This window comes from Tachyglossus aculeatus, chromosome 7, assembly GCF_015852505.1.
Source record: "Tachyglossus aculeatus isolate mTacAcu1 chromosome 7, mTacAcu1.pri, whole genome shotgun sequence".
NCBI classification, from domain to species: Eukaryota; Metazoa; Chordata; class Mammalia; order Monotremata; family Tachyglossidae; genus Tachyglossus; species Tachyglossus aculeatus.
The window spans coordinates 11,745,841-12,034,198 of NC_052072.1; the positions used below are offsets into that span (position 1 = coordinate 11,745,841).

At 43.3% G+C, this 288,358-nt stretch overlaps 2 protein-coding genes and 5 non-coding genes across 10 annotated transcripts; 5 read left to right on the plus strand and 2 right to left on the minus strand.

Annotated features, from left to right (window-relative positions):
- The first annotated feature begins 13,112 nt into the window (after window positions 1–13,112).
- ADAM23 (ADAM metallopeptidase domain 23) lies at window positions 13,113–228,845 on the plus strand. Of its 4 annotated transcripts, XM_038748695.1 has the most exons (26): window positions 13,113–13,551; window positions 16,822–17,045; window positions 69,851–69,927; window positions 125,079–125,142; window positions 141,254–141,336; window positions 142,749–142,812; window positions 146,018–146,090; window positions 153,471–153,550; window positions 155,837–155,902; window positions 160,095–160,166; window positions 165,844–166,007; window positions 170,498–170,582; window positions 171,539–171,629; window positions 173,290–173,338; window positions 178,212–178,311; window positions 181,688–181,759; window positions 182,264–182,350; window positions 184,919–184,999; window positions 192,680–192,730; window positions 195,575–195,638; window positions 198,111–198,216; window positions 199,549–199,668; window positions 201,841–202,009; window positions 202,552–202,663; window positions 217,719–217,809; window positions 227,804–228,845. In XM_038748695.1, exons 1-26 carry the CDS (start codon window positions 13,338–13,340, stop codon window positions 227,850–227,852), a joined length of 2,508 nt encoding a protein of 835 aa, XP_038604623.1. In that variant the 5' UTR covers window positions 13,113–13,337; the 3' UTR covers window positions 227,853–228,845. The 4 variants fall into 4 exon arrangements, with proteins under 4 accessions (XP_038604623.1, XP_038604624.1, XP_038604625.1 ...); XM_038748696.1 differs by lacking the exon at window positions 217,719–217,809; XM_038748697.1 differs by lacking the exons at window positions 217,719–217,809; window positions 227,804–228,845 and adding an exon at window positions 204,582–204,737.
- Window positions 96,775–96,912, minus strand: LOC119931155. The gene has a single exon (XR_005452012.1). It is a non-coding gene; the product is annotated as a small nucleolar RNA SNORA7 (small nucleolar RNA).
- On the plus strand, window positions 147,430–147,567 carry LOC119931014. Its single transcript, XR_005451884.1, has one exon. It is a non-coding gene; the product is annotated as a small nucleolar RNA SNORA7 (small nucleolar RNA).
- Window positions 222,694–222,831, minus strand: LOC119931224. The gene has a single exon (XR_005452078.1). It is a non-coding gene; the product is annotated as a small nucleolar RNA SNORA7 (small nucleolar RNA).
- Window positions 228,846–251,992: 23,147 nt separating the features above from the next.
- Window positions 251,993–252,130, plus strand: LOC119931028. The gene has a single exon (XR_005451897.1). It is a non-coding gene; the product is annotated as a small nucleolar RNA SNORA7 (small nucleolar RNA).
- Window positions 252,131–270,319: 18,189 nt separating this feature from the next.
- Window positions 270,320–276,889, plus strand: FAM237A (family with sequence similarity 237 member A). The gene is made up of 2 exons (XM_038748671.1): window positions 270,320–270,725; window positions 276,698–276,889. The coding sequence occupies exons 1-2, from the start codon at window positions 270,320–270,322 to the stop codon at window positions 276,826–276,828; spliced, it is 537 nt and encodes a 178-aa protein (XP_038604599.1). The 3' UTR covers window positions 276,829–276,889.
- A 2,212-nt stretch (window positions 276,890–279,101) lies between these two features.
- Window positions 279,102–279,239, plus strand: LOC119931013. The gene has a single exon (XR_005451883.1). It is a non-coding gene; the product is annotated as a small nucleolar RNA SNORA7 (small nucleolar RNA).
- The last annotated feature ends 9,119 nt before the right edge of the window (window positions 279,240–288,358 follow it).

Consider the following 288,358-nt stretch of genomic DNA (forward strand, 5'->3'; position numbering starts at 1 on the left):
CCCTCTTACCTCACCTCACTTCTCTCCTTCTACAACTCAGCCCACATATTTTGGTCCTCTGGTGCCGCTAACCTTCTCACTGGGTCTCGATCTCACCTATCTTGGCACCGACCCCTCGCCCACGTTCTGCCTCTGGCCTGGAAGGCTCTCCCTCCTCCAATCTGACAGACAATGGCTCTCCCCATCTTCAAAGCCTTAGTGAAGGCACATGTCCTCTAAGATGCCTTTCCTCTTCTCTCACTCCCTTCTGCATCGCCCTGACTTGCTCCCTTTGTTCTTCCCCGCTCCCAGCCCCGTAGCATTTATGTACATAGCTTTAATTTATTTATTTGTATTGATGTCTGTCTCGTCCCTTTTAGACTGTAAGCTCGCTGTGGGTAGGGAATGTGTCTGTTCATTGTTGTAATGTACTCTCCCAAGCATTCAGTACAGTGCTCTGCAATCAATCAATCAATCGTATTTATTGAGCGCTTACAGTGTGCAGAGCACTGTACTAAGCGCTTGGGAAGTCCAAGTTGGCAACATATAGAGACAGTCCCTACCCAACAGTGAGCTCACAGTCTAAAAGGGGGAGGCAGAGAACAAAACCAAACATACTAACAAAATGAAATAAATAGAATAGATATGTACAGGTAAAATAAATAAATAAATAGAGTAATAAATATGTACAAACATTTATACATATATACAGGTGCTGTGGGGAAGGGAAGGAGGTAGGATGGGGGGATGGAGAGGGAGACGAGGGGGAGAGGAAGGAAGGGGCTCAGTCTGGGAAGACCTCGGTCTCTGCACACAGTAAGCGCTCAGTGAATACAATTAAATGAATGAATGCCAAATGACTAGATCATTATTAGCATGCCTGAGACACTCCATAAGCCTGATTTTATTACCAAGCTTGTAAAGCTGGCAAAGGTGATTTGGGGCCAATCAATCATTCAGTGGCATTTATTGAGCACTTAGTGTGTGCAGAATCTTGTACTAAGCATTTTGGAGAATATAGTATAATAGAGTTGGTAGACACGATTGCTGCTCACAAGGAGTTTATAGTCTGGGGGGGGGGGGCACAGATAGGGGAAATGGGGAGATTTTATCTAAAACAATGCACGTAGGCCCAGCTTCAGAGGGATTAGAAACATCATCCTCATCAGTGGTATTTATTGAGCATTTACTATGTGCAGAGCACTGCATTAAGCTTGGGAGAAGACAATTCAACAGAGTTGACAGACATGGTCCTTGCCTGCAATGACCTTACAGCCTAGAGGGGCAGACAGGCATTAATATAAATAATTTATAATATATAATTGATTTCAATGGAGCAGATGATATATGGAAAATGATCATATGCCATCTAATCTATGCCCAAGTTTTTATTTTTAAGGTTTCAGAAGTCCAGGCAGCTCACTAATTAATAAAAGGCATAACAATGTGACTATTACTAAGGAGAGGTGAATAGTAAATTGCTAATCATCATCAAGAATTTCAAATTCAATTCTATTGATTCACTAATTAATTCATGAGCCGGCATGAAATCAACTCCAGCAAGAAGTCTCAGTCTTTTCTTGCGGGAGTGGACCTTGATTTTCTTGAGCAGCCGCTACTTTTATAAAAATGTGAATTTGCTGGAGAAATTTATAAACGTTCCACTGCTAACTGGAACGACTTTACAGTATAAGGAGATTTTAATGTGTCAACTGGAAAAAGTTCTGCTTCTTAAATATTTGTGACATATCTGTTTTAAAACTGGGACAGGTATAAAATGGACTGTTACATGAGGAAAAAAAACAGCCTCCCGATTTCAAAATATATTAGTTCCTTTGAAAAAGAACATTGCAATCAGTAAAGTATCGTCTAATCTCTCCTCCTCATATCCCGCCATGCGCCGTTTCAGCAATTCCTTGCCACATAAGCACTTAAGTACTCACAACTCCCTGTAGCATTTGCCTACATATCTTTACAGTCTATTACTTCTTCTTATCTATAATTTATTTTAGTGTCTGTCTCCCACACTAGATGGTAAACTCCTTAGTGGGCAGGGATCGCATCTCCTAATTCTGTTTGTACTCTCCCTAATCGATCAGTGACGTTTATTGACTGCTTACTGTGTGCGGGTCCCTGTATTAAGTGCTTGGGAACAGTCAGGGAATGCGTCTTTTGTTGTAGTGTGCTCTCCTTAGTGCTTAGTACAGTGCTTTGTACAGAGAACACGCTCAATAAATATGAATGAATACAATAAATCCCTGTTTGTAAGAAGTTACAGTCTAGTAAATTCCCAGTAGAAATTCAGTGAAAGCTACTGATTGAGTGATAGTATTTATTGGGTGGCATTCATTCATTCAATCAATCATATTTATTGTGCACTTACTGTGTGCAAAGCACTGTACTAAGCACTTGGGAGAGTACAACAACAGAAACATTCCCTGCCCTTAACAACCTCGTAGTCTTGAGGGGGAGACAGATATTAATATACATAAATATATATAGTGCCAGCTTTGTGCAGAGTATCGTACCAGGAACTTTGTTTCTAGGGTGAGGTAAAGTTGAGAGTGAGGCAGAATCAACGATTTATTAGTTAAAAGTGAAATAGTAGTAATAGTAGTAGCAGTAATAGTAGTGTAAAGTTGAGAGTGAGGCAGAATCAACGATTTATTAGTTAAAAGTGAAATAGTAGTAATAGCAGTAGCAGTAATAGTAGTGTAAAGTTGAGAGTGAGGCAGAATCAATGATTTATTAGTTAAAAGTGAAATAGTAGTAATAGTAGTAGCAGTAATAGTAGGAGAGCAGTAGTGATGCTATTCATTTAATGCCCACAGAGTTCACTGCACTGTACTGAACACTCAGAAACTACAACAGAACCACAAGACACATTCCCTGACCATAAGTAGCTTACACTTAAATGAGAGAGACCCACATCAAATTTGCCAAAAAGTGGAATCAGAATGGAACTGAATGCACATTTGAATATATGTATCTTATGTATGCAAGTGCTGAGCACGGGTATAAATAAATATTCATTCAATCGTATTTATTGAACACTTACTATGTGCAGAGCACTGTACTAAGCGCTTGGGAAGTACAAGTTGGCAACATATAGAGACGGTCCCTACCCTGTCAATGCTAGTAGTGGAAAAGGAAAAGTCGTTTCAGAAATATTCAGGGTTTTTTTCCCTGAAGGAAACAACTGGAAGAGAGTTCAGGTACCTCTATTAAAGGGAGATATGAGAATCAGTACGTGCTCAATAAATGTCAAATTACAGGAGAGCAAATACACAATCAGTCAATCAATCAATGGATTTACTGAGCGCTCAGTGTGTGCAGAGCACTGAAATAAGCACTTGGGAGAGTACAATTCAACAGAATTGGTAGACACATTCCCTGTCCACAAGGAGCTGACAGTCTACCATAAGCAAAGACAAGATAATTAGGTCAAGGAGGTCATTTAAAGAGCTGCCTCTCATGAGCCACCAAAAATAGGTTGTTCAGGGTCCCCCATCACTTTCCAAGGCCAACATCGTTTTTTTATGGTATTCGGTAAGCACTTATTATTATTAATAATAATAATAATGGCATTTGTTAAGCACTTACTATGTGCAAAGCACTGTTCTAAGCGCTGGGGTGGATACAAGGTGATCAGGTTGTCCCACGGGGGGCTCACAGTCCTAATCCCCATTTGACAGATGAGGGAACTGAGGCCCAGAGAAGTGAAGTGACTTGTCCAAAGTCACACAACTGACAGTTGGCGGAGCAGGGATTTGAACCCACGCCCTCTGACTCCAAAGCCCATGCTCTTTCCACTGAGCCACGCTGCTTATTCATCCAATCGTATTTGTTGAGCGCATACAGTGTGCAGAGCACCGTATTAAGCGCCTGGAAAGTACAATTTGGCAACAGATAGAGGCAATCCCTACCCAACAATGGGCTCACTGCCTGTCCTTCCCGGGGAAAGCGTTGGGAAGTAATCGTGGAAAGATCTGGGTTTGACCGAGCCCACTGTTGGGTAGGGACTGTCTCTATATGTTGCCAATTTGTACTTCCCAAGCACTTAGTACAGTGCTCTGCATATAGTAAGCGCTCAATAAATACGATTGATGATGATGATGATGATGACCGGGGTTGGAACGGAGCCTTCTATTTGGTCCCACATCCGCGGGTCCCCCGTTCCCGTCTTGGGGGGGATGGCGGACCAAACACTGTTCTAAGCATTAGGGTGGCTACAAGCTAATCAGGTTGGACCCAATCCCTGTCCCACATGTCCCATATTTCGTATCCTGACTCCACCGCTTGTCAGCTGTGTGACTTTGGGCAAGTCACTTCACTTCTCCGGGCCTCAGTTCCCTCATCTGTAAAATGGGGATGAAGCCTGTGAGCCCCCCGTGGGACAACCTGATCATCTTATAACCTCCCCAGCGCTTAGAACAGTGCTTTGCACATAGTAAGTGCTTAATAAATACCATTATTATTATTATTATTATTATTATGGGGCTCACAGTCTTCATCACCATTCTATAACTGAGGGAACCGAGGCTGAGAGAAGTGAAGTGACTTGCCTAAGGTCACACAGCAGACAAGCGGCAGAGCTGGGACTAGAACCCGGGTCCTTCTAACTCCCGGGCCCAGGCTCTAGCCACTAAGCCATGCGGCATCACTCTTTACTACTTCACTGCTTGTTATAATGATGATAATAATAATAATGATGAAGAGAAGCAGCATGGCTTAGTGGCAAGAGTGCAGGGTTGGGAGTGAGAGAGGTCATGGGTTCAAATCCCAGCTCCGCCGCTTGTCAGATGTGTGACTTTGGGCAAGTCACTTAACGTCTCTATGTATGTCTGTATATATGTTTGTGCATATTTATTACTCTATTTTGCTTGTACATATCTATTCTATTTATTTTAGTTTGTTAACATGTTTGGTTTTGTTCTCTATGTATGTCTGTATATATGTTTGTGCGTATTTATTACTCTATTTATTTATTTTGCTTGTACATATCTATTCTATTTATTTTAGTTGGTTAATATGTTTGGTTTTGTTCTCTATCTCCCCCTTCTAGACTGTGAGCCCGCTGTTGGGTAGGGACCATCTCTATGGGTTGCCAACTTCTACTTCCCAAGCGCTTAGTACAGTGCTCTGCACTCAGTAAGCGCTCAATAAATACAATTGATTGATTGATTCTCTGAGCCTCAGAATCCTCATCTGTAAAATGGGGATTAAGACTGTGAGCCCCATGTGGGACAACCTGATCACGTTGTATCCTCCCCAACGCGAGCTTTGCACATAGTAAGCGCTTAACAAATGTCATCATTATTATTATTATTATTATTATGGTGTTTGTTAAGCACTTACTATGTGCCAAGCACTGTCCTACACACAGGGGTAGATGCAAAATAATCAGGTAGGACACAATCCCTGTCCCACATGGGGTTCACAGTCTTAATCCCCATTTTACAGATGAGGTAACTGAGACCCAGAGAAATGAAGTGATTTGTCCAAGCCCACACAGCAGACAAGTGGCAGAGCCGGGATTAGAACCCACATCCTCTGACTCCTAAGCCCGTGCTCTAGCCACTAGGCCATGCTGCTTCTCAGCTTTTACTCTCCCAAGTGTGAGTACAATGTTCTGCACACAATAATAATAATAATGTTGGTATATGTTCAGCACTTACTGTGTGCCAAGCACTGTTCTAAGAGCTGGGGGAGGATCCAAGGTACTCAAGGTTGTCCCTCGTGGGGCTCTCAGTCTTAACCCCCATTTTGCAGATGAGGGAACTGAGGCACAGAGAAGTGAAGTGACAAGTGGCAGAGCTGGGATTAGAACCCATGACCTCTGACTCCCAAGCCCGGGATCTTTCCACTGAGCCATGCTGATTCTTAGTAAGCACTCAATAACTACGCTTGGAGTGAGTGAATGTCGGGTTCCCTGACGATCCCAATTTACCGGCGGAAGAGGCTCTGATCTTGGGGCTGCAGAAGAGCATCAGGGCTCTCTTTCCGGCCGCCTTTTTACCCGAGCTCAAAACTAGAGTCTACTTGGCCCGCCGGAGCCTGAGGAGCGAGGCGATGGAGCCAGGCAGAGGAGGCTGGTTTGCTGCAGTGTGTGTCCGGCTTGATAGACTTCTCCCGGAGCTGACTCTCTCTGGGAATCAATCAATCAATCAATCAATCGTATTTATTGAGCACTTACTGTGTGCAGAGCACTGTACTAAGCGCTTGGGAAGGACAAGTCGGCAACATATAGAGACGGTCCCCACCCAACAGTGGGCTCACAGTCTAAAAGGGGGAGACAGAGAACAAAACCAAGCATACTAACAAAATAAAATAAATAGAATAGATATGTACTAGTAAAATAAATAGAGTAATAAATATGTACAAACATATATACAGGTGCTGTGGGGAAGGGAAGGAGGTAAGATGAGGGGGATAGAGAGGGGGGCGAGGGGGAGAGGAAGGGGCTCAGTCTGGGAAGGCCTCCTGGAGGAGGTGAGCTCTCAGTAGGGCCTTGAAGGGAGGAAGAGAGCGAGCTTGGCGGATGGGCAGAGGGAGGGCATTCCAGGCCCGGGGGATGACGTGGGCCGGGGGTTGATGGCGGGACAGGCGAGAACGAGGTACGGTGAGGAGATTAGCGGCGGAGGAGCGGAGGGTGCGGGCTGGGCTGGAGAAGGAGAGAAGGGAAGTGAGGTAGGAGGGAGTGAGGTGATGGACAGCCTTGAAGCCCAGGGTGAGGAGTTTCTGCCTGATGCGCAGATTGATTGGTAGCCACTGGAGATTTTTGAGGAGGGGAGTAACATGCCCAGAGCGTTTCTGGACAAAGACAATTCAGGCAGCAGCATGAAGTATGGATTGAAGTGGGGAGAGACACGAGGATGGGAGATCAGAGAGAAGGCTGATGCAGTAGTCCAGATGGGATAGGATGAGAGCTTGAACGAGCAGGGTAGCGGTTGGGATGGAGAGGAAAGGGCGGATCTTGGCAATGTTGCGGAGCTGAGACCGGCAGGGTTTGGTGATGGCTTGGATGTGAGGGGTGAATGAGAGCACAAGCTCAGTCTCTGGGCTGCCAGGAGCAGGGTGAGTGTGGGGATGGTCAGTCATCAGTACTCGGGGGTGGTGGGAGCTGGAACAGGACTGGACTATGGTCCACTAAATAATAATAATGATGATAATGATAATAATGATGGCATTTGTTAAGAGCTTACTTTGTGCAAAGCACTGTTCTAAGCCCTGGGGGGGATACAAGGTGATCAGGTCATCCCACGGGGGGGTTCACAGACTTAATCCCCATTTTACAGATGAGGTGACTGCGGCACAGAGGAGTGAAGCGACTTGCCCAAAGTCACACAGCTGATAAGTGGTGGAGCTGGGATTGGAGATTTTTAAAGAACTAATTAAATGTTAGTACTACAAAGTATTTTACTAGGCACGTAAGCAGTACATTTCCGTAGTAGTTTATGGTTTTTCATTGGTTGACCTTCCAATAACTGCTTTGAAATAGGGGTAGGTGCACTTTTACAGATGAGAAAACAGAGGCTGGAGGATAAATCATCTGTTCAAAGTTAAACAATAGCCCTGATCTGCATGGGATCAAAAGTATCTGTGAAAGGAATTATCTAGATTGCAAGCTAATCCCACGTGGGGCTCAAAGTCTTAATCCCCATTTTACACATGAGGTACTGAGGCTCAGAGAAGTTAAGTGACTTGCTCAAGGTTACACAGCAGACATTCTGTCTCCCCCTTCTAGACTGTGAGCCCACTGTTGGGTAGGGACCGTCTCTATATGTTGCCAACTTGTACTTCCCAAGCGCTTAGTACAGTGCTCTGCACACAGTAAGCACTCAATAAATACGATTGAATGAATGAATGAATGTGGCAGAGCCGGGATTAGAACCCATGACCTCTGACTCCCAAGCCCATGCTCTTTCCACTGAGCCACGCTGCTTCAGGGGTGATAACGATTATGACATTTATGTAATAACAATAATAATGGTGTTTGTTAAGCACTTACTACATGTCAAACACTGTACTAAGCCCTGGGGTAGATACAAGCTAATCAGGCTGGAAACAATCAATCAATCAATCAATCGTATTTATTGAGCGCTTGCTGTGTGCAGAGCACTGTACTAAGCACTTGGGAAGTACAAGTTGGCGACATATAGAGACAGTCCCTACCCAACATTGGGCTCACAGTCTAGAAGGGGGAGACAGAGAACAAAACCAAACATATTAACAAAATAAAATAAATAGAATAGATATGTACAAGTAAAATAAATAGAGTAATAAATATCAATCAATCAATCAATCGTATTTATTGAGCACTTACTGTGTGCAGAGCACTGTACTAAGCGCTTGGGAAGTACAAGTTGGCAACATATAGAGACAGTCCCTACCCAACAGTGGGCTCACAGTCTAGAAGGGGGAGACAGAGAACAGAACCAAACATACTAACAAAATAAAATAAATAGAATAGATATGTACAGGTAAAATAAATAAATAAATAGAGTAATAAATAAGTACAAACATATATACATATATACAGGTGCTGTGGGGAAGGGAAGGAGGTAAGGTGGGGGTGATGGAGAGGGAGAGGAGGGGGAGAGGAAGGAGGGGGGCTCAGTGTGGGAAGGCCTCCTGGAGGAGGTGAGCTCTCAGTAGGGCCTTGAAGGGAGGAAGAGAGCTAGCTTGGCGGATGTTGGGAGGGACACAATCCCTGTCCCACATGGGGCTCACAGTCTCAATCCCCATTTAACAGATGAGGGGACTGAGGCCCGGAGAAGTGAAGTGACTTGCCCAAGGTCACACAGCAGACAAGTGGCAGAGCCGGGATTAGAACCCAGGTCCCTCTGATTTCCAGACTCATGCTGTATCCACAGGGCCACGAGGCTTCACTTGCTAAGTGCATACTATGTTGTAAACATTGTGTTAAGTACTAGGGTGAATACAAGATAATGGGAGACACAATTCCTGCTTCACATGGGGCTCACAATCTGGCCCAAGGGAGACGGAGACAGAGCCTTCCGGGGGAAGGGCTGACAGGCAGAGGAAGGAGGACATTGTTGCTTTGACCCCACTCTCGCCCCGTTCTTCCACCATGACTCGAGGGGCTATGGGAGCAGCCTGGACCCCAGACTCAATCAGTGATTGATGATCGATCAATCAATCAATCAATCAATCGTATTTATTGAGCGCTTACTGTGTGCAGAGCACTGGACTAAGTGCTTGGGAAGTACAAGTTGGCAACGTATAGGGACGGTCCCTACCCAACATCATCATCATCAATCGTATTTATTGAGCGCTTACTGTGTGCAGAGCACTGTGCTAAGCGCTTGGGACAGTGGGCTCACAGTCTAAAAGGGGGAGACAGAACAAAACCAAGCACACTAACAAAATAAAATAGAATAGATATGTACAAGTAAAATAAATAAATAGAGTAATAAATATGTACAAACATATATACAGGATGATGATGATATTTGTTAAGCGCTTACTATATGCAAAGCACTGTTCTAAGCGCTGGGGGGATACAAGGTGATCAAGTTGTCCCACGTGGGGCTCACAGTCTTCATCCCCATTTCACAGATAAGGGAACTGAGGCTCTGAGAAGTTAAGTGACTTGCCCAAGGCCACACAGCAGACATGTGGTGAAGTCGGGATTCGAACCCATGACCTCTGCCTCCAAAGCCCGTGCTCTTGCCACTGAGCCACGCTGCTTCTCAATCAATCAATCATATTTATTGAGCACGTACTGTGTGCAGAACTCTGGACTAGACATTTGGGAGAGTTCAGTATAACAGACTGAGCCCCCTCCTTCCCCTCCCCACCCCCCTCGCCTTACCTCCTTCCCCTCCCCACAGCACCTGTATAGATGTATATATGTTGGTATGGATTTATTACTCTATTTCGTTTATTTGTACATATTTATTCTATTTATTTTATTTTGTTAATATGTTTTGTTGCCTGTCTCCCCCTTCTAGACTGTGAGCCCGCTGTTGGGTAGGGACCGTCTCTAGATGTTGCCAACTTGTACTTCCCAAGTGCTTAGTCCAGTGCTCTGCACACAGTAAGCGCTCAATAAATACGATTGAATGAATGAATGAACGGTCAGTCAGCCAGTCAGTTGTTTTTATTAAGCACTTACTGTGTGCGGAGCACTATACTAAGTGCTTGGGACAGTACACTATATAATACTGTAAAACAGAGACATTCCCTTCCCACAGTGAGCTTACAGCCTAGAGGGAGAGGCGGGCAGCCAGGTCTACAGAGTCCAGGACTTGTGCTTCCACAATTTCCCTGTAGTAGAGGCTGCCCTTTCCTCTCTTCCTTGCCACTTCTTCCCTCCCACACCTGACTAGCAAGGGGTTGTGTGCCTCTTGCATGATCAATCAATCAATCATATTAATTGAGCGCTTACTGTGTGCAGAGCACTGTACTAAGCGCTTGGGAAGTACAAGTTGGCAACATGTAGAGACGGTCCCTACCCAACAGTGGGCTCACAGTCTAGAAGGGGGAGACAGAGAACAAAACCAAACATACTAACAAAATAAAATAAATGGAATAGATATGTACAAGTAAAATAAATAAATAAATAAATAAATAGAGTAATAAATAGGGAGAAAGCACAGGCCTGGGAATCAGAAGGATCTGTATATATGTATATATGTTTGTACATATTTATTACTCTATTTCTTTATTTACTTATTTTACTTGTACATATCTATTCTATTTATTTTATTTTGTTAGTAGGTTTGGTTTTGTTCTCTGTCTCCCCCTTCTATACTGTGAGCCCACTGTTGGGTAGGGACTGTCTCTATATGTTGCCAACTTGTACTTCCCAAGTGCTTAATACAGTGCTCTGCACACAGGAAGCGCTCAATAAATACAATTGATTGATTGATTGATTGATTGATCTGGGTTCTAATCCGACTCTGTTGCCTGCCTGCTGTGTTTCTGTGCAAGCCACTAGCACTAGAAGCCATTCCTCTATCCAGTGACTCAGTCCTGAAGCCCCAGAACTGAGACTAATAGTAATAATAATATTGATAATGATAATAACGACAATAATGGTATTTGTTTAGTGCTTACAATGTTCCGAGCACTGTACTAAGTACTGGGGTAGATACCAGATAATTAGCTCGAATACGGTCCCAAGGGAGGGGTATTGAGGGGTGATCGGGGCCAGGGCCGTTCCTGGTGGCGAAGCATCCTCAGCATCCTCAGCAGAGAAGCAGCATGGCTCGCTGGCAAGAGCCCGGGCTTGGGAGTCAGAGGTCGTGGGTTCTAATCCCGCCTCCGCCACGTGTCTGCTGTATGACCTTGGGCAAGTCACTTAGCTTCTCTGAGCCTCAGTTCCCTCACCTGTAAAATGGGGATGAAGACCGTGAGCGCCCCGTGGGACAACCTGATCACCTTGTATCCCCTCCAGCGCTTAGAACAGGGCTTTGCACATAGTAAGCGCTTAACAAATGCCATCATTATTATTACTATTATTATCCTCGGCATCCCGAGCATCTTCCCAGACTGAGCCCCCTCCTTCCTCTAATAATAATGATAATAATGGCATTTATTAAGCACTTACTATGTGCAAAGCACTGTTCTCCCCCTCCTCCCCCTCCCCATCCCTCAGCCTTACCTCCTTCCCCTCCCCACACACCTGTATATATATTTGTACATATTTACTACTCTATTTATTTTACTTGTACATAGTTACCATTCTATTTATTTTATTTTGTTAATATGTTTTGTTTTGTTGTCTGTCTCCCCCTTCTAGACTGTGAGCCCGCTGTTGGGTAGGGACCATCTCTAGATGTTGCCAACTTGTACTTCCCAAGCGCTTAGTACAGTGCTCTGTGCACAGCAAGCGCTCAATAAATACGATTGAATGAATGAATGAATGGATCCAGAGCATCGGGAGCATCCTCGGGCACCGGGGCGGCGGTACCCAGGAGTGCCGCGCGGGGGCGCCCGCGCGCTCCCGCGGAATCGCACGCCGGCACCAGGTGAAGGGGGCGGAGCCACCGGGAAGCCCCGCCCACCAGAAAGCCTCACCCAATCACAACCCCACCCTCCCACAGCCACGCCCCTATTAGCCCCGCCCACCAGGAAGCCCCGCCAAATCACAACCCCGCTCACACTCAGCCCCGCCCCCTTATAAGCCCCGCCCACCAGGAAGCCCACCCAGCCACAACCCCCGCCCACCGGCAGCCCCGCCCACCTATAAGCCCCGCCCACCAGGAAGCCCCGCCCAATCCCAAACCCCCGCCCACGAGTCGCCACGCCCACTTACAAGCCCCACCCAACCACAACCCCACCCACGCGTAGCCCCGCCCACTCAGAAGCCCCGCCCACCAGGAACCCCACCCCAATCACAACCCCACCCACACGCAGCCCCGCTCACTTAGAAGCCCCGCCCACCAGAAGGCCCACCCAATCGCAAAACCACCCACACATAGCCCCACCCACTTATAAGCCCCGCCCACCAGGAAGCCCCACCCAATCATAGCCCCACCCACACATAGCCCCGCCCACTCATAAGCTACGCCCACAAGAAGCCCCCATTCACAACCCCACCCACACGCAGCCCCGCCCACTCATAAGCCCCGCCCACCTGGAAGACCACCCAATCGCAACCCGCCCACGTGTTGCCCCGCCCACTCATAAAGCCCCGCCCACCGGGAAAGCCCCACCCGATCACAACCACACCCACACGTAGCCCCGCCCACCAGGAAGCCCCACCCACTCACAACGGCGCCCGCACATAGCCCCGCCCGCTCATAAGTCCCGCCCACCACGAAGCCCCACCCAACCGCAACTACAGACAACCCCGCCCACTCACAAACCCCGCCCACCAGGAAGCCACCCAATCACAACGCCGGGCCGCACGCAGCCCCGCCCACCCACAAAGCCCCGCCCACCAGGAGCCCCGCCCCTCGGCTCCCGCCTGGAGGCCCTCTGCGCATGCACCCTGGCTCCAAGAGCAGCCGCGGCGGCAGGGGCCGTGCAACAGCGGAGCTCGTGCAGCAGCGGAGCTCGTGCACTGGAGTCCGTGCTGCAGCGGAGCTGGTGCTGCAGCGGAGCTGGTGCTGCAGCGGAGCTGGTGCTGCAGCGGAGCTTGTGCATCGGAGCCTGTGCTGCAGCGGAGCTTGTGCATCGGGGCCCGTGCTGCAGCGGAGCTCGTGCTGCATTGGAGCCGGTGCTGCAGCGGAGCTCGTGCTGCAGCGGTCGCCCGGCCTTCCCCCTTCCCTGCAGCCAGCTGACCCCCGGGGGCACCATGAAGGAAGAGCCGCTGTAGCCCCCGTGCAGCCTGCCCTGCCCTGCCCTGCCGTGCAGCCTGCAGCCTGCCCTTGGAGCTATGAGCCATGAAGCCCCCTGGCAGCAGCTCCCTGCCGCAGCCCTTTCCTGCTTGCAGCCCGTCCTCCGCTGGGAGCATCACCACCACCACCACCACCACCACCACCTCCTCCAGGCCGCCTCTGCATCCCCTCGGCTGCATCCCTTTCTTCCTCCTCCTCCTCGTCCTGCCGATGGCCTCCTCCTGCTGCCCCCAGCCCCGGGGAGATGCTGCAGCCAGAGGTGGGTACCCAGCTGGGAGCTCGGGGTGGCCAGGGGATGCGTTTGATGTCCGGTTGCACCCTCCCAAGAGCTTAGTACGGTGCTTGCCAATCAATCAATCAATTGCATTTATTGAGCGCTTACTGTGTGCAGAACACTATGCTAAGCGCTTGGGAAGTACAATTTGGCAACCTATAGAGACGGTCCCTACCCACCAGTGGGCTCACAGTCTAGAAGGGGGAGACAGAGAACGAAACAAAACATATTAACAAAATAAAATAAATAGAATAGATATGTACAAGTAAAATAGATAAATACAGTAAGAAATACGTACAGACATATATGCGTATATACAGGTGCTGTGGGGAAGGTAAGGATGTAAGGCGGAGGGGATGGCGAGGGGGCTCAGTCTGGGAAGGCCTTCTGGAGGAGGTGAGCTCTCATTAGGCGCCCAATCAATACGATAAATAATAATCATTCATTCATTCAATCGTATTTATTGAGCGCTTACTGTGTGCAGAGCACTATACTAAGCACTTGGGAAGTACAAGTTGGCAACATATAGAGACAGTGCCTACCCAACAGTGGGCTCACAGTCTAGAAGATAGTCATAATGATAATAATGACACTTCCCCTTGGCGGGCCACCGCATCATCACCCTGCAGAGAAAACCAACAGGATGGCGGGAGGGTGCTTTAATAATAATAATGATGGCATTTATTAAGCGCTTACTATTTGCAAAGTACTGTTCCAAGCGCTGGGGAGGTTCCAAGGTGATCAGCTTGTCCCACAGGGGGCTCACAGTCCTAATCCTCATTTCACAGGTGAGATAACTGAAGCCCAGAGAAGTGAAATGACTTGCCCAAAGTCACACAGCTGACAAGTGGCAGAGCTGGGATTTGAACCCATGACCTCTGACTCCAAAGCCCGGGCTCTTTCCACTGAGCCACGCTGCTTCTCACTCATTCATTCATTCAATCATATTTATTGAGCACTTGCTGTGTGCAGAGCACTGTACTAAGCGCTTGGGAAGTACAAGTTGGCAACATATAGAGACGGTCCCTACCCACCAGTGGGCTCGCAGTCTAGAAGGGGGAGACAGACAACAAAACAAAACATATTAACAAAATAAAATAAATAGAATAAATATGTACAAATAAAATAGAGTAATAAATACGTACAAACATATATACAGATATTTGCTTCACGCTGCTTCAGGTGATCAGTGTGAGCTCCTTAGTTCAGGATCCAGCAACAGAAACTGCAAGAAGTCAATAGACAATCTTCCCGTATGTCCATCCATCCATCCATTCATCCATCCCTCCCTCCAGCCATTCATCCGTCCAGTCATCCATCCCCCTCCTCTCCCCTCCCGGCCCTCCCACTCATTCTAGCAAACTCATTCTCAAAATTCCCTCAAACCAATTCACTTTTTCCTCTGTTCTGAAACCAGTGCGTTCGCTTTCCTTGTTGGTTTTTGTTTTTTCTTTGAAGCCCCCCAAATACTCCGGGCAGCCGCCGAAAGATACTTGAATGGTTCTGGGTGTCATTTTTGAAATCGCTTTGCAACTTGGAAGCAGGGAAGCTGTGATAGAGTCAACATGGGAATGATGGAGCAAATGGGATTTTTGGATTGGGGCACATTAATCAATATGGGAAGTGGGCAACAATGGTGATGGAAGATACTTTCCATTCAGTCAATCAATCGATCGTACTCATTGAGCGCTGTGTGCAGAGCACTGTGCCAAACACTTGGGAGGCTACAATGCAACAGAATTAGCAGACACATTCACTGCCCAGAAAGAGCTTACAGTCCGGAGGGGGAAACAGATGTTAATATGAATAAGCAACTTATAATTTAAAGATATGTACATAGTGCTTTGGGGGTGGGGCAAATATCAAGTGTCCAAAGATCACAAATTGAAATGAGTAGACGAGGCAGAAGGGAGAGGGATCCGGGGAGAAGAAGAAGGGTTAATCAGGGCAGGCCTCTTGGAGGAGATGTTGCCAATTTGTACTTCCCAAGCGCTTAGTACAGTGCTCTGCACATAGTAAGCGCTCAATAAATACGATTGATGATGATGATGATGATGACCTTATTAATGGTTTGAATTTCTAAATTCCCAACAGATTGTGTGTAGAGGCCTGGAGGAGCTGTGGGGGATGATTTGGAGTTTCACCATATTAATTTTGGCCCCATTCAAGAAGCCAGTTAGCAACCCTATCAGTTACTTCTCCATTAGGAGAGGAGGCAGGGTTTAGCAGGAAAAAAGAAGGGGGGAAGGGAAAGTTTCCAGCATGTGCATCTCCTCAAAGAAGGACTTCATTCTGTTTCCAGAGTCTGAAGAATGGGAAAATTGTCCATTACGTAAAAGAATCGATTAAAATTCAGTGCACATGAACTCAGCACTCAAGCTGACCTAGGCATGAGTGGAAATCTGAAAACTAGGTAGAACAGAGCTCCCCACAGCACTTGTATATATTTGTACAGATTTATTACTCTATTTTACTTGTACATATTTACTATTCTATTTATTTTGTTAATGATGTGCATATAGCTTTATTTCTGTTTATTCTGATGACTTGACACCTGTCCACATGTTTTGTTTTGTTGTCTGTCTCCCCCTTCTAGACTGTGAGTCCATTGGGTAGGGACCGTCTCTATATGTTGCTTACTTGTACTTCCCAAGCGGTTAGTACAGTGCTCCGCACACAGTAAGCGCTCAACAAATACGATGGAATGAATGAATGCATCTGAGAGGTGGAGATTTGATTGTGATGTCAGCCTCCCCCTCTAGACTGTAAGCTCTTTGTGGGTAGGGATCATGTCTGCCAACTCTCTTTATTGTACTTTCCCCCAGCACTTAATAACAGTGCCCAGCACAGGACACACTAAAGTACTATTCATTCCCTTGAGCGCTTATTGTGTGCAAAGCACTGTACTAAGCACTTATTGAATGATTGATAGTAGAGATGGAGTCGGAGTGCTGGGCCACCTAACATAAAGTGATTTTTTTTCCTTTTCCTCCACCCCCACCCCCCTTCTAATGTCCTTAATTTTTCCCCCTCGTAGGTGGAAAAGGTTTCAAACATAAGAATGCACATAGGAAAGCGTTTGTGAAACCAAAAAATCTATTTCTGGACTAATTTGGGGTTGCTGCTTTTCCCTCTTCCCCCCCCCCCCCCCCCCCCCACCATGTTCTCTGGTTAAGAGCAAGCGCTCATTTATTTTATAATTAAAAAGGAATTTGATGCCCTTTATTTTAGAGTTGCCGTATCTTTCTCTTTCAGCCCTGCAGTGGAATGAAACTGCAGGACGGATTGCAGAAGCTTTGGCAGAGGAAGACACAACATTGCAACAGAACAACAGCAGAAGCAGTAATAACAGTTACAGTAATATAATGCAAGAAGAAATCACATTGCCTTCTAGACTGATATATTATGTCAACAAAGACTCAGAAAGCCCTTACCATGTCCTGGATACTAAGGCCAGACATCAGCAAAAGCACAACAAGGTATGGAGGGGGGTCATTGGATGAAAACGGGAGTGGCTGCTTTGAAGAGTTTTCCTTCCGAATGCCCAAATCGGATTTCACCCAGTGTAGGGTACTTGTGCAGGGAAGTCGGGTGAGCAGAGCTAGGGGACAGAGTCTTAAATTGGGTTGTGTTACCACTAGTTCTTTTCCATAAAAATGGGAATTGGAATGTGCTCTGGTCTTTCTAGATTTAATACCTGAAAATGATACTGGCCCATGAAGAAAAGAAAAGCATTTCTATGGCATTATGTGGGGACCACTGCCTATTTATAAAGTCAAATTGTTTATATAAACAAAACTCAGCCTGCCTCATCTCATCTGCTCCTACTTCAGAACTCTGCCTACAGGGGGATTTGATAAATAATGATGGTAATAATGGTAATGATGCTCCATATCATTAAGATTGTATGAAGGCTGCCTGGTTGTGTTTTTCCTTCTAGTCTTCCTTTAGTTATTGCTTAAAAAGTTGGGGGGGGGGGGGGGAAGATTTTCTTTGATGTTTGTGTTCTGCTTTTGTCGTTAAATAGGAAAACAAGCGTGGAAGTTTCATTTTGGAAATTCTGTAGCTTATGGACAGTGGAACCGTTAATTTACATGTTTCAGAGTCTAGTTTTAGATAGCGTAACCTTGGCAAATTTGAGATCTTTATTGGTTTCTACGTAATTAATGAGATGGCAAAATTATTTGGTTTTGTAAAAAACGGTGATTTAGAAATGTTTCTTGAATTGCTCTGAGAATTGCAAAAGTGTTTAATTAGGCAGTTAGTGAGGAGGCCCACTGCTGTCAAAGTACTGATATTATATATATTGATATATCTATCTGTACATATATATATATAGTGCCTGGCACATTGTAAGCACTTAACAAATACCATAATTATTAATTAATATTACAGCGTGGCTCAGTGGAAAGAGCCCGGGCTTTGGAGTCAGACGTCATGGGTTCGAATTCCGACTCCACCACAAGTCTGCTGTGTGACCTTGGGCAAGTCACGTAACTTCTCTGAGCCTCAGTTCCCTCATCTGTAAAAATGGGGATTAAGACTGTGAGCCCCACGTGGGACAACTTGATCACATTGTATCCCCCCCAGCGCTTAGAACTGTGCTTTGCACATAGCGCTTAACAAATGCCATTATTATTATTATTATTATTATTATTATTATTATTATTATTATTATCAATATATACAGAGGAACTAATCCCAGGTGTGCTACTTGCCAGCCATGGGCCTGAAGTCAATTATCTTTACTTCATTCATTCACTCAGTCGTCTTTATTGAGCGCTTACTGTGTGCAGAGCACTGCACCAAGTGCTTGGAAAGGACAAGTCGGCAACACACAGAGATGGTCCCTACCCAACACCGGGCTCATTTCTCTGTGCCTGTTTCCTCCTCTTTAAAATAGGGATTATTCAAGCACTCGGGGGAATTTGTTGAGTGCTTACTGGATGCAGAGCACTGTACTAAGCACTTGGGAGAGTTCAATGCAATAGAACTGGTGGACACAATCTCACCTCTAAGGAGTCTATAGTCTAGTGGAGGAGATAGATTTTAAAATAAAGAGTATGTATAGAAGTGCTGTGGGGTTGGGGTGAGAATCAAAGTGCTTTAAGGGTACGGACCCAAGTGCATAGGCAATGCAGAAAGGAGAGAGAGTAGGGGAAAGTAGGGTTCAGGAGGTCTCTTGGAGGAGATGTGATTTTAATAAGGCTTTGAAGATGGGGAGTCCGGATATGAAGGCTAGAGGGAGGACATGAACAAGGGGCTGTCAGGGAGACGGAGATCGAGGTACAGTGAAAGGGTGGGCATTAGAGGAGTAAAATGTCGACCCCCGGCCCACGTCCTTCCCCTGGCCTGGAATACCCTCCCTCCACACACCCGCCAAACTAGCTCTCTTCCTCCCTTCAAAGCCCTACTGAGAGCTCACCTCCTCCAGGAGGCCTTCCCAGACTGAGCCACCATTTTCCTCTCCTCCTCCCCATCCCCCCCACCCCTTATATATACTTGTACAGCTTTATTACTCTATTTATTTTACTTGTACATATTTACTACTCTATTTTGCTAATGATGTGCATATAGCTATAATTCTATTTATTCTGACGGTTTTAACACCTGTCTACATGTTTTGTTGTCTGTCTCCCCCTTCTAGACTGTGAGCCCGTTGTTGGGTAGGGACCATCTCTATATGTTGCCGACTTGTACTTCCCAATGGCTTAGTACAGTGCTCTGCACACAGTAAGCGCTCAATAAATATGACTGAATGAATGAATGTGAGTGCGGTGTTGAAGTGAGGGATTATCTGGGTTATGTAGGAAGGGGAGAGCTGATTGAGTGCCTCGAAACCAATGGTAAGGAGTTGTTGTTCGGCACTGAGATGGATGGGCAACCACTGTAGGTTTGTGAAGAGTGGGGAGGTGTGAACAGAACAGCTTTTTAGGAAAAATGATCTGGGCAACAGAATCAAGTGTGGACTGGAGTGGGGAGAGACTGGAGGCAGGGAGGTCAGCGAGGAGGCTGATGCAGTAGTTAGGGTGGGCTAGAGGTTATTTGGACCAGCATGGTAACAATTTGAATGGAAAGGAGGGGGTGGATTCTAGAGATACGATGAAGAAAGAACCAACAGGATTTGGTGACAGATTGAGTATGCTTCCTCCTGTTTCAATCATGAGCCCCGTATGGGACAGGGAATGTGTCCAACCTGATTATCTGGTAACTACCTCAGTGCTTAGAATAGTGCTAGGCACATAGTAAGGGCTGAACAAGCACCGTAATAATAATGATATGTTATTACTGCTACCCAGCAGTCAAGTGCAAGAGCTGGGTTTAGGACGCAAGTCCTTCTGGCTCCCGGGATCGTGCTCTACGCACTAGGTATCTGTAAGACTTCTTGTGAATATGTCTCCAGAGCAGGCTTCAGCTCTTGCATGAATATCTCCGCCTTGTAGTCTTTTGGAGATATCAATCCATCATTTATTACTAGTTTACTGAGTTCAGAGCACTGTTCTAAGCACTAGGAGAGAACACTGAAACAGAGTTGATAGACACAGCAAGCTCACAGTCTCCTAGCTTTTGAGTTGAAAGAGTTTACCGCTAGATTGACAGCACAGTCTGATACCAGCTTTTAAGTCCCACTTTGTATCCTTAATGAGCATTAGAAAAATCAGTGCGGCATGTTGCCTTAATTTATTATTTAAGAAGAGTTTGACACTCAGTTATGAGCTGCATGCGTTGCTCATTCTCCAGTTTGGGGTATCCACACTTTCCACCGCAGAATGTTTTGAAGCTAACTGTAATTCATGTCGTTGGATTTTTCATCCCTAATTCCAGCCCTTCTCTTGATGCCTCAGGGGTCAGAGAAAGTCTGGGAGGGACTTTTTGGGATCAAGGGACCATTGTCCTCAGCAGGTGGACTCTATGGATAGCACACGGGCCTGGGAATCAGAAGGTTAAGGGTTCTAATCCCGGTTCCCCCGCTTGTCTGCTGTGTGACCTTGAGCAAGTCATTTCACTTCTCTGAGCCTCAGTTACCTCATCTGTAAAATGGAGATTGAGACTGTGAGCCCCCATGTGGGGCAGGGACCATGTCCAACCTGATTAGCTTGTATCCACCCCAGCACTTAGTACAGTACCTGGCACATAGTAAGTGCTTAAGAAATGCCATCATCATCATTGAACTGTAGAGGTAATTTGGAGTCATTGGCCAACCCTCAGAGGCTCCTAGGGAATCATCACGACTTTAGGTGTGGAGCACTTCCTGCTAAGACATGCCCGGAGAATTATGGTCACCCATCTCCCAATAGTTGCAACAGAAACTACTGCAATAAGGGGTTAGCCGTGTGTTAATGGGGGAAGCTCCATGATTTTGCTTAGCTTTTGTTAAACCAGTAGAGCTCCTTGGGTTTAAAATCTCCCCAGGGAGTCTTTGAAAAACCAATTTTCCAAGTATTCTATCACAGAGCATTTTCCTTCTAGATTTCCATCAGGAATCATCCATTCTCTCTCTCTCTCTCTCTCTCTGTCCTTCTCTCTCTCTGTCTCTCTCTCTCCCCCCCACCCACTCCCAATCCACCCCTACCCAATGTGCTCTGAGCTGGTTCTTAAGAAAGTTCCATTTTTTCTTTCTGTTGATCTTTTAATCTGGGGAAGTGAAATGGCACTGTTTTAGGATGGCCCTTTAATCGAGTGTCACCAGGACCTCACCACAGAAGCAGCGTGTCTCAGTGGAAAAAGCCCGGGCTTTGGAGTCAGAGGTCATGGGCTCAAATCCCGGCTCTGCCAATTGTCAGCTGTGTGACTTTGGACAAGTCACTTCACTTCTCTGTGCCTGTTACCTCTGTAAAATGAGGATTAAGACTGTGAGCCCCCTGTGATCACCTTGTAGCCTCCCTAGCACTTAGAACAGTGCTTTGCACATAGTAAGTGCTTAATAAATGGCATCATTGTTATTATTATTATTATTATTATTATTAAGAAAGGGGAAGTGGAGAATTTCATCTGCAGTGTTTTCATAAAAAAAATCAGTTCACTTTTTTGCTGTATCACCTGCACTCTCAGTATCTTTTTCTGATTTCATATCCCTGAAATTCTCCTTACAAATGCTCCCAAAATGCTGAATCACTGTGTTGATATATTTATCTATATAGATATATATATACAGAGAGAGAGAGAGAGGAGAGAGAGTTTGTGTGTGTATGTATAGGTAAGGGGAAGGGTTACAGAAATAGATTGTACTGGAAAGTCTTACCTGCGTGTTTGAATATTTCCTAAAAACTGAACACTGTTCATTCAGTCATTTATTGAGCACTCACTTTGTGCAAAGCATGGTACTACATGCTTGGGAGACTACAATATTCACTTAGGTTTATATAGAAAAGTATAAAGAATAAAATGCTTCTTAACTATTTTACTCTGAAAGATAAAAGGGAAATGAGCAAATTAAAGCAGTATTTGCAACATTGCTTCTAATGTTGTTACATTAGAACAGTTGTCTGTGAGCCCCACATCGGACGACCTGATTATCTTGTACCTACCCCAGTGCTTAGAACAGTGCTCGGTGCATAGTAAGTGCTTAACAAATACCATTATTATTATTTTAAAGCATGCTTATACTTTTTGGCTTTAGGTTCTCTGATATATTGACTGTTTATAGCTAATTTTAGTTAAGTGTTCTTAAAGCTGTATAAGGTCATTTCAGTAACACCAAATACTGTATTGCCTGTGATGACGGAATTGAATTTTGTTACATTATTAAACTGTTTGAACCAGCTCCCTTAAATAATAATAATAATGGTGGTATTTGTTAAATGCTTACTATGTGCCAAGCACTGTTCTAAGCGCTGGGGTAGATACAAGATAATCAGGTTGTCCCATGTGGGGTTCACAGACTTAATCCCCATTTTACAGATGAGGTAACTGAGGCACAGAGAAGTGAAGTGACTTGCCCAAAGTCACACAGCTGATAAGTGGTGGAGCTGGGATAGGAGATTTTTAAAGAACTAATTAAATGTTAGTACTGCAAAGTATTTTACTAGACATGTAAGCAGTACATTTCCATAGCAGCTTATGGTTTTTCATTGGTTTACCTTCCAATAACTGCTTTGAAATAGGGGTAGGTGCACTTTTACAGATGAGAAAACAGAGGCTGGAGGGTAAATCATCTGTTCAAAGTTAAACAATGGCCCTGATAAGCATGGGATCAAAAATATCTGTGAAAGGAGTTATCTTGCAAGCTCCTTGTGGGTAGGGACGGTGTCTACCAACTCTGTTAAATTGTGGTATTTGTTGAGCGCTGAGTATATATCAGGCACTGTACTAAGCACTGGTGGGGAATGCAAGCAAATCGGGCTGGACACAATCCCTGTCCCACATAAGACACACACTCTTTAATCCCCATTTTACAGATGAGATAACTGAGGGACCAAAAATGTGATTTGCCCAAGATCACACAGCTGGCAAGTGGTGAAGTCAGGATTAGAACCCATGACCTTCTGACTCCCGGGCCGTACTCTATCCACTAGACCATGGTACTCTCCCAAGTGCTTAGAATAGTATCGAACAGTAGAGGATAAAACAGTAAGTGTTGGATAAATAGGATTGATTTGACAAAACAAATAAACAGAAATACCTGCATGACCCAATTCTTTTTAGGCTAGTAAAGAAAAGGACTAGGCAAAGTCCTGGCAAAAGGCCCTAGTTAGTAAATCCTCCTTTTGTTAGCTGGGGAATGAGGCAGAAACCCCCCCACCCCCAAATAAAGAGTTTCACGAAACTCTTTCAACATGATGGTAGGTTTTTTTTTTTCTCCTCACAATCCCACACATTGGGTCAGTGGCAGAGGCAATAATGGAACCAGAGAGCTCGAGAATCAGGCCTGTGGGTTAGCCACAGGCTGAGAAGCAGCGTGGCCCAGTGGAAAGAGCTGGGGTTTTGGAGTCAGAGGTCACGGGTTTAAATCCTGGCTCCGCCAGTCGTCAGCTGTGTGACTTTGGGCAAGTCACTTCACTTCTCTGGGCCTCAGTTACCTCATCTGTAAAATGGGGACTAAGACTGTGCTCCCCCCATGGGACAACCTGATCGCTTTGTAACCTCCCCAGTGCTTAGAACAGTGCTTTACAAATAGTAAGCACTTAATAAATGCCATTATTATTATGATGATGATGATTAGCCCACTGAATGGCTCTGACCTCTGATCTCCATATTAATAGAGTCAAAAAGAAGCCTCCTTGTGTTTTGTACATTTTAGAATAGACTACCATCTCTATGAGGTTGATTTCCAAATTTACCTCTTCAGCCATGACCTCTCTCCTTGTCTGCAGTCTCGTGTTTTCAATTGATTGATTTCCTCCTGCCTTCAGAACATCTCTACTTGGATGTTCATTCCTTCATTCAGTCGTATTTACTGAGCGCCTACTGTGTGCAGAGCACTGTACTAAGCGCTTGGGAAGTACAAGTTGGCACCATCTAGAGACGGTCCCTACCCAACAGTGGGCTCACAGTCTAGAAGGGGGAGACAGACAACGAAACAAAACATATTAACAAAATAGAATAAATATGTACAAGTAAAATAAATAGAATAATAAATATGTACAAATATATATATATTTGTATATATATATATATATATATATATACATACATATATATATACAGGAGCTGTGGTGAGGAGAAGGAGGTAAGGCCGGGGGAATGGGGAGGGGGAGAAGGGGGGCGAGAAAGGAGGGGGCTCAGTCTCTCCCACATCTGAATCTAAACATGTCTGAAACCTAACTTATCTTCCCACCCATGTCCAACTCCTTTCTTTCTCATCACTGTAGATAGCGCTGCCATCCTCCCTGCATTACAAGCCTCTGATCCTGGCGTTGTCTTCGACTCATCTCTCTCATTCAACCCACATTTTAAATCTGTCAGCAAATCGTATCAGTTGTACCTTCACAACAGTGCTAAAATCTACCCCTTCGTCTCCATCCAGACTGCTAGTATGCGTATCCAAACATTTATTATATCCCGCTTGGTGACTGCATCAGCCTCCCAGCTGACCTCCCTGCCTCCTGTCTCTCCCCATTCCAGTCCCTTCTTCACTCTGCTGCCCAGATCATTTTTCTAAAAGAACATTCAGTTTTGCATCTCTCCCTTCCTCAAGAACCTCCAGTGGTTCCCCATCCACCTCTGCGTCAAACAGAAACTCCTTCCCATCAAATTTAATGCACTCAGTCAGCTCGTGCCCTCCTACCTTACCTCACTGATTTCTTACCATAACCTGACCCTCATGCTTTGCTCTTCTGGTTCTAGTTCTAGAGAAGCAGCGTGGCTTGGTGGAAATAGCACGGGCTTTGGAGTCACAGGTCATGGGTTCACATCCTGGCTCTGCCACTTGTGTGACTTTGGGCAAGTCACTTAACTTCTCTGGGCCTCGGTTACCTCATCTGTAAAATGGGGATTAAGACTGTGAGCCCCACGTGGGGCAACCTGATCACCTTGTATCCTCCCCAGTGCTTAGAACAGCGCTTTGCACATAGTAAGCGCATAATGAATGCTATTATTATTATTATTATTATTATTATTATTATTACTATTACTGTTAGTTTGCACACTGTGTCTCACCACTGACCCATTTCTCACATCCTCGTTCTGACCTGGAACTTCCTCCTGCTTCATACATGACAGACCAGCACTCTCCTCACCTTTAAAACATTATTAAAATCACATCTCCTCCAAGAAGCCTTCCCTAGTTAAGCTTTCTTTTCTCCTACTCCCTCTCCCCCTTTATTTCCATGGCATTTGTTAAGCACTTACTGTTCGCCAGGCACTGTACTAAGCGCTGGGATAGATACAAGCTTATCAGGTAGGACACAGTCCCTGGCCCACTTGGGGCTCGCAGTCTTAGCATCCATTATACAGATGAGGCGACTGAGGCACAGAGAAGTTAAGTGACTTGCCCAAGTTCACACAGCGGACAAGGGGCAGAGCTGGAATTAGAATCCAGATCCTTCTGCCTCCCAGGCCTGTTTTGTATCCACTAGGAAACGCTGCTTCTCTTCTGTGTCAATTAGGCGCTTAGATCTGTACCCTTTAATAATAATAATAATAATAATAATAATGATATTTATTAAGCCCTTACTATGTGCAAAGCACTGTTCTAAGTGCTGGGGGGATAAAAGGTGATCAGGTTGTCCCAAGTGGGGCTCACAGTCTTAATCCCCATTTTACAGATGGGAGAACTGAGGCCCAGAGAAGTTAAGTGACGTGCCCAAAGTCACACAGCTGACAATTGGCGGAGCCGGGATTTGAACCTATGACTTCTGACTCCAAAGCCCGGGCTCTTTCCACTGAACCATGCTGCCTCTCACTTGACAGTTGAGTCTTTTAGACTGTGAGCCCACTGTTGGGTAGGGACTGTCTCTATATGTTGCCAGCTTGTACTTCCCAAGCGCTTAGTACAGTGCTCTGCACACAGTAAGCGCTCAATAAATACGATTGATTGATTGACATTCACTGCATTGTTAGCCCCACAACACTTATGTACATATTTGTAATTTATTTATATTATTGTCTGCTCCCCCTGTAGACATTAAGTAGGGAATGTCTACCAGCTCTGTTGTACTCTTCCAAGTACTTAGGATGATGCCCTGCCCAGGGTAAGTGCTCCATAAATACCATTCATTGACTTAGTCCTTCCATTCCTCTAAGCTAAAGACAATTGTACAGGTTTATGCAAAGAGTATATGAGAAACAATATATTTCATCAGCGTTATGGAAATACGATGAATGTTTTCAATTCAGCTGGGATATGGCACTACCTGACCGAAGATCATTATTTGAAATTTGGTCCAGTCTTGGTGAGGTCTGGGTGTACTGAGTTACTTTGTTGAAAATATATTGGTGCCTTTGTAGAGTTCTTGAGAGGGCTGCATAACTATAACCAAATTCCACCGTAATCATCGTCCAAGTGATGTAGTCACCACTGACAACCTGTATTGGGAATCTGCTTATTGAGGGTGTCGAGCAACCCATTGGGATAGCCTTCTAGGAGGAAAGCTGCTGGGAACCCAGGACATCACCAGTAATAATAACTGTGGTGCGAAGTGCTTAAAGTATACCAAGGAGATACAATAAAGGGACTTGTTAAGCACTTATGGTGTGCCAAGCACTGTTCTAAGCGCTGGGGTAGAAATGAGTTAATCCGGTTGGACATAGTCCCCATTCCTCATTGATTGCACACTCTTCATCCCCATTTTACAGATGAAGGAACTGAGGCCCAGATAAGTGATTTGCCCACGTGGCAGATATATGGAAGCAGCGTGGCTTCGTGGAACGAGCACGGGCTTGGGAGTCAGAGGTCATGGGTTCTAATCCTGACTCTGCCACTTATCGGCTGCGTGACCTTGGGCAAGTCGTTTAACTTCCCTGTGCCGCGGTTACCTCATCTGTAAAATGGGGATGTGAAGACTGTGAGCCCCATGTGGGACAACCTCATTACCTTGTATCTACCCCAGTGCTTAGAGTAGTGCTTGGCACATAGTAAGCACTTAACAAGGCCCTACTAAGAGCTCACCTCCTCCAGGAGGCCTTCCCAGACTGAGCTCCCTCCTTCCTCTCCCCCTCTTCCCCCTCTCCATCCCCTCCACCTTACCTCCTTCCCATTCCCACAGCACCTGTATATATGTTTGTACGTATTTATTACTCTATTTATTTTATGTGTACATATTTATTCTATTTATTTTATTTTGTTACTATGTTTTGTTGTCTGTCTCCCCCTTCTAGACTGTGAGCCCACTGTTGGGTAGGGACCGTCTCTATGTGTTGCCAACTTGTACTTCCCAAGCACTTAGCACAGTGCTCTGCACACAGTAAGTGCTCAATAAATATGATTGAATGAATGAATGAACAAATACCAACATTATTATTATTATATGAGGCAGAGCCAGGATAAGAATTCAGGTCCTCCTCGCTCCCAGGCCCATGCTATATTTACTAGGCCATGCTGCTTCTCTAATTAGGTTGGACACATGGAGCTTACAGTTTAGGAAGGAGAACAGGTATTTAATCCCTATTTTACAGATGAGGAAATTTAGGCTCAGAGAACATAATAGCTGGGTTTAGAACCCAGGACATCTGACTGTGCATGTAGCTTTAATTCTGCTTGTTCTGACGATTTTGACACCTGTCTGCATGTTTTGTTTTGTTTTTCTCCCCCGGGAAGCAGTGTGGCTCAGTGGAAAGAGCACAGGCTTGAGAGTCAGAGGTCATGGGTTCTAATTCCAGCTCTGCCAGTTGTCAGCCCTGTGACTTTGGGCAAGTCACTTAACTTCTCTGTGCCTCAGTTACCTCATCTGTAAAATGGGGATTAAGACTGTGAGCCCCCCGTGGGCCAACCTGATCACCTTGTATCCTCCCCAGCGCTTAGAACAGTGCTTTGCACATAGTAAGCGCTTTAACAAATGCCATCATCAGCATTATCATTATTATTATCCATCATCATCATCATTATTATTATCCATCACCATCATTATTATTATTATCCATCATCATCATCATTATTATTATTATTATTCTAGACTGTGAGCCCATTGTTGGGTAGGGACCGTCTCTATATGTTGCCGACTTGTGCTTCCCAAACGCGTAGTACAGTGCTTTGCACACAGTAAGCACTCAATAAATACCATTGAATGAAGGAATGAATGAATCTGACATGACTGTACTCTTTTCACAAGGGCCACACTGATTCTCCCAGAGGCCAGGACTAGGGATAGGTCAGAAGGAACACTGGGTCTCGGCTCCTGGAAAAGTTTACACAGCTGACTTAACTCCACAGACACTGGGCAAATGCCCAAATTTCCTCTGAGTGAATCTGACCCTGGCTATACCTCTCTGGTTGGGAGTGCCAGCGGGGAACGGAGAAAGACAAGAAGACCTTTTTACTTTAGGTGGAAGTTGAGGCACATTAGTGGGGTAATGTGGTGAAGCTCACGTACTTATGATGCTCGGGTTTTAAAGACACGGCGACTTTTTCCATTTGGGTTACCAGACTGCTACATTTCCTGAGCACCAATCATTATTGGATTTAAAATTAGTACTTTACATAATCACATCAGTTTTATATAACGATCATCCAAGATTACTTTTAGTGTGACCCTGCTATAAAGCGCCTCACAACTGCAGGGAAGCAGTGTGATCTAGTGGGTAGAAAATGGGTCTGAGAGGCCTGGGTTCTAATCCCAGCTCCATCATTTGCCTGTTGTGTGATCTTGGGCAAGTCATTTCACTTCTCTGGGCCTCAGTTTCTTCAGCTGTGAAATGGGGACCATATACCTGCTGTCTCTCTCCCCCTTAGACTGTGAGCTCCATGTGGAACCAGGACTTGTGTCCAACCTGGTTATCTTGCACTTATGCTAGCACTTAGTGCAGTTGTTGGTACCTACGAGTGCTTACAAAGTACTATAAAAACAAACAGCAAAAAAGACAAAAACCTTTGGGGTACAGGGTTCAAGTTTTCCAGAGCCCCTGGCAAATCTTGGAGGTGCCTGAGGCCCAAAGCCACCTGCTCTATGAGGGTAAGACTGTAAGCTCGTGGTGGGCAGGGAATGTGTTGCCAACTCTGTTATATTGAACTCTCTCAAATGCTTACTACAGTGTTCCACGCAAAGTAAGCGCTCAGTAAATATGACTGATTTATTGATTGGTTCCCAGACCAAGGCAGCAAGCTCAAAGGGATGCATTTCTAATATATGTGTTTATACCACCCTTCTTGAGAAGGATGGTGGCTTAGCGGATAGAGAATGAGCCTGGGAATCAGAAGGACCCGAGTTCAAATCTCAGCTCCGCCACTTGCCTGCTGTGTGACCTTGGGCAAGTGTCTTAACTTCTCTGGGCCTCAGTTACGTCATCTGTAAAATGGGGATTAAGAGTGTGAGTCCCACCTGGGACAGGGACTGTGTCCAACCCGATTAACTCGTATCCACCTCAGCACTTAGGACAGTGCTTGGCACAAAGTAAGTGCTTAACAAGTTCTATTATTATCATTATTATTGAGCTGGTCTTCATATTAGAAATATGCCTAAAGCCATATAAATATTTATATATTATATATGTATTTATACATACATGTGTATTAGTACATGTCTTTACGTTCCCCATCCAGGTCTTCCACATGTGGGTTTTTACTATGCCTTGTGGATAGACCATTTTGGAATATTTGAAAATATTCTTCCAATGATGCATATCTATGTAGAATGAGTGCACTGCATGATTGGAAGAAACACATGTGCACGTGCTGGTGGCTCTGGTCAAGGTACGTGTACCCTAGCATGAGGGTTCCCGAAAGCAGGGTTCACTGGGAATACAACCGACAATGTTGTGGCAGTGCAGAATATATGTAACGCTTTTGTCCGTAATTTTCTATAACACTGCACTCCAAAGTAAATAATAATAATAATCATGGCATTTATTAAGTGCTTACTATGTGCAAAACACTGTTCTAAGCACCGGGGAGGTTACAAGTTGATCAGATTGTCCCACGGAGGGCTCACAGTCTTGATCCCTATTTTACAGATGAAGTCACTGAGGCACAGAGAAGTGAAGTGACTTGCCCAAAATCACACAGCTAATTGGCAGAGCAGGGATTCGAACCCATGACCTCTGGCTCTAAAGCCCGTGCTCTTTCCACTGAGCCATGCTGCTTCTCTAATAATAATGGTATTTGTTAAGCGCTTACTATGTGCCAAGCACTGTTCTAAGTGCTGGGGTGAATGCAAGGTGATCATGGTGTCCCATGTGGGGCTCACAGTCTTCATCCCCATTTTCATTCATTCATTCAATCGTATTTATTGAGCGCTTACTGTGTGCAGAGCACTGTACTAAGCACTTGGGAAGGACAAGTTGGCAACATATAGAGACAGTCCCTACCCAACAGTGGGCTCACAGTCTAGAAGGGGGAGACAGAGAACAAAACAAAACATATTAGCAAAATAAAATAAATAGAATAAATATGTACAAATAAAATAAATAGAGTAATAAATACATACAAACATATATGCAGGTGCTGTGGGGGAGGGGAAGGAGGTAAGGCAGGGGGGATGGAGAGGTGGAGGAGGAGGAGAGGAAGGAAAGGGCTCAGTCTGGGAAGGCCTCCTGGAGGAGGTGAGCTTTCAGTAGGGCCTCATTTTACAGATGAGGTCACTGAGGCCCAGAGAAGTTGAGTGGCTTTCCCAAAGTCACACAGCAGACAAGTGGCGGAGCCGGGATTAGAGCCCACGACATGACGCCCAAGCCCGGGCTCTTGCCACTAAGCCATGCTGCTTCTCTCTAAGTGTCCCTAAATACTTTGACTTGCTAGCGGGCTTATTTTCTACATCTTGACATCTTCCAGTCCATCCCTTGGCTTCCCAATCTTCCCCAAAGCTTTTCTCGAGAAGAGCGACCGCTTTGGCTATGCACGCTAGGCGGATCTCCCTGCTGCCAGCATGCCCCAACGGTCTGCCGCAATATTGCGTCGTTTCGAATTTTGCTTTGCTAAACGTTTATTCTGTGTCTCCTTTTCGCGAGTGTCCTAGTTCATCAGATCAAAGTTGCTCGGGTATCTGGCTCCGTCTTAGTTCATCAGACCGAAGTTGCTTGGGTATCTGGCTAGCGCCCATTTCCCGCCCACATTCTGCAGCAGATGATGGCGTCCGTGCCCGGGGGTTGGCTGCCTTTCAGGAGCTCGTTGTTGGTAGCCTTGTACTGTCGTTTGATGTCGTGTATCGTAGCGGGCCCAACGTGAAATGGTTCGAAAAGCCTGATGTTTCTTACGTGAAGGGTCCAGGGCTCATAATTGGTCAACAGCATTTTAAAAAAATTGTATTTGTTAAGCTTACTATGTGCTAAGCGCTGGGGGAAAGACGCAGCGTGGCTTAGTGGACAGAGCACGGGCTTTGGGAGTCAGAGGTGGTGGGTTCTAACCCCAGCTCTGCCACTTGTAAGCTGTGAGACCTTGGGCAAGTCAATTAACTTCTCATTGCCTCAGTTACCTCATCTGTAAAAATGGAGATTAAGACTGTGAGCCCACGTGGGACAATCTGATTACCTTGCATCAACCCCAGTGCTTAGAACAGTGCTTGGTACATAGTAAGCACTTAACAAATATCATTATTATTATTATAATACAAGATAATCAGGTTGGACACAGTCCCTGTCCCACCTGGGATTCCCAGCAGGAGGATTGAGTCCCCATTTTGCAGCTGAGGTAACTGAGGCACAGAGAAGTTAAGTGACTGGCCCAAGGCGACACAGCAGGTAAGCGGCAGATTAAGATTGGAACTCAGGTCCTCTGGCTCCCAGGCCCGAGCTCTTCCCATTAGGTTACACTGCTTTTTGTTAGATGCTTACTGCTTGCAGGGCATGTACTAAGCGCTTAGGAAAGTGCAGTACAATAGAGTCGGTAGTCACAATCCCTGCTTAAAACCTAATGGGAGAGAGAGAGAGACATTAAAAGAAATTACAGCTGGAGGAAGCAGCAGAGTATCAGGAGATGTGCCTATATGCTGTGGGTTTGAGGAGAGTAACAAAGGGCTTAAAGAATCAGGACCCGAGTGTGTAGATGACACGGAAGGGAGGGGGGATATTGTGGGGAAATGAGAGATTAGTCAGGGAAGACTTCTTGGAAGGGATGTGATTTTAGTGGGGCTCCAAATATGGGGAGAGGGGTGTTCTGACGTCTATCAAGGAATCAGGAGTTCCAGCCCAGAGGGAGGCCTTGGGGAAAGGGTTGATGGCAAGGGAGCCATATTGTAGCTTTTTACACTTTCACATATCGTGTGGCTGCCATACTGTATCCTAAAAGACATACCACCCTTCTTGAGAAGGAGTGTGGCTTAGTGGGTAGAGCAAGAGCCTGGGAAGACCTGGGTTCTAATCCTGGCTCCGCCACTTCATCGTCATCATCAATCGTATTTATTGAGCGCTTACTGTGTGCACAGCACTGTACTAAGCGCTTGGGAAGTACAGTTTGGCAACATATAGAGACAGTCCCTACCCAATAGTGGGCTCACAGTCTAAAAGGGGGAGACAGAGAACAAAACCAAACATACTAACAAAATAAAATAAATAGAATAGCTATGTACAAGTAAAATAAATAGATAAATAAATAGAGTAATAAATATGTACAAACATATATACATATATACAGGATATACGTATATACACTTGTCTGCTGTGTGACCTTGGCCAAGTCACTTAACTTCTGTAGGCCTCAGTTACCTCATCTGCAAAATGAGGATTAAGAGCGTGAGCCCCATGTGGGACTTGGACATATTTACTATTCTATTTATTTTATTTTGTTAACATGTGTTGTTTTGTTGTCTGTCTCCCCCTTCTAGACTGTGAGCCCGCTGTTGGGTAGGGACCGGCTCTATACGTTGCCAACTTGGACTTCCCAAGCGCTTAGTACAGTGCTCTGCACACAGTAAGCGCTCAATAAATACGATTGAATGAATGAATATGTTTGGACAGATTTATTACTCTATTTTACTTGGACATATTTACTATTCTATTTATTTTATTTTGTTAATATGTGTTGTTTTGTTGTCTGTCTCCCCCTTTTAGACTGTGAGCCCACTGTTGGGTAGGGACCGTCTCTATATGTTGCCCACTTGTACTTCCCAAGCGCTTAGTACAGTGCTCTGCACACAGTAAGCGCTCAATAAATACGATTGAATGAATGAATGTGGGACAGGGACTGTGTCCAACCCTATTAACTTGTATTGACCCCAGCACTTAGAACAGTGCTTGGCACACAGTAAGTGCTTAGCAAGTACTATTATTATTATTGGGTTGGTCTTCATATTCTTTGTCTTTTTGTGCATCATCCATAAGGATACTTTCTAAAGACAAGATTTAAAGCGCAACATTCAGCACTACCTTGCAGATAAAAATCTTTTGGTGCCTTGTAGCTATTCCCTGGTGCAATTGGTACATAACCTTATTCTTCTTCAAGATGATTGTCAATATCTATTACTGTGCTCGCTCTGTAAAGTGGCCCTATTACCTGGATATGAAATTTGCCCCTTTTATGTCGACAAGAATAATAGCACTACTCTGCTCGTCACAAACACTTTTATCCAAGGATCTCAAAGCATCTTGCTTTTGAATATTATCTTCCTTTTATATATTTCTGAGGAGTGAGAGGGATACAGTGTAGGGAACGAGTTCCAGGAAAGGTAAAATGTTTGACTGAAGAGTGTATAAAAAGCCTCCCGGGCCCTTTTCTAATTGCTAGACACAGTACTGGTAACTTTTAGATCAAATTGCATGAAACCTGTCCCTTTTAAAAAAAAATTTAGGAGCAGTTATAAAAAATATAACTGTTTCTAAATTAATCCTCACAGAGGACTCTTATAATAGCATTGCTGAACAGAACAAGAAGTCACGAAGAATGACAGAATTCTTAGGCAGGAAAGGCCCAGAGAGATCAACTAACTTCCCCCTTCTTGTCGTTAAATAGAACTGTGCCGATACCAGTCTAGAGGAGTGTGGTTTTTTCTTTTCTTAAATAATTTTAGAGCAGGGTATTACTACTTCATTTGGTAAAAGTGTTCTGACATCTAATAGCCTTCATAGTCAAGAATTTCTCTGATGTCTAACAAATCCCTTCTGCTACAGTTTAAGCTCATTTCCTCTTGTTCCTTTCACAGTGGGAATCGAGAATGGCCAGTTTTTACCACCCAGACAATATTATAATCCTATGCTCGGAGACAGATTGAAGAACCCCTTCAGCCTTCCTTTCTGCGGGCTACCCATTAGTGCCTGTAGTCCATTTTGTCTGAATGGTTCTGCTAATGTCTATCCACCCCCTGAGGGTAGTTAGGGAAAACCACTTTAAGTGATAAATTAGAAAAACTTGGTCTGGTATCAGTATTTTCTCAGGCAGCTAGCTCTTGCCCAACTTTAGGAATGGGGAATTCAATCATTCCTTCATAATAAGAATAATAATGATGTTTATTAAGCACTTACTATGTGCCAGGCACTTAACTAAATACTCGGGTGGATACAAGTAATTCAGTATGGACACAGTCCTTGTCCCGTGTGGGACTCACAGACTCAATCCCTATTTTACAGATGAGGTAAATGAGGCATGGGGAAGAGAAATGACTTGCCCAAGGTCACACAGCAGACAAGTGGTAGAGCTAGGATTAGAACCCATGACCTTCTGACTCCCAGGTCCGTCAGCTATGTGACTTTGGGCAAGTCACTTAACTTCTCTATGCCTCAGTTCCCTCATCTGTAAAATGGGGATTAAAACTGTGAACCCCCACCGTGGGACAACCTGAGCACCTTGTAACCTCCCCAGTGCTTAGAACAGTGCTTTGCACATAGAAGGGCTTAACAAATACCATTATTATTATTATTATTATTATTATTATTATTACGGAGAGTAAGGAGTGGATTTTAATGATATTGTGAAGGCTGAACAGGATTTGGTGACATTGAATTTAGGAGTGGAATGAGAGAATTGAATTAATTAATTCATTCAGTTGTATTTATTGAGCGCTTACTATGTGCAGAGCACTGTACGTAGCTCTTGGGAAGTACAATTCGGTAACAGAGACAATAGAGCCCCACATGGGGCAACCTGATCACCTTGTAGCCTCCCCAGCGCCTTAGAAGAGTGCTTTGCACATAGTAGGCGCTTAATAAATGCCATCATTATTATTATTATTAATCCCTACCCAACAACAGGCTCACAGTCTAGTAGGGAAGAGAAAGACAACAAAACAAAACAAGTAGGTATCAATAGCATCAATATAAATAGATAGAATTATAGATATATACACAACATTAATAAAATAAATAGAATAATAAATATGTACCTATATACACAAGTACTGTATGGCGGGGTGGAGGGGAGAGCAGAGGGAGGGAGTCGGGGCGTTGGGAAGGGGAGGAGTAGAGAAAAAGGGGGGCTCAGTTTGGGAATGCCAAAGATATGGGCTTGTGAGACAGGGAGGATGGTGGTGCTTTTAGACTTTTAGACTAAAAGACTCAGTCTTTTAGACTGTGAGCCCACTGTTGGGTAGGGACTGTCTCTATATGTTGCCAATTTGTACTTCCCAAGTGCTTAGTACAGTGCTCTGCACATAGTAAGCGCTCAATAAATACGATTGATGATGATGATGGTGCTGTCTACAGTGATGGGAAAGTCAAGAGTAGGGCTGGGTTTGGATGGGAAATTGAGTTCTGTTTTGGACATATTAAGTTTGAGATGGCGGTACATCCAAGGAGATGTGTCCTGAAGGCAGGAGGAAATATGAAACTGCAGAGAAGGAGAAAGATCAGGGCTGGAGATGTAGATTTGGAAGTCATCCACTTTGAGTTGGAAGTTGAAGTCATGGGAGCAAATGAGCTCTCCAGGGGAGTAGGTGTAGTTGGAGAATCGAAGGGGACCTACAAATGAGCCTTGAGGGACCCTCAGAGTTACGGGGGTGAGAGATGGAGGAGGTGCCTGCTAAAGAAGCTGAGAATGAGCAGCCAGAGAGATAAGGAGGAGAACCAGGAGAGGACACTAGTCAGTCAAGTTGTGTGGATAATGTTTTCCTGGGAAGGACATGGTTGACAGCGTCGAAGGCAATTGAGAGGTTGAGCAATTGTATTTATTGAGCCCTTACTGTGTGCCTTGGCTTGAAGCCAACCTTGACTTCACAGATTCTGTCCTTTTCTGGTTCTCCTCTTATCTCTCCAGCCGTTCATTCTCAGTCTCTTTTGCGGGCTCCTCCTCCCCCTCCCATCCCCTTACTGTAGGGGTTCCTCAAGGTCAGTTCTTGGTCCCCTTCTGTTCTCTGTCTACACTCACTCCCTTGGTGAACTCATTCACTCACACTTTTTCAACTATCATCTCTACGCTGATGACACCCAAATCTACATCTCTGCCCCTGCTCTCTCTCCCTCCCTTCAGGCTCATGTCTCCTCCTGCCTTGAAGACGTCTCCATCCAGACGTCTGCCCGCCATCTAAAACTCAATATGTCCAAGACTGAACTCCTTATCTTCCCTCCCAAACCCTGCCCTCTTCCTGACTTTCCCGTCACTGTTGACGGCACTACCATCCTTCCCGTCTCACAAGCCCGCAACCTCGGTGTCATTCTAGACTCCGCTCTCTCGTTCACCCCTCATATCCAGTCCATCACCAAAAACTGCCGCTCTCACCTCCGCAACATCGCCAAGATCCGCCCTTTCCTCTCCATCCAAACCGCTACCCTGCTGGTTCAATCTCTCATCCTATCCTGACTGGATTACTGCATCAGCCTCCTCTCTGATCTCCCATCCTCCTGTCCCTCCCCACTTCAATCTATGCTTCACGCTGCTGCCCGGATCCTCTTTGTCCAGAAACGCCCTGGGCATGTTACTCCCCTCCTCAAAAATCTCCAGTGGCTACCAATCAACCTACGCATCAGGCACAAACTCCTCACTCTTGGCTTCAAGGCTGTCCATCACCTCGCCCCCTCCTACCTCACCTCCCTTCTTTCCTTCTCCAGCCCAGCCGGCACCCTCTGCTCCTCTGCTGCTAACCTCCTCGCCGTGCCTCGTTCTCGCCTGTCCCGCCGTCGACCCCCCAGCCCACGTCCTCCCCCTGGCCTGGAATGCCCTCCCTCCTCACATCCGCCAAGCTAGCTTTCTTCCTCCCTTCAGAGCCCTACTGAGAGGTCACCTCCTCCAGGAGGCCTTCCCAGACTGAGCCCCCTTCTTCCTCTCCCCATCCCCATCCCCCCGCCCTACCTCCTTCCCCTCCCCACAGCACCTGTATATATGTTTATACATATTTATTACTTCATTTATTTTACTTGCACATATTTACTATTCTATTTATTTTGTTTTGTTAATATGTTTTGTTTTGTTGTCTGTCTCCCCCTTCTAGACTGTGAGCCTGCTGTTGGGTAGGGACCGTCTCTATATGTTGCTGACTTGTACTTCCCAAGCGCTTAGTACAGGGCTCTGCACACAGTAAGTGCTCAATAAATATGAATGAATGAATGCAAAGGGCTTGGGAGAGTACAATATGAGACACATTCCCTGCCCACAATGAGTTTACAGAGAAGAGGATTAGGATGGAGTAGAGGCTGTTGGATTTGGCAAGAAAGCAATCGGTCAGACACATCTCTCTCCCATGTAGGACTGGTAGTCCAAGGGGAAGAATGATCCGGTATCCTATCCCCGTTTTTACAGATGAACCTTTCTTGACACTTGCTGCTGGGCCTGGGAGTCCGAAGGACCTGGGTTCTCATCCCGGCTCCGCCACTTGTCTGCTGTGTGACCTTGGGCAAGTCACTTCTAGTCTCTATACCTCAGTGACCTCATTTGCAAAATGGGGATTAAGACTGTAAGCCCTAAATGGGACAGGGACTGTGTCCAATCTGTTTTACTTATATCTACCACAGCACTTAGTACCATGCCTGGCACATAATAAGCACTTAACAAATGCCATGATAATCATAATAATAGTACCAATACTTGGTGGACTGACTTTCAACTTTGAACATTGTATGCTCTGCAGTAAGTCCAGGGCTCACAGCTAGAAAGAAAGTTGGGCACTTTTTTGGCCCTGGGCACCTTCAGTTTGGGTTGCCGCGCTTTGTCGGTCTCCCTTCTGAGGAACACGCTACCCTTGGTATACCCTATATTGAGCTTTTGGGGTTGTTAATAATTAGGACTAATGGAGCTAGTAGGTAGCTTTCATTCTTGAACTCTGAGTCAGGTGGTGCTAGCTGGCTATGTACAGCGCAAAAGCTTTTAGCCCCAGTTTGAGTCTCTCCCATCCTAAAAAAACCCTCTCTTGACCCCACCTCACCTTCTAGTTATCGTCCCATATCCCTCCTACCATTCCTTTCCAAACTCCTAGAACGAGTTGTCTACACGCGCTGCCTAGAATTCCTCAACAACAACTCTCTCCTCGACCCCCTCCAGTCTGGCTTCCGTCCCCTTCATTCCACGGAAACTGCGCTCTCAAAGGTCACCAATGACCTCCTGCTTGCCAAATCCAACGGCTCATACTCTGTCCTAATCCTCCTCGACCTCTCAGCTGCCTTTGACACTGTGGACCACCCCCTTCTCCTCAACACGTTATCTGACCTTGGCTTCACTGACTCCGTCCTCTCCTGGTTCTCCTCTTATCTCTCCGGTCGTTCTTTCTCAGTCTCTTTTGCAGGCTCCTCCTCCCCCTCCCATCCTCTTACTGTGGGGGTTCCCCAAGGTTCAGTGCTTGGTCCCCTTCTGTTCTCAATCTACACTCACTCCCTTGGTGACCTCATTCGCTCCCACGGCTTCAACTATCATCTCTACGCTGATGACACCCAGATCTACATCTCTGCCCCTGCTCTCTCCCCCTCCCTCCAGGCTCGCATCTCCTCCTGCCTTCAGGACATCTCCATCTGGATGTCCGCCCGCCACCTAAAGCTCAACATGTCGAAGACTGAGCTCCTTGTCTTCCCTCCCAAACCTTGTCCTCTCCCTAACTTTCCCATCTCTGTTGACGGCACTACCATCCTTCCCGTCTCACAAGCCCGCAACCTCGGTGTCATCCTCGACTCCGCTCTCTCATTCACCCCTCACATCCAAGCCGTCACCAAAACCTGCCGGTCTCAGCTCCGCAACATTGCCAAGATCCGCCCTTTCCTCTCCATCCAAACTGCTACCCTGCTCATTCAAGCTCTCATCCTATCCCGTCTGGACTACTGCACTAGCCTTCTCTCTGATCTCCCATCCTCGTGTCTCTCTCCACTTCAATCCATACTTCATGCTGCTGCCCGGATTATCTTTGTCCAGAAACGCTCTGGACATATTACTCCCCTCCTCAAAAACCTCCAATGGCTACCGATCAATCTGCGCATCAAGCAGAAACTCCTCACCCTGGGCTTCAAGGCTCTCCATCACCTCGCCCCCTCCTACCTCACCTCCCTTCTCTCCTTCTACTGCCCAGCCCGCACCCTCCGCTCCTCCACCACTAATCTCCTCACTGCACCTCGCTCTCGCCTGTCCCGCCATCGACCCCCGGCCCACGTCATCCCCCGGGCCTGGAATGCCCTCCCTCTGCCCATCCGCCAAGCTAGCTCTCTTCCTCCCTTCAAGGCCCTGCTGAGAGCTCACCTCCTCCAGGAGGCCTTCCCAGACTGAGCCCCTTCTTTCCTCTCCCCTCGTCCCCCTCTCCATCCCCCCGTCTTACCTCCTTCCCTTCCCCACAGCACCTGTATATATGTATATATGGTTGTACATATTTATTACTCTATTTATTTATTTATTTATTTATTTTACTTGTACATTTCTATCCTACTTATTTTATTTTGTTGGTATGTTTGGTTCTGTTCTCTGTCTCCCCCTTTTAGACTGTGAGCCCACTGTTGGGTAGGGACTGTCTCTATGTGATGCCAATTTGTACTTCCCAAGCGCTTAGTACAGTGCTCTGCACATAGTAAGCGCTCAATAAATACGATTGATTGATTGATTGATTGATTTGAGTGTGTTTTACTGTCTGCCTATTTAAAAAGGCAAAAGCAGCGAACATCAGATGCACTGACTTGATCCAGAGGAGAATTTTCTTGAACTGTGCTTCGTTGCTATTGCTGGGATTTTTTTGGCCATATTTAAGCCCAGATTTCTAACTGGATAGAGCACGGGAACGGGAGTCAGAAGCTTCTAATCCTGGCTCCACCAGTTCATTCATTCGTTCATTCGTTGTCATATTTATTGAGTGCTTACTGTGGGAAGAGCACTGTACTAAGCGCTTGGGAAGTACAAGTTGGCAACATATAGAGACGGTCCCTACCAACGGGCTTGTTTGCACTGTGACCTTGGGCAGGTCACTTCCCTTCTCTGGGACTCAGTTACCTCATCTGTAAAATGGGGATTAAGACTGTGATCCCATGCGGGACATGGACTGTGTCCAACCTGATTAGTAGATCTAGATTCTTCTAGACTGTGAGCCCGTTGTTGGGTAGGAACCGTCTCTACATAATAATAATAATAATGTTGGCATTTATTAAGCACTTACTATGTGCAAAGCACTGTTCTAAGCTCTGGGGAGGTTACAAGGTGATCAGGTTGTCCCACATGGGGCTCACAGTCTTAACCCCCATTTTACAGATGAGGTAACGGAGGCACAGAGAAGTTAAGTGACTTAACCAAAGTCACACAGCTGACAATTGGCGGAGCTGGGATTTGAACCCATGAACTCTGACTCCAAAGCCTGGGCTTTTTCCACTGAGCCACGCTGCTTCTCATGTTGCCGATTTAACTTCCCAAGCACTTAGTACAGTGCTCTGCACACAATAAGTGCTCAATAAATACGATTGAATGAATGAATGAATTAATCTACCCCAGCATTTAGTTCAGTGCCTGGCACATAGTAAGTACCTAACAAATAGCTCTTAAAAAAGAAAAGTAGGAGGAAACAGTATTGGAGGGAATAGGAGGAGTACTTTTGCTTGTTCACCAATCCAGAAATCTCATGAGCACTCTTTCTTTCTTTTTGGTCTTCTACTGTTTTCACCCCTCAAAATTACCTTTCCTGCCTCTTGACTGTTAGCTTGTTGTGGGCAGGGAATGTGTCTGTTTATTGTTTTATCATACGCTCTCTGGCACATAGTACAGTGCTCTGCACACAGTAAGTGCTCAATAAATTTGATTGACTCACTGACTCCCTGTTTATTGTCCCACCTGGGATTTCCTATTTATTTATCAGACCAACCAGTGATCTTAAGAACTTTTATTCTCTCTGACTCAGACTGAAATGGAATTCTTAAGCCCTTGGAATAATGTCTAACAAAATCTTGCCTGATTTAAACCTGATTTCTATGCCCTCAAATCATTTCTTAAAATTAGGATTAAGCTATCCACCATCGCCTCAAATTTAAATAAGTAAGATTTTAATTTCTTGTAACGTAATTCCAAAGCCATCTTTAAATCCATTTTAATTCTGCCATTTTCTTTTAAATGGTATTTGTTTGGGGCTTACTCTTTGCCAAACAACGTTCTTAGCTCTGGGGTTGATTCAAGTTAATCATGTCAGAAACAGTCCCTGTCACAAGTGGGGCTCACAGTCCAAGTAGGAGGGAGAACAGGTGTTGAATCCCCATTTTGCAGGTGGGGAAACTGAGATACAGAGATATGAAGTGACTTGTCCTAGGTCACACAGCAGGTAAGTGGGATTAGAACCCAGGTCCTCTGGCCCCCAGGCCTGTGCTTTATCCATAGGCCATATTGCTTCCCTAAATCGGTTTTAGCCATTTAGTTGATATCTTACATCAATTTAGCATGTCTGTGCAATGCTTTTCAGTGTCACATCCATCAATGATTGATTCCACATATATTTTGTTCGTTCTTAAAGGGGCCATTGATATTTTTTGCTAGGGATTTCCCTACTCCCCACTCTGAAAGCCGTAATGAGTTTTGCTTATGTCTTGAGTGAACATCACTGTATTTCTCTCTCCAGTAGAGAGTCCTCTCCTCAGATTCATTCATTCATTCATTCAATCGTATTTATTGAGCGCTTACTGTGTGCAGAGCACTGTACTAAGTGCTTGGGAAGTACAAGTTGGCAACATATAGAGACGGTCCCTACCCAACAGTGGGCTCACAGTCTAGAAGGGGGAGACAGACAACAAAACAAAACATATTAACAAAATAAAATAAATAGAATAAATGTGTACAAATAAAATAAATAAATAGAGTAATAAATAAGTACAAACATATATACATATCTCTTATGCAGTACCCCAAATTAAGCAAAATTGCCTCAATTCTGCTATGCCTTAGTTGAGTTGGCCTTTGAGGCTGCCAGGGGACAGTACATTGAGAGATGACAGACCACTGCCAGTGACCAATCAGTGGTATTTATTTATTTTTTTAAATCATATTTGATAAGTGCTTTCTGAATACCAGGCACTGTTCTAAATGCTGAGGTTGATACAAGCTAAGCATGTCCCACAAAGGGCTCACAATCTTAATCCCCATTTTGCATATGAGGTAACGGAGGCATGGAGAAGGTAAGTGACTTGTCCAAGATCACACGGTAGGCAAGTGGGGAGTCGGAATTAGAACCCAGGTCCTTCTTCCAACTCCTAGGCCCGTGCTCTATCCACTGGATCATGCAACTTTATTAAACTCTTATTGTATGCAGAGCACTGTATTAAGTACTTGGGAGAGTACAGTATAGTAATAATAATAATGATGGCATTTGTTAAGTGTTTACTATGTGCGAAGCACTGCTCTCAGCGCTGAGGGGGATACAAGGTGATCAGGTTGGTCCACCTGGGGCTCACAGTCTTAGTCCCCATTTTACAGATGAGGTAACTGAGGCTCAGAGAAGTTAAGTGACTTTCCCAAGGTCACACAGCAGACATGTGGCGGAGCCGGGATTCGAACCCATGACCTCTGACTCCAAAGCCCGTGCTCTTTCCACTGAGCCATGCTGCTTCTCTCTCTATAATAATAATAATAATAATAATAATGGCATTTATTAAGCGCTTACTATGTGCAAAGCACTGTTCTAAGCGCTGAGGAGGTTACAAGGTGGTCAGGTTGTCCCACAGGGGGGCTTACAGTTTTAATTCCCATTTTACAGATGAGGTAACTGAGGCCCAGAGAAGTTAAGTGACTTGCCCAAAGTCACACAGCTGACAATTGGCGGAGCCGGGATTTGAACCCGTGACCTCTGACTCCAAAGCCCGGGCTTTTTCCACTGAGCCATGCTGCTTCTCTCTATATAACAGAGTATGTATAACAGAGTTGGTAGAGACATTCCTGGCCAACAGTGAGCTTACGGTCTAGAGGGAGTATGTTCATTTAGTCATCTGAATAATTTGTAAATGATGAAAAGGAGTAATATTACTAAAGAAGCCCCTGACATGCAAATTTTGTTGAATTTAAATAGTAAAAACAGACCCTCCCTGGCAATTTTCAAAATTTAAAATCAGTTTTTGTTATTGTTATTAGTATTATGGTACTTGTTAAGTACTTAGTAAGTACTTAGAGTACTTGTTAAGTACTTAGAGAATTAGAGTACTTAGAGAAGCAGCGTGGCTCAGTGGAAAGAGCATGGGCTTTGGAGTCAGAGGTCATGGGTTCGAATGCTGACTCCACCACAAGTCTGCTGTGTGACCTTGGGCAAGTCACTTCACTTCTCTGAGCCTCAGTTACCTCATCTGTAAAAATGGGGATTAAGACTGTGAGCCCCACGTGGGACAACTTGATCACATTGTATCCCCCCCAGCGCTTAGAACAGTGCTTTGCACATAGTAAGCACTTAACAAATGCTGTCATTATTATTGTTATTATTAGTATGTTCCAGCCACTGTTCTAAGCGCTGGGGTAGATACAGGTCAGTCAGGTTGGACGTATTCCCAGTCCCCCATGGGGCTCACACTCGTAGCCCCCATTTTACAGATGAGGTAACTGAGTCCCAGAGAAGTGAGATGACTTGCCCAAGGTCATCCGCCCAGGTCCTTATGACTCCTACGTCTGTGCTCTGTCTAAGAAGCCACCCTGCTTCTCTAGTTTTTGCCCCAGTTACAAAAGAAACAAAAAGCAACAACTCATTTCCACCTGAATTGTATCGCTATATGTCTGAAGCAGCCATGTTGTCCCTTGAGTAACCTAAGTAAATAAGTCCACTTTCCCTCCGGTTTTCCCCACGTGTGCAATTATGGTAAGGCTCTTGGGATTCTTCAGAGGTAATCAGTGAGGCACCTCTTAGTCTGGCTTGGTTGTGGAGACTGTTGGGGAAGGAGATCAGTTTAGCTGCTGGGGCAGGCGAAGTTCTGGTCGGTGAGGTGTCACTCTGAATATACCCTGCACCATCATTACACATCATGAGAGATCTCGTTCAAGCATCCTTACTTTCCCCAAGAGATCTTCTCATCCATCCCTGATAGGCTTTGCTGAAAATGAGTTGTGACAGTTGCTTCCAGACATACCCAAATCCAGTTTAAAATCATCAGGCCTCACAGTGGACAGGATGCAAATATCTTAAATGTCATTTCTGCAGGACATATAATAAAATATGCAATGAAGTCTTAAGTGATGACTAAGAGAAGCACATGGGACATGGACTGTGTCCAACCTGATTAGCTTGTATCCACCCCAGTGCTTAGTAAAGTACCTGGCCCATAGTAAGCACATAACAGATTCCATTAAAAAAAAAGGGAGTTCAGATCCATGGCTTTCTATTTTTTTTTAATTAAAATGCAGCTCTTTCACTCTATTATAGTTCTATTCCTAGATTTCTCCAAGTTTATCACAACATTTTTCAGACACACTATCTAGGAGAGTAGCTGGGGGCATTGGTTATTTATATTCATTCATTCTTTCAATCCTATTTATTGAGCTCTTACGTGTGCAGAGCACTGTACTAAGCGCTTGGGAAGTACAAGTTGGCAACGTATGGAGACGGCCCCTACCCAGTGTCTACCTCTGCCTATGGGTTGTAAGCTCACTGTGGGCAGGGAGGAATGTGTTTGTTATATTGTTGTATCGTACCCTCCCAAGTGCTTAATACAATGCTCTGCACACAGTAAGCACTCAATAAATACGATTGACTGAGTGACTGGTGAAGAACTGTGTTCTGCATTTGATGTGATGCATTTGATGCTTTCAAGAGATGATGTCTGGTATTTGTTTCTTATTTGCCTGAGACTATGCAGTTGCTCACCAATCAACAACAAAACATCTCTCTTTAGTTTTCATTGTGGAAGTATGATTTAGGCAAAATATGTTTCTCTGTAAAGAAAAGAAAGTCTAAGTAGTTCTTAATTTGGAATAGTAGAAATTATTTTCCTTAATTTAAATACACAGTGGAAATATGGTTTCTGCTTCCCTGCCTTTTTTATTTTGGCAGTAAACTAGTGCTTCTCTCTTTCTTTCCTTATAGGAAATTTTGGTTTTGCCGTTTCCAAATAATGAGATGATTTGTCATAAAATATAAAAGGAATGATTGAGTTGGACAAGTTTAAAAAGTTATCACGATCAACCACCAGTCTGACAGTTATAACTAGACCTTCCCATCCTCACCAATAGTGTGGGAGTGATTTCTTTGGGCTGAAGCAAGAGAGAGCATCTGCACGGCTTGTTTGTTCACAAATTCAATGCACCTGGGTGATAAATAGGAGGAAAGGAAGGTCTTAGTTTGAGGACCACAGCTATGAGCTGTTGGAAGAGCACTTTTGTGATTGAAGCTCTTTGCTCGTCACGGTGGATCCAAACTCTGGACTCCAGTTGATGGTGTTTATTAAGGGCGTACCGTATGCAGAGCTCTGTACTAAGCGCTTGTGACTCAACTTCAAATCTGAGGTGAGATGTGACTTCCCCCTCACCTTCAGGGACAAAAAAGGAGAAGGCCTTTGGGAAAATTTTGGCTTCACTGGCCGTTCTTGCCCGAGTCGACTCTTTTGGTTCAATAGCCGAATGGCCGAATGGCCAAATGACCCAGTTCCTGGCTTCCAGCGTTCAAATTAGGGACCGCCCTCCCTCCCTCCCTTCGTGTCTGGGAAAAGTTTGTGTGTACGTGTGTGCACATGTTGGAGTCATGCTACTACTACTACTAATAATAATTATGGTATTGTCATGCTCTTACAATGTTCCAAGCACTGTACCAAGGGCTGGTTTAGACACAAAATACTCAAGTTCAACATAATCTCTGTCCCATGTGGGGCTCCCAGGGTAAGTAGGAGGAAGAACAGATATTACATCCACATTTAACAGCTGAGGAAACAGGCACAGAGAGGATAAGTGGCTTTGGGGAAAGAAAGCCCAAAATGCAGAATCTGAGGAAGCAGGATGTTCTTCGAACACTCCCCAGACAATACTGTGGCCTCAGGAGAACATTTCACTAATCCATCGGAGGGAGAAAGACAGTTACCAGATGCCATTTGGCTAAGATGCCAGTTGGTGAGATCATTATATTCTAAGACAAAGTCAGAGAAGAATCGGGGAGCCGAGAGTCCAGCATTGTTGAAGCCTCCATGAAGGTTGAGAAGGATCCTTGCTATACTGTTTGAGATGGTTGTCCCTGACTGGCATCACGGCAGTGCCATTACGTGGCACAATAACATTCAGGGTTTTTGTCCCTAGGATTCAGATTAGACTGTGAGCCCCCCTTGTGTTTCAGGGACTGTCTCCATCTTAACTCATATCTACCCTAGTGCTTCGAATAGTGCTCGATGCATAGTAAGCGCTTAACAAATGCAATGATGCTGACTCAGATAATGGAGCGTGAACAAATGAGGGTGGGGGTAGGGATCGGATAAAATGGGGAGAAATGTAATAACCCTCTGGACCAACTGGGCCAGCCAACCCACTTAAACTGTTGCTGGGTGGTGAGGCAGCAAGTGACAACTTGGGGACAAGTTATTGGTTCATTCAGTCGTATTTATTGAGCGCTTACTGTGTGCAGAGCACTGTACTAAGTACAGGGGAGAGTACAATATGACATTCAACTGACACATCTCCTGCCTACCATGAGCTTACAGTCTAGAGTTGTCAAACAGAAAAGAAGAATAGAAGATAGCTTTGGTAGTAAAAGGGACATTCCAAATTTCAGCAGAAGCCATAGAAGGAGCTCAGACAAATGCCGACGAGAAGAAGAGACTGCAGTGGGTAGAAACTTGCTGATTCATTTATATTTACCTGCATGTGTATGTGTGTTTGTATTTGGCAAATACCCATTTCCCAGATTGTTTGGCAGGCATGTGCATTCAATTTATTGTGTCAAATTAAATGAGCACATTTTAAACCATTAAGGCACCCTCTTTAGGAATGTCAGCTTTCAAGCCTAAGTAGACAGCCTCGGTATTTATCTTTTCATTATTTTGGAAAAACGTTCGTGAGTTCCTTCAAAGGAATCTCAGCTGTTTACATCTGGGGGGAGTTTGCACTTGGACTTGCACCCATTATTCACCCCTCCCACACTACTTATGTGCATATCTGGTATTCATTTATTAATGTCTATCTCCTCCTCTAGAATGTAAGCTCTTTGTGGGCAGGGAACACATCGACCAACTCTTTGATACTGTACTCTTCCAAGCACTGAATCCAGTGGTCTGCACACAGTAAGCGCTTAGTAAATACGATTGATTGATACATAAGGAGTAAGGTTTGCAGTCTCCTACTTGATATGTGAATGTCTCTAGAGAAGCAGCGCGGCATAGAGAAGCAGTCTGGCTAGAGAAGCAGTATGGCATAATGAGTAGAGCACAAGGGCCTAAGAGTCAGAAGGTCATGGGTTTTAATCCTGGCTCTGCCACTTGTCTGCTTGTCAGCCTGCCTTAGGCAAGTCACTTAACTTCTCTGTACCTCAGTTACCTCATCTGTAAAATAGGGATAGAGACTGTGAGCCCCACACAGGACAGGGACTGTGCCCAACCCGATCAGCTTGTATCCACCCTAGTGCTTAGAGCAGTGCTTGGCACATAGTAGTTAACAAAAACCATTATTATCTTTTTAAGGAACCGTCTTTACAGTCATTCAGTCACCTCAGCTTTTTAAACCTTTATCCTGCTGTTGTGTCTGGGGGAATGTCTCAGACTCCGAGCTCTTTAAGAAGATTGTGGATGAAGCTTCCACATCCATGAGGCATTCCATGACAGCTGTCTACCAGAATTATTCATTCAGTTGTATTTATTGAGTGCTTACGGTGTGCAGAGCACTGGACTAAGGCCTTGGGAAAATATAGTACAACAATAAACAGCCACATTCCCTGCCCATAACGAGCTTACAGTCTAGAGATAATTATGGCATTTGTTTACTTACTATGTACCAGGCACTGTACTAAGGTGGATACAAGCAAACTGAAATGGAAACCGATTTTTCATTTTCTCCTTTTGAGAATGACAGTCTCGGGCCTGACACTTCAGGGTCAAGAGCCTGCAGGGAGGAATTGATGTTAGGAGGCTGAATGCTTCACACCAAACAATAAGCCACTCTTTTGCAAGAGAAGAGAAGTGGGGATGTGCAGCTGGAATAAGATAGGTCGAGACTTTTACATCTCAATAATGAACCCTGTATCGAATTGGGGTAAGAGTGGTGTAATCACTAAAACTATAAAGCCTTATAATCACATGAGTGAGAACACATTTAATCAGAAGGAACATCCTTGTGATTCATATTTTTTTATGGGACTTGTTAAATGCTTACTATGTGCCAAGCGCTGTACTCAGCAGTGAAGTAGATACAAATCATTCTGGTTGGAGACAGTCCAAGTAGGAGGGAGTAGGATTGAATCCCCATTTTACAGATGAGGTAACTGAGGCCCAGAGAAGTGAAATCAGTAGCCCAAAGTCACACAGCAAAGTGGTGGATCCAGATTTTGAACTCATGACCTTCTGACTCCCATGCCTTTTCTCCTAGGGACCAGGGACAACAAGCTTGTCATTCCGCTTGTCAATTTTCACCACCAAAGTTATGTTAGACCCAGAGTTTAATGAGCAGGGAGAGAAAGAAGGGAGAAGCAGGCTAGATCCCAATATATACAACTCCTGAGTTATATAAATTTTAATAAATACATAAACTTCAATCAAATACAGAGCACCAGTGTTGCCTAGTGGAAAGAGCATGGGCCTTACAGTCAGAATACCTGGGATCTAATCCCGGGCTCTGTCACTTGGCTGCTGTGTGACCTTAGACAAGTCACTTAACTTTTCTGGGCCTCAGTTTCCCTCCTTGACCCCCTCCAATCTGGCTGCCATCCTCTTCACTCCACAGAAATTACCCTCTCAAAGGTCACCAGTGAGTTACCTTCTTTCCAAATCCAATGGCCTCTACTTCATCCTAATCCTCCTCCACCTCTCGATTCAAAGGTCACCAGTGATTTACCTTCTTTCCAAATCCAGTGGCCTCTACTTCATCCTAATCCTCGCCCACCTCTCAGCTGCCTTTGACACTGTCAACCACCCCCTTCTCCTGGAAACATCGTCCACTGTGTCACTGACACAGTCCTCTCCTTGTTCTCCTCCTGTCTCTCTGGCTGCTCATTCTGTCTCTCTCATGGGCTCCTCCTCTGCCTCCCATCCCCTAACTCTAACTGTGGGTGTCCCGTAAGGTTCAGTTTTGGGTCCCCTTCTAGTCTTCATCTACACCTACTCACTTGGAGAACTCATTCGTTCCCATGGCTTCAACCACCACCTCTCTGCAGATGAAACCCAAATCTACATCTCCAGCTCTGATCACTTTCCCTCTCTGCAGTGCTTCACTTACTTCATTTGTAAAGTCTGTGAGCCCTCTCTGGGACAGGGAATGTGTCCAACCTGATTATCTTGTATCTACCCCAGAGCAGAGAATAGTACCTGGCACATAGTAAGCACTTAGCACATACCACTATTATTATTATTAGTAGTAGTAGTAGCATTATGTGCCAGGAAATTCTATGGGCAGCCCCCCAAAAGAGAGAAAATATTTAGACAAGTGGTGGTCTTGATAATGAACTCTTAAGAATGGTTTTCACAGTTCAAACAGATGCACCTTCGAAAGCCACAATAATTTGAAAATAGTAAGGATCAGAACAAGAGAACAATAACTAAATAAAAGATAACCAAGGTGATTCTTGCACTGTTGTAATCGTTTTAGAATAGAAATGGCAGTGAAGTTTACTTGGGAGCACAAGTTTACTCATCAGTTGATTTGGTATTTAATGAGAGGTTACCATGTCCAGAGCACGATACTAAGCTCTTGGAAGAATGCACTATAATAGAGTAGTCACGGTGCCTTCCCTCAAGGATCTAACAATGCAGCAGATGGCTGAGAAGCAGCGTGGCTCAGTGGAAAGAGCCCGGGCTTTGGAATCAGAGGTCATGGGTTCAAATCCCGGCTCTGCCAATTGTCAGCTGTGTGACTTTGGGCAAGTCACTTCACTTCTCTGGGCCTCAGTTACCTCATCTGTAAAATGGGGATTAAGACTGTGAGCTCCTCGTGGGACAACCTGATCACTTTGTATCCTCACCAGTGCTTAGAACAGTGCTTTGCACATAGTAAGTGCTTAATAAATTCCATTATTATTATTATTATGGCAGCAAGGCCTAATGGAAAGGTGTTGGGACTGAGTGTCTGAAGACTCAGGTTCTAGTCTCTAGTCAATCAATGGTGTGTACTGAGCGCTTACTGTGTGCAGAGCACTGCACTAAGCACTTGATCCACCAGTTACCTGCTGAGAGTCCTCAAGAATGTCAGTTAATTTATCTGTGCTTCAGTTTATTCATCTGCACACAGTAAGTGCTCAATAAATATCTTTTATTGATTAAAATGGGAATAAAATCCCTGTCCTCCCTCCCCCTTAGACTTTTAGCCTCTGCATGGGACAGAGACAGGGACTGGGTCTGATTGGATTATCTTGTATTTACCTCAGCCTTTGGCATTTACCATCGTTGCTATTGTGGTGAATGAATTAGCTTCCCTTGTTGTTGTTGTCTTACGATGTCGAGTCGTATCCGACCTTTAGTGATGCCATTCATTCATTCAGTCATATTTATTGAGCGCTTACTGTGTGCAGAGCACTGTACCAAGCGCTTGGGATGTACAAGTCGGCAACATCTCTCCCAGAACGCCCCACCTCCTTTGCAATCATTCTGGTAGTGTGACCATAGAGTTTTCTTGGTAAAAATACGGAAGCGGTTTACCACTGCCTGCTTCTGCACAGTAAAACTGAGTCTCTGCCCTCGACTCCCATGCCGCTGCTGCCCAGCACAGGAGAGTTTTGACTTGTAGCCGATTGCCTTCCACTCGCTAGCCGCTGCCCAAGCTAGGAATGGAATGAATATGCCTTTGGTTGACGTTCCCTCCCATAGTCAAGACTGGTGGAGTACTGGAAACTCTGTAGGTGCAACCTTGAGAGGTGAGCTTCCCTCAGTGCAGTGTTATTTTGTTTTATTTAATGAGATTTGTTAAGCATTTACTGTGTGCCAGACACTGTATTAGCACTGGAGTAGATACAAGCTAATCAGGTTAGACACAGTCCCTGACCCACATGGGGCTCACAGTCTTAATCCCTCTTTTACAGATGAGGAAATGGAGGCACAGAGAAGTGAAGTGACTTCATCATCAATCGTATTTATTGAGCGCTTACTGTGTGCAGAGCACTGTACTAAGCGCTTGGGAAGTACAAGTTGGTAACATATAGAGACAGTCCCTACCCAGCAGTGGGCTCACAGTCTAAAAGGGGGAGACAGAGAACAAAACCAAACATACTAACAAAATAAAATAAATAGAATAGCTATGTACAAGTAAAATAAATAAATAAATAGAGTAATAAATATGTACAAACATATATACATATATACAGGTGCTGTGGGGAAGGGAAGGAGGTGAGATGGGGGATGGAGAGGGGGACGAGGGGGAGAGGAAGGAAAGGGCTCAGTCTGGGAAGGCCTCCTGGAGGAGGTGAGCTCTCAGTAGGGCCTTGAAGAGAGGAAGAGAGCTAGCTTGGCGGGTGGGCAGAGGGAGGGCATTCCAGGACTTTCCCAAGATCACACAGCAGACAAGTGGTGGAGCCAGAATTAGAATAATAATAGTAATAATAATAATAATGGCATTTATTAAGTGCTTACTATGTACAAAGCAATGTTCTAAGTGCTGGGGAGGTTACAAGGTGATTAGGTTGTCCCACGGGGGGCTCACAGTCTTAATTCCCATTTTACAGATGAGGGAACTGAGGCACAGAGAAGTGAAGTGACTTGCCCAAAGTCACACAGCTGACAAGTGGCGGAGCTGGGATTTGAACCCCTGACCTCCGACTCCAAAGCCCTTGCTCTTTCCACTGAACCACGCTGCTTCCCCTGGGACCAGAATCCTGGTCCTTCTGACTTCCGGGCTCACACTCTATCCATTAGGCCTTGCTGCTTGTCATTATTAATTTATAATCCTTAAAAGATGCAGCGACTTTGGGTTGGAGTGGGTGGGATTTCCTTTATAATCAATCAATAGGATTTATTGAGCACTTACTATATGCAGGGCACTAAGTGCTTGGGAGAGTACAATGTAACACAGTTGGTAGACATGTTCCCTGACCATGAGGATTTTAGTGTCCAGAAGGGACTCTACCTTTCCTTTCTGTGAATAGTTGGAGACCAGAGACTCATCTTGTATGTGGCACAAGAGGAAAATATCTTACAATATGAGTAGATGAAAAACTAGGATTAGGTCTTAAGTAGAGCACCGGCCTGAAAGTCAGAAGGACCTGAGTTCTAATCCCAACTCCACGGCTTGCCCATTAAGTGAACTGTGGGCTAATCACTTAATTTCTCTGTACCTCAGTTACCTCATCTGTAAAATGAGATTAAGACTGTGAGTCCCATGTGGAGCATGGACTGTGTCCAACCTGATTATCTTGTATCTACCCCAGCACTTAGTACAGGACCTGGTACATAGTAAACACTTAAATACTGATTTAAAAAAATATCACCAAGTTAGCTGCTTAGTTCATTGTTAAATGATACTGCTCTCATATAGCATTCTTATTCATCTTAGTTAAGTGATACCTTCTCTTTTCATCCTGCTAGTACTTTGTAGTGTCAGTGAACAGTCAAGAAGTCAAGAGGCTGGTGACAGTTTCTTCATTTTTACCTGAGCAGAAAAACCTTAAAGGCTGTGTGATTGTTGAGATAATAATAATCTTGAAAGGACATTATACTACAGCTGGGAATTCTACAGAAGCTGCTAAGAGTTGACTGAAATATGGTCCTTTCAAAAAAAATGACAGTATGTCTTACATGGTCTTATTCAATAAAAGAGACTTGTGGGCACCCTTAATAGTGATAAATGATGGAGGAACAGAGTCATTTTTACTCTTACAGTAATTAAGTGCTTACTTTTTCCCAGCACTATACTAAGAACTGGGGAAAATACAAGATGCAAGATAACTGGATTAGACACAGTCCCTTCCCCATGGAGCTCAGACAGGGAGTAGGATTTAATCCCCATTTTGCAAATGAGAGAACCGAGGACTGGAGAAGTGAAGCGATTTGCCCAAGGTCACACACAGCAGAAAAGTGGTGGGTGGATCAGGGATTAGAATCCTTGCCAAAATTTAAAGTACTGCATAGTACCAGATGCACGTGTTTACTGTCCAAAAGGATAGATTCTAAAAAAGTCACCCCATCTTTTCCACTGTTTGCTCTAAACATAAGCCACTTTGAGGAAGAGGGGATAATATTCTCTGACTTCACCCTACAAGATTCCTATCCCAGTGTATTCACTATTGACTTTTAATGGGAAGTGGTATGGTCTAGTGGATAGAGCAACAGCCTAGGGTCAGAAAGATTTGGGTTCTAATTCTGCCTCTGCCACTTATCTGCTGTGTGACCTTGGGCAAATCACTTCACTTCTCTGTCCCTCAGTTACCTCATCTGGAAAATGGGGATAACACTGTGAGCCCATGTGGGACAAAGATCGGGTCCAACCTGATGAGCTTGTATCTACCCCAGTGTGCACTACAGTATCTGGAACATAGTAAGTGTTTAGTAAATAATACCATAAAAAAGGGAGATCAATGATTCTGGCCAGAGAGTCAAATTTGTTCTCCATTTATGATGTATATATTTCATGAAATCATGAAACAGGACCACTTTGGGGTTTGGGAGAGCGATGGGGTAAATGGGGTAAAATGAATCTTATTCAAGGCATTAATAGTAATGCTGTAAATGTAATTTTACTACTTGTGAAAGTGATAGGACGAGCTTCCATGGTAACGGTTGTCATAGTTGTAGTCTGACTCATCATTCAAAAAAAGTTGTGAGAGCTGAATAATAGAGCAGTAGGTGATACTTGAGGGACTGTGTTCATGTTTTAAAATCCAGGGCTGTGAGGGTTTATTTGTGAATTAATTATCATCTTTTAATTCAGTGTTGCCAATTTAATAGCCCATGCTGCATTAATAATCCATAAAGTATCCAGTGAAAACAACCCAAAAGGCTTTGTGAGAGGAAGCACAGGTAGCCAAAGTTGTTCCAGTTGTTCAGGGTCGTCTAGAGAATGGGTTAGTGGAATGAGCACAGGGCTGAGAATTTAAGGACCTAGGTCCTAATCCCAGCTCTGCCATTTAATAATAAAATAATAATAATGATAATAATAATGACATTTATTAAGCGCTTACTATGTGCAAAGCACTGTTCTAAGCACTGGGAAGGTTACAAGGAGATCAGGTTGTCCCTTGGGGGGCTCAAAGTCTTAATCCCCATTTTACAGATGAGGGAACTGAGGCACAGAGAATTTGTGAGTTGCCCAAAGTCACACAGTTGACAATTGGCAGAGCCGGGATTCGAGCCCATGACCCCTGACTCCAAAGCCCGAGCTCTATCCACTGAGCCACGCTGCTTTGCCAGTTGTGTGACCTTGGACAAATCACTTTACTACTCTGTGGCTCAGCTTCCCCATCTGTGAAATAGGGTTTAAATACTTGTTTTCCTTCCTACTTGGACCGTGAGTTCAATGTGGGACAGGGACTGCATACAACCTGGTTGATTTGTATCTACTCCAGCACTTAGAACAGTTCTTGACAATTAGTAAGCACTTAACAAATGTTATTATTATTATTATTACTACTTCCCAGGTATGTAGTAGGAAATACTACACCTTTTTAGACAATAATAAAGTTAACAGATTTTTAGTAGTATTTGATTTGGCTGTTACTTTTTGGGGGGATATCCTATGCAGTGGAGGTAAGGAAGATGTCTGTCAACTCTGTTATAGTGTACTCTCCCAAGTGTGTAGAACAATGCCCTGTGCACAAAACACTCAATATTCATTCATTCAATCATATTTATTGAATTTATTGAATTAATTCAGTCAATCAATCAATCGTATTTATTGAGCACTTACTATGTGCAGAGCACTGTACTAAGCGCTTGGGAAGTACAAATTGGCAACACATAGAGACAGTCCCTACCCAACAGTGGGCTCACAGTCTAAAAGCTGTCAGTTTATTGAATGCTTACTGTGTTCAGGGCACTGTACTAAGAGCTTGGGTGTGTACAGTATAACAGTAGAGAAGCAGCATGGCTCAGTGGAAAGAGCACAGGCTTTGGAGTCAGAGGTTGTGGGTTCAAATCCCGGCTCTTCCACATGTCTGCTGTGTGACCTTGGGCAAATCACTTAACTTCTCTGAGCCTCAAGTTACCTCATCTGTAAAATGGGGATTAAGACTGTGAGCCCCACGTGGGACAACCTGATCGCCTTATATCCCCCCCAGTGCTTAGAACAGTGCTTTGCACATAGTAAGCACTTAATAAATGTCATTAAAAAGAAACAGTAAACAGACACATTCCCTGCCCACAACAAGCTTGCAGTCTACAGGGGGAGACAGACATTAATATAAATAAATTGCATATATGTTCATAAGTGCTTGGGGGCTGGGAGGGGGGATGAATACAGGGAGCAAGTCAGTGTGATACAAAAGGGAGAGGGAGAAGAGGAAAGGAGGACTTAGGGAAGGCCTGTTGGAGGAGATGTGCCCTCAATAAGGCTTTGAAGTAGGATAGAGTTATCATCTGTTGGATGTGAGGAAGGAGGGCATTCCAGACCAGAGGCAGGATGTGGGCAAGATAGAAAAGATTGAGGTACAGTGAGGTGGTGAGCATTAAAGGAGCAAAATGCTGGCAGGGTTTTAGTAGGTAGTGAGGTGAGGTAGGAGGGGGCAAGGTGATTGAGTGCTTTGAAGCCAATGGTGAGGAGTTTTTGTTGATGCGGAGGTGGATGGGCAACCATTGAAGATTTTTAAGTGGGGAAATACAGCCTGAACAGTTTTGTAGAATAGTGATATGGGCAGCAGAGTGAAGTTGGACTGGAGTAGGGAGAGACAGGAAACAGGGAGCTCAGCAAGGAGGCTGATACAGTAATCAAGGTGGGATAGGTTAAGGGATTGGATTAATGTGGTAGCAGTTTGGATGGAGAGGTAGGAGTGGATTTTAGCGGTGTCGTGAAGGTAGAACTGAGAGGATTTAGTCATGGCTTGAATGTGTGGGTTGAATGAGAGACAGGAGTCAAAGATAATGCCAAGGTAACGGGCTTGTGAGACAGGAAGGAGGGCGGTGCCGTCTTCAGTGATGGGAAAGTGAGCGGGAAGTCAGGGTTTGGGTGGAAGATAAGTGCTGTTTTAGCCATATTAAGCTTGAGGTGACAGGGGGACATCCAACTAGAGATGTCTTGAAGTTGAGGAAATGTGAGAATGCAGAGAGGGAGAGAGTTCAGGGCTGGAGATGTAGATATGGGGATCATCTGCATAGAGGTGGTAGTTGAAGCCATAGGAACGAATGAGTTCTCCAAAGGAGTGGATGTAGATGGAGAATAGAAGGGGACCCAGAACTGAACCTTGAGGGACCCCCACTGTTAAGGGGTGGGAGGCAGAGGAGCAACCCGTGAAAGAGACTGAGAATGAGTGGCCAGAGAGATTGGAAGAGAACCGGGAAAGGACAATGTCAGTTAAGTCAAAGTTGGATAATGTTTCCAGGGAAAGGGGATGGTCGACAGTGTCAAAGGCAGCTGAGAGGTGGAGGAGGTTTAGGATGGAGTAGAGACCATTGGATTTGGGAAGGAGGAGATCACTGGTGACCTTTGAGAGGGTGGGTTCTGTGGAGTGAAGAGGACGGAAGCCAGATTGGAGGGCGTCAAGGAGAGAATTGGAGCAGAGGAACTTGAGACAGTGGGTGTACACAACTCGCTCAAGGAGTTTGGAGAGGAATAGTAGGATGGAGATCAATAACTGGAGGGAACCGCAGGGTCAAGAGAGGGTAAATGCATCTGATTGATTGGCTGTATCAGCTGACTATAGTTTGTGAATGATCACTTCTCCCTGCTCCTCCACTTCCTTGTAGCCTGCTTTGGGTCATCTAACTGTTTAGTAGTGCAGCAGAGTCCAGGTTATGACCACATAATAATAATGATAATAATAATAATAATAATAATAATAATGGTATTTGTTAAGTGCTTACTATGTGCAAAGCACTGTTCTAAGCACTGGGGGGATACAAGGTGATCAGGTTGTCCCACGTGGGGCTCACAGTCTTAATCCCCATTTTACAGATGAGGTATCTGAGGCACAGAGAAGTTAAGTGGCTTGCCCAAGGTCACACAGCTAAGTGGCAGTCGGGATTCGTTCTCGCCTGTCCCGCCGTCGACCCCCGGCCCATGTCATCCCCCGGGCCTGGAATGCCCTCCCTCTGCCCATCCGCCAAGCTAGCTCTCTTCCTCCCTTCAAGGCCCTGCTGGGAGCTCACCTCCTCCAGGAGGCCTTCCCAGACTGAGCCCCTTCCTTCCTCTCCCCCTCGTCCCCCTCTCCATCCCCCCCCATCTTACCTCCTTCCCTTCCCCACAGCACCTGTATATATGTATATATGTTTGTACATATTTATTACTCTATTTATTTATTTATTTTACTTGTACATAGCTATTCTATTTATTTTATTTTGTTAGTATGTTCGGTTTTGTTCTCTGTCTCCCCCTTTTAGACTGTGAGCCCACTGTTGGGTAGGGACTGTCTCTATATGTTGCCAATTTGTACTTCCCAAGCGCTTAGTACAGTGCTCTGCACATAGTAAGCGCTCAATAAATACGATTGATGATGATGATGATGATGATGATGAGGATGATGATGATGATGATTCGAACCCATGACCTCCGACTCCCAAGCCCGTGCTCTTTTCCACTGAGCCACACTGCTTCGCCAAATGACAATACATGCACTCTGAGGAAACCTACTGCGTTATTTTCAGCTTTTCTTAGCACTCTTACACCTTGCTGTAATATGAATCCAATCCCTGCAGGTGAGTCCATCCCCAAATCCTTTCCTGTTCTCAAACTCAGCCCCACCTATTCCCCCAATCTTCCCTCCAGCCACTTTCTCCAGTTTCTTTTCTTTGTGTGTACTTTCATCAGAGCAACAATAGTCTTTCACCCTGTCCTAGCTATAGCTTTGGAAACGGAACCGTGGTGCCAATGGGGACAGGGTACAGGTGCCAAACACACCATCCTAACCCAGTCTGTCCAAATTCCCAGGGGTTTTAGCTGGGAAGGAGAGGTGGAACTAGGAAGGGAGTGAAGTCTGAGAGCTGTGCCCCAAATAATAACAATAATAATTATAACGTTTGTTAACGGCTTACTATGCACCTAAGCTCTGGGATAGATACCTGATAATCAGGTTGGATACAGTCCCTGCCTGACATGGGGCTCACAGTTTAAGAGGAAGGAGGGCAAGTTTGTAATTTGCGTTTTACAGGGGAAATGAAGTGACTTGCTTAACGTCATGCAGCAGGCAAACGGCTGAGTCAGGATTAGAATCCAGGTCTCCTGCCTCCTAGTCCTGCATTTTTTGAATTGAAGTTCAAGTGCACAAACGAAAACCCACTGGAGTGTGGTGTTGGGGCAGAGGCAGGTGAGAATAATAATAATAATAATAATAATCATGGAATTTATTAAGTGCTTATTATGTGGATTTATTAAGCGCTTACTATGTGCAAAGCACTGTTGTAAGCGCTGGGGAGGATGCAAGGTGATCAGGTTGTCCCACGTGGGGCTCACAGTCTTAATCCCCATTTTACAGATGAGGTAACCAAGGCCCAGAGAAGTTAAGTGACTTGCCCAAAGTCACACAGCTGACAAGTGGCGGAGCCAGGATGTGAACCCATGACCTCTGACTCCAAAGCCCGGGCTATTTCCACTGAGTCACGCTGCTTCTCTAGAACTAGAACCAGAAGAGCAAAGCATGAGGGTTGGGTTATAGTAAGAAATCAGTGAGGTAAGGTAGGAGGGATGCTCTGGAGATATGGAGGAGGGGAGGAGTTTGCAATGCGGGGAGGAAGGGACGAGGGGGTGAGGGAAGTGTGGTAAAATCAGCTTTAACCAGTTTCGTAAAATATTCATAATCCTTTTACATCTTCCAGCACATAGTTCCTTATGTAAACCGTTTGACTTTTTTTTTATGGCATTTGTTAAGCGTTTGCTATGTACCAGTCACTGTTCTGAGGGCTGGGGTAGATACAAGCTAATCAGGTTAGACACAGTCCGGTTTTAAGGCACGTCTTAACTCAGCCCAGGGTTCATATTCAAATACATTTAGAATGCTTTTTCTTTGTCTTAATTGGAAGGCACGATTCTGAAAGACCTTTGAGAAAAACAGGTAATATTGAGTTGGGTCACTGTAAAGTGGCTAATTTTAGAGAAGCAGCGTGGCTCAGTGGAAAGAGCACAGGCTTTGGAGTCAGAGGAGTCAGAGGTCATGGGTTCAAATCCCGACTCTGCCAATTGTCAGCTGTGTCACTTTGGGCAAGTCACTTATCTTCTCTGTGCCTCAGTTTCCTCATCTGTGAAATGGGGATGAAGACTGTGAGCCCCCCGTGGGACAACCTGATCACCTTGTAACCTCCCCAGCACTTAGAACAGTGCTTTGCACATAGTAAGCGCTTAATAAATGTCATTATTATTATTATTATTATTATTATTTAGTTTTCCCTTCTCTTGTGTTATTTTTCATCCAAAGCCATGTTAGTGTGTACAGCAGATTACCTCAGTTGGAAAAACTGATCCATATGACATGTGCAATTAAATGTCTCAGTACAGTGATTCATATTTTTAAGGCTCTGAAGGACATGATTTTATGATTAAGTTAAAAAAACAGACAGTTGGTAATTAGTAATAAAATCGCATGATTAGTTGCAAAGCTGTGCAATAGATCTTAAAATAGTTCATTTCTTGGACCAGTATTTTGTGGAGGTAAGGCATGGTTCTGGCATACATTTCAAGGAATTGCTATAAACAATTTTATGAACATTGATTAAGCACTTGCTATTTGCAGTGGCACTGGGATAAATTCAAGAAGCTCAAATTACGACCCCATCCTGAATCATCTTTAAGGTGGGGAAGACAACACATCTGTCCATCATTCATTCATTAATTCAATCGTATTGATTGAGCGCTTACTGTGTGCAGAGCACTGTACTAAGCGCTTGGGAAGTACAAGTCGGCAACATATAGAGACGGTCCCTACCCAACAACGGGCTCACATCTATTGAGCGCTCGCTTGGGAGAGGACAGTATAACAATAGACACACTCCGTGCCCACAGGGAGCTTACATATAATGGAAGAATTACAATGAAGGAAAGGATAAGGTAAAATAAAAATTTCAACATTAATAAATGTCCACTAAACCATCTCTGGAGGGTGCAGTCTACCAGAGCTCCCCAAGGTGGTAATGGGGAGGTGGGCTTGGCTCTAGTTTGGTCATTTGTCCGGTTTCTATCTGGCCTTTCCTCCTGACTCGTACAAATGCAGCCCCTTACAAAGTGTAACCCACCCCCTATTCTGGTGGGCCAGACATAAAGTGATAATAGTCATGCAAAGTGTAACCCACCCCCTATTTTGGTGGGCCTGAAGTAGAGCGTTAATAGTCATGATGAAAGCTGTATTTAGTGCCTACTATGAGACAAGCATTGTATTAAGCACTGGGATTTTGTCCCTGTCCCACATGGGGCTCACAGTCTAAGTAGCAGGGAGAACAGGTATTTAATCTGTATTTTGGAAATTGAGGCCCAGAGAAGTGAAGTGACTCGCCCAAGGTCGCACAGCAGGCAAGTGGCAGAGCTGGGATTAGAACCCAGGTCCTGTGACTCTCAAGTCTGGGCTCTTTCCACTGGGTCCCTCCGCTTCCCTGTTGGGAAGATGGCCTGCTGGGGTGACGCCATTGACGGTGAGGATTGTCACATGATCCCAGGATTCCCAACAGGGATCCTGAAGATAGCTGGCAGGTAAAACCACAGCGAGGCTCCTCTGGTGGTTACCCTGGCAATGGTCCCCTGGGCTGAGGTGCTACGGCGCAGCTGGAAAGATGCTGTAGCTGGGGCCACTTGGGTTCTCAATGGTTTTTGCACATAATAATTATAATAATTGTGGTATTTATTAAGCACTTACTATGTGCCAGGTACTCTACTAAGTGCTGGGGTAGATACAAGGTAATTGGGTTGGACACAAGGTCTCATCATCATCATCATCAATCGTATTTATTGAGCGCTTACTGTGTGCAGAGCACTGTACTAAGCGCTTGGGAAGTACAAGTTGGCAACATATAGAGACAGTCCCTACCCATCAGTGGGCTCACAGTCACTGGTCTCCCAGCAGACCAGTGGAGGAGCTGGGATTAGAATGCAGGTCCTTCTGGCTTTTGGGCCCATGCTCTGTCCACTAGGCCATGCTGCTATTTTTCTTTTTAGTCACTCCTCCTTGGCTTCTGCCAGCAAATGCTGTGCTACCCATGTTTGCGAGGACCTGGGAGGAGAACGCAGCGCCTGTGGAATCAACAGGACCAGCGGGAGGGCCCTCCCGGGACAAACTCAAGCTTTCAGAGATTTCCGTAAAAGTGTTTCCGTAACATATGATGTCATTATGTTATGATGTATTTTGTCATAGTGTACATTCCGGAATTTCTGCCCATCATTCCCGGGTTGGCAAGGGCGTGCCTGATATCTGTGTGGACCGTCAGTGGCCCCTTCAACTTGTCTGGCACAGGGCTCTGCCCACAGTAAACTCTCAGTACGTACTGTTGAATTGTCCCTTGAAGTCCAGTGGGAGTGGGGTGGCTAATCTGGGCAGGGGACGGCTGGCCCCGGCACCTCTGTAGGATGCAGGGTTTCCGTTTCGGTCATTGTGGCCATCAGATTCTGATTTGTGCCCTCCGGGCCCACCTGCAGCGAAGATCGTTTCAGGATCGTTAAATCATCGATGACTTGGGTGCAGATTTTGTTAATAAGTTGAACAATATCAGACCCTTTAAGTAGTGTGGACCAATGGATAGAGCACAGGCCTGGAAAGTAGAAGGACCTGGGTTCTGATCTTGGCGCCACTACTTATCTGCTGCATGACCTTGGGCAGCTCACTTTGCTTCTCTGTGCTAAGTTACCTCATCTGTAAAATGGGAATTAAGACTTGTGAGCCCCATATGGGGAAGGGACTGGGTTCCACTTGAGTAGTTTGTATCTAACCCCGCACTTAGGACAGGACCTGGCACATAGTAAGTGTTTAACAAATGCCATTAAAAAAAAGAAGGACGTTTGTGGACTTCTTCCCCATCCTATTGCAAACTCCTCAAGGGCAGAAACTCTGTCTGTCTTTCTGTGTAATTCTGCCCCAAATGAGTATGTATTGGTCAAATTCACCAATTCATTCATTCATTCAATCATATTTGTTGAGTGCTTACTGTGTGCAGAGCACTGTACCAAGTGCCTGGGAAGTACAAGTTGGCAACATATAGAGACGGTCCCTACCCAACAATGGGCTCACAGTCTAGAAGGGGGAGGCAAACAACAAAACAAGTAGACAGGTGATGAAATGGCCAATATCAGACCCACAGTTCTGATCACCTTGTGCACAGAAAAAGGTGGTTCCTTGTATTGTTTTCTTTAATGTTTTGTAGTACATAGCACTGTTTTCTCTTTCACCTCCTCATCTCTTGTTCCATATGACGTTTTTGCTCTAAATGAGCTTCTCTTTTATAAATAGCAGTCCACCAGACTGCTCAGAGTTGACCCTTAAGAAATACTGATGAAAGCTACAGAGCCAGATAATAATAATAATAATAATAATAATAATAATAATAATAATAATAATAGCATTTATTAAGTGCTTACTATGTGCAAGACACTGTTCTAAGTGCTGGGCTGATTACAAGGTGATCAGGTTGTCCCACGGGGGGCTCACAGTCTTAATCCCCATTTTACAGATGAGGTAACTGAGGCACAGAGAAGTTAAGTGCCTTGCCCAAAGTCACACAGCTGACAATTGGCAGAGCTGGGATTTGAACCCATGTCCTCTGACTCCGAAGTCCAGGCTCTTTCCACTGAGCCCCACTGATTATGTACTCAATCAATCAATCAATCAATCGTATTTATTGAGCGCTTACTATGTGCAGAGGACTGTACTAAGCGCTTGGGAAGTACAAATTGGCAACACATAGAGACAGTCCCTACCCAACAGTGGGCTCACAGTCTAAAAGGTATTTGGTATTTGGTACTCAGGTATTTGGTATTCGCTCCACCCACAGCACTTATGAACTTATCTATGTTATTTATTTATATTACTATCTGTCTCCCCTCTCTACAATGTAAGCTCATTGTGGGCATTCTTTCATTCATCCGTATTTATTGAGCACTTACTATGTGCAGAGCACTGTACTAAGCCCTTGAGAGAGTACAATATAGCAATTAACAGACACATTCCTGCCCGTGAGCTTAAAGTCTAGAGTGGAGAGAGACATTAATAGAAGCAGATAAATTATAGATATGTACATAAGTGCTGTGGGGCTGGGAAGGGGGATGAATAAAGGGAGCAAGTCAGAGCATTGCAGAAGGGAGTAGGAGAAGAGGAAAGGAGGACTTAGCCAGGGAAGGTCTCTTGGAGGAGGTTAAGTACCAATTCTGTTATATTGTACACTCCCAAGTTCTTAGTATAGTTCTCTGCACACAGTAAGCACTCAATAAATACCACTGATTGATTGATTTGACTGTCCCAAGTGGCCTTGTGTGTGGCTGGGAGGGGGAATGTAACCATCGCTCTAGGGCTCTGTTATCAGTATTACCGCTATTATTAAGATTATTATTCTGGCACCTATTAGGTGCTTCCTTTGTGCCAAGTACTGGGCTAGGTGCTGATGTCAGTTTAATTTAAGCAGATTGGACCCAGTCCCTGTTCCACATAGGGCTCATATTCCAAGAAATAGGGAGAACAGGTATTTTAGGCCCATATTAAAGATGAGGAAATGGGAGCACAGAGAAGTTGTGACTTGCCCCCAATACACCCAGCAGGCCAATGGAACCTGAACCCTGTTTCCTTGACACCGCCCCCCCCCCCCCCCCCCCCCCGCACCCAAGTCTCTTGCTAGTTCTGCGAGGCCGTTAGAACAGTGCTTTGCACATAGTAAGCACCTAATAAATGCCATTATTATTATTATTATTAAGACCATGCTGCCCTGTTGCCTTCGGAGAGATGTTGGGGAAGGTGGGCAGGAGGAAGCAGTGTGACCTGACGTTTGTTGTCAGGGTGGAGTTCCTGGGTTCACCTCAGAAGCCAACATACACAACCGCTGGGTTTTGCTTTAAAGCAAGTTACCCTTTAAATAGTCATTCATTCAATCGCATTTATTGAGTGCCTACTGTGTACAGAGCACTGTACTAAACGTTTGGCAAGTACAAGTTGGCAACATATAAATGCGATTGAATGAACTGATGTCCAGTGACATTTCGTGAAATAGTAAATAGTAAAGATGTGGTCATCACTAGTACCACATCACATTTTTACCACTGTTGGGTAGGGACTGTCTCTATATGTTGCCAATTTGTACTTCCCAAGCGCTTAGTACAGTGCTCTGCACACAGTAAGCGCTCAATAAATACGATTGATGATATAGAGACGGTCCCTACCCAACAATGGGCTCACAGTCTAGAAGGGGGAGACAGACAACAAAACAAAACATGTGGACAGGTGTCAAGTCATCAGAACAAATAGAATTAAAGCTAAATGCACATCATTAACAAAATAAATAGAAAATAAACATGTACAAGTAAAATAAATAGAGTAATAAATCTGTACAAACATATACAGGTGCTGTGGGGAGGGGAAAGATGTTGGGTAGGGGGGATGAGGAGGAGGAGAGGAAAAAGGGGGCTCAGTCTGGGAAGGCCTCTTGGAGGAGATGAGCTCTCAATTGCTTACATTTAGACTGTGAGCCCACTGTTGGGTAGGGACTGTCTCTATATGTTGCCAATTTGTACTTCCCAAGTGCTTAGTACAGTGTTCTGCACACAGTAAGCGCTCAATAAATACGATTGATGATGATGTTACATGTGCAGAGCGTTGAACTGAGCGCTTGGAAGGTACAGTGCAGCAATAAAGAGAGACAATCTCTGCCCACAATGGGCTCATAGTCTAGAGGGAAGCAGAATGGTCCAGTGGATAGAGCACAGGCCTGGGAATCAGAAGGACCTGGGTTCTAATCCTGGCTGTGACACATGGCTGCCGTATGACCTTGGGTAAGTCACTTCACTACTCTCGGCCTCAGTTCCCTCATTTGTAAAATGGGGATTATGACTGCAAGCCCTATGTGGGATAAGGACTGTGTCGGTCTGATTGTCGTGTACCTATCCCAGCTCTTAGTACAGTGCCTGGCACATAGTAAGTGCTTAACAAATACCACAATTGTTATTGTAAATGATGTTGCTTGGTGTCAGGGCTGTGAAGCCACAGGGATCTTTAGCCTGGTAGGCAAAGTCAGGTGGCTCCTTGAGCAGAGCCATTCATTCATTCATTCATTCATTCAATCGTATTTATTGAGTACTTACTGTGTGCAGAGCACTGTACTAAGCGCTTAAGAGCCAGATGTTGGAAGGAGCAAATAAAGAAAGAATTGAAGTCTTCCAGATAAATAACATGTGCTAGAGTGTCTGGGTTCACCTGAGCATCCGATCAACATATGCCAAGCTTGCAGGGTGGATAATTATTTGGAAAATGTTGTACTCATGCTCACCTTCCATTGTTTAGATTCATAATATGTGATTTTTTTTAAAGGTATTTGTTAAGTGCTTGCCATGTGCCAGGAACTGTTTTAAGCACTGAGGTAGATATAGGGTAAGCAGGTTGGACTCAGTCTGCAACCCACATGGGTCTCACAATCTTCATCCCCATCTTATAGATGACATAACTGAAGACCAGAGAAGTAAAATAACTTGCCCAAGGTCACACAGTAGACAAGTGGAGAGCTGGGATTAGAACCCAACTGCTATTATGTTAATTCAGTCACTCATCCTATCCCACCTGGATTACTACATCAGTCTCCTGGCTGTCCTCCCACCTCCTGTCTCTCATTTATTCAGTTGTATTTATTGAACACTTACTGTGTGCAGAGCACTGTACTAAGCACTTGGAAAGTACAATACAGTCATAAAGAGAGACAATCCCTGCCCATCCACTCCAGTCCATACTTCAGTCTGTTGCCCGGATCATTTTTCTACAGGAACGCTCAGGATATGTCACCCTGCTCCTCAAAACAATTTCAGTGACTGCCCATCCACCTCCACATCAAACAAAAACTCCTCACCATTGGCTTTAAAGCAGTCCACCACCTTGCCCCCTCCTACTTCACCTCACTTCTCAGCCCTACAGTGCTTTTGTACATATCTGTAATTTTATTTATTTGTACTCATGTCTGTCTTCCCCACTCTAGACTGTAAATTTGTTGTGGGCAGGGAATAATAATAATGATAGTGATCATCGCTAAGCACTTACTATGTGCCAGGCACTGTTCTAAGCTCTGGGGTGGGTATGAACAAATAGGATTAAACACAGCGCCTGTCCCCCCGTGGTGTTCACAGTCTTAGCCCCTATTTTACAGAAGAGGGAATTGAGAAACAGAAGTGAAGTGACTTGCCTAAGGTCACACAGCAGACAAGTGGCAGAGCTGGGATTAGAACCCATGACCTTCTGACACCCAGGCCGGTGCTCTGTCCACTAGGCTACCATGTGATGTTGGTTCTTGTATTGTACTCTCTCAAGTGCTTAGTACTCTGCTCTACACACAGTAAGCACTCAATAAATACGCCTGAATTAATTAATTAACCCAGGACCTTCTGACTCTCAGTCCTGGGCTCTATGCACTAGGCCACACTGCGCTTCTCTGCTATATTGCTATGTGATCCTTTAAGTTAATAGTGATAACTGCGTCTATTTTGTTTCAACCCTTTTAAAAATTTGTTCTCATCGTTTGGATCAATTTTAGGATTTGGAGATGCACTTTACATTATTTCCAGTGGGGAACTGTATTCTGTTAGTGCCCTTTAGCTTCCCACTCATGGAACCAATTAAGAGCACTTACTGGGAGTGTTCCGTACTCTGAAACTTCAAACTTTGAGTATGAATAAGCCTCAGTTACCGCATCTGTAAAGTGGGGATTGGGACTGTTGTCCAACCTGATTAACTTGTAATCTCCCTAGTACTTAATACAGTGCCTGGCACCTAATAAGTGCTTAACAAATGCCATGAGTAAATAACTCAAGTACCACAGTGGTGCCTATGCTTTTGAAGGTTCATATCTGCTCCACTCTGCAAATCTCTTGCTTCCCTTTCTTCTGTCTCTGAGAGTGTTACCTGGGGGTGGAATCTTCCTGACTCAAAGTGGAGCTGGATGTAGGAGTTACATTGTCTCTGTCCCATTTGTGAAGTGATAACAAAGAAAAAATTAGTCTTCGAAAATACCTTGCTGACTAATCGTCTTTGACATGCTGCTATTTAACAGATTTTCTTCTGGAGAAATTTTGACTCTCACCACGAAGCCAGAGTGATTCATATTTACTTGGAATCAAACTCCTCATTTCAACTTATAAATGACTGCCTGGCCTTGAGGTTTCTCTTTCAAAACAATATTTTTTAACCCTGACCAGTCTAGAATGTTGACCTAGGACTGAAACCCTCACTTTAGACTTGCTCCATGGGTAATACAGAAGTAATAATAATGCTTGGGAACTCTAAAAGCATATGTGAACTGGGAGAGGCTACTTAATGCACGTCCACAAATCCACTGGGGTAGATTCTGTCCAAATCCTATTTGAATTCGTGTGAGCCCCTTGTTGGGTAGGGACCATCTCTATATGTTGCCAACTTGTACTTCCTCAGTGCTTAGTACAGTGCTCTGCATACAGTAAGCACTCAATAAATATGATTGAATGAATTAATTAATGGGCCATTCCACCATCAGTGTCTCAAGGAGAAGCAGTGTTGCCTAGTGGATAGAGCACGGGCCTAGGGGTCAGAAGGATGTGTGTTGTAGTCCCGGCTCCACCACTTGTCTTCTGTGTGACCGTGGGCAAGTCACTTAAATTCTCTGGACCTCAGTGACTTCATCTGTAAAATGAGGATTAAGACTGTGAGCCCCATGTGGGACATGGATTGTGTCCAACATAATTAGCTTGTATCTACCCCAGCACTTAGTACAGTGCCTAGGATAGAGTAAACACTTAACAAATGCCATAAAAATTGCATTTGACTAAGATAACAGAGAGGGGGGGTGACTTGCCCAAGGTCACACAGCTGACAATTGGCAGAGCCGGGATTTGAACCACGACCTCTGACTCCAAAGCCTGGGCTCTTTCCACTGAGCCACGGTGCTTCCCAGCACCGTGGAGAAGCAGTGTGGCTCAGTGGAAAGAGCCCGGGCTTTGGAGTCAGAGGTCGTGGGTTCAAATTCCAGCTCCGCCAATTGTCAGCTGTGACTTTGGGCAAGTCACTTCACTTCTCTGTGCCTCAGTTCCCTCATCTGTAAAATGGGGATGAAGACTGTGAGCCCCCTGTGGGACAACCTGATCACCTTGTAACCTCCCCAGCACTTGGAACAGTGCTTTGCATATAGTAAGCGCTTAACAAATGCCATTATTATTATTATTATTTTCTCTACATGTTTTGTTTTGTTGTCTGTCTCCCCCGTCTAGACTGTGAGCCCGTTGTTGGGTAGGGACCGTCTCTATATGTTGCCGACTTGTACTTCCCAAGCACTTAGTACAGTGCTCTGCACACAGTAAGCGCTCAATAAATACGATTGAATGAATTGAATGAATGAATGAATAATAATAATAATAATAAAAGTGGTATTTAAGAACTTACTGTGTGCTAAGCAGTGGTGGGGGAGATGGAAGGTAATCAGGTCGGACACAATCTCTGTCCCACATAGGGCTCACAGTCTAAGTAGGAGGGAAAATAGGCTTTGAATCCCCATTTTACTGGTGGGGAAACTGAGGCACAGAGAAAAGTGACAAAGTGACTTGCCTGAGGTCACACAGCAGATGTAGCGACAGCATATGTAGCGAAGCTGGGATTAAAACCCAGTCCTTTTGACTCCCCAGTCCCATGCTCAATCCACTAGGCCACCCCGAGTCTTAAAGTTCTTTATTTTTGATATTCTTTTTAATTAGGTGGGCCGAAAGCATTTGGTCAGAATTGTAGACAAAATAGGTCAAATCAGGCCTCAGTGAGCCCAATCCTTTAGTGAAATTCATCATAGTCACTTTTAGGAGTCAAAGAAAATATGTTATTTTAGCCATTTCTGCTCTTCATGCTGTCCTTTCACGATAGCGTCCTAAGTTCCTTGCTACAGAGATATGTCAACTTTCCATGGAAGCCCCACAACATTACTTAATGTACTTTTAAGGAGACCATCTATCATACAGGGAAACTATCCAAATTCAGTACGATCTTTACCGAAGAAATTACTCTGGCTTATAGGAATAAGGAAAACAGCGGCTAAGGTTATTTTTCTCTTTTTGATTCCCTAGGCTGTGCATTTGGCCCAGGCAAGCTTCCAGATCGAGGCCTTCGGATCTCAATTCATTCTTGACCTCACACTGAATAAGTAAGTATTATTTTTATAATAATTATAATTATATAATATAATTATATAATAATATTATTCTTATAATAAGTAGTATTATTAAGAAGTAAATTTAGTGAAACTATGTTCTGCTGATAATTTCTCTGTCTCTGGCCCCCCTTCAAAAATGCAAGTTTCTAGCTTGCACTTTCTGGTCTCCACCAGTGATTTACTGAACATGGGCCAGGAGGCACAGGGAGGGAGAATAATAATAATAATAATAATAATAATGATGGCATTTATTAAGCGCTTACTATATGCAAAGCACTGTTCTAAGCACTGGGGAGGTTACAAGGTGATCAGGTTGTCCCATGGGGGGCTCACAGTCTTAATTCCCATTTTCCAGATGAGGTAACTGAAGCTCAGAGAAGTTAAGTGACTTGCCCAAAGTCACACAGCTGACAGTTGGCGGAGCTGGGATTTGAACCCATGACCTCTGACACCGAAGCCCGTGCTCTTTCCACTGAGCCACACTATGGCCCCAGGCTTCGAAGACCAGGGAAGAGATAGGAGGAGGGAGTTGAAGTGTCCAAGGAAGTAGGGGGAAGGACACTGAGAACAAATAGGGAAGCTTGTGGGATAACTGAATTGAGTATGGCAAGAACAAGAGGAAGAAGGGAAATGTGGAAGGGATGTAGAAGCAGCGTGGCTCAGTGGTTAGAGTCCGGGCTTTGGAGTCAGAGGTCATGGGTTCAAATCCTGGCTCCGCCAACTGTCAGCTGTGTGACTTTGGGCAAGTCACTTAACTTCTCTGGGCCTCAGTGACCTCATCTGTAAAATGGGGATTAAGACTCTGAGCCCCCTGTGGGACAACCTGATCACCTTGTAATTTCCCCAGCGCTTAGAACAGTGCTTTGCACATAGTAAGCGCTTAATAAATGCCATTATTATTATTATTATTATTATTATTATTATCAGGGAATAGTTTGAGGGAGAGAGGGGTGGCATACGGAAGCAGCGTGGCTCAGTGGAAAGAGCACGGGCTTTGGAGTCAGAGGTCAGGGGTTCAAATCCTGGCTCTGCCACCTGTCAGCTGTGTGACTTTGGGCAAGTCACTTAACTTCTCTGTGCCTCAGTGACCTCATCTGTAAAATGGGGATTAAGACTGTGAGCCCCTGTGGGACCACCTGATCACCTTGTAACTTCCCCAGCGCTTAGAACAGTGCTTTGCACATAGTAAGCGCTTAATAAATGTCATTATTGTTATTATATGGCAGATATAGATAAAGGGAAGGAAGGAGACTAGAAGAGATGGAGAAGATCAAGCAGAGCACCTGGGGAAGTGCACAGAAGAGATAGATAAGAAGAGGGGAGAGTGGACAGAGGGGAAGATGGGAGAGATGAGGTAGAGTGAGGGGGGAGAGAGAGAGAGAGAGAAAAAAAAGACACTTCTTTAATGGTATTTAGGCTCTTACTGTGTGCCAGGCACTATACTAAGCGCTCTATCACATTGGACACAGTGTATGTCTCACTTGGGGTTCACAGTGTTAATCCCCATTTTGCAGATGAAGTAACTGAGGCGCAGAGAAGTTGTGACAAGTTTAAGTGACTTGCCTGAGGTCACACAGCAGACAAGTGGGAGAGCTAGGATTAGGACCCATATCCTTCCAACTCCCAGGCCCGTGCTCTCTCCACTAAGCCGTGTTGTTTCTCAAAGTTAGAAAGAGAAGAAGAAGGCAAGAAGGCTAACACAAACAAAGAGCAAGTATTTTGGCTAATTCATTCATAGAAACACGGAGCGGTAAACAGTTCATTCACAGCTGAGTCTCCTCAACGGTTAGCATTGTCAGTGTATGGTATTTTGATAAATTGGTGTTTTGTTGTGTCAGATCTGCTTCAGATGTAGTGGGGATAAAGTTGGAAACAACAGTAATAATTGTGGTATTTGTTAAACACTTACTGTGTGCCATGCACTGTGCTAAGTGCTCGGGTAGATAGACGATAATGAGCCCACTGTTGGGTAGGGACTGTCTCTGTATGTTGCCAGCTTGTACTTCCCAAACGCTTAGTACAGTGCTCTTCACACAGCGCTCAATAAATACGATTGATTGATTCCTAATGGGGCTCGTAGGAGGGACAACATGAACTGCATCCTTTTGCAGCTGAGGGAACTGAGGAACAGAGAGGTGAAGTGCCTTGTCCAAGGTCACACAACTGACAAGTAAGTGGAGGAGTTGGGATTAGAACCCAAGTCCTCCAACTCCCAGGCCCCTGTTCTTTCCATTAGGCCACACTGCTGCTCTTCATTCATTCAGTTGTATTTATTGAGCGCTTGCTATGTGCAGAGCACTGTACTAAGTGCTTTTGAGCAGTGGAAGAAAATATTTGCTCTGCTTAGCTTCAGTGGGCTGTGGTTTCCTCACTCAATGAAGCAGCATGGCTCAGTGGGAAGAGCCCCGGCTTGGGAGTCAGAGGTCATAGGTTCTAATCCCTGCTCCACCACTTGTCAGCTGGGTGACTTTGGGCAAGTCACTTAACTTCTCTGGGCCTCAGTTACCTCATCTGTAAAATGGGGATTAAGACTGTGAGCCCCATGTGGGACAACCTGATCACCTTGTATCCCCTCCAGCACTTAGAACAGTGCTTCGTACATAGTAAGCGCTTAACAAGTACCATTATTATTATTATTATTATTATTAATGAGATAGTCCCCATCAGAGAGGAAAGACAAATCTAAAGTGACCAGAGAGGGATATCATAATAGCACAAATTAACACAGCGAAGGCCCATATTTTGAGTAAATCAAGAGTCAATCAGTGGCATATATTGAACACTTTCAATGTGCAAAGCATTGTGCTAAGAGTAGAGTACAAAAAAGTTAGTAGAAAGTCCTGTAGGGCTGGGGTGAAGTGAGTATCAAAGTTCTTAAGCTTGATGTGGATTTGGGGAAAGAGCTAAGGGCTTAAGGGGTAGACACAAGTGCAGAAGTGACATAGAAAAGAGATCGAATAAGTGGGGAAATGATGGGTTAGTCAGAGAAGGCCTCTTAGGGGAGAGGTGACTTTAGTAAGGCTTTGAAGATCAATCAATCAATCAATCAATCGAATTTATTGAGCGCTTACTGTGTGCAGAGCACTTACTATGCGCTTGGGAAGTCCAAGTTGGCAACATATAGAGACAGTCCCTACCCAACAGTGGGCTCACAGTCTAGAAGGGGTAGACAGAGAACAAAACCAAACATATTAACAAAATAGAATAGATATGTACAAGTAAAATAAATAAATAAATAGAGTAATAACTACATACAAACATACCTACATATATGCAAATGGGGAAAATGGTGGTCTATCAGTGTGGGCAAAGGGTCGACGGCGAGAAAAATGAGATCGAGGTACAGTGAGTAGGTTGTTGTTAGAGGAGTGAAATGTATGGATTGGGTTGTAGTTGGAGATCAGCGGAATGAAGTAGTAGGAGAGAACTGATTGAGTGCCGTAAAGCTGATGGTGAGAAGTTTCTGTCTGATTCTGAAGTGGACGGGTAGCCACTTCAGGTTTTTGAGGAGTGGGGAGATGTGCACAGAATTATGGTGATGATGATTAATAATTAATAATCGTGGGTTTATTTCCTTACTTCCCTCATCTTAACCAGAGATTCCAATGATTGGAATGTCTGCTTGGGCCAGGTACCTTGGGACAGAGAAGTTAATTATTTTCAGTGATGAATTTCTCTGTTTTTAAATGTGTATAATTGTATTTGTGTAATGTTTTATAGTGAACTTATGTATTTCATACTTTGTGTATAATAAATTGCACATATTTGTGTATATATTAAGGGTTGATTAATGAAATATTCTGAGTTAAGTTGAGCTAAAGTATAAAAAATAATTCCAAAGTACTTCTTTGCTGTAAATTGATTCAAAAACTCAATTTCATGATGACTGTATAATAAACTTAACGAATTGCTTAGATATAATTAAGCCTGGATTTGGCCTTTTCGTTCCAGTTTTACTGTTCATTTATTATACAATGCACATTTGAGCTTGAGCTTGAAGAGAAGGTTTACCCAGTTGTTGCTATAATGCAATATAGGGCTCTAGAAAATCCGAACAATGGGCAGTTGTTCTGGAATTTATATATTTGTTTTTGTCTAATTTCAATTCAGTTTGACTTTCTGTTGCTAATGCTCTTCGCTGATGTTGGAGAAAAAGGAATAGCAATCTAAAGAGCGAGTAGACCTCCTGCTTCCCAAATTCTATCAGCACTGCAGAAAAAATGGAAGACTCAGCTTCTGCGATTCTTACCCAAGTGTTTTTGCAGATTTCAACACAGAATGAATCAGCAGAACTCAGTATTTTTCTATTTTCAAAGTGTCCTGTTCTTTCTTTTTTGAGTTCTGAGCTGTGCCAGTGGAGGTCCTCTCTTCTGTGCTTTGTCAGCAGAATGTATCCTAAAGAGAGAAATTGCATGCTGGCAAGTCTGGATCCTCATAGAATAGCAAGCTATAGTGCATTTCAGTTGGTGAAATTCCTGCAATCAATCATCAATGGTATTTATTAAATGATTACTGTGTGCTATGCGCAGAGCACTGCACTAAGCGCTTGGGAGTGTATAGTATAACATAGTTGGTAGACATTTTCCCTACCCACAGCGAGCTTACAGTCCTGCGTTCTTATATTGCAAGTTGGCTTTGAGAACAATATTCTGGAATGGAAGAGTAGGGAATGATATTTGCTAACTTAAAAAAAGTCACACTCAGAATGTCATATTCGTGACCTTTGAAATGCAGGGCAGTGATTTAAGGGGTGTCACGGGAGAGATAGAGAAGCAGCGTGGCTCAGTGGAAAGAGCACGGGCTTTGGAGTCAGAAGTCATGGGTTCAAACTCCGGCTCCGCCAGTTGTCAGCTGTGTGACTTTGGGCAAGTCACTTAACTTCTCTGTGCCTCAATTACCTCATCTGTAAAATGGGGATGAAGACTGTGAGCCCCCCGTGGGACAACCTGATCACCTTGTAACCTCCCCAGCGCTTAGAACAGTGCTTTGTACATAGTAAGTGCTTAATAAATGCCATTATTATTATTATTATTATAGAGGGCCAGAGGCAATGGGGCTTATTCTATATTCATACATTTGAATACATGTATATAAATGATATATTAATATATTAATGTCTGCCTCCCCCTACAGACTGTAAGCTCGTTATGGACAGGGAACGTGTTCACTTATTCTGTTGTATTCTCCGAAGCACTTGGTGATCTGCACATAGCAAGCACTCAGTAAATGCCATTGATACCACTGATATTGACTGATAAAGAGGAAGAGGGGAAAGCAGGGATCAGGTCCATGGGATTTGAGGAGTCAAAAGAGAGGGCCTGTGACATCAGGGGAGAGTAATAATAATAATAATCATGGTACTTAATAATAATGACGGCATTTGTTAAGCACTTACTATGTGCAAAGCACTGTTCTAAGTGCTGGGGGGATACAAGGTGATCAGGTTGTCCCATGTGGGGCTCACAGTCTTCACCCCCATTTTACAGATGAGGGAACTGAGGCCCAGAGAAGTGAAGTGACTTGCCCAAGATCACACAGTAGACATGTGGCAGAACCGGGATTCGAACCCATGACCACTGACCTAGGCCTGTGCTCTTGTTAAGTGTTAACAAACACTTGTTAACTGTTAACTGTGTTCCAAGCACTGTTGTAATCATTGGGGTAGATACAAGTCAATCAGGTTGGACACAGTTCCTATCCCACATGGGGCTTGCACTCTTAATTCCCATTTTACAGATGAGGGAACTGAGGCCCAGAGAAATGAAGTGACTTGCCCAAGGTCACACAGCAGACAAGTGGTGGAGGTGGGGTTAGAACCCAGGTTCTTCAGACTCCCAGGCATGTGCTCTATCCACTAAGCCACGCTGCTTCTCCATCTGTGTGGTGCTTTTATTACCAAAGCACTTTACATTAATGAGTTATTTAATTAACACCAGGGGATGCATATACCAGGAAAACATACACCAGGAGATGCATATACCTATGTGGGGGCCATAGTTGAGACTGGGAATATCCTGGGGGCTGAAAGAGGAGAGAAAGCCGAGAATGGACGGGTTCTTGGTGGTAGGACTCAAGGTGCAGAGTAAGTTGGAGGTGATGGGTTACCTGGGCTCGTGGAAGTCATGAGATTCATTCATTCATTCAATTGTATTTATTGAGCGCTTAAACTGTATGCAGAGCACTGTACTAAGCGCTTGGGAAGTACAAGTCAGCAACATATAGAGACGGTCCCTACCCAACAACAGGCTCACAGTCTAGAAGGGGGAGAATCTGAGTGGATAGAACAGGGAGCAGAAAGAAAGGCAGTGAAAGGAACACGGTGAGTTTCATCACACATCCCTAAGTATAAATAATAATGATTGTGGTATTTGTCAAGCGCTTACTGTGTACCAGGCACTGTACTAAGTGCTGGGGTGGATACAAGCAAATCCGGTTGGACACAGTTCCCGTCCTATGTGGGGTTCACAGTCTCAATCCCCCTTTTACAGATGAGGAAACTGAGGCCCAGAGAAGTGAAGAGACTTGCCCATGGTCAAAGCGACTATGATTGGGGTATCTCATAACCTAAGCCATCTAATCAAATGAGATTCCTGAATAAGCCAACCAAAAACCAAAGTGAGGGAAGTTTGTCTACCATGTGCTCTGACCATTCCACCACACTGACTTTTCAGTCAGTCTGACTTTGATTTCTGGAATCCTCAAGGATTTCAGTTTTTATGGGATTTGCCCCAGAGTTGTTTCGATTTTGATTATTTGTCATAGATTTACCTCAGTAACCACAGCCGGATTATCGTTATTATTATTACAATTATTATTATTATGTTAAGCACTTATTTTGTGTCAAACACTTCTCTAAGTGCTGGGAGAGATACAAGTTAATCAGGTTGGATGCAGTCCCTGTCCCACATGGGATTCACAATCTAAGTAGGAGGGAGAACTGGTATTGAATCCCCATTTTGCAGTTGACAAAACTGAGGTACGGAAAAGTTAAGTGATCTGCACAAGGTCACACAGCAGCCAAGTGGAAAAACCATTGTTAGAACCCGAGTCCTCTGATTTCCAGACCTGTGCTGTCTCACCTTAGGCTATTTTGTTCCTCTAGAGAAGGAGTGTAGCTTAGTGAAAGGAGCACGGGCTTGGGAGTTATAAGTTGTGGCTTCTAATCCCGGCTCTGCCGTCTGTCAGCTGTGTGACCTTGGGCAAGTCACTTAACTTCTCTGTGCCTCAGTTACCTCATCTGTAAAATTGGGATGAAGACTGTGAGCCCCACGTGGGACTCACTTTGTACGATTACCTTGTATGAACCCCAGTGCTTAGGGCAGTGCTTGTCACATAGTAAGCGCTTAACAAATGCCAACGTTATTATTATTATTAGATAGTCAGATTTCTAGATATGACTGTTAATTGTATCTGCTAAGGGTGTGGATTCTCACAGAGTGAAAGCGAATTATTCACTCTGTAAAAGTTGATTGAAAAATGCAAAGATGGGGTCTTGGAAATGCATTTACATTTTAAGGTAGTGTTCTAATTAGATGTCTGTGAGCCCGCTGTTGGGTAGGGACCGTCTCTATATGTTGCAAACCTGTACTTCCCAAGTGCTTAGTACAGTGCTGTGCACACAGTAAGCGCTCAATAAATACAATTGAATGAATGAATGTCTGCCACATGTATGTACATTTGCTCTCATGGAGATATGTCTGCTTAATCTATTTATATTTTTATGCTTGTCTCCCTCATGGAGTTTAAAGTCCTTGAGGGAAAGGGATATGTCGCCCAATTCTGGTATACTGTAGTCTCCCAAAGACTTATCCCAGCGCTTAGAACAGTGCTTGGCACAAAGTAAGCACTTAACAAATACCATTATTATTACAGTTTTCTGCACGCAGTAAGTGTTCAGTAAATATCCATTGATTGATTGGAATGTGTCACAGGTTATTCTAAAGCATTCAATCAGCATGTCCCCCGTACCTTACCAAACTGATCTGTTACTACAGCCCAGCCCGCACACTTCACTTCTCCAGTGCCAGGTTGCTCATTATGCTTTGATCTAATAATAATAATACTTATTAGATCAAAGCATAGTGATAATAGTAATAATAGCGATAATAGTGATAGCATAATAATTATTATTATGGCATTTTTAAAGTGCTTGCTATGTGCAAAGCTTACTATGTGCAATGCATAGCATTTCCCCCACAGAAATACTGCCCAACTAGCCTCCTTACCTCCCTTCCAGATCTGTACAAACCCCAGAGAGCTAGAGTCCTTGCTGCAACTTTTCTACTGTTCTTTTTTTCTAATGGTATTTGTTAGGCACTTAGTATAGCGCCTGCACATGAAGCTCACAGTCTTAATTGCCATTTTACAGATGAGGGAACTAGGCACAGAGAAGTGAAGTGATTTGCCCAAGGTCATATCCCCAATCAACCAGCTGGTAGTATTTATTGAGCACCTGCTGAGTATGAAGCAGTTAGAACAACCGAAGAACATACATACTCCCTGCCCTCAAAGACGATTACGCTCTTATCCCTGGTCTCTCATCCCCATGCCATGAAAGGATCAGCCAGTCAATCAGTCCTATTGAGTGTTTACTGTGTTCCAAGCTCTGTACTAAGCACTAGGGAAGGTACAGTACAATAGAGTTTGTAGACATGGTCTCTACCCACAAGGAGCTTACAGTCTAGAGAGGGAATTTGCCCACTAATCTGATTTTGATTTGTGAAAAGTTTCATTAAAGGACTGGCTCCCGTGTTTTTTACTAAGGTATCTGCTTAATGGTAATGTAAAGCAAAGACATAACTGCAGTAGTTTCCTCGATGAAAATAGCACATGAAAATGTTCTTAGAAGAAAACCACATAATAGATATAGGTTCAAAAAGTGCAAATTTCAAGCTGACTGGGGCACTTAATGCTGACTTCTAGTATTTCAGAAGAATAGAGAATCTGTAAGCCTGAAGAAGAGGAGATATATGAAAACAATAGCCTGCTAATGTCAGGAATAATAATAATAATGATAATTGTGATATATGTCTAGCTTTCATTATGGGCCAAGCACTGTACAAAGCGCTGGGGTAATAATAATAAAAATAATGATGGCATTTGTTAAGCACTTACTATGTGCGAAGCACTGTTCTAAGTGCTGGGGGGCTACAGAGTGATCAGGTTGTCCCACGTGGGGCTCACAGTCTTAATCCCTATTTTACAGATGAGGTAACTGAGGCTCAGAGAAGTTAAGTGACTTGCCCAAGGTCACACAGCAGACATGTGGTGGAGCTGGGATTAGAACCCATGACCTCCGACTCCCAAGCCTGTGCTCTTTCCACTGATCCACGCTATTTGTCTAAACGTGGCTTAGATACAAGATAACCAGATGCCACATGGACTCAGAGTCTTAAGTAGTAAGGAGAACAGGTATTGAATCCCCATTTTGCAGACAAGGGAACTGAGGCACAGAGAACTTAATGACTTGCCTAAGGTCATCCAGCAGGTAAGTGATGGAGCTGAGATTAGAACCCAGGTCCTCTAACTCCCAGACTTGTGTTCTTTTCCACTAGGCCACTCTGGTTCTCTGGGGTCCCAAGCAGGAACAAACCTAGCCCTGCAGGGTACCTTGAAGTTTTTGTGCAAATCCAAACTTTTGAGGAGAAAGGTGCTTGATAAAAATCCGATTGTCTCCCATGGAGTTCTTTCAATCAGTCAGTTGTAATTTCCTAATCATAAATTGTAAGCCTGAAATCCCAAGAAGAACTAAACCAAGCTCCACTAACCACACGAATTCAATTGTTATCACCTATTTTCCAGAATGACATCATGAGTTATTGGTGCATAATTCCATTAAGTGGTGATTTATTAACAATAAAACAGTGTTTTAATCCTGTTTTATTATTGAAAGAGAACATAATAGTCCCCAGTGGGTTGAAATTAATCCCATTTGTAAAGCAGGACCATCCTAATTCATTTATCGCTTGCTCGCTCAAGTTGGATTGGTTCCCGATCAGGCAGTCGTCTGGGAAACTCAAGTCCTCTGTTTGCCATTTGGGTTCCATGATAGATTGGAGCATTTTGTTCTATGTCGCATTAATGAGGTGAAATCCCTCAAGATGATCCCCTGAAGGAATGGTAGATAACACCTCCTGATTGGCTACAGCAGAGTTTAAATTACAAAATTGCCTGACCTTAATAATATTGATGATGGTATTTAAGCACGTATTGCTGTTCTAAGCACTGGGGTGGATACAAGCTGATCAGTTTGGACATAGACCTTGTCCAACATTGGGCTCACAGTCTTAATCCCCGTTTTGCAGATGACGTCACTGAGGAACAGGGAAGTTAAGTTACTTGCCCAAGGTCACCCAGCAGAAAAGTGGGCTGGAATTAGAACCCATGACCTTCTTACTCCCAGGCCCGGGCTCTATCCACTATGATATGCTGCTTCTTTGAGGTAGGGAGTCTGTTCCATGATGTATGTGAGGATTGTGGGGGGTAAGGAGGGACCTAAGGGGGTCGTACAAACTGAAGTGGCTTATTTTTTGTGTGTCTGCTCCTCTGGAGGGATTGAACCCACCAAGGGAACGTCCCTTCGTACTCCAGGCCCCGGGACTTCCTGGTCTAGTGGATAGAGCAATATCAATCAATCAATCGTATTTATTGAGCGCTTACTGTGTGCAGAGCACTGTACTAAGCGCTTGGGAAGTACAAGTTGGCAACATATAGAGACGGTCCCTACCCAACAGGTTGGGCTCACAGTCTAGAAAGGGGAGACAGAGAACAAAACCAAACGTATTAACAAAATAAAATAAATAGAATAGATATGTACAAGTAAAATAAATAGAGTAATAAATATGTACAAACATATATACAGGTATATCCATATATACAGCATGGCCCTGGGAGTCACAAGGTCTTGGGTTCTAATCCTGGCTCTGCCACTTGTCTGCTCTGTGATCTTGGGCAAGTCACTTCACTTCTCTGGGCCTCAATGACCTCATCTGTAAAATGGGGATTGAGACAGTGAGCCCCATGTGGGGCAGGGACTGCATCCAACCCGATTTTGTTTTATTGTCTGTCTCCCCCTTCTAGACTGCAAGCCCGTTGTTGGGTAGGGACCGTCTCTATATGTTGTCGATTTGTACTTCCCAAGCTCGTAGTCCAGTGCTCTGCACACAGTAAGTGCTCAATAAATACGATTGAATGAATGAATGAATGAATCAATCAATCAATCATATTTATTGAGCGCTTACTGTGTGCAGAGCACTGTACCAAGCGCTTGGGAAGTACAAGTTGGCAACATATAGAGACAGTCCCTACACAACAGTGGGCTCACAGTCTAGAAGGGGGAGACAGAACAACACCAAACATATTAACAAAATAAAATAAATAGAATAGATATGTACAAGTTAGAGTAATAAATATGTACAAACATATATACATATATACAGGTGATTTGCTTGTATCCATCCCAGCGCTTAGTACAGTGCCTGGCACACAGTAAGTACTCAACAAATACCATTATTATTATTATTATTATTATTATTATTATTACCCTTCCACGGAACAGAAAGACCGCTCTGGCAGGGGCTGAGGGGGATGGAATTTCTAGCCTGCCTGGGGACGTGGGCCTAAGGCAGGTGCCAGGAAGCATCACATTACATCGTATAACTGACAGATGTCAGTCATAGGGACACGGCGCCAAGTTGGGTAGTAACTAGTTCAGCCCCTTTACTAGGGATTGGTAGATCTGCTAGGACGCCCAGACACATTCATTGTCCAAACAAACACCTCCTGTGCCAATCTCATCTGTGTCACAGTCCTGCCTTTTTTACCTGGACTTCCCCTGCCTATCGCAAGTTTAGGAGTTTGTGTAAAGCTAGGCAGGGCTGTGGCCTGCATATTCCTTTGGGCTCCCTGGCCTGAGCCCCAGAACTCAGTTCTGCTGTTTGATATGTGTTCTGGCCGTAGGGCCACGTGTTAGAATAGAGTCCCTCGTCCTAGCCATTTATGAAGATGTTAAACAAAACTAATCCTGTCCCTGATCTCTCACTAGTTACTTTCTGCAGCATGGCCTAATAATAATAATGGCATTTGTTAAGCGCTTACTATGTGCAAAGCACTGTTCTAAGTGCTGGGGGGCATACAAGGTGATCAGGTTGTCCCACGTGGGGCTCACAGTCTTCATCCCCATTTTACAGATGAGGTAACTGAGTCTCAGAGAAGTTAAGTGACTTACCCAAGGTCACACAGCAGACACGTGGCAGAGCTGGGATTAGAACCCATGACCTCTGACTCCCAAGCCCGGGCTCTTTCCGCTGTGAAAGAGCACATGCCTGGGAGTCAGAGCACCTGGATTCTAATCCTGGCTTTGCCATTTGCCTGCTGTGTGACCTTGAGTGAGTCTATTCACTTCTCCAGGCCTCAGTTTCCTCTTCTGTAAAATGGGGTTTCAATACCAGTTCTCCTTCCCATTTAGACTGTGAACCCCATGTGGGACAGGAACTGTATCAGACCTGATTACCTTGTATGTACCAGTACATACTTAAAATAACAATTCTTCTTCTTCCTCCTCCTTTCTTCTTTCTTGTCTTCTTTCTTACCCTTTTTTTCTTCTTTCTTCTTCTCCTCCTCCTCCCCGAAAAGTGGCCATTATCCCTGCCCTATGTATCTCTCCATGATAGATTGTTCCCTTCACTCCCATGGTCACTATGTGTGTTTTTTGAAAGCCTTTACTGTTGAACTTTGTCCAAAATCTTTTGAAAATCGCAAGGCGTGATGAAGGTTCCAGTCAGGAGTGACAGATAAGCCTTGGTCCTGAGACTTCAGAAGGCAAAATCCCCATGGAAGAAATGATGATGGTTTGCACAGGTCTCACTTCTCTCTGCCAGTCACGCTTCCTGCTGGGGCACAGAGTGCAACAAGGGAGTAAGTGGCGGGAATGCAGTTGATTGAGAAGTTCCTCTAGTGCTAACCTTCTCGCTGTGCCTCGGTCTCGCCTGTCTTGCCGCCGACTCTTAGCCCACGCCCCACCTCTGGCCTGAAACGCCTCCCTCCTCAAATCCGACAGACAATTACTCTCCCCTCCCCACCCTTCCAAGCCTTATTGAAGGCACATCTCCTCCAAGAGGCCTTCCCGGACTGAGCCCCACCTTTTCTCATCTTCCATTCCCTTTTGTGTTCCCCTGACTTGTTCCCCCTGCTCTCGCCTCCTCCAAGTCCCACACCACTTATGTACATATCTGTCATTTTATTTATTTGTATTCATGTCTGTATCCCCTGCTGTAGACTGTGAGCTCATTGTGAGCAGGGAGTGTGTCTGTTTATTGTTGCAGTGTACTCTCCCAAATGCTTAGTAGAGTGCTGTGCACGTAGTAAGTGTTCAGTATATACGATTGAATGAATGAATGAGTGAATGAATGAAAAGTTGAAACAAAGATATTTAATAATAATGATGGCATTTATTAAGTGCTTACTATGTGCAAAGCACTGTTCTAAGCACTGGGCGGAGGACCCATTTACTAGCCACATGACTAATGAATAGTCTTGCCATCTATTTCATCAGTAATAGTGAAAACATAAGGCATAATTTCCCTAAAATCTGCCTTGTATCTCCACTATCCAAACTTCCTCCTGCCCCAACCCTGTTTTGACTCTTCCATCCTTCCTAGCAGTATATCAAGAGATCTTCCCCCCCTCTTAAAATCTGCCCCCTTTACCTACATCTCCTGCCCCATCCCTTCACACCTTATCGAAACACTCGCCCCCTCCTTCCTTCTCTCCCTGACCTCTAGCCTCAGCTGACCACTTTCCAGTAGCTCTCCTCCCACTGTTTTCAAACATGCCTTTTTGTCTCCTGTTTTGAATAAAACCCTTCCATGACCCCACTGCTCCCTGCCCACTGTTGTAGGGACTGTCTCTATATGTTGCCAACTTGTAATTCCCAAGCGCTTAGTACAGTGCTCTGCACACAGTAAGTGCTCAATAAATACGATTGATTGATTGATTATAATAATAACAATAATGTTGCTATATGTTAAGCGCTTACTATGTGCAAAGCACTGTTCTAAGTGCTGGGGAGGATATGAGGTGATCAGGTTGTCCCACATGGGGCCCACAGTCTTAATCCCCATTTTACAGATGAGGTAACTGAGGCACAGAGAAGTCAAGTGACTTGCCCAAAGTCACACAGCTGACAAATGGCAGAGCCAGAATTTGAACCCATGACCTCTGACTCCCAAACCTGTGCTCTTTATCACTCCACCTCTCTCCTACCATTCCTTTCTAAATTCCTCAACCTAGTTTTCAGCACTTATTGCCTCCACTTCCTTTCCTCCAATTCTCTCTTTGACCCTGTGCAGTGTGAATTCTGCCCCATCTTCTCCATGGAAACTTCCCTTTCCTTGCCGAATCCAATGGGCTGTACTCCATCCTATTCTTCCTAATCCCTCAGCACCCTTTGGCACTGTGGATCACCCTCTTCACATGGCTTCGCTGACACTACCTTCCCCTCCTGGTTCTCCTCCTGTATTTCTCACTTCTCTTCAGTCTCTTTTGCTGTGAGAGTCCCTCAAGGCTCAGTTCAGGGTCCCATTCTGTTGTTCATCTACACCCAGTCCCTTGGAGAACTCATTCGGTCCGGTGACTTCAGCAGTCATCTCTGCTCAAATCTACCTCTCCAACCCTGACCGCCATCTGTCTTTGCACTCTTGCGTTTCCTCCTGCCTTCGGGATGTCTAATTGGGTGTCCCACCTACACCTCAAACTTGCATGTCTAAAATAGAACTCGTAAAGATAAGTCCATAAATTTCTCATTTTCCTTGAGTCATCTCTCTCGCTCGACCCACGTATTCAGTCTGTCACCAAATCTTGTGGGTTCTACCTGTGCAACATCTTTAGACTTCACCCCCACCTCTTCACCATGCAGATCTAAACACTTATCATATCCCGACTCTACTATTGCATCAGCTTCCTTGCTGACCTCCGTGTCTCCTGCCTTTTCCCCCTCCTTCCCCACTTCCCCACTCCAGTCCATACTTTTCTGTGTTTCCTGGATCATTGTTCTTAAAAATAGTTTCATGCACTTCTCCCCATTCCTCCAAAACCTCCAGTGGCTACCCATTCATCTCCATGTTCATTCATTCACTCATACATTCATGCATTCAATCATATTGAGTGCTTACTGTATACTAAGCGCTTGGGAGAGTACAATACAACAATAGACACATTCCCTGCCCACAACGAACTTACAACCTAGAGGGACGAGCTCAAACAGAAACTCTTTACTTTCTGTTTGAAGGCACGCAGTCAGCTTTCCCCTCCTACCTTACATCGCCCATCTCCCTCCCACTGCAACCCAATCCACGCATTTCGCTCCTCTAATGCTAACCTACTCACTGTGCCTCAATCTCTTCTCTTTCGCCACTGACCCATCACTCATGTCCTTCCTGCAGCCTGGAACATCCTTCCCCATCATATCCAACAAACCACCACATTCCCCATCTTCGCCCAGTGATAATCACATCCCCTCCAGGAACCTTCCCTGACTCTTTTATCATCTCCACACCCTATTCAACCTACCCTCTGCATTGCTTATCCCCCTGGATCTGAACCTGTTAAAGAACTTGGATCGCCTTGTCCCCCACCCCCCAAAACTTACGTACGTATATCCTTATACTCTGCAGCCTCCCTGTCTGTAATTTATTTTAATGTCTGTCTCCCTTCTGGATCATAAACTCCTTGAGGGCAGGGATCATATCTACCAGCTCTGTATATTGTTCTCCTCCAAGTGCTTTAGTCCCGTGCTCTACTCACCCGGTAAACGCTCAAATCCCACTGATGGACTGTTCATGCAGGCGGTTTTTGTGATAGACGCTGTGACTCACACCTCCAAGGTTAGCTGATTTTTCAGAGTTCCTGCTGGACCTGCCCACCTCACAGATTGCCATAGATGATGCTTTGGTCAGAAACCGTCACAAACGGATGGCACAGCTCCAGCAGGCTGAAATGACAATAAAACCCAGGTCTCCTGATTCCCAGAGCTGGGATCTTCCCACTCCACCAACAGCAGGGTATAAAATCTAAATATAGCTCCCAGTTCCCCTCTATCCACATGCTTAGCGATCTCTTCAAAGAACTTTAGAAGATTAGGAAGACATGATTTCATCTTAAAGAATTTATGCTGTCTTTCCCTCCTACAAAAGGCCATTTTTTTTAAAGTGTTCCTTTATCCTAAACTTAATTATCGAGACCACTTATTTGCCAGGTGTATAAATGAGATTTCCCAATCGATACCTCCCAGAATTATCTCTGAAACCTTTTTATAGATGAATTAAGTTGGCAATCTGCCAGCCCTCTGGGACAGTGGCTGTTTGTAGTGATAAATTACACGCTCTCCACAGGAGAGTCACAACATCCTTTGAAACTCTTCGGTGGAAACCATATGGTCCTGATGATTTGTTTATCAATTTCAGTCTAAAACATCCTGTGTGAACACTACTGGTGTTTTTTTCTGTTAAATTGCATTTATCTGGCACTTAATGCTAAGCTTTAAGGTAAGTACAAAGTCATCAGATCGGACACAGACCCTGTCCCACATGGGCCTCGTACTAATCATGATATTTGTTAAAGTGCTCACTATGTGCCAAACACCGTGGAAACTGCTGTAGTAGACACAAGATAACCAGGTCAGACATTGGTCCTGACCCAAGTGGGACTCACATTTTTCAGAAGAGGAAACTGAAGCCTAGAAAGGTCAAGTGACTTGCTAAAGATCACAAAGCAGAACAGGGGCAGAGCTGGGCCTGGTGGTATCCTGGGAGTCAGAAGGACCTGGGTTCTAATCCTGCCTCTATTACTTGACTGCTGCATGACCATGGCAAGTCATTTCACTTCTCTGTGCCTCAGTTACCGCATCTGAAAATGGGGGTAAGCGTGTGAGCCCCTTGTGGGACGGGGACTCCGTCCAATCTAATTATCTTGTATCTACCCCAGCACTTAGAACAGTGCCTGGCACATAGTAAGCGGTTAAAAAAAATAATGGATGGTCTTTGGCCTTATCTGGATACTGGTTGGGTAAATGGGGTTTAGAGCTTCCTGACATAGAGATGCAAATGGAACTTTCCCTAGTTTCGGGATGATGGCATTTTCTAGGTATTTGTCCAAGTTGATTTTATAGGTCTAGCCCATAAATGTTTCACACTTAGAAATTTTCTTTAATAACTGTTAAAGCCCGCATTTACAGAAACCCAAAGTTTCCTCTTCTCCCACTCCTTTTGGCCTCTCCCTGACTTGCTCCCTTTACTCTTCCCCGTTTCTAGCCCCACCGCACTTGTGAACCTATCCAAAATTTATAAATTTATATTAATGTTTGTCTCTCCCTCTAAACTGTAAGCTCTTTGAGGGCATGTTTATTGTTACGTTGTACTCTCCCAAACACTTAGTACAGTGCTCTGCTCACAGTAGGTGCTCAATAAATATGATTGACTGACTGATTGATTGAGACACAACTTAGCAGTCCAAGAATGTAAGATGCAGGGCAGACTTTGAATAAGGGAGTAGCATTTTGGCAATTGGTTATTTTCAGTGTTGTTTTTTCAGAGATCCTCAAAGTTAAGAAGATAATTGGATTTGATGAGGAGTCAGGGGGTGGGGAGGAGGGTGTCTAGGTGTGATTTATTCTTATATCACTATATCCTGCCATGATGACCGCATCAGCCTCCTCACTGACCGCCCAGCCTCCTGCCTCTCCCCACTCTAGGCTGCCCTGATCATTTTTTAAAAAACCTCTTCAGTCCACAATTCCCAGCTCCACAGGAACCTCCAGTGGTTGCCCATCCACCTCTGCACCAAACAGAAATTCCTTACCATTGGCTTCAAAGCACTTGATGAGCTCTCCCACCTCCTATCTTGTCTTTCTGATTTCCCCCTACAACCCAGCCTGCACACTCCTCTAATGCTACCTCACTCACTGTACCTCGATCTCATCTACCTCATTACTGACCCCTTATCCACATCCTCCTTCTGACCTGGAACTCTGTCCCCCTGCATACACCACAGAAGGCTATACTCCCCACCTTCAAAGCCTTACTAAAATCCCATCTCCTCCAAGAGGCTTTTCCCGATTAAGGCTCTTTTCTCCTACTCCTCTCCCTTCTGCATCATTTATACACTGGATCTGAATTCTTTAATTCACCTCATCTTCTAGAATGTAAACTCCTTGTAAGCAGGAAATTTGTCCACCTAATCTATAATACTGTGTCTGATCTGATTGTATCATTCATTTATTCATTCAGTCATAATTATTGAGCGCTTACTGTGTGCAGAGCACAGGTACACAGGTACAATACAGCAATTAAACAGGCATGTTCCCTGCCCAGCACTTATCTACCCCAGCACTTAGCCCAATGCTTGGCACATAGTAAGTGGTTAAGAAATACCACTACCATGATAATTGTTATCACTATTGTCAGATTAAGGAGAAGAATAATGGTGCTGCATGAAAAGCATAGGTACAGAATTAAGCTACCAAATATTGTTTTGGCTCCTATGACTCCTACACAATGCACTTTCCCCCCACTTCACTTATTCCAGTAGTTTTCTGAATGTAACCTGCATCGGTATTGGGTGTGTGTAGAAGTGAACATATCTTTGGCATACTTTGTCCATAAAAAGTGCAGTAGTGCACCTTTATTGGCCCCTTGACCCAAGTGGTCAAGAAGGGAAAGGGATGCCTTATTGCCAACAGGGCATGCATTCGAGTGTTTTGCAGTAGTGGTGATGGTATGCACTGAACCATCCACACTCTCTCGTCTGAGTCCCCTCTGCTCGTAGGGACCGTCTTTATGTGTTGCCAACTTGTACTCCCCAAGCACTTAGTACAGTGCTCTGCACACAATAAGTACTCAATAAATACGAATGAATGAATGAATGCTTGTAGGAAGAACAAGTACGGCCTAGGGTCACAAAACAGAGTATCTTTTGACAGATTAAGGGCCTGAAAACCAGAGGACCTGTGTTCTTATCTCAGCTCCTCCACTTGCCTGCTGTGTGACCTTGGGCAAGTCACTTAACTTTCCAATGTCTCAGTTTCCTCAATTGCAGAATGGGGATTCAGTACCTGTTCACTTTCCTATTTGACTCTGAGCCCCCTGTGGGACAGGGACCATATCTGGCCTGATGCTTCTAGACTGTGAGCCCGCCCGTTGTTGGGTAGGGACCATCTCTATATGTTGCCAACTTGTACTTCCCAAGCTCTTAGTACGGTGCTCTGCACACAGTAAGTGCTCAATAAATACGATTGAATGAATGAATTATGATTCTCAGATTGGCTTTGTAAGGGTTGGAGGATATTGTTTCCACTTTGTTGTGAATCCTGGCTCTGCCCCTTGTGTGCTGTGTAACTTTGGGCAAGTAACTTAACTTCTCTGTGCATCAGTTAACTCATCTCTAAAATGGGGATTATGACTGAGTCCTGTGTGGGACAGGGACTGTGTCCAATCAGTCATATTTATTCAATCAGTCATATTTGTTGAGTGCTTACTGTGTGGAGAGCACTGTACTAAGCTCTTGGGAAAGTACTGTATAACGATTAACAGACACACTGTCCCTGCCCACAGTGAGCTTACAGTCTAGAGGGGGAGGCAGACATTACTGAGTGCTTACTATGTCAAGAGCACTGTACTTAGTGGTTGGGAGAGTACAACACAACAGAATTAGCAGACACTTTCCTTACTCAAATTGAGTTTACAGTCTGGTTAATTTGTGCCCACCCCAGTGTTTAGTAGAGTGCCTGGTATTCATTAATGCAATCGTATTTATTAAGCACTTATTGTGTGTACAGCACTCTACTAAACTCTTGGGAAAGTACAATACAGCAATAAAGAGTGATGATCCCTGCTCACAGTAAGCTCACACAGTCTGGGGGGAGTGGGGGGAAGTCAGACATCAATACAAATAAACAGACATCAATATAAGTAAATTAAATTACAGATAAATACATAAGTGCTGTGGGGCAGGGAGGGGGGAAGAACAAAGGGAGCAAGTCGGAGTGATGCAGAATGGAGTGGGAGATGAGAAAAAGTGGGGCTTAATCTGGGAAGGCCTCTTGGAGGAGATGTGCCTTCGGTAAGACTTTGAAGGTGAGGGATAGTAATTATCTGTCGGATTTGAGGAGGGAGGGCATTCCTGACCAGAAGCAGGATGTGGGCCAGGGGTCGGAGGTGAGACAGGCGAAATCGAGGCACAGTGAGAAGATTAGCACCAGAGGAGCGAAGTGTGTAGGCTGGGTTATAGAAGGAGAGAGGTGAGGTGAGGTAGGAGGGGGCAAGATGATGGACTGGTTTAAAGCCAACGGTGAGGAGTTTTTGTTTTTGATACAGAGGTGGATAGGCAACCACTGGAGATTTTTGAGTAGGGGGTTGACTTATCTTCAGTGTTTCTGTAGAAAGATGATCCGGGCAGCAGAGTGAAGTGTGGACTGGAGTGGGGAGAGGCAGGAGGTTAGGAGATCAGCAGGGAGGCTGGTGCAGTTATCTAGGGGGGTTTGGATGAGTGATTGTTTTGATGTGGTGGCATTTTGGATAGAGAGGAGAGGATGGATTTTAGCAACGTTTTGAAGGTGGGACCAACAGGATTTGGTGATGGATTGAATATGTGGGTTGAATGAGCAATAGGAGTCAGGGATAATGCCAAGGTTATGGGTTTTTGAGACGGGAAAGATGGTGGTGCCACCTACAGTGATGGTAAAGTCTGGGAGAAGAGGGTGTGGGTAGGAAGAAAAGGAGTTGTTTTGCACATGTTAAGTTCGAGGTGATGGGAGGACATCCAAGAAGAGGTGTCTTGAAGGCAGGAGGAGATGTGAGCCTGGAGAGACAGAGAGAAATCAGGGGAGGTGATAATGATGTCCATAGTAAGTGCTTAGCAAATACCATAAAAAAGGAAAGAAAGGGAAAAATAGAGGACAAGGAGACAGTCAGAAGGAAGGATGCTGGGAAAGCGAAACAGTTGGCATCTGCAGTGTTATACTGAAATTGGACCCCTTGAGGGTGGATTCTTGCTGTGAGCTCTGACAGCTATCCCAGCAGAAAAACTGAGTCATACAAAAGTCATCAATTTTCCGCCTTGTTTTTTGGGGAAATCATTTGTAAATGAGGGATTTTTTTCCTTTACATTCAAGTTGAAAGCAAGTAATCAGGACTTAAAAATCCGATCAATCAATCAGTGGTATTTCTTGAGTATTTCCTGTGTGCAGAGTACCGTACTAAGAGTACTGAGAAGCAGCGTGGCTTTAGTGGATAGAGCAGGGGCCTGGGAGTTAGAAGGACCTACGTTCTAATTCTGGTTCCTCCACATGTTTGCTTTGTGACCCTGGGCAAGTCACATAATTTCTCTGGGCCTCAGTTACCTCATCTGTAAAATGGGGTTAAGAGTATGAGCCCCATGTGGGACAGAGACTGCTCATTCATTAATTCAATCCTATTAAGTGTGTACTGTGTGCAGAGCACTGTATTTAGTGTTTGGGAGAGAACAATATAACAATAAACACAATATAGCAACCTGATTAACTTTTATCTACCCTAGTGCTTAGAACAGTGCTTGACACATAGTAAGTGCTTAACAAGTACCATAATCATTACTATTATTACTACAAAGTGCTTGAGAAAGTACAATAGGTAGACACAATCTCTGCCTTCAAGGAGCCTAATACAGTGTATTGCACACAGGTGGGATTTAATACAGGTGGTGTTTAATATAGCTGCTGCTACTTCTATTACCAAAAATAAAATCAGCCTTTATTTTATTCCTTTGACATGCTTGTGAGGATAAACTGCTAAATGATAGGACTGTCCCTTTGGAAAAAGAAAAAATGTCCACAAATTCAAGGTATTATGTCACTATTCAGGTTCTAAGTAATGTTTATTATACCTACAGGTGATTGATTGTTCTCCTACCATGCGGGGGTTATGTTCCCAAAGAACCTCACACTCATGAAAACTCACATTATTTTTGCTTACGACACTCACCTGAACAAGCGTTTCTTCCAACATCACTTCACATACTATCCAGAGAGATGTGTGCTGCTAGAAGAATGTTCCCTATTAATGAATCAATCATTCATATTTATTGAGCATTTATTCAGTGAGCAGTGCTGTATTAAGTCCTTGGAAGAGAACAGTATAACAGAGTTGGTAGATCATTAATTCATTCATTCATTCACACAATCGTATTTATTGAGCGCTTACTGTGTGCAGAACCCTGTACTAAGCGCTTGGTAAGTACAAATTGGGAACATTTAGAGGCAGTCCCTACCCAACAATGGGCTCAGTCTAGGAGGGGGAGACAGACAACAAAAGAAAACAAGTAGACAGGTGTCAATACCCTCAGAATAAATAGAATTTTAGCTATATACACATTGTTAATAAAACAGAGTAATAAATATGTGCAAATATACATTGCCCTATCTCCTTCTTACCCTTCCTTTCCAAACTCTTAGAACGAGTCATCTACACTCGCTGCCTCGAATTCCTCAACTCCAACCCTCTCCTAGACCCCCTCCAATCAGGCTTCCGTCGCCTACACCCCACGAAAACTGCCCTCTCAAACGTCACCAGTGACCTCCTTCTTGTCAAATCCAATGGCTCTTACTCTATCCTAATCCTCCTCGACCTCTCAGCTGCCTTCGACACTGTGGACCACCCCCTTCTCCTTAACACGCTATCCAACCTTGGCTTCGCAGACTTCGTCCTCTCCTGGTTCTCCTCTTATCTCTCCGGCTATTCATTCTCAGTCTCCTTTGTGGGCTCCTCCTCCCCCTCCCATCCCCTTAATGTAGGGGTTCCTCAAAGGTAAGTTCTTGGTCCCCTTCTGTTCTCCATCTCTGCTCACTCCCTAGGTGAACTCATTCGCTCCCACGGCTTCAACTATCATCTCTACACTTATGACACCCAACTCTACATCTCCACCCCTGTTCTCTCCCTCCAGGCTCGTATCTCCTCCTGCCTTCAGGACATCTCCATCTGGATGTCTGCCCGTCATCTAAAACTCAGTATATCCAAGACTGAACTCCTTATCTTCCCTCCCAAACCCTGCCCTCTCCCTGACTTTCTCATCACTGTTGACGGCACTACCATCCTTCCCGTCTCACAAGCCCGCAACCTTGGTGTCATCCTCGACTCCCCTCTCTTTCGTTCACCCCTCACATCCAATCTGTCACCAAAACCTGCCGGTCTCACCTCCACAAGATCGCCAAGATCCGCCCTTTCCTCTCCATCCAAACCGCTACCCTGCTGGTTCAATCTCTCATCCTATCCCGACTGGATTACTGCATCAGCCTCCTCTCTGATCTCCCATCCTCCTGTCTCTCCCCACTTCAATCTATACTTCACGCTGCTGCCCAGGTTATCTTTGTGCAGAAACGCTCTGGGCATGTTACTCCCCTCCTCAAAAATCTCCAGTGGCTACCAGTCAACCTACGCATCAGGCAAAAACTCCTCACTCTCGGCTTCAAGGCTGTCCATCACGTCGCCCCCTCTTACCTCACCTCCCTTCTTTCCTTCTACAGCCCAGCCCGCACCACCTGCTTCTCTGCCGCTAACCTCCTCACTGTGTCTCGTTCTCGCCTGTCCCGCCGTTGACCCCCGGCCCACGTCCTCCCCCTGGCCTGGAATGCCCTCCCTCCGCACATCGGCCAAGCTCGCTCTCTTCCTCCCTTCAAAGCCCTACTGAGAGCTCACCTCCTCCAGGAGGCCTTCCCAGACTGAGCCCCCTCCTTTCTCTCCCCCTCCTTCCCCTTCCCACCGCATCTGTATATATGTATATTTGTTTGTACATATTTATTACTCTATTTTACTTGTACATATTTATTCTATTTATTTTATTTTGTTAATATGTTTTGTTTTGTTGTCTGTCTCCCCCTTCTAGACTGTGAGCCTGCTATTGGGTAGGGACCGTCTCTATATGTTGCCAACTTGTACTTCCCAAGCACTTAGTACAGTGCTCTGCACACAGTAAGCATTCAATAAATACGATTGAATGAATGAATGAATGAATAAATCTTGATGGCGGGGAGCAATTTGATCGTCCTCAGCTCATGGTCTTTTTCCTCCTTTAATCTTCTCCTCCATGTTCGTTCTTCCATTCACTTGTGAAGCTCTCAGGCTACCATTCTTGGATGAGGTCACTTGGGATCGGAGCTTGTCTTCTGCTATTTCAAGGCCGCACATCAAAAGCTTTTAGTCTGATGGATTTTAAAAGGCTGGAAGTTTCGGTGTTCTGGAGTTCGTTTATTGTTATTGTATTTCTGTTAAGCTATCATCCGTATGTTTCTGCCCACAGCTAGCCAGCCAAGATAGCCAACCTGCGTTGTTAGTGTAAGGTGACCCTTCTGTTGTATCAGAGAAATAAAATTCATCTCCTGCACAACCATCATGTTTAGCAAATAGCAGTATAAGTCAAAGGGAGTTTTCAATAATTTCAATCAATAAATATGATTGATTGATTGATTGATTTCACACTTGGCAGCTGAAAAAATTGGGAGATTGTGTATTTTCCTAAATGAAACAATTCTCCTGAACTTGAAATGTTTGCGAGTTTCAGAGGGAGCATTTGCATTTCTTTTAAATTTACATTGTTTGTATATCGTTGTAGGGCTTGTACTTCCCTACAACTTACTCTGTGCTCTGCGCACAGTAAGCGCTCAATAAATACGATTGAATGAATTAATGAATGAAATGAATTAATGAATAAAATACTTAAAAATGAAGAAATTTAATTTTGAACAGTTTAAAATGTTGGTGCACCTCAGGGATTAGAACCCAGGGTCTTTTGGTCCCAGGCCCGGGCTTTGTCTTGTGGGCCACGCTAACAATCCCACAGGGCATTCTTCCTCAGGATCTGTGAACGGTTACAATCGATCAGTCGTATTTGTTGTGCCCTTACTGGGTGCAGAGCACTGTACTGAGCGCTTAGGAGGGGCTGCTAGAGCAGAGTTGGGAGACAAGTCTCCTGCCCACAACGAGCTTCCAGTCTAGAGGAGCACAGTTCGATCGGCACGTGTCTGCAGTGTCAAAGAGGGAGGTTGCGAGTCGATCTGTTCCGCCCCCTCCAACCTTTTCTACCTCCCGCTCCCAAAAAACCCATCTTTCCGATAGGCGCCGGAGAAGCTAGAGCCCGGGTCTGAGAGTCAGAAGGACCTGGGTTCTAATCCTTGCTCCGCTTCTTGTCTGCTGGGTGACCTTGGCAAGTCCCTTCTCTTCTCTGGGCCTCAGTGACCTCATCTGGAAAATGGGGTTTAAGACTGTGAACCCCTTGTGGGACAGGGGCTGGGTCCAACCTGATTACCTTGCATTTACCCAAGAGAAGTGGTGTGGCTCAGCGGAAAGAGCCCAAGCTTAGGAGTCAGAGGTCGTCGGTTCTAGTCCCAGCTCTGCCATTTGTCAGCTGTGTGACTTTGGGCATGTCACTTCACTTCTCTATGCCTCGGTTACCTCATCTGTAAAATGGGGATTAAAGACTGTGAGCCCCAAATGGGACAACCTGATTACCTTGTATCTCCCTCAGCACTTAGAACAGTGCTTGACACATAGTAAGTGCTTAACAAATACCATCATTATTGTTGAGGTTTTTCTTTTTGGCTTTAGGTAGGAGGGTTCTGGACCGAGCCTTCTTTTTTATGGTATTTGTGAAGTGCTTACTATGTACCAGGCACTCTATTAAGTGCTGGGGTAGATACAAGCTAATGAGGGCTGGACACAGTCCGTGTCTCACATGGGACTCACAGTCTTAATCCCCATTTTACAGATGAGATAACTGAGGCACAGAGAAGTTAGGTGATTTGCCCAAGGTCACACAGCAGACAGGTGGTGGAAGTGAGATTAGAACCCAAGTCCTTTTGACCTCCATGCCCATGCTCTATCCATCTAGGCTGTGCCTCTTCTCGATTTTATCAGATACTCTATTTCAAAGTGCTTGTTTAATCATTTCATTTCCCTATGATCATTGGTGTCTGTTTAGAAGTTAATCTCTGGGCTCCAGTTGTCCTTTAAAACTGCCAAGAGTGCTTTTTATGGTCATTTTTTAGCGCTTATTATGTGTCAAGGCTGTGTCAAGCACTATTCTAAGCACTGAGATAGACACAAGTGTTTTAGGTTCGACACAGTCCCACATTGGGCTCGTAGTCCAAGTAGGAGGGAGAATCGGTACTGAATCCCCATTTTATAGTTGAGAAAACAGAGGCGCATAGAGAAGATAAGTAATTTACCTGAGGTCACACAGCAGACCAGCGATGGAGTAGGGATTAAAACCCAGGTCCTGTGATTCCCAGGCCCATACTCTTTCGACTGGGCCATGCTGCTTCCCTTCCCTTTTAAACAAGTAACAGTATGAACAGCTGTGGGTATTATTTTTATGCCAACTCTTACCTCAATTCCTTTGAGTGAGGACTTTCTTGGATAAAGTGAACCTAGCTGTCCTTCACTTTAAAAACAATGCTTCAGACTGTGAGGTCCCAATTGCATGTGCCGGTGAGTGTGACATGGTTACTGTGTGAACAGCGCTTCCTTATTAAAGTTTCCCTGATAGACTACTCTGGTGAGGCAGCTGAGTTTTGAGAAGCAGGTAATGCTTGTTGTTGTTGCCTTACGCTGTCAGGTCGCGTCCGACCCATAGCGACGCCATAGACACATTTCTCCGAGAACGCCCCACTTCCATCTGCAGTCGTTCTGGTAGTGTATACACAGAGTTTTCTTGGTAAAAATACAGAAGTGGTTTACCATCGCCTCCTTCCATGCAGTAAATGAGTCTCTGCCCTCGACTCTCTCCCATGCCGCTGCTGCTCAGCACAGGTGAGTTTTGACTTGTAGCAGATTGCCTTCCACTTGCTAGCCACTTCCCAAGCTAGGAATGGAATGGGTAAGCCTCTGCTTGACTCTCCCTCCTGTAGTCATGGCTGGTAAAGTGCTGGAAACTCTCCGGGTGCAACCCTGAGAGGGGAAGTAATGCTTAGGACACTTTTTCTAGGAATAATAATAATAATAATAATAATAAATAATGGCATTTATTAAGCGCTTACTATGTGCAAAGCACTGTCCTAAGCACTGGGGAGGTTACAAGGTGATCACGTTGCCCCTCGGGGGGGCTCACAGTCTTAATCCCCATTTTACAGATGAGGTAACTGAGGCACAGAGAAGTTAAGTGACTTGCCCAAAGTCACACAGTCCCTTACTCTCGTGGTGCACAGAACAGTGCCAACAAACAAATACTTAGGTGTCTGTCTCCCCTGGGAGAGTGTGAGTTCCAGGAGGAGAGGAAATCAATCCTTTCTTTGTTTTCCAAGTGCTTAGTACAGTGCATTGCGCCCAGTGGGCTCTTAGTAAGTGTTGCTGCAACTAATAATCAATAATAATAATAATAATGATGATGATAATGGTATTTAAGTGCTTATTATGTACCAAGCATAATTCTAAGTGCTGGGGTTGATTCGAGGTTGGACACAGTTCCTGTCCCACATGGGGCTCACAGTCTAGGTAGGTGGGAATAGGATTTAATCCCCATTTTACAGATGAGGGAACTGAGCCACAGAGAAGTTAAGTGATTTACCCAAGGTCACACAGTTGACACCTGGCAAAGATGGATTAGAACTGTGGTCCTCCAACTGGAGGCCTGTGCTCTTTCCACTAATAATAATGGCATTTATTAAGTGCTACTATGTGCAAAGCACTGTTCCAAGTGCTGGGGGGGGGGGGGGGATACAAGGTGATCAGGTTGTCCCACGTGGGGCTCACAGTCTTAATCCCCATTTTACAGATGAGGTAACTGAGGCTCAGAGAAGTTAAGTGACTTGCCCAAGGTCACACAGCAGACATGTGGAGGAGTGGGGATTAGAACCCATGATCTCTGACTCCCAAGCCTGTACTCTTTCCACTGAGCCACGCTGCTTCTCTAAATGCTGCTTTTCTGCTGCTGCTCCTACTACTACTAGCAGAGTTGGTAGACATGTTCCTCCTAAACTATAAACTGGTTTTGGGCAGGGAATGTGTCCATTGTTATATTTTGCTGTCCCAAGCACTTAGTACAATGGTCTGCACACAGTAAGCGCTCAATAAATACTATTGACTGACTGCCCACAACAAGCAGATGTTTACATAGTATTAGGTGGGCTTGTTTGGCCGCAGAACCAATGGGTTTATGGAAGTTTTGGAGGGCAATAAGGAATTGGGAAAGGGAAGAAGAGTGAGTCACTCCTCTAATAGCAGAGAAGCAGCGTGGCCCAGTGGAAAGAGCATGGGCTTGGGAGTCAGAGGTCATGGGTTCTAATTCCGACTCTGCCACATGTCTGCTCTGTGAACTTGGGCAAGTCACTTAAATTCTCTGAGCCTCAGTTACCTTATCTGTAAAATGGGGATTAAGACTGTGAGCTCCACATGGGACAACCTGCTCACCTTGTATCCCCTACTCAGCTCTTAGAACAGTGCTTTGCACATAATGCTTAATAAATGCCATCATTATTATTATTATTAATATCAACCTATTCACTGTATCTTAATCTCGTGTATCTCGACACTGGCCCACGTCCTGCCTCTGGCCTGGAACGCCCTCCCTCTTTATATGCGGCAGACAATTACTATCTCCACCTTCAAAGCCTTATTGAAGACATATCTCCTTCCAAGAGGCCTTCCGTGACTAAACCACCATTCTCTCATTCCCTTCTGCATCACCCTGATTTGCTCCTCTTATTCACCCCTCCCTCAGCCCCATGGCCTTTATGTGCATATTTGGAATTTATTTGTTTATATTAATGTCTGTCTCCCCCTCTAGACTCAGAGCCCGTTGTGGGCAGAGAATGTGTCTACCACCTCTGTTATACTGTATTCATGGATTCAGTCATTAAGTTGGTCACATTTATTGAGCGCTTACTGTATGCAGAGCTTTGTACAAAGCCCTTGGGAGAGTAGAAGCAGCGTGGCTTAGTGTAGGGACCATCTCTGTGTTGCCGACTTGTACTTCTCAGGTGCTTATTAGTACAGTGCTTTGCACACAGTAAGCACTCAGTAAATACGATTGAATGAATGAATTAATGGAAAGAGTACGGGCTTGGGAGTCAGAGGTCGTGAGTTCTAATCCCAGCTCCACCACTTGTCAGTTGTGTGACTTCGGACAAGTCACTTAACTTCTCTGTGCCTTAGCTACCTCATCTGTAAACTGGGGATTAAGACTGTGAGCCCCACGTGGGACAGCATGATAACCTTGTATCTATGCCAGTGCTTAGAATAGTGCTTGGCATCTAGTAACTGCTTAACAAATACCATCATTATTATTATTACAGTATAACAGTAAATAGACACATTCCCTGCCCACAACGAACTTGGAGGGGGAGGCAGACAGTAGTATAAATAAATAAATTACAGATATGTACATTAGTGCTGTGGGGCTGGGAGGGAGGATGAATAAAGGTACTCTCCAAAGCACTTAGTACAGTGTTGTGCACAATATGATTTATGATTGATTGGTCTCTTTGTGACCTCAGGGAGCGTCAGGAATATGAAAGCAAGAACTTATCAAAATTCCTTTCAGGTATGACCACTTGCCCCACTCAGGATCGCATGTGGAGTGATTCACATCCTCTACCAGTCTCAGCTACGGGAGGGAGAGTCAAGCAGGGGCATACCCATTCCATCACCAGTTTGAGCAGTGGCTAGCAAGTGGAAGTCAATCTGCTACAAGTCAAAACTCACCCATACTGACCAGCAACGGTGTGGGATAAAATTTAGGGTGGAGACTCAAGTGGACTGTGCAGGAGGAGGCAGTGGTAAGCTGTTTCTGTATTTTTACCAAGAAAACTCTGTGGATAGACTACCAGAATGATTTCAGGTGGTGGTGGGGCATTCTAGGAGACATGTGTCCATAGAGTCGCTATGGGTCGTAGACGAGTAAACAGCGTAAGACAAAACGGCCACTTGAGTTCAGGAAACTGGGAGCCTTTCAGCTCACCTGCTTTAGTTTCTTAACTTGTGATCTGTTCTAGGGAAAAAATAGGCCCGTCTGGCTTTGCATGGATTACTTTGAACATTTTTAACAGTAGGTTCTTACAGGACCTTCCCTAGGAAGACCTTTCTCTCCTGTGTAGAGCATAAAGAGAAATGAAGGGTTCTCAACCTTTTCAAGAGAATCGAGTGGCAGCATGACTATCTGTTAGATTATAGAAGAGTTGGTAGAATTGTTTCAACCACTTCCTTTGAGGTTATTTTTAAACTTTTTAATGTCATTTGTTAATAATAATGATGATGGCATATGTTAAGCGCCTACTATGTGCAAAGCACTGTTCTGAGCGTTAAGCATTTAGTATGTGCCAGGCACTGTATGGACTAAGCACTGGGGTGGATACAAGCTATCAGGTTGGACATATTCCCTGTCCCACATGGGGCTCACAGTCGTAATCCCCATTTTACAGTTGAGGTCACTTGGGCACAGAGAGAAAGCGACCTCCCCTCGGTCACTTAACAGATGAGTGGCGGAGCCAGGATTAGAACCCAGGCCCTTCTCATTCCCAGGCCTGACCCATGCTCCATCTTCTAGGCTATGTTTTTTCTCTGTTAATTGCCGAAACTCGGTTTGTTAATTTCAGCCCATCAAACAGGAGCTCTTGAGGGTGGCTACTTGCCATAAGGGAAGCACTGATGCTCTGTGGGAGATAATCTGGTATTGTAAACCCTTAAATGACAGGGCTTTCTTTCTCTCCGACCCACCCTCTGAGGAGGCAGCTGGCTATAAGGACAGTCTATTTTGTCGTCTCTCCCCTTTCATTCGGATCTGTTTACCGAACCGTACAAAATCGTTTACCGAAATGGAATCGGAATCGGAAAAAAGGACCATCGATTGTTCCAGATAACCATCTCGGTCATTAGGAGGAGGGTGAGCTGTTCAATCCATTTTGACCCCTTTGCCAAGAGGCGGACTGGGCTGGGAAATAGCCTCTTGGCAACAGTAGCCATATCAGCATCAGCCCGATAAGAGTGCCAAGACCTGTGGTAGCCAAAGACCTGCTAGGGATTGGCCATGATTTACATTTAGTCGTTTCACTTTAGACAGTTTGTTCTATGGCCCACAAATCCTCCAGTCTAACTGTCACCTTGATCACTTGATTCTGCCCATAAATTGAATCATGCTAGCTGCTAGTAATGTAGCTGTCCTCCCAGGAGACAGATCTTACAAAGAAATGTAACTGATAGATATACCTCGCTTGCAATGTCTGAGTTTATCTCTTCCTGCGGCTTTCCTCAGTTGCATTGCTCCCCACGAATTAGTCAGTCAATAAAGTCTGTTGTGGTTTATGATGATTGTTGTTTTGGATGTTTTTATTACTACAAAAGTGACCGTATTTTGGGGAATCAGGGAATTTCTTGATGGGGATGGAAGAGTAAGCTCCAATTGGAATTAAAAGAGACAGGTCCGTGAAGCATTGGCAGAGCTTAGAATGTCGTCAGAGTTGAAACACAGGGAGGAGTCAAAGATCACACTCAATATGTGAACTTTTGCAGGTTTGGAGGGTGGTGGTCTTCTTGCCAGAGATGAGAGGATTTAGGAGGAAAGACGGGAAGTTTGGTGTTGGCTGTATTAAGTTTAAGGGGCAGGTGAGTCATCCAGATGGAGTGTCCTAGCAATTCTGTAATCAGACAATTGATCAATCGGTGGTATTTATCGAGCTCTTTATTATGTGCTGACCACTGAACTAAACACTTGGGAGAGTACAGTACAGCAGAATTAGCAGACACATTCCCTGCCCACATCGAACTTACTTCAGAGGTCATGCTCCAGAAATGTTCACTTACGGCAGTAAATTAGCCAAAATTAAGAGTGTGCCACTTGCTGGAAACTCCTCGTCTGGCACACGTCCCAATGGGAACACGTTGCCATTCTGTGTCCAGACCATACAGAATTATCTAGGACTCTGGATCATCTGTGTCCACTCATCATTTGTCCATCACCTCACTCTAGGTCTGCCGATGGAGCTGCAATCAATCAATCTTGTTTATTGAGCGCTTACTGTATGCAGTGCACCATACTAAGTGCTTGGGAGAGTACATATTCCCTTCCCATAATGAGCTTACAGTCTAGGGCTTTCATTACCACCTTAGCAATTTCTTTGGCATGGCTTTTGGAATCTTGGTCAACTACTGGACAGAACTGTGGAAGACTTAAAGTCCATTAGCCAAGACACAAGATATTGGCATTAGAAAATATCGATCTGAGATCTTGTGATTTTAGGTCTCTAGAAATGAACAAACAAACAAAAAAACCCAAAACAAATGTGGGGAGTCAAGACAGATCAGCAGATTTATTACAAGAATTTGAGAGCTTTTTGGCTAGAGTTCATATAACAAGTCATTGTGAAGGTTTGCCTTCCTGTGAGAATCCAAAATTCTAAATATTGGAGATGTCTTCTTTCCAATCTAGAATATGAATTAAAAATGTTTTTTTTTTTAATTAGGCAAAAGGAAGATTTTGTTTCTTCCTCACAAGAAAAGGAGTTTCAAAAACTCAACATTAGTTTAAATGATTGGCAATGCAGAAGGGAAGAAGGAAACAAAACTCATTATGTCATTATTTCACTCATCCTGTCTCCATTTGGATTGTATTCTGGTGTAGGTGCAAATTGTAAGTGAATACAGTAACACCCTCTATTTTCACATGTTCTGGTTTTAGCCGCCTAAAGATATGTGAAGGACTTTTAAATGATTATTATGCGATAGTCTTGTTTTTATAACTGCAATTGAAAGAGGCTTCCCGATAAACTTGAACCATCCACTGATCTGTTCCAAGAGATAGCAATGCCACTCTCCAAAAAGATTGGACAGATTTTTTTTTTTGACAGCATCTTGGAGAAATCAGTACTTCTGGTTGTGAGATTATGTAAAAAAAATAATACATTTGCTGGAGCAGAGCAAACACATTCCTACTGATTTGACACTGCCAGTTGAAGGGCTTACCAGGATCGACTCCCTTGAAAATTACTTTAAGGAGTAATAATAATAATAATGATGGTATTTGTTAAGTACTTACTATGTGCCAAGCATTGTTCTAAGCGCTGGGGGAGATACAAGGTAATCAGGTTGCCCCATGTGGGGCTCACAGTCTTTATCCCCATTTTACAGTTGAGGTAACTGAGGCACACAGAAGTGAAGTGACTTGCCCAAAGTCACTCAGCTGACAAGTGGCAGAGCTGGGATTAGAACCCACGACCTCCGACTCCCAAGCCCGGGCTCGTTCCACTAAGCCACTCTGCTTCTCACACATGAGATAGTCTTATTATGATGGAAAAAGCACCAGTCTGGAAGCCCAGCGATCCTGGTTCTAGTCCCAGCTACACCATTCATTCATTCAGTTGTGTTTATTGAGCACTTACCGTGTGCAGAGCACTGTACTAAGCGCTTACACCACTTGCCTGTTGTGTGACCTTGGGCAAGTCACTTCACTCCTCTCTTCTTCAGTTTCTTACTATGTAAATTTGAGGTAAAATACCTGAACTACTTCCCCCCTTAGACATGGAGCAGAGATTGTGTCCGTTGTGATTGTCTTGTGTATCTACCTTGGTGCTCAGTTTAGTGCTTGGCTCCTAGCAAATACTTGGGAAATATCATTATTTTAAAAACATGCCTTTATATTGTAGTGCAGCATGCTTTCCTTCCTAGGACTATCCGATGCTTTTCAGTCTGTCTGAAAAAGATAATAATGATAATAATGATAGTAATAAAAGTCCTCACCATGAATTTTAAAGCACTCCATCTCCTTGCCCCCTCCTACCTCATCTCAGTGCTCTTTTACTACAACCTAGCCCGCACAGTTCGCTCCTCTGCTAACCTGCCACCAACCTTCTCACTGTGCCTTCTCTTGCCTATCATCAATCGTATTTATTGAGCGCTTACTATGTGCAGAGCACTGTACTAAGCGCTTAAGCCTATCTCACCACCGACCCCTCACCTACATCCTGCTTCTGCCCTGGAACGCCCTCCCTCCTCAAATCCCACAGACAATTACTCCCCATCCCTTCAAAGCCTTGTTGAAGACATATTTCCTCCAGGAGGCCTTCCCTGATTAAGCCCCGCCTTTCACAGTGTGGCTCAGTGGAAAGAGCATGGGCTTTGGAGTCAGAGGTTGTGGGTTCAAATCCTGGCTCTGCCAATTGTCAGCCGTGTGACTTTGGGCAAGTCACTTAACTTCTCCGTGGAGCCTCAGTTACCTCATCTGTAAAACTGTGGATTAAGACTGTGAGCCCCCCATCGGACAACCTGATCACCTTGTAACCTCCCCAGCGCTTAGAACAGTGCTTTGCACATAGTAAGCGCTTAATAAATGCCATCATTATTATTATTTGTATTCATCTTCTCCCACTCCCTTTTGTATCACCCTGACTTGCTCCCTTTGTTCTTCCCCTTACCCCACCTCTACAGTACTTATGTACATCATCATCATCATCATCAATCGTATTTATTGAGCACTTACTATGTGCAGATCACTGTACTAAGCGCTTGGGAAGTACAAATTGGCAACATATAGAGACAGTCCCTACCCAACAGTGGGCTCACAGTCTAAAAGGGGGAGACAGAGAACAAAACCAAACATATTAACAAAATGAAATAAATAGAATAGATATGTACAACTAAAATAAATAAATAAATAGAGTAATAAACATGTACAAACATAAATACATATATACAGGTGCTGTGGGGAAGGGAAGGAGGTAAGATGGGGGGGATGGAGAGGGGGATTACATATCTGTAATGTACTTATTTATATTAATGTCTGTCTCCCCTGCTTTACACCGTAAGTTCGTTGTGGGCAGGGAATGTGTCTGTTTATTGTTGTATTGTACTCTCCCTAGTTCACACTGTAAGCACTCAGTAAATATGATTGAATGAGTGAATGAAGAATGATAATTTTGTAACTTTTGAGCACTTACTATGTACCAAGCATTGTCCCAATCCCTGGGATAGATGCAAGATAATCAAGTCATACCCAATCCCTTTCCAACATGGGGCTCACGGTTTAAGAGGGAGGGAGAACAAGTATTTAATCTCCATTTTACAGAGGAGAAAAATGAGGCATGAGAAATCAAGTGACTTGCCCAAGGTCTCCCATCAGATGAGTGGCAGGGCCAGGATTAGAACTCAAGTCCTCTGACTCCCAGGCGTTCATTCTTTCTACTAGACCATATTTCCACCTATAAAGCAATGATATTTTTCTACCTGAAACTCTCAGCTCCTCATGAAAACATTTTTAAGTCTTAACTTGCATAGCCATTTACCAACCAACCCTTCCTCCCTCCCCTTCCCCTCACCCCCCACAAAAAAAGGCCCCTGGACTTTGGAATTTCTCTATTAGCTTTGCTGAATCTCAACACGGCTGGAGAAGTTGTGTCCTTATTTTCCCTCTTCTTTTAACTGCCTCTCATTCGTTCCTGGTTTCCTCCTATTTCGTTCTGCCTGCCTACTGATGTGAGCCAAGCGGCATTCGATGCATTCAGTCGGACAGCATCAGTGGGGAAAGGAAGCTAGTGATTTAATGACATTAACTATGCAATTAATTTACTCCATGTAGTCAGCCAGACTGGGTAATATAGAATGTAAGCTGAATTTTTTTTTGGTCTACGATGATGATTATGATTATTATGGAATTTTAAGTGTTTACTATGTGTCAAGTACTGATCTAAGCCCTGAGGTAGATACAAGTCAATCAGGTCAGACACAACCCCTGTCCTACATGGGGCTCATAATCTAAATCGGGGGCTCATAATCTAAGTAGGGGAAATGATCAGTTTAGTTTACCTGCTGTAAATCAACCCATCATTGCCGTATTTCCGCTCCACTTGAGTGGAGTTTGACTTTTATGCCTTTTTTGTAACTGTGTCTACCAGCTTCAGTCCATCGATAGTATTTCCTGAGTGCCTAGCATGTGTAGATCACTGTATTAAACTCTTGGGGAGAAATAATAATAATAATAATAATAATGATGGCATTTGTTAAGCGCTTACTATGTGCAGAGCACTGTTCTAAGCGCTGGGGGTGGATACAAGGTGATCAAGTTGTCCCACATGGGGCTCACAGTCTTAATCCCCATTTTACAGATGAGGTAACTGAGGCTCAGAGAAGTTAAGTGACTTGCCCAAGGTCACACAGCAGACATGTGGTGGGGCCGGGATTCGAACCCATGACCTCTGACTCCAAAGCCCGTGCTCTTCTCCACTGAGCCACGCTGCTCCTCAAATGGAAATAGAAATGGAAGCAGAAGCTATGAAAGACACGATCCCTGCCCTCCAGGAGTTTACATCTAATTCATTCATTCATTCAATCGTATTTATTGAGCGCTTACTGTGTGCAGAGCACTGTACTAAGCGCTTGGGAAGTACAAGTTGGCAACATATAGAGACGGTCCCTACCCAACAACGGGCTCACAGTCTGGAAGGGGGAGACAGACAACAAAACAAAACATGTGGACAGGTGTCAAGTCGTCAGAACAAATGGAATTAAAGCTAAATGCACATCATTAACAAAATAAATAGAATAGTAAATATGTACAAGTAAAATAAATAGAGTAATGAATCTGTACAAGCACATATACAGATGCTGTGGGGAGGGAAAGGAGGTAGGGTGGGCGGGATGGGGAGGAGGAGAGGAAAAGGGGGCTCAGTCTCAAGCAGACACAAATCAATTTTTTGACATAATACTTAAGACAAACGCTTCAATCATCTGCGTGACTCTGCAGGGATTATGTTGTTTAAAGGGGTGATAAGAATTTTCTGTTTCAGATCACTTAAAGTTATTTTATCAGGACTCCCCATGTTTGACACTGTTTTAAGGTTAATCTAAAAATAGTTGCTCTGAAAGGTCTAAAATAGAGGATCTTTCTATTTTTCTGCTGGTTCCAGGATTTTGCTTTCTAAATCTTGTAAGTGTTCTCCTTTTTATCCAAATGCCTAGAGGCGCTTGAACAGAGACTGTGTTAAAATTAGAAGACACGTTTAAGGAAAGTTGCCCAGTTGGCATAAAGTCATGTATAAAAATGATTTTGAAGGCTTCATTTATATAGCCAGGTTTGCTGCATTGCTTCTCCCAGGCATTCATTGATTTTACCAAGTGTCAAAATATTCAAAATATGTAGTTACCCAGTCATAAATGTTTACCTAGACAAATGTGATGCACCATTCTGATGAGTCTTTTTAAATCCGGAAACCTAGTATCCCTTCATAGTTAAAGTCTTGATTCAGTATTTACTGTAAGCTCACTGTGGGCAGGGAATGTGTCTCTTTATTTTTGTATTGTACTTTCCCAAGCGCTTAGGGCAGTGCTCTGCAAACAGTAAGCACTCATTAAATAAGATGGAATGAATGAATATTGACAACCATATGCGTAATCGTACCTCAATTCACTACCTTATCTGCATTTCAAATATAGTAATGAAAGTCAACCCTTTTTAATGCTTTTTGAACATGGGACCTCATTCATTCAATCATATTTATTGAGCGCTTACTGTGTGCAGAGCACTGTACTAAGCGTTTGGAAAGTACAATTTGGCAACATTTAGAGGCAGTCCCTACCCAGCAATGGGCTCACAGTCTAGAAGGGGGAGACAGACAGCAAAACAGAACAAGTAAACAGAAATCCTCATGGAAATCAAGTATTTGCTATTGGTGATTATTATTATTTATGGTATTTGTTAAGTGCTTACTATGTGTGAGGCACTGATCTAAACGCTGGGGTTGATAAAAGTTGATAAGGTTGGACACAGTTTCTGGTCAGCATGGGGCTCACAGTCAAAGTAGAAGGGAGGATAGGTTCTGAATCTCCATTTTCCAGTTGAGGAAACTGAGGCAGAGAGAAGTTAAGTGACTTGTCCAAGGTCATATTTTTGTCTCCCTTAGGTGGAATGGGAACAGGGCCAAAGGGGATGAGGTTAAAGAGTGGGGTACAGGAAGAGAAGGAGGAAATAGAGGAGAGATGAAATAAGGAAAAGCAGGGAAGGGGGAGGAAAGGAAGAAAGGACAGGAGGGAAAGGAAAGCTGGAAAGTAGGAAGAATACAAAGAAAAGCGAACTGGGGGAAAGAGGAGAGGGTAACTTGAAATTACCATAAACACTAATGTATACTGTTCGCCTTGGCTGTTCGTGAAGGAATTTTCTAAATTTATTTGGTAGTGTGTGAAATGCAATAATAATCTCCATGTATATTTCATTGAATTTGTGTGAATTATACAGTCATGCTTCTCCTTGAGGAAGGATGTTATCTGGTTTAACAAGTTTATTTATGCAGCTTATCTAATGACTTGAAATTTTGATAAATATAATGCAGTTGTGCCTACGTTGCATAAAGTGATTCTGATTGGATGTTCTCTGGATTCTGAGTAATTCTTCACTTACCCACTTTTATTTTCATGGACAATTGAGCATTGGTTTGATTTCCCCTGGGGAACAACAGCTGGTTCCTCAATCCACTTTTTAAAAATATTCATCAGCTGCAGTGGAGTAAAAACAGAACTGTAAGTGTCCCGAAGTTTGGGGCTTAAGAGAAGCCCAAGGATGAATCTCTCTTCCAAAAATGAATAAACAGTTCAGAGCTTAAAAAGAGAATTTGATAGAAACAAATTTCAGATTTTTGAGGGAAGAGATTTTTTTCTCCATCTTTTTTTGTGGGGTGGAGGGGTTTTAGACTCTTCAGAAAGAGTTTATGTTTGTTCATCTTTCTAAATGACTTCCCCAAATCTCAGTTTGATAGCAATGCAATGAGTCAGGGAACATGTTTAAAGCATAGTGCTCTGCACAGAGTAAGTGCTCATTAAATACCATTGATCGATTGATTGATGGTCTGTTAAACTCAGATCCAGAAGCTGCCTTGGTATTTAATGAATGCCTATTGTGCACAGATCATTGTACTAAGTGTTTGGGAGAGTACAACAAAGTTGGTAGACACTTTCCCTGCCCACAGACAGTTTATAGTCTAGAGGCACATTAAGCCCACTATCACAACAAGAAACAACCATTTTTTTTTTTTGGTATTTATTAAGTGCTTACAATGTGCTAGGCACTGTTCTATACACTGGAGTAGATACAAAGCAATTAGATCGGACACAGGCCCTATCCCATATGGGGCTCCCGGTCTTAATCCCCATTTTCCACCTGGGGCTCACGGTGTTAATCCCCATTTTACAGATGGGGTAACTGAGGCCCAGAGAAGCTAACTGACTTGCCCAGAGGCCACAGCAGACAAATGGCAGAGCCGGGATTAGAATTCAGGTCCCCTGACTCTCAGGCACCCGTTCTTTCCACTAGGCCCCCGTGCTTTGGAGTCGGTGGTTATGGGTTCAAATCCTGGCTCCGCAGTTGTCAGCTGTGTGACTTTGGGCTAGTCACTTAACTTCTCTGTGCCTCAGTTCCCTCATCTGTGAAATGGGGATTAAGACCGTGAGCCCCCCATGGGACAACCTGATCACCTTGTAACCTCTCCAGTGCTTAGAACAGTGCTTGGCACATAGTAAGCGCTTAATAAATGCCATCATTGTTTTTTGTTCCCAATATGTTCTTGATATGGCTGGGGCTGTGAAGCTCATCTGCATTGGCCTTTGCAGCCACACATCAATCAATTGTATTTATCAAGTGCTTACTGTGTACAGAGCACTGCACTAAGCACTTGAGAGAGTACAGTAAAGCAGTTTGTTGAGTCATTTCCTGACCACCTGGAATTTACAGTCTAGAGGGGGAGACAGGTGTTAATATAAATAAATAAATTATGGATTTGTACATAGGTGCTATGGAGTGAACAAAGAGTGCAAATCCAAGTGCAAGGGTGACACTGAAGGGAGTGGGAGAAGAGGAAATGTGGGCTTAGGGAAGGCCTCTTCGAGGAGATTTGCTTTTAATAAGGCTTTGAAGGTGGGGCGAGTAATAAGTGGTTGGAGATGAGGGAGGGAATTCCAAACCAGAGGTTGGTACGTGGCTAAGGGGTCAGTCGCTGCAGTAGATGAGATCACGGTGCAGTGAGAAGTTGTCATTAGAGGAGCAAAGCGTGTGGGCTGGGTTGTAATAGAAGAGTAATGCAGTGAGGTAGAAGGGGGCAAAGGTGATTGACTGCTTTCAAGTTGATGGAAAGGAGCTTCTGTTTGGTGCGGAGGTGGATGGGCTACCACTGGAGGATCCTGAAGATTGGGGAAACATGGACCTAATGGTTTTGTAAAAAAATGCTCTGGGCAGTAAAGTATGGACTGAAGTGAGGAGAGATGGGAGACAGGGAGGTCAGCAAGGAGGCCGATGCAATATTCAAGGTGAGATAGGGTAAGTACTTGGATTAACTTGCTAGCAGTTTAGGTGAAGAGGAAAGGGAAGATTTTAGTGACGTTGTGAAGATTGAAATTATAGGATTTGGTGACAGATGGAATATGTGGGTTGAATGAGAGAGCGGATTCGAGGGTAATACCAAGGGTACAGGCTTGGGAGTCAGGGAGGATGGTAGCAGTGTCTATAGTCTACACACATGCCTCATAGGTGAGCTTCATCATCAGTGGTGTCTTCTTCAGACAAGACCTACTATATATTTTAAGGCAAGGTGGCTCTGAGACTGGCTTAGAATACAGGGTTGAAGTTAACATCAGAGAATAAGGTGGAAGTTGGATAATGACATGATCTCATCTCTGAAATAGATTTACTCCTTCAGGGTCTCCATTTTTTATTTCTTTATAATTTACCGTTAGATCCCGCTTATGTGTTGAAGTAATTAGAGACAGCAGTATGCATTTCCAAATGAATGCTATAAATTTGTCTTGGTAGTCTGTGCTGGCAAGAAGTGCAGGTTCTGGAGCACTCAATAAATATGAAACCCAAGTTTCGTGTGGAACGTTGCCAAATTTAGGGTGTAAAGGGATGCAACCCTTTGTTGTTTGTACTTAGTTCTGAGTCTTCTGGGAGGACATTTATGGAGGCCTGTTTTTGAGTGACTTCATATGGGGCACTTCATCAAAAGTGCAGGAAAGTTCCTAGTCTGATTAAATTTAGGCATTGAGTAACATAGTCAAAAGAGAGAACAGTTTATCCCCTGCAGAGGTAACAAGAATAAGGCCTGGTGATCGATCAGTCGATTGATCAGAGGCACCTAGTAAACGTTTAATAAATACGATTGAATGAATTTATTGAGCTCTTATTCCATGCAGAGCACTGTGCTAAGCCCTTGGGAGAGTACTGTGCAACAGAATTAACAGACAGGTTCCTTGTCCATAATGAGCTTACAGTCTAGAGGGGGAGACAAGATATGAATATGAATCAAGCACCTAATGCAATGCTTTGCACACAGTAAGTGCTCAATAAATACAATTGAATTGAATGAATGTATTAGTAGTCAATTTAGAATATGTAATTTAAAGATACTTATGTAAGTGCCGTGGGGTTGCAGTGGAAATGTCTTGTCAGAAATCTACAATGTGGAGGCTCAGCCCATGGAGTCAACCCTACAATGCAAGGGTTCCTTCATAGGCAAATCCCAGGTTAAGGACACTAATAATGATATTTGTGTATTTGTTAGGGACTTACTATGTGCCAAGCACTGGGGTAGATACAGTTGGACACAGTCCATGTCCCACATGGGGCTCACAGTCTTAATCCCCGTTTTGCAGATGAGGTAACTGAGGGACAGGGATGTTAAATGACTCACCCAAGATCACACAGCAGACAAGTGGGGGAGCCAGGACTAGAACCCAGAACCTTCCGACTCTCAGGCCCATGCTCTGTCCCTAGGCCACGCTGCTTTTCTAACATTTTCAATTCTCTATCCTCTGTCATCAGTTCACCAGCTTTTACAATCCTCATGCTGTGGCCAGTGCCCTGGGCATGTGGAAAACCATTTCTTCTGGCATTGCTTCTAGGTTGGAAGCTCCAGTATCAGCGGAAAGAGTATGGAAGTCAATACTCAAGAAATACCGTGAAAACAATTAGAAATGGTGTTTATTAAGTACTTACTCTGCGCAAAGGAGTAAAGAAAGTCGGTTGTATTTGTTGAGCACTTACTGTGTGCAGAACACTGTACTAAGCACTTGGGAAAGTACAATGTGGCAGTGTAACAGACACATTCCCTGCCCACAACGAGCTTACAGCCTAGAAAGCTCTGAGAGAGAATACATAGGTCTCTTCCTCCCTTCAAGGCCCTACTGAGAGCTCACCTCCTCCCGGAGGCCTTCCCAGACTGAGCCCCCTCCTTCCTCTCCCTCTCCTTCCCCTCCCCACAGCACCTGTATATATGTATATATGTTTGTACGTATTTATTACTCTATTTATTTTATTTGTACATATTTATTTTATTTTGTTAGTATGTTCTGTTTTGTTGTCTGTCTCCCCCTTCTAGACTCTGAGCCTGCTATTGGGTAGGGACCGTCTCTATATGTTGCCAACTTGTACTTCCCAAGCGCTTAGTACAGTGCTCTGCACACAGTAAGCGCTCAATAAATACGATTGAATGAATGAATGAAAGGTGGGAATTAGACACGGTCAGGGAATGTATCTACCAACTCTGCTGGATTGAACTCTGCCAAGTGTTAGTACAGTGTTCTGCACACAGTAAGTGCTCAATAAATACCATTGATTGTTGGCTTTGCATTCTGTCTGGGCACGTGGAATCAGAAGAACATTCTTTTCGATCCAGAATTCTATATTTGGTGAAAGCCCACACATAAGAAGACTGACATATTGTTCAGTATTTCAGAACGCTCAAGGCAGGTATTTCATGACCCTCTTGAGCTTGTAGTTCTAGTTGGGGTAATTAGTCAATGGGGTAGATTGAGCACTTACTGTGTGCAGAGAACTGCACTAACTGTTTGGGAGAGAACACCAGTAGCCAAAGGCAAAGTCCCTGCCCTCACTGAGATGCAAGTTTCAAAAGCTGAAGATCAAAGAGTTTTCCCTTTGTGATAGAACACCCAGTTCAAGGAGATTAAAGAAAAGCCATGCATGTGTGCACACACTGTCCATTTTCACATGAAGTGCATTGTCCAAATAATCTTGTTGAATGAATATCCCCTAATTACCAAACAATGTTTTAACCAAAATAAATAGTGAAACCAGATTATCTGGAATTATCCAATTATTCTGTTCCTATCCCATTTTTAGTATAGTGTTTGGTATATAATACATGCCTATTAAATACTGCAATTATGGCAGAATTTTGCACGTATGAAAGACACAATTCCTTGCTCTAAAATCCTAGGATGATTGAGGGTAGAAATTTTATTCTTCTAAGGATTTCTCTGCTTATAAAACTATACGTGGGTTATATTTTCCATGGTGAGAGGAAAAGAATCAAACTGTAGGGAAGTCAGTTCCGCCCAGAGCTGAGCTTCATATAGAATGTTGTTTTTTGGGGGTTTTTTGGTGTTTGTTGAGAACTTAGTATATGCCAGGCACTGTACTAAGTGCTGGGGTAGATCCGTGCTAATCAGGTTGGAGACAGTACCTGTCCCACAGTCTTAATTTCCATTTTACAGATGAGGTAACTGAGGAACAGAGAAGTGGAGTGATTTGCCAGAGGTCACACTGCAGGCAACTGGCAGATCCTGGATTAGAATCCAAGTCCTTCTGCCTCTCAGGCTTGTGCTCAATCCACTAGGCCGCATTGCATCTCTGCAGAGGTCAGTGGTTGGCAAAGTACAACGCAAGGGAAAGATATGGTCCCTGCCTTTGAAGAGCTGACAATCTACAGTTTGTGAGAAATTTTGTTTCTAAATAATTACGAAAGAAGTCTATGCTGCATTGCTGCGAGTAGTGAATTCTGCGAATGCCAGATGGCGACTAGCAAAATCCCTTCACAGTGTCCTGGTGCAAACAGTGTGAGCAAACCTAATCCTTCCAAGTAGGACTTTCAAAGAAGTACATACCACTCACACCAATGCAGTGCTGAATTTAAAGCCAAAAAGCTATTGTGGGTAATAATGAAAATGACAGTGGTATTTTTTAAGTGCTTACTGTATGCCATGCACTGTGCTAAGCACTGGGGTAAATGAAGCAGCATGGCTCAGTGGAAAGAGCACGGGCTTTTGAGTCAGAGGTCATGGGTTCAAATCCCAGCTCTGCCAACTGTCAGCTGTGTGACTTCAGGCAAGTCAGTTAACTTCTCTGTGCCTCAGTTACCTCATCTATAAAATGGGAATTAAGACTGTGAGCCCCCCCGTGGGACAACCTGATCACCTTGTAATCTCTCCAGCGCTTAGAACAGTGCTTTGCACATAGTAAGCGCTTAAATACCATTATTATTATTATTATTATTATTATTATTATTATTATTATTATTATTATTATTATTAAATGCAACCACAATAATAATTGGGTGTTTAAGTGCTTACGATGTGTCAAGCACGGTTCTAAGTGCTGGGGTTGAGTCAAGGTCTTTTAGGTCCCACATGGGGCTCACTGTGGGAGAAAATCCCCATTTTGCAGATGAAGGAACTGGGGCACAGAGAAGTTAAGCGACTTACCCAAGATCACACAGCAGAGAAGTGATGGAGATGGGATTAGGACTCCGGGCCAGGGCTTTTTCTACTAGCCCATGGTGCTTTTTAGCATGGCCTAAGCATAGCAGACACAGTCCATGTTTCCTTCTAAGTAGGAGGGAGAACAGGTACTGAACCCCATTTTGCATATGAGGAAACTGAGACTCAGGAAAGTGAAGTGACTTGCTAAAGTCATAGAACAGGTAAGTGGCAGAATTGGGATTAGAATTCAAGTCCTGGGCTTTTTTATTTTCTTAATGGTATTTGTTAAGCACTTACTATGTGCCAAGCACTGTAGATAAAAACTAATCAGGTTGGACACAATTCATCTTCCACGTGGGAAGTCTTCCAAAGTCTTAATCCCCATTTTACAGATGAGGTAACTGAGGCACGGAGAAGTTAAATGACTTGGCCAAGGTCACACAGCAAACAAGTGGCAGAGCTGGGTTTAGAACCCAGGTTCTTGTGATCCTGAGGTCTGTGCTCTTTCCACTAGGCCATGCTACTTCCCCTTTATTTTTTCCCTTCCCTACTTCCCTTCTAATATTTTTAGAAGCCACAATTGTAGTTTTTCTTCAGAGTATTTAAGAGCCTAAGAAATATTATTTCTGGTTCAGACCAGTGACAGTAGTAACAGGATGCCTGAAGAAATAGCCTGATGGTACTTCTTGATGTCCATCCCATAGGTTAGGTGTGGACCATCTAAAATCACCTACCTTTTCTAACCCATTATGGCTAACTCTTCCATGAATTGATTCACACCCTTTTTATCCTTACTGAGATGCTTGCCTGCAAAATCCCGTATGCTTACCACCTACTGTGGGAAGAACTGGGTCCTTTCCTTTTGAATCTATTGAAAAACAATCAGCCTTGCATTTTGGCAAAGAAAAACTGCCCCTAAAAGAGCCTGACTTTTGAGTAAATTTTGGACTAAGGGGGATGATCACCTGCTTCGTTCATTCATTCATTCATTCAATCATATTTATTGAGCGCTTACTGTGTGCAGAGCACTGTACTAAGCGCTTGGGAAGTACAAGTTGGCAACATATAGAGACAGTCCCTACCCAACAGTGGGCTCACAGTCTAAAAGGGGGAGATAGAGAACAAAACCAAACATACTAACAAAATAAAATAAATAGAATAGATATGTACAAGTAAAATAAATAGAGTAACAAATATATACAAACATATGTACATATATACAGGTGCTGTGGGGAAGGGAAGGAGGTAAGATGGGGGGATGGAGAGGGGGACAAGGGGGAGAGGAAGGAAGGGGCTCAGTCTGGGAAGGCCTCCTGGAGGAGGTGAGCTCTCAGTAGGGTCTTGAAGGGAGGAAGAGAGCTAGCTACGGGGTGGGTAGCACATCATTAAATGCACATCATTAACAAAATAAATAGAATAGTAAGTATGTACAAGTAAAATAGAGTAATAAGTCTGTACCAAAATATATACAGGTGCTGTGGGGTGGGGAAGGAGGTAGGGCGTGGGGATGGGGTTTTGTCATTGACATTATCAGTCAATCGATGGTATTTATTGAGCACACACTGTGTGCAGAGCATCATCATCATCATCAGTGGTATTTATTGAGCGCTTACTGTGTGCAGAGCACTGTACTAAGGCCCTGGAAGAGTACAACAGAGTATTAAGACCTTGGAAGAGCACTGAGCATTCTCCAGAACACTGTACTTAGTGCCGGGAGAATTTGTCAAGGGAGGGTTGGTAGATAGGTTCCGTGCCCACAAGCAGATCACAGTATGGAGGGGGAGACGGGCATTAAAGTGAATGGACCTGGCTCTGTACATATGTGCAGTGGGGCTGAGGGTGGGCTGCATATCAGGTGCTTAAAGATACAGATCCAAGTGTATATGCACCACTTAGGATAATCCGTGGAGAAGCGAGGATGAGTGAGGTAAGCTTCTGGAATGGCAGGAGACTCAACTTCACGGCCCCCAACAAGGTTGAAACCAAACTTTTGATGAAGAATGACCAGATTTTCCTTAACCCATAGAGGGAGATGGGCTAGAGCTTCCCATTAGGGAAAATGTCACTACATGGATAAGCCACAAATGGTAATAAAATGGAGAAAACTTAGCTGTGTATGGAATCTACAAAACTCATCAGTGTTAGAACAAATCCAGAGGTCCTTAGAGCCCCTTCATCCCCTTCAACTCCCCCTCCTAGATCAGAGACAATTACCAAATGAAAATTGGCTTCTTGTGGGGAAAATTCAATGTTGTTAGGTAAACCCCAAGATGAAAGGCACACATATGTATATAGTGAGGTACTCTAGAAAAATATTTGCGTTGCATTCATTCATTCAGTGGTATTTATTGAGCGCTTACTGTGTAAAGAGCACTGTACTAAGCACTTGGGAAGTACAAGTCGGCAACATTTAGAGAGGGTCTCTACCCAACAACGGGCTCACAGTCTAGAAGGGCAGTGTTGTGTTGACACAACAATAATATAATGTTTTTAATTCTACAAACAAGAACTAATAGTTCTCATTTTCAGAAAATGCCTACAACAATGACATACCAGGGGGATTGCCAAAGCGATAGTGATTTTAGAATAAATTTCAAGCACTTGCATTTTCCACATAGCTCTCCACATTTAAGAATCATTTTCAGGAAGCTAATTTTGCAACATTCATTTTACCCTCTAAACGATTTTCTTCAGCTATTCAGTAGCAGAATTTAGAAAATTGTAAAACTTCAGAGTGGTGGGACTGAAATTTTCTTTGGTGATTTGTAAAATTAGAAGCATTGGTACTTGAAGGTGAGGTTCTTTTTTCTGATGTCCACAGTTCATTCTTTACAGAGTGTGTTCATCCAAAAAATCAGTCCATATAGTAATAATAATAATGATTATGGTATTTGTTAAGTGCTTACTATGTGCCAAACACTGTTCTAAGCACTGGGAAAGATACAAGGTAATCACGTTGTCCCATGTGAGGCTCACAGTCTTAATCCCCATTTTACAGATATGGGTAACTAAGGCACAGAGAAGTGAAGTGACTTGCCCTAGGTTATACAGCAGACAAGGGATGAAGCTGGGATTAGAACCCAGGACCTTTTGACTCCTAAGCCCATGCACTTTCCACTAAGCCCAGGAAAGGACGATATAAAAGGAATTGTTTTTGAAATATTCTATGCAGTGTCATTTTCTTTGAAATGGTCGTGACCAATTCAGCACTTACCAACTGGTGCTTTCAAAACATTCCCTATCGAAGTACTTTAATTGGTACAGCATTGAGTAGAGAACAAAAACTCATTAAACAGGTCTTTGTCAAATTTAAAGAAATAAAAAAGTTTTCCTAAAAAAAAAATCCATCTTCTTGTCATGTTACCCTCCCAGAGTGCACTGTAATGAAACCCCTCTGCAAAAACTTAAGACCTTCCAAGAAATACAATTAGTTACTCAGTGTTTGCTACTACTCTTTCTTCTCTTTGAAGTTGATTTGAAAGCAGCCTCACTGGATGAGATTTTATTCCAAATCATTAAATGTCTCAAGAGCAAAAACATTTTCCGACTCAAAATTTTTAAAGTGATTTGCTAAAATGCTGCCTTTTGACTGGGCACAAATTTAAGTTGGGTTTCAGAAGTTGAGCTTTGGATAATGTTTTGTGAATGACTGGACATTTGACTCAAAGTAAAAAAGAAGAATCACACCAAGAAACAGTTTCCCAATCCTTTTAGTTTTTCTGCTATAAGAGTATAAGGGTTAGCAAATGAGCACCCCCTAAATATTCTTTCCAGTTCAAAATTTAGACAGTTGACAGCGGATTGAATTTCATTATGCTGAATAAGGGAGCACAACCAACATCAATTGTATCACTTCCCAAAAAGGCCTTTCAGTTTTTAAAAAATACCCTACGTTTCAGCACCACCAAAATTAATATTTGCGTTGTCCCCATAGAATCCATCCATTTTCCTCTTGAGCGCCTGGACTTCTCTAGCGTCAGTCAAATATTTCAAAATAGTGTCCAAAGTTTCACCTGGCTCTGAGTTTAACAAAAACATCTTTGCAGAGTTGCAAAAAAGCAGGCTAAATCAGAAAATTGCTTTTCATTACTCTACTTGGACGAAAGTATCAGTTAGGATCACACAGTGGATTCCTCCAAGCCTGTTTCTTTAATTTGCTTGTTGAAAATGGTGCATAGCCATTTGTAATGATTGCTTCACAATTTGTCCTAGTGCACCTAAATTTTGGCACAAAACATATCTGCATAAATTGGGTGCAGTGTTGGAACTAACTCTGGTTTTCCCTGACAGTATGGCAATCTCGCAAACTTCAGCATTCATAATTCCCATGTCTTTTGCCATAGTCATACAACTTTTAAAATAAGGAAGCAGCATTCACCTAGGGAAAGAGCATGGGCTGGAGGTCAGAGGACCTGGGTTCAAATCCCAGCTCCGCCACTTGTCTGCTGTGTGACCCTGGGCAAGTTATTTAAATTATCTGTGCCTCAGTTTCATCATCTTTAAAATGGGGATTAAATCTTCCTCCCTCTGACAGACTGTGAGCCTCAGGTGAGAAAGAGAATGTGTCCTACCTTATCATCTTTTATCTAGCCCATCACTTAGTAAGTGCTTGGCACATAGTAAGCGCTTAGCAAGTACCATTTTTTTAAAAAAGGAATGCCTGTTCTGACAAAACATATGAAGAGTATATCAATCAGTTGGTAAGCGCTTAGTACAGTACTCTGCACACAGTAAGCACTCAACAAATACAATTGAACGAATGACTTTATTGAGCACTTACTGTGTGCAGAGCACTGTACTAAGCTCTCGGGATAATATAGTAAAATAATAATAATAATAGTGGTATTTTTTAAGCACTTAATATGTGCCAAACACTATTCTCAGCACTGGAATAAAGTTGGTTGACCCTGTTGTTAAAAGAGCTCTCCAGAGCAAAGGGTAGAGCATAATTAGGTTTCACTCCATATAGTCACAGACCCCAGGATGAGCAATTCTGGGGTCTACTCTATAGTGGTATTAGTCATCAGGCAATCAACCAAGCATTGACATGTATTGAGTGCTTACTTTGTGCAGAGCACTGTACTACACTTAGGGGAGTAAAATAAACTAAGTAGTAGTAGTAGTATTTATTGAGGGCATGCTGAGATTAAAGTCATTTAACTTCTCTGTGCCTCAGTTTCTGCATCTGTAAAATGGGGTTTAAATACGCATTCTTCCTCCCCCACGTAGACCGTGAGCATTGGGTAGGACTGGGACTGATCTGAATTTATTGAGTCCAGCCCAATCAATCAATCATATTTATTGAGCACTTACTATGTGCCGAGTACACAGCACTTAGGAGAGTACAATCCAATAATATAATAGACACATTTCCTGCTCAAAACAAGCTTACGGTCTAGAGGGGGAGTGCTTAGCACCCCAGTGCTTAGCACAGTGTTTGGCACATAGTAAAGGCCTAACAAATACTACCACAATCATTCTTACTGTTATTCTTCTTCTTCTTCTAGACTGTGAGCCCGCTGTTGGGTAGGGACCGTCTCTATATGTTGCCAACTTGTACTTCCCAAGCGCTTAGTACAATGCTCTGCACACAGTAAGCGCTCAATAAATACGAATGAATGAATGAATGAATAGTACAGGATTGTGCTGTAGAACTGATTCCTGGTCCCCAAGGAGCACATAATCTATGAATAAGGAGCAGGAGTCGGGTGGGCAATAGACGCGTGAGGAAGGATGAAACAAAAATAGTAAAGGCAAAAAGAAAGATAAATAGGACCGAAGTGTCAGTGTTTGAGGCTCCTCCCGGCTCAGACCGGCAGCCCCAGAAGTCTTGGCTGCAGCCAGGGTGGTGGTCTTCCCAATCAATCAATCAATCAATCGTATTTATTGAGCGCTTACTATGTGCAGAGCACTGTACTAAGCGCTTGGGAAGCACAAATTGGCAACCTATAGAGACAGTCCCTACCCAACAGTGGGCTCACAGTCTAAAAGGGGGAGACAGAGAACAAAACCAAACATACTAACAAAATAAAATAAATAGAATAGATATGTACAAATAAAATAAATAAATAAATAAATAGAGTAATAAATATGTACAAACATATATACATATATACAGGTGCTGTGGGGAAGGGAAGGAGGTTAGAAGGGGGGGATGGAGAGGGGGACGAGGGGGAGAGGAAGGAAGGCGCTCAGTCTGGGAAGGCCTCTTGGAGGAGGTGAACTCTCAGCAGGGCCTTGAAGGGAGGAAGAGAGCTAGCTTGGCGGATGGGCAGAGGGAGGGCCCTCGTGCTGACGGTCATTTCAGTCCTTCTTGGGCTGGAGCAGGGGCTCGTGGGAATCCTGATGGCTGGAGCAGATGGGACAGCGTCTCTCCCATATGGAGAACCCTGGAATTCAGGTGAAAGGGGAGCAGAGGAGCATTCTTCTGAATCCTTCCCAGCCTGGATCAGTAGGCTAAGGAAACATGGTGAATAAAACATTTACTGGCTAGATGCAATAGCCAGAATAGAGAAGCAGCGTGGCTCAGTGGAAAGAGCCCGGGCTTTGGAGTCAGAGGTCATGGGTTCAAATCCCGGCTCCGCCACTTGTCAGCTGGGTGACTTTGGTCGAGTCACTTCACTTCTCTGGGCCTCAGTGACCTCATCTGTAAAATGGGGATTAAGATTGTGAGCCCCACATGCGACAACCTGATCACCTTGTAGCCTCCCCAGTGCTTAGAACAGTGCTTTGCACATAGTAAGCGCTTAACAAATGCCATTATTATTATTATTAATAGCCTACGCAAGGACCATTTTACCTCACTACAGTAAACTCTCATGTACCTTATGCAAGGAAGCATTGTGGCCTAGAGGGTTAAAGCACGAGCCTGGGAGTTCAGAAAGATCTGGGCTCTAATCCCGGCTCCTACAGTTGTCTGCCGTGTGACCTTGGGCAAATCACTTCTCTTGTCTGTGCTTCAGTTACCTCATCTGTAAAGTGGGGATTAAGACCGTGAGCCCCATGTGGGACAGAGACCGTGTCCAACCTGATTAGCTTGTATCTACCTCAGTGCTTAGTACAATGCCTGGAACCTAGTAAGCGCTTAAATACCACAATTATTATTGTTGTTCTTATTAATGCAGTGCTGAACATCTGCCTGTCCACTTGTTCGTTACTCAGTGAGAACATGACGGGAAGGGATGAGAACATATAGGTGGTGCAAACCACTAGCTCATGAATCAGTTCCTCCCTGCTGATCCTCAGTTCTGGAGTTTTTTGGATTTATTCAATTATTTATTTACTTATGTTAACGTCTGACTCCCCCTCCAGATGGTAACCGCATTATGGACAGGGAATATGTCTGCCAACTCTATTATATTGTATTCTCCCAAGCACTTAGTATAGTGCTCCGCACACAGCGCTCAGGAAATATGATCGATTGATTTATTGACTGGACAAGAGAGTACATAAGGGAAGGGATTGTTATCCCACCAATCAGTTCCATTGGCTTCCCCGTCAAGTAGCATCGTCATCTCCCCCTCCCTTCTGTGTCCTCCTTACTTTCTGCTTTTGCTCTTCCCCCCCTCCACCCCACAGCGTTTATGTATATATCTGTCATTTTATTTATTTTTATTGATGTGTTTGATATCTGTCTCTCACTGGTTGTGGGCAGGGATTGTCACTCTTTACTGCTGTATTGTATTTTCTCAGGCACTTAGTAAAGTGCTCTGCACACCGTAAGCACTTAATAAATACCACTGAAGTGAATTGAATTGAATCGTCTTTGTCTCCTAAAGGAAAACACCATATGTAGGGAAGGGAAGGCAGCTATCAAGGTGGTCTAAAATATCACAGTGAACTATTCATGATTTATTCAAATGGAGAAAACTAACCCTAATTTAAGGAAAGCCATTTCTGTATGTAAATTCTAGAAACGTGAGGCTGTGCCTAATTGGATGTATCTGTTGCCGTGAGAGTCTTTGGTGCACGTTCATTACACGCTTCAGTTGACTGTTGCATTTCATTTTAAATCGGAGTCCCTGTGTTTGTTCTCTGATTCCCTGAAATAAAAGGGCAACGGTTTTGAATTTGATTTCTAATTAGTTTAGCTTGGTGGAGCATATGGATATTTCAGTTAACATCCTTAGGCACATGGGGTTTCCTGAATGACAGATTACATTTATTTTCTGACCATTTACAATGGCGCTATTGTTATGGGCTGTTGAACAGTTCTTTAGTCTTTAGTTTAAATAGAATCATTTAATGTTTTCCTACGTTTTCCCTTTTCTTCATGACTAGCCAGCTGACTGCAGGGAAAATTAGATAACCAATTTTATTTTTTTTAGTGAATATGTTCATTTTGGCATTAAGGGCCTTAACTTGCAAGTCCTTTATGTGCTCTTCTTTTCAGTTTGTTGAGGGTTGTATTTGCAGAAGGAAGAATCCCAATTTGGGTTTTGTCAATTTCCGAACAATGCAAAATTGTCCGTACTTAAAGTAGGGTGAGCCTGGGAACAGAGGGGATATGCATGATGCGCCTCGAAAAGATCTTCCTCTACTCCTCTTCGGGGAATCTTTAGGATGCAGCGTAGAAAGACTCCATACTAATACCAGGAAGGTTGTGTTCAGTCCAGGCTGGCCCTTTTAAGGCCTCTCTCCCCTCCCCGTCACCTCCTCAAAGGTTTTCCCAGTTTTTGAAGAGAACCCTTTTCAGAAAGAGCTTTGACGGGTACCAGGAGGGGCTGAAACCGCTCCTTCTCCAGTGTTGTCTTCATCCCCTCTGCTTTACAACATGCTCACTTATCCCCTGGCTCCACTGAACCCTAACCCATCTCCTACCATTCATTTCCAAACTTGTCAAACGCTATGTACACTTTCTCTCCTCCAGTTCTCTCCTTGACCTGCTGCAGTCTGACTTCTGCCCAATTCACTCCACCGAAACTGCTCTCTCTAAGGTCACCAGTGACCTCCTTCTTGCCATTTCTAACAGACTTCTCTCTAATAATAATAAGAATAATAATGATAATGGTATCTACTTATAAATTTATAATGATATTTGTTAAGTGCTTACTATGTGCCAAGCACTGTACTAAGAGCTGGGGTGGATACAAGCAAATCGGGTTGGACACAGTCCTTGTCCCAAGTGGGGCTCACTGTCTCAGTCCTCATTTTACAGATGAGGGAACACAGAGAAGTGAAATGATTTGTCTAAGGTCACACAGATATGTGGTGGAGCCAGGATTAGAACCCATGACCTTCTGACTCTCAGGCCCACGTTCTATCCACTATGCCATGCTGCTTAAGCGCTCTACTATGTGCCAGGCACTCTGCTAAGCGCTGGGGTGGACACAAGCAAATTGGTGGGCCTACAGTAGCAATGTGAAACCTGCTTTAGGGAAACAAGTGAATGAAGTGCATTGCACCCAGTAGATACTCATTAGATACTTTTTATCACTGCTAGATTTCAGTAACCACCTCCTCAATGTATTCGTTTTCCAGTTTGTGGGCAATCCATGCCCCTCTTTCTTGTGAATTCCATCTAACCCTTGCAGAGCTTATTGACTACGTTTTCTGAGAACAAAAACAATGCTTTATAAAAAAATATTGTCAATTATGTTGCTGTTTCCACTTTTCAGCCAGAGAGAAATGGGCAAAACAGTTAATTTTGTCATAATACTTGCTCCGCAGCACTTATGTCTATGTCTGTAATTTATTTATTTATATCGATAATTGTGGTATTCGTTTATGATGGTATTTGTTAAGCACTTACTATGTGCAAAGCACTGTTCTAAGCGCTGGGTGCTTACTATGTGCCAGGCAGTGCTGGGATGGATACAAGCAAATCAGGTTGGATACAGAGAAGCAGCGTGACTTAGTGGAAAGAGCCCGGGCTTGGGAGGCAAACGTCTTGGGTTCTAATCCCAACTCCGCCACTTAGCAGCTGTGTGATTTTGGGCAAGTCGCTTAACTTCTCTGTACCTCAGTTACCTCATCTGTAAAATGAGGATTAAGACTGTGAGCCCCATGTGGGACAACCTGATTACCTTGTATCTACCCCAGTGCTTAGAACAGTGCTTGGCCCATAGTAAGCGCTTAACAAATACAAACATCATCATCATTACAATCCCTGTTCCACGCTGGGCTCACAGACTCAACCCCCGTTTTACAGATGAGGGAACTGAGGCTTAGAGAAGTGAAGTGACTTGCCCAAGGTCACGCAACAAGACAAGTGGCAGAACTGGAAACAGAACCCATGACCTTCTCCCACACCCATGATCTATCCACTATACCATAATGTCTCTCCCCCTCTAGACTTTGAGTTCATTGTGAGCAAAGACTGTTTACCAGCTGTTTATTGTACTTCCCCAAGTGCTTACTACACAGCAAGGGATCAATAAATATGATTGATTGATTGATTGACTCTTTACCCTTGCACAAAGTACCACTATCAGAGGGTGGGCAGGGAAACAACAGGAGCTAGAACTCAAATCTACCTCTTTTGCATCTTGATAGCCTCTCTGGCCAATTCTGGTCAACAGTTTAATAGAGGTGTTTTGGAAGTAGATTTCACGTATCCAAGTCATCCCAGTTCCTTATTACCCCAGAGAATTAAAAGATGAATAAATGCGCTTGTGTCTCAGATTTGGAGATATTGTTCTCACTAGTTTTGTGTTCTTTTCTTTGCAGTGGCTTGCTTTCTTCTGATTATGTTGAGATTCACTATGAAGATGGAAAACCACACTACGCTAAGGTATTGGCTATCATAAGCCTGGATTTGGATAGGGGTGGAGAGGAAGCCCGTGGAAAAGATGGGTGGACATGTGGGATAATGATTCTATAGACAAAGTGTGGTGTTAAGCACATTTACCTTAGAGAAGCAGCGTGGCTCAGTGGAAAGAGCACGGGCTTTGGAGTCTGAGGTCAAGGGTTTGAATCCCGACTCCGCCACATGTCTGCTGTGTGACCTTGGGCAAGTCACTTAACTTCTCTGAGCCTCAGTTACCTCATCTGTAAAATGGGGATTAAGACTGTGAGCCCCACGTGGGACAACTTGATCACCTTGTATCCCCCCAGAGCTTAGAACAGTGCTCTGCACATAGTAAGCGCTTAATAAATGCCATTATTATTATTATTATTATTATTATTATTTACCTCCTTGCTGTAGACTGTGTCATGGGTAAAAGGCCTTTCCTGTTCCATATGATATGGGTTAACAAATATGTTTCCTCACAGAGAGGAGGGAATTGTCCACCAAAGTGATTTAGGAACATTAAACAACTGGTGACAATTCGTCGGTTACCTTTTAGACTTGATCTTGTTATTGAAAAGATCAACTAATGATCTTAGTTGATCAAGACTGTGAGCCCGTTGTTGGGTAGGGACCGTCTCTATATGTTGCCAACTTGTACTTTCCCAGCGCTTAATACAGTGCTCTGCACACAGTAAGCACTCAATAAGTACACTTGAATGAATGAATGAATGAATGAACTAAGTTGATCTTAGTTCTGATCAACTCTGCCACTTCTCTGCTGTGTGACCTTGGACAAGTCACTTAACTTCTCTAGGCCTCAGTTACCTCATCTGCAAAATGGGGATTAAAAGTGTGAGCACCATGTGAGATAACCTGATTACTTTGTATCTACTCCAGCGCTTAGAACAGTGCTTGCCACATAGTAAGCACTTAACAAATACCATAATAATTATTATTATTACAGTGCCTAACATGTAATAAGCTCTTAACCAATACAATTATTATTATAATTATTATTATTTTTTATTCTAGCTCCCTCTCCCTTTCGTGTCATCTCTGCAGTCAGATCTGTGATCTTTGGGCATTTGATATTTGCCCCACCCTCAGCCCTATAGCACTTACATAAATATTTATAAATTATATATTTATAAATTATTTATATTGATGTCTGTCTCCCCTTCTAGACTGTAAGCTCCCTGTGGGCAGGGAACATGTCTACCAACTGTTTTTTTGTACTTTCCCAAGCACCTAGTACAGTGTTCTGCACATATTAAGCTCTCAATAAATACCACCAATGATAATGATGTTTCTTTGAGCACTTATGGTGTTGAGAGCATTGTTCTGAGCACTTGGGAAAGTACAATGTAATAGAGTTGGCAGATCGCTCCCTGCCTACAAGGATCTTCCACTCCAGAGGGGGAAACGGATATCAAAATAAATTACGGACATGTACATAAGCTGCAGGGCTCTAGGGGGGTGAATATCAAGTACCTAAAGTGTACAAATCCAAGTGCAAGGGTGACGCAGAAGGGCGAGGGAGTAGGGAAATATGACAGCTTAGTCGGGGAAGGCTTCTTGGAAAAGATATGATTTTAATCCATCAATGGTATGTATTGAGCGCTTGCTATGTGCAGAACACTGTACTAAGTGCTTGAAATAGTACAGTACAACAGAATTGGTCCTGCCTCTTTCCCCTCCCCACAGCACCTGTATATATGTTTGTACAGATATATTACTCTATTTATTTTACTTGTACATATTTACTATTCTATTTATTTTGTTAGTGATGTGCATCTAGCTTTATTTCTGTTTAGTCTGATGACTTGACACCTGTCCACATGTTTTGTTTTGTTATCCGTCTCCCCCTTCTAGATTGCGAGCCCACTGTTGGGTAGGGACTGTCTCTATATGTTGCCAACATGTACTTCCCAAGCGCTTAGTATAGTGCTCTACACACAGTAAGCGCCCAGTAAATACGATTGAATGAATGAATGAATTGGTAAAAACGTTCCCTGCCAACAATGAGCTTAAAGTCTAGAGGGGGAGACAGAAATTAATTTAAAAAAATTATAACATATAATTTATAGAGAAGCAGCGTGGCTCAGTGTAAAGAGCATGGGCTTTGGAATCAGAGGTCATGGGCTCAGATCCCTCTGCCACTTGTCAGCTGTGTGACTTCGGGCAAGTCACTTAACTTCTTTGTGCCTCAGTTACCTCATCTATAAAATGGGGATTAAGACTGTGAGCCCCAAGTGGGACAACCTGATCACCTTGTAACCTCCCCAGCGCTTAGAACAGTGCTTTGCACATAGCAAGTGCTTAAAAATGCCATTATTATTATTATCATTATAGATATGTATGTAAGTGCTGGAGGGCTGAGGGTGGGGCAAATATCAAATACCTAAAGGTCACAGTCCCACCAGTGCAAAGATGACGCAGAAGACGGTGGGCCGGGGTGGGAACAGAGAGCTTAATTGGGGAAGCCCTCTTGAAGGAAATGTGACCTTAATAATGCTTTGAGAGCTCACCTCCTCCAGGAGGCCTTCCCAGACTGAGCCCCTTCCTTCCTCTCCCCCTCGTCCCCCTCTCCATCCCCCACATCTTACCTCCTTCCCTTCCCCATAGCACCTGTATATATGTATATATGTTTGTACATATTTATTACTCTATTTATTTATTTATTTTACTTGTACCTATCTATTCTATTTATTTTATTTTGTTAGTATGTTTGGTTTTGTTCTCTGTCTCCCCCTTCTAGACTGTGAGCCCACTGTTGGGTAGGGACTGTCTCTATATGTTGCCAGCTTGTACTTCCCAAGTGCTTAGTACAGTGCTCTGCACACAGTAAGCGCTAAATAAATACGATTGATTGATTTGAAGAAGGGGAAGAGAGTTCTGGGCCCAGAGACAGGATGTGGGCGAGGGGTCAGGGGTGAGATAGACGAGATCGAGGTACAGTGAGTAGGTTGGCATTAGAGGAGCAAAGTGAGGGGGCTGGGTCATAGTAGAAATGCTAAATCAAGCAAAATAAAGGTTCAGTTTGGCATTGGTACAAACCAAAACAACCGTCAGCTACTGCGGTTCCTGAATCATGAGTTTTTTGAGTAAAGAAGATCGACTAAGAACTCTACAGACTCAGCAAATGGACTGCTTTTGCATGCTGCAGTAACTTGATTCAAATTCCTGAAGCAGTTTATTTGGAACAGTAACCAGTTGGCTTTTTGAGGTCACATGGGATCATAAAAGGGAGACGATGTAATTACTGGCAATTTATGATACACCTGAGATGTAGTTTCTTTAGAGCTACCTGCTTTTTTAACTAATGTTAACCATCAGTTCAGTAGTTGTGCTTATTTTAACGTACATTTTTTAATCAACCCAGTGAAATCAATTTAAGGTCAAAATATATAAATTCAGGTTGGCTAAGTGCTGTCTTTTGAGCAGAAATATTACTGAGGCAAACCACCACTGTGCTTTGATTTAGGACCCCTTTGATCTTTGTAGCTGACTGTAATTATCCTTTATCCAAAGGAAGAAAGTTCATTTTTTTCCAGTTGCTGTCAGTGTACTTTGATTTTTTTTTTCATCCTGAAAGAATAGCTTCATTCTGACTGTGGAAAGTGCCCTATCATAATGATCAAGTGATACTTCTTTTTACTTTCATTCATTCAGTCGTATTTATTGAGCACTTACTGTGTGCAGAGAACTGTACTAAGCGCTTGGGAAGTACAAGTGGGCAACATATAGAGACGGTCCCTACCCAGTAACGAGCTCACAGTCTAGAAGGGGGAGACAGACAACTTGAAATATGTCTTCCCTCAGTTACTCAAAACATTTAAATGTACTCATGTAAATGAAAAAGGATGTTTTTTGAAAGGCCTTTGAATACCTTTGTTCATAAGAGAAGTTGCTCGAGGAAAAGCATGGTCATGAGAGTCAGGAAACCTGAAAAGGACCAATACTACTGTAGGATTGTGAAGAATTCTTGACAGGTATAAAAATGTTCTAGCTTTGATGAGCTCAGAATAGGCATCTTGTCAATCTTATTGTAATAAAAAATTAAATGAAATACTTTTCTCCTTAAGCTATTCTTCTGTAACAAATCCAAAATAGTACTTCTGGCAGTAAAAGGGAAAAATCAAAAGTAATTTTAATAATACACATGACACATAAAAATGACTATCTTACATATAAAAATTTTCACCTTTTAGAATGAAAGGTGAAAATTTTCACCTTTTATTTTTCCAAAGTTCTCTTCAGGAAAAAATCATCATCAAACCTACTGTTATTGACAGGTGTATATTTATTATAATATAAATTATATCATGCTTGTGAAAATCAATAGTATTTCCACTGATAATTATATGATAATTATTGATCTCTTGCTTACGTTACTGTCAGAATTCCGATATGGTGGAAATGTTGCTTTCTTCTTTAATAAAAACCTGCTCCTAGTAAACGACCATTTGAAACACCATACTTTTAAAGGACTTCTGTACAAGGAATCCCGAAACTACAAAATTCCCCTAGTTAATTATTTTGGGTGTGTTATGAAGGGGTTTTTGGGTTATATTTTAGTGTCTAATCAATGAGCGGTATTTAAGCACTGAGTGCACAGTACTGTACTAAGCACTTGGGAGAGCGTAACAGAATCAAGCCTCAAATTCTTGCCCTCGAGGAGCTTACAATATAACAGGGAGAACAAACAGACAAGGATGATTTACCGAACGGGTGAACAGGAGGAAGAATCAGGTCACGGTGCAGTTATGTCAGGAGATAGGGAAACTAAGGTCCCGAGAGATGAAATAAACTGCGTGTAACTGCACAACAGATTTTAGTAGAGAAAGAAATGGGGCCCCTAGGACTGGGATCTTATTTTTCTGAGTCAGTGGGTATCATACTTTGGCACTGTAAAGAGGTTTAATATTTAACTACAGCATTTCTTAAATGCTTAGTAAGTACCGAGTACCGGGGTAGGTATCAGCCACAGTTCCCTCCCCTCGTGGGGCTCACAATCTTCCTTATCCCCATTTTACAGATGAAGAAACCGAGGCTCAGATACGTTAAGTGAGTTTCCCTAGGTCACACAGTGGACCAGTGGCAATGGTGGGATTATAATTTAGATCTTCTGATTCGCAGTCCCACCTCTTTCTATTAGACCAAACTGCCTCTCAAGTAGAGATCTGCTATCCCATGGAGTATGCATAGCACTACTTAAGTCACTTAGTGGTATTTATTTAGCACTCACTGTGTTCAGAGCACTGTACTAAGCACTAAGGAGAGTACAATATAATAGAATGGGTAGACACGTTCCCTGCCCAAAATGAGCATACAGTCTTATAAGACATTGCTTCTTCGGAGTCCACAAGATATGACTGCATGTTCTTTGGCCACACTGAATCTCATTGGATCATTTTTATTGAGTGTTTACTGTGTGTAAAACACTGTACCAAGTGGTTGGGAGAGTACAATAAAACAAAAAACGAACACAGTCCCTCCCCACAATGAGCTTACAGTCTAGAGGACGAGCTTACGGAGTTTCTTCTCAGAGTCAAAGTGACCCCTTTTTCTCTTGGCCACTTCCCCACGTTCTGTGTTCCTTGGGAAGAGGCCTGCTAAATAATAATAATAATAATGGTGGCATTTATTAAGCACTTACTATGTGCAAAGCATTGTTCTAAGCACTGGGGAGGTTACAAGATGATCAGGTTGTCCTTTGTGGGGCTCACGGTCTTCATTCCCATTTTCCAGATGAGGTAACTGAGGCACAGAGAAGTTAAGTGACTTGCCCAAAGTCACACAGCGGACAAATGGTGGAGCCGGTATTTGAACCCATGACCTCTGACTCCAAAGCCCATGCTCTTTTCCACTGAGCCATGCTGAACTGGTTTCTGGCCCCCTCTCATTAAGCATCGGTGCCTCATATCTCCCTGCTGCCGCCACCGGGCCCAAGGTACTTCAGGATGAGAAGGGCACTTCTTAGAGAAGCAGCGTGGCTCAGTGGAAAGATCATGGGCTTTGGAGTCAGAGGTCATGGGTTCAAATCCCAGCTCCGATAATTGTCAGCTGTGTGACTTTGGGCAGGTCACTTAACTTCTCTGTGCCTCAGTTCCCTCATCTGTAAAATGGGGATGAAGATTGTGAGACCCCGTGGGACAACCTGATCACCTTGTAACCTCCCCAGCGCTTAGAACAGTGCTTTGCACATAGTAAGTGCTTAATAAATGCTATCATTATTATTATTATTATTATTATTATTATCATTTATTGTGCTATGTTGAGAGTGGGCCTGCAGAGTAGTGCTCCTAAATATTCCCAAAATGGCCTTTGCTTGGGAAAGGAGACACAGGGTCATACTGACATGCTGTGATCATCACAGGCTGGACCTGTGATGGGAACTGTGTTTGGAATAACTGAGTTGGCCAAACACCTCAAAAATCCACTTCCAACGGAATTCAGGTAAGCAAGAATTAAATGCAGAGTGGGAAAACATGTAGAGTTGAATATGCTGGCTCTGTTGGGGAAGCGGTCTTCCTCATTTAAGGCCTCTTTTCCCCAGACCCTTCTCACTTCTCCGTTATCTATGCACTTGGATCTGTGACCTTTAGACATTTAATGTCTGCCCCCCGACCCCCACAGCACTTCTGTACATATCTTTACATTATACGTTATAAATTGTTTATCTATATTAATGTCTAATGTATAATAATGTCCATATTAGTGCCAAAGTTGTTGTGGGCAAGGAACGTGCCTATACATATTGTCGATTGATTCGACATACATACTGCAACTTAACGCATCTTATGTAACTAGAGCTCATTTATGGATAAGTTATTTTGCTGGGTATTTAACTTTAAACTTGTCAGTTAAAGTGCATTTTTGCCTAATTAGATTCTGTCCAGCAATGCTTCTGAGGGTAAAGAGCAAAGAAATAATAATAATAATAATAATGGCATTTGTTAAGTGCTTACTATGTGCGAAGCACTGTTCTAAGCACGGGGGGGTGGATACAAGGTGATCAGTTTGTCCCACGTGGGGCTCACATTCTTAATCTCCATTTTACAGATGAGGTAACTGAGGCTCAGAGAAGTTAAGTAACACCCAAATTTGCACAGCTGACAAGTGGCAGAGCCGGGATTAGAACCCATGATTTCTGACTCCCAATCCCATGCTCTTTCCACTGAGCCACGCTGCTTCAAGCAAGAGAGTAAAAATGATGTCATATAAAATGAAAGAGGCAGAAGACACTGACTCTCAGCAAAGTTATTTTGAGGTCAAATAGTACATTTTAGATGAGGCATTAAAAATGCATGTGGAATTGGTGCAGTTGCACTTTATCTGAACTACCAGCTCCATTCCATTTCCATTGATTTTTAACTGGAGCAGATGGTGAGGATCGGGTGTGTGTGTTGGTGAGAGGTCTCAAGTTTCTGAATTCTAAGACGCTTTCACTTTCTCCCTCTGCAAGTTTCAGATAGTACAGTGCTCTGCACACAGTAAGCGCTCAATAAATACGATTGATTGATTGATTGATTGATTGATTGATTGACATACCCTGGTTTTAAATATATCACTATGCCTACTACTACCTTTTCTACAACTACTTTTCAGCCAGCCCTCTAATACAAAAAAGCCAATACACCCTTCCCAGTTGTCAGTAGAAAAATAGTCATTGATATATAACCTGAAAAATTTTAACGGGGAGCCAACATAGTTGCATTGTAGATGCCAAGCAAGGAACATGTCTACCAACTCTTTCATTATACTCTCCCAAGTGCTTAGTACAGTGCTCCACTTTCAGTAAATGCTCCGTAAATGTGATTGATTTATCGATTGATTGTGGCTGCTTCCCCAAGAGAACAGTTGCAAGGGGACTTTGATGACACTTATTTTCCATTTAGGTCTTGGATAGTCGGTTGAATCACCAAGTGAGTGAGCATGGTGCAGTTACAGTCTGATGGGGAGAGAGTAGTGAAAATGGACTGCTGAGGAGCAGTATGGCCTAGTGGAAAGACCACAGGCTTGGGAGTCAAGAGAACCTGGGTTCTAATCCCAGCTCCATCATTAGACTGCTGTGTGGTCTTGGGCCAGTCATTTAACTTGTCTGTGCCTCAGTTTCCTCTGCCAAATGGGGATTCAGTACCTGGGCTCCCTTCAACTTAGTTTGTGCCCCCCACGTGAGACCTGATTATCTTGTATCTTCCCCATCATTAGTATAGTTCCTGGTACAGAGGAAGTGCTTAAAAAATACCACAATTATTATTATTATTATTGTTATAGTACAGCAGAGCAGGAGCAGGAAGTGGAGGGGCATTTAGAATTAAATTCATGGCTGCGTTTGCTCAGCCAGCACAGAGGATTTTGGAAGAAAAACCCAACTCTGAGCTGAGACCTGAGGAGGGAATCCAGAATTAAGCATCAAACCAAACACGAATGGGGATTGTGTCATGCAGAAGAGCTAAACATCAATCAATCAATCATATTGATTGAGCACTTACTATGTGCAGAGCACTGTCCTAAGTGCTTGGGATAGTACACAGACACGTTCCCTGCTAAATATATCTGGATCCACAAAGCACTGGCTTCTCACCCCCGGCACCCTAGTAAAGTCAATAAATCACTTGTATTTATTGAGCACTTACTGTGTGCAGAGCATTGTAATAATAATAGTAATAATATTGGTATTTGTTAAGCGCTTACTATGTGCCATTACTGGGGCAGATACAAGAAAATTGGGTTGGATGCAGTCCCTCTGCATCAGAGGGCTCACAGTCTTAATCCCCATTTTACAGATGAGGTCACTGAGGCACAGAGAAGTCAAATGACTTGCCCAAGGCCACACAGCAGACAAGTTGGTTGAGTCAGGATTAGAACCCATAACTTTCTGACCCTCAGGCCCATAATCTATCCACTACGCCGTGCTGCTTCCCCAAACTAAGCACTGGGGAGAGTACAATACCACAGGATAACAGAAACATTCCCTGCTCACAATGAGCTGCAGTCTAGAGGGGGAGACAGACATTAATATAAATAAATACATTACTGATGTGGACATAAATGCTCTGGGAGTGGGAGGGGAGATGAATAAAGGGAGCAACAATAAACAGACACATTCCCTGCCCATAGTGAGCTTATAGTCTAGATGGGGAGATAGACATTAACTTAAGTAAATCAATCAATCAATCAATCAATCGTATTTATTGAGTGCTTACTGTGTGCAGAGCACTGTACTAAGTGCTTGGGAAGTACAAGTTGGCAACATATAGAGACAGTCCCTACCTAGCAGTGGGCTCACAGTCTAAAAGGGGGAGACAGAGAACAAAACCAAACATACTAACAAAATAAAATAGAATAGATATGTACAAGTAAAATAAATAGAGTAATAAATATGTACAAACATATATACAGGTGCTGTGGGGAAGGGAAGGAGGTAAGATGTAAAAAAAGTAAATCAGTTAGGAATGTGTAGTACAGTGCTCTGCCCAAAGTAAGTGCCCAATAAATACCATTGATTATAGATCCCAGTCTCCTAGCAAAAATAGCCTGTCTGCATGACTAATCTCTCATTTTATATCCCTTTTGTTCCTGCATAAAAGTGTGTCAAAAAGCATTACAGCAGTTTCTCATTAGGACAAACCTCAAAAGCCTGCTAAAAATCTTGTGCTATTTTGACAGTTTTCAGTAAGGATAGATTCCATTACAAAACAAAGAAGCTTTTCACTGGGTCAAAAAAAAAAAGCCCAAACTTGTAAAGTTGCCTGTTCTCCTTTTCCCCCCTCCTCATCCTTCTCACCTTCAGGCCATCTTAGATCATTCATGTCTGAGAGGGTGGTCATTTGACTGGCTTAAATTCACTGAGAGAGGCAGGGAGATTCCAAGATAGTATCCACAGTGAATTTTTTGGTCTTGTTGAAGAGGGAGAAAAAGGTAACATGTTTGAACCATTGTGATGTTTTTTTTAACATCCCAAATATTGATGTCTGCTGGTATCTGAGCATATGCCAGCAGACATAGACATAGAGAAGCAGCTGTGGCTTAGTGGAAAGATCATGGGCTTTGGAGTCAGAGGTCATGGGTTCGAATCCCAGCTCTGCCACTTGTCAGCTGTGTGACTTTGGGCAAGTCACTTAACTTCTCTGTTCCTCAGTTCCCTCATCTGTAAAATGGGGACTAAGACTGTGAGCCCCATGTGGGACAACCTGATAACCTTGTGTCTTCCCCAGCGCTTAGAACAGTGCTTTGCACATAGTAAGCGCTTAACAAATACCATTATTATCATTATTATTATATGCCTGATCCTTGCTAATATGTGAGTGCTTCCTGTGTGCACAGCACTGTACTAAGTAATTGGAAGAGTACAGTTCAATGGAGTTGATGGATGTGATGGTTGTGGATGTATGTTGCCAATGTGTACTTCCCAAGCGCTTAGTACAGTGCTCTGCACACAGTAAGCGCTCAATAAATACGATTTATGATGATGATGATGATGATGTGATCCTTGTCCACAAGGCGCTTAAAGTCCAGTCTTAACAGGAAGCATCCTAACTCAGGCAAGTTGAAGGTCTTGTCTTTTTGTGTTGGTGGGTTAGATGTTCTTCCCAGGCTTTAATCTTGAAGGCCAGCAGTCTATGCAGAAGATTGTTCAAGTGCTGTTGTCATCTTTAAGTGATTCCTTCCTTGACTTTTTTTATTTTGTGGTATTTGTTAAGTATTTACTATGTGGCAGCCACTGTATCAGGCACTGTCGTGGATCCAAGTTAATCAGGTTAGATACAGTCCATGTCCCACATGGGGCTCACAGTCTTAATCTCCATTTTATAGATAAGGTAACTGAGACACAGTGAAGGTAAGTGACTTGTCCAAAGTCACACAGCAGATGAGTGGTGGAGGAGGGATTAGTACCCAGATCCTTTGACTCCCAGGACCATGCTCTATCCACACTGCTTCCCTGACTGATAAAAGTAAAGCCAGGTACACTTTTCATTGGTTTTGTGGATATAAGTATGGGTCTACATGCACTCTTTCAGAATGGATTATAGTCTTTGGTGTAGTGTCTTTCAGCGTGTTTAGCATTAGATCACTTTTTCCTTGCATTTCAGATTACTAGTTTAAAATGACTCAAGGTTTATTCCCTTAGGAATCTATTTTGTGAGAGTCATAAAGAGCTGCAAGGTAGTGATGATTCATAGATTCCTTTGAGTTACTAAGTCTTTGTTCTCAATAATCATCACTGTTCTAGAAAGTTCTAGGCTGGAACAGTAATAACAGTGGTATGTATTGATCAATCAGTAATGGTATCTATTGAGCGCTTATTGTGTACTGCTTGGATGAGAGAAGTACTTTAGGGCTGCTAGATCCATCCCCTACCTTCAAAGAGCTCACAGTCTAGAAGGGGAGACAGACATTAAAATAAATTCCCGAAGGTGTAATGGGAGAGTTTAAGGGTGTGTGCTTAATTGCTGTGGAGCTGGGAAAGGGGTGAATATCAGGTTTTAAGTGCATAGGCAACATAGTACACTTGGTTCTGTGACCTTAGAGCATTTGATATTCACCCCCACTCTCAAGCTTATGATGGTGACGGTGGTGGTATTTGTTAAGCACTTACTACGTGCCAAGCACTCTTCTAAGCACTGGGGGGGAATACAAGGTAATCAGGTTGTCCCACGTGGGGCTCACAGTCTCAATCCCCATGAGGTAACTGAGGCACAGGGAAGTTACGTGACTTGCCCAAAATCACCCAGCTGATAAGTGGCGGAGCCAGGATTAGAACCCACAACTTCTGACCCCCCAAGTCCATGCTCCTGCCGCTAAGCCACGCTGTTTCTCACATTCATTCAGTTGTATTTATTGAATGCTTACTGTGTGCAGAGCACTGTACTAAGTGCTTACATGAGGGTGGTGTGCCACTCATGTTACTGTGCCTGTTTTAAGGCATTAGGGTAAAGCCATTAAGAAATTGCCACATATTATTATTATTGTTATTATTGTAATGGTCATTAAGTGCTTACTATATGCCAAAGACTGTTCTAAGTGCTGGGATAGATACAAGTTAATCAAGTTGGACAGAGTCCCTGTCCCACAATGGGGCTCACACTTTTAATCCCCATTTTACGGTTGAGGTAACTGAGGCCTAGAGATGTTAAGTGACTTCCCCAAGGTCACACAGCAGACATGCGGCGGAGCCAGGATTAGAACCCAGGTCCCTCTTACTCCCAGGCCCGTGCTCTATCCACTAAGCCACACTACTTCTCAGCTCTTCTAACAGGTGACTTCATTTTTCAGAACATAATATTTAAGTTATCTGAGTGGTTTAGATGCTACTTGGTGATATGTCTTTTGCATTACTAGAGACATTTTGGTTCTATTTCAGTCCAACCCTTGACTTCGTGCATAGGTATAGAAATAAAAAAACAGCATTTGACTTAACAAGACCTTCACCAGTAGCAGCATGACAGCAATTTGCTGCTCCCAAATGGAACTAAGCAGAGGAAATTCAGATCTAACCAAAATACATTTATTTTAAGATGCAGTGAAGGAACTCTTAAAACAACAACATTCAGAAAATTGCTTAATAACCATACTAATTCATTTTCCTTGAGTGGCCAAGTAAATGAGGCACCTAAAACCTAATTACAAAAAACTAATTACAGAAAAACAAATATAGAATAAAACTCAATCACAGAAAACTCCATCCCAGAACTTTGGGTCCGAATTTGTAAATTGTGAAACTTAAGCTTCTCTTAGTATTGTGTGTGATTGCAATGTGATGGTCTGTGACTGCTATTTATCAGTGTGCAAATTGACCTTTTAATGTGCACTCTGGGTTGCACTTGCAAATGGATGTTTTAAGTACGCAGTCATTAGACACAGGGTAGTGAAGTTTAAGCAGTATGGGAGATTTAAGGTGCTTAACATAGACATCCAACATGGAAAATCTGGTCCTTGAATGACCAAGGGGTCCACTTTCTTGACCTTGGGCAAGTTAATTAAATTCTCTGTGCCGCAATTACCTCATCTGTAAAATGGAGATTAAAAATGTGAGCCCCACATGGAACAACCTGATTACCCTGTATCTGTCCTAGCGCTTAGAACAGTCATTCATTAAATCATATTTATTGAGCGCTTACTGTGTGCAGAGCACTGTACTAAGCGCTTGGGAAGTACAAGTCAGCAACATATAGAGATGGGCCCTACCCAACAACGGGCTCACAGTATAGAACAGTGCTTGGCACATAGTAAATGCTTAACAAATACCATTATTATTATTATTAATATTAATAAAGGAAGAGAGAATCTTGTCTTCTCTCTGTCCGTAGGATGCTACGAGTCACCCTTAGAAGTTTTTGAGGAAAATACAACATCCCATCTAACTCCGTCTTAATCTGTGTTGAAGGAAGGCTAATGTCTACTTCCCATGGAGAATCACTTCCTAGGCAGAAGCAGCCCTGGAAGCATGATACCATGGTGGAAATTATCCCTGTTGATGACTTTCTGGTGAAAAGTCAGTTTGCCAAGCCAAGCATATATATATGATGGAGCCAGGATTAGAACCCATGACCTTCTGACTCTAAGCGCTGTTTAAGTACGCAGTCATTAGACATGGGGTAGTGAAGTTTAAGCAGTATGTGAGATTTAAGATGCTTAACATAGACATCCAACATGGAAAATCTGGTCCTTAAATGGACTATATATATGTAGTCCCCCTTGGTCATATATATATATATATATATATATATATATAAGAGCTATATATTTGGTAGGCTCTTGGCACCGTATGCTTGAATGAGCCTCTGACAAGTGCCTGCAGCTCTGTGCCTTAATGGAGAGTCACCAAGAAGTGTCATGGCCTAAAGAAAAGAGCATTGTGCTGAGAGTTAGAAATCTCAAGTTCCCAAATTCAACTCTGCCACTAGCCTGCTGGATGACCCTGGGCAGGTCACTTAACTTCTCTGGGCAATGGAGGTGAAATATTTGTTCTCCCTTCTACTTAGACTACAAACCACATGTGGGACAGGGACTGTGACGGATCTCAGTTTCCTATATCTACCCTGGAAGTTAGGAAACATAGTAAATGCTTAAAAATATTACTATGATGATTATCTTTAATATCTATAAATATTAGTGAAATGTTCATGACAATCATAATTATACTATATGTTAAGCTCTTACTCTGTGCCATGCAATGGACTAAGAACTGGGGTAAGAAAAAGATAATCAAGGTATTATTATTGGCTTATATACACATACGACTGTGAGCCCACTGTTGGGTAGGGACCATCTCTATATGTTTCCAACTTGTACTTTCCCAGAGCTTAGTACAGTGCTCTGCACACAGTAAGCGCTCAATAAATACGATTGATGGATTGATTGATATACACATTCATATATGTAAGGCATCCCAGCAGGGGCCAATCAATCAGTGGTATTTATTGAGCAGTTACTGTATATGGAATACTGTACTCAGTGTTTGGGAGAGTACAGTACAACAGAGTTGATAGGCAAGTTCCCTACCCACAGTGAGCATACATTCTAGAGCGGAGGACAGACATAAATCGCGGCTACGTACACAAGGGCTGTGGGGTCCGAATCAAATGTTACTGACAGTTTTTCATTTTCAAGGTGGTCATGCAGATATATTTTGGGGGCACGTTTCTCCGGAATTCTTTGCTCTTTCACTCTGCATCCAGGTTTCTCCATTCATTCATTCATTCCATTGTATTTATTGAGCGCTTACTGTGTGCAGAGCACTGTACTAAGTACTTGGGAAGTACAAGTTGGCAACATATAGAGACGGTCCGTACCCAACAACGGGCTCAAAGTCTAGAAGGGGGAGACAGACAACAAAACAAAACATGTGGTCAGGTGTCAAGTCATCAGAATAAATAGAAGTAAAGCTTGACGGACATCATTGACTCCATGCCTAAGGCCTGTGGGTCCAGGAGAAAGTGCCCGGCTCAGGGAATCAGGAGACCTGGGTTCTAGGCCCGGTTCAGCATGTAGCTGGCAGTTGTGAAGGAAGACCTGACATTCCCTTGACCGTGTGTGGCATCTCATCTCTCACCGTGCACTGTGGCCCAGTGGCTACATGAGTGGCAGGGGGACGAGGATGCAACAGGCCAACGTGTTGTCCACTGGCACTACAATATCTCACGAACAAGGCTATCCCCTCGTTCTTGGAGGGGAGCTTCATCCTCATCACCGTGACCTTTGATTGGTCAATCAATCAGTGTTATTTATTGAGCACTTATTGTGTGCAGGGCATTGTACTTAAGCACTTCACTAGAACAGAATTGGAGAGTACACTAGAATAGAGTTGGAAGACCTAATCCTTACCCTCAAGGATAATAATAATAATTGTGGTATTTGTTAATCACTCAATCAATCAATCGTATTTATTGAGTGCTTACTATGTGCAGAGCACTGTACTAAGCGCTTGGGAAGTACAAATTGGCAACACATAGAGGCAGTCCCTACCCAACAGTGGGTTCACAGTCTAAAAGGGGGAGACAGAGAACAGAACCAAACATACCAACAAAATAAATAGGATAGAAATGTACAAGTAAAATAAATAAATAAATAAATAAATAAATAGAGTAATAAATATGTACAACCATATATACATATATACAGGTGCTGTGGGGAAGGGAAGGAGGTAAGATGGGGGGATGGAGATGTTAAGCACTTACTGTATCCCAGGCACTGTACTAAGCACTGAGGTGGGTACAAGCTAATAGGGTTGGACACAGTCCGTGACCCACGTGGGGCTCTCGGTCTCAATCCCCGTTTTACAGATGACGTAGCTGAGGCCCAGCTAAGTGAAGTGACTTGCCCAAGGTCACACAGCAGACAGGTGACTGAACTGGGAATAGAACCCGTTGTTGGGCAGGGATTGTCTCTGTTGCTGAAATGTACTTTCCTAGCGCTTAGTACAGTGCTCTGCACACAGTAAACAATCAAGAAATATGATTGAATAAACATGTGAAAGCATGGAGGAGCTTACAATCTAGGGACTTATAAACCCCCTTCCCCCAATTTTTCTACCTTATACAAAATGACAGTTTGTAAAGAAGGTATAATAAATACTACATGATTGTGTTCCTTCCATCTTTAGGGGGGCGAGCACTGCTATTATCATGGGCACATCAGAGGGATCAAGGATTCGAAAGCTGCCCTATCAACCTGCAATGGACTTCAGTAAGTAGTAGTATTAATACAAAAATATTGATTACTTTCGGTTTCCCTTTGTTTTGTTTTTTTGTTTGTTTGTTTTCAGTTAGTCCAGGATACTCCATTTCATCCGTTTACTTGTGGATGTCTAACTTTAGGGTAAGGAAAAGGTACCTTTCATATCTTAAGGAAATCCTATTTATGTTCAAATTAAATATGATTTGGACTAGAGCTTGGCCCTTGACAGCCTCCAGATTTGGGAATATATGCCCAGTTTCCACTCAGATATTTAGTCTGGAGACCAGTGATTTCTAAATTGTTCACACATTTGTACAAGTGGCTCCCGATTCCACCCCCACCCAACTCCCGACTCATGTTTTTGTTAATATTATTAGCTTACTTCAAGGAAATGGGTCTAAGGATACATTACTACTTGAAGACAAGTTTCAGAGTACTGTGTCCATCCTCTATGACCAACCCTCTATTTTTTTTTTAAACGAACAAGTCCAGGCATTCTTACAGTGAAGGGCCTCTTGTGTTTAATTATGACCATGCAGTGACATTGACATCAGTCCTCTATTCCAGAAATAGAATGGGCTTTCCAAGAATCACTATCCACAATTGAATCATCATCAATCGTATTTATTGAGCGCTTACTATGTGCAGAGCACTGTACTAAGCGCTTGGGAAGTACAAATTGGCAACATATAGAGACAGTCCCTACCCAACAGTGGGCTCACAGTCTAAAAGGGGGAGACAGAGAACAAAACCAAACATACCAACAAAATGAAATAAATAGGATAGATATGTACAAGTAAAATAAATAAATAAATAAATAAATAAACAGAATAATAAATATGTACAACCATATATACATATATACAGGTGCTGTGGGGAGGGGAAGGAGGTAAAATGGGTGGGATGGAGAGGGGGGCGAGGGGGAGAGGAAGGAAGAGGCTCAGTCTGGGAAGGCCCCCTGGAGGAGGTGAGCTCTCAGCAGGGCCTTGAAGGGAGGAAGAGAGCTAGCTTGGCGGATGGGCAGAGGGAGGGCGTTCCAGGCCCGGGGCATGACGTGGGCCTGGGGTCGATGGCGGGACAGGCGAGAACGAGGTACGGTGAGGAGATTAGCGGCGGAGGAGCGGAGGGTGCGGGCTGGGCTGGAGAAGGAGAGAAGGGAGGTGAGGTAGGAGGGGGCGAGGTGATGGACAGCCTTGAAGCCCAGGGTGAGGAGTTTCTGCCTGATGCGCAGATTGATTGGTAGCCATTGGAGGTTTTTGAGGAGGGGAGTAATATGCCCAGAGCGTTTCTGGACAAAGATAATCCGGGCAGCAGCATGAAGTATGGACTGTAGTGGACTGAATGGCTTCTGTTGAAGTCTTGTTATTTCTTATTGCTATCATTGATCTTAAACTTTTCCGTATGTGTTTCTTGTGTCACAGTGGCATGTTTGAAGATAGCACGTTTGTTTATATGCTACAGCCCCTGGAGCTGAACCACAGTACAGTAAGTTTCTTCACCAGAACTCCTCTCTCGTCTCTTAAACCAACTCTTCCATCCGAATATTCCGACTGGATTGTGGGAGAGGTATTCATGGCGTAAACCCTAATCTTGAATGTGATGGGCGGGTCATTATGCAAGGCGTATCTCTGCTGGCTATCCATTAGACTGTATTCATCCTGCCTTTGGTGAAATAGTAATAATAATAGTAATAGGAATAGTAATAATAATAATTGTGGTGGTTGTTCAGCGCTTACTATGTGTCATGCCCCATACTAAGTGCCGGGGCAGATACAAGGTAGTCAGTTTGGACAAGATAGATAAATTCATTCATTCATTCAATCGCATTTATTGAGCGCTTACTGTGTGCAGAGCACTGTACTAAGCGCTTGGGAAGTACAAGTCAGCAACATATAGAGACAGTCCTTACCCAACATCGGGCTCACAGTCTAGAAGGGGGAGACAGACAACAAAACGAAGCATGTGGACAGGTGTCCAGTCATCAGAATAAATAGAAATAAAGCTAGATGCACATCATTCACAAAATAAATAGAATAGTAAATATGTACAAGTAAAATAGAGTGATAAATCTGTACAAAAATATATACAGGTGCTGTGGGGAGGGGAAGGAGGTAGGGTGGGGAGGATGGGGAGGAGGAGAGGAAAAGGAGGTAGATGATATGGGAAGCAGCACCATGTAGTGGACAGAGCACGGGCCTGAGAATCACAAGGTCAGGGATTCTAATGTGGTATTTGTTAAGCACGTAATGTGCGCCAAGCACGGTACTAAGTGCTGGGGTGGATACAAGCTAATCGGGTTGGACCCAGTTCCTGTCCCATCTGGGGCTCACATCTCCACCCCCATTTTACCAATGAGGTAACTGAGGCACCGAGGAAGTGAAGTGACTTGCTGAAGGTCACACAGCAGACAAGTGGCAGAGCTGGGATTAGAACCCATGATCTTCTTACTCCCAGGCCCGGGCTCTTTCCACTACGTCAGGCTGCCCACCTGATGGAATAGAGCTTCATGCTCCCTCCCCTCTGCCTTCCCTATTCCCAAATTCCCTAACTGGAGAGGGTTGGGAGAGCCAGAAGGGTGTCCTAACCTGGTTCAGATTTAACTGGGCTTGATTTGGGGACAGGCTGAGCCAGCCTTAAGGGAACTGGTACCAAAGGCTGGCTTGGATTCCAGCAGGACCCTAGATTTTGTACTAGGATCTAAGACATGCCACCCTGTGGAACTCTGTGCAGCCAGGATACCATTTGAAGTGGACACCATGCAAATTCTCTGTGTCTTGGGGCTTTATAATAATAATAATGATGGCATTTATTAAGCGCTTACTCTGTGCAAAGCACTGTTCTAACTGCTGGGGAGGTTACAAGGTGATCAGGTTGTCCCACGGGAGGCTCACAATCTTAATCCCCATCTTCCAGATGAGGTAACTGAGGCAAAGAGAAGTTAAGTGACTTGCCCAAAGTCACACAGCTGACAAGTGGCGGAGCCGGGTTTTAAACCATGACCTCTGACTCCACAGCCTGTGCTCTTTCCACTGAGCCACACTGCTTCCCTTTATACAGGGTGACTGCCCCTCTCCCCTATTGATTTCACCCAAGGAAGAATCATTGGCTTCTCAAGGTTTTTCAAAGACTGAAACCGGCAACTATTCTCTAACCAGACGCTCAAGTCTATTTAGGAACAAAGACGCTTGCTTAGAAGCGGTGGAAAAAGCCCTATCTCTTTGAATGAAGTGGAATGAAATGCAGAGGATACTGAGGCCCTTAAGACGACTCGGTAAAATGAGAGATAATGTGATTTTCCTGTCATTTTGGAGCAACCTAGGAAACATGGCTAGCTAACTCAGACCAGCTTTATTCTGAATTTCAGGATAGACTATCTAGACCAGACTCATGCTACCCTCTGCTTCACTTTACAGACCCTGATTTCCAGGAGACCACAGAGTTGGCCTGAGAGCAAATCCACTAGTGTTGCCTAGTGGGTAGAGCATGTGCCTGGGAATTGGAAGGACCTGGGTTCTAATTCCGGATTTGCCATTTGTCTGCTGTGTGACCTTGGGCAAATCACTTCTCTGTGTTCCAGTTCCCTCATCTGGAAAATGGGGATTAAGACTGTGAACCCGATGTGAAACATGGACTGTGTCCAACCTGATTAGCTTGTATCTACCCCAGTCCTTAGTACAATGCCTGGCACATAGGAAGCACTTAACAAATACCATATAAGAAAAAAAAAATCAAGTGAAGGACAGGCTATCTAAACAATCTGAACCAAGTGAAATTGACTTTTCTGCATCCATGATCAGAGTTAGCTAGCTTCAATTGTTTCAATAGCTCCTTGGGGCACTGGTCTGGAGATTTAGCTCAAAGCATAGCAAGAGTCTCTGAACTGTATTCCTTCAGTAGTATTAATTGCATGCCTACTGGTAGAGAGTTAAAGAACTTGCCATGTGCAAAGCACTGTCCTAAGGGCTAGGAAAAGAGTATGCGGATGACATACAGACATGATATCTAGTACCTAATCTACTGTGTGCGGAGCACTGTACCAAGCATCTGAGTATACAATAAAATTAAAAAATAGAGTTTCTCCCCTCGAGGAGCTGACAGTCCAACAAAGTGAAACTTTAATGTCTCGATCCCAGGAATCTAGAGACTACTTAAGGCTATTTAGGACATTTAATTGATTCTCCTTTCTTTTTTCCCTGTTATCACAGCTACTGGAGAGTCACCCCTCTATCATACTTGTAATGTTCCACCTTTCCCTGGCCCCCGTCCCACACACAAAAAAAGAAACCTTTCAATTTTCAACTTTAAGACCTCAAATTGAAATCCTTTGGCATTAATGTAATATTATAAAACCATTTCTCACGAAAGTGTGTTTCGTCATTTCAGAAAAGGTGTATTAGTACACCTCTAGAAACAGGGTGGGGCATTTTTGGTATGCAATTGAGAAGATTTATAAAATGTCAAGAAGTCTAACTTTTGAGAGGAAAATGCACTTATTTATCAGAAGAGATGTTAGGTGGTAATTGAGACTGAGGAAAAGAAAAAACTCCCCCAAACAATCAATTCTTTTCCCTGTGTATGTAGAATGGGCAGTGTGACCCTTCTCCTTTTTGGGTAAATAAGGTCTGTTTCTATTCCACACAGGCTTGTTTACATCCTGATTTTTAATTATAAAACATTGATTTTGTTTCAGAAAGGCACAAGTCGACCACATGTAATCCAGAGAATGCTAGGAACTCAAACTTCTAAGCAACTGAAAAAGCCAGGTAAGTTGGAACAGATTTGTTCCCCATTTTTCAGCAAGGTGAAATGTGCTTTGTTCTGTGGATGAAATTTCACAGTTCGGGGAAATGGTTATTTTAGGCTAAACTCATTTTTTACTAAAATCTTCAGTTCTGTAGTGATCAAAAGTGAACAGGAAACCTTTTCTTTAGAATGAACAGATTTTAGGTTGTGTGATTTTCATTCTACTTGTTGGAGTGGCCCAAGCCCTTTTTTTCCAGAAATGAATTATATCTTGAAGTTGCAGAAACATTACCTTGACCTTAACAAACAAAGCTTCTAGGAATTTTGAATAGAGTACTACATGACTGCTGAGTGAAAAATATTTGCAGGCCAGCAGTTATCTAGCCACAGCAAGAAATGAGCTCTCCAGTTTCCTAGGTATGCAGCCAATCCATCTAATTTAGACTATGAAGTGCATTTTTATCCTCAGTTGGTTGCCCGATAAGGCAGCAAATGTTTGCACTAGTTCATGAGTGGGCGCTTCTCTACATTTTTGTCTGTACGTGTAGCATTGAAGCAGGGACTGGTGGTCAAATACTGATCTTTGTAGCCACATTAACACACCAGGATCACGGTTACAGTTAGCTCGAAACGATGAAGAAGAGAGACCCAGTGGCGAGACCATGGGAATCAGAGTCAGGAGGCCCAGGTTCAAATCCGAGGTCTGACTCTATTTGCTGGGTGTCCTTAGGAAAATCACCCATCTCCTCCTCCCCTTTCTCTCTCTCCTGCTCTCTCTACTGTTCAGTTCAGACCCCATGTGGAACAAGTACTAGGTTTGATATTATCCTGTATATACCCTAGAGCTTAGAGCACTGTTTGGCACTGAGCCCATTGTGGGCAGGGATTGTCTGTATTTGTTGCTGAATTGTAATAATAATAATAATGATGGCATCTTGTTAAGTGCTTACTATGTGCAAAGCACTGTTCTAAGCGCTGGGGAGGATACAAGGTGATCAGGTTGTCCCGCGTGGAGCTCACAGTCTTAATCCCCATTTTACAGATGAGGTAACCGAGGCACAGAGAAGTTAAGTGACTTGCCCAAAGTCACACAGCTGACAAGCGGCGGAGCCGGGATTAGTGCCCATGACCTCTGACTCCCGAGCCCGGGCTCTTGCCACTGAGCCACGCTGCTTCCCAAGCGCTTAGTACAGTGCTCTTCAATAAATACGATTGAATGAGTGAATGAATAGTAATGATCATCACTGTGGTATTTTCTAAGCTCTGTCTGTGTGCCAGGCACACACAGCATGTGCTGTCTATGTGCCACACAGCAGGCAAGTGGTGGATTTGGGATTAGAACCCAGATCCTCCTGACTCCTCCTTTCAGCATCACACCTGGAGAGTTTCCAGTATCCTACCAGTCTTGGCTACGGGAGGGAGAGTCAAGCAGAGGCCTACCCATTCCACTCCTAGCTTGGCCAGTGGCTAGCGAGTGGAAGGCAATCTGCTACAAGTCAGAACTCACCCGTGCTGGGCAGCAGCGGCACGGGAGAGAGTAGAGGGTGGAGACTCCAGTTGACTGCCTGGAAGAAAGAAATGGTAAACCACTTCCATATTTTTCCCAAGAAAACACTACAGATACACTACCAGAATGTTTGCGGATTGAGGCAGGGCATTCTGGTTGAGATGTGGGCATGGAGTCACTAAGGGCCGGAGATGACTCGACGGCACAAGACAAGACCTTCTGATTCCCAGGCCCGTGCTCTGTCCACTGGACCACTCCTATTCTAGAGAAGCAGTGTGGCTCAGTAGAAGGAGCCCGGGCTTTGGAGTCAGAGGTCATGGGTTCAAGTCCCGGCTCCGCCACTTGTCAGCTGTGTGACTTTGGGCAAGTCACTTCACTTCTCTGGGCCTCAGTTCCCTCATCTGTAAAATGGGGATTGACTGTGAGCCCCACATGGGACAACCTGATCACCCTGTATCCTCCCCAGCGCTTAGAGCAGTGCTTTGCACATAGTAAGCGCTTAACAAATGCCAATTATTATTATTATTATTCTCTGGGCCTCAGTTCCCTCATCTGTAAAATGGGGATGAAGACTGTGAGCCCCCCGTGGGACAACCTCATCACCTTGTAACCTCCCCAGCGCTTAGGACGGTGCTTTGCACATAGTAAGCGCATAATAAATGCCATCATTATTTATTATTATTACAGCATGGCCTGGTGGAAAGAGCAGAAGAAGGATTTCAATAAGTCTCAAGAGAGATGCCTTTGTCAGTGTGGGGAAAAGAGGAGGGGAAGGGGGAATCAGATGGTGATCGCCAAGCTAGCGCTCTTCCTCCCTTCAAGGCCCTACTGAGAGCTCACCTCCTCCAGGAGGCCTTCCCACACTGAGACACCTCCTTCCTCTCCCCCTCCTTCCCCTCCCCACAGCACCTGTATATATGTATATATGTTTGTATGTATTTATTACTCTATTTATTTTATTTGTACATATTTATTCTATTTATTTTATTTTGTTAATATGTTTTGTTTTGTTCTCTGTCTCCCCCTTCTAGACTGTGAGCCCACTGTTGGGTAGGGACCGTCTCTATATGTAGCCAACTTGTAGCGTTTAGTACAGTGCTCTGCACACAGTAAGCACTCAATAAATACGATTGAATGAATGAATGAATGGTGCTGCTGGCAGCCATTGCCAGGAAGTAACTCTGCAACAAGCAGGGCTGTGCAGAGAATCTGGAAGAAGGCAGAGGGAGGTTACTCTATTTATTTACTCTATTTATTTATTTATTTTACTTGTACACATCTATTCTATTTATTTTATTTTGTTAATATGTTTTGTTTTGTTCTCTGTCACCCCCTTCTAGACTGTGAGCCCACTGTTGAGTAGGGACCGTCTCTATGTGTTGCCAGCTTGTACTTCCGAAGCGCTTAGTACAGTGCTCTGCACACAGTAAGCCCTCAATAAATACGATTGATTGATTGATTGATTGAGGTTATTTTCTCCATCGTTTCCGAGGATGTCTATAGTTCAGATTGGGGGATGGGCTGCAGTAAGAACCATCGTGTTCCCTATTGATCATCATCAGTGGCATCAATTATGTGCTTATTACACAAGAGTGCAAGAATACGCAAGTCCTTCTAGACTGTGAGCCCGTTGTTGGGTAGGGACCGTCCCTATATGTTGCCAACTTGTACTTCCCAAGCTCTTAGTACAGTGCTTTGCGCACAGTAAGCGCTCAATAAATATGATTGAATGAATGAATGAAAGAGTGCTGTACTATGCACTTGGGAGAGTATAATAACAGTAGAATTAGCAGATCACATACTGTGCCCACATTGAGCTTACAGACTAGAGGGGGAGACAGACATTAAATGATTAATTTATAATATATAATGTAAAGATTGATTCATTCAATCATATTTATTGAGCGCTTACTGTGTGCAGAGCACTGTACTAAGTGCTTGGGAAGTACAAGTCAGCAACATAAGGAGATGGTCCCAACACAACAACAGACTCACAGTTTAGAAGATATGCCTCTTTCATCAAAAACCTCCTGATGCAACATAAACATTCTAGTCATTTAGCGTCATGGGGTGAGGGCGTGCAGTCAACCACTGCAACCAGGAGTCCAAAATTTTGACCATAATGCTACCGGGAAAAATCTGTCTCTTTATTGCCTTTTGCACTTATTTTCTTTTCTTTGGATTGAGGAGGCATGGTATTATCAGTCAACTAATCAGGTGGGGTTTATCAAGCACTTACTGTGTGCAGAGCACTGTAAGAGTACTAATACTCGGAAGAGTAGAGGGAAGGAAGGCAGCATCAAGTGGATAAAGCATGGGCTTGGGAGTCAGAAGGTCATGGGTCCTAATCCCAGCTCCACCACTTGTCTGCTGTGTGACCTTGGGCAAGTCACTTTACTTCCCTGGGCCTCAGTTCCCTCATCGGTAAAATGGGGATTAAGTCCGTGAGCCTGTGTGGGACATGGACTGTGTCCAACCTGTTTATCTTGTATCTACCCAAGCACTTAGAACAGTGCCTGGCACATAGTAAGTGCTTAACAGATACCATAATAATAATAATTATTATTATTACCTTGAGTTAGTAGACAAGATCTCCTCAAAAATCTCCAGTGGCTACCAATCAACCTACGCATCAGGCAAAAACTCCTCACCCTCGGCCTCAAGGCTGTCCATCACCTCGCCCCTTCCTACCTCACCTCCCTTCTCTCCTTCTCCAGCCCAGCCCGCACCCTCTGCTCCTCTGCCGCTAATCTCCTCACCGGGCCTCGTTCTCTTCTGTCCCGCCGTCAACTCCCGGCCTACGTCCTCCCCCTGGCCTGGAATGCCCTCCCTCCCAACATCCGCCAAGCTAGCTCTCTTCCTCCCTTCAAGGCCCTACTGAGAGCTCACCTCCTCCAGGAGGCCTTCCCACACTGAGCCTCCTCCTTCCTCTCCCCCTCCTCCCCATCCCCCCCACCTTATCTCCTTCCCCTCCCCACAGCACCTGTATATATGTATATATGTTTGTACATATTTATTACTCTATTTTATTTGTACATATTTATTCTATTTATTTTATTTTGTTAATATGTTTTGTTTTGTTCTCTGTCTTCCCCTTCTAGACTGTGAGCCCACTGTTGGGTAGGGACTGTCTCTACATGTTGCCTACTTGTACTTCCCAAGCGCTTAGTACAGTGCTCTGCACACAGTAAGAGCTCAATAAATACGATTGATTGGCAAGCACTGTACTAAGTGCTTCGAGAGTGCAATCTAACTTCTAACACACCTGTATATATGTTTGTACGTATTTATTACTCTATTTATTTTGTTTGTACATATTTATTCTATTTATTTTGTTAATATGTTTTGTTTTGTTCTCTGTCTCCCCCTTCTAGACTGTGGGCCTACTGTTGGGTAGGGACGGTCTCTATATGTTGCCAACTTGTACTTCCCAAGCGCTTAGTACAGTGCTCTGCACACAGAAAGTGCTCAATAAATACAATTGAAAGAATCTAGTGGGGGATACTGCAGGAAGGGGGAGCTTTATAGTATACGGAGATGAATGTAACATAATGAACATTCATTCATTCAATTGTATTTATTGAGCACTTACTGTGTGCAGAGCACTGTACTAAGCACTTGGAAAGTACAGTTCGGCAACAGATAGAGACAGTCCCTACCCAATGGGTTCAAGTCCCGTTTTACAGTTGAGGAAACTGGAGCACAGAGAAGTGAAGTGATTTGCCTAAGGTCACAGAGCAGACAAGTGATAGAGGTGGGATTAGAACTCAGATCCTTCTGACTCCTAGGTCCGTGCTTTATCCACTAGGCCATTCATTCATTCAGTCTTATTTATTGAGCGCTTACTCTGTGCAGAGCACTGTACTAAGCACTTGGGAAGTACAAGTTGGGAACATATGGAGACGGTCCCTACCCAACAACGGGCTCACAGTCTAGAAGGGGGAGACAGACAACAAAACAAAACATGGAGACAGGTGTCAAAGTCGTCAGAACAAATAGAATTAAAGCTATATGCACATCATTAACAAAATAAATAGAATAGTAAATATGTACAAGTAAAATAGAGTAATAAGTCTGTACAAATATATATACAAGAGCTGTGGGGAGGGGAAGGAGGTAGGGTGGTGGGGATGGGGGAGGAGGAGGAGAGGAAAATGCTGCTGCTCTCTCCCAAGCGCTTAGTACAATGCTCTGCACACAGTAAAACACTCAATCAATATGATTGAGTGAATGAAGATCAGGGGCAAAAACAGAGATGATAGATCCAATCCCCAGCCCTCAATTGAATTACTTCATTCAATTGTATTCATGAAGCATTTACTGTGTGCAGAGCACTGTACTAAGCACTTGGGAAATACAATACAACAGTAAGCCGTGACAATCCCTGTAGTCCAAGAATAACGGGAGAGGATTGGTGACACATTTGGAAATACGAAAGAATAATAAAAAAAATCCAGAAAACAACATGAAAAGACAAGGATGAGAATAATTACCCTAGGTGCTAAGTAGGCTGTGTAAACTCCTATCAAGTTAGGTAAACTCAGCGGGCTTTTCCAACGCTGCCAACTCTATCTTGTTCTCCTGTGGGATATCAAAGTCGTACTGTTGGATCGCAGCTCAAGCCGTGTTGTGTTAAATTAGCTTGGTGCCTGTGCGGAAATTGTTTCAGTGGCCCAGAGACCCAGTATCAGGTTATGGGGACGTTGAGGCATAAGTGCCAGGGATCGCCGAGAATCTTGGGAACCGCTGTGGACCTCCTGGGGCTGGGAGACTTTTGGGGTGAGTTGGGGAAAAGGCACAGCAATGGGAAAGGTGAGGAAAAGCAGGGTGGCCTAGCTGAAAGAGCCTCAGTTTCCTCATCTGTAAAATGGTGATTAAATAACTCCCTCTTAGACTGTGAACCCCATGTGGAAGAGGAACTGTGTTTCATCCGCTTACGTGCACCTTTACCTAGTGGTTAAGAACAGTGCTTGGCACATGAGGCACTTAACAAAGACCTAATTATTCCTCTATTATTATTAGTGAGAAACCATAATAAGACATCAACAGTAACAGGCGTCATCTTTATATCAACAACAGAGATAACGGTTGGTAACAGCTATCGCTGCAGGTGTCCTATTAATGAGGGCTGGGAGGGACGCAGAGCTGATTTGCTTTGTCTAAAGGACATGATGTGACCCCCATGTGCCATGAAGCTGTTCTTATTTCCTGACTTTAATCTCCATCCTATGCCTGCGTTCATCACCTTATCATATGCACTCAGTCCAACTATAGTATTTGGTAAGTGCAGCGTATTGGACGCTGTGGTGGACGCAAAATAATCACCTCCGACATAGTCCCCTTCCCCACATGGAACTCCCAGTGTAAATGGGGGAGAGAAAGGTTACTGAACCCCCATTTTACAGGTGAGGAAACTGAGGCACAGAGAAGTTAAGTGATTTGCCCAAGGTCTCATGACCGGCAAGTGGCTGAGCCAAAATTAGAACCCGGGTCCCCTGAATTCTGGCTTGTGCTCCTTCCACCAGGCCACACTGCCAAAATGCGTGTTTTCACTACATGTCTCTGTTACAATGTAGCAGCAGAATTAAGAAATGTTTTTCCGACAAGGAGACGGTGTGGTGTGGCATTGCAGGAAACATTTGTGTATACGTCTGAATCATTCGACAATGTCAATAAAATACTTTAACACGTGTTTTCCCTAATATGGGATTCTGTAAGGATACGACAGATTAATTTGGATCTATCCCAATGCTTAGAACAGTGCTTGACACATTGTAAGTGCTTAATTAAGCAATAACATAAAAAAGACCCATGCAATACATGAGATGTGAGTCAGTAGGACAGTTTAGCATTTATTTTCATTTATTCATTTTTATTTTTTTTTTATGTACAGGAGCAGACATTAGTGACCAATGGCCTTTTCTGTCCGAGTTAAAATGGCTGAGGAAGAGGAGAAGAAGGAGGGCCGTGAATGTAAGTGTAAAGCTATTTAGCATTCAGATTCTAATTTTGGAGCCGTTAGTAGTCCACTGATGTTTTAAAATGTCAATTTTTCTGCATGAAACGTTGTAGAAATAACTCAGAGACTGAGATCCTTTGGTAAATTTTGGTCGGCACCCATATTCTGTAAGTAGATTTTTACGCTTTCCTCTCACCCCTGTGAAGGTGATAGAATCCTTGTACAATCTAGATGCTACATAATTTAAAAGATAGCTTACTTCAGGTTCATTTTCTAACTGTTTCACTTAAAGGAGTGGGAAGGCTTTTGTTCGGTCAACCCCATAAATACCTTCAATTCGCTTTGACTGTAGCTTGTTTGTAAAATAGTTGTAAAGAAATGATTTTACCTTAGAGTTGTTGGACAGTTACATTTACTTTTGTTTTTCATTGAAAACTGATTGAATTAAACAATTGTCACATATCTAAAGCACATTGGACAATGTCCATAGATGTCCCAGACTAGTATAATTTCATGATTCAGTAAAATATTTGTTATCTACCCTCTTGGGAGAATGGGAGGTGCAGATCATGAAACATTTTGGTTTATTAAGAAATGGGGCTGCTTGGTGGGGGCTTTGGAGACCTCCCTAATTTGTAATGAATTGCCTAAAGAGGAAGAATTGTAAAGAGAGGATACCATGAGCTGAAGAAGCTGACTGATCTGTAATTTATTTATTTATGTTAATATTGATCTCCCCCCTCTACTTAAGTCCTTTTTGGGCAAGGAATGTGTCTGTTTATTGTTGCATTTTTTTTTTTTTTTTTTACTGGGGAACATAGATGTACTGGGCACTAGAACAGAGAAGCAGCTTGGCTCAGTGGAAAGAGCACAGCCTTGGGAGTCAGAGGTCATGGGTTCTAATCCCGGCTCCCGGCTCTGCCACATGTCTGCTGTGTGACCTTGGGCAAGTCACTTAACTTCTCTGAGCCTCAGTTACCTCATCTGTAAAATGGGGATTAAGACTGTGAGCCCTACGTGGGACAACCTGATCACCTTGTATCCCCCCAGTGCTTAGAACAGTGCTTTGCACATAGTAAGTGCTTAACAAATGTCATCATTATTGTTATTATTAGAACCTTCTGGCTAAGTGCCAAAGATCCCAGCTTTCACTGTCCTTTAAAAATGGAAATGCTATAATAATAAGACTTTGTTCATTCAGGGTGAAACAAGTGTTCATTTCATCTGGGAATTGTACTTGACATTTTCAGATCACTTAATTACAATTACAATGGAAATAGAAAATTTTAGAAAGGTTGAAGTGAATTAAATTCATATGAAAAGTATCAGATAGTCAACATTTGGAAACTTAGTTCTAGTATGGAGTTAGCCAAGATCATCAGCAAAGTTCCTCATTCTCTTAAGGGTCAGCTTCAGAAGTACAGTAAGTAGGAGGGAGATTTCGGGCTTAATAGTTTCCTCAAGTCCGTCTTTAACTTATTTCGCGTAGGTTACAGGCCACGTTCTGACATCCGTTCCTATAAATTTTCAAATCATTGACCAAGTGGTATAAAACCCTGACGCCATTATTGATTATCTGAGACATTCAGAGGATATAAAAAGTTCAAATTATCATGATACAGTGGTAAAGCTGGGTAGACCAAACATTTAAAGGATTGTAAAGTGTGGACAAAATGTTTTCTGTGTGACAGAACGTATCAGGTGTCATTTCTTCTTTGAAAAATGATGTTGTGGATGTTAGTTTCCCTCATAAGGTGTCCATGCTGAGAAGGTCGAAGTCACACGAGATGAGTTTGATATACTGATTTTGAAGGAATTATGTCTAGGGATTTTTGATTAGTAACATACAGTAGGAGCTCAATAAATGCTTTGATAATGACAAGGAGGGTTGGATAAATTTCCCAACCCAGTACTTCATTCTAAATCAGATACAGGTCCTAGTATTTTAAAGATAGATAGTGCCATTTTTCAGTGAATGTACTTCCAAAAACCATGTTTTGTCATGGACATATTTATGCTCATTAAATATGGGTCATAACAGAAGTAGTAGTATATCCTGAAGCATTGAGATGGTTGATTTGCCTCCTCTGACATAAAAGCTTTATGTTTTCTGAATTCTTTTTTTTCCATAGGCAGTCTCTTCTGGAGATTGTTTGATCCCCCTTTTTTACTTTGCTGGAGGATCAGGCAAGCTCTCCTTCCCAGAACCAAAGTGGGTTCAACCCTAAAGCCAGACCGGAGACATGGCATGTTTTTTCCCAGTCAAATTGTTGTTCTGATGATGATTTTCCTTTCTTTAGCCATCTCGTGGAATCTTTGAAGAGATGAAATACCTGGAGCTTATGATTGTCAATGATCACAAAATGGTAAGGACACAGACTCCTTGGAAGTCACACTGAAACCTAATTTGGGAAATGGGGAATGACAATTTGGCTTTGGTCTTTATAATTGTTGAGAGCACAGAATGCCCAAAGCACGCATTATGTTGGATATTAAAGTTTTCTAAGAAGTTTTTCATCTTAGGTTTTAATTAGTCTTTCTCCCTTTATTGTAGTCCTTTCATTTCATTACTACTTTAGCTTGGTATTTCATTTCCCTTCTAAACTGTAAGCTCCTTGTGGGCAGGGAGCATGTCTACCAACTCAGTTATTGTACTCTCCAGTACTTAGTATAGCCCATAACAAGCACTCGATAGCTATGATTGATTGATTCACTGTAATTATTTATAGTATTCCCCAGTGGTTTATTTTAGTTTTCATTACGATATTTTTCTTAGCTACAGTTGCAGCAAGCATCTGCATTCTCAGGAGAAATTGAATAGGACATAGACTATGAGCCCACTGTTGGGTAGGGACTATCTCTATATGTTGCCAATTTGTACTTCCCAAGCGCTTAGTACAGTGCTCTGCACATAGTAAGCGCTCAATAAATACGATTGATGATGATGATGATGATATTCACCCCTTTAATCAATCAGTGGTATTTATTGAGCACTTCCTCTGTGCAGAGGGCTGCACTAAGCATTTGGGAAAGCACAATACAATTGCATTGGTAGACAATCCCTGGCCAAAGTGAGAAGCAGTATGACCCGAGAAGCAGCAGGCCTAGTGGAAAGAGCTCTGGCCTGGAAGTCAGAAGACCTGGGTTCTAATTCTGGCTCTGCCAATTGCTTGTTGTGTGACCTTAGGCAAGTCACTTAATTGCTCTGTGCCTCCCTTTCCTCAGTTGTAAAATGGGGATTCAATTCTTGGATCTCCTTCCTCCATAGACTGTGAGGCCCTTGTGGGACAGGGACTGTGTCCTACCTGATTAACTTGTATCTACCCTAGCGCTTAGTATAGTGCTTAGCACATAGTAAGCGCTTAACAAATACCATTAAAAAGAAAAAAAGAAATGGCCAGTTACAATTAACAGGTAAAACTGACTGAGTAAATAACCCACATCTAATCTTGAGACATAGAAAAAAGAACAATTTTTTTGGAGTTTTTTCTGATCCATGGGACACAGAGCTATTATGGAGTCACCACATCATATTACACTTTTCTTCTTTACCCTCTTAACCATATGGGTGTGAGAAATTTTCATCCAAAAGGCAGGAGGTCTGAAAAAGTACACAGCTGAACTTACTGAGATTTTTCTCTCAGCCACTCACACTTAGGAATGCTAGTTTACCATCAACTGCCTGATAATTGTAATGACAATAATAATAATAGTAATAGTGTTATTTATTGAGCCCTTATGTTCTAAGCACTGGAATATATTCAGGGTTTGTGAGCTTGTATAAATTATTTAACTTATCTGTGCCTGTTACACTATCTGTAAAATGGGGGTTAAGACCGTGAGCCCCATGTGGGACAAGGGACTCTGTTCAATTTGATTAGTTTGTATCTATTCCAGCATTTAGAACAGTGCCTAGCACATAGTAAGTGCTTAACAAATACCAATTAAAACGAAAAACAAAAACAAAAAGTGACTTGCCCTGGGTCATAGCAGACCATTGGCAGGGCTGGGTCTTGACTCTGAGTCTTCAAATCATTTGTTTCTTGCTCTTTCCACTAGGCCATATATGAACTAAAGGAAAATTCTGCACCTATACACTTTCCTAGTCACTCTGAGAATTTTACTACAAACGATTATTGTACATTAGTGTACTCTGAAGAGCGCATGTTTCTTAACACTCTAAAATAAGTTTAAAATAATTTTAATCTTGAGTGTGATTTAGATTCACACCATATTTCCTGAGAATTGTGTTATTTTTTTCCTAGCAATTTCCTTGAAATTATTTCAAGTCAGGCATTACTTTATCATTAGGGCTTTGAGGGCTACGTGCATTGTTTCTAAAGCTATAATTACTCTGGCAGTTATGAGGAAATAGAAATAGCATTATCTTTCCTTTAATTTGTGAGGAGAAAAAAATCACCTTTTTAGTTGAAATCCTTTTTAGAGATTCATGCAGTCCTACTAAATATAAAATGAAAATTGATACTTTTGCTGAACTCTAATTGAAATGACTCAAAGTGGGAAGAAGTGTTCCACATTATCTAGTGGATAATAGTGGAATTGTGGTTCAATCAATTTTAAAGTGACCATATTTTCTTGAGATCATAGTGGGGGGACCCTAGTTCAGAGAGGGGCAAATGCCACCCACCCCCACCCTTCCGGAAGGGAGGCAGAGGACCAGGGCGAAGAGAGAGAAGGAGGAGAAAGGGAGAGAGAGCACCATACCACCCTATATTCTTGAGGAATTCTGTTTAATTAGAAATTGAGGGGGGGAAAAAAGGAGATGAAGTCTAGAATCAAAACAAATATCCCCTATTAATGACTTATTTTTGAAAATCCAGGAAATGCACTTGAAAAATATAGGCGTAGTCTATAAGAGAAACAGAGAAATTCAGATTTCAGACCAAGTTACACTTACAATGACCAGATTTCTGTCTCACAGCAATGTGAGACACCCCAATCTCTGAGGATGCACTGTGGCCTCATGGAAATTTCTGGAACTTCCTCCCTCTCCATATAGGCCAGATCACCATTCTCTCCACTTTCAAAGAGCATTATTAAGGTCACAGCTGCAAGAGGCCTTCCTCAATTGAACGTCCTTTCCCCAGTTCTTCCCTCCCTTCTGCATTGTCTATGCACTTCAATCTGTGACCTTGGGATGCTTAATATTCTCCCCACCTCCAACCCCAAAGCACTTACCTTTAAATTGTATATTATAAATGATCTAATAATTTTCTTTATTAATGAATGCCTGATATTCCTGGTCAAACAAACTATAGCCCCTTGCTCAGAGTGACTGGTTGGGTTGTCAAGGAAAGCAGACTCATTCTTCTGTATTCCCCCTTATCTTGAAGGAATGAATTCATTCATTCATTCAGTCGTATTTATTGAGCGCTTACTGTGTTCAGAGCACTGTACTAAGCGCTTGGGAAGTACAAGTCGGTAATATATAGAGATGGTCCCTACCCAACAACGGGCTCACAGTCTAGAATGAATCAATGAATGAATGATAATGTTAGTATAGGCTCTCTGTGGAAATGACCAGAGTTTGTTAATAGTGAGAATGGAGCAAATAAACAATAAGATACAAGCTAGAACCCCATCAATGATGAATAAAAGGTAATTTACTTTATTAAAGAAATAGAAAAACAAAGTTTTTGTCACCAGCAGAGGGCAGATTTCTCCTACAGATTTCTACTGTGTAGGGTTTGAGGCATTTTATACAGTTAGTGTTAAAATCAATGTTAATTACCTACCATTTTAGCATCTCAGATGCAACACAATTTCATTTATTCATTTCCTTTAGGCTGCCTCAGTTTTTATGCAAAGTGCGGTACAAATCACTTCATTATTCAGTGAGTCCAGGTGGGTGGCCTTAACTGCCATAGCTGTCCCATCATTAAGATTTGTTTCTGAGCAGGCTAATTAACCAAAGCCGTGCTTTTTCTTTATCTTCTCCCCAACCTGTATCACTGTTTTTTCAAGAAAGCAAAAATACCCCCTTTGGAGGTCAGAAGGGGTAAAACATGGAAGTGATACTTGTAGATAGTGCAAGAGTGGGAAAAGAAACAGCTCAAAACCTAAAAAAGAAAGCCTGGAAGCCCCCTTTTCTGCCTCAGGCTCATGGAAGAACTTGGGCAAGAAATGGAGAGGTTAAAGAAAACAAACAAGCAAGCAATCCCTCTAGACTGTAAACACATGGCATAGTGGATAGAGCAGGAGCCTGGGAGTCAGAAGGTCATGAGCTCTAATCCCGGTTCCGCCACTCATCTGCTGAGTGACCTTGGGTGAGTTACTTCACTTCTCTGGTCCTCAGTTACCCAATCTGTAAAATAAGGATTGAGACTATGAGCCCCACATGGGACAGAGACTGTGTCCAACTTGATTTGCTTGTATCAACCTCAGGGCTTAGTACAGTGCCTGACACATAATAAGTGCTTAACAAATACCATTATTATTATTATTATTATTATTATGCAAAGGATTATGGTGAATAAAAAGAGGGGAACTGCCTATCATCAGTGATTTTTTTGACTCATATCTTGTTTTTTATTCCAGTATAAGAAGCATCGGTCCTCCCATGCGCATACTAACAACTTTGCAAAATCCGTGGTCAATCTTGTAGATTCAGTAAGTATTGCCCTGACTCCTGAGCATGCTCCAGTGAAAGTAAATGAATTCGTAAGATACTGTTTGCTACATTTAAATTTAGCTGAGCATGAGATGGAAAAAAGACAATTTCTCAATTAGTGTAGACTGGGAATGATATAAAAATTCTTCTTCGGGAAAGGACCAAAACATCTCTAAGGGTTCAAAGGTCTCAGCTACCATGAAATTCAGGATGTTGATGGTAGGTAAGAGTATTTTCTTGTCCAATTGGCAGATTCTGAATTGTGAAAATTTTAAGATGAATCTTTGTTGGGTGAAGCTATGATGTCTATAGATCTGACAGTGATGCTAGCTGCTATGCGTAAGATTTGTTTTAGGTAGGATATATGCAGACCACTTATACTATGCAGTAATGGCATAGAGAAGGGAAGTAATACTGAAAAAACTATCTAGAAGAAAAACCAGCAACATTGGAACATTTTAATCTATACCATTGTGGTATCAGATGTAGAACTCAGAGGTGGCATATAAGGAAAATGAGATGACATTGAACAAAATAAAATTGCAAAAAATCATCTAAATTTGTAGGTAGATTTTCCGCCTTTTAGTACCATGTTTTAGTGTTGCATGTAGTTTATATTGCACAGAAGAGGCAGAATAAATTGCTAAAACAACAAGAACTAAGACTTTTATTATTATTAGTAGTAGTAGTAATAATAACAATAATATTCATTTTAGCAATCCAGAAAATGCAAAATGCATTAGAATAAAGGGAAGCAAGTGTGGCCTAGTGAAAAGACCATTGGCCTGGGAGTCAGAGGGCCTGGATTCTAATCCTGGCTCTGCCACTGGCCTGCTTTGTGACCTTGGGCAAGTTGCTTAACTTCCCTGTGCCTCAGTTTCTTCAACTGCAAAATGGGGATTCAGTACCCTTCTGCTTAGACTGTGAGCCTTATGTGGGACAGGGACTATATTTGGCATGATTAACTTGTATTTACCCCAGCTCTTAGAACGGTACTTGGCATCTTTCTAGACTGTGAGCCCGTTGTTGGGTGGGGGTTGTCTCTGTTGCTGAATTGTACCTTCCAAGTGCTTAGTACAGTGCTCTGCACACAGTAGGCACTCAATAAGTACGATTAAATGAAGGAATGAACATTGTAAGTGCTTAACATATACCATTAAGAAAACAAATGGCAGAGCCAGCGTTGGCCCCCTGATCCTCTGACTCCCACGCTTCCCACTAAGCCACGCTGCTTCTCAAGTTGGTTAGTCTGACATTTCAGTAATGCTTTGCAGCATTAACCAGAGGCCTCAATTACAATCTCTCGGGGTGCCTTTGGAAGGTCAGAGTGCAGTGGACTTCGGCTTTGCTTGTGTTCAGGGTGGCTGCTCAGATCAGGTCTGCTCGTTAAAATCTATGATCTTCTGTTCACTAAAATATCCTGCGGCCTAGGGGAAAGGATAAGATCCTTTAAGACCGAGGCTATTACTCAGGAGTACTTGAGCACTTCTTGAAAACCAGTGGGAAGTATTTGCTGGGCCTACATTTCTTAAAGTCATCTAGTTTCCCTGATCTTTGGAGGAACTTGGTTGAAAGTGGCTACCCGTGCTCGTTGCTTTTGGAAAGTATTATACAGGAAACCAGGATTCCCAATAATAAAAGTGAATGATGCTTAATGAAACTCATGAATTGTGTCCTTTGTGGAGAGGTGTGATGTCTGGAAAATATTGTGTGTACTTTTTTTGACCAGGCAATGTGTATCTGGTTGTATTCAGCCAGAAGCAAAGTTTTTATAAGAAGCTGGTCAAAGTAGTAAACATGATAATAGTATGTATGAAGCACTGATTGTGTGCAGAGCGCTGCACTAAGTGCTGGGAAAGCATATACAAGTGGGAATTAGACATGGACCCTACCCCTCAAAGGGCTTGCAACCTATGAATAGATGTCGGGGAGAGGATTTGTAATGCAGGTCAAGTATCTTGGGAGACGGTTGTATTATAAAGGGAGCAACAGTGATGATAATCATATCTTCATGATTCACAAACACCTAAAAATTGCCAAGTTGTCAGAACAGTGTGCAGAAAGAAATGGTCACCCACTAGCTGATAATATCTTGCTTAATGTGGAAAACAGTGAATTGAAAGTGTGGCTAATTACAGTGAAACCTATTATAACAAAATCACCATATGCTGAAATATTCAATTGATTAATACACCTAAAAAAATTGAAAAGTCTTAAAATAATCACCCCCCCCCCCCCAATTGTTTTCTTGAATGCTACTATAAAGAAATCTAATGACAGGAAGACTGTCTATCTTTTTATGTGTCAAGCTAAGGTTTATGTGTGCACAAGACAGGTGACTTACCCAAACTCACACAGATATGTGGCGGGGCCAGGATGTCTGCTGTGTGACATTGGGCAAGTCACTTAACTTCTCTGACTAATCTTTGAGCCAGGCACAAACTTTTCACATTGTACTATGCAGCCAGAGGCACACCAACACAGCCAGGGCAGTGTCACTGCAGCCAGGGCCTCATCACTGCAATAGGGCAAAGCCACCACAGCAAAGGCCAAGCCACTGCAGCCTGATTTGTCTTGTTGGATAACGGCAGTGACCACACTTAAGGTCCCCAGGAGTAGCCATGACTATTGGCTTTGAAGCAAACCTGCCACTTCTTCTAAAATAGCCGTGGAAACATCAGCTGAGATTGTGGCACTGCCCAAAGAAGGAGTTTGGAAGGGTTTGGGCCAGGAGGAATAGCAGCAGGTGAGCAGAGTTAGCGGTCAGAGTTGTCTGCTCTGTGACCTTGCACAAGTCACTTCACTTCTCTGGGCCTCGGTTTCCTCAGCCGTAAAATGGGGATTAAGACTGTGAGCCCCATGTGGGACAGGGACTGTGTCCAACCTGATTACCCAGTATCTAACCCAGCACTTAAAACAGTGCTTGGCACAGAGTAAGCCCTTAACAAATGTCATAATTATAATGATCATTATTAGTGGACAGAGGGGAAAGTGAGGCTGAGGAGTTAGGGGGTGTGGCCAAATGAGATTGAGAGAGGGGAGGGGAATGTTGTAGAGTTGACGAGGATCAGTCCATCAATCATATTTACTGAACTCTTCCTGAGGATATGATGGAAAACTAGCGGGAGCTAGATGGCGTTTGTCTTGCTGAAGACAAACTGTACCATCCAAAACTGACTTCTTTCATTCTTTTGAAACCATCCATAAATCACCTAAAATATATAGACTGTGAGCCCCCTTATAGACTATGAGCTCCCTTATAGACTGTGAGCCCCCTTATAGACTGTGAGCCCACTGTTGGGTAGGGACTGTCTCCATATGTTGCCAACTTGTACTTCCCAAGCGCTTAGTACAGTGCTCTGCACACAGTAAGCACTCAATAAATACGATTAATTGATTGATGGATTGAAGTGGTCTCTACCGAAAAAGGTTAAGAATCATCCTTCTAAATATTAGAATGGTCTAGTAACTGTACTCAGTCCCATTTGTTAAACCTGCTAAAACTGAGAGATCTTTCTCTACCTCAACCTTTAACCAGTGGCCACAAATTCTGAATAATCCCAAGCATTGTCCTATAACATCCTTGACTTGAGTTGAGTAATACACTCAAGATCCTCTGCCTTTCTCTGGTGCAGCTGGGTACCACCTCATTATCTTGTATCTACCTCAACACTTAGTACAGCGCTTGGCTCATAGTAAGCCCTTAACAAATACCACAATTATCATTATTATTATTATCATCATTATTATTACTATCCAGTGTGGAAATAGTCACCCTAGACCCCTCTAGTCCTTCAGCATCTGAAACTGACTTCTTTCATTCTTTTGAAACCATCTATAAATCGCCTAAAATATTTCTTTCGTGGCTCCATGGGTGTTTTTGATGATGTTTGTATAAGTGTAAATAGGCCAATAGGTGAAATTCACATTGCCATTCTGACAATCATTTCAAACTTAAACTATGGAGAATTTATAATCTCTGTGACTATACCCCGGCCCCGCCAGTTGTCAGCTGTGTGACTTTGGGCAAGTCACTTCACTTTCTGTGCCTCAGTTACCTCATCTGTAAAATGGGGATTAAGACTGTGAGCCCCCTGAGGGACAACCTGATCACCTTGTAACCTCCCCAGCACTTAGAACAGTGCTTTGCATATAGTAAGCACTTAATAAAATGCCATCATTATTATTGTTAAATTTTTCAATGGCAAAATGCTTTTTACTAGTATTCCATAAGTACAATTGACTTATTGATTGATGTTTGAAACTATTCAAATGAGCGATTCATTGGGATATTTAACGTGGACTAATTCCTCATCTAAAAGATCATAAACATGAAGTCAAATCACCTAACTTTGTTCAGGGCTTAGGGAGAGGGAGACAGGAGCAAATCAGGTCACTATGTCTGTCTTTTCTTTGTGTATTCATTCATTCATTCATTCATTCATTCAGTTGTATTTATTGAGTGCTTACTGTGTGCAGAGCACTGTAGTAAGCGCTTGGAAAGTACAATTCAGCAACAGTGACAATCCCTGCCCACAGTGGGCTCACAGTCTAGAAGGGGCAAGACAGACATCAAAACAAGTAAACAGGCATCAACAGCATCAGTATAAATAAATAGAATTATACATATATTCACATCATTAATAAAATAAATAGAATTATAATTATGTACATATATACACACAAGTGCTGTGGGGCAGGGAGGAGCGAGGAGCAGAGGGAGCGAGTGGAGGCGATGGGGGGGAGCAGAGGAAAAGGGGGGCTTAGTAGGGAAGCTTCGGGGGTGTGTGTGTGTATTTGTGTGTGTGTGTGTGTGTTGTTTCCTTGGGATGTTTCTGGGTCCCTGTGTGAATGACTCAGTTGATGTTTTTGAGCGTCTGTGTAATGTATGTGTCAGTGCCTGACTATTTCAATAAGGAAATAGGGATATATCGTGTGATGGTGATTACACTCGAGCAGTGATTGGGTGGTGGGTTCTGAGATTGTGTGGGATGCGGGTGGATGCCAGTATGGCTATACATATGTGGGTATGTGATTTTTGTGCACGGGGATATGTTTATCCGTGTTCCTGAACTGGGAAAAAAATTAGTCCCCTACACGCGAATCAATGAACAACTGTCAAGCGAGAAGTAGTGACATTTCTTCTGGTCTTTTTAGAAGCAATGCAGCCTTTGGACTTAGAATTATCCCTTCCATCATATCATAGTAGATAAGATTTTGACACTAGAGAATGGTATTTAAAAATGTAATTACCTTTATATCATGATGCATGAAAAAGAACTATTGTCATTCCTGTTGATGGCAGTGTGGTTTGTTCTTTTCTTTCTTAAAACTGACTTCCAAATACGCACCGGCTCATTAATAATTTGTCACAGCATGAACTTGCTCAAAGAGTGTATTACAACATATATCTTGACCACTTGTTTCAAAATACTTTTGGAAGGGTGACTAGCTGATATGAGATTGAACACAATAGAGATACACTATTTCTTCTTGTTTAGAATACAGAGTTGGAAAAGTAGAAGAGATAAACGAATTAACGGGCGTATGATCTTATTATTTTCCCATGTTTCCTTCCTGCTTTATCCCTCCTGTCCTTCCGCTGACTCTGATCGGCTGACTGTGCATGTTTCACCCAGTGTTCTACTCCTGTGCCTGTCCTGTCTTTGCTTCTAGATTTACAAGGAGCACCTGAATACCCGAGTGGTTCTGGTGGCTGTGGAAACGTGGACTGAGAAAGATTATATAGAGATCCGCCATGACCCCGTGCAGATGCTCCATGAATTCTCGAAGTACCGCCAGCGCATCAAACAGCATGCCGATGCTGTGCATTTGCTCTCGTATGTCTCACCTAGCGCATTTGAGCCTGGTTTTGGTCCCTTTCTGCATCCCCAGAGCTATCCGTCTGTCCCAAAGTCACCTGCGTTTAGGCTTACGTTATTTGTAATAACAGTAAAGTAAGAAGAATAATTATAATAATTATGGTACTTGTTAAGCACCTCCTATGTGCCGATCACTGTTCTAAGCACTGGGGTAGATACGAGCTGATCAGATTGGAAACAGTACCTGTCCCACATGGGGCTCACGCTCTTAATCCCCATTTTACAGATGAGGTCACCAAGGCACAGAGAAGTGAAGTGATTTACCCGAGGTCATGAAGCAGACATGTGGCGGAGCCGGGATTAGAACCCCGGTCATTTCATTCATTCATTCAGTCGTATTTATTGAGCGCTTACTGTGTGCAGAGCACTGAACTAAGCGCTTCGGAAGTATAAGTTGGCAACATATAGAGACGGTCCCTACCCAAAAACGGGCTCAAAGTCTAGACGGGGTCCTTCTGACTCGCAGGCCTGGGCTCTATTCACTAAGCCGTGCTGCTTCTCAGAGTATTCGGAGAAGAGTTTCTCTTAAGAGTATTAAGAGAAATGGTTTAAGGACAAAGTAAAACAAAGCATTAGATGAAAACCCAAGAGTCAGTTGCTGAAGATCTAGCGGCACAATCTACTGCTATCAAGGAGCAAAAGCTTTTTCATGCATTCATTCATTCATTCAATTGTATTTATTGAGAACTTACTGTGTGCAGAGCACTGTACTAAGCGCTTGGGAAGTACAAGCTGGCAACAAGTTGGCTTTGTAAGGAAGGAGAGACAGGAGGCAAAAGAGAAAACAGCATCAGGCACTGCAAACATCAAGCATGGCAATACAAGGGGTTTTAGACTGTGAGCCCACTGTTGGGTAGGGACTGTCTCTATATGTTGCCAACTTGTACTTCCCAAGCGCTTAGTACAGTGCTCTGCACACAGTAAGCACTCAATAAATACGATTGAAGGGATTGCTTTTTTGTAGGCCCAGTGTGGTTGTGGGCCCTGCTTTGCTCTTTTCAGCCACACATACTGACACACATACGTGCATTTAACCATCGGGTCTTCTAAAACAAAGAACAACTGCATACTAGTAGTAGTAGGAGTAATAGTAATAGTATTTGGTAAGTGCCTACTGTATGCAAAGTACTGGGACAGACTACATACATGGATAGGCTATTAAGCATGGCCCTTGCTTCTCAAAGGGCTCACCATCTAAGAATAAGGAAGGGATAGGGATTGAGGACTGACACAAGGAAACAATAAAAAGCCGAAAAGATTCATAAGTAGTTAAAAATAAATACCATAGGAACTACAGAAAAGTATGGTTAAATGTGAGCAGTTTTGTAAAATTTCCTAGATTCCATACATTTTCCTATAATAACCCTTTATGGACCTCTTATCCATGAATCTGCTCAAATTCTTGCCAAACATCTTCATTGACCTTCCCTGTGTTGACCGTAGTTCGTGGGCCTTGATAGCGGATGTTTAAATTTACAACTGTAACTTTGTCCAAGCCATGGCCGCGTATACTAGAACCATATGGATAGTGCTATTTCAGCTTTGATTTATTACTCTCTAAGGCTGTTCATTTACAAACATTCATTTCGCGATGCAATCATTCAACTCAGTGGTAAGCCTTATTGAGGTCTTGCAATGGGTGAAGTACCATAGTAAGTATTTGGAAGAACCTACAGAGGTTAATTTAGACACTATCCTGGGCCCACTGATTACTGTTCATCCTAAAAGAGAGAGATAGTCATCCAGGGAGAAAGCAGACAAAGCAACAACTGTAAAAGATAATATTTCCTTCCCTCACCTCCCCTGGACCAGACTCTGACAATATTCTAAATGTAGTGAAAACAGGCTCGTTGCTGTGGTGTCAGACAAGAGCATGGGTTACTAAGGAAACTTAAGAAAAAAATGAAGGGTACAGCCCCTGACATCAAGGAGCTTGTTAATGGGGGAGTCAGGCGGGCACAAATTATATAGAGAAGCAGCATGGCTTAGTGGAGAGAACCCGGGCTTGGGAGTCAGAGGTCATGGGTTCTAATCCCGGCTCTGCCACTTGTCAGCAGTACAACTTTGGACAAGTCACTTAACTTCTCTGTGCCTCAGTTATCTCATCTGTAAAATGGGAATTAAGACTGTGAGCCCCCTGTGGGACAACCTGATTACCTTGGATCTACCCCAGTGCTTAGAACAGTGCTTGGCACATAGTAAGTGCCTAAAAAATACCATTATTATGATTATAACATAGTAAAATGGAAGCAGGAAAAAAGACATAGATACCAATGGTAACTGCAGAAGCCTGGAAAAATGAATATGTAAATGACTACATAAGGAAGAACTATGGGTGGCTGCTGGGGTGAAGTTAATGATGATGGTATTTAAGCACTTACTGTATGTCATGCACTGTTCTAAATGCTAGGGTAGATACAAGGTAATCAGGTTGTCCCACATGGGGCTCACAGTCTTAATCCCCATCTTACAGATGAGGTAACTGAGGCACAGAGAAGTTAAGTGACTTGTCCAAAGTTGTACTGCAGGCAAGTGGCAGAGCCGGGATTAGAACCCATGACCTCTGACTCCCAAGCCCGGGATCTTTCCACTAAGCCATGCTGCTTCTCAGTTGCCTAGAGTGTTCGTGATTTAGCTGTAGAAATACCTCCAGGTGGACGTGAGTTTTAGAAGGCTTTTAATGATAGGGAGTGATGTACCTTGTAAGATTTGAAGGGGGGAAAAGGATTTCCAGCCAGGAGATAGGGCATGATCATTCAATAAATCAGTCATATTTATTGAGTGCTTACTGTGTGCAAAACACTGTGCTAAGTGCTTGGGAGAGTACAATATACCAGAGTGGGTATACATGTTTTTCTGCCCACAGTGAGCTTGCGTTGGGGTAGATAAAGATAATCAGGTTGTCCCATGTGGGGCTCACAGTCTTGATCCCCATTTTACAGATGAGGTATCAGGCACAGAGAAGTTAAGTGACTTGCCCAAGGTCATGCAGCAGGCAAGTGGCAGAGGCGGAATTAGAACCCACATCCTCTGACTCCCAAACCCGTGCTCTTTCCACTAAGCCACACTGCTTCTTTATGTAATATGCATAGAGATATACAATCACCATTAAGAGCCTTGTGGGCAGGTGATGTGTCTACCAACTTTGGTGTATTGTACTCTCCCATTCATTCAATCGTATTTATTGAGCGCTTACCATGTGCAGAGCACTGTACTAAGCACTTGGGAAGTACAAGTTGGCAACATATAGAGATGGTCCCTACCCAACAGCAGGCTCACAGTCTAGAAGGGGGAGGTGCTTAGTACAGTGTGCTGCACACAGTTAGCACTCAATAAATATGGTTGATTGGTCAGTGTTGTTGCTGTGAGATTGTTATCATGAAAGCACTTTGGGAAAATAAAAGCACTAGAAACATTTAAGGTAAAATTTCAAATGACTTTATGAAACAGTCCAGTATAATTACCCCCATTTTACAGATGAGGAGAGTAAGATGTAATCAGTGAATCAGTGTTATTTATCGAGTACTTGCTGTGTGCAGAGCACTGTACCATTTGGGAAAGTATTATACAACAGAGTTGGTAGACACACTCCCTGCCTGCAGTGAGCTCAACCCATGACTACAAAGCAGAGGTAAGACTTTGCAGTCTGTTGCTCAGCCACAGACTCCACATTTCCCTGGATTCTGTTCACCAGTCTTGGCTTAGCCCACTGACTTCCTGAAATGGACGACCTTGCGTTTGACCGATTTATAGAGGAAAGCAAACACTTAGTTCCGTGACCGGCTATTCAGCCCAGATCTTGGTGTGAAATGCATAAGACTGCCAGTTGAATTATGTATTTTCATTTAAGGTAATCAATTACTATTCTGTATTTGCCCTTGTCATTCCTACTAATTACATAATTGCACCTTGAAGTATATTTGACAGAGTAAACCATTTACGTGCTGAATAGTGATGCTCTTTTTCAAAGACACATTATTGACTCCCCTGTCTAGAACAAGAGGGAAAATATGTGAGATTAAAATACCCTAGATAGTTCACTAATTGCATGATTACAAGGTTCAGCTTAAGGTGTGAGTTGATAGAGGTTCTTTCTATTCAGGATGGCGTTATTTAATAATACCATATATCTGTAGTGCATTTTTATTTTTTCAGAGAGCTTTCTCATTGATTAGCTCATTTTGTCCTCACAACATCCCTGTGAGGTTGAGGTGGGGGGTGGATTTTATTATTCCCACTGTAAGGAAATGGCCCAAAGGGGTGAAGTGACTCACCCAAGGTCTCCTCTCCTTTAGCAGTGAATAATAGTTTTCTTTGAAAACGTGTTTTTGGATGAAAGGCAATAAAATTAAGAGTTTTTTCATGGGGGACTAAGTAAAGGAGATTTAGACTTTTTGTCCATTTTACTGACTAACTTTTCTTAATGGTAACTTTTGCACTTTCCTCAGGAGCGTGACATTCCACTATAAGAGAAGCAGTTTGAGTTACTTTGGAGGTGTCTGTTCTCGGACCAGGGGAGTTGGAGTCAATGAGGTAACTTTTCAATCATCTATGTGTTAAATGTTTAGTTGAATCCAGAACTGGTTGGCCTGGCTTTTCATGTCCCACTTCGTGTACACACATGTCACACACTGCTTTGTTATTTGGGGGTGATGACGACAGTATAAAAAACATAAAATCACTGCCTGTATCTACAGCAAGTCCCAAGGCAAATCTAGGTTGAGGAAAGAATCAGTTTCCATGTTATATTTATTTCCCACTATACTTAAGTAAAACCTAGATTTGTAAACTTGCCTGGATTTTCGTTTGGGACCAAAGAATAGAATCTTCAATTTTAGTTGTTTTTCCAGTCCTTGTAGGACTGGTATTCAATCATGTGTCTTTCTCACAGACAAGGATCTGTTGATCAGGGCCAATTCAAATTCAGTGTGTTTTGTAGTATACATATAAATTATGTGTTTTATTTCAATATGTTTTTATACCCATCTTACCTGCAGGACGCTTTCAACCCAATGATTCTCTATTTCAAATACACTTGCTTCTTAGTAAAATCCCATCATAAATAGGTCTAAATAAGAGTTTTAAATTTGTCATTTCACTCTACAGAAGACATAGGCCCCAGATAGCTCTCTTATGATGAAATTTTCCAGGAGCGTGATATCCTTGTGGTCCATTGGAAATCGATCCAATCTTGGTTTGAGCAGAGTAAGAAACCAGTGTGTATAAAGCTTAGCCAGTCTATTTGGCATTTCCACATGAAAACTTGAAGTGCAGAGATCACCTCACTAGATGTGAGGAATGGTCAGCTACTTTGTCCCCAGTGATGCGGTGTAGATTTTAAATGCAAATATAGATCACTGCGTATCTGGTACCGTAATATCCATATAAGACTGGGAAATGAAATGAGGTGGTAATGTAAGTAACAATAACTAGCTCTGTGCACTCTCTCAATTGTTTTCCCCATACACCTTCTTAATCTCTAAAAACAGTATGGTCTTCCAATGGCAGTGGCTCAAGAATTATCCCAGAGTCTGGCTCAAAACCTTGGGATTCAGTGGGAGCCATCAAGTCGAAAGCCAAGTATGTACATTGAATCTTCTTTGCTTTTAAATGCTATTCTTTGCGAACAATAGCTGCATAAAATACGATGGTGATTTCTCTTTAACTTCGGGTCATTTTTGGTCTTCTAATTGCAGGGAATTTTTTTATGGTATTCGGTAAGTGCTGAATGTGTGCCAGTAAGTATTGTATAGTACTCTCCCTGGCACTTAATACAGTGCTCTGCACACAGTAAGCACTCAATAAATATGATTGATTGCCAGGCACTGGAGTAAGTGCTGGAGTAGATACGAGATAATCAGGTTGGACACAGTCCATGTCCTACTTGGGGCTCACATCTTTAATCCCCATTTTACAGATCATTTAATTGAGGCAGGCACAGATAATTATTTTATAAATTAGGCAAAGTCAAGTAAGTCGATCTCAAGGAGTCCATAACATGCTTATTTCTAAGTGATCACTCTCCAGATCAAACCTACAGAGTTATCCCTAACCTATGAAAAGGTTTCCTTCATACCGATGTTTTTAGATTAACACCTCTTTCATGCCCTATAGAGCAGACATTAAAAACATCTACATTTTCTTCTCCCAGTACAGTTGCCAAATAGAAATACTTTGAATGTATATGTTCTTTGAGCTGCATTCGAGAGAGAGGGTACATGAGCTTTTTATTTTCAAGGACCACTTGACTCACTTAATGGTTCTGTTATACATTAAGCGATGCAGTTGAATTGCAGAAGAATTGCTTGCAAAATGGAGGGAATTAGAGTGTGTTTCAGCATCCTTTTTTGGTCTAATCTAGAACTATTCCCACTCCAATTGATTGGTAAAATTAAAACTTTATTCTCTGGGGCCCGATTCATAAACTGAGGAGTGATAAGTGTATATTGTGTCCCAACCAATAGGGAAAACATGTGACCTCATGGAAGAAGCACAGTCCAGGGAGTCTCAGGACTTGGGTTCTAATCCCAGCTCTGCCACTTGCCAGCTGTGTGACTTTGAGCAAATCACTTAACTTCTCTGTGCCTCACTTCCCTCATCTGCAAAATGGGGATTCAATTTCTGTTCTCTTTACTTCTTCAACTGTCAGCCCCATGGGGGACAGGGACTGTGTCTCACCTCATTATCTTGTTTCTACCGCAGAGCTTAGTTCAGAGTTTGGCCCACAGTAAGCATTTAACAAATGCTACTATTATTATTATCGTTAGTAGTAATAGTAGTAGTAGTAGTAGTAGTAGTAGTGGTGTTGTTATTCTAAATGTAGTGGTGTTGTTATTCTAAATGTAGTTGGTGATAGTTGAACTGTAGATTGTCCTTTAGGGTGGTAGATAGGGAAAAACTATGACTGGGAATGATAAAACCAGCAACTTAGTTAATTTTTTTATGTTTTTTTGGTAAATGCTTACTATGTGCCAGACATTATATGAAGTGCTGGGGTAGATACAAGCTAATTAGGTTGAACACAGTTCACGTCCCATAGGAGCTCACAGTCTTAATCCCCGTTTTTCAGATGAAATAACTGAGTCACAAAGAAGTTAAGTGATTCGGCCAGGGTCACACAGCAGACAAGTGGCAAAGTTTCATGTCCTTCATAAATAAACTACCTTGCTTATTATGGAAAAGATGACATGTTTCTCCTTTCTCTTTTCTCTCTTCCTCCCTTTGATTCTCACCTGACCAGAATGTGACTGCACAGAATCCTGGGGTGGATGCATCATGGAGGAAACAGGGTAATACTCTATGAATCTGTTCCTCAGTATTTTGGAGGGGGAATCAAACACCACCTGATTTTTTGGTTTGTTTCATTGCCCTTTGCTTTAAATGGAAAAACTTTTCTCCTCCTATTGCTAAGAACAAACTGCAGCAACGGCACAGAAAGTACATAAAGGATGGCACAAAGTACGGTTTGAATCTCTGCCTAAGTAGAAACCAAAAGTGGATAATGATGGTATTTGTTAAGCGCTTACTATGTGCAAAGCACTGTTCTAAGCGCTGAAGCACTGTTCTAAGTGCTGATGGTCAGGATAGATTGTTAGGAATACATATAATACGTTTGCAGCCATTGCTTTGCGGAAAATAAAATATATGAGCATAAGTAAGGCATTTTCCAGCAAGATTTTTTTTTCAATTTCACTGCAATTTCAGCCCCCTGATTCATTTGGTTAGTTTTAGCTTTTACATTAAGTAGAACTTATTAAGATGCCTTTCGAGTGAAAACATAAAAACACAAAACCATACATAATCTCCCCTTGGTCAGCTCTTCTGGAAAACGTTTTAGAGTAGCAATTTGGACCAAATGGTGTCTTGTCTGATAAATCCACGTCACACTAAAATACCTAATAAATTTCTACTTTTATTTTAAAATGGGAGTTGTGGTTGATAGAAGTAAGCTATAGTCCACTCTTTATAATAGTCTTCAGAAGGAGAATTCCAACGGTCTTTAGGTTCAATAAAATAATTATTTTTTAGTAGATTTCAGCTGGGTCTGCAGATATCCTGGGAAGCAGTGTTGCCTAGTGGATAGAGAATGGGCCTGGACCTAGGCTCTAATCTTGCTCCTCCACTGCCTCAGTGCTTAGAACAGTGCTTGGCACATAGTAAGCGCTTAACAAGTACCATAATAATAATTATTAATTATTAGTACCATAATTATTATTAATTATTATTTATTGACTCCCAGTCTTTTTTTCTTTCAACTAGGGCATTCATCATCAGGTACAGCTCCTTATTTATTTGGGAATCTGCTTAACCATTGCCTGAAGTATTGGCAACTCTGTAAGCCCCCTTGAAGGCAGGGATCCTATCTACCAACTCTTCTGCATTGCGATAATAATGATAATAATAATAATGGTATTTGCTAAGCACTTACTATATGCCAAGTACTGTTCTGCCCAAGCGCTTATTAAAGTGCTCCTCATATAGCAAGCGCTCGATCAATATTATCGATTGATTTCTCCCTTCTCCCGCTTGCCAGCTTGTCTTTGTGGATTCTGGAAACTGATTTCCCTGAAACTCCCACAGGATGGAAGCAGGTTGTGGGGTGAGGGTGAGAGCGAGAAAAGCCATAAATGCTCCCTGGGCTCACAAGCTCCCAGAAACAGGCTTTGAGCGAGATTGGTGATAAGTGCCTCAGAAATATCAGACAGTATCTAATAGGGAATTCTCTATTGAGTTAACTTGATGCTGAAAGGTAGATTTGCCCCTTGCAGTTTCAGGCTGAAAAAAACCCCTTTTCCACAGGAACTGCTTTAAAGAACCCTTTGCCACAGGCAGATGCAGCTTTTGCATAGGTAGTTGTTATTTAGAAGGTGTCAGTGGAAATCAGTGGTGCCATCAATGTGTGTTCAAAAGACTCTTAGTAGGTCTATGTACAATAATAAAATAGCCCTGCAAATGCTTTTACAGTCAATATGCTTTATTTTAATAGGTCACACATCCAATATTTTAGGTGTTATTCTCTCTTGATTAACCTGTTCAAAGCTAATTAGGTCCCCATTTGTTGCATCTTTCCTCTAAATACACAGTCAGAGTAACTGTTTATTCCGAATAAATTACTGTTTTTTGTCTTGCCTACTTATTAGAATGAGCCTATTAAATTAACCATAGCCCACCAATCTCAACTCCTTCGAATTCCTATTACAAATTCTTAGAGGCACACCAACCATCAAAACTGGTATGTGTTAATAATTGCGATCCCAAATAATTTGACAATAGTTATATCATTACAGTGTGTGACCAGGGAGAACTTCATCTTGTACTTCAAATAGTGGGAGACAGACTCTGAATTTTTCAGCTTTCAGATTTCCTTTCTTTGTAGTTTTTTTTAAACTGATGCACATGCACACATCCTTTTATCTCATGGAGATTTTTCCCATACTGAGTAGATCTGTGTGAACAGCACTGTATTATGCAGTTGGGAGGTGGAAGAGATGATCCCTGCCGGAAGTTCATTGGATTACATCCGTTTTAAATAAATCTATAAATGGTCTGGAAATTCACTGACTCAGTAATTTCATCAGTCTAGAATAGTCACCAATTTAATCAGCTCATATATCTTGAAACAACCACCCATTGAATTTGTAATAGATAAGATTCCATAATAGAATCATGGGGCTGGAAAGAACTTTATGAATTGTTCTAGCCAGTCATTTGGCTAAAACAGTGGTTCAGGCAGAACTACATGAAAACAATTCAAGCCAGAAAGTAATTTCTTCTAGATTTAAAGATACAGACCCTCACAACCCTCAGAGTTATGGCCAAAGTCTTGAAATTACATTTTCTAATGACTATTGAATAGTCTGCAAGACACCACACACTCCTGGGTCCCTCTCCCTTGCTCCTATTTCCTCTTCCTCGTCACCCTCCCTCCCCCATTTCCTCTTCCTTCTCTCTTTCTCCTTCCTCCTAATTCTTTCCCTTTTCCTGCTCTCTCTTCCTTTCCTTTCCCCCCTTCCTCTCCCTCTCCCTTTCTTTACTGTTCTCATATTATATTTTAATCTAAAATCAGAACATTTCATTCATTCAGTCAGTCATATTTATTGAGCACTTACTGTGTGCAGAGTACTGTACTAAGCTCTAGGAAAGTACATTTCGGCAACAGCTAGAGACAATCCCTAGCCAACAACGGGCTCACAGTCTAGAAGGGGGAGACAGACAACAAAACAAAACAAGTAGACAGGTGTCAATAGCATCAATATAAATAAATAGAATTATAGATATAGATATATATATATACACATCATCATCATCATCAATTGTATTTATTGAGTGCTTACTGTGTGCAGAGCACTGTACTTAGCGCTTGGGAAGTACAAGTTGGCAACACATAAAGACAGTCCCTACCCAACACTGGGCTCACAGTCTAAAAGAGGGAGACAGAGAACAAAACCAAACATATTAACAAAATAAAATAAATAGAATAGATATGTACAAGTAAAATAAATAAATAAATAAATAGGGTAATAAATATGTACAAACATATATACATATATACAGGTGCTGTGGGGAAGGGAAGGAGGTAAGATGGGGGGGATGGAGAGGGGGATAAGGTGGAGAGGAAGGAAGGGGCTCAGTCTGGGAAGGCCTTCTGGAGTAGGTGAGCTCTCAGTAGGGCTGAGAATAGAGTAGAATAATCTTGGATTCAAAATTAATTTCATCTAGATCATACTGTTTCTCCTGACCCACCATGCTCTTTCCTAGAGACTATTGAAATTCACCATTATAATAATAATTGCAGTATTTGTTAAACACTTATTATGTGCCTGGCATCTACTAAGTGCCAGAGTGGATACAAGTATGGGGCTCACAGTCCTACAGATGAGGTAACTGAGACCCAGAGGAAGTCAAGTGACTTGCCCAAGGTCACTTAGTAGAAAAGTGGTGGAGCCGGGATTAGAACCAAGGTCCTTCCCACTCCCAGGCCAGAGCTCTATCCACTAGGCCACTCTGCTTCCCCATTCTTCACTAGATTGTAAGCTCTTTTTGGGCAGGGACTGTATCTACCAACTCGTATTGTAGTCTCCTAAGTGCTTAGTCCAGTGCTCTGCACACAGTAAGTACTCAATAAATACCACTGATTGATTGATTGATCGATTGATTCGTGCTGCTCATCCCCAAAGCCAAGTCCTCAATCGCCGGAACCCACTTTCCCAGATTTGTTTCCTTCCTCTGACTAAAGCCCATACTCCAAAACAGCCCAAACATTCAACCTGTCCCGCTCCTGATTTCCAAACGAAGGTGTAAGGCTGGGGAAGGAACTCTCCTCCAATGACATCTGACCAAGCACAATAGCTGTTAAAAATTAGTTAGAAATTTGGAATCTGTGTATTTTGATCGTCCTCCTCGTTAAGGTCATTACTACAAGGGATCTTCCAGTAATAATAATATTCATTATGGTGCTTGCTAAATGCTTACTATGTGCCAGGCACCACACTGAGCGCTGGGGTGGATACAAGCAAATCAGGGTGGACCCAGTCCCTGCCCCATGTGGGGCTCACAGTCTCAATCCCCATTTTCCAGATGAGGTAACTGAGGCCCAGAGAAATCATCAATTGTATTTATTGAGCGCTTACTGTGTGAAGAGCACTGTACTAAGCGCTTGGGAAGTACAAGTTGGCAACATATAGAGACAGTCCCTACCCAACAGTGGGCTCACAGTCTAAAAGGGGGAGAGAAATTAAGTGAAATGAAATGAGAAATGAAATGAAATGAGAAATGAAAAGAGAAATGAAGTGACTTACGCAGAGAAATGAAGTGACTTGCCCAAAGCCACAAAGTGGCAGAGCTGGGATTAGAACCCATGACCTGACTCCCAGTCTCGTGCCCTATCCACTGTATACCATGCTGCTTCTCTCATATATTAGCTCTTATGTTCCATCATAGATTCTGAATGTACCAGGCCTCGATTTTTCTTTCAAAATTTAGATTGCTTCAACTCCCTTTGCTTGGTAGTTTGGAATCAAGTTATGTGCAATACTCAGAGTGGATCATTTACACTAATACCCGAGACAGAAATGATACTCAGAGTCGTAAGTGCTTTTAATTGTCTTCTACGATGGCTAACTTTGGTGACTTATTTGGCCAACTGAATCTTTGTCCCTCTAGGGTATCCCATTCCAGAAAATTCTCAAAATGCAGTATTGCTGAGTATAAAGAGTTTTTATTGAGAGGAGGAGGTGCCTGTCTTTTTAACAGGCCAACAAAGGTAAGTGAATTTAGTTGATCTTGTCATTGTCTTCATCCTGTGGATTCATCCAACCCAGAAGTTGGAAACGAGTCAGGAAAGGCAATCAGTGAACCAAGGAGACTGGCATTCAGCAGCTGGTAGGTTCACAGTATCAGATATTCTAGGGCTAAAAAAGTGAAGCACAATAGGCTTAGCTCAGAGCCCCAGCTTTCTGAATCTCCAGTTCCTTGGTTCATTGCTTGTATAAATAATGGTAGTAGTATTTATTGAGTGCCCTACTGGGACAGTGCACTGTACTTCCCGCTTGGGACATAGAGATTCATCACCACCAATGGTATTTATTGAGCACGTAACTGTGTGCAGAACACTGTACTAAACACTTGGGAGAGTCCAGAATTGGTCAAAATGCTCCCTGCCCTCATGCCAGCTGGGGAGAGTGGGTGGAAAGAGTAGATGGGTAAAATGGGCCCAGGTGATGGAGCATCTCAAAGTCAAAGTAAGGAGTTTTTGTTTGACGGAAGGGATATGATGTGAAATGGGGAAGCAGTGGAAGTTTTTGAGGAGAGGAAAGTTGTGGGCCAAGTGATGCTTCAGGAAAATGATTCATGCAGCAGATTGTTGTGTAATAATAATAACAATAACTGTGGTATTGGTTAAGCACTTACAATGTGCCAAGCACTTTCTAAGCACTGGGGTAGATACAAGATTATCAGGTCCCACATGGAGCTCAAAGTAGGAGGGAGAACACATAGTGAACCCCCATTTTACAGATGAGGGAACTGAGGCCCAGAGAAGTTAAGTGACTTGCCCAAGGCCACACAGCAGGCAAGTGGTGGAGACAGAATTAGAACTCGGGTCCTCCGAATCTCAGGCCTCAGCTCTTTCTGCTAGACTGCGGTGCTTCACAATATAGACTGGAACAGGAGAGGATTGAGGCTGGGAGGCCAGCGATGAGGCTAAAGTATGGTACTTCAGGCTAACATGGAATTTCTAGTTTAGTGATGCTGCACTTCGCATCTCCTAAGTTTAATGTCTGGCTGTGGGCGCTTTGGTTTCTTGTCTGAAGGAAAAGATGTTTGTCTTTGACCAGCCCCGTGGACAAAGCCACCCCTCTTTGAAATCTCCCTTGCGGCTCCTTGCCAATCTGTTGGCATATTTGCATTTGGACATCATCGGTCTTCCCAAACTTCTTAGTCCCAAGATCTGGTCAGGCATAGGGCCTAGAGGTGGTTGTGGAGATTCTTCTTTACAGGTATGTGTCCTTTGCTCTGCATTTAGAGTTAAGCCAGGAGTTTTCCATTGAAATTGTAAAGGATTGTACAGTCAGAAACAGACAAGCATTAAACGCATACCCATAAATCATAATTTTCAAAACTACTTCTAAAGCATTAAAAAATTTCTCTGTAAGAAAGTCAAATATAGGTTATGACTGTACAAAATAATTAATACTCTTTTGCGAATGCAAAGAGCAAAGGAATCATGTTAGCATTAAAAGGACTTCTGTGGAGAGCTGACAAAATAATTTATCACCCTACCAGTAATTAAGTGATTTTATTGCTCCTAGGGGATGCTGGTTTGATCCCTGTCGTCAGCACAAAATCACCAAGAGTATAAAAGAATTTGTCAGAGGAATTTTTAAATGACCTTGAATCGTTTAAGCTAGGCTTCTACCATGCTGTCTCTTTAGACCTTCATGGACATTTTTGTAGAAGAAAACCCCGATAAATCATATTGCAAGGAATGGAAAAACACCAAAGGATGGAATAACAAATGAACAATGATATTTTCCATGTCAGTAAATCAGTAGCATTTAGTGAGTTCCTGTTGTGTGCCCGAGAGAGTAAAATAGAATTAATAGGCATGGTCCTTTCCTTTGAGGAGCTTGCAATCTAGCAGGGAAGACAGGCACTAAAATGAATTACAGGTAGGAGAAAGCAGTAGAATTTAAAGATACTTTAAGTCCTACAGGACTGGGTATGTGCGTGTAAGTGCCCAATTGCTTGGGTGTAATGGAATCAATCAGTGGTATTTATTGAGCGCTTACTGTGTGCAGAGCCTTCATTCATCCATTCAGTCGTATTCATTGAGTTCTTACTGTGTGCAGAGCATTGTTCTAAACGCTTGGGAAAGTACAATGCAAAAGAGTCAGCAGACGCAATACCTGCCCACAAGGAGCTTACAGTCTACAGGGAGTGTTGCAGTGGCAGTGAGTGAGGATAGAGGGTAGGGGGATGAGAGAGAAAAATCAAGGCAGGCCTCCTGTAAAAGATGTGTCCTCATCTGTAAAATGGAGATTAAGACCGTGAGCCCCATGTGGGACAGAGACTGTGTCCAACCTGATTGCCTTGTATCTACCCCAGCGCTTAGAACAGTGCTTGATCTATAGTAAGCACTTAACAAATACCATCATTATCATCATGTGATCCCAGAAGGGCTATGAAGATAGAGAAAGCAGTGAGCTGCCAGATGTGAAAGTGGAGGGCATTCCAGCGAGAAGGAAGGGTGAGAGCAAGATAGAGGGGGAGAAACCAGGACGAGGCCCAGTGAATGAGATTGGCGTGAGATGGGCGAGCCGGAGTGGAGTGGGAGAACAGTGAGGATGAACTGAAGGGAGAGAGCTGAATGAGTGTCTTAGAGGTGGGGACAAAAGATTCTGTTGGATTCAGAGATGGATGAATAGGTCACCATTGGAAGTTTGGGAAGAATGGGGAGCCAAATGCAGAATGGTTTCCGGAGTTGAGTTGAGAGAGACTCGAGGCAGTTTGTCAACTAAATGGGCAGTTTGCCAACCCTATGGCTTACTGAAGAAAAGGTTGCTTTTCAGCGAGATTTCTGGAGTTTGTATGTATTGATCGTTCATCTCACATTCATTGGTGAATTGAATGGATCGATGTACATGGAAGCTAGTCAGCAAAGAGCCTACCTCCTGGTTCCTTATTAGCAATAGGTTTTAGTTCCTCTAGTAAATGTAAATGAATCCCCCCCTGTAGACTGTAGGCTCCTTGTGGTGAGGGAATGTGCCCACCAACTCTCTTGTATATACTTTCCCAAGCCCTTACAGTAAGTGCTCAATAAAATACCACTGATTGATTGATGGATCAGTCCATTTACACCAATCCTTAGAAAGCTTGTCTCTATATAAAATAGCTAGAATCCCAGAGAGGAACCCTAAGCCCAAGAATTCATGGTGCTAGTCATTGTCCATGTTGCCAAAATGTTGACAACAGCTCAAAAACCCCTATGGTAATGGACAAGAACAGAGTATAAGGTGATATATGAAGTAACTGAGAAACAGGCCTGACTGCTGATGTTATTTATTGCCATGGACCCAGAGTTCTTTGTGTAAGCATTTTCTTTACATTTTAAGCAGATATGTCTTTTCTTTGTCTCTTAGTTATTTGAAACTACTGAATGTGGCAATGGCTATGTGGAAGCAGGAGAAGAATGCGATTGTGGTTTCCATGTGGTAAGCTTGAGGTCTTTTAAAATTTCTTAATCCTCCAAACATTTGACCAGTAAATGTAGAATAGGCAGAAGGTTGGCCTTGTTAAGTTTCCCAGATCTTCTCCCCTTTTTTTGGTCATCCCTTTCTTCAGAGCTGTTCACTTCCTTCAAACACAGTTTAAATATTTAGTTCACTCATAACCCTCAACTGTTTCATCGAATAAGTGTGAAAACCTTACTTGGTTCTTCCAATTCATTTTCTTCTCCAAGAATACTCTGTTTAGGTGGTAACCCTTCTCATGCATTATCAGCAATAGGGGCACTGAAGTCATGCAATCAGTAGTATTTATCGAGCACCTACTGTGAGCCCAACACTGTGCTTTGAGCTTAAGAGAATAGAGTCGATCAGTAGACGTGATCCCTGCCCTCAAGGGACTTCCCCTCTAACTTACATTTTTACAGTGTGTAAAGATGAATGACCTCGAGTGAAAGGTTCTTGATCCCTGAAATATGATGTTTTCTCTAGGAATGCAATGGAGATTGCTGCAAGAAATGCTCACTGTCCAACGGAGCTCACTGCAGCGATGGGCCCTGCTGTAACACATCCTGTCTTGTGAGTTACTTGAACACAATGGTCCATTTTTTTAACCTAACTTCTTCAGATGAGTGGCGTAACCCCAGGCCGATCGACCTGTCAGGGGGAAGTGATCAAGGTGAACACAGTCTAGAACTTTTTGTTTTTTAACCCATTTACTTTACTGCCTTGAACTTATTTTTCCTAAATGGCAGACTGGCACAACTTGTCGTCACGAAACAGCAGCAGAGACCTCAGCAGTAGCAGAAGCCACTGTGTCCTCACCCGTTTAGTAAATAATAATGATGGTATTTGTTAAGCGCTCACTGTGTGCCAAGCACTGTTCTAAGTACTGGGGAGGATACAAGGTGATCAGGTTGTCCCATGTAGGGCTCACAGTCTTAAACCTCATTTTACAGCTGAGGTACCTGAGGCACAGAGAAGTGAAGTGACTTGGCCAAGGTCACACAGCAGGCACGTGGCAGAGCTGGGATTGGAACCCATGACCTCTCACTCCCCAGCCTGTGCTCTTTCCACTAAGCCATACTGTTCAATCAGTCAATGCCATTTATTAATAATTATGGTATTTGTTAAGTGCCTACTATGTGCCATGTGCTGTACTAAGCCCTGGGGTGGAGACAAGCAAATCAGGTTGGACACAATCCCTGTCCCACGTGGAGCTATTTATTGAGTGTTTCCTGTGTGCAGAGCACTGTACTAACTGCTTGGGAGAGTACAGTACAAACCACAGTTGAGTGTGATAGTACAGCTTTCTAAAGGTCTGTGGGAATCTTTTATACTTCCTTAAGTAAACTAGGGATAATAATATTAATAATTGTGGTATTTGGTAAGTGCTTACTATGAGCCAGGCGCTGTACTAAGTGCTAGGGTGGATACAAGGTAATCATATTGGACACAGTCCCTGTCCTACAAAGGGCTCACAGTCTTAATCCTCATTTTATAGATGAGGTAACTGAGGCACAGAGAAGCCCAGTGACTTGCCCAGGGCCACTTAGCCGACAGGTGGCAAAGCCGGGATTAGAACCCAGGTCCGTTTGACTCGCAGGCCCATGCTCTACCCACTAGGCCACAGGATAAGGGAATACAATAATAATAGCATTTGTTAAGTGCTTACTATGTGTAAAGCACTGTTCTAAGCACTGGGGGGATACAAGGTGATCAGGTTGTCCCACATGGGGCTCACAGTCAATCCCCATTTTACAGATGAGGGAACTGAGGCTCAGAGAAGTGAAGTGACTTGCCCAAGGTCACACAGCAGACATGTGGTGGAGGCGGGATTCGAACCCACGACCTCTGACTCCAAAGCCCGGGTTCTTCCCCACTGAGCCACGAAAATGAAAGATATTTGTCCTACCAACAACTAATAATAATGATAATATCTATGATATTTGTTAAGCATCGACTATGTACCAATCACTGCATCCAGTGCTGAGTTAGAGACAAGATAATCAGGTTGGATACAGTTTATGTTCCACACAGAGCTCACACTCTAATTGGAAGGGAAGAACAGGTATTCATTCCCCAATTTAAAGCTGAGAAACCAAGGTTAGAGAAGTTAAATGACTTGCCCAAGCTCACATAGCAGGCAAGTTGCAGAACTAGGATTGGAACTCAGGACTTCAGACTCTCAGATCCATCTTCTTTCCACTATGCAGCACTGCTTCTCAACTGGACAGACCAGAACCAGAAAAAATGGTAAGGGCATCAGAGTAGGACACCTATAAGTGAGAACAGTGGTTTCAGGAGACAGCGCAGTGTTACCAGTTATGAATCTCAATAGGATCCCAGATTACTCTAGAACGATTTAGTTCTTTCAGTGGAATCATGAAGGCTTCCTGAAATAATTCCCATCAGATTGACAAATGGCCTCTGAAATCCAAATCATTTCAGTCCTTGATAATAGAGTCAAATGGAGCTCAAGTCAGCAATGAGTGGAAGTTGTATCCGTAGAGCTACTCTTTGATGACCCGAGGGAACTGGTTTTGTTGGTGGTGACGGCTGAAGGGTCATTCATTCATTCAATCGTATTTATTGAGCGCTTACTGTGTGCAGAGCACTGGACTAAGCGCTTGATGACTAGGTGAGAGCCATTTCCCACCTGAAATCATGAGTTTCCAAAACGTATTAAATAATTAGTTACGGGTGATGGAGCCTCCCATCAAAAATGAAGCAGCATGGCCTAGTGTAAAGAGCACGAGACTGGGAGTCAGAGGACCTGGGTTCTAATCTCAGCTTTACCACTCGTCTGCTGTGTGACCTGGGCAAGTCACCTAACTTCTGTGTGTCTCAGTTTCTTCATCTGTAAAATGGGGATTAAATCCTACTCCCTCCAACGTAGACTGTGAGCCCATGTGAAACAGGACCTGTGTCCAACCTGATTAACTTGTATCTACCTCAGCACTTAGAACAGTGTTTGACACAGGCGCTTACCAAGTGCCATTAAAAAAAAAGCTATACTTCTGGCGGGTTATGAGGCGTGTGTGGTCAAGGAAGGAGTTGCAATGCTGACCTCAGGCAAACGTGAGAAGAATAATGCTGATCATTTGATCTGATAAACATCCTTAACCGATGGATTTTTGGTTTCAGTTTCTGCCACGAGGCTATGACTGCCGCTACACAGTCAACGAGTGCGATATTCCAGAATACTGCACCGGAGACTCCGGCCAGGTACTGCAAACTGGAATTGTTTCTGCATCCCAGGGAATAGGCAGTCCAGATAGAGCAGTAAAGCATGGATCATCTCACTTTGTTTTGTCCCTCTGTCTTGCTTAACACTGCAGTGTGTAATTGTTTCATTGAGCAAAATTATTGATTCAGCAAGTCATCAGAATCCAGAACGATCAGGAAACGGTCCTATTGATAATTTTAATTTTCCTAAATTTCTGGTGAATATATGCCCAGACTGATGCACACATCATCTGTAGCAGTGGCTCCAATACACATAATGGGTTAATAGAAGGAAAATTAGGGGAAGCCAAGGAAAACAACACCATATTGCTTTTGCAGGCCTGGAATCACTGTTAGTGGCAGAGTGCTGTGTTAGACGGACCACTGGGACCACTGACCGTATATATGTTTGTACATATTTATTACTCTATTTATTTTACTTGTACATGTCTATTCTATTTATTTCATTTTGTTAATACGTTTGGTTTTGTTCCCTGTCTCCCCCTTCTAGACTGTGAGCCCACTGTTGGGTAGGGACTGTCTCTATATGTTGCCAACTTGTACTTCCCAAGCACTTAGTACGGTGCTCTGCACACAGTAAGCGCTCAATAAATACGATTGATTGAGTGATTGATCTTTGGGCCCAAGGCTGTGGTCAGACCATACAATCGTGCAGACTCTGGGAAGCACATTAAAATTAACCACATTTCTGTCCATGTACCTTCCAGCAACAACATTGGCACAGAGCAAGACACCACAGTTCAAAGGCGTGTTTATTCATTAAGTTGTATTTATTGAGGGCTCCTGTGTGTAAAGCACTGTACTAAGTTCCTGGGAGAGTACAATATAAGAACAAACAGATGTATTCCCTGGCCATGACAAGCTCACAGTATGACTTGTCACCTGTTGAGTGGCTTCTACCCAGAACTTATAGAACCGGGCCTAGCTTTTAGCTCCACTTTACCTCACAGGACATCATCCACTCCGACTTGACTATTCATACTATCAGGGAATGACTTTATGATCCTGGTGAAATTCTCAGGGCAATCAAATTGGGTTAGTATACTCAATTCAGTCAGAACTTGTGTTTCCACTCAAAGGTTTGGCTAAAATATGACAGCAGTACTTGGGAATATTCTTTCGACTTACACTGTGGACCTGTCTGGGTATGGCTTGATGGAGTGTTGGGAAACACAGATGTGGGCATATTGCACAAACTGCAACGCCTCGCAAGAATGCAACCTCTACCATATAGGAGGAACAGTGTGTTTGCCAAATCACGGGTCTGCCAGTGATGACAAAGGCTATTCTACTGTTTTGTTGTCTGTCTCCCCCTTCTAGACTGTGAGCCTGTTGTTGGGTAGGGACTGTCTCTATATGTTGCCGACTTGTACTTCCCAAGTGCTTGGTACAGTGCTCTGCACTCAGTAAGCGCTCAATAAATATGATTGAATGAATGAAATGAATGATAGTCTCTCCCTTCAGACTGTAAGCTCCCCGTGAGCCCGCTGTAGGCAGGGATTATCTCTCTTTATTGCTGAATTGTACTTTCCAAGCACTTGGTTTACAGTGCTCTGCGCACAGTAAGCACTCAGTAAATCCAGCTGAATGAATGAATGGAAGCAGGTTTACCAACTCTTTTATTAAGAATAATAATAATGCAGCGTGGCTCAGGGGAAGCAGCATGGCTCAGTGGAAAGAGCATGGGCTTGGGAGTCAGAGGTCATGGGTTTGATCCCAGCTCCACCGTATGTCAGCTGTGTGACTTTGAGCAAGTCACTTAACCTCTCTGTGCCTCAGTTACCTCATCTGTAAAATGGGGTTTAAGACTGAGCCCTTCATGGGACAACCTGATCACCTTGTATCCTCCCCAGTGCTTAGAACATTACCTTGCACATACCTTCCCCCTCATCCCCCTCTCCATCCCCGCCATCTTACCTCCTTCCCTTCCCCACAGCACCTGTATATATGTATATATGTTTGTACATATTTATTACTCTATTTATTTTTTTATTTATTTTATTTGTGCATATCTATTCTATTTATTTTATTTTGTTAGTATGTTTGGTTTGTTCTCTGTCTCCCCCTTTTAGACTGTGAGCCCACTGTTTGGTAGGGACTATCTCTATATGTTGCCAACTTGTACTTCCCAAGCGCTTAGTACAGTGCTCTGCACACAGTAAGCGCTCAATAAATACGATTGATTGATTGATTGATAGTAAGCGCTTCACAAATGCCATCATTATTATTATTGTTATTAATAGTAATATTGGCATTTGTTAAGCCCTTACTATGGATCAAGCATTGTTCTAAGCATTGGGGTAGATACAAGCTAATCAGGTTGGACACAGTCCATGTCCCATATGGGGCTCACAGTCTTAATCCCCATTTTATAGACAAGGTACCTAACGCACAGAGAAGTTAAGTGACTTGCCCAAGGTCACACAGCAGACAAGTGGCGGCTCCAGGAATTAGGATCCAGGTGCTTCTGATTACCAGGGCCATGCTCTGCCCACTAGGCCACGCCACTTCTCTTTCGTACTGAACTTTCCCAACTGTTTAATGCAGGGCGTCACACAGGGTAAATGCTCAATAAATATTATTGATTGATTAAAATCCATTGTGAATGGACTCTACTGCATCAATCAGTGGTATTCATTGAGTGCTTACCCTGTGCGAAGCACTCTACTAAGCGCTTGGGAAAGTGCAGTAGGTTTAGCAGGCGCCATCCCTGCCTTCAAGGAGCTTAGAATCTAATTGTGGGGAGACAGGCACTAAAAGAAATCATCATCATCATCATCAATCGTATTTATTGAGCGCTTACTGTATGCAGAGCACTGTACTAAGTGCTTGGGAAGTACAAGTTGGCAACATATAGAGACAGTCCCTACCCAGCAGTGGGCTCACAGTCTAAAAGGGGGAGACAGAGAACAAAACCAAACATACTAACAAAATAAAATAAATAGAATAGATATGTACAAGTAAAATAAATAAATAAATAAATAAATAAAGTAATAAATATGTACAAACATATATACATATATACAGGTGCTGTGGGGAAGGGAAGGAGGTAAGATGGGGGGGATGGAGAGGGGGGCGAGGGGGAGAGGAAGGAAGGGGCTCATGACAGGTAGGGGGAAGCAGCAAAGTTTAAAGGTATGTCCCTAGGTGCTGTGGGAGGGAGGAAATGGGAGAAATACCTTAGTGTTTTGGAGGTACAGACTCAAGCACATAGGTGATGCAAGAATTAGACGGTAGCATGTGGACCTTTGACCTTTTCCCTCCACTATTTTGCCTATGTGGGTTGGGAATTTCATTGCATTTGTTTCATTTTAGGGCAGCACAGAAAGTGAAAACCCTGGAATTATTTTACCTACTCGTTTTTTCAGCAGAGTTGTACTTTATGTATTGCGGCCTTTTCCAACTCCTTCGCGTTTACAGTCCGAGGGGAGATGCCCTTAACTCCAGCAGAAGCAGAGGGAACCGGGATCATTTTAGATCATCAAATGGATGCTGTCAAATAATAATAATAATGATAATGATGGCATTTGTTAAGTGCTTACTATGTGCAAAGCACTGTTCTAAGCGCTGGGGGGATACAAGGTAATCACGTTGTCCCACGTGGGGCTCACAGTCTTAATCCCCATTTTACAGATGAGATAACTGAGGCTCAGAGAAGTTAAGTGACTTGCCCAAGGTCACACAGCAGACTTGTGGGGGAGCCGGGATTAGAACCCATGATCTCAGCTGTTTTTCCCCCCCCATCTTACCTCCTTCCCTTCCCCACTGCACCTGTATATATGTATATATGTTTGTACATATTTGTTACTCTATTTATTTATTTTACTTGTACATATCTATTCTATTAATTTTATTTTGTTAGTATGTTTGGTTTTGTTCTCTGTCTCCCCCTTTTAGACTGTGAGCCCACTGTTGGGTAGGGACTGTCTCTAGATGTTGCCAACTTGTACTTCCCAAGCGCTTCGTACAGTTCTCTGCACACAGTAATTGCTCAATAAATACGATTGATTGATTGATTGATTGATCAAGGCTCTCCTAAAGTCCCATCTTCTCCAGGAATCATTACCCATTAATCTTCACAACTCCAGATCATATCAACTTAACAGTGACCCGTGACACTTATTATGAATAGTCCTCCTCAGTAACTGTGTATACATCCATATTTGAATACTGCTTTTTATCCATTTATTTGTCCCTTTATTCACCTTTTTACATTATTACCCCCAGTTGGTGGTTCTTCTGCTCACAATATTTTATATACCCTGTGGTCACTTGACTCCCCTAGTAGATTGTAAGCTTCTTGAAGTTAGGGACCATGAAATTTACTCCTATAGTCCCAATTGTTTAGTATAGTGACCTGCATACAGTAGACACTCAATAAATAATAACAATTATGGTATAAGTGCTTAGTACAGTGCTCTGCACATAGTAAGCGCTCAATAAATATGAATGAATGAATAATGTTAAGTGCATACTGTACTAAGCACTGGGGTGGATACAAGCAAATCCAGTAAATAAATACTTTGGATACAGCTGAGAGAAGGCTCTCCACTGGTCCTTCTCCTCCTCATCCTGCCCCTGTCACACCCACACTCAGTTTTTCCTATCATCATCATCATGAACAATATTTATTGATCACCAACTATATACACAGTGATCCCTGTCCTCGAATCTACTAGAGAAGACAGGCAGATTGATGAATATACAGTTGAAAAATGTGTAAGATTGGATATAAATAAAAAACATAATTAGATAAATAAATCCATGGTACTTGGCAGAGCTGAGATGGGGAGAGGAAAGCAGGTCGCAAAGGTGGAGGGATTCATCGGGGAGTGCCTCCTGGAAGCGGTGGCCTTTGAGATGAATCTTGGAGGAGGAGGAGATATAATAATAATAATTGTGGTATTTGCTATTTGCTTACTGCATGCCAGGCAGTTTACTAAGTGCTGGGGCAGATACAAGCAAATCAGGTTGGAGACAGTCCCAGTCCCACATGGGGCTCACAGTCTCAATCCCCATTTTACAGATGAGGTAAACTGAGGGACAGAGAAGTGAAGCGACTTGCCCAAGGTCCCACAGCAGACAAGTAGAGGAGCCGGGATTAGGATCCTGGCCCTTCGGACTCTCAGGCCTGGGTTTTATCCACTAGGCTGCACTGCTTCCTCTTCAAGCGTCTTATGCCGCGTCACCGGTGTCAAACTTTTATCCAAGAAAATTCCACCCTCTCCCTTTCCCTCCAGAGTAACCATGCTCTTCCCAGTCAATGTCCCATCCGCTTCGGGGGCCAGTAGGCGAAGCTAAGGAGATTGCAGGAGAGTCAAGCGCAGACAGTAGTTAAGTTTTCTTGAAAGAGTGAAGAGCATGATGCAAAGCATAATGAGGAATAAAGAGCAACGGCTACGTAAAGAAGAGCCAAGTGATTGTAATTTAGGAGCCTAGGAACCTAAATTCCAAGGTTTCTTGTCCTTCTGCCTTTCCTCTCCCAGGCTCCCCAGGCCAGCGCTCTCATGCCACCCCAACCACAGGGACTTCCCCTAAAATCAGCCACTGCTACTCATTATTGTCCTACAAGTAATGATAAGTCTGTCCAAGGCCTCTGTGCTATATTCCTACATTATTACAGCTTCCCTAGAGTCGCCAACAGACTGCCTATCTGTTGGGTCTCTTCTTCCTTCCATTAGCTCAGCCCATAATGGGCACCACTGTCGAGTGCCTTTCAGTCTGTTCTTGCACAATAACTCGGAAAGGAAATGCTCTTCAGGTACTTATGCAGGAAATTGGGGAGGATGGAAATTTAGATGGTGAATCTCCCAATGTAGAAGAGCAGTGACAAACTGGATAGAATTTTAAGGGATCAGGACATGTTGTCCTCTTGAGATATTTCACCTCAGTGACAGATTTTAGCAAGGGTATAGTTATACGTAAGTGAACGCTTCATCTTTTGGATGTGTGACATGAGGGGTTTGCTCATTTTCCATTATTACGGGCCATGTTTGTTAGTGCAGTCGTACATCCAATCAGAAGTTATGACGTTTCTCCCCATTTCCCCCTGAATATTTCGTTATTATTCCAAAGATTGAACCTGCATCCCTGGAAGCCCTGAAATACACTAGGAGATCTTGAAAAATAGGACCTTAATAGGATATCAATCAATCAATCTTATTTATTGAATGATTACTGCGTGCAGAGCAGTGTACTTAGTGCTTGGGAGCATACAACAGAGTTGGTAGACATGTCCCCTGACCATAACAAGCTCTCAATCTAGAGGTATTTAGAGTAGATATATATACATATAAATATATATATATATGTAAATAATGAACCCCCCCAACCCTCCAGAGGGTTGCATTCTTGCAAAACGTCATTTAAAGAAAATGTGAGCTGTAACGCCCATTCTGATGTACATATTTACTATTCTATTTATTTTGTTAATGATGTGCATCTAGCTTTATTTCTATTTATTCTGATGACTTTGACGCCTGTCCACATGTTTTGTTTTGTTGTCTGTCTCCCCCTTCTAGACTGTGAGCCCGTTGTTGGGTAGGGACCATCTCTATATGTTGCCAACTTGTACTTCCCAAGGGCTTAATACAGTGCTCTGCACACAGTAAGCGCTCAATAAATACGATTGAATGAATCAATGAATGAATGTTGCATGCATGCACCCAAGCAGTTTATCCCAATCACAAGACATGCTAAGCCCAAACAGGCAAATGTTGTGGTATTTGTTAAGCATTTACTGTGTGCCAAGCACCATACTAAGCACTGGAGTAATCCTATTTATAATTCTATTTATTCTGATAATATTGACACCTGTCTACTTGTTTTGTTGTCTTTCTCCCCCTTCTAGACGAGAGCCCGTTGTTGGGTAGGGAACATCCCTATATGTTGCCGATTTATATTTTGCAAGTGCTCAGTACAGTACTCTGCACACAGTAAGCACTCAATAAATACTATTGAATGAGTGAATGGAGTAGGTATTACTGCAGAAGGAGTCATGGATTCTAATCCCGGCTCTGCCTCTTTGCTGTGTGACCTTGAGCAAGTCACTTGACTTCTCTATACCTCAGTTACCTCATCTGTAAAATGGGGATCGAGACTGTGAGCCCCACATGGGACATGGACTGTGTCCAACCGATTTCCTTGTATCCACCCCAGCATTTAGTATAGCGCCTGGCACATAGAAAGTGCTTGACAAATACCATTATTATTTTTATTATTGTTATATTAGATAATCAAGTTGGACAGAGTTCCTGTCTCACAAGGGGCTCACAGCCTAAGTAAGAGGAAGAAGGAAGAACAGCTATTTAAGCCCCATTTGCTAGATGTGGAAACTGAGGCACAGAGAAGTTGTGACTTCTCTAAGGCCAAACAGCAGGCAGATGGAAAAGCCGTGATTGAAAGCCAGGTCCAGGCTCTTTCTTCTTGACCACATGGCTCTTACACTGTCACAAGAACGTTTCCAAATTCCTTACCCACATCCTTGGCAAATGACTAGTGATGACACACTATAAGGCAGAAGTGAATGTATGTTTTTTAACATTTGAACATTGGCATTACACACGATTGAGCTTATGGCTTGTGGATTTTGCTCATTAAAAATATGTACCTTAGATAATGATACCATTTTCTGAGCAGTTTGGTTGGTTTGTTTTTCAGTGCCCACCCAATCTTCATAAACAAGATGGATATGCCTGTGATTCCAATCAGGTATGTTCGTTCTCTTAGGCGCTTGTCCTCTCGATTAGCGTGGATTGTGATAATTGGCTTTTTCTAGAACCAGTTGTCCTATCCACTCCACTATGGAGGGAAGAGATGGTTAATTTGTCAAATTCTCCCCCCAGGGGAGACAGGACGGGAGGGAGGGGAAAGGATTGACACCTCAGGACATTGTAAACCTGGTGTGGGCGGGGATTGTCTCTCGTTATTCCTGAATTGTACTTTCCAAGCACTTAGTACAGTGCTCTGCACATGGTAAGCACTCAATAAATACAATTGAATAAAATGAAGGATTTATGTAAAACCAGAGATGAGCAGCTACTGGAGACAAATGGATGGAATTGGGGATGTAGCTCAAATTTGAAGGCATCCGCTAGCCTTAGTGTAGATCCTGGACTCTAATGTGTAAACCATGGTATTCGATTGAAACCTAAAATTGAATTTAAGATCTGTGAGATGGAGAGAGGAGTAGAAAGGGAGAAAAACATTACCAGGTACTAGCTATTCTGAGACTCAGGGGAAAGGCCATTGTGATAGTTCATTCATTCATTCAATCGTATTTATTGGGCGCTTACTGTGTGTGCATTCACATCCAAAGGCCAAGGATTTGGCTACGTTTTACTGTTTCACTGCAGACATTCAATCCAGTACAGCCAAAGCATAATGAAGGTTACACTAATTTTGTCCACACTCTCTTCCCTCTCTCAATAATAATTGGAATATTTACTAATCTATACTATACTATCAATAGTATACTATAATATACTGTACGGAGTGCTGGGGTGGATGTGGCTCACTATCTGAGGAGGAGGGAGAGCAGAGATTTAATCCCCATTTTATAGATGAGGAGACTGAGGCCCAGAGAAGTTATGTGACTTTTCCAAGGCCACACTGCAGGCAAGGATATGCATCATGGCTCTCCCAAAATGACTCCACTTTATTCATTCCTTTCCTCTCCATCCAAACCGCTACCTTTCTGGTTCAATCTCTCATCCTATCCCGACTGGATTACTGCATCAACCTCCTCTCTGATCTCCCATCCTCCTGTCTCTCCCCACTTCAGCCTATACTTCATGCTGCTGCCCAGATCATCTTTGTGCAGAAACGCTCTGGGCATGTTACTCCCCTCCTCAAAAATCTCCAGTGGCTACCAGTCAACCTACGCATCCACCAAAAACTCCTCACCCTGGGCTTCAAGGCTGTCCATCACCTCGCCCCCTCCTACCCTACCTCCTTTCTCTCCTTCTGCAGCCCAGCCCACATCCTCCGCTCCTCTGCTGCTAACCTCCTCACTGTGCCTCGTTCTCTCCTGTCCCACCATCGACCCCCGGCCCACGTCCTCCCCCTGGCCTGGAATGCCCTCCCTCCGCACATCCGCTAGCTCTCTTCCTCCCTTCAAAGCCCTACTGAGAGCTCACCTCCTCCAGGAGGCCTTCCCAGACTGAGCCCCCTTTTCCTCTCCCCCTCCCCATCCCCCCAGCCCTACCTCCTTCCCTTCCCCGCAGCACCTGTATATATGCTTGTACAGATTTATTACTCTATTTATTTTACTTGTACACATTTACTATTCTATTTATTTTGTTAATGATGTGCATATAGCTTTAATTCTATTTATTCTGATGACTTGACACCTGTCCACGTGTTTTGTTGTCTGCCTCCCCCTTCTACACTGCGAGCCCGTTGTTGGGTAGGGGCCATCTATATATGTTGCCAGCTTGTACTTCCCAAGCGCTTAGTAGTACAGTGCTCTGCACACAGTAAGTGCTCAATAAATATGATTGGATGAATGAATGAATGAATTCCCATATTTTATAATGTAAAAGTTCAGAACAGCAGCTGCCAGGGTGCTTCTGGGGAGGGTGTCACTGGGGACAAGAAGCAGCAGTAGTGGAAAGAGTTGGGGTCTGGGAGCTTGAGGACCTGAGTTTTAATCCCATTTCTGCCACTTGTCTGCTGTGTGACCTTGGGCAAGTCACTTAACTTCTCTGTGCCTCGATTACCACATCTGTGAAATGGGGATTAAAACCGTGAGCCCTTTGTGGGACAGGGACTGTGTCCAACCCGGCTATCTTGTTTCTACCCCGGTGCTTGGTACAGTGCCTGGCACATAAATAAGCACTTAACGAATACCAGCCAGGATTAGAACCTAGACCTCCTGACTCCCAGCCTTATTCTAGGAGAAGCAGTGTGTTTAGTGGAAACAGCCCAAGCTTGGGAGTCAGAGGACGTGGATTCTAATCCTGTCTCTGCCACTGATCAGCTGTGTGACTTTGGGCAAGTCACTGAACTTCTCTGCGCCTCAGTTACCTCATCTGGTACTACTGTTCTAAGCCCTGGGGTAGATACAGGCTAATCAGGTTGGACACAGTCCCTGTCCCACATGGGACTCACAGTCTTAATCCCCATTTTACATTTGAGGTAACTGGGATGCAGAGAAGTGAAGTGACTTGCCCAAGGTCACACAGCAGACAAGTTGCAGAGCTGAGACTAGAACCCAGGTCCCTCTGACTATCAAGTATGCCATACTGTTTTTTCACTATTTTGGTTTCCAGGGCAGTATTCTCCATGTCCTGCTGACCTTAAATATACCCCAAAGATCTAACATGATTGTTTTATTACATGTGATTTCTCTTTGTACCTGCTTGTAGATTCAAATGGATGTTGGGTAGAGTCACGTTTCAGGGTTTAATACTCCTATCTGCCAATGAAAATTCTCAGCCCACTTTTCATCCAGAAATGTTTTATTGAGTCACGAGAAAGAGATGGAATGAAAACCATTGTAGGGGAAGAAACTCACCCTGCAGTTGTTTGACTGACTTTTCTTATCTTTCTTAGGGCCGTTGTTATAATGGAGACTGCAAGACAAGAGACAATCAGTGTAAATACATCTGGGGGTCGAGTAAGTTCCATTTTCCTTCCTCTGAGGACGGAGTCTGGGTCTCCATGGGGCCTGTTGCTTCTTCCCACTCGAGTCTTCAAGGTGAAAAATATAAGTAGGGGACATAAGCAGCGATTCCCCCCAGTAGATTAGGTAATATTTCAGAATACAAACCTCACCGCACCGGAGAACTTGCCGCAGGAAACCTGATGCCAACATACCCACCTGATTAAGAGACACTTTTTCAGGCTTTTCTGAGCCCGGGTCCTTGCCCGCTTCCTCTCCATGGCCACCTTGGGTAGTGGGTGAAGATAGAAGTGTTGAGAGTTCCCAGAGGTTAGGCAGGCTGGCTGGGTTGGCAGGGGTTGGTTGGGGTGGGTAAAGGGAGAAAAACAGAGGTTTGGTTTTGTTCCTCCTGAGGGCAGCTGTCATTCTTGAGCTCCTCAAACAAACAAGGAGGCTTTCTAAACACCAAAACCCCTAGGGTCAAAGTCCTGCCTGCCGAACTCCACTTAGGACTTTTGAGACCTTAAACGCCAAAAGGTAACAGAAAGACTTAGCAAATTTCATTGAGAACATAGGGCTTATATCATTTTTTTCTAAACTGACAGTAGTTGCCCGATGCAGTATCAGATCATATGTCCCTCTCCTTCGAATTCGCTGCTGGACCGTGCAGTTTGAAGCCAGATAAGCACGTGGGAGGGAATGAGGGGAGTTTGGTTTGAGTCCTTACAGTGGATCTCCTCATAGAATAATAACAATAATAATAATAATGACGATGGCATGTGGGAACCACCTCTCCAGGGCTGATTCTGCGGCATATTGCAGCCACAACTATCAGGTTGAATACATCAAAATGAATGATTTTGACATTTTGATTATAACGAGCCTCAAATTTCTCCTGTTTTGAAGCGTACCTCCAGGTACAAGGGGCTACGGGGGCAAAAGCACCAAACGACTCGGCACTACACGACAACTTTTCAAAATAGAGGAGAATCCAGTTTTCCACTCTTTCCCTGATGTTCTAGGTTCAGTCATTTTTAAGATTTCACTCGATCCGTCTTGTAGGTACCAAATGTAAAGAGACACCACTGCTATGTGAAAGTGAGAATTTCTCATTCGATACGGTTATAGGCAGCACGGACACAGTCCATGTCCTACAAGGGGCTCACAGCCTAAGTAGAAGGGAGACTTTGGCTTAGTGGAAAGAGCACTAGGCCATAGTATATGAGAAGCGGCATGGCCTGGGTGTCAGAGGACCTGGGTTCTAATCCCAGCCCCACCATTTGCTAGCAGAATTGATGCCTGGTCAGGGATACCTTCGCTCTGAAAGAAAAGTTCTTTTACAAAGAAGCACCAAGTGATGGCAGCAGCATTCCAAAGATCTGAAGATGCTTGGCCTCTCTCACAGGCTGCTGCTTTTTCTAAGGTTGACACTTTTTCTCAGGTTGATCTTCTGATTGGCGACTCCTCTACCATAAATTGCTTTTAGTAGCTGTATTCCCTTTTGCAGTGTGTGATGGCATGAATTAGTGCTTCAGTTCATTAATTCGTTTGAATGAAGATATTAAGTGCTTACTCTGCACTTACCCCTGGGAGTAGGTACCAGATTATTAGATTGGCCAGAGTCCCCGTCCCACACGGGACTCACAATCTACCGTCTCCCCATTTTCCAGAGGGGAAACTGAGGCCAGGAGCAGTTTAGCGGCTTGGCCTAGGTTAAAGAGCGGTCCAGTAGCGGAGCTGGGATTCAGACCTGAGTCTCCTTATTCTCAGTCCTCTCCGATCCTCTTTCCACTAATGGCGGTATTTGTTAAGCATTTACTTTGTGCCGGCCATTGTACTAAACACTGGGGTAGGTACAAGATAATCGGATTGGACCTAGTCCCTGTCCCACATAGGAATCACGGTCTTCATCCCCATTTATAGATGAAGTAACTGAGGCACAGAGAAGTTAAGTGATGTGCCCAAAGTCACGCAGCAGGTGTGACTAGAGCCTAGATTAAAACCCAGGTCTTCTTACTCCCAGGCCCATTCTCTTTCCACTGAACCACCCTGCCTCCCAGGAAATAGTCCCCACCTAGGAGTCCCAGCTCAATGAGATCAAACGTAGAGTGCTTCATTTGCTCTGGTCCCAGAAGGTCCTGGAAAGAGTTCTCAGGGTTTTTTTAATGGTATTTGCTGAGCCTTACTGTATGCCAGCCACTGTACTAAACTCTGGGGTAGATACAAGCTCATCAGGTTAGACACAGTCCTTGCCCCACATAGGGCTCACAGTCTCAATCCCCATTTTACAGCTGAGGTAACTGAGGCACAAAGAGTTAAGTGACTTCCCAAAGGTCACACAGCAGGTAAGTGGCGGAGCGGGATTAGAGCCCAGATCCTTCTGATGCCCAGGCCTGTTCTCTATCAAACAGGCCATGCTGCTTCTCATTGTGTGCTTTGCCTGTGAGTGGAATTAATGTCTCTCTCTCCATATTCTTTCCCCTAAAGAGGCTGCAGGGTCTGACAAGTTCTGTTACGAGAAGCTCAATACAGAAGGCACCGAGAAGGGAAACTGTGGGAGAGACGGAGATCGATGGGTTCAGTGCAGCAAACAGTAAGTGATTGGAGTTGTCTGCTAAGTAGGGGTCTGCCCATCTATTCTGATTTGGAACATAGGGTGTGGCTTGGGTGACTTCAATGATCAACTTTTAAAAGTATATAAAGAAATACATATAAATGAAAGATAATAAATGAAATGATATATAAATGAAATCAAGAATCAAAGTCCACAGGTGTTCATTAGAATATGCGCAACATAGTGATTGTAAGCCTCATGTGGGACAGGGACAGTGTCCAAACCAATTTGCTGGAATCCACCCCAGCGCTTAGTACAGTGCCTGGCATATAGTTTTGTTTGTTTTGTTTTGTTGTCTATCTCCCCCTTCTAGACTGTGAGCCCGCTGTTGGGTAGGGACCATCTCTATATGTTGCCAACTTGTACTTCCCAAGTGCTTAGTACAGTGCTGTGCACACAGTAAGCGCTCAATAAATACGATTGAATGAATGAATGAATGAAAGTTGGTAGAAATGTTCTCTGTCCACAAGGGACTCTTCTCCTCGTCCCCCTCTCCATCCCCCCGTCTTAGCTCCTTCCCTTCCCCACAGCACCTGTATATATGTATATATGTGTGTACGTATTTATTACTCTATTTATTTATTTATTTATTTTACTTGTACATATCTATTCTATTTATTTTATTTTGTTAATATGCTTGGTTTTGTTCTCTGTCTGCCCCTTCTAGACTGTGAGCCCACTGTTGGGTAGGGACTGTCTCTACTTCCCAAGCGCTTACTACAGTGCTCTGCGCACAGTAAGTGCTCAATGAATACGATTGATTGATTGATTGATTGACTTAAAGTATCTTGGTACTTACCTCAAGTCCCCATTTCACTTGGTGTTTGTAGTGATCACCTTAATGTTTCTTGTGTTGAGTTATTTCTGGTTTTGGTGGTTGTTGGTTGGGAGTGAAATATAAGGGAGACTATGTTAATCAGTCAGTGGTATTTATTGAGCACTTACTGTGTACAGAGCACTGTTCTAAGTGCATAGGAGAGTATAATAACAATGTCATTTGTTATTCGCTTACTATGTGCCGAGCACTGTTCTAAGCGCTGGGTATAGTACGAGATACTGGTAGACAGGTTAGAAATGGTACATCCTCCCACAATGCTGTTTTCCCTTTTCATTGCCCTCCTTTGACCAGTTGTGTAACAACTTTTTTTCAGTGAATTAAGCACTCCTTTCACTAAGTGGGTAACTGTCTTAAACTGAGGAGATTATTAAGAAAACTGTTCATTAGTAGGAAGGATACCCATTGAGGGGGTAAGCACATGAGATTTTGAATGTTCTTGCTTTTTCAGCTTGATTATTTTCCCCCTTCTGCAGTGATGTGTTTTGCGGCTTTTTGCTCTGCACCAATCTCACTCGAGTACCACGGATCGGTCATCTTCAGGGAGAGATAACCCCAACTTCCTTTTACCATCAGGGGCGAGTAGTCGACTGCAGGTAATCCTCCCAGTATTGATAAAACCTAATGAAGACAGGGAAAATGAAAGAAAATAGGAGGTTGGGAAAGCAAAATATAGATATGGAATGGCTGTAGATATGGATATGGAGCCATGTAGAATACAAATTTTGATATTGACACCTCCTCCTTTCTTGTCAGCTCTTGAAGCATCTTTTCTGTGGTTTCATTTTACCCACAGTCTTTCCAAGGAAAATGGTTTTCACTTTAGAGTAGGAAGCATTTGATAGGCAAGCAGATTCAGAATTCCAAAGTCATCCTGCCTCCCCATTTCCTCCCAACTGCCCACTTCTCCCCTTGGAAATCTAGACATCCCAAGGAAACTAAGGAAGTTAAACACAGCCACAGATAGGGAGAAACACACAAACCTGGACTGGGATACACAAGTCACACACACATATGCTGAAAAGAGGAAAAAAAAGACATAAACCACAGAACGGAAAACCTAACCCCCTAATTTCCTTTGAGCTGGTGATGCACGTGACATTGTTTTTTTTAATGAGACAAAATTATGATTTTATGAGATTTTACTGTCTCTTATTAGTAGTATTCCTTTTGAAACTCTCAAGTATTTTCCATTTAAAGATTGAAGATTTCCGGAATACTACCACACAGGATCATTACTCAAAGCATAAGTAATCTCCCACTACTGACTAGTTAAAGGGTTCATACACTTTATTGCCTGACTCAAATTCAGCCAAATGGAATCTTTCACCAATTAGTCCAGGAGTTTACAATTTCAAACTATGTATGAATTTATTGTTTCTATGGGTATGATGAAGGTTTATTAACTATAAAATGTAGAGATGCATGAAATTATCTGCAGTAGCTCTCCATAATACCATTTGTTTTACATTAATCAGTCAGTCGATGGTATTTATTGAACATTTACTCTGTACAAAGCACTGTACTAAGAGCTTAGGAGAGTACAACACAACAGAGTTGATAGACAAATTCCCTGTCGACAACCAGTTTGCAGTCTAGATGGGGAAGCAAACATTAATATAAATAAATGAATTACAGGTAAGTACACAAGTGCTAAGAGTGAGATGAATATCAAGTGCTTATATTCATTCATTCAATCGTATTTATTGAGCGCTTACTGTGTGCAGAACACTGTACTAAGCACTTGGGAAGTACAAATTGGCAACATGTAGAGATGGTCCCTACCCAACATTGGGCTCACAATTATATGAAAGTGACTTTGGGACTATTTGTATCACTTGCTAGATTAAACATCACACTATTAATAAAAATAACGGTAATGAAGAATGCTTTAATGTTTGTAGGGGAAATCATGTTTGCCCTGGGTCTTGTCTTGTTCTTTTAGAACCAAGTTTTGAAAGCAGTTATTACCCCTTGCCCCCCATTAGAGATCTGTCGCCTATCCTTTCAATCATACATAAATGCCCACTTTTGAGGAAAAATAGCCAGGCTTACTCAAAGCCATGGACACCATGAACTATTTACTTTAGCAGTGCTTTGCACAGGAATAAAATAGTTCTTGTAGCGGGCAGTAATGAAGGTGTTTATTGAATGCATGGTAATAATAATATTAATAATGATAATGATGGTATTTGTTAAGCGTTTACTATGTGCCAAGCACTGTTCTAAGTGCTGGGATTGATCCAAGGTAATCAGGTTGTCTCACATGGGGTTCACAGTCTTAATCCCAATTTTACAGATGAGGTAAGTGGGGTACAGAGAAGTCAAGTGACTTGCCCAAAGTCACACAGCTGACAAGTGGCAGAGCTGGGATTAGAACCCATGACCTCTGACTCCCAAACCCCTGCTGTTTCCACTAAACCACGCTGGCACTAAGCACCGAGGAAAGTTCAAATGATACCCAAGACATATTCCTTCGAGGAGCTTCCACTGTCATCATTCACTTTCGTCACCTTGCAAAGGTTTTCATTTGGGGAACCAGTGGAAAGGATTGGATGCATTTTGGGGTATACGACTCTGTCCTTATATCAATTAAAGAAGAAAGAATGGAAGATTTTGAGATGCTTTAATAAAAGTCGTCTACTGAAGTTCTTTTTATCCCTATTGTTTTAAAAGTATCGGAAGAGTATTTGAGCTTAGTGGGCAAAATATCTTCCCATGTTCCCAAGTTCAGTGCCATTTGCATTGTCAAATTATTTTTCCTCCAGTGGAGCTCATGTGGTTTTGGATGATGACACAGATGTCGGATATGTTGAAGATGGAACTCCATGTGGTCCGTACATGATGTGTCTAGATAGAAAGTGCCTCCAGATTCAATCCCTGAACATCAGCAGTTGCCCTCTTGGTTCTAACGGCAAAGTTTGCTCAGGTCACGGGGTAGGTACTTCTGTTCATGTCTAAAATCTCTTGTGGGAATGCTCGCATTTGACATTTCAAATGTTACTTTGGCTAAGCTCAGGCAAGACGGGATTGGATGCAACAGTTATGTGTGCGTTCAATTGAAAAGAAAGTGAGTTTGGTTAAACTGAGTTTCGTAGGAGAAAGGACACATAATAGACACATTCCCTGCCCACAGAGAGGTTAGAGTCATATAATGACTCTGGCCCAGAAGTAATCAATCCAATTGTCGGTATTTATTGAGCAAATACTGTGTGCACTGGTCTAAGTGCTCAGGAGAGTAAAATAGAGTAGACTATCCCAGAACACACAGTCTAAATCAATCAATGGTATTTACAAAGTGCTTACTGTGTGCAGAGCATGCTATTAAGCACTTGGGAGAGTACAACACAAGAGTTGGTAGACACATTGCCTGCCCACATTTAGCTTAGTCCAAAAGCGAGGTAGCAAACCACAGATGAAAGCCTCACTTGTTTGTTGCTAAAAACATGTCTCTCTTTTTGTCCTCTTTCTCTCCTAAGGTGTGTAGTAACGAAGCCACCTGCATTTGTAGCTTTACTTGGGCTGGGACAGATTGCAGCATCTATGATCCTATCAAGAAGGATGATTCCAAGAAGGATGAAGGACCCAAGGGTTTGTACGATTTTAGTACCAATTTTTTGCCCAGTTATAAGAAACTTCCTTTCATGTGGCAGCAATAAAACAATTTGGTAGGCTAAGAAGGGGAAATCTTTAATATTGTATCTTCCTGTAGTCAAACGTGTATATTTTTCATTTATTTATAGTATTTGGTAAGCAATTACTGTGCCAGTAATCAAGCGTGTATAGTTATTATTCATTTATTTATAGTATTTGTTAAGCACTTACTATGTGCCAAACCCTATTCTAATAGCTCGGGTAGATACAAGTTAGTCAGATCGGACTCAGCCCCTGTTCAACATGGGGCTCCCTCTAAGTAGGAAGGAGAACTGGTTTTGAATTCCCCATTTTACAGATGAGGAAACTGAGTCACAAAGAAGTTAAGTGACTTGGCAAGGTCATGCAGCAGGCAATTGTCTGAGCCAGGATTAGAATTCAGGACCTTTAACTCTTTGGCCCATGCCCTTTCCACTAGGCTATGTTGCTTCCTATTATAACTAGCGTTCAAGATAGCGTGATGTGTGGATTGGGGGATTGGAGAGTTAACAATGTCTAGGTGTATCCTCTGATCTTTCATTATTCCACATCTAGATTTAGAAAGGAATCAATCTAATGATTTCCCTTCTTTCCAGTTTCCATTTTATTGTTTTTTTCCCTTTCATAGTTCCATCTTTTTCACAATCAAATGTTTTCTATTGGATCGCCCTTAAAGGTTTTCCAATTCAGGAAGAATATTTTTCCCATCTCTTTCCCGTGGCTCCTTTTGTTCTTTCTCCTCTTTGGAAGGTGAGTCTCAGAAAAGGAGAATTGAGCCTTCTGAAATCAAACGTCACCTAAAATTATTCTGTCTCTCAAGAAATCTTAGTCCTTCCTTCCCTTAAATCTACCCTGAGGACTGGAAATTAGGCTCTTCCTGTGACCAGTTTTAGAAGGAAAGTTAGAATTATTGTTGATTCATTTTCCCAATATTATTTTCCCCCTGTGGGTATGTTTAATAATAATAATATTTGTTAAACACTTACTATGTGCCAGGCACTGCACTAAGAGCTGGGGTGGATACAAGCAAATCCGGTGGGGCACAGTCCCTGTCCCCTGTGGGACTCATAGTCTCAATCCCCATTTTACAGATGAGGTATCTGAGGCCCAGAGAAGTAAAGTGACTTACCCAAGGTCACACAGCAGACAAGTGGCAAGCTGGGATTAGAACCCATGACCTTCTGACTCCCAAGCCCGGATTCTATCCTCTAGGCCATGCTGCTTTTGTGGGATAATGATGCCTTAGAATCTGTGGTGTTGGTCCACTACTGGCCATGCTCAGCATCATTGGGTCCACATCTGTCTACTCATCCTCTGTACCACTGTGGTATCGCTTGGCTCCCGCTCTTTTATGTTATTGAGCTTTCTTGATCACGCGCCCAAATGGCTAACAATATATTTTTCCTGGATTAAAAGTTTATAGGCTAATCCGCTGACACCCGGTTTGGAAGCCTGAGCACGAAGCCTGAACATGGCATTTCTGCTACTGCAGTAGGAAGACATTAGGGATGAGCATGTTAGGTATTGTATTGTGCATTCTTTATTCAGAAAAGTATGATTTTAAAAACCCTGTTTAAAACCGAGACAGTCGAGGTAGAATTTATCTCCTTGGTAGGGTGCACCGTACTAGGCGTTTATTAATAGCTCAAAATGAGCTAAATAACACTCTTGTTTATGGGACCTAAGTTGGATAGGAAAAAGGATTTAATGTTAATCAAGCGTATCATGTTACCTTAGTCCAACTTGAATGGAAGCAGTGATCACTTAGATTGTTATCCTTCGATTATTATAAATACTGGAAAATCAACCTATGGCTAAACACACACTGTAAAAATGTAACTAACCTGTTCTTCATTTCACCTTTTTTGTTCGTTAGGATGCAAGAAGAACTGGAAAATCTTAGTTTTGTTATTCAAAGTATCAAACTAAAAGGAAGAGATTATTTTATTTCTTCTGTATTTTTCCCTGCATTAATAACTGTGTACTAAAAATTACATTTTTTGAGTGGCCGGCTAGTTTACTAAATCTAAAAATGGAATAATAATTGTATTCTTAGTGAATATCAGGTTTACCTTTGAATTATTAATGCTTATTTGCATAATTCTACAAGCGGAAATCAAAACTGAATTAAACATATGTGTTTTATTTGGGGAAATATATTTCCCTTTTATCCTCAAACACAAAGATAACCTTCACTGTGCAAATTCTGAAAAAAATAAAAATAAAAATCACTAAAGAATGAGGAACTATTCCTGTCAGCAAATATCCATTATGGAGTCTGACCTACAGTCAGTCCTTTTGCAGACAAAACCACAGTGATTCTAATTGATTCTAATAGGAGTATCTTTAGGTCATGGCCCTTATATTGAAACTGGTAAATTTGTTTTTATGCTTCACATTTGCTTGATAATGCCCAGGGTCAGGAAAACAAAACATGCTCAAGCCAAGAGAACCGTGAAAACAAACAGCCAAAACTGATTTAAAAAAAAAAAACCCAAAAACTTAGAAATGCACTCAAAAACAAACAAACGAATTATCTTACAAATAATAAAAATCGTCATCACAGTATAAATTCCAGCTCATTGACCATCTTTTACGTAAGGCTTTTGGGTAAAAATAATATCTGATCAGTGAGCTTAATTTCCTTTTGCGTGTGAGTATATCAGTCAGTCAGTGGATTTAAGTGTTTACTGTGTGCAGAGCACTGTCCTAAGAACTTGGGAGAGTCCAATATAACAGAGTTAGTAGAATGTTATAATAAACTATCTTTAGTTAATTATTTTAATCTGGTATGATATTCTTCCATTTAAACATTTTCCTTTCTATATCGTATTACAGAAGTATATAGGTTCTCCAATTGGAAGAGCCGTCATTTAGAAAAAACAATCCCTGCTTTGAAAACGTTTGAAGCCATTAACTTTTCATAACAGAGGGAAGAGATTCTGTGTTTCTCTCTGTGTGTTTGTGTGTATGTGTGTGCGTTTGGGTGGGCAGGGATGGTTCATTCCTTGGGTAACTGAATGCCGGGAGGTTGTTTTCCCCTGAAAAGTGCATTCATTTGATAGGAACATTCCCATGGAAATAGATATTTATGGGGCAATACCGAAGAAATTGCCAAATTCCTAGGGCCAGTGACCACTAGTACCATGGCTTGGAAGGACTATAGGCACCCAGAGGCTGCCGAGGATTGGGGTGTTTGGAAAGATTGGCTCCCACCTGCAAACATCCCCCGTTTAGGGCTCACTGTGGGATAGGGATGGTCCAGGGAGTCTGGGGTCTCCGTTCAGATCCCTGCCTCTGCAGGGAAGAGGTTCCTCAAGCCAGAAACTGCACCTAGCTCAGCGTAAATGCCCCAGGAGCAGGTGAAATCCAGAGGGGATTCCCCAGGAGCTGCTCTGAAGCCTTTCAGTGCCCCACGATAATCAAAGATAATCAAAGATGCCAGGGGGTCAGTACCTGGCAGCTGGGCTGTTGGTTGGGAGCTGCACCAGGAGACCAAGTCACAAGATGCTATTCTGGCATTGGCACACCACTCTCCTGTTCTTTCTCTTCCTCTGTTGGAAATCAATCAATCAATCAATAGTATTTATTAAGTGCCTACTGTGTGCAGAGAACTGAATACTTGAAATGAAAAAATCCGCTGTGCACGCTCTTCCTTTAGAATTTAGAAAAACACTGGACTCTACTCCAGGATTTGAATTTAAAGCCAGTTTCTGCTCTCACATGGAAAGAATGTTTTTTCTCTTGGATTTTTTTTTTTCCAAATTCTGATTTCTGTGACTCTATCCAGGAGACTGCGGGAGATTCCAGCAGTCATAGTTTGTGTCAGATAAAACCTTGATTTCTTAGAGCACTTTTATTCCCAAGCAACTCTCTCTTTATTACTCCCATTTTCGGATGCAGAAACTGAGGCACAGAGAGGTTAAGCCACTTGTCCAAGGTCACACAACAGCCAGTGGCAGAGCTAGTATTAGAAGGTGATTCTCCAGCTCCAGAACTCATGGTCTTTAGACTTCTCCATACTGGTCTGTTAGGGGGACTCTCCTTTCTCCACCGAACACATCGTACTTATTTTCTTGTCTGTTTCTCTCCAAACTCATTGTAATGTGGTTGTTCTTGCAGGAGGCTTTAATGTCCTCCATCAGTCACTGATCTTATTGAGCACTTGTTCTGTGCAGTGCACTGTGCTAAGCTCTGGGGAGAGTACAGTAATAGTTGTTAAGAGCTAATAACACATTCTCTGCCCTCGAGGAGCTTGCAGTCTAGAGAGGGAGACAGATATTAAAATAAATTATGGGTATGTACACAAGCGCTGTGGGCTAAGGGTGAGGTGAATTCATTCAGTCAGTCATATTTATTAAGTGCTTACTGTGTGCAGAGCACAATTTGGCAACATATAGAGATGGTCCTTACCCAACAATGGACTCACAGGCTAGAAGAAGGAGACAGACAGCAAAACAGAACAAGCAGACAGGTGTCAAAACCTTCAAAATAAATAGAATTATGACATATACACATCATTAATAAAATAAATAGAAATATATACAAATATACACAAGTGCTGTGGGGAGGGGGAGAGGGAGGGGGTGGGGCAGAGGAAGGGAGTGGGGGTGATGGGGAGGGGAGGAGGAGGAGGAGAGGATAAGGGGGAGGTTCAGTCTGGGAAGTCCTCCTGGAGGAGGTGAGCTCTCAGTAGGGCTTTGAAGGGAGGAAGAGAGCTAGTTTGGCAGATGAGTGGAAGGAAGGCATTCTAGGCTAGAGTTAGGACGTGGGCCAGGGGTCGACAGCAGGACAGGTGAGAACGAGGTACAGTGAGGAGATTGGCGGCAGAGGAGCGGAGGGTGCAGGCTGGGCTGTAGAAGGAGAGAAGGGAGGTGAGGTAGGAGGGAGTGAGGTGATAGAGAGCCTTGAAGCCGAGAGTGAGGAGTTTTTGCCTGATGCATAGGTGATTGGTAGCCACTGGAGATTTTTGAGGAAGAGAGTGACATACCCAGAACATTTCTGTAGAAAGATAATCCAGGCAGCAGAATGAAGTATAGACTGAAGCGGGGAGAGGCAGGAGGATGGGAAATCAGAAAGGAGGCTGATGCAGTAATCCAGTCGGGATAGGATGAGAGATTGAACCAGTAGGATAGGGGTTTCAATGGAGAGGAAAGGGCAGATCTTGTCGATGTTGTGGAGGTGAGACCGGCAGGTTTTGGTGATGGATTGGATGTGTGGGGTGAATGAGAGAACGGAGTCAAGGATGACATCAAGGTTGTGGGCTTGTGAGATGGGAAGGATGGTAGTGCCATCCACAGTGATGGGAAAGTCAGGGAGAGGATAGGGTTTGGGAGGGAAGATAAGGTGCTCATCTTTGGACATGTTGGCTCAGTCTTGGACAGGTGAATGTGAATGTCAAGTGCTTAAAGGGTTCCGATCCAAATGTATAGGCAACACAGAAGGGAGAAGGACTAGAGTAAATGAGGGCTTAGTCAGGGAAGGCCTCTTGGAGTAGGTGTGAGTTTAATGAGCTTTTAAAGGGGGAGAGAGTGGTGATCATTTATAAATGAAAGGAGAGGGAGTCCCAGGCCAGAGAGAGGACATGGACAAGGGGCCAATGGTGAGATAGATGAGCTCGAGGAACTCTGAATAGATTGGTGTTAGAGGAGCAAAGTTTTGGTGGGAAATCAGTGAGGCAAGAAATGGGGGGAGAGCTAATTGAGCACTCTAAAGCCCATGGCAAAGATTTCTGTTTGATTAGGAAGTGGATGGTCAACCATTGGAGCATCTTGAAGAGTGCGAAAATATGGAAGTGACTTTTATTTGAAAAAATGATCTGGAAAGCAAAGTGCAGTATGGATTGGAGTGGGAAAAGGCAGGATGCCAAGAGGTCAGTGAACAGGTTGATGTGCAACTCTGCTTTTGCAGTGTTCAGTGGAATCTAGTACATCACCTTTAAATACCACAGCCATTAAAATGATAGTGAAGACTCTAGTTCTGTGCATTAATAATAATAATAGTAATAATGGTATTTGTTAAGCACTTAACTATGTGCCAAGCACTGTTCGAAGCACTGGGGTAGATACAAGGAAAGCAGGTTGTCCCAAGTGGGACTCCCAGTCGTAATCCCCATTTTACAGATGAGGTAACTGAGGCACAGAGAAGTTAAGTGACTTGCCCGAAGTCACACAGCTGATAAGTGGCAGAGCTGGGATAAGAACCCGCGTCCTCACTCCCAAGCCTGTGCTCTTTCCACTAAGCCACACTGCTTCTCATAATAATAATAACAATAATAATTGTGGTATTTGTTAAACATTTACTATGTGCCAGATCAGAATTCCCATTCAGGGTACCTTTCCCTTTCCTCTAACACTTTTCCCTCCTTCCCCAGGACGCTTTGCCTCCCCCAGCCCCTTATGACCCTCCCCGGGTCTTCCCTTGGAATATTCAGGTGGCAGGGTAGATTTGCTGCCAAACCACCCAATTGTTGCCTCTCCTCAGAGGTAGGGACCTCGCTCCTTGGGAACCGTAATCCATGGACCCTAACAGGGAGAATCCTTTTCCCACATCCTGTCCCACCAGGATCACTTACCAGCTCTCAACTCCAAGCATTCGAGGGGCTTCTTTCTCCAACGAACTAGCCCTCCTCCTCTGCCCAGTCCTCCCCTGTGATTGGTTGAGTTCCAGCTGGAGTCTTCAGTCCCCGAACAGTTAAGCGCTCAATAAAAAGCACTGATGGATTGATTAATTCAACCAACTTTCCCTCTCTTGGTCCTGTCTTCACTTGTCTCTCCCACTGGTATACTCTTAGTGTCCAGAAAGAGCAGCTGGGACCCCAGTTTTTTAAGATTTCAGATGAAAACTCCAACTGGTCAGAGACTAATCCATTATGTCCTATTCAATATATATATTTGTGTATACATAATAAATTATATTACCTGTTTTATGCATATATATAAATGATACATATAGAATATATATATGCAATCAAACAATCATTCAGTGGAATTTTTTGGCCACTTACTATGTGCAAAGCACTATACTGAGTACTTGGGAGAGTACAGTACAGCAGAATTAGCCAGCACGTTCCCTGCCCATAAAGAGCTTACAGTCTAGAGATTAATTTACAGTCTGTAGAATACGTAGCTAATCTTACATAATCCATTATGTAAGGAGGAAAATTACCCTGCCAGTCCAAAGAACATAGTTCTTCCAAAGTTAACATTTCCAACCTCCCCCTTGAAAAGTCTAAAAAGTAAAAAGAGAAGGTATCAAACAGCTCTCACCATTTTTCACTATTGTTGTCTAGTACTAGAGGGGGCTGTCAGAAGAGAGACATCCTTTGAAAAGTGATTTCAATCCAACTTTTTCCATTTCCTTATGTCATGCTTTGTGTTTCAAGGACTCTTAGCTCAGTTAACATAGAGCTCATTCTATCTCTTGCTCAAAGGAGATAGTTTGCTCTTTCAGTTTATCTTCTTGAAGTATATGATCCATCCAGAGTCGGTAGAGATAATGTTTTGTTCTGTATAACTCCCCAGCCTGGCATGCTCTTCCTTTACCCCTCTTCGCAACCACCCCCAACACTATTCTGTGCTCTTGCCTCTGCTCTGAGAAGTTCCAAATTAAAAAAACAAAAAACCAAAACCTTTCCCACAGGGTTTAGATTTCCGTTTTGGCTTTAAATGTCATTTTAAATAAAGCAAAAGGTTCCATATATCAGCCACGATAGGTGCTCTGGGCTAAAATCTGGCACACTAGTTTCCGCATTCCATTTGTAATCTGAAGAGTGAAGAATATGTGATGCATTATAATTCACGCAAAGTGAAAGAAGTATCAGACCCACTTATTTTGTCTCTGCTTTTTGCCTTTACCTTCAGAAAATAAAGGGCCTTGATACTAGAATTTTTCCAGATGGCTTTGTATTTTGAGACTTAATGTCACTGCTTAACTTTAATAAGTAGTTTCTGCCTATCAGGATCAAAGTTGAGATTTGATTAGTATCGCACATCAGAAAGAATCACCGCAGAGGTTTACAAAGTGACATTTAAAGACGTGAGGTTCAAGAACTGCCAGGGCCAAGAGGATTATCTGGTTAACTGAAGTCCAACGCTCGATGTTTTGATGAGGCAGCTGTCTGAGAACTTGTTCAGGGAAATGACTGGAAGCAGGGTTCAGTCTAAGATAACCACCAAATGAATTTGTCCTCGCCTCCTTTTAACCTGAGATAGAGCTTAAGCCAAGAGACACACTTTGCCACATGTAAATCTTTTCTTGCTGGGTCTCAGGGGTATAGGCAGGGAGTAGTTCAGACTCCACACACCACAAAAAAGGCCTAAATTAGTAGTCTGCCTGTCTTCTACCTTCATTATCCTTCTTCCCCCAAGGTGATGGAGCTTCCCAACTAATAACAGATAGTCTCCTCCCAGAATGCCCCAGTAGGTTTTGGGAAATGTAGATAAAACCACTTTCTCTGCATGATGCGATTGGTACTTCATGCTCCTTTCCCAGTTTAACTCCTGCCATCCATTTTTAAACTATTTTTTCCAGCTCTTTTTTTCCTTGTTTGGCCTCATTGTACAGCTGAAGAAACAGAGGTCCGGAGAGATTAAGTGACTCATCAGGTCTCCTAATCAATTTCATGCTCTTTCCACTGGGCTCTGCTGCACAGGTAGAATGTTGTTTCTCTCCTGTCATCACAATGTTCACCCCAGTCAGGAGGAGTAAGCCATCTTTTACACTGTCCTGAAGGAAAATGCATTGTCCCAATTTAGAAATGCATTCTTCTAACATTTCCATGTGTTTTTTAGCGGAGGGGTCCCTCTGAGCTCAATTTTTTTCCCTCTCTTTCTGTATTTTCTTTGGCTTACAAAAGAAAATCTCTTTCACACACACATACACTCATATTCACACACACACACACATATACACACACAATACTAGACCAAATCAGGATAATTTGGTCATCAGAATTTCCTATTTGGATTTCCTCAGTTTCCTGTTTGTCATTAGGTCAAAAATGTCCACTGATTGGAGAGCTGTCTCATTATTAAGAAAGTTAGAGCTATCTCTGATTGTTCTGACTGAGACAGACTACCCGACGGAATGCTTTCCCGGATTTAAGGGTCTTTGATGAGTACTCGAGTGGAAGTTTGAAGCTTCTCATCATTAATCAACTTTCTGTCATTATTTTTCTTCTGTACGCCCCTCTTCACCATGAGTGGAGTTTCCTTAGAGCCAGGCAGAGTCTTCCTGACAAAGGAAAGGTGAACATGCAGCAATCATCTAGAATATTTGATCAATGTAGACTGCGAGTCAGAATAATCGAGTTGTGAAATGTAGCTGTCTTTTGCCTAAATAGCTGAACGATCACCTTGGTGTTCTCCTGCTTGGGGAGACACAGTTTTCATATTGGGAGGGAGTAGAACCCCTCGGCCAAATCAGCCAAGAACAAAGAGGGCTTTGGGACAGGGTTTCCCTAGGGGGGAAGCCCTGGGAAAGACTTCTGCAGTCCGAAGGACATCCTAGCTAGAAGCAGTCAGAATTTGTCTCTCCAAAGCCAACCCCAGCTACTCTGCCCTCAGCAGATCTGCTGAATTCATTGTCATATTTATTGAGTGCTTACTGTGTGCACAGCACTGTACTAAGCACTTGGGAGAGTACAATACGGCATGGAAATCCCTGGATAGATCCCACTGACCCCTAACCCTGTCATTTTCCCCATCCATCTCTACTTCAGCCAGGTGTCCAGATGGACTGGCCGTAGAGTGTGAGCTCTTCCCGACGGTCAATCAAAGGGTTCCAGAGCAGATCAAAGACCTAAGGAAGACCCTTAAATCTGGGAATAAAAATCCATAAATTAAATAAACAAATAAATAAAATCCATAAATCAAAATCCATAAGCAGAACAGAGTGGCTTGAGCCAAACCCAAAATAGCAAGCCAAAAAGTATCGATACCAGTCCTCTTTGTGTTTGAGTGGACAGGGAGCAAGGTGTTTGCGCTGAAAGAAACACATTGATTTAGGATTTTTCTGCTCAAAAATTGTTTTTCTTAATAATCATGGATTTTGCCCATATAGATAAGACCACTTAGCTTGGTTCTCTTAGTGCCTAAATTCTCTCTTTGTCTAGAGCTTTAAAGTACTAAATTTGCAGACCTTCCACCAGAACTGCATTTAATAAATCCTGGGCTAGATATGGTGAAGTCCCAGACCTATTCACAAGATTTACCTCAGATGCCAAGAGAATCTAGATTGACTTAATATACTATAGGAAGAGAAAGAAAATCCAAATTGAATCAAAATCAATCAATCAGGTTTATTGACATTTCCTGTGTGCAGAGCACTATACTAAGCACTTGGGAGAGTACCGAATTAACAGAGTTGGTAGTCACGTTCCCTGTCCAAGTTTGTTTAAGAGGTGAAGGCAGCCCATCTGCAGTATACAGAATTAGAACAGAAATCCTGGCATCTGACTGAGAGTGAACCATGTCTTTAATAATTCCCACTTCTAAATGTGATGGAAATATTTAAAGTGTGTGTCTAGTTGTTGCGAATACAACTCCTGGAGAGATTAATCTAAACTTTGTTTTTCTGTTTTGAATTTTATCAATTTTTAAAAATTTTTCTATTGATTTGTGGAGCCGCTTTTTGATCCAGTGTTTGATTAAACATTGTGAAAGTTAAATGATACTTTGTTTAGGACAATTCCTTTAGAAAACTGCCTTGTGATACACTCATACTTTAACGTTCATTGGTAGAAAACCAAAATTGACATGGTCCCTGAATATGACTTTGTTTTTAAAATACTGTACTGTAGATACTAAACATATTTATATAATAGTTTTTATGGAGCTTTGAAGTAAATTCAAAGTTGCACTGAAATATATTTATTATGGACTGTGATTCTATTTTCAAATGGTTTTTTCGAAGTAAAGGTGGAACTGTTGCATCAAGCTGAATTAAACAAAACATTGCCCTGAAGGAGATCTTTTTTAAAAAATTGTGCATAATGTAATCATTTCCTTTACAAAAAAATCTCCCTTTTCCCTCCACACAGTGAGCCTGGCCACTAACAGACTAATAGGTGCAGTGGCAGGAACCATTCTGGCTCTGGGGGTGATTTTTGGAGGCACAGGGTGGGGAATAGAGTAAGCATCTTTCTTAGTTTCAGAGTTTTTGTTTTGTTTTTCTGTTTGGTGCCAGTATGTGAGGTAACTATGTGCACCCCAACCCTCTGTGTACTGTCTCATTGGCTTTGTGTCGTGTGGTGGCCGTATTTGTGGTGTAAATTGGATGTGTCCATGTCATGTGATTTGCTCATACAGTCTTGAACCCTCTCCTGTCTGAGGTGATGTGAGGCATAAAACAATACCTTTGTGAATATTTATAGTACCTTGAGTAAAATAACCTCATGTCAGTATTTCATTGCTCCTAAGCTATAAAAAAGAATGAGAACTTTCATTTTTCAAGATTCTGAATAATAACCGGTAATAATAATAATGGCATTTATTAAGTGCTTACTATGTGCAAAGCACTGTAATGTGTTCCCTATAGAACAGCCTATACCACCAATGCCTTCATCTCCCGTACTGGATTTCCTTTTAATCAGTGGGGCATTCGCTTGACCTAAGGGATCATCAGATCCAGTTAGTTCCAACAGAGAACATTGCATCAGCATTAGCCTTCAGGATTTCCGTCTTTGGAAGGAAGTCTAAATGTGGGGCGGCTGGAATTCCCACAGATTTGGAGATGTAGGGTGAGGAATGGTATGCCATAATTGAGCCATCAATCAGAGATTTGGGAAACCTGTGTTACTGTCATCCTCTCCTTATATAGTAAATTTGAAAAAGTTTGTATCCTTAGAGTCTCCCTTGTCATGTGGCATATCAGCAGGTGAAATGGTCTTTTTAATCCAGGACTTCACAGCTGAAAGTCAGGTAGAGAGTTGGCTGAGAAGACATTGAATATAAATAGGTCTTGCCCAAAAAAGAATTCTGCTTTGTGGGGTGCTGATGTCTGGATTGACTGCCTTGCCCAAATTTAATGGACCATTACCAGCTTGACCTTATGTAGGCTTGAGAAAGTTGGAAAGAGGACATAGAGCACACTAATTCATAGGTCAAGGTAAAACTTTAAATGTTATCATGCTCAATGCTCAATGTGGGTATTCTGTTGTGTAAAGGTACTCACTAAACTGCATGTCCTTCCTGAGAATCGGTATCCAGAGAGCTTAGCCATTATTTCTTCTGCAAGAGGCCTAAGAATGAAAGAACAAACCTTAAGTAATAGCTGGTTTAGCTGCCACTGAACCAGCACAAATTAGCAGCCTCTTGGTGAGATCAAATCATTTTCCTTTATTAATGTTCTGCCTCCAAATCACCTGAGAATATGTTTGTGTAATTTTGTTCAGGTCATTAGATTTGAGCATAAAAATTGAGAGAATTAATTGATGAGTGAGTCTGACAAGTTGATAGATCGGTAGGTGGCATTTTAGTCATGGGAAAAAAAACCAGATGATATTGGATGCAGAATTTGTATAAAATGGCGTTCAGTGTCTATGGAAAATGCTAAATCTACAGATTCCCACCATACTAGCTACAACCTCAACCAAAATTGCTAAGGTATAGCCACTTCTCGTAATGCTTGCAAGACAGCTTTTTAGTAATGCATGAATTTATTGATCATGGAGGTAAATTTCAGCAATTTTGCATTTAATGTTGTAGATAGATGAGCAAAAGGTTTTAAATGATAAAGCAACAACCCCCATTATCTGCATTTGGGGGTCACCCCTCATTTTTTGGTGATTCTTATTAAATCAGGTAAGTCCGGAAGAGTATCTTATTTCCAGCAGAAGAAAATTTGGTCATTGTTATTGATGATTGCTTTTGTGCCATTTTTTTCAAATTTAAATTATTGCCATTCTTGTTAAAATTATGTTTTTGCATAAGGAGACAGGCTTTTAACAAAAAATGAATAGGTGTTAGATTGTTTTAATATAACTTTTCCAAGAATTAAATATGCCTTAAGTTACTAAGGATTATAGAAAAGGTTTTCTTTCATTTGTACCCTTTTATAAGCTATTTATATGTGCTACTTCTTAGATTACATACTAGCATGAGCTAGCAAAGCTCAAATCATATATACTATTAGATTGCCGTATGTGCGAAATGATGCGTTGTAGGTTTTATAGTGCTACTTTGCAAAACAAACTTTTTGAAATGTAATGCATTGCATTTGCCCAAGAGGCCAATGAGATCAATTTGCTCCTTTAATGGTGAGTTTGGAAGTTCGTATATCTTTGGTCTTTGCTTCTACTCCAGAATCCTCAGTGATACCCCCTTTTAATCTAAGTTTTCATATGATTTCTTTTGGCATATTCATAATATTCTGGGACCCAGTTTTCAGTTGGCATTTAAGATAGCAGCACATGATGTATTATTGTATCCATTTGTGTGCCTGGCTGGACTAAAAAAAACAATCAATTGAGAGTATATATTGAGCACCTCCTGCATGCCAAGCACTGTACTAAGCATTTGGAAGTGCAATAGAGTTAGTAGACATGATCCTGGCCCTCAAGGAGTTGACAGTCTAGCAGGAGAGCTAGAGGCAAAAAAGAGCTTTCTCCTTCATACATGGATTCAGGTGGAAACTCAGAGGGCTTTCGAGGCTTGGGTCACCAGCAACAGGGATATGCAGTTTAGAATCGATGGTTGTATAATTCAGTGGGGAAACTTTTTCCTAAATTTGGGAGGATTCTGTGAGTTTGCAAATTATTGAATTGGCTTTATCTTTGCTTTGGAATCAGAGAACTTAGTTTTCTGGCAGAAAACATTCAAAAGAGCGTCTTTTGGGGTGAAGAAAGAAAAGTGTTATTGTAAAATGTATCAAAATGTGGTCAAAGAAGCGGGATGGAGAAATTCCACTGCATTTATTTTTTTTCTTTCCCTCACTTTTATTTCTTCCCCTTTTCCCACTGGCATCGCCCAGGCTCTCATACACTCTCTGGGTCTATCTTGACAACAGGCATATAAAAGAGACTCTTAATGAAACACGAAGAGCTTTGTTCTGCCATTTGCAAAAAAAAAAAAATTACTCCATAGAGTTTTATTCTACACTCACTTCTTCCCTTTTCTGATTCTTTGCTATTCAATTCCTTGATGACATGGAAGAGATGTTGGGATATTAGAAATGTTTTAGTGAGTGAAGAGCCTTTAATTCAGGTTCATATTCTTATCTAGAATTGTTCACACCCCTCTCCAGCCCGTCTTATTTCTGTGCATCCTTTGGTAAATACATTGGGAAACTCTAGGAACTCCAAGATAAGTCGCTAACCCTTTTCTGGGTCCCACTCATGTTTTCCAGTTGGAGAGAAATTGTAATGACTATAATCCTTTTCCTCTTTGGTATTACACTCAGTTCTTCTACAGTGGGGTCATATTATCCAAGAGCCTCTCCTTCACAGAACATGCACTGAAATACTCATGCCACGTCCAGTTCCACACACGTGCATTCAGCCATTTCTTCAGACGCTGCTTTGCCTCGTATTGAGATGGGCACCTGTCCTCAGAAGAACTTTTTCTATTTCCTCCCTAGCATTCTCTCCCAAATACATAATGGAAGCATGCACTGTGGGAGAGTTGACCACAGCCTACTGGTTGGTAACTTGAAAAGGAAAAATAGGGACATGGGTGGATTTTTCAGGGGAATCATCAGGTATATACTTAAATGAATACTGAGATGTACAATACTTAACTGAAACTATCCCAGAAGAACAGGCCAGTGGAATTTAGCCAAGAAATGTAGTGAGGTGATGTTACCTTTCAAGACTGGTAAAACTCTAACATTAAGAAGGAAGCAGGGGTAGACCTTGTTTCTCTCTGTTCCTCCATACAAAAGTCCATGTCCATTTGAAAATGTTTCGAGATCTTTTGGGGTACATTTGCTTCCTTAAATCACTTTGCTGCCTTTCCCATATTGTGAATGAAGTGATTGGTTCTTACGTCTTTCTTCCCATAATCCTTTGTCACAGGTCCTAGCGCCACCAATCTTATAATAGGTTCCATCGCTGGTGCCATCCTGGTAGCAGCTATTGTCCTTGGGGGGACAGGATGGGGCTTTAAGTAAGCAATAGCGCATGTCTTCTCTTCAGTGGCTATGGCATTTCTATTTTCTGCTTACATTGCCAAGTTTTGAGTTCCTGCTACATGATCTCAAAGTGATTCAACTAGATCATTTGCGTTCTGAAATGGGAAGTGGTTCATGATGCCGAGGTGCAAAGTGGGAACAGGTGAGGAGCCAGTCGGCTAGTCATATTTATTGAGCTCTTACTGTGTGCAGAGCATTGTACTAAGCATTTGGGAGAATACAGTATAACAGACACATTCTGTGCCCACAGCGAGCTTACAGTCTAGAGGAGGAGACAGACATTAAGAATAATCACCCAACATCTGTAGGTTTAAGGAATAAGCAAACTTAGAGAAATCTCTAACTAAAGGAGTCAAATTAGTGTTGCAACAAGAGGCACGTACCAAGCAGAAAGTATGAAAGGCACACAGTAGGAAAATAGTTACACAGCGGGCTTGGTGGCAGCCATATGTGCAAACTGACCACTTTGTGTGCATTTGAGATGGCAGAAAGTAATTGTTTTTCATCACATCCATCATGTGATAGATGGATATCAATATCTGTTTTAGACAGATGGATAATTTGAAAATCTAAATTCTAATGTAATATTTTAATTAATTAATTAATTAATATTTTACAGTCTCTACTGACCCGTTTTCCAAATGAGTTCTCAATTATTACGTTACTTCAAGCCGAAGTAGAAGAGCCTCACTGACTCAGTGGTGTAGACGTTGCCTCCATTTACGTGGCCTAGCGGATAGAACGCAGGCCTGAGAGTCAAAAGGACCTGGGTTCTAGTCCTGGCTCCACCACTTGGCTGCTGTGCGACCTTGGGCAAGTCACTTAACTTCTCTGGGCCTTAGTTACCTCATCTGTAAAATGGCAATAAAGACCGTGAGCCCCAGGTGGGACAGGGACTTTGTCCAACCCAATTAGCTTGTATCTACCTCAGCACTTAGTACAGTTCCTGGCATTCATTCATTCATTCAGTCATATTTATTGAGCACTTACTGTGTGCAAAGCACTGTACTAAGTGCTTGGGAAGTACAAGTTGGCAACATATCGAGATGGTCCCTACCCAGCAACGGGCTCACAGTATTAAGGGTTTTACAAATGCCTCAATTATCACATGACCATCAATATAATGTGACAATGAAGTCTCCCTTCGACGCAGAGGAGCCCTAGCCCTGAGCCATCAGGTCCAAGAACCTGTGTGAAGGGAATGATTGGTATTTGTCCAGACCCACTACCTCAACCCTGCCTGCCGGTTCTGTTCCAATTAAAACATGAGATTGACTGGGAAGGAAAGGAACAACAACAAAAAAATTTTTACTACATTGCTTTTGCCTCACAGCCAAATGGAAAACAGTTCTAATTGTTATTCTACTTAATAGCTTATTCTCCCATCCAGTCACTTTAACCCCAAACAGATTAGTCACTAGTGATCACGTGACAATTTTGAGGGATTCTGTAAACTTGCTTTCCAAATGCTTCCCCTACCTTTATAACTATTTACAAACTTGTACCTCGTTATTGATACAGAAATTCTGCAGAGTGCTAGTTAGAGACTGTTTTTGTAGACCTGGAATTCCTCATCACATTTGAATTCCTTAAAAACTTGTCTCCCCGTCATTGTAATGACGGTTTTCCAAGCCCTTTAATATTGGGAAGACTTGGCTTTTACAACACTACATTTCTGCAAGTCATATCTGTTTTCTGGTGAAACGTCTGCATTAACTTGGCACATTACTTCAGCAAAAGGCCTTTGTAAGTGACACTAGACCCACTCATCCAAGTGAACTAGGGTTATGTTACACTTTGCAGCTTATGTGTCATTCACCTGCACAATCTACAAACACGTTATCATTCAGGGGCGGGCTTACCAATGCAGCACCTGGATGACTTCACTATTTCAAAATCCCGGAGCCATGAACGGTAATCTGTAGCAGAACCTCAAAAAGAGTGGCCTGGCCTAGCTCACAGCTTGAAGTGCATGTTTCTTTGGGGGACAACGGAAAAGGCTTTTTTACTTGCTTCGCGCAGTCGATTAGGCTCTGCACATTCCGGTTCCAGACTAACTGCTGACGTTCCAATTTGCTTGTAAAGCCTAGCCAAGATTTGTAAATCATCCACAAAGTGGACAGGGTCACAGAATTGTAGAAGTAGAGAGATGAGATTGTAGAGACTGGGATTTACAGAATGCTGTTAAACCGTGCTGCTGGTTTTATAGGGCAAATCTGATAAGCCTTTTTTCGGCAACCGTTCAGGGAGTATAACTTGGCTGTCAGTTGATGCTATCTTTTCACCATATTAATCACCATGGTAGTGATAAAGTGAGAAAGCATGCAACACTGAGGGAAACTATTGAGTTGAGGAACAAAATCAAGGAATAATCCTATAAGCACAGGCTCATTATGTGTAGAGGATGTGAGAATACCATTGATATCCATTAGGCCTTTGAACGTGGCAGGTGGATTTTAGATTTAAATTGCTTTAAAGCTCGACAGAAGAAGGATTCTACAAGGGCAGGATTTGACATCATTTTTCAAAACCAAAGAGGGTTGCTATTTTAGACTCTGTGATGATTCCTGAATGCACAGATGAAGTTGTTGTGGTTTTAGTTGATGGGGAGGTGAAAAGGGGCAGTAGTGATTTTGGCTTTTTTTGGTCAATCTAATTGTTTTTAAAACGGTGACATTGGACTGTTCTCATTTGAAAGATATTTGGAATAAATATACTAATACTAGTGAAAGTTGAGTTTTAAAATGATGTATAAAGAGCTCACCAATGAAAAAGTAGCAGAGATGAATATGAGTAAAAGAAAGATTTGGACCTCATTCATATCATACCAGAAATTCCTGCTGAAATTAGGGATTATATGGCCCAGGGACATGAACTGAAGAGTCTTAGAGTAATACACTTGACGATAAATATATTGTTGGTCCTGGATACTACAGAGGATGACTGCTTCCTTCCCGAAACCAGATTTTCTTTGGAATCATCTTTTAAGTTAAATGTGAAAGGAGAATAGGGTAACATTTCACTAAACTCAGATCCTTTGGATAGAAAATGACTAAGCTGAGGTCCCCGATTTAGACCTTGTCATTCCCTAAAAGTTTTCTTATGTGTTTAATGTGTGTATTTAAAATTTAATATGTGTATATCTATAAAATATAAAAGTATAAATATATGTGTTTATATAGATATAGATATGCACACATATTAAATTTTTAGAGAATGACAAGGTCTAAATATACATATATTGATATATAAAAACTGCCCCAATAATGGTTAAGGATAAAGAAAGTCTTGAGAAATGGTAGCAACATTTTATCAAGGGCATTTAGGCAATGAGACAGTAGCCCAAATTGTTCTTTTTCCCCATTCACAGAATTAGCTATCAAGTTTAGGATGGAGCTGTTTAGAGCTTATGTATCGGAATGTGATATTTCTGAAAAGACAAATGTACTTTGCTTTGGAAGGTTGTTTCATATATTCATACCTGGGATGGTATCCTTGTACTCTTGTTGAATCCAAACTCCAAGATCAATTGATCGATTGATTGGGCTCCTACTGTACTAAGTGCTTGACAGAGGACAATAATAATAAAATAATAATAACAATAGAAGATCAGTCCCTGCCCTCAAGGAGCTTAAAGAACTTTGAAGATAAACTGTAAATTCATTATGGGCAGGAAACAGGTCTGCCCACTCTGCTATATTGTACTCTCCCAAGTTCTTAATACAGTGCTTTGCTCACAGTAAGTGCTCAATAAATACCATTGATTGATTGAAAACAGGTGATTTTCTTCTGTAGATAGCAAAACCAAATTTGGCCTTTGAAACAGAGATTGAATTTTTGAGGCCAGTTCAAGTCTCTCTTTCAAAAATAACATGACTTTATGAGTGTGATGCCCTTGTCCTCCACCATCATCATCATCATCAATTGTATTTATTGAGTGTTTACTGTGTGCAGAGCACTGTACTAAGCATTTGGAAGAGGTCAGTATGACAGAGTTAGGAGTCACATTCCCACTCACAATAGGTTTACAGTCTCTAGCTTCCTTACTGTTCAACTGAGTCAAGCTCATGTCTACTGCTGCCATAGAATTAGCACATCACGAACCTAAACTCGACTCCTTGTTGCATTTGTTCTTTCCCAAGTGCTTAGTACGATGTTCTGCCCACAGTAAGCACTCAGTATATATGATTGCTTCCCATAATTCTGCGTGCCCTCCTCCTTCACCCACTCCCCCCGACACAGACAGATCCACACACACACACCATGCAGACATCTTGTCTTAGAGAAGCAACGTGGCTCAGTGGAAAGAGCCTGGGGTTTTGGAGTCAGAGGTCATGGGTTCAAATCCCAGCTCCGCCAATTATCGGCTGTGTGACTGTGGGCAAGTCACTTCACTTCTCTGTGCCTCAGTTACCTCATCTGTAAAATGGGGATTAAGACTGTGAGCCCCACGTGGGACAACCTGATCACCTTGTATCCCCCCAGTGCTTAGAACAGTGCTTTGCAGATAGTAAGTGCTTAACAAATACCGTCATTATTATTATTATTATTATGCCATTGAGTTTCCGACCCATAGCAACACCACAGCCACCTCTCCCAGAATGCCCCGCTCTCCATCTACAATCATTCATTCATTCAGTCGTATTTATTGAGCACTTACTGTGTGCAGAGTGCTGTACTAAGCTCTTGAAAGTACAATTTGGCAACAGATAGAGATTGTTCTCGTAGTTTATTCATAGAGTTTTCTTGGTAAAAATACGCAAGTGGTTTAACATTGCCGCCTTCCACACTGTTAACTCGAGTGTCTGCCCTCAACTCTTTCCCGTGCTGCTGCTGCTGCCCACCACGGGTGAGTTTTGACTTGAAGCAGATTGCCTTCCACTCGGTAGCCACTGCCCAAGCCAGGAATGGAATGGGAAGGCCTATGCTTGACTCTCCTTCCTGTAGCCGAGACTGGTAGAGTACTGGAAACTCTCCAGGTGCGACCCTGAGAGGGATATGCAGACATCAGGCAGCTCAAATATAGTTCCAAGGAAGCAAGTATATGAATCCTGGACAGTCCTGAAGAGATAGGCTGGTCAGATCCTCCCTCCCTCAGTCCAGCTAGTAGAGCTGGAATTATTCTTGCTTCCAGGTCACTGGGCAGTGATTCTGCCCCATTGGGTAAGGAAGAGGGGTTTCCTAACCGTCAGTTTCTCCTCCCCATTGCCTACAGGAGAAAGGTCAGGCTCAATCAATAATATTAGCCTTAGTGACAGTTTCTAGAAAAGTTTAGGAACCATATCCTTTTAGATTGAAGACACCAAAGTGAAGAAGGGAACTCATTTTGAAGAAAATGCAGTATCAGGTGAACTCTGGCCAAAGAAACAGATGGAACAATCGTGGCTTGGCGGGGGTTGCAGTGTTCTGAAGAACGCCAGGATTCTCAAAGGGTAATTGCCGTCACATCTAATTTGAGTTGGCATCATCATGTCCAGGTTTCTGCCCGACATGTTCCCAGAGGCTGAACTTCTGTGAAATGAAGTACAATGCAGAAGAGTTCAGCGGTGACAGAGTATCTGAAAGGCACTGACTTCAGACCAGAATTCCAGGGTAACGTGTGTTGCGTTGAGGCTTCTTCCCGAGTCTCACTGTTCCAGTTTCATTTGAACTCCTTCTCTCTTCCCAGAAATTTCTCGGGAGCAAAGCTCTCCTTTACTTCTTACTGCCACCAACCCATAGTCCTGGAGAAATTGATTTACAAAGCTGGGACTCTTCTCCACTTATCTGCTCAGAAAAAAACAAAACAAAAAAAGGGGCAAATAGAAAGCAGTGAGGAATGAGGAGTTGTAGAAGAGGGTAAGAGTAAAGCATGTGTCATCTTCCTAACTGCCATTCAGCGTGGCATTCAAGGCAAGGCAGGTTGTATAAATGGGCCATTTAGAAACATTCAGTATCGGAAGGAGCATTCATTTCATTGTTCCCTTATGGACAAGGAATACTGGCCAAAGCTGGGAAATTCTCGAAGCTGATTCTCCCAGCACGAGCATCCCAAAGTGTTTTCTCTAGGTCCCCATATAACTCTTTCCATCTACAGTCGCATGCTTAGGGCCTATCCATAATCATAATAATAAGGATGGTATTTGTTGAGTGCTTACTGTGTGTCAGGAACTATTCTAAGCACTGGGATGGATACAAGCACATCGGGTTGGACGCAGTCGCTGTCCTATGTGGGGCTCACAATCACAATTCCCCATTTTAGAGATGAGGTAACTGAGGCCCAGAGAAGTGAAGTGACTTGCCCAGTGTCACACAGCAGATGTGGCAGAGCTGGAATTAGAACTCATGACTTTCTGACTTCCAAGCCCCTGCTCCATCCACTATACCATGCTGCTTCTCATCACTTCCAAGGCTGACTCCTGAACTGGCTAAGCTACTCCAAAGGTTAAAGATGAGAAGCAGCATGGCCTAGTGAATAGTGACTCCTGGGAATGGGAGTCAGAAGGACTTGGGTTCTAATCCTGGCTCCACTATTTGTCTGTTCTGTGATCTTAAGTGAGTCACTTCACTTCTCTGGGCCTCAGTTACCTCAGCTGTAAAATGGGGATGAAGACTCATGCCCCACGTGGGACATGGACTGTGTCCAACCTAATTATATTGTACCTACAAGTGGTGGAGCCTATATTAGAGCCCAGGTCCTTCTGCCGCCCAAGCCCATGCTCTATCCACTAGGCCACACTGCTTCTAAGAAGAGGTGGAAGACAAAATCCCTGCCCTCAGGATTTATGATCTAGTGGGGGAGTCAGTCCTCTTTTTCTGTGCTCCTGAGCAGCCCCAAAGCAGACAGACTCAATCCATCAGTCAATTAATGGTTTATCCTGAGTATCCACTATGTGCAAAGCACTGTACTAAGTGCTTGGGAAATTTCAGAAACAAAGTTTCTGGACATTCAATCAATCAGTGGTATTTATTGAATGCTTACTGTGTGCAGAGCACTGCACTAAGTGCTTGGCAGAGCACGGTACAACAGAGTTGATAGAGGCACTCCTTTGTCCTCAGTGAGATTCAAGAATCTAAATGACCAAGTTTGTGCTGTGTTGCTAAGCTGGCAACGCAGCCTCCGTGGTTCTGGGAGACTGAGAATTTATCTGGAGAATTTCAGAATCCCCAGAGGGCTCATTTTATAGCTCTGGTGAAGAATTCTTTGTTGCAGCGAGTCCTCCCGGCTCTCTTTTCTGCCCTTCACCCACCTACTTAGAAATGTACCTTTGCCTTGGAGAATGCTCTAGTTCTCAGTTGGACCATAAAGAACTTTCTGTCCCATTTTAAGCATTTTCTTCCAGAGATGCACTTTTCCTTGCCGGCCAAACGTGGTTATTTTCCAAAGAATAAGCACCAAATTTCTAACTGAAACTATAAAGCGAATGAAATCATTCCTCATTTTATAGCATCAACAGTTCTTTTTGTTTTGGGTTTTTTTTTAATGGCACTTGTTAAGGGTTTCCTGCACTGCAGTGCTGAGGTAGTTACAAGATAATTAGGTTGGACACAGTCCCTGACTCACATGGGGCTTGCAGTCTAAGTCAGAGGGAGGAGGATTTAATCCTCATTTTACAGATGAGGTAACTGAAGCACAGAGAAGTTAAGTGACTTGCCTGAGGTGACACAGCAGGCAAAGGGCAGAGTCAGCATTAGAACCCAGATTCTCTGGCTCCCAAACCCCTGCTCTTTCCACTAGGCCACATTGCTTCCAATCATAGAGCAGCAGGAGTACTGGAAGGACTGAAATAGAAAAAAATGGATAAGGATGTTCTTGGCTACCATCCATTGACAGGTTTTTTTTTAATTTAATTTTTTATTTTCTTCCTGAGCAGCTAGAAACTTTTCTGGGACTAGGGATTATAGGAGGAAGGCTGTTTGAAAGACATGAAGTACAGCGCTGAAGATTAAATAGCAAACTGAAAGACAAAAATGGGGAGAGTTAGTTGTCTTTTTTCCTGATTGATGATATTGCCATATGACACTGTAAATAATGTGCAGATAGTATCTAACGGGAACAGGGTGTGACAGAAAAAAATGGTATTGTGGAACTGAGTCGTAATTGTAGGAAGATGTTAACAGGCTCCTGAACAATGATCATTGTATCTTTGTGTTAAAATGTACCTGTTTCAAAGGGAAAAATCAAACAATTAGGAGGCAATCAGGATTGGTGCAATTGGAGGGGAATTCCACCTTTGGACTGAGTGCCCGCAGTGTCTTAGACCAGCTCTTTATTCATTCAAGCATTCAGTGGTATTTATTGAGCCCTCACTGTGTGCAGAGCACTGTACTAAGTGCTGGGGAGAGTGCAGTCCAATAAAATTGGTAGACATGGTCCCTGCTCACAAGGAGCATTTAACTGGAATTTGATGGATCTAGAGAAATGGGTTTAGATTCATATATAGTCATTTACAAGTGATGATGAAACTTGCTTTCAGGTGAAATATCCATTTTTTTTACACAGTAATGAAAAATAGTAGAGGTAATAAAGTCCAAAGAGAAGCTCGAGTGCAGGTCGAACCTTTTTCAATAATTATGATCATCTTCCTTCTACTCGGTGAATGGCTGCATCCATGGATCACAGATGTAGAACTAGAAAAGGCTTTGCCAATTTCTAGATTGCTTCAGTAACAGCCTGCCTGCTCTTGAGTTTCCAGAGACCATTCAAATGATTAAAATAATGCCACTTTGGTACCTTTTGGTCAAACTCCCTTGAGGACAACCGAACAATCTCCAAGGCGGTCAGGTGCTGGGGAAGGCATATCCCATGGGAGTTTTGTTTGGGAATCTTCCTGGACCGCGGAAGGTGTTTTCCATTATATTGACTCAGGAGAAGTGGTTCAGTGGTAATGAGCTGGGGATACCTGCAAAGAGAAAAGTAGAAGACTTGGTGTTTGAGGTATTAGGGGATCTTTTGAATTCACTGTTCTGTGTTTTTGCATGACACTTTGGTGGTGGTAGTGGTGCACTTCCCCAGTATTCAGACAAATTGCATGAGCCCCTTGCTTGATGCCCTAATTACATAAGCTAGATCACGGGGAGGTTGCACATAACTTTCATTATTGCCTGGAAGTTGTCTTGCTGTTATATTAATGTAGGGTATCCTAACTGGGAGACTGGGCAAAGGGATGAGAGCTTTTTTAACAGCTAATATTTTTAAAAAGCAAAACTGCTGCAATTGCTTATCTAACCTACACCTTTGTCCACTCTCCTTTGAGGGCACAGTCTCCCTCTGCACTGTCTTCATACCTTCCTAGAGATTGAGAACATTTGGATCCAGAGTACAGTAAGAGCTCACAGCAGAGGCACCAAATTGATCAGTCGGACCATCAGTCATATTTATTGAGGGCTTACTGTGTGCAGAGCACTGTAGTAAGCGTTTGGGAGAGTACAAGATGACGGTAAACAGACTTATTTTCTGCCCACAGTGTGGCATGTGATTGGCTGGCATCTCGATGTCCTGATCCAGTTGACTGCTCGAGGGAGGAGGTTCACCTTGTACCATCCTGCGGGGAGGATGCTAGGAGAGATGAAATGTTCCAGTCCGTCATTTTGAAAACGAGGACCGTTTTGGTTTCCCTATGGGGGAGAAGGCCAAAGATAGCATGGCAAAGTCTGTGCCCTGCCCCAACTTTAAATTCCTCAGCTGGCCAGTCCGGGGACTATTTGCTTTTGAATTGAGACAGCTTGGGCGCCAGATACTTCCCCTAATTTAGTGGTAGATACTCCGAAAAGCCACTTGACTATCACAAGTTGATATTGCACTGGCTAACAAACATTATCCGGATTCACTCAGCATTCAATCTCTGCTTCAGTTTATATCTCACCTAAAGAAGCTGCCCTGGTGTGAGTTCATAACTTTACTCTTTGGAATTGGTTTTGTCGTTCTCTTTTGTGGAGTGTTTAATATTCTCATTTCTGCTTCCATCTCCTTTTGACACACTCTGGAAGAAATGTCAAAAAAAGAAGGTACGACCCCAACCAGCAAGGCCCCATATGAAGGAATTGCCGTGGATGAACTTCTTGCACCACTGGATTCTGGGTATGACATCTTTTATGACAACTGAGCAGGAACCGTGAGATCGATAAACAAGAACACTGAGTGGTAACAACTGCAATTAAATTTGGAGGGCTGGGAATGGGGCGAAGGAAAACTGCTCTTGTTGAAGATCAGTTCAAATACTCCCCTTCCCCACTTCTCTAGAAAGGATTAAAAAAAAACCAGACAGTTCAAGTGGGTGTATGCGATAACTGTTTCAGAATAAGTTTTTTGTGTTGCTTTTTTTAAGTAAAGGAAGAAGGGGCAAGCAATCAAGTGCAATAAAAGGAGCATTTCCAAATAATACAATAGCAACCTGCAGGCACTCAGTATCTTCTAAATGAGTTTGCATGACTTATTTTCATATTAACGACAAACTCCAATGGCATGAAGAGCTAATTTTCGAAAGGGTATAAACTGCATGGCATATATACAACCAGCGAGCTCGCAATCCAATCTCCAGCCAAACTTGCAAATGAACATATCCGATGACGATGACACAGAAATTAGAAGCTGATCGACCCTCTCCTTCATCCAAGAACTGCTTCCACCGGGAAACTCGGTTCTGTCTCGGAACTCGTTAACTCCTTAGTCTCGTCCAATCACCATTCCCATTTTTGGACCAAACCAGTGTTTGGACGTGGGAGCTGTGATTTGAACGATGATGCTAATGTATAGTTCTTTAACAGCAAATGTAAATATGAAAATAAGAGATTTTGACACATCATTTTCACTTATCGATATTGAAAGATTTCCTTGTAAAGATTGATTCTGTAAATTTGTTTCGGTTTGGTTTTGGTTTTTTTTTGGTAGCGTGTTGTATAGCAGGTCTTGGTCTTGCTCAGAGCGAGCAGCTGTAGCATGCAGATATAGAGAGTTGAGCACAAAGCAGGTGTGATCTAAAGTTTGTATGCTTGAAACCAAAAAAAATATTAAAATGTAAGTGTAAATGCATATGTATGTAATGACTTACAAGTCTCTCTAGAATTTTTTGATGTCATGCAGAATTGATGTATATAATGTAAGAAAGTATACACCCTCTCAAATTAATCACAAAAGTGCCAAGCTCATGATTCTTTTCCCTGCTTAACTCTTTTATTTCCCTGTTTCTCTCACGTGAAAGGTTAAGTAAAGCCTTAAAAAAATACTCACAATGCGCTTAAAGCTTGGGTAAGACAAAGGCATTCCCTTCTGTCGCCACTGCTACATCTGTCTTGTTTCATTCAGTCAGTCAACTGTATTGTGCTCTTACTGTGTGCAGAGCACTGTACTAAGTGCTTGGGAGGGTACAATATGATGATATATTCCCTGCCAACAACAAGCTTACAGTCTAGAGGGGTAGACAGACGTTAATGTAAATGAACTACGGCTAAGTACATGAGTGTTGTTGGGGCTGGGAGGGAGGAATGAAAAAAGTCAGGGTGACACAGATCTGTCTGATTTAAAGAGGAAGGGTGTTTCAGGCCAGAGGACGTCAACTATCTCTTAATTATCTGTCCGACTCACTGTATGTGTGAGGGTTTATCCATAGAGAGAGAGAGAGAGAGCGTGTGTGTGTTGCCTGTAACCTTCTTTCCTCCAGATTGTATTGCAATTTGCCCTGAGTTTCCCTCTTTACCACAAACACCCTTCTAATGCTCTATCAGTTCCTTGCTGCTTTTCATGATACTTTTGTCTCCCACTAAACTGTGTTCAGTTTTCTTTTAGCAAACGGAAGCACTTATGTGATTTCTAAGTTCACTTAATTGCACCAAAGAAAAGGTTCAGGTGATATTCCTCAATGACACCCATCTGTATGAAAGGTTCCAAAGAGTCGAACGTGCTTCTTTGTCCGCAACTTTGAGGAAGGTCTGTGGGTAGAGCATTCAACAGCCTTCTGAAGCTGAATCAGTCTCTGAGTTTAGCTAGAACCCCTTTCCTTGAAAGAAAGCAAATTGCAGTCATAGCAGGTCTCTTCCCGGCTTCCTTTCGTTTAGGGAAAACAATTTTAGCTCTGCCACTCTGTAGCCAAACTTTTCAATGCTTGGTTTTTTTTTTTATAATTGTTATTTTCCTGTTGATCTTTCCAGAGTGTATTAGTCCTATCGGGGAATAGTCTTGTAGGGGTAGCTACAGGACTATAACAATCATCTTAATAACATTATTGCTTTTTGAGTAGCAGATGCTACACGAATAAGCAGCCTCTCTATCGAAATAAATAGTTCCTATTGCAATTCAGGGCTAGCCAAGGAGTTGATTCATGACTCCTTAGAAGATGAACTTTTATTCATACACCCAGGGGCAGTGGGCTCTTTCAGGGTAGAGGGAGGCTCGAGTTCTCCCATCAATGTCCTGTTGTCATTCTCCGTGACCAAGTGTGTGTAATACTCTGTGATGGGTAGTTAGCTGCAGCGTGTTCAGCACATAACGTGTGCTCCTGTTCCAGAGGTCACTGGATGGAAATGCCATTGTCGCCACAAAAAAGTTAGGCCTCTAATATTACTACCTTTGAGCATTTCTCAAATGACATTGTAAATGTGCAGTGTTATGCTTTAAATCAGACCACAGTGGTCCCCAATTATGTACATATGACAGGGTTTAGTGTAACTTTTTGTTACTCTGGTGGATTCATAGGCCACTGAACTTATGCACCACTCTTCAGTCAGTTGTGTGTGTGTATAAAATACACACGCTTTATGCTCTGTCTGCAGTGGATATGAAAGGTAATGCAATCACATAAATCCCCAAAGTGGATTCTAATAAATAACCTTTTCCGTGGTACTAAGATTACATAGCTTAAACCTTTTTGCAGCTTAGTTCCACTCCATACAAGCCAGTCATCGACTTAATTCTATAGTGTCTTATTAATTTTAGATCACAACATCTCAGTCTTTTAACGTTACGACAGAGTGAACCCTAAGTAATGGAAGTTGGCCATTTCACTGCTCTACTTTGGCTGCATTGATTAAGGATTCATCTCGGTGAGAAAACGTACAGTGTGTTGGCTCATAGTGGCATGTTGCATGATCCCACTGAATTCAACTTACCTTATTAGACAAACGAACAGAAACCGTAGGCTGCATGTTAAGTAACAAAAATCACATAGAACTGGAGTTTTACCAAGTTTTCTTTACTATGCAAAGATGGATATTGCACAAACCTAAAAATCAAAGACTGATGAACTTTTCGAATTACGACTTGTGAATTTATTTTTGTTTAAAAACATCCAGACATGTTTTCTATTCATTCCTGCTTCCACAAGTAATCTTCCTTTTAAAAATGATTTGGTATTATTTTATGTGCACAGCTTGACGTTTTGGATCCATTTTGGTTTGAAGTTGAGAATTCATTCCTATCCTGTTGGCTGCTGATGAATGGTGATTCAATAGTCCTTGTTTTGCATCTTTTAGTAAAATGACTATTAAAACTTTCATTAACATCGACTCTTGTAGCTTTATATTTTAATCGTCTTCCTTGCTGCGCTTTCTGTATTCTCTCATGTCTTTTACTGAATGACAGGGTTCAGAATGTCACTCGTGTTTCAGGAACAGTATCTCAATGGAAACCGAACAGGAATTTTCAGCATTAAGTCAAGAAGCATTAAGTAAAATCAGTGCTTCAATTCCAGATAAGCACCTCTCGGATTTAGCACTCAGAGGGCCCCACACGGAAAGATTTCCTTTCTCCGAAAATCAATTGGAGATCAACCCAATAGCATTCTGTTCCTCAGGCCCTGTCAAGCCCTGGAGAATACAGATCCTTTTATTGTCTGAATGCAATGGCTTAGACCAGATCATTTTTTTCATGATATTTGTTAAGCACTTACAGTGGGCCATGCACTGTTCTAAGCACTAGGGAAGATACAAGCTAATCAGGTTGAACACATTCCCTGTCCCACATGGGGCTCACAGACTTAATCTCCATTTTACAGATGAGGTAACTGAGGCCCAGAGAAATGAAGTGACATGCCCAAGGTCACACAACAGACAAGTGACAGGGCTGGGATCAGAACCCAACTCCTAACTTCCAGGCCCATGATCTATCCACCAGGCCTGACTGCTTTCATGCATTCATCAATAATCAGCGTGGCTCAGTGGAAAGAACACGGGCTTGGGAGTCAGAGGTCATGGGTTCGAATCCTGGCTTTGCCACTTAGCTGTGTGACCTTGGGCAAGCCACAACTTCTCTGTGCCTCAGTTCCCTCATCTGTAAAATGGGGATTAAGACTGTGAGCCCCAAGTGGGACAACCTGATCACCTTGTATCCCCCACAGCGTTTAGAACAGTGCTTTGCACGTAGTAAGCGCTTAGCAAATACCATCATTATTATTATTATTATTAATCATATGTATTGAGCACTTACTATATGCAGAGCACTGTACTAATGCTTGGGAAAGTACAATCAGCAATTAAGAGAGACAATCCCTGTCCACAACAAGCTCACAGTCTAGAGGGGGGAGACAGACGTCAATACAAGTAAACAGGCATCAAGATATTCATTCATTCAATCGTATTTATTGAGCGCTTACTGTGTGCAGAGCACTGTACTAAGCACTTGGGAAGTACAAGTTGGCAACATATAGAGACGGTCCCTACCCAACAACGGGCTCACAGTCTAGAAGGGGGAGACAGACAACAAAACATATTAACAAAATAAAATAGAATAAATATGTACAAGTAAAATAGAGTAATAAATATGTACAAACATATATACGTACATACAGGTGCTGTGGGGAGGGGAAGGAGGTAAGGTGGGAGGGATGGGGAGAGGAAGGGGGGAGAGGAATGAGGGGGCTCAGTGTAGGAAGGCCTGGAGGAGGTGAGCTCTCAGTTTGGCTTTGAAGGGAAGAAGAGAGCTAGCTTGGCGGATGTGGGGAGGGAGGGCGTTCCGGACCAGGGGGAGGACGTGGGCTGGGGGTCGACGGCGGGACAAGCGAGAACGAGGCACAGTGAGGAGATTAGCGGCAGAAGAGCAGAGGGTGCGGGCTGGGCTGGAGAAAGCGAGAAGGGAGGTGAGGTAGGAGGGGGCGATGCGATGGACAGCCTTGAAGCCCAGGGTGAGGAGTTTTTGCTGGATGCATAGGTTGACAGGCAACCACTGGAGATTTTTGAGGAGGGGAGTAACATGCCCAGAGCGTTTCTGCACAAAGACTATCCGGGCAGCGGCGTGAAGTATGGATTGAAATGGGGAGAGACACGAGGATGGGAGATCAGAGAGGAGGCTGATGCAGTAATCCAGTCGGGATAGGGTGAGAGATTGAGCGAGCAGGGTAGCGGTTTGGATGGAGAGGAAAGGGCGGATCTTGGCGATGATGCGGAGGTGAGACCGGCAGGTTTTGGTGACCGATTGGATGTGAGGGGTAAACGAGAGAGCAGAGTCGAGGATGACACCAAGGTTGCGGGCTTGTGAGACGGGAAGGATGGTAGTGCTGTCAACAGTGATGGGAAAGTCAGGGAGAGGGCAGGGTTTGGGAGGGAAGATAAGGAGTTCAGTCTTGGACAAATAACAGGCATCAATGTAAATAAATCAAATAAATCAATCGTATTGAGCGCTTACTGTGTGCAGAGCACTGTACTAAGCACTTGGGAAGTACAAGTTGGCAACATATAGAGACGGTCCCTACCCAACAGTGGGCTCACAGTCTAGAAGGGGGAGACAGAGAACAAAACAAAACATATTAACAAAATAAATAGAATAGATATGTACAAGTAAAATAGAGTAATAAATACGTACAAACATATATAAATATATACAGGTGCTTTGAGGTAGGGAAGGAGGTAAGGCAGGGGGGATGGAGAGGGGGAGGAAGGGGAGAGGAAGGAGGGGGCTCAGTGTGGGAAGGCCTCCCGGAGGAGGTGAGCTCTCAGTAGGGCCTTGAAAGGAGGAAGAGAGCTAGCTTGGCGGATGTGGGGAGGGAGGGCAATCCAGGCCAGGGGGATGATGTGGGCCAGGGACATATATGTATATGTACATATACATATATGTAATGTAATGTATATGTAATGTACATTACATATATGTAATGTAATATAAGTAATGACATATATGTAAGTGCTGTGGGGTGGGGAGAGGGAGGAAGAGCAAAGGGGGCGAGTCAGGGTGATGTGGAAGGGAATGGGAGATGAGGAAAAGTGGGACTTAGTCTGGGAAGGCCTCTTGGAGGAAATGTGCCTTCGGCTGCTTCTCTAGTTATGTCCAAATGAAGCATTTCAATACTAATTACACGCATGTCCCAGAAAGAAATGAATTTTTTCTAGGGACAGAGTCAACTACCTGAAATGGCCTGGACAATTTACATTGCCTCAGTCTCCCGTGCTCAGCTATTCCCATAGAGAAGCAGCATGGCTTAGTGGATAGAGCCTTGGCCTGTGAGTCAGAAGGTCTGACTCCATCACTTGTCTGCTGTGTGACCTTGGGCAAGTCACTTCACTTCTCTGTGCCTCAGTTCCCTCATCTGTAAAATGGGGAATGAGTCTGTGAGCCCCACCTGGGACAGGGACTGTGTCCAACCCAATGTGCTGGTTCCCACCCCAGCGCTTAGTACATTGCCTGGCACATAGTAAGTGCTTAACACATACCATCATTATTACTCTATATGGCTGGTCAAATAAATAGAAAGTGGACACAGCGATTTGGCTTTGCCTAAGATGAGCTCGGGGCCATTGTTGCTGATGTCATTCAGATGGCCATGTAGGTTTCCGACCCGAAAGACCATTTTCTAGGGGAGGACCCCCCCCCAGCCCACCCTCTTCCTCACACTGCACAGACGAATGAAAAGGCTCATTCCCTTCCCCTTGTTCCCATTCACAGAGCCACCATTCCCACCTCCACCCAGGCGCTTTTCGATTTTTCCCAGCTCACACAACCACACGCTCTGGCATTACTCCCAGAGGCAGATGCTTTACTTGAGAATCCAGCCCTCTAAATCCAGCCCTGGCCAACCTAATTTCAATTGTGTAAATGTTTCCCAGCTCCTGCTTACACCCGTAATTTGTGTTAATGCCTGTCTCCCCCTCTAGACAGTGAGTTCCTCATGGGCATTCGTTCATTCATTCAATCATATTTATTGAGCGCTTACTGTGTGAAGAGCATTGTACTAAGCACTTGGAGAGTACAATTTGGCAACAGAGACGATCCCTACCTAACAACAGGCTCACAGTCTAGAAGGGGCGAGACAGACAACAAAACAATTAATGAATAGAAATACAGATATATATATACATATCATTAATAAAATGAATAATAAATATGTACATATATACACAAGTCCTGTGAGGCGGGGAGGAGGGCGGAGCAGAGGGAGGGTATTGGGGCGATGGGGAGGGGAGGAGAAACAGAGGAAAAGGAGGGCTTAGTCTGGGAAGGCCTCCTGGAGGAGGTGAGTTTTCAGCAGGGCTTTGAAGAGGGGAGGTGTGCAAGTTTGGCAGATGTGTGGAGGGAGGGCTTTTCAGGCCAGAGGTAGGACGTGGGCCAGGGGTTGATGGTGGGACAGGTGAGAACGAGGCATAGTGAGGAAGTTAGTGGCAGAGGAGTGGAGTGTGCGGGCTGGGCTGTAGAAGGAGAGGAGGCAAGATGATGGAGAGCCTTGAAGCCAATAGTGAGGAGTTTTTGCTTGATACAAAGGTTGATAGGCAACCACTGGAGATTTTTGAGGTGGGGGGGCGGGGGTTGACATGCACAGAGCATTTCTGTAGAAAGATAATCCGGGCAGCAGAGTGAAGCATAGACTGAAGTGGGGAGAGACAAGAGGTTGAGAGATCAGAGAGGATGCTGATGCAGTAATCCAGCTGGGGTATGATGAGTGATTGAACTAACAAGGTAGTGGTTTGGATGGGGAGGAAAGGGCGGATCATGGCGATGTTGTGAAGGTGAGACCGGCAAGTTTTGGTGACGGTTTGGGTATGTGGGGTGAATGAAAAAGAAGAGTAAAGGAGGACACCAAAATTGTGGGCTTGTGAGACGGGAAGGATGGTAGTGCCGTCCACAGTGACGGGAAAGTCAGGGAGAGGACAGGGTTTGGGACAGAAGATAAGGAGCTCAGTCTCCAGTTGAGCTCAGCTTCAACTACCATCTTTGTGTGGATTCAACCCATTTTCAATCTGTCACCAAATCCTGTTGCATCTACCTTCACAGGCATCTCTAGAATCTGCCCCTTGAACTCTATCCGAACTACTCTCATGCTGATCCAAAGCACATATCATATCCTGTCTTGATGACTGCATCAGCCACATGACTCCCTGACTCCTGTGTCTCCCCACTCCAGGCCATGCATCACTTTGATGCCTGGGTCGTTCTTCTAAAAAACACCCAGTCCATAGCTCCCCACTCCTCAGAAAGGTCCGATGGCTGTCTATCCACCTTGGCATCTAATAGGAACTCCTCACCATCAGCTTTAAGCCACTCAGTCAACTAGCTTCCTCCTACTTTCCTCGCTCATCTCATACTACTGCCCAACCTCCACACCGTCTTCCTCCAACATCAACCTACGAACTGTACTTTTGTCTCACCTGTCTCGCTCGGCCCCAAACCCGTGCCCACACCCTGTCTCTGACCTGGACTCACTCCCCCATCACCTCCCATAGACCACCTCGCTCCCCACCTTCAAGGCCCTAATGCAATCACTCATCCTCCAAGAGGCCTTTCCTGATTTGGCCCTCATTTCTCTCATTATTAGCCCCCCCTTCCATATTGCCTATGCATTTGGATCTGTCCCAATCAATCGTATTTATTTTGCCCAACTCCATGTGCACATCCCCATACTCTCCCATTCCCTGTCAGTAATTTCATTTAATCTCTGATTCCCCCACTAGACTGTGAGCTCTTTGTGGAAAGGGAACCTGTCTACCCACTCTACAGTTCTCTTCCAGATGCCTTGTAGAATGCTCAGAACACGGTAAGCACAAACTATTACTACCATTGATTGATTGGTGAGAAATAGATCCCGCCCTATTGTGTCCTGGACTTTAAAACCTGTGGTTGTGGGCAACCCTGCTCCCATACTCAAAGGTGTGTGTACACACACACACACACACACACACACACACACACACACACACACACACACACACACACACACACACACACCCCACCACCCCCATCACCACCCCTTTTCTTCCCCCAAGAATTGCAAGGAGTGTCAGGGGATGGCTAACAATGGCTGAGTGTGCTACGTGCCAGTCAGACAGATATTGTCAAAGCAGGGTTCCTGGAGCAGACTGTATTGATAATAATAATGATGATAATAATTGTGGTATTTGTTAAGTGCTTACTGTGTTCTAGACACTGTACTAAGTGCTGGGGTGGATACAAACAATTGGGTTGACACTGTCTCTGTCCCACATTGGGCTCACAGCCTCAATCCCCATTTTACAGATGAGGGAACTGAGGAACAGAGAAGCGAAGTGACTTGCCTAAGGTCAAACATCAGATAAGTGGCAGAGCCGGGATTAGAACCCAAGACCTAGGGTTCTAGCCCATGGATTCAGCCCTAGGCCACTAGCCCTAGACCACTAGGCCCCAGCCCCCAGCTCATGGGTTCATTCAATCATTCAATTGTATTTATTAAGCACTTACTGTGTGCAGAGCACTGTACTAAGCACTTGGGAAGTACAAGTCGGCAACATACAGAGATGGTCCCTACCCAACAACAGGCTCACAGTCTAGAAGGGAGAGAGAGACAACAAAACAAAACCTGTTGACAGGTGTCAAAATAATTAGAACAAATAGAATTAAAGCTATATGCACATCATTAAGAAAATAAATAGAATAGTAAATATGTACAAGTAAAAAATAGAGTAATAAATCTGTACAAATATATACAGGTGCTGTGGGGAGGGGAAGGAGGTAGGGTGGGGGGATGGGGAGGAGAAGAGGAAAAAGGGGGCTCAGTCTGGGAAGGCCTCCTGGAGGAGGTGAGCTCTCAGTAGGGCTTTGAAGGGAGGAAGAGAGCTGCTTGGTGGATGTGAGGAGGGAGGGCATTCCAGGCCAGAGGTAGGATCTGGGTCGGGGTTGACGGTGGGACAGGCAAGAACGAGATACAGTGAAGAGGTGAGCGGCAGCAGAGGAGCAGAGTGTGCGGGCTTGACTGGAGAAGGAGAGAAGGTAGGTGAGGTAGGAGGGGGCGAGGTGATGGACAGACTTGAAGCCGAGAGTGAGGAGTTTTTGCTTGATGTGTAGGTGGACAGGCAGCCACTGGAGATTTTTGAGGAGGGGAGTAACCTGCCCGGAGTGTTTCTGCACAAAGATGATCCGGGCAGCAGCGTGAAGTATAGACTGAAGGGGGGAGAGACAGGAGGATGGGAGATCAGAGAGGAGGCTGATGCGGTAATCCAGTCGGGATGGGATGAGAGATTGAACCAGCAAGGTAGCAGTTTGGATGGAGAGGAAAGGGAAGATCTTGACGATGTTGTGGAGGTGAGACCGGCAGGTTTTGGTGACAGATTGGATGTGTGGGGTGAACAAGAAAGCGGAGTCGAGTATGACACCAAGGTTGCGGGCTTATCAATCAACCAATCAATCAATCGTATTTATTGAGCGCTTACTGTGTGAAGAGCACTGTACCAAGCGCTTGGGAAGTCCAAGTTGGCAACAAATAGAGACAGTCCCTCCCCAACAGTGGGCTCACAGTCTAAAAGGGGGAGACAGAGAACAAAACCAAACATACTAACAAAATAAAATAAATAGAATAGATATGTACAAGTAAAATAGAGTAATAAATATGTACAAATATATATACATATGTACAGGTGCTGTGGGGAAGGGAAGGAGTTAAGATGAGGGGGATGGAGACAGGGCTTATGAGACAGGAAGGTTGGTAGTGCTGTCAACAGTGATGGGAAAGTCAGGGAGAGGGCAGAGTTTGGGAGTGAAGATAAGGAGTTCAGTCTTGGACATATTGAGTTTTAGATGGCAGGCAGACATCCAGATGGCGATGTCCTGAAGGCAGGAGGAGATACGAGCCTAGAGGGAGGGGGAGAGAGCAGGGGCAGAGATGTAGATTTGGGTGTCATGAGCGTAGAGATGATAGTTGAAGCTGTGGGAGCGAATGAGTTCACCAAGGGAGTGAGTGTAGATAGAGAACAGAAGGGGACCAAGAACTGACCCTTGAGGAACCACTACATTAAGGGGATGGGAGGGAGAGGAGGAGTCCACAAAGGACACTGAGAATGAATGGCCGGAGAGATGAGGAGAACCAGGAGAGGACGGAGTCTGTGAAGCCAAGGTTGGATAGCGTATTGAGGAAAAGGGGGTGATCCACAGGGGGTTCAGAAACACTGTCTCCCTTACCCAGGGTAATTCTCACCGACCTTTTCTTGGGATTCAGTTAGACGCAGGACAAGAAGATTCAGGTCAAAAAATAAATTCCCCTGTAGAAAATTCCTGTAAAAAAATTCAGCTCTGCCTCCTAAAAGTCCAATCACTGATGTACATGCTGAAACTCATCCTTTCTTCAAAGCTTGATTTTCTAGTTAAGTGAAATAAAATCCATGCTATTTTAGAGTGGATTTTCTAAAATCATTTCACTTATTGAATGGAACAGACTGGAAAATATCCATGAATTGTTACATGGCTTCATAGACTTATGTCTGTTATTATTGTTATCATTTATCTAGACTCTTCTGACTTTGGAAGGAGAAAAAGATTAGTTTAAGATAATATGATCAAGTGCCTGATTTCATCATAATATCTGATAGAGAATATCTATCTAATATCTAATAATAATAATAATATCTAATAGAGAAGCAGCATGGCTCAGTGGAAAGAACATGGGCCTGGGAGTCAGAGGTCATGGGTTCAAATCCCGGCTCCACCAATTGTCAGCTATGTGACTTTGGGCAAGTCACAACTTCTCTGGGCCTTAGTTACCTCATCTGTAAAATGGGGATTAAGACTGTGAGCCCCCCGTGGGACAACCTGATCACTTTGTAACCTCCCCAGCGCTTAGAACAGTGCTTTGCACATATTAAGTGCTTAATAAATGTCATTATTATTATCTGGAATTTGAGTCGCGGTTTTATTTTTCCAAAGCACATTCACGTGACTTATTTAATATTGTCCTGTGAGGTAGGGAGAAGCAGATATCATTTTCCCCATTTTCCTCTCAGTTGAGGAAACCGGACACAGAGAAATTCAGCAATTCACTTGACAACTCATAGCAAATGAGTGGCAGAGCTGATCCTTTAGCTCTCAGTTCCACAGTCTTTTCACTAATGCACACACAAAGTCCTCCAATATGTAGGTGATAGAGTCCACTTTGGCTTCAAATGTTTTGTTCCAAAAAGGTGGAATTTCCATTTCTAAAACCCTCAAACTCCTTTTGCTCTCAGACCACGCTCTTTCCACTGCTGCACACACAAAGTATTTCAATATATATATGATAGAGTCCACTTTGGCTTCAAATCTTTTGCTCGAAAAAGGTGAAATTTTCATTTCTACAACCATCAAATACTGGTTTTGATTCTGGGATTATGGGTGGGTAGAAGAGATCCCCTTTGCTGGATGGATCAGGGTTCAACTTTAGAGCTTCAAATACTTTGTTCCAAAAAGGTGAAATTTTCATTTCTACAACCATCAAATATTGGTTTTGATTCTGGGCTTATGGGTGGTGGAACAGATTCCCTTTGCTGGATGGATCAGGGTTCAACTTTAGTGCCTGTCAATGTCATCTTCTAGACTGTAATCTCATTATGGGCAGGGAACGTGTCTACCCACTTTCCCAAAGTGCATAGTACAGTGCTGTGCCCATGGTAAGCACACAATAAATACCATTGTTGATAATGATAGAGATCAACATAGGATTCTAAATCCTGTCTTGAAAACAAATCCACTGTATCTCTTCTAAACAGCCGAATTTCAGACGGGTCTCACTCCTTGGAGTAGAGGAGGCCTTCCCAGATTGAGCTCCCTCCTTCCTCTCCCCCTCCTCCCTGCCTTACCTCCTTCCCCTCCCCACAGCACCTGTATATATGTATATATGTTTGTACGTATTTATTATTCTATTTATTTTATTTGAACACGTTTATTCTATTTATTTTATTTTGTTAAATGTTTTGTTTTGTTGTCTGTCTCCCCCTTCTAGACTGTGAGCCCACTGTTGGGTAGGGACCGCCTCTATATATTGCCAACTTGTACTTCCCAAGCGCTTAGTACAATGCTCTGCACACAGTAAACGCTCAATAAATACGATTGAATGAATGAGTGAACTGTATGAGCAACCTTGCAAAAGTAATATTTGAGTCTAATCTGCCAGGGATTTGGGATGGAAAAAACCAAGTGCTCTTTCAGTACAATTATAGTCTGTGCACGTGGTTTGCTATGTGTTTTGTTTTGTAGTCTGTCTCCCCCTTCTAGACTGTGAGCCCGTTGTTGGGTAGGGACCGTTTCTATATGTTGCCGATTTGTACTTCCCAAGCGCTTAATACAGTGCTCAGCACACAGTAAGCGCTCAATAAATACGATTGAATGAATGAATGAATGAATCTCCTATTTAACTCATCACACTCTGCACTCTGCTGCAAGAAAAAGCATGGCTTAGTGGATAGAGCACGGGCTTGGGATTCAGAGGTCATGGGTTCTAATCCCAGGTCTGCCACTTGTCAGCTGAGTGATTTTGGGCAACTCACTCCACTTCTCTGTGCCTCAGTTACCTCAGCTGGAAAATGGGGATTAAGACTGTGAGCCCACCAGGGGACAACCTGATTACCTTGTAACTACCCCAGTGCTTAGAACATTGTTTGGCATAGAGTAAGCTCTTAAAAAAATACCATCTCATCACCCAAGTGGGACCATGACTAACAGTGTGTTAATGGCACTTGAACCAGGCACCAGTTTTATAATCTACTCCTCTGCACAGCTCCTTGGTCTGAATTTTTCAGGACCTTGGCTTATCCGCTGTTCTTGATGGTAGAATCCATCAACATCATCCATTCACAAGCCCTGTTGGAACTCAATTTGATCTAGACACAGTAGAGAAATCTCAGAGAGGTAAAAAAAAAAAAATCAGTGATAAGTGATGCCTGTTTACTTGTATTGATGTCTGTCTCCCCCGCTCTAGACTGTGAGCCCATTGTGGGCAGGGATTGTCTCTCTTTATTGCTTTATTGTACTTTCCAAGCACTTTGTACAGTGCTCTGAACACAGTAAGCACTCAATACAATTGAATGAACTGAAAGAAATATAAAGTCCTATCGCGTTGGATTTCTTCCTGTTGCATCAAGGAACCGCTAAGCCAACTGGATGAGTTTCTTGGGATACCTATGGAAATTACAAATCCATAAGGCTTGATTCCAAATCAGAGTACCATGTGACTGCTACCACGTGGCTCTAAAAAATAAGCTCTAGCTGTCTGTCTCTCCTCAGGCTAGGTGGGGGAAATCTAAGAAAAAGCAATTATGATGGAAAGCTGGAGTTGAGCACAGTAATGGATTGATCCTGTTAGGAAGAGAAACAAAACAGAATCTTCCTGCAAATGACCTCGTGGAGCTCAAGGGCCCTCCAAATCAGTCTAGAGCTTTAAATAGCTCCCGGCCTTTAGGAGGTAAATGAGAGCAAATGGGCACACACAGCTTCAGGTGCTGCTGAGTTGAAGTTCCGGGGAGGATCACAGGCCGGTTACTCATCACACCATAAATATCATCACACTGGCACCTTCCAGAGCACTGCCATCTCCACAATCTCACTTTAACCCCAGGCCTGACCTGTAAAGAGGGGAGGGATTATCCCCAGGGTACAGGAGAAGAAACTGAGGCATACAGTCCAGGAACACCCTGGACTGTGACTGTGGACTTCTTTTAGACTGTGAGCCCACAGTTGGGTAGGGACTGTCTCTATATGTTGCCATCTTGTACTTCCCAAGCGCTTAGTACAGTGCTCTGCACACAGTAAGAGCTCAATAAATACGATTGATTGATTGATTGATTGACACCCAGTCGCTCAGGAGCCAAGCCAACTTGATAATCCAAGTCTCCTCAGTCCCAGAACTGTGCTCATCCCTTTCCCCGGGCTGACTCCCTGTAAGACTGGGAAACAGATAAAGCAGGTCTGTGAATTACACCCAAGAGCCACTGCCGATCACCATACCAATCATCTTATGCGCTTATTAAGGTGCTTTTATTTTGGCATCCAAACGCTGTTCTATGCCACTACTGGCTAGGACCAGTAATCCAACCGATTTGGGATTCTGTCTCCAACATCAGTAGTAGGATAATTGCAGATCAGTGCGCCGGCCTCCCTTCATCCTAACGTTTAAGGATGACCCATCCATACATGTCCCCTAACGGCTCTATCTATCCCTCTAGTAACTCACTGTTGTCCACTCGCCATGAGAAGCAGGGTGATCTAGTGGATAGAGCACGGAATAGGAAGTCAGAAGGACCCACGTCCCAATCCCAACTAAGCCACTTGTCTGTTGTGTGACCTTGGGCAAGACGTTTCACTTCTCTGGGCCTCAGTTACTTCATCTGGAAACTAGGGATTAAGAACTGTGAGCCCCAAGTGAGATGTGATCCACTTGCATCTACCTCAGCGATAAGTACAGTGCCAAGCACATAGTGAGCACTTAAATAACATTAAAAAAAGGTCATCATTAAGTAATCCCAACCTCTCTTGAACTTTTTGACATTTTTAGCCTGCTCAACTTCTTGAGGTCACAGATTCAACATGGTTCCTTTTTGTTTATTCTATACTTGCCACTCACAGGTTTCAGTGGGTTCCCCTCCAGATCCACCATCCTGATGTAGTGAGAGGAGGAGAACAATTTCATGATAACTCTGTCTTCATCCCTGCTGGTTTTGTAAATTTCCATCATGTCCCCACTCAGCTCATATCTCTCTAGACTGAAGAAACCTTATCACTTTCAATCCAACCTAATTCAGAAGCTTCTCTGTACCCCCAATCTTCTTAGTTCTTCTTTCTCTGTACCTCTGTGTCTGTCTAGACTGAAAAAGCAGCACGACATAGTAGAAAGAGCATGAGCCTGAGAGGCAGAGGACCAGGGTTCTAATCCTGACTCTGGCACCTCCCTGCTGGCAAATCACTTCACTCAATGACTCAGTTACCTCATCTGTCAAATGGAGATTAAACTGTGAGCCCTTTGTGGGACAGGGACTATGTTCAGCCCGATTATTCTGTATCTACCCCAGCACTTAGTTAGGTAACTTCACATAGTAAGCACTTAACAAATGCCAAAAAAATTTTTAAAAAAATAAAGGAGTCCTAATCTCTTTCAATCTATCCTGACTCTGGAGCTTCTCCACTTCTCCTATCATCTTGGTTCCTCTTTACCTCTCCAACTCTCTCATGTCCTTCTTAAGAAGAAGCAACTCAGCTGTACCCAGTAATTCGGATGTAGGTGTACCATGAGTCCACTCAGTGGGCAAACTATTTATTTTCTTTATTCTTTTTCTCTCCCTTTCCATTTGTACCCAGCAGGCCTTTTGGGTTCAGAATGGTGAAGCCCCTTCCTTCCTTCCTCTCCCCCTCACCCCCCTCTCCATCCCCCTCATCTTACCTCCTTCCCTTCCCCACAGCACCTGTATATATGTATATATGTTTGTACATATTTATTACTCTATTTATTTATTTTACTTGTACATATCTATTCTATTTATTTTATTTTGTTAGTATGTTTGGTTTTGTTCTCTGTCTCCCCCTTTTAGACTGTGAGCCCAATGTTGGGTAGGGACTGTCTCTATGTGTTACCAATTTGTACTTCCCAAGCGCTTAGTACAGTGCTCTGCACATAGTAAGCGCTCAATAAATACGATTGATGATGATTGATGATTTAAAAGGACAGTCAACAATGGCTTCAGGACCTGTTTCCTGAGTCATCACTGATAGCACCCACAGACTTTGAATTTGACACTTACAGTCCTCTAGACTGTAAACTCACTGTGGGCAGGAAATGTGCCTGTTTACTGTTATATCGTACTCTCCCAAGTGCTTAGTACAGAGCTCTGCACACAGTAAGCACTCAATAAATACGATCGACTGACTGGCTGCCTGACTGAATGATTTTGGCTTTGTTGTCTTACCTCTCACTGGAGAGGCAGTGTGGTCCAGCGGAAAGATCACAGGATTGGGAGTCAGTAGACCTGGGTTCTAATCTTGACTTCACCACTTGCTGGCTGTGTGATGATGGGCAAGTAGTTTAACATCTCTGTGCCTCAGTGGCTTTGTCCATAACAATGGGATAAGTTACCTGTTCTTCCTCTCCTTTAGGCTGTGAGTCCTACGTGGGACAGGGACTGTGTTCCAACTGTTATCTTGAATTTACCTTAGTGCTGGGTACCTAGCAAGTGTTTATCAAATACTACAAAATTAGTGATAATAATTATTATTACCTTGATAAATTCTCTGAAAGAGCTGGAAGCGTGGGATTGCAGAATCAGCCTGTGATGGGAACACCCAGATGCAAAGGGAGAAGAATCCCAAATTACAGTTGATTATGTAGTTATTAAATAACTACAGTGAGCCTCTAGACTGTAAGCTCGGTGTGGGCAGGGAATTGTGTCAATTATTGTATTGTACTTTCCTCAGCACTTAGTACAGTGCTCTGCACACAGTAAGTGCTCTGTAATTATGATTGACTGACTGATCAGAGGGCTGAGTTAAGTGCTTAATAAATACGATTATTTGATAGCTTGGCTAACCACAGAGGAAGATACAAAAAAATTCACTCAGTACAAAGATTGCAGCACTAACTATGCATTCAATAGAAATTTAAAATACTTAAAAAAAATCCAGAAGTAAAATCTAATCTCTTTCCTTGCTTTCAAAGCCTAGAGAGAGCAGAGAGAAGAGGCAGAGGATATACTTCTAGGACTCTTCACAAAGAAAGCCAGGGAATGGAGAGGGTTGAGAATCTAAATGAATGAACCTAAATGAATTGTTGACGTTCCATTTAGAAAAAAATAAGTACCATCACATTGCAAGCTCCTTGATGGGAGGGAATGTGTGTTTTCCTTCTGGGGTTCTCTTCCAAGGGAATAGTGTCGTGTCTTGCAAGAAAGAGAAGCGAATATACTGCAATCCATTGAAAAAGCTTGAGTGGAGGCAAAGGTGATAATAATAATAATGGTGGTATTTGTTAAGTGTCAGCTATGCGTCAATCATTGTAGCAACCCAGGAGTAGGTACAAGATCATCAGGTTGGATGCAGTCCTTGCCCCCCACAGGGCTCAAACAGGTTTCTGTGTGACTTTGGGCAAGTCACTTAACTATTCTGGGCCTCAGTTTCCTCAGCTGTAAAATGGAAATTCAATCCCTGTTCTCCCTCTTACTTAGACTGTGATCCCCATGGGGGACAGGGACTGTGCCCAACCTGATTAACTTGTATCTACCCCAATGCTTAGAATAGTGCTTGGCAAACAGTAAATGCTTAAAAATTACCAGTTTTACTGTCTATCAATCAATCAGTGTTATTTACTGAATGCTTACTGTGAGCAAAACAATGTACTAAGCAGTTGGGAGAGTTGGTAATAATAATAATAATAATTTTGGTATGTGTTAAGTGCTTACTCTGTGCCAGGCACTGTTCTAAGTGCTGGGGTAGGTATAAGATAATCAGGTTGGATGGAGTCCATGTCCCACATGGGGCTCGCAGGCTTAAACCGCATTTTACAGATGAGGTAACTGAGGCACAGAGAAGTTAAGTGATTTGCCGAAGGTTCCACAGCAGATAAATGGCAGAGCTGGGATTAGAACCCAGGTCGTTTTGACTTCTAGGCCCATGCTCTATCCACTAGGCCACACTGCTTCCTCCCTACCAGGAGCTTATAATGTAGAGGAGGAGACAGACATCAAAAACAATCAATCAATCGTATTTATTGAGTGCTTACTGTGTGCAGAGCACTGAACTAAGTGCTTGGGAAGTACAAGTTGGCAACATATAGAGATGGTCCCTACCCAACAGTGGGCTCACAGTCTAGAAATTATGTACATAAATTCTGTGGTACTGAGGATGGGGTGCATATCAAGTGCTTAAAGGGTACAGGTCCAAATGCATAGGTGACATAGAAGGGAGAGGGAGTAAAAAAGTAAGGGTTTGGTTGGGGAAGGCCTCTAAGAGTAGATGTGATTTTAGGATAGCTTTGAAGGTCGGGAGAGTGATGGTCTGTCATAAAGGAAGAGGAGGGGGCTCCAGCCCAAAGGAAGGATGTGATGAGAAGGAAGAGAAGCAGCGTGGCTTCGTGGAAAGAGTCCAGGCTTGGAAGTCAGAGGTCGTGAGTTCAGCGTGGCTCAGTGGAAAGAGCACGGGCTTGGGAGCCAGAGGTCATGGGTTCTAATCCCGATTCTGCCATTTGTCAGCTGTGTGACTTTGGGCAAGTCACTTCTCTTTTCTGTGCCTCAGTTACCTCATCTGGAAAATGGGAATTAAGACTGTGAGCCCCACGTGGAACAACCTGATCACTCCCTGCCCCCCCAAGTGCTTAGAACAGTGCTTTTGCACATAGTAAGCATTTAACAAATGCCATTGTTACTATTATTATTAATCCCAGCTCTGCCACTGACCACCTGTGTGACTTTGGGCAAGTCACTTGACTTCTCTGTGCCTCAGTTACCTCATCTGTAAAATGGGGACTGAGTGTGAGCCCTACGTGGGACAACCTGATTACCTTGTATCTACCCCAGTGCTTAGAACAGTGCTCCGCAAATAGTAAGCACTTAACAAATGCCATTATTATTATTATTATTATGACCCAGTGTCAAGAACACAAGCTTGAGAGTCAGAGGTCATGGGTTTTAATCCTAACTCTGCCACTTGTCTGCTGTGTGACCTTGGGCAAGTCACTTCACTACTCTGGGCTTCAGTTACCTCATCTGTAAAATGGGGATAAGAGTGTGAGCCCCTTGTGAGACAGGGACTGTGTCCAACCTGATTACCTTGTATCTATCCCAATGCTTAGAACAGTGCTTGGCACATAGTAAGCACTTAAATACCATAATCATCATTATTATTATCATATGAACAAAAGGTCAGTGGTGAGATACATGAGATCAAGATAAGTGAATAGGTTGGAGTTAGAGTGAAGTGTTTAGGCTGGATTGTACTAAGAAATGTCAGGTCAGATAGGATGGGGAGAGCTGATCAAGGGCTTCAAAGTTGATGGTAAGGAGTTTCCATTTGATGCAGAGGTGGACGGATAACCACTGAAGGTTCTTGAGGAGTGGGGAGACATGGACCGAATTTTTTTTTAGAAATATGATCCAGGTAGCAGGGTGAAGTAAGGACTAGATTGGGGAGAGACAGGAGGCAGGGAGGTCAGAAAAGAAGCTGATACATTAGCAAAGAAGGGTGCATGCTTAGGAGCCATTTGGAAGGAGAGAAAAGCCAAGCTGCTTCTCAAAGGGGATGAGCGAGATGGAATAGATCAAACAAAGAAGTTTTGCACCAGTTGGGGAAGGAGGTGCTGGGGGAGGGGGATGGCAGGGACATGGAGGTAGAGATATCAGAATTGATGAGACTTGAGAAATAAGATAACCCAATCTGAAAATACGATTTTTCCTCAAGCTGTACAAAAAATTCCAGTATTGATGCAGCTTCCTATGCCTTTCCTTTATCTCCAGCTAAGAATGCATTATTCAAGTTGTGAAAGAAATCAGATATAAGTTCGCTGCTATCCTCTCCTCAGAGGAATCATTAACTTCGGGCAGGTAAGAAAACGAAAGCCTCAGCGTAATCTGCTCGTGACTCTCCGACTCTGGCCCGACTGTGGCTCGGAGATCCTGAGAAATCATTATCATCCTGTTACTGAAGACAATTCTCAAGCCAACTCCTGGTTCCTTTACTGAATTGTTAAGAGCCCCGAATCCCTGTTATCTTAGAGAAGGCAGTCTCAAATAAGGAAATATTCTGCAGAAAAGAAAGACTCTTCTAAGGGTAGGTGCCATTGAAACTCATTTGCACTGCTCCCTAAGAGAAATTATAGGCTTCTCTCTAACTTAGGTCAGTACCTCAGACCAAAGGGAAGGCATTAAGAGGAAGTCATGTGAAACCAAATGCATTAATTACACCATTCAGAAGCCAGGCTGTACTTAATAGTCTATCAGCCAGTCAGCACCATACAAGAGGTGCAAAATAACTTAGATTTGAACTGTTGAGTGAACCAAATAATCACTAGAGAATTAAAGGATGTGGATACAAATAACCCGAATAAAAGATTTGTGATGGGGAGGAGAGAGGGGAAGGAGGGAAGGATTTAAAGGTTGAAGAGGAGAGTGTTGTGAATGATCAGGGGCCTAAAAAAATGAGACATGGGAGGAGACAGTGAAAATACTAGGCTGTTCAACCTAAGACAGGGCAAACTAAATGAGAAGGTAAGGTACGATGATGACAAAGAGGAAGCAAGGAGAGACGATGGACACCTGTTTACCAAACACCTAAGGGAAAGATGAGAAGGGACAGAATCCCTTCTTGAAATATTGGAAATGTGAAGGAGTGTTGCCTAGTGGATAAAGCATGGGCCTAGGAAATAGAGAACCTGAGTTCTAATCCTGGTTCTGCCACCTGTCTGCTGTGTGATGTTGGGCAGTCACTTCACTTCTCTGTGCCTCAGATTCCTCAACTGTAAAATGGAGATTTGATATCTGTTCTCCCTCCTGCTTAGCCTTTGAGCCCCATGTGGGACAGGGACATTATCTGGCCTAATTAACTTGTAGCTAGCCCAGTGTTTAGAACAGTGCTTGACACACAGTAAGCACTTAGCAAATGCCATATGTGTCTGTCATATTAGTTAACACTGAAATGCTTTATTTAGGGTGGTTGGAGACTCTTCAGTCCATCCAGGAATTTTCCCTTTCCTTAATGGTTCCCACAGCCAACTAAACACTAAGGTGCCCATCCAGAGGCACCCCACACGTTCCACTTGCCATTTTTTCCCCCAACAATGACATTTTTTCTCTTCCTGAAAGAAAAATGACTCTTTTCACCTAGAGGCCGCATTTAAGGGCAGTGAATCAGCATGTCATAGAGGATAGAACATGGGCTTGGGAGTCAGAAGGTCATGGGTTCTAATCCCACCTCAACCACTTGTTTGCTGTATGACCTTGGGCAAGTCACTTCACTTCTCTGTGCCTCAATTACATCTTCTGTAAATGAGGATTAAGACTGTAAGCTCCACATGGGACAGGCACTGTGTCCAGCCGGATTTGCTTGTGCCCAGTGCCTGGAACATAGTAAGTGCTTAACAAATACCATAATCATCATCATTATTATTATTATCATTATCATCAGGGGAGAAATGAAGAGCCCCGAGAGTGATCCCAACAGCCCAAAGGCCAGCACAGTTGGAGTGCCAGGGTGGCGGGTGGAAGGAAAGAAGACTTGAGAAGGCAGGGACCAACCTGATAATAGTAATAATTTTTTTGAGAAGCAGCGTGGCTCAGTGGAAAGAGCACGGGCTATGGAGTCAGAGGTCAAGGTTCAAATCCTGGCTTCACCAACTGTCAGCCGTATGACTTTGGGCAAGTCACTTAACTTCTCTGTGCCTCAGTTACCTCATCTGTAAAATGGGGATTAAGACTGTGAGCCCCCCGTGGGACAACCTCATCACCTTGTAACCTCCCCAGCACTTAGAACAGTGCTTTGCACATAATAAGCGCATAATAAATGCCATCATCATTATTATTAATAATCGTGGTATTTTTTAAGCACTTACTATCTGCCAAGCACTGTACTAAGTGCTAGGGTGGATACAAGCAAATCAGGATGGATGCAGTCCCTGTTCCACTGGGGGCTCACAGTCTCCATCCCCATTTTACAGATGAGGTAACTGAGGCACAGAGAAGGGAAGTAACAATACAGTGCCTGGCACATTGTCCAATGTCACATAGCAGGCAAATGGCAGAGCCTTGATTAGAACCCATGACCTCCTGATTCCCAGGCCGGTGCTCTATCCAATATGCCATGCTGCTTCCGAAGCCACCTTCCATGACTACAGTCAGAGGCAGATCTCAGTCAAGCCCAATCGCTTGTGTGTTACTGCAGATGGACTATTTTAAATGGTATTTGTTAAGCGCTCATAATGTACCATGCACTGTTCTAAGCACAGAGGCAGATACAAAATTAGCAGGTTGGACACAGTCCCTGTCTCACTTGGGGCTCACAGTCTAAGTAGGAGGGAGAAGGACTTAATCCCTGTTTTACAAATGAGGAGAATGAGGCACAGGGAAGTTAAGTGACTTGCCCGAGGTCACACAGCAGACTAGTGGCAGAGGCAGAACTAGAACCCAGATCCTTCGACTCCCAAGACTGGTACTTTTTCCATTAGAACTAACACTACTTCTCACTGGAGTCTTATCTCCAGTAACTGTGAAAATGGGAAGGGCTATAGCAACTGGAGTCCCCTCCGTGAGAACAGAAAAAAAAGATTGTTGAGTACCCAACATCTAAGAATAATAATAATAATAATAATAATAATAATAATGGTATTTGTTAAGCACTTACTATGTGCAAAGCACTATTCTAAGCGCTGGAGAGGATACAGGGTGATCAGGTTGTCCCACGTGGGGCTAACAGTTTTAATCCCCACTTTGCAGATGAGGTAACTGAGGCACAGAGAAGTTAAGTGACTTGCCCAAAGTCACACTGCTGACATGTGGTGGAGCTGGGATTAGAACCCATGACCCCTGACTCCCAAGCCTGTGCTCTTTCCACTGAACCACGCTGCTTCTCATTGACATAATCACTTACTGTCCAGGAATGGATTTGGATTTTGGTGTGTCCTGCTGATTGACATTTGGCACGTCAGCTTGGATGATTTGGTGCTCTACATCTTCCAATGCTTCTTCCCTTTATGGTATTTGCTAAACACTTACTAAGTATCAGGTACTGTACTAAGTGCTGGGGTAGATACAAGCTAACCAGGTTGAGCACAGTCTATGTCCCTTATGGGGCTCACAGTCTTAATCCCCATTTTACAGATAAGGTAACTGAAGCACAGAGCAATTTAAGTGACTTGCCCTAGGTCACCCAGCAGACAAGTGGAGGAGGTGGGATTAGAACCCAGGTCATCTGATTCCCAGGTCCGGGCTCTTTCCACTAGGCCATTCTCCTGCTCCTAAGTGGAAAGTCTCTTTGGGCATTGACACATTGGGATTGTGTTTAAGTCTGGGTACTCTTTTCTGTCCTTCTCAGGGTCACATCTGGAGAGTTTCCAGTCCTCTACCAGTCTTGACTGTTGGAGGGAGAGTCAAGCAGAGGCCTACCCATTCCATCCCTAGCTTGGGCAGTGGCTAGTGAATGGAAGGCAATCTGCTACAAGTCAACGCACCTGCACTGGACAGCAGCAGCATAGGAGAGAGTCGAGGGTGGCGACTCAAGTTTGCTGTGTGTTAGGAGGCAATGATAAACCACTTCCACATTTTGACCAAGAAAACTCTGTGGATACACTACCAGAACGATTGCAGATGGAGGTTGGGGGTTCTGGGCGAGATGTATCCATGCCGTCGCTATGAGTCAGAGATGACGCGACAGCCTAAGACCAGCAAGACTTTTTTCTGACGAAGTGAGGGAAGTTTTCTGTTGTAAGCAGAGAGTTATATAATTCTAGTTAATAGGAATTCCGGAGGTCCTTGTATCAACACTGCCCAAGGACTTTTTGGCAAACTCTTGCATTGACTGAGGACTCAACTGTGACAAGCACCTATAGACAAGGATCTCCTGAAAGTAAAGAGCAATTGTAATCTTTCTTCCGTTAATAGGGAGGCTGTAAATTAGAGTGACACGGATTTCATGTCAGGGGAAGGGGATAGAGATTTCATCTTGGCATTGATGAGCCATTCTTGCGGTAACTGGAGGATCAATACTCACTAAGAATCATTAATCAGTTGTGCAGTGCTTATACAAAACAAATCAAGAGCTTGCCAAGAGATCTTATTATTCACAATTGTCGGGCTGCTATGGCATATGAGTGGAAGCTTAAGGCTTGGGCAGTTGAGTCTAAAGAAATCTAGAAATTGTTTTCGTAGGCTCAAAAATTAATTTCAGCACAATAAAGAAAGGAGTAGCACTTAGGGATACAAGAAAATGGAATCAAGCATTTCATTTTATATAATGTGAGCCAAATTCAGACAACGAAAGGAACAGACCAAGTTACGAAATCCTGAGCACACTTAACTAAATTGTTCCCGTTTTATTTCACTTGAATTCTCAGAAGTTTGTGTAACCTCTTGTTTCCTTATGAGTCATTGCCCTAGGCCACTGCAGATCCACTTTGGAAGTTAATGAGCTATAGGCAAAAATGAAGAAAATGAACTTTTGTAAAGTGGAAAAACTCTGAGAATACTATGCTGTGACATCAGTGACTTGGTCTCATGAAATATATTTCAGTGAATCAGAGGTACTTATCAAACACTTAACGTGTGCAGAAAAGGGTACTTTGGAGAGTACAATGATGTAATAATGATAGTAGTGGTATTTATTAAGAACTTACTTTGTGCCAAGCACTGTACAGAGGGCTGGGGTAGATACAAAATACTCAGGTCTAACATGCCGTGGGACTCCCAGTCTAAGTAAGAGAGAGAACAGGTAGAGAATTCTCACTTTAGAGGTGAGAACACTGAGGCCCAGAAAAGCTAAATGACTTGACCAAGGTCACTCAACTAGCCAATGGTGGCACCAGAATTAAACTCAGGTCCTTTGACTCCTGGACCTGTGTTCTTCCTACTAGGACACGCTGCATAAATAGACAGGAGATATTTGAAGATCACTGCACTTTGAGCCTTTGAGCAAATGAAATGGGCTTTTAGAAGCTCCTCTCCTGGCCTCTGTGGAAAATAACGTCCTCCCCGCTCTTGCAAAACATTTTCCCCAAAGTCTGTCCAGACCAGTGTCATCTGGTCCCCATTGGACCCACAAATCTCATTATCTCCTCTAGACTGTAAGCTTCCTCTAAACTGTAAAAGCTCATTATGGGCACAGATTGGGTCTGCTAATTCTGTTGTATTGTACTCACCCAAGCACTTAGTACAGTGTTCTACACATAGTAAGAGCTCAATTCATTCATTCATTCAATCGTATTTATTGAGCACTTCGTATGTGCAGAGCACTGTACCAAGCGCTTATAAATGCCATTGATTGATTGATCTTTCATTTTTCATCCCTTCCTCCTCCAAGTTCATGTCCTGCTGGTATTAGGATAGGCCTTTCCCCTCTTAGGTCCGATTCATTCATTCATTCAACAATAAACAGACGCATCCCCTGCCCACAACGAGCTTACAGGCTGAGCAATGCTGACCTGAATGGCAAGGGATGAGAAAAGTGGCATAGTTGTACTTCCATGAATAAAATGTATGTGTGCAAGAGATTTTTTTCTTGACATTCACATTCAAAGATGCAATCTCACAATAATCAGCATCATCTTCTAACAGAAGTATGACTCCTTTTAAGCCACCACACAGCTGCCTCCGGATGCATCGTCCTTTGCTATTTTTCTGGCACATGTTTACTTACGTACCTTCTAGAACACAGGACCTGGGTTCTAATCCCGGCTCCAACTTTTTTCTGCTGTGTGACCTTGGCCAGGTCATTTGGACAAGAACTTATTATTATCATGCTATTGTCAGTCATTCAATCCTATTTATTGAGCACTTACTGTGTACAGAGCACTGTACTAAATGCTTGGGAGACGATACTATACAAGTCACTTCTCTGTGCCTCAGTTCCCTCATCTGTAAAATGGGGATTGAGACTGTGAACCCCATGTGGGAAAGGGACTATGTTCAACCCATATTTCCTCGTATTCATCCTAGTGCTTGGTACAGTTCTTGGCACATAGTAAGATCTTAATAAATATCGCAATTATTATTTTTATTTCCTGGATCCTCCATTGGATTATACATGCCTTGAGGCAGAGACTGTGGCATCTACTTTTCTAGACTGTGAGCCCATTGCTGAGTAGGGACCATCTCTATATGTTGCCGATTTGTACTTCCCAAGCGTGTAGTACACAGTAAGTGCTCAATAAAGACGATTGAATGAATGAATCTACTTCCAATGTACGTCTCCATCTTACAGGGTTCTGCTTTCTGTAGGTATTTAGCAAGAACTGTAGGTTAGGGCAAGGGAGACTGGGGTCATTCTTTTTTGTATTTCCTCATCTATTATCATTATTGTTAAAATACCCGGGTGACAGAGTGAGAGGCTAAGTGAAAGGCTCTCTACAGATACTATTACCACACTGATATTATAAATAACATCTATCATGAGTTTACAATGTGCAAATCCCTGTACCAAATGTTGGGGATAATTACAAGAAAATCAGTTAAAACATAGTCCCTGTCCCATAAGGGGCTCACAATCCAAGATGGAGAGGACAGATGCTCAGAAGAAAATATAGTATCCGCCAAACAATAAATTCATCCATCGTAGCTCTGAGGAGAGGTATACACTAGAGGTATTCGCTCAATAAATACGATTGAATGAATGAATATGTATATATGTTTGTACATATTTATTACTCTATTTTACTTGTACGTATTTATTCTATTCATTTTATTTGGTTTATATGTTTGTTTTGTTGTCTGTCTCCCCCTTCTAGACTGTGAGCCCGCTGTTGGGTAGGGACCGTCTCTAGATGTTGCCAAAACTTGTACTTCCCAAGCGCTTAGTACAGTGCTCTGCACACAGTAAGCGCTCGATAAATACGATTGAATGAATGAATGAATTATGGATGGAGGCAAGACTGACTATTTGTGCAGCAGTGAAGATGTCCATCCTTTTGATTTTAATGCCCTAATAGTTGACACGCATTTATCAAACAATTGTATTTATTGAGTGCTTACTGTGTGAAGAGGACAGTACTAAGCGCTTGGGAGAGTACAATATAACAGAGTTGGTAGACGTGTTCCTTTGAGACTGCAAGCTCTTTGTGGTCAGGGATCATGCCTACCAACTTTAATATACCAAATGCATAGCAAAGTGAGCTGCACATAGTAAGTGTTCAATAAATACCACTGATTTATTGATTGATAGCCACCCTTTGTGGGTGAGGTATGGGAGCCAGTTAGGAAGTGTAAGTGGTTAATGACCAACCATAAAGAATTTGTCTGAGATATTTCAGGGCTGGGGAGGCAGAACAAGGAAGATCATCTTTAGGCCCTGACTTTCCAGATGGTTGTCGAGCTGGCTGAATTGAGCCAATGCCTATTTAATCAAGTACAGTAGGGGCAATGAGTTATCTCTGAATTTTACAGCATCATCTATCCTGAAGCTTCCGCCACTATCTAAGGGAGGTAGCACCTTTCCCGCTTCAACGATAAAGAGAGAAAACATGGTAAAAGGATGTGGAGAATCGCTTTCAGCAAATCAGTGGCAGAATCCAAACTTGATACCAGTTGTTCTGAAACCCAGTTCAGTGCTCTTGACTTAGCCACTCCCACTGAACCGTGCTGCCACCAAATGAGAAAATATTTGTCTCGGAAATAAAATGTGGGTTTCTCCGCTCTCTCCGTTCATGAAATGTTTTGAAAGCCATCCGTTCATTCATTCAAGTGCTCATATTTATTGAGCATTTATTATATGCAGAACAGTTTACTAAGTGGGAGAGTACAATGTAACGATAGACACATTCCCTGCCCAAAATGAGCTTACAGTCTAGAGGAGAAGAGAAATATTAATATAACTGACTAAATCACAGATATGGACATGCTATGGGGCTTGGGGTGGGGAGGATGAATGAAGGGAGCAAATCAAGGTGACAAAGAAGGGAGAGGGAGAAGAGAAAAGGAGGGCTTAGTCAGGGAAGGCCTCTTGGAGGGGATGGGCCTTCAATAACGTTTTGAAGCAGGAGAGAGTAATTGTTTGTCAGATTTGAGGAGGGAGGGCATTCCAGGTCAGAGGTAGGATGTGGGTGAAAGGTCAGTGGTGAGATAGATGAGATCGAGATACAGTGAGAAGGTTGGCATTAGAGGAGTGGATGGGCAACCACTGGAAGTTCTTGAGGAGTGGGTGAGCATGTCCTGAACTTCTTTGTCGAAAAATGATCCCGGCAGTAGAGCAAAGTATGGACTGGAGTGGAAGCCGAAAGCAGACCATCACTACTTCTCAGCTTTGAAAAGTATGAATGAACCTGCCTGGGAACTGAATGCTTTTCACCATCTGTTCACTTTGAGGTTGCTGTCTAGTGTAAACTGATTACTTTGCCTGGAGTTCATCCACACAAATCAGGTGATACTTGAGGGTGACTCATTGAGTTTAAGAGTTCCAAAAAAATAGCCTTCTTTATTGCTACCTACAAATAATATATATATATATATAGAGAGAGAGAGAGAGAGAGAGAAAGAGAACAATGGTCTTTACTTTCCAATCCAAAATACCAAAGCAATACCCTAATCCTCTGGTCATCCCCTCATTTGCAAAATAATGTGTTCCTGCAAGTGTCAACTACCCAGATAAATGCTCTTGAAAGCATTAAAATTAATCACAAAGTCACTTTTAATGCCTCCAAAACTTATTCTGAATGGTAGGAACCAGCAACCCTGTCTACAGGGCACATCTTACATTGCTATTCACTCCCCAAACTGGTTTCCTTAAAGTGTAGTTGAAGAGGTGTGAGCCTGAATGGAGAATAGGAGCTCTGAAATCATTGCAATGCACCCTGGCTGGGAAGCGTGAGTGGTTGGGACTGGTCTTGTCACACAGCTGGCACCACAAATTTGTTCTAAACACACTGATCTTTCAGTTGCGATAAATCTGAAGTGAGCTTCCTCTAGGAAATCGGTAATGGCGTCCCTCAAGGTTGTACTGAAGAAGAGATCCCAAATGGTATGCATTTCATAAGAAAATGCTGTTAAGAGTCCCTCCTACCTCACCCCACTTCTCGCCTTCTACAACCCAGCCTGCACACTTTGCTCCTCTAGTGCTAGCTTTCTCACTATGCCTCAATCTCACCTGTGTCACAATCAGCCCCTAGCCCACATTCTGCCCCTGGCATGCAATGCCCTCTCTCCTCAAATCCGACAGATCCCCCCAGCTTCAAAGCCTTACTGAAGGTACGTCTCCTCTAAGAGGCCTTCCCTGCTTTTCCTCATCTCCCACTCCCTTCTGCATCACTCCCTTTGCTCTTCCTGCCCCCTCCGAGCCCCACAGCACTTAAGAACATATCTGTAATTTTATTTATTTCTACTGAGGTCTGTCTCCCCCCGCTCTGGACTGTAAGCTCCTTGTGGGCAGGGAATGTCACTGTTGTATTTTCCCAAGCATTTAGTACAGTGGTCTGCATGCAGTAAATGCTCAATAAATACAATTGATTGAGTGAATTAATTAATTAATTAAAAACACACGATTCAAAGATGCCTGGATTTTCTCCAGAATAACCCCTCTCTAAATATTCTTACTGCTCAAGTTAGGCTTGCATTTTGCGTTTTTTGTGGCCACTGAAGTTTGGCAATATAGAAAGTAACAAATATAGAAAATAACAAAAATGAGCATAGGCTGTCCAACATAGGATGGTGAGAATCAATCCATTAATAAATGTAAGCTTGTTGTGGGCAAGAAATGTGTCTACCAACTTGGTTATATTGAAATAATAATAATGGTATTTGTTAAGTGCTTACTGTGTGCCAGGCACTGTGCTAAGTACTGAGGTGGACACAAGCAAATCGGGTTGTACACAGTCCCTTGTCCCACATGGGGCTCATAGTCTCAATCCCCATTTTTCAGATGAGGTAACTGAGGCATAGAGAAGTGAAGGGACTTTCCCAAGGTCACACTGCAGAATATTGGCGGAGCTGGGTCTAGAACCCATGACCTTCTGACTCCCATGCCCATGCTTTATCTATTATGTGGGCAGGGGTTTTGGAGTCAGAGGTCATGGGTTCAAATCCCGACTCCATCAATTGTCAGCTGTGTGACTTTGGGCAAGTCACTTAACTTCTCTGGGCCTCAGTTACCTCATCTGTAAAATGGGGATTTAGACTGTGAGCCCCCCGTGGGGCAATCTGATCACCTTGTAACCTCCCCAGTGCTTAGAACAGTGCTTTGCACATAGTAAGCGCTTAATACATGTCATCATTATTATTATTATTACTCTGCCAAGCACTTAGTAATGTACTCTGCACAAGGAAAGCAATCAGTACATACAGCTGATTGATTGATTGGTATTTATGAGCACTTTGTGCAGAGCACTGTGCTTTGCACTTGGGAGCATACTACAATACAACAGAGTTTGTAGAGGTGTTCCCAGCCCATGAGGAACTTAAAATCTAGAGGGGGAGATGGATATTCAAATAAATTACAGATATATACTTAAGTGTTGTGGGGCTGAGGGTGGGGTGAAGTAGCAAGTGATTAAAGGGTACAAATTCAAATGCAAGAGTGACTGAGAAGGAAGAGAGAAGAGGGGAAATGAGGGCTTAGTTGGGGTATCAGCAGATACTGGTGGTATGTTGGGTAGGGTATGAGTTGTTGCCTTTTAAGTTGCCATCATAAAAAGTCTTAGATTATTATTATTAATAGTAATAATAATAATGGTATTTGTTAAGTACTTACTATGTGCCAAGCACTGTTCTAAGCACTGGGGTAGATTATCATGTTGTCCTATGTAGGGCTCACAGTCTTCATCCCCATTTTCCAGATGAGGTATCTGAGGCAAAGAGAAGTGAAGTGACTTGCCCGATATCATACAGCAGACAAGTGGTGTAGCTGGGATTGGAACCCATGTCCTCTGACTCCCAAATTGGGGCTCTTTCCACTAAGCCTGCCTCCCCTCCTCTCCCCCAGATCAACATGGGCAGCTCTGTTACCCTGCATTCTGAAGGAAAAGAAGCAGATGGAACATTAATATGGGTACACTTTCCACCTTAGGAAAGAAATCATGGTGGGTTTAATTCATTCATTCAATAGTATTTATTGAGTGCTCACTGTATGCAGAGCACTGTACTAAGCGCTTAGGAAGTACAAGTTGGCAACATATAGAGACAGTCCCTACCCAACAGTGGGCTCACAGTCTAGAAGACAGGTGTAATGAGACTTAGGGAGCAGCTCACTGTAAGCTCATTGTGGGCAGGGTACCACACATGCCTACCAACTTTCATTCAATCGTATTTATTGAGCGCTTACTGTGTGCAGAGCACTGTACTAAGCGCTTGGGAAGTACAAGTGGGCAACATATAAAGACAGTCCCTACCCAACAGCGGGCTCACAGTCTAGGAGACTTAGGTGTAATGAGACTTAAGGAGCAGCTCATTGTAAACTCATTGTGGGCAGGGTACCACAACGTGTCTACCAACTCTGTTTCATTATACTCTCCCATGAGCATAGTACAATCTTCACCATATAATAAGTGCTCAATAAGTACCATTGATTGACTGGAGGAGAAAGAAAGGAATGAAGGAAAGAGGGAGAAGGGAGAACAAAGGGGACCTGAATTATAAGCACTCCCCCTTCTAGACTGTGAGCCCGTTGTTGGGTAGGGACCGTCTCTATATGTTGTCGACTAGTACTTCCCAACCGCTTAGTACGGTGCTCTGCACACAGTAAGCGCTCAATAAACAGATTGAATGAATGAATGAATTAAAGGGAGAGAATGGGTGAGGGAAGGGAGAGGGAAGGTGAGGGAGCTGAGGGGAAGAGGAAAGAAAGAGCGAGGGAGAAGGGGAGGATGGAGAGGGAGGAGGGGAGTAGAGGGGAGGGGAAGAGGGAGAGAATGAGAGGAGAAGGGGAAGGGAAGACGGGGAGGGCAGGGAGGCGGGAGAAGGATAGGGAGAGAGGAGAGGAGTAAGGGGGAAAGGCGAAGAGAGAGTGAGAGGGGAAAGGGAAAGAGGTGGGGGGGAAGGGAGGTGGGAGAAGGATGGGGATGAGAAGCGAAAGGGGAAGGGGAGAGAGGCGGGGGGCAGGAAAGGGGTGGGAGAAGGATGGGGAGAGAGGAGAGGAATGGGGGGAAAGGAAAGAGGAGGAGAGGGGGAAAGGGGAAGAGGGGGGATGAGAGGGGAAGGGGGGGAGAGGCAGGGGGAAGGGAGGTGGGAGAAGGATGGGGAGAAAGGAGGGGAGTAGGAGGGGAGGGAGAAGGGATGAGAGGGGAAAGGGGAAGGGGAGAAAAGCGGGGGGGGGGAGGGAAGGGGTGGGAGAAGGATGGGGAGAGAGGAGAGGAGTGGGGGAAAGGGAAAGGGGGGGGGATGAGAGGGGGAAGGGGAGAGAGGCGGGGGAAGGGAGGAGGGAGAAGGATGGGGAGAGAGGAGATGAGTAGGGGGGTCTAGACTGTGAGCCCACTGTTGGGTAGGGACCGTCTCTATATGTTGCCAACTTGTACTTCCCAAGTGCTTAGTACAGTGCTCTGCACACAGTAGGGGCTCAATAAATACGATTGATTGATTGATTGGGGGGAAGGGAGAGTGGGAATAAGAGGCGAAAGGAGAAGGGGAGAAAGGTGGGGGGGGCAGGGAAGGGGTGGGGAGAGAGGAGAAGAGTGGGGGGAACGGAAAGAGGAGGGGAGAGAGGGGAAAGGAAAAGAGGGGGGATGAGAGAGGAAAGGGGAAGGGGAGAGAGGCGGGGAGAAGGTAGGTGGGAGAAGGATGGGGAGAGAGGAGAGGAGTAGGGGGAAGAGGGGGCAGGGCAGGTAGGGGGTGGGAGAGGAGAGCGGGGGCCGGCGGGGGCCGGCGGGGCGCAGTGGTCCCAGGTGGAGGGGCGGGGGGCGTCGGGCCCCCCTCCCCAGCTGGCCGGCAAGGAGGGGACGGGAGGGGACGGGACGGGAGGGGACGGGACGGGAGGGGCTGCTCCCCGCAGCCTGGATGTAAAGTTGAGGGGCGGGGGGCCGGGCCGAAGTTTGTGAGCGGCTTGCTGCTGGGAGCAGGAGGGACCCGAGCCCGGGACGGGGCGGGGGCCATCCCGCCAGGGGCTCCCCCCCGCTCGCCCCCCCTCCTCCTCCTCTCCCTTCCCCTTCCTTCTCTCATCCTCCTCCCCTTTCTCCATCCTTTCCCTTCCCCCGTTCTCTCTCCCCCTCCCCTTTCCCTCTACTTCCCTCTTCTTTCCCCATCTTTCTCCCACCCCTTCCCTTCTCTTCCCCCCTCCTCCTCCCCTTTCCCCCCACTACTCTCTTCTTCCTTCATCCTTTTCCTGCCCCTTCCTCAGCCTCTCTCCCCTTCCCCTTTCCCCTATTCTCCCCCTCCTCCTTTACTTCTCTCTTCTGTCCCCATTCTTCTCCCACCCCTTCCCTTCCCCCGCCTCTCCCCTTCCCCTATCATCCCCGTCCCCTGCCCCCAACTCCTCTCCTCTTTTCCCATCCTTCTCCCCCTCCTCTCTCCCCTTCCCCCTTCCTTTCCCCCCACTCTCTTCTTTCTCCATCCTTTCTCTGACCCTTCCCCAAGTCTCCCCCTCCTCTTTCCCTTCCCCTCTACTTCTCTCTTCTTTCTCCATCCTTCTCCCACCCCGTCCCTTCCCTCCCACGCCTCTCTCCCCCTCCCCTTTCCCTCCACTTCTCTCTTTTTTCCCCATTCTTCTCCCCCGCTTCCCTTCTCCCCTACTCCTCTCCTCTTTCCCCATTCTTCTTCCCCCCCACCTCTCTCCCCTTCCCCTTTGGCCTATCATCCCCTTCCCCCCTTTCCCTTGCCTTCTACCCCCCCTTCTTTCTCCATCCTTTCCCTGCTTTTCTTTCTCCCTCCTCTTTCCCTTCCCCTCTACTTCTGTCTTCTTTCTCCATCCTTTCCCTGCTTTTCTTTCTCCCTCCTCTTTCCCTTCCCCTCTACTTCTGTCTTCTTTCTCCATCCTTCTCCCACCCATCCCTTCCCCGCTCCTCTCTCCCATTCCCCCTATCCTCCCCCTCTCTTTTCCCTCCCCCTCCCCATCTTTCTCCCCCCCGCCTTTCTCCCCTTCTCCCTATTCTCCCCCTCCTCTCTCCCCATCCTTCTCTCCCCCCCCCCCCACTTCTCTCCCCTTCGGCCTATCATCCCTTCCCCCCTTTCCCTTCCCTTCCACTCCCCTCCTCTTTCCCTATCCTCCTCTCCCCTCCCCTTCTCCCGTGCTCTTCCTTCCCTTCTTTCCTCCTCCCCTCCCCTCTCCCTTTAATTCGTTCATTCATTCGATGGTATTTATTGAGCGCTTACTGTGTGCAAAGGACTGTACTAAGCGCTTATAGCCCAGGGGCTCGACGCGGGGCAGCCGTGAGATCCCAGGTGAGGTCGGCCCCCAAGCCTGGGGCTCGGGGTAGGGGGTGGGCGGGAGGGATGGAGGTACGGGGACACGGGGGGACAGGGGGTGGAGAGGACCGTCTGTAGACCCCCCTTTAGTCGTTTCATTCGCTATGCCCATAGTGCCAGAGAAAGAAGCCCGGGATACTTGTTCTATTGTCCTCTCCCAAGCGCTTAGGACAGTGCTCTGCACACAGTAAGCGCTCAGTAAGTGCCACCGACCGATTGATGGATTGATGGAGTGATTGACACCTCGGCGGGCAGAACGCAGGATGGGGGAAAGGGAGAAAAAATTGGGTTGGGAACCTTGGACAGCGACCCCCAGGATCGCTTTCCGATGGAAAAACCCCACCGGTGCCCCGGGAATTCTCAACTTCCCACCGGCGCCGCGGGAATTGCAAACTTTGCCAACGTCCCGAGGGATTGAGTTTGGAAGCAGAACAGGAGCCCCCCCCCGCCCCGGCCCAACCGAGAAAAGGGTCAGAATGAGATGGAGGCTGAAAGCACGGTTATGGGGTGTGGAGGAACTAAAATCAGGAACTGTAAGGACAAACTTCTTTCCTTCTCCATTATTAGTTCCAAACAATCCGCATGGCTTAGTGGAAAGAGCGCGGACTTGAGAGTTAGAGGTCATGGGTTCTAATCCCGCCTCCGACACATCAACTGTATGCCTTTGGGCAAGTCACTTAACTTCTCTGTGCCTCAGTTACCTCACCTGGAAAATGAGGATTAAGACTGTGAGTCCCATGAGAGACCTGATTACCTTGTATATCCCCCCAGGGCTTAGAACAGTGCTTGGCACATAGTGAGCGCTTAACAAATACCAAAATTATTGTTTTATTAATCACATAGCATAGTGTGATTGGAATGTACGCCCCTGGGGAGGAAGGATCAGCCCTATTGCCAGAGGTGAGTTCAATATCATGATGATCCAGAACGTGATATTCCTCGATTCCCAGGAAATTGGCATTGTAGACCCCGGACAGCAAACAACTGAACTTTCCATCGGTGCTAGTTTTTGAAGCACTGTACTAAACGCTTGGGAGAATACGTTGGAAATGGCATGCTTTCTGACCTCAAGGAGTTTACACTTTCGGTCTGCTTCAAATAGCATTTCTTTCCATTTAAAAACTGAATGAAATTCAGTCGTTTGGGAATGAAAAAGTCCCTGAATCAGTCAACTGTACCACCAATCGATCCGCTCCCATATGTCATAGGGTCCCAAGGAATGCCTCATCCTTGTTAATGTACATTTTACACATTCTTCATTTCTGCCCCATATTGCAGGAAAAGTCGGGCTAACTACCTATTGCTTCTAGGGAAGAGAAAATGTGTCCTAACTTTAAGGACACGGCATTTGGGAGGGAGAGTGGTTATGGTCTTGAACATAAAGGAGTAAAAATGGATTTTATCCATGGTTACTCTTCCTGAATATTCTTCAGTGGCCAATGAAATCCCCAAAGATCTCTCTAGTGGGAATTATTTTTTTCAAGTATGTATGTGTTAAGTGTATATTTCCAGAAGCAGCATGATGTAGTGGATACCACACAGGCCTGGGGGTCAGAAGGTCATGGGTTTTAATCCCGACTTTGCAACTTGTCTATTATGTGAACCTTGGGTAAGTCAACTTCTCTGTGCCTCAGTTGCCTCATCTGTAAAATGGGGATTGAGACTGTAAATTGCATGTGGAAGAAGGGACTGTGTCCAAACCGATTTGCTTGGTATCCACCCCAGTGCTTAGTACAGTGTCTGGCACAAAGTGCTTAACAAATACCTTAATTAATTTTTGAAATTAATAACTAAAATGGGATACGAAGCAAATGTTCGATTAAGCCAAGAGGAGAAAACTGGCCTTTTGGGAAAGTTGTCAGAGTTCATGGCAAGTTGCAGTCTGTTTCTAATGGTCACTCCTTAGGAAGTTTGCCTCCCAGGTGGTCAGACAGAAACTAGAAAACACCCTCCTATTTCCTCACTTTTAAAAGTCTCCTGCTTTTTGTTTAGCTTCTACTCTTAAAGCCCTAGTGCTATTTAAATAATGGACCTTGATTTTACAAGTAACTACACCATATAAAATATATCCAAGAGTAAAGCTCATTCAGGAAGTCAGTATAACAGGTGATCATAACACTTGCACACAATTTTGATGTGTCTGAATTGTGAGCTAAGTACAGCAGAATAAAAGCAAAGTTCACATAAAATTTAGATTTATTTATAGTTTACAACAGACGTAAAATGTGTTGTATTTATCCAGGAATAACATCTCATTTCCTTTTAATGTGAAAATATTTAAAGTCTCAGAATAACTTGTGGAGTAGAAAGACAGTTTAGATGATTTTTTTTTAAGTGCAGTAAATATAAAAAAAAATCAGTTGTGTTTATTGAATGTTTACTGTGTGCAGTATCCTGTACTAGACTCCTGGGTAAATACAACAGAGCTAGTGGAAACAATCTTGCATAGAGACTGGTTTAGTCCATTTTCCCCCCAAAATTTCCATTTTAGGGGTGCTTCCCAGAACACATAGAAAGTTGAAATAATGAATGGTGTCCATCATCCTACAGGGGCTGCCAATTATCCTTTTAAAGAGAAGATTGGAAGGGGCTTTTTTTTTTTGCAACTGATTACCACTAAATGCTATTTTTTTCTTTCATATTTTATTAGTGAAATGTAAACTTTAGCAGTGTGGTAAGATGAGGCAAAAGATTTAATTAGGTATAGAGAGAACTGAGATAGTTAAGTTCTAAGGGGGGAGTGGAGTTGTATGTACAAATATATGAATCACAGACTAATCAACAGAATGCCATTTCCACTGTGATACTATAGGTCCGGTGATTGAACTACTTGATATTTCATTTACTGATATTTCCCTCATCAAATGTTAAAGAGAGGACAAGGAAGCCATTTTAACTAAAGGGGGTAAAAAAATGCCAGGACTAAAATGTCAAGAACGCAAAAGGGTTAGTATTACAAAGAAGACACTTTCAGTGTTCCTAGAAATGTTTGTCCTCTCCACTAAATTCAACTCCACCATTCCCCTGTCCCTCCACCGATCTCATACCATCAACCCCCAGCCCTGGCTCACCTCTGCCGTATGATGCCTCCACTCAGGGCAAAAGACGGAGAGTGGTGCTGGGGGAAATGCAGGTGGCAGGTGGAACCCACCTATTTAAAATTCATCCTCACCTGCTTTAACTCTGCCATCTCCTCCACCCAGCAGTATTACATTTCCCTTCTGCCTCACCTATGCACTTGGATCCCTACCCTTAAATGACTTGATATTCACCCCATCCTCAGCCCCAAGGCTGAAGTTTATTTTAACGTCTGTCTCCCTATTGTGGGTTGGGAAATGACTACTGATTCTGTTGAATTGCACTCTTTCAATTGCTTAAAACAGAGTACTGCACACAATAAGTACTCAATACATATCATTGATTGATTTGTTGATTTCCTAACTTCTAATAATGTATAATAGTAGTAATAATAATGATGGTATTTGTTAAGCACATACTATGTGCCAAGAACTGTTCTAAGCACTGGGGTAGATACAGGTAATCATGTTGTCCCACGTGGGGCTCACAGTCTTAATCCCCATTTTACAGATGAGGTAACTGAGGCACAGAGAAGTTAAGGGACTTGCCCAAGGTCACACAGCACACAAGTGGAAGAGCCAGGATTGAATAATTGTCTCCACCTTTATAAAGGCGTGGGAAGGAGTGGGTAGGGACTGTCTCTATATGTTGCCAACTTGTACTTCCCAAGCACTTAATACAGTGCTCTGCACACAGTAAGCATTCAATAAATATGATTGATTGATTGATTGAAGTCATTTAATTTTGTGCCTCAGTTTCCTCATCTGTAAAATGGGTGATAATAATAATAATAATGGCATTTAGTAAGCACTTACTAGGTGCAAAGCACTGTCCTAAGCGCTGGAAAATACCTGTTCTTCTGCCCCCTTTGACTGGGAGCCCTATATGGGACATGCATTATGTCTGATAGGACTGCATTGTATCTACCCTAGCCCTTAGCAGAATGTTTGGCTCACTGTAAATAGCAAATACTTCTATTAGTATTGTTATTATCATCATTGATAATAACAATGGTAATAGGAGGCTCACTAATTAATTTCTGTTTCTCCAGTGAACTGATTAGGATGGAATCCAGAATGATTTTGCATACACATAAGGAAGAATTCACTGTTGGGTGTGGTATAAACATCAAAGAAAGCTATGAAATTTCCATTTCTAGGGAAGACAAGCCATCTGACTGTCTTACAGGGTTTAGATGTTTGCCTGGAAGATGATCCCTTCCAGCTCTCCGACACTCCAGTAAATCTTGGTTTCCCAATGTGTTCTTTCCCAAGTGGACTGCAAAACATAGCATTTTGATAGGCTAGCTCCTTCTCTTCCTAGAGTGGGAAATCACCATTTTTTGTCCTAGGCTATAAAATCCCCTGGCTGATCAGATCCATAGTTGTAGTAGTATATATATATTGAATGCAATGCTCTGCTAATAACAATAATAATTAGGGTATTTGTTAAGTGCTTACTATGTACCAGGCACTGTACTGAGCTCTGGGGTGCTGGGGTGGATACAAGCAAATCAGGTTGCACACAATCCCTTGTCCCATGGGGGGGCTCACAGTCTCAATCCCCATTTTACAGATGAGATAACTGAGGCCCAGAGAAGTGAAGCGACTTGCCCGAGGTCACACCGCAGACAAGTGGTGGGGTTGGGATTAGAACTCATGATCTGCTGACTCCCAAGCTCATGTTGTATCCACTATGCCATGCTGAGGAAGTGCAACAGATTCTGTGTTTGTTTATTGTTTTATCAATCAATCATATTTATTGAGTGCTTACTGTGTGCGGAGCACTGTACTAAGCACTTGGGAAGTACAAGTTGGCAACATATAGAGACAGTCCCTACCCAACAGTGGGCTCACAGTCTATTGATTGATTGATAGAAGGGGGAGACAGAGAACAAAACCAAACATATTAACAAAATAAAATAAATAGAATAGATATGTACAAGTAAAATGAATAAATAAATAGAGTAATAAATATGTACAAACATATATACATATATACAGGTGCTGTCGGGAAGGGAAGGAGGTAAGATGGTGGGGATGGAGAGGGGGACGAGGGGGAGAGGAAGGAGGGGGCTCAGTCTGTTATACTGTACTCTCTTACGTGCTTAGAACAGGGCTCTGCACACAATAAGCGCTCAATAAATATGATTGAATGAATGAATAATACATAAGCACTTTGTACAGTGCTCTGCACACACTAAGCACACAATCAATAACATCGACTGATTGATACAGGAGACATGTTCCCTCCCCACAAATAATGTGGTATTTTTTTAGGGCTTACAGTGTGCCAAGCTCTGAACTAAGCAATCAATCAATCAATCAGTGGCAGTGATTGAGAGCTTACAATGTGCAGAGCACTGTACTAAGCATTTGGGAGAGGACAATACAACAGAGTTGGTAGACACATTTCCTGCCTACAATGAGAAGCAGAGAAACAGTGTGGATTAGTGGATAGAGCATGAGCCTGGGAGACAGAGGGACCTGAGTTCTAACCCTGGCTCTACCTCATGTCTGCTGTGAGACCTTGGGAAAATCACTTAACTTCTCTGGGCCTCAGTTACCTCATCCATAAAAATGGGACTAAGGGTGTGAGCACCATGTGGGACTGTGTCCAACCTGATTGACTTGTATCTACTCCAGTGCTTTAAACAGTGCCTGGCACATAGTAAGTGTTTAACAAGTACTATAATTATTATTATTATCATTATTATTATTAATGGTAATAATAATAATGAGTTTACAGTTTAGATAGGGAAAGCCCTGGGAGAGGTTCAGTATAATCAGGTCTGACACAGTGTCCCACACTGGGGAGTTTACACTCTAACAGGAGAGACAAATATGGAGGTATTTGGAAATCAAGTCATCAGAATAAAGAGTAGACTGTTCCATTGATTATGCTTATGTACAGAAATGTTAACAATAATAATATAACGGTATTTCTTAAACACTTGCTATCTGTCAAGCACTTTCTAAATGCTCCTGAAGGGTATAAATAAATGTAAAAGTATTGGTGAAATATAAGTCACTTACCTTCTCTGTGCCTCAGCCACCTCATCTGACAAACAGGGATTAATAATAATAATAATAATAATAATGGCATTTATTAAGCGCTTACTATGTGCAAAGCACTGTTCTAAGTGCTGGAGAGGGTACATGGTGATCAGGTTGTCCCACGTGGGGCTCACAGTCTTAATCCCCATTTTACAGATGAGGTAACTGAGGCACAGAGAAGTTAAGTGACTTGCCCAAAGTTAAGACTGTGAGCCCCATGTGGGACAGGAGAAGCGGCGTGGCTCAGTGGAAAGAGCACGGGCTTTGGAGTCAGAGGTCATGGGTTCGAATCCCGCCTCTGCCACATGTCTGCTGTGTGACCTTGGGCAAGTCACTTCACTTCTCCGAGCTTCAGTTACCTCATCTGTAAAATGGGGATTGACTGTGAGCCCCACGTGGGACAACTTAATCACCTTGTATCCTCCCCAGGGCTTAGAACAGTGCTTTGCACATAGTAAGCGCTTAACAAATGCCATTATTATTAATCCCTGTTTGTCAGATGAGGTGGCTGAGGCACAGAGAAGGTAAGTGACTTATATTTCACCAATACTTTTACATTTATTTATACCTTCAGGAGCACTTAGAACGTGCTTGACAGATAGCAAGTGTTTAAGAAATACCGTTATACTATTATTGTTAACATTTCTGTACATAAGCATAATCAATGGAACAGTCTACTCTTTATTCTGATGACTTGATTTGCAAATACCTCCATATCTGTCTCTCCTGTTAGAGTGTAAACTCCCCAGTGTTGGACACTGTGTCAGACCTGATTATATTGAATCTCTCCCAGGGCTTTCCCTATCTAAACTGTAAACTCAATATAATACTACTATAATAATAGTAATTATAGTACTTGTTAAACACTTACTATGTGCCAAGCACTGTTTTAAGCACTGGAGTAGATACAAGTCAATCAGGTTGGACACAGTCCAACCACCTGGTAACAAATGCCATCATTATTATTATTATTACAGGGACTGTGTCCGGCCCGATTACCTTATATCTACCTCAGAGCTTAGAACAGTGCTCGGCACATAGTGAGCCCTTAACAAATGTCATTATTAGTAGTAGTCATCATTATTGGTGGGGACCGTTGGGTGGATGTAACTCAAGGGGTTGCCTTAATGATGCAGAGGTCCAACGGGAAGGGGTTGACCCGCTGTCATTCTTGTGACATTTCAGTGCCATGGGTGATCTGGGGAGCGGAGGAAAGCGGGCCTACCCACTGCCGCTTACACGGGCCCTGCTTCTCTTGGGGATTTGCTGGGTGGCCACCTCACTTGGCCACGGCGAGCTGGACCTGCTGGCCCTCGACCGAGCCGACCCCCAGTGCTGGGAATCCTCCTCGGTCATCCTGCTGGAGATGAGGCAGCCGCGCATCTCGGACACCGTGACGGGCTTCTGGGACTTTATGATCTACCTGAAGTCCTCCGAGAACTTGAAGCACGGGGCTCTGTTTTGGGATCTGGCCCAGCTCTTCTGGGACATCTACGTGGACTGCGTCATCTCCCGGACCCACGGCCTGGGCCGGAGGCAGCTGGCTGGAGAGGAGGAAGAGAAAATCCCAGCCCTGCATTCCCGGACCGCAGGCGGTAGGTGAGGTTATCATTTCTCGGCCTGAAACTGTCTCCTGAAGAGACAAACGGAGAAAGAACAAATAATAACGATGGCATTTGTTGAGCGCTTACTATGTGCAAAGCACATCTGTCCAAGTACAAAGTAATTTGTACTTCCCAAGCGCTTAGTACAGTGCTCTGCACACAATAACTGCTCAATAAATACGATTGATGATGATGATGTCCAAGGGATTAGGGTTTATTCAGCAGTCACTCTAAATGCACATGCATGTCATTTTCAGCATTCCTAAAGGCGACAAGCAGCCAGCATAGCACAGCCCTCCTTGCAACAACTCCAGAATAGCATTTATTAGCCAATTTGTTAAGGGTAGTGATGGTTTATATCTGCCGGGTGCGATGCACTATACTGAGCAGCAGGAAGAGTTCTACAGAAGTATGAGGAGGAGGAGGACTGGCTTTTATTGAGCGCTTTTTTTGAATGGTATTTGCTATGCGCTTACTATGTGTCAAACACTGTTCTAAGTGCCGGCATAAGTACAAATTACTAATTAGGTATTCATTAGGATGGACACAGTCCCTGTCCCACATGGGGTTCACAATCTAAATATCAGGGAGAACTGCTATCCCATTTTACAGCTGAGGAAACTGAGGCACAGAGACGTTAAGTGATTTGTCCAAGGTTACACAGCAAGCAATTGGCAGAGCAAGGATTAGAACCCACATCCTTTTGACCCCCGGGACCATGCTCTCTCCACTAGGCTATGCTGATTCTTCACTTTTTGCAGAACATTATACTAAGTGCTGGAAAAAAAATCCCCAGGTGAAAATGAGCCACATCCGTGGCCCTCCCGGGGTTCACTATGCTAAAATAAGGAAGAGGAAAGGGGCACCTAAGGAAGTTGAAATAGTAAAAAAACTCAAAAACCCAAATAATATAAAAGACACACAGCAAGAGGTATAGAATTCCTAGGAGCTGGCACTCTTACAGAGGAGAAAACTAGAAAAGTGTTTATACCTGGAGGAATCTGGATAAATCATTGATTGTACAACTGCTTATTCCTACGCATATGAAAACAGAGGGAAATATTATTATTATTATGGTATTTGTTAAGTCCTTACTGTGTGCCAAGCACTGTTCTAAGTGTTGAAGTAGTTACAAGTTAATCAGGCTGGACACCATCTCTAGCCTACCTGGGGCTTACAGTCTAAGTAGGAGGAAGTACAGGTATATAATAATAATAACAATAATAATAATAATAATAATAATAACAATAATAATAATAGCATTTATTAAGCGCTTACTATGTGCAAAGCACTGTTCTAAGCACTAAGACTGTTCTAAGTGCTGGGGAGGTTATACAGTGATCAGGTTGTCCCACGGTGGGCTCACAGATCCTTTGACCCAAGTTCTTTCCTCTAGGCTACACAAGTGTCTGTTGGCTTGATAGGATTTGAGCAGGACCAGGTGGGATGTCTAGAGGTGCAAAAATAGAATAGATTCTCAGATCATTCCCTAGTGAGGATTACCATAGAGTAAAGATGGGAGGGAATGTCATCAGTCTAACAGGGGATAGGTTTCCATTAGTTATAACCTGGTAGTTATTTGCTGGAGGATGAGGGAATTTTAATAACGGACAAGAAAAGACAGAGCAAGGATGGAGAAGAGAAAAATCTGGGACACTTTTGTTCTTCAAAGATGTTCGGTGAGTTATAACCTCATGTATCTGCACCGGCTGATCAAGTTGCTCCCTGATTGACTGATTAATAATAATAATAATAATGATAATAATAATGGCATTTGTTAAGCACTTCTTATGTACAAAGCACTGTTCTAAGTGCTGGGGGGGATACAAGGTGATCAGGTTGTCCCATATGAGGCTCACAGTCTTAATCCCCATTTTACAGATGAGGTAACTGAGGCTCAGAGAAGTTAAGTGACTTACCCAAGGTCGCACAGCAGACATGTGGCAGAGGCAGGACTAGAACCCATGACCTCTGACTCCCAAGCCCAGGCTCTTTCCCCTGAGTCACGCTGATTAGTGTGACTCTAGCTATGCCAGTCAGCTCAGTCCTAGTAAAGTGTTGAGAATTCTCCCCAGTAATTAATGACTCTTCTGCTCTGCTCACTTACTAAAACTTATTTCTAATCATTAAAGGGAATTTTGTATTCAGTTTCTTAAATACAATGAGATTTGCCTTCTTTATTTTCCCTTAATTTGCTCTTAAATTCAAAACCCTTTTTGTTTCATCTAAAGTCTAAGGCATTGATCAGCAGTTTTTTTTAAGAAATCAAACAATATTTTAATTGTTTCTTTCTTGACCACTTAGCTTTGCCCAGAATTTAGTCATCATCATTATCATCATCATCATCAGTGGTATTTATTGAACACTTACTGTGTGCAAAGCACTGTACGGAGCACTTGGGAGAGCACAATACTAGCCCTGACAAGGCAATACAAGGGCAATACAAGGGCAATACAAGGCTGCCCTTCTCAGGGTAACTGCTGAAGGCAATGCTCATAAGCATCTGAGTGGCCACAAACCCTTTCAACTGCACAAATATTCAGTCTCCTAATAATTAAATAATAATAATAATAAAAATAGTATAATAAAATACATAATATTATATTAATAATAATTATATTAATCAATCATATTACATATATAATATAGTATTATGATATAATATTATTTTAATATAATTGTTAAAATTATAATTAAAATGATAGATAATAATTAAATAAATACAATTGATGAATTGTGAGCATTTCTTAAGCGCTTACTATGTGCCAAGCTCTCAACTAAGCACTGGGGTAGATAATCATGTCTCACATGGGGCTCACACTCTAAGTAGGAAGGAGAACAGGCATTGGATCCCCATTTTGGAAATGAATGAACTGAGGTACAGAGAAGTGAAGTGACTTTCCCAAATTCATTCATTCAGTCGTATTTATTGAGCACTTACTGTGTGCAGAGCACTGTACTAAGCGCTTGGGAAGTACAAGCTGGCAACATATAGAGACGGTCCCTACCCAACAGCGGGCTCAGAGTCTAGAAGGGGGAGACAGACAACAAAACAAAACATATTAACAAAATAAAATAAATAGAATCAGTCAATCAATGAATCATATTTATTGAGCGCTTACTGTGTGCAGAGCACTGTACTAAGCGCTTGGGAAGTACAAGTTGGCAACATATAGAGACGGTCCCTACCCAACAGCGGGCTCACAGTCTAGAAGGGGGAGACAGACAACAAAACAAAACATATTAACAAAATAAAATAAATAGAAGAGCTATGTACAAGTAAAATAGAGTAATAAATTTGTACAAACATATATACATATATACAGGTGCTGTGGGGAGGGGAAGGAGATAAGGCGGCGGGGATGGGGAGGGGGAGGAGAGGGAAAGGAAGGAGGGGGCTCAGTCTGGGAAGGCCTCCTGGAGGAGGTGAGCTGCCCTGTGGATGATACTGAAACTCTGCCCCCACCAAGGTGATTCTGACAAGACAAGGTTCAGCCCAGGCATTTCCAAAGCCTTTTACATTTTTCTTTCTTTTTGAACCAGTATATGTTTTTGTCAGTGCTTGGCACTGACTGGGGTTTTGGGGAAGACATTGTGTATTTTCTCCCAAAACCCTAATGTAGAGAGTGGAATACTCCTATCACTTATTGTATTTACCATTAGTGTAAGAATTAGTGAAAGAAAGACACACATCGAAAGACCTTAGTAGAATAAGCGGACGATGTATCTTTTTTTGAACTATATTTCAGTGACTCTGTCAAGCTCATTGGCCAAAGAATAGTCTAACGGACAACCATCTTTACAAAGGCTTCCTGGTATTTTCAGGAAACATTTGACCATTACGGTCAACAGGGCTTCAGGAATACAAAGAAAGTGATTTAGAATCAGAGCGACTTGATTTTTCTATTCAAAAGGCAAGAGTGCTGAGATTACACGCTGAGAGTCTGCTTGTCATTTTGGGAGGAACCTGAATTTCACCCCTTCAAGGGATGCTTTGTTGATCGCACTAATCAGCTCTTTGGGATTCATTGATTCAATCAAGGTGATTTCTTTAAACTCCGCAGTTCAATGTGGTTAATGGGTCAATCGGTCGATCATTTGTACAGTGCTCCGCACACATTAAGCACTTAATAAATACGACTGAATGAATTTGTATTTATTGAGTGCCTACTGTGTGCAGAGCACTGTACTAAGCTCTTGGAAAGGTATGATAGAGCTGGTAGACAGATTGCCTGCCTACAATGAGCCGACAGTCTGGAGGGAGAGATAGACGGATTGTAATGATGCATAAAAAACTAGGCTGGGGAGAAAGTGGTGGGAGAGAGGGGGGCAGGATTAAAGAGGCAAAGGGGATGGGGAAGCAGAGTATCTACCAGTGTGATACTACAGGGACTGTTGAAGTAACAACTACAGTCAAAACAGCTTGCATGCAGCAGTTTGGAGAGGGGATGCCCTTTTCAAGCATAACATCGGCAGATCGAGGGGCAGATTTGGAAGCAGCAGTAGATGCTGGAATAGGTGAAGCAACAATGCAGTAAAAGCCCATGGGGCCCTGCTACCAGGATGGAATGGAATGGAGTCTCAGTTAGCCATTTCAGCTCACCTGCCTCGTGGATGGACTCTGCCCCTCAATAACCCCATCTCTGAATGTGAAGGACAGCCTTCTCTTTCTGAACACATATATCTAATTGTGATGAAGTATACATAATAATAATAATAATGGCATTTATTAAGTGCTTACTATGTGCAAAGCACTGTTCTAAGCACTGGGGCGATTACAAAGTGATCAGGTTGTCCCACGGTGGGCTCACAGTCTTCACCCCCATTTTACAGATGAGGTAAGTGAGGCCTAGAGAAGTTAAGTGACTTGCCCAAAGTCACACAGCTGACAATTGGCGGGGCCGGGATTTGAACCCACGACCTCTGACTCCAAAGCCCGGGCTCTTTCCACTGAGACACGCTGCTTCTCATAATGAACACATACTCAAATTTGCATGCACGTAGGAGCAGAGGAAAGCCAAGCTCACACTGCAGACTTGGGGATCAGTCAGTCAATTGTATTCATTGAGCGCTTACTGTGTGCAAAGCACTGTACTAAGTGCTTGGGAGAGTGCAATATATAAATATAACAGACAAATTCCCTGCCCACAGTGAGTCTAGAGGAGCATAGGTCCCCAAGCCAGAGCAGAGGCTGCATCCTGCCTGCTTCTAGCTCTCCCCTGGCCCACCAGGGAGTTGACCCATCACCCCCAGAATTGTGCCGGCTGGCCGTGTTAGTCTACGCCCAGCTAGTGGATGACTGGTGGCCCTGGCTTAGGCGTTGGGGTGAAAGCAGCATGACCTAGTAGATAGAGCACGAACAGGGAGTCCAAAAGACCTGCATTCTAATCCCAGGTCTGCCACTTGTCTCCTGAGTGACCATGGGCAAGTCACTTCACTACTCTGGCCCTCAGTTCCCTTATCTGTAAAATGGGGATTAGGACTAAGAGTCCCATGTGGGACAGGGACTGTGTCCAACCCGATTTGCTTGCATCCACCCCAGAGCTCAGTATAGAGCCTGGCACATAGTAAGTGCTTAACAAATACCGCAATTATTATCGTTATTATTATTATTATTATTATTATTAAAATAATTATCCCAGTTTGTCAGCCTGGCCTAGGCCTTGGAGCTGAGTTCACTCCTTAGTGCACAAACCGGTGAGCAGCAGGCCAGGCCTTCACCACCACAGGATAACCAGCCCAAATGTCTCCCTCAACACCAAAAAAGATCACCAAAAACTTCCGCTTAGATGTCATTTAAGCCAGAATGGACAATCCAGCTGTTATTCCTTTCCTTGTGCCCCGTTCTGAACCGTCCATTACTTTCACTATTACCAACAACCCTTCTGTGGTTTAACCCCTCATCAGTTCTGAGCTTGGCATTCAAAGTCGACTTTTCTTTGACTTTTCCTTTCTGCTTTCAGGGACTTATTCTCAGGAACCGAGAACACCGCTGCTGAAGAAGAAAGAGCTGATAGAAGATTTAATAAGCATCCACGTTCTCAAGAGTGGGTCTAGGTTGGTTGGAAGAGTTACCAGCCTAAAGAGAAAATAAAGCCCAGTCCCGAGGGTTTTAAAGTTGTGATGGAAAGTTTTGTCGTTTTACTGTTCTTTTATTGACCTCTGTTCATGACTAGAAGTGGCTGTATCTGGCCAGAAAACTTGTAGATTAGAACATGTCATAACTGCAAACCCACTAAATCAATCAATCAGTCAGTTGCATTTATTGAGCACTTACTGTGGGTAGAGCACTGTACTAAACCCTTGGGAGAGAACAATACAACAGAATTCCCTGCCCACATTGAGCTTACAGTCTAGAGAGACTGCAGCAACTTAAAAAAGACTCCTCCTGCTCCCTGGATAAGATTTAAGACCAAAAAAATTCCCTATATAAAAAGGAGCTCCCATGATCCTTCTGTCGTCGCACAATCCTCCTTCTCCCCTAAGTCTTTCCTATTTTTCAGTTTTCCAGGCCTGTTGAAGTTAAGGGACACACTTCTAGTCAACCACTGGAACATCACTGAATTTTTCTGCTTCTCTATAAATATTTATTACATTGACTCAAGCTTCCCCCAGGCCTAAGCTCCTCCCCTAGTTAGAAATGAGGCAACAGAGGACAGCTTTTGTGGGTTCATGGTGTGGTTGGAACTGTGCATCTCTAAATTATACACAAAGGACAGCAGGGTGTGTATCTGGACAGGATAGTGAGTCCAACACTGGCTCTTTAATCCCAGCTCTACCTCTTCCCTCCTGTTTGTTAACTTGGACAATTCACTTAGTTTCTCTGTGCCTCATTTTCCTCCTCTGTAAAGTAGGGATTTACAATCTGTTCCCCCTCCTACTTTCATTCATTCATTCATTCATTCATTCCTATTTATTGAGTATTTACTGTGTGCAGAGCACTGTACTAAGCGCTTGGAAAGTACAATTCAGCAACAGAGATGATCCCTGCCCACAATGGGCTCACAGCCTAGAAGCGGGGAGATAGACATCAAAACAAGTGAACAGGCATCAATAGCATCAGTATAAGTAAGTAGAATTATAGATATATATCATCAATCATATTTATTGAGCGCTTACTGTGTGCAGAGCACTGTACTAAGCGCTTGGGAAGTACAAGTTGGCAACATATAGAGACAGTCCCTACCCAACAGTGGGCTCACAGTCTAAAATACACATCATTAATAAAATAAATAGAATTATAAATATGTACATATATACACACGAGTGCTGTGTGGCAGGGAGACTGCGGGCCCCATGTGGGATAGGAACAGTACCTGACCTGATTGTCTTGTATCTACCCCAGCGCTTAGTACAGAGTTTGCCACATAGTAAGTGCTTAACGGTTACCCCAATTATTATTACTACCACTGCCTACTGAGGGTCAAGGGTTTCCTGTCCAAAGTTACCGCTTTAAGGCACTCATCCCAAGCTGTCTAAGATGAATTAATGCTGCTTTCAAAGATGCCTATTTGGAAGGAGTAGCTTCGGTCTCGGAACACAGTAACGTCTTGCTTGTTTTTTTTGTTTTGAGGACTTGTGTGATAACCAATGTACCTACAGGGCTACTGTAGTAGATGTAGTAGAGTCAGGAATATCTGACCAATCGACAGTCCTGATGCTCCTTATAAGATACAGCAGAAGGCCCAGAGGAAGAGCCTGTCTGAGGGCATCTGGGAGAAGCAGGAGGGCGGGGGAGAGGTCAGCAGAGGTAAGCTCCTGCTTTCAAGCCTCTCCCCAGTCCTCCCTCCCTGAGTTATCTTGGGCCGGCACTCTCTGGCTTCCTCTCTGGCTTTCCCCTCTGTAACTCCTGCACCCCACAGCCACTGTCTCCTCCCTGCCCCCCTCCCATCCCTGTCAATTGAAGGGGCCTAGGCTAGTTTTTAATGACTTGGAAATGCTCCCAATTCACTGTCTTTAATAAACCGCATGGTTTCTAAGCAGTTCACCAATGAGTTATGAGTTCATGGACTTACATGGGATGATATGTACTGTACATAAACTGATTAAATTGGGTTGGGCAGGTGGGGCCTGGTGTGTGAAAGAATATTTTTGTTCCCATAATGAAGTGGGAAAACATGAGCCAGATTGGCAACACCATGTGGAATCCAACAAAAATAAAACCTCTGGGCCTCGCTGATGTTAGTTTCCAATGTGGTGGTTTACAAAAAACCCCCAAACCAACAGTATTTGTTAAGCACTCTCTATGTGCCAGACACTGTACTAAGCATTGAGATAGATACAAGATAATTAGGTTGGTGACGGTACATGTCCCAAATGGAGCTTACAGTCTTATTCCCAATTTTTCAGATGAAGTAACTGAGATACACCCTCTCAGGGTCGCACCTGGAGAGTTTCCAGTCCTCTACCAGTTTCGGCTACAGGAGGGTGAGACAAGCAGAGGCCCAACCATTCCATTCCCAGCTTGGGCAGTGGCTAGTGAGTGGAAGGCAATCTGCTACAAGTCAAAACTCACCCATGGTGACCAGCAGCAGCAAGGGAGAGAGTCAAGGGCAGAGACTCGAGTTTTCTGCATGGAAGGTGGCCATGGTAAACCACTTCAGTATTTTTACCAAGAAAACCCTATGAATACACTACGAGAATGATTGTAGATGGAGAGCAGGGTGTTCTGAGAGAGATGTGTCCATGGTGTTGCTATGGGTCAGAAACGACTTGATGGCATTAGACAAGACAACTGAGATACAGAGAAGTTAGGTGACTTGCCCACAGAACACAAGTACAGGAGTCAGGATTAGAACCCAGGTCCTCTGACTCTCAGGCCCCTGCTCTTTCCTCTAGGCCATGCTGCTTCTCTGTAAAGCTACCAAAACATCATCCCTTTCTGATCCACTCAGAAGGGGGAGTTTCTTTCTGAGAGCCAATGAACCAGCGGTAATTAAGGAGTGACTTCCTGATCTGCAAACCGGACACATGACTGAACACTGAAGAAAGATCCATGTTTTGGAATTGCAGTGAGAAACAAAACAAACATAAAATGGATAGAACTTACACTTGCGTTCGGTCAGAGCTGGATAACTTGGCAAAGAGGTGACATTTCAAGACTGGAACTGCAAGTTTGCAATTCTGAAGTGAATTTAAAGGGTCCATTTCCACTTTTGCTGACCCAGACGTAAGCTGTGAAAGCTCATTCTCTTACATCACTAATTGTTTTTGTTTTAGTATTTGTAGTAAATTTAATGTTGGAAGTTATGTTAATCTAGAAATTAATCAACAGTATTTATTGAGGGATTAGTAAATTCAGTAAGCACCTTAGGAAGCACTTGGGAGAGTACAATACAATAGAGTTGGTAGAGGCAATCCCGCCCTCAAGGAGCTTACCATATAGAGTCGAGGGCAAACACTGAGATAAATTACAGCTAGGAGAAATAAGGACAGATATGTAAATGTTGTAGGGCTAGGGGTGGGGTGAGTATTAAAGTCCTTAAGGAGTACAGACCTAAATGCATAGGTGATGCAGATGGGAGGGTGGATAGGGTGGGAAAATGAGAGGTTAAACAGAGAAGGCCTCTTGATAATAATATTGACATTTATTCATCATTTACTATGTGTCAAGCACTCTGCTAAACCCCTAGGATAGGTGCAAGAGAATCTGTTCAGACACAGCCCCTGACTCCAGAGGGACTCACCCTCCAAGTGGTAGGAAGAGCAGATATCGTACAGAAGCAGCATGGTCTATCAATCAATCAATCAATCGTACTTATTGAGTGCTTACTGTGTGCAGAGCACTGTACTAAGTTCTTGGAAAGTACAATAGCCTAGTCCATAGACCATAGGCCTAGAAATCAGAAGGAGCTGGGTTGTAATCCTAGCTTCTCCCCCTCTCTTCTCCACCTTGAACAAGTCGCTTAACTTCTCTGTGCCTCAGTTACCTCATCTGTAAAACGTGATTAAGATTGTGAGCCCCATGTGGGACAGGTACTGTATCCAACCTGATTAGCTTCTATCTGTCCCAGCCCTTAGTACATGCTTAACAAATACCATAGGTATTATTATTATTCTCCCTACTTACAGAGGAGGAAACTGAGGCACAGAAAAGGTAAAATGTCCTGCCACAGATCACACGGCAGGTCAATGGCAGAGCTGAGATTAGAAAGTAGTTCTAATTGTGATGATGATTGGGAAATTGTAAATAGCTGGCTGCTAACAGACTCTATTTCATTAATCCTCCCAACATCCCACAGATGGAAAAGGCTTGGAACAAGGGGAATGTTTTTAATGGTACTTGTTAAGCACTTGCTGTGTGCCAGGCACCGTACTAAGTGCTGGGTAAATACGAGATCACCAGGTTGGACACAGTCCGTGCCCCAGTTGAGTTTCACAATCTTTATCCCCATTTTACAGATGACGTAAATGAGGCCCAGAGAAATTAAGTGACTATCCTGAGGTTGCACAGCAGACATGTGGCAGAATCAGGATTAGCACCCAGGTCCTTTGGATGCTAGGCCTGTGCTCTATCCACTATACCATGTTCCTTCTCTGGGACAGGGTAGAGGGGCAGGGGCCGTGCAAAGGGTGGGCAGAGGCTCATTCATTCATTCAATCATACTTATTGAGCGCTTACTATGTGCAGAGCACTGTACTAAGCACTTGGGAAGTACAAGTTGGCAACATATAGAGACGGTCCCTACCCAACAGCGGGCTCACAGTCTAGAGGTTGGATGAGAGTGAATAAATAATAACTGTAGTATTTGTATAAAGCTTACTATATCCCAGGCACTGTACTAAGCACTGGGGTAGATACAAGTTAATCGGGTGGGAAACAGGCCCTGTCCCATTTAAGGCTCCAGTCTTAATCCCCATTTTACAAATGAGGTAACTGAGGCCTAGGAAAGTGAAGCGACCTGCAAGATCGCACAGCTGACAAGTGGTGGAATGGGGATTAGAACCCAGGTCCTTCTTACTCCCAGGCTTCTGCTCTATCCCCTAGGCCATGCTGCTTCTGGAAGTGCACAGAGGAGGGCTGGCCTCTGGAGGCGGGGGAAGGGGGAATAAGGAGGGATGCTGGTCGTGGGAGGCAGGGGGAATCAGAAGAAGGGGACTGAAGCCCCATGAGGTGGCTAGTACAGAAGAGAAAGAAGGTCCAGAGCTGCAGGAGCTGATCTGTAGACCTAGAAACCAATGCAGATTCTTCTAGTAGGTAGCAACTTGGCAGCCCACAGCTGGAGGGAATCCACAAATTCTGAGCTGCGATTAGCCAGTCATTAAAGCATCTGTCTGGAATCAATAATAATGATAATTGCAACATTTGTTAAGTGCTTGCTATGTGCTGGGCACTGTACTAAGCACTGGGGTGGATACCAGCAAATCAGGTTGGACACAGTCCCTGTCCCACGTGGGGCTCACAGTCTCCATCCCCATTTTGCAGATGAGATCACTGAGGCACAGAGCAGTGAGGTGATTTGCCCAAGGTCACACAGCAGACAAGTGGTGGAGCCGGAATTAGAACCCATGATCTTCTGAGCCTCAGGTCCACGCTCTATCCACCGTGCCACAGAGCAACTTGTTAGTTGTTGATGGGTGACTCTTGACACATTGTTTCCTCCTTAGTGAGTCACCATCCCGCTTCTTTGGTGGAGGTCGGCATCCCGGTGTGCAGAGGGGTGGGGGATTGACGATTCCTTTCTCATTTAGTCCCAAATCCTTGGTGCACAGATGTGGGGAGGGGGGAATGAGAGGGGCGGTACCTCCTCCTCAGTGCAGTTCTAAGCCCCCAGTGATTGGGGTGGGTGGGCGAGGGCGAAGGGTTCGGGGGTCTCTTCCCTCTGGACAGTCCCAGGCATTCAGTGGGTGGGACTGGAAGGATGACCACTCTCCCTTTTGTTCAGTCTTCAGGCACCCACTTGCAATGGAGAACCCTTCCCTCAGGTTTGAGTCTAGGCCTCTGGGGGTAAGGGGAGGAGCCGAAGGGCTCAGCACCCCTTCTCTCGAACGATCCTAGGTCCCCATAGTGGGGGAGAGGTGGCAGACCCTTCCCCTTGCTGCAGATTTTGGTCCGTGGGAGCTGGGATGCCGAGGAAATCATCTTCAAGAGATATGGGGGGGCACCACCCCATCAACCCCACGAAATGGTCACTTCTGATTCAACATTCTGATGATCACAAGCCAAGATAACCTGGGAAAGGGCTGATTAACATTTTTCCAAAAGGCTAAATTTCTTAAAAAATATCATAATTACTATTATTGTTTAAAGCCCCGATTAAAGGCAGGTTCAGATGAAGACAATTAGGCTTAGTGCTGAATCTAGAAATCACCTTCCCCGGCTTCTTTATTAACGGGGTCTGGTAGTGTTTTTGACTTTAGAAACTGAAATGAGAGCTGCCTCTTGGGAATGCTCTGGGAATATTACCTTGTGGAGGCCAAAAGAGTGATTTTCCTTGTCTACGTGACCTTCACAGGGTGTCCATTTGCAGCAACCCAAGACTGAATCCCAGATAAACCCTTTAGAAACCAGAATTAGCTGAATTCAACCATTTTGTAGGGGAAAAAACCCACCAAACCCCTAAGGTGTGGATTTCAAAGCCTGGAAAAATCTTTCCACGAGGCTAGGCTTTGTAAAAAATTATTTGTATTAGGTTGAGTAGATTGGGGCTTTTCTGTGAATAGCCGTCTCAACAGTAATGACATTTTGTGTGAAATTCAGTGTCAGAGCTGGGGTCTGGAGCAGTGTGTTCTGGCCTGACTGGCCTGAGCTTAGAGTTCAGAGAAAGTCAGCAGTGATGGATAAAGCTCAGTGCCCACAATTGGGATATTGGACCGGACACTGGAAGGAGCAGATTGGGTAAACAGACCCTGTTGGACGGTATGAGTCACAGATGAACAAGCTCACAGAGAGGTCTGTGCTTAGTACAGTCCTCTGTACAGAATAAGCAATTAATATGATTGATTGGTGATTGATCTGTAGTTAAAAGACTGCTTCGTGCCAGGTAGGATGATGTGGTATAGTCGTTGCAACAACAATGATAGTAATTGTGGTATTTGTTAATAATAATATTAATAATCCTAGGCTAAATGGATCTGCCGTGATTCCCTGCTAATTGGAAATAGGCTATGGTCTCTGTCTCTCTCTCTCTACCTCTGTATTTCTCTCTCTCTTTATGTATACATAGGTCCGTGCCCTATCCACTAGGCCACTCTGCTTCTCAAAATCTCCAGATTTTATAAATATCAGCTACAAAGTTCACCTTGCCCTAATCACTTCCTTTGAAGTATTTTGACAGACTTGAGAGAGAGAGAGATTGTGTGTGTGTGTGTGTGTGTGTGTGTTCATTCATTCATTCAATCGTATTTATTGAGCACTTACTGCGTGCAGAGCACTGTACTAAGCGCTAGGGAAGTGTGTTGCCAATTTGTACTTCCCAAGCGCTGGAACAGTGCTCTGCACACAGTAAGCACTCAATAAATACTATTGAATGAATGAATGAATATTATACATATATAGAGAATATATATTTTATATATACATGAAGTTCACATACACATATGTGTATATGTGTGTGTGTGCATGTGTGTGAATTTTGTTGCTGTTATCTATAAAATCTAGAGATTTTGAGATGCAAGAAATGGGTAGAGCACAGACCTGGGAGTACAAAGGATTTGGATTCCAATTTTGGCTCAGCCAATCTTCCGCTGTGTCACCTTGGGCAAGCCATTTAACTTCTCTGTGCCTCAGTTCCTTTATCTGTAAAATGGGGATTAAGACTGTGAGCCCCACGTGGGACAGATATTGTGTCCAATCTGATGAGCTTGTATCTATCCCAGACCTTAGTACAGTGCCTGGCATATAGTAAACACTTAACAGGTTTCAGTTAAAAAGAACACCTAGAGGTAAAGGAGTACAAAGGGAGAGCACAGGGATTGAAAAACCATGGTGCAAGAAATTGTAATATTGGTGAGTGTGGTGGGGAATGTGTTTTCCAATTCTGTTATATTGTGCTTAGTACAGTGCTCTCCACACAGTAAGCAAACAGTAAATATGATTGACTGGTGATTGATCTGTGGTTAAAACACTACTTTGTACCCGGTAGGATAATGTGGTATGATCCTTAAAACAACAGTGATAATAATTGTGGTTTTTGTTAATAATACTAATAATGATGCTTAAGCTCTTACTCGGTCCCAAGCACTGTACTAAGTTCTGAAGTAGATTGAAGATGATCCCATAGGGCTCACAATCTAAATAGGAGGGAGATCAGGTATCGGATCCCCATTTTGCGGATGAGGGAACTGAGGCTCAAAGAAGTTATGTCATTTTTTTGATGAGATTTGTAAAAGGCTTACTATGTGCCAGGCACTGTTCTAAGTGCTGGGGTAGGTATACGCTAATCAGATTGGATGGAGTCCATGTCCCACATGGGGATCACAATCTTAATCATCATTTTAAATATGAGGTAACTGAGGTGCAGATAAATTAAGTGACTTGCTCAAGGTCACACAGCAGACAAGTGGCAAAACTAGGATAAGAACAAGGGTCCTCTGACTTACAAGCCTGTGCTCTTTACATTAGGCCCATTGCTTCCAAGTGTTTTGGCCAAGGTCACCCAGCAGGCATGTGGAAGGGTTACGATTAAAACCCAGGTCCTCTGACTCCCACTTTGCACTAGGCCATGAATAATAACATCTATTAAGCTTTTACTATGTGCTAAGCAGTAGTGTAGAAACAAGGTTATGAAATCAAACAGAGTCTCACATGGGGCTCACACTCTATAATAATAATTGTGAAATTTGTAAACCACTTAGCATATGCCAAGCATTCATTCAATCATATTTGAGCACTTACTGTGTGCAGAGCATTGTCCTAAGCACTTGGGAGAGTACAACAATAAACAGACACATTTCTTGCCCACAACAAGCTCACAGTCTAGAGGTGGGGAACAGTCTAGAAATGATAGGTTAGATACAGGATAATCAGATCCAATAGTGTCCCTGTTCCATGTGGGGCTCATAATCTCAGGGGTAGGGAGAACAGGTTTTTAAACTCTGTTTTGCAGATGAGGAAACTGAGGCACCAAGAAGTGAAGTAAGTTGCTCTACATCACATAGCAGACAAGTGGCGGAGCTGGGATTAGAACTCAGGTCCTCTGACTCTCAGGGTTGAACTCTTTCCACTAGACCACTCTGCTTCTCCATTGAAGGTGCTCAGTATAGCAATCAATGATTCTATTATATTTACTGTGAGCTTACTGTGTTCTGTTTTGGACATGTTAAATGTGAATGTTAGTGGGACATGCAAGTAGAGATGTCCTGAAGTCAATCAATCAATCAATCATGTTTATTGAGCACTTACTGTGTGCAGAGCACTGTACTAAGCGCTTGGGAAGTACAAGTTGGCAACATATAGAGACAGTCCCTACCCAACAGTGGGCTCAATCAATCGTATTTATTGAGCGCTTACTGTGTGCAGAGCACTGTACTAAGCGCTTGGGAAGTACAAGTTGGCAACATATAGAGACAGTCCCTACCCAACAGTGGGCTCACAGTCTAGAAGGGGTTGAGAAATGGTAGACTGCTGAGAAGGAGAGAGGACAGGGCTGGAGAGGTAAATTTGGGAATCATCCTCACAGAGATGGTAGAAGAACCGTGGAAGTGAATACTTTCTCCAGGGGAGTGGGAGTAAATGGAGAATAGAAAGGGACTCAGAACTGAACCCTTGAGGGATTCCCTCATTCATTCATCCATTCAGTTGTATTTATTGAGCGCTTACTGTAGGGTGGGAGGCAGAAGAGAGCCTCTGAAATAGACTGAGCAGGAACAGCCGATGAGATGGGAGGAGAGAAAAGTGTCAGTGAAACCAAGGTTAGATACTGTTTCAAGAAGAAGGTTGTGTTCTGCAGCTGAGAGGCAGAGGAGGATTTGGATGGAAAGAAGGTCATTAGGGAACATAGAGAGGGCTGTTTCTGAGGAGTAAAGGGGTGGAAGCCAGATTGAAGGGGGCAAGTTAGATTGAAGGGGGTAAGTCTCCTGAACTTTCAATCCCAGAGTCTTTCCTGTACACAACACTGTTTCCCAATTACAACAGTGATTACTCAATATGTTTTAATCCTCATCTAAACACATTGAGTGAAATGATTTCCCTTGTTCTAAAGAGTAAATGTGAACTTGGACCTCAGCTTTTAAGCTGTTCTAGGTAATCAATCCTGCAAAGAAAAGAGATTTTTGGCTTTTCCATGTAAGTCAGGGCTAAAGATGAAAGATAAGATAAACAAGCACTCCTGTGCAGGGAAGAAAACCATGTCACTTCAAAACAGAAGAAATAATCAAAGAAAAGAAAGGCTGAGGAAACTTGGGGAAACAGCCATGAGTCACAGTTCATGATGATGACAATCATGCTATTTAACACCTTTCATCTTCCAAGCACTTCTACTCTACAAAGATTAATTAATCAATCCTCCTAGCCACCTGGGAAGAAGGCAAGAATTGTGACCTTCATTTTCAAATGAGGCCACTGTGACTGCTTAGGTGAACATCTTGCTCCCAGCTACAGAGAGCATAGGGTTTCGAGATGCCATAGAATCCAAGTTTGTAACTCAGACCTCTCTTGTTAGCCTACCGTTCTAAATGGGTTTTTTTAATGGTATTGGTTAAACGCTTACTATGTTCCCGGAGCACTGTACTAAGTTCTAGGGTAATAATAATAATTATTATGGTATTTATTAAGTTCTTACTATGTGCTAAGCGCTGTTCTAAATGCTGGGGTAGATACAAGGTAATCAGGTTGTTCCACGTGGGGCTCAGTCTTAATCCCCATTTTACAGATGAGGTAATTGAAGCCCAGAGAAATGAAGTGATTTGCCCAAAGTTACACGGTTGACAAGTGTTGGAGTCAGGATTAGAACTCATGACCTCTGAATCCAAAGCCCATACTCTTTCCATTAAGCCACGTTGGGCGCAGGCCCTGTCCCCCGTGGGACTCACAGTCTTTACCCCATTTTACAGATGAGGTGACTGAGGCGAAGTGGAGTGACTTGCCCAAGGTCACACTGTAGCCAAGGGGGGGAACTGGAACCCAGGTCCTTCTTACACCAAGGCTCAAGCTCTATCCACTAGACCACATTACTTCTAGTGACCCAGACTAAAAGACTGTCTGAAATGACCAGAATTCAGGGACTTTTCCTGACCTTCATACATTTCATCTTTCAGTAAAACAAAAATTGTGACTATGCTGATCCAAGCTTTTAACAAGTTCTTTTGAACTAGGAAGAAAGGGCAAGCATGTAAATTTATTGTATTCCTAGCAAGATCTACTAGCAAGGAGTGGCTGTTGGGCTCAGGTGCTGCCACAAATTGCTCCTCATTATATGGAATCCTGAGGAAATTCCACGGTATTCCAAGGATGTGCTATTGTGGAATATTGTGGAATCTCATTTCTTTTTACTGGTGGTCATATATTAGCCAAATACTTCTGGTCTGGACAAAGCAGGGCAAAGCTGACACATATTTTAGACTCCAAAGTGGTTAGAAAACAACAACAAGACCTGTACAAAGTGTTTGAGGACCTTGCAAAAGATTTGGGCTCTGGCAACTACCCAAAAGATTTGATTCCTCTAAAATTTTTATCAAAATCCTAG

What these genes read in the sequence shown, in the direction of transcription:
- ADAM23 (XM_038748695.1), top strand. Translation starts at nt 13,338, where the DNA reads ATGAAGCCCCCTGGCAGCAGCTCCCTGCCGCAGCCCTTTCCTGCTTGC. An exon ending in GCCATCAAGTCGAAAGCCAA is followed by an intron (nt 171,630 to 173,289) that starts GTATGTACATTG and finishes TCACCTGACCAG; the next exon opens with AATGTGACTGCACAGAATCC. An exon ending in GAAGGATGAAGGACCCAAGG is followed by an intron (nt 202,664 to 217,718) that starts GTTTGTACGATT and finishes CCTTTGTCACAG; the next exon opens with GTCCTAGCGCCACCAATCTT.
- FAM237A (XM_038748671.1), top strand. Translation starts at nt 270,320, where the DNA reads ATGGGTGATCTGGGGAGCGGAGGAAAGCGGGCCTACCCACTGCCGCTT. An exon ending in GCATTCCCGGACCGCAGGCG is followed by an intron (nt 270,726 to 276,697) that starts GTAGGTGAGGTT and finishes TTCTGCTTTCAG; the next exon opens with GGACTTATTCTCAGGAACCG.